The sequence below is a fragment of the Microtus oregoni genome, unplaced genomic scaffold (genome assembly GCF_018167655.1).
Source record: "Microtus oregoni isolate MIOR12 unplaced genomic scaffold, Mior012 000070F_ref0000104, whole genome shotgun sequence".
NCBI lineage: Eukaryota > Metazoa > Chordata > Mammalia > Rodentia > Cricetidae > Microtus > Microtus oregoni.
Genome location: NW_024543977.1, coordinates 5,630,905 through 5,919,262, shown reverse-complemented (window position 1 = coordinate 5,919,262; position 288,358 = coordinate 5,630,905). Strand labels below are relative to the sequence as shown.

The 288,358-nt window shown below is 46.9% G+C and overlaps 1 protein-coding gene across 13 annotated transcripts; it reads right to left on the bottom strand.

Annotated features, from left to right (window-relative positions):
- Positions 1-73,541: 73,541 nt before the first annotated feature.
- Svil (supervillin) lies at positions 73,542-268,525 on the bottom strand. 13 transcript variants are annotated; one of them, XM_041641514.1, is made up of 40 exons: positions 268,232-268,525; positions 216,151-216,239; positions 151,061-151,118; positions 148,766-148,857; positions 144,182-144,239; positions 143,915-144,066; positions 141,431-142,040; positions 136,827-136,907; positions 133,845-134,711; positions 133,265-133,429; positions 132,657-132,691; positions 132,141-132,202; positions 131,336-131,475; positions 129,937-130,032; positions 128,273-128,516; positions 127,354-127,930; positions 126,139-126,355; positions 118,228-118,348; positions 113,710-113,757; positions 107,622-107,769; positions 104,087-104,176; positions 103,915-104,001; positions 101,940-102,117; positions 100,056-100,228; positions 97,668-97,823; positions 96,073-96,209; positions 95,399-95,546; positions 95,159-95,304; positions 93,756-93,931; positions 91,979-92,123; positions 91,290-91,566; positions 87,957-88,108; positions 85,827-85,932; positions 84,867-85,074; positions 83,152-83,285; positions 79,909-80,064; positions 78,623-78,766; positions 77,609-77,733; positions 74,636-74,791; positions 73,542-74,542 (listed from the first exon to the last, which is right to left on the bottom strand). In XM_041641514.1, the coding sequence occupies exons 5-40, from the start codon at positions 144,187-144,189 to the stop codon at positions 74,456-74,458; spliced, it is 6,552 nt and encodes a 2,183-aa protein (XP_041497448.1). In that variant the 5' UTR covers positions 144,190-144,239; positions 148,766-148,857; positions 151,061-151,118; positions 216,151-216,239; positions 268,232-268,525; the 3' UTR covers positions 73,542-74,455. The 13 variants fall into 13 exon arrangements, with proteins under 13 accessions (XP_041497448.1, XP_041497449.1, XP_041497451.1 ...); XM_041641515.1 differs by lacking the exon at positions 268,232-268,525 and adding an exon at positions 266,445-266,747; XM_041641517.1 differs by lacking the exon at positions 113,710-113,757.
- Between the last annotated feature and the right edge of the window lie 19,833 nt (positions 268,526-288,358).

Here is a 288,358-nt window from a genome sequence, read left to right as displayed (position 1 = left end):
AGAAAGGAAAGAGAGAGAGAGAGAGAGAGAGAGAGAGAGAGAGAGAGAGAAAGATTCTGCAGAGCAAGCAGCCTTGCTGAGCACAGCTGTCCCCTAACGTGTGTCCCTTCTTCTAAACCACAGGATTCTGTCCCCCATCCAGGGCCTCACTCCTTTCTTTGCTCTGGTCTGTGCTGAGCTCTCATTCAGCATCTGAAACAAATGTCCTGATTTCCTGTGATAGTGACAATGTTGTGATTGCCATTTTGTCAGCCCCTCAGCACCCAAACTAAAACACAGAAGGGGAAAATATGTTTCTAGCTTCAAATGGAAGTAAACAGCTGGTGTTGATGAATTCCAGAAGCTAGTGTCCTTTTTTCCCTCAGAGGGAGAGGGAGGAGGTGACAGAGGTAAGAAGTGAGGGAGAAGGTAGGGGAGAGAGAGGGGGGAGAGAGAGAGGGGGGAAAAGGAATGAACAGGGGCTATGTAAATATAATTATTCTAAGTAGAGTTCCTTCAACATTTTTCCATTAGGTAGCAGAGGGGTCAACCTGAGGCCAGCTGTCCAAATATGGCTGTCAGTTCTCTTGAGTCAGCAGAGTACATGAAGGAATTTCTCTTTGGGGACAGAAATTACTTGCCACACAAGTAAATCGCTCTGTTTTATTTAGGGCTGTGGTTTTCTCAGAGCAAAAGGGGAAAAAAAAACCCTATCTTTTCTTCAAGAGAAATCCTAGTCAAACCTTTTCTCATAGCTCTGAGGCCTGCTCCGAGGTCTGCCCCCAGGCATCTTTGGAAAACTCCAGCAATCTTTCCAAGTGCTGTGGCCTGGAGCCCTACTGCCCAGTGTGCCCTGGCAGACCAGGATTTTTCGGGGCAGACTCTCTGGGCCCAGCCTGCACTGGCAGCCCACCCCCAGGTATTTGTAAGCACATTAACATCAAAGAGGAATGGCTGGGAGCCCAGAGCTTGCTCCTGGGTCTGTTTTCCTCTTTTGGCTTATCCTAAATCCCTGGAGGCAGCTTGAAAACCATTCTGGACATCTCGATCTCCAGCCAAGCTATGGTTCCAATCAGAATACTGCAGCCAGTGGTGCACTGCACTTGGGCTCTCCTGTAAAATCCAGTCCTTGCTGCAGGTCTCCCACAGACCCTGCAGCAGGAGCAGTAAGGGGTGCTGGGAAGGAAGAAGGAGGCGGGGCTGACTGCCATGTGGTTGAAGTAGACACAGACAATCAAACCCCTGGCCTTGTGCCTCAGTACATTCCCCCCATTGGGTTCCCTCAAGCAAACAGGCTGTCTGCTCCTCCCCTTGGGTCTGCAGTCCTGGGGAATGAGGTATTGATGACTGAAGCAGTGAGCAGGGCACAGTCAACACCAAGTTGGGGGAAGGACTGAGAGCCATGTAGGTCACTGGTAAGGGTCGCGTTCATAGTCAGTAGGAGTCCTCTCTACACAGGGGCTCCTGTTGAAGGACACAAGAAAACCTGTGTCTCTCGGGCATCCAGAGAGACCTCCGGAGGGAAGCTAGGAGAGGCTGTGGGCTTTCCTTGGTGTCTCAGCAGGAGGGATTTGGTTCCAACTGAGTTCCAGCCCCAGCAGCACAGGAATCCAATAACTCCATCCCTTACAGTGAGAGGGAGACCCAAATTACATGTTTACTAACCCAGGGTCAGCAAAGTCTTTGTTTATGTTGAGCTCCTCCACTCAGCACGGAGGCCACCGGCAAGGTCTGCATAGCTTTATTTCATTTCCATTGTACAGGGTAGGGTGTTCACAGGAAAAGTGGGGGCTTGTGGTGGGAGTAGACACCTTCCCGAGATCTACTCTGGACTTCCATCAGAGTGACAAGTGTCAACACCCGAGCTCTGGCACTAGTACAGGACTGTGAGAACGCATAGGGGTCCTAGTTCAGTGACTGCACAGAGTCCTCCTGCCCCAGTGAGGACACGGTGTCTCCTGCCCTAGTGAGAGTATGGGGTCCTTCTGCCCCAGTGAGGGTGTTGGGTCCTCCTGCCCCAGTGAGAGTGCACAGCATGGCACAGCATGGCCTCCTTCTGTCCACCAAGAGCACAGCATAGAGTAGGAGGCTATGGGTGATACTGGGCTTAGGAAGCTTTTTCCCCACAGTGTTCTGACCATCTGTAGCCTCTCTGGATTTCTGGTACCATCAACTGCTTGATCTCAGACCATCCATTGACTCTTATAAAGAAGAGGAAATAGAAACGTTTTGAAAACAGATAGTGAGAATTAGGTCAGCAGAGACACTGCAACCATCAGTGAAGCTTGTGGCTTGTGATTAATTCAGTGACCTCGGGCCACAGCCTGGACTTGAGTTGGAGGCAGAATGCAAATCAAGACTGAATGGGGCAGACAAAGAAGAGCAAGGTGTGAACCTAGCGGTGCCACTCAGTGCTAGAGTGTTTGCCTGGCACACAGATGCCAAGGTGGTGCAAAGGCAAGGAAACCCCACCCGCTGGCTGCCCTCCATCTGACATGGACATGTACGGCCTGGGGAATGTGGTTCAGATCTTTGTGAATGCCAAGGCAAGGCTAAGAAGCTGGATAATCAGTGGTCACCAAAAGTCAGTCTGAGATGCTGGCTCTCAAATTGCTTGCATCAGTGATGGTGAAGGGTGTGGGTACCGGAACAGGCAAAACGAAGCAGGCCTTAAAAAGAGCAACAATGAGATTCTTATATGGGAACAAATCTTAGGGGGGTTTCCGGGGTCTGTTTTTACTACTATGTCAGATTTTGTTAAAATTGGCTGTGTCTGTGTGTATTGTGGACCAAGCTGACAAGAAGCCCCACACTCCGTGCGTCCTCCTTTTGTTTAACCAGAGATGATCACACGCTGTCCAAGTGCTGCTCCCTTAGTTAGGAAAGGGTCACCTGCTATAGCCACGCCTATTTACTCTTCTAGGCCTTGTCTTGATTCATCAAGTCTGGCCTTGGCTGGGTCTGTTACCACTTGACCTTGGCAGGGACCACTTGCCCTAACCTTGGCTGGATATGCTAGCCATTATTCTCACCACATTCTGTTTATTTTTACCTTTGTGTTGCTAGCTTATACTTTACCATAGATCCTCCTCCTTACTGCTGCCAGGGAATTAGCGCCCAGCCCTGCTACCAGGATGTGACTGTTGCTTTCTCCGTTACCCTATTTCTAGTCTCTAGCTCCTTATCTATGGGGCTGGCTGCGGTGGCCTCATTCTGGGGAACTGTCTTTATTTGAAGTTTCCTCTGTTGCAATAGTTGTAAGAAAATGTGAAGGGGTGGTGGTGCCTTGTTTGTACATCAATGGGGGCTTTGCAGGAGCAGCTGAAACCTGTGGAGCCTGACTTTGTGTTTGCCCAGACTTGCTCAGCTTGGCTATCTCAAAGGCAACTGAGAGCCATCTCACTCCCTTCTTCAGTGGCCCCAACCTTTCTGTTCTATCCCTTCCATTCAGTACAGCCCCACGGGGGAGTTTGCTGAGTGTTGTTTTCAGTGAGAGAAGCTCCTGTGGAGGCTGGCTGGCTCCTTCACAGTTCAGCTTTCCATGTGTCTGGTCTACCAGATGCTAGGTGTTTGCATGCCAACATACCATGACCTCACCTCTGTGACCATCACTGGACTTTCGGTTCTGTGATCTTGATACCATAATATATAAAGAGGAGGAGTCAATCATTAAGATTTGCCTTGGTGAAACAAGGAAACGGAGTCAGTGAGATGCCTCGGAGGGAAAAGGCACTTGTCACGAAGTCTAACAGCCTGAGTTTGATCCGTGGGACCGACATGATAGAAGGAAAGAATTGGCTCCTGCAAGTTGTCTTCTGCCATCCACATGTGCACACACGCACATGCACACACACTAGATAAATACATCCATACATGCATGCATACATGCATACATGCATACATACATACATACATAGGGCCACATTATACATGAACCATGACAATAAAATGTAAGAACAAAACAAAACAAAAAAACAAGAATTCTCAGGGCAGCCTTCCAGGCCCTGTGCCAAGCATTTTTCTTCCCAGACCTCTTGGTAAGCAGCTGTGCACCCGGTAAGTATTTGAACCTCTGGGCAGTGGGACACAATTCGCATCAGTGAGGATCAGGAAAGAGCAAGAGGAAATGCTTGCTCCATACTGGCTCTGGCGTCCAGAGGGTGGCAGGTGAAGGAAGCGTCCAGGCATCTGGGAACGCAGGGCCTTGGGTTGAGACCGGATTTAGCTGAAAGGGAAACAAAGGGAAGAAAAGACCTGAGGCTGTGAAATGAGCGTTGCTCTGAGGCTGACTTGAGTCAGCCATCTAGCCTGCTTTCTCATCTGTAAAATGGATATAAAGGTATTTGTCTACTAATATGAAGACAATGAAATGGGCATATTTTAGATCTATAAACTGTTATCATGTAGTGTTTTAGGCCTACAGTGGCTGCACATCGGCCAGTGGTCCAGTGGGACAATAAGGGAGCTGAGAAGTTCCTACTGCCCAGGGATACAGCCTAGAGATGCTGATGCAGGCAGACCTGACTCCTTGCCAATCCTATTATACTAGTGCACTGTACAACTGTGCACTCTATAGTGTTTACGGGTAGTGAATAAGTCCTGGGCTGTTTACATGTGTGCCACATCTTCTACCATCTTGGTGGTGGTGGAGGTGGTGGTGGAGGTGATAGAGGTGGTGGAGATGATGGTGGTGGTGGAGGTGGTGATGGTGGTGATGGTGGTGGTGGTGGTGGACGTGGAGGAGGTGGTGGAGGTGGAGGTGGTGTTATTGTGGTGGTTTGGAACAGGGTTTTACTAGGTAGCCCATGTTGGTCATGGACTTGTAATCCTCTTGTCTCAGCCGTCCAGGTGCTGGCATGATGTGTGAGCTCCACCATGCCTGGTTTACCATCCTTTGCGAGTGCTCTGCCCTTACACATTTGCCTGTCTGCCAGGCTGCACAGGCAGTGATCTCATATACCTCAATTATGGAACTGTTTCCAGAATGAGGCTCTTCTGCCTGAGGAAGGCAAGATGCTCAGAAGCTGAGAAAATGTCCAAGACTGAGGAAGCTCATAAAACTTACAGAAAGTTGCTGGGTTCACCAGGCTGCTCCCCAGGGTTATAGAGATGATAAGCAATCACTAGGAGAGACGAAGCATTCTTTGGTGGGGGTTCCTGCAACCTGAGATCAGAGAATGCTAGGGATACGCTCTATGATCTGTCACTCACAGTAGGTGAGACTTTCAATGATGCAGTAGCCTTTGAATCACCCGTGCTACTGTAAGTGACCTGAATAAACCAAATTGGTCTTGGGTGCTATTTTAGGCTCAGGCCATCAGTGGCCTGTCTGGGGTGAACTGGTGTTTGTCCGTTTCGGGAAAATTTGCCTCATCTCTTCCTTGCATGGGGAGACAAAGAGAAATGAGGAACCCCAGGGCATCCAGCTCTGTGAAGTAGCTCCAGGATGTTTGTACAATGAAATCGACTGATAATTGGGGTGGGATCTTCTGAGTGAGGGAGCATCATGGGGTGTAGTTTCCCCGATGCATAAACAAACTAGAGATTAAATGCCGGCCTACCCCAGAAGCCCAAGTCTTCCTATGACATCGACTCCTTGGGGCAGTGCAAAGTGTCAGGGGACCAGTCTGATGGGACCCACTTCTCAGCTTTAGTCCATGCCGTGTGGTTTGCACACAACTATCTCCATGTGAGGAAAGTTCTCGAGTAAGTGTCTGAGGGAGTGCAGTCAGTGTAGCCCTGCTGGCCTCTGGCCCTCTCAGAGCAGGCATTCCTGGAGGGGACTGGGGACTGGTCAGGACTCCTGGGAGCATGCTTGGAAAGCACTCTCCAGGCAGTGACTGCAGGCCAGGATTCACACGCCATGGGTTCCTGAGAGACTCGCTCTCAAACTCCAGGCTGAAAGAAAGGAGAAAAAAGCAGAAACTCCAGGAAGTGACACCACTGAGCACAGCCTCGGTGACTGCAGGTAAGTCCTCCACATGGACAACCCAAACAGAGTGAGTCCCCTGAGCTGCCTGCTGCTCTTCTCAGGGTCTCCTCAAACCCAAAGCACAGTAGATTCACCACAGATTTGGCTGCTCTGATTTTCTGGCTGAAGAGAAGGAGTGAAGGGGTCACAGCTTCTCCTGACATCAGACACTCTTGGGCTGCATTTTATCCTGAGGCTCAATGAAGTTTGCTGCCAGTCTCTGGCATGTCTTATTTTCTGCAGAGGTGAAGAGAGCCCCAGAGGACTGCCCTTTGTCACTGTCTGCATGTGACTGACCTCTCAGGCTTTTCTCAGTCCTGATCTTGCCATACCCATGAAGGCACCCGAGTCTGAACCGTGAGCCTGTGTCCCCACCTTGAAAGCAGCAGGTCTCATTTCCCATCTGCTGTTCATGTTACTGGACATCCACATGGCCAGGGACCACAATGGATAGTGGCCCAGCTACCAGGATGCCACACTGACTGATACCAAGGGACCGGGACCAGGGCATCCACATGGCCAGAGACCACAATGGATAGTGGCCCAGCTACCAGGATGCCACACTGACTGATACCAAGGGACCGGGACCAGGGCATCCACATGGCCAGGGACCACAATGGATAGTGGCTCAGCTACCAGGATGCCACACTGACTGATACCAAGGGATCAGGACCAGCACTGTGTTGTTTCCCCCACATTGCTGATATTGTTCCACGATCAATACCAGGTGTCCGTACCCCCAAGAACTGGAATGAATCAGATTAGTGGCTTTGAATATGGGTTTGAGACAGCTGGCCGCTCTGCCCAGTGATTTTTCAGTTCTCATGACAAGCTCTGAGGGCCAGGGAAGTCAGGGAGTCCCCAGTCCTATAATCCGAGCCCCAAGCCCCTCCTCCATGGGGACATTGGCCAGTCTTCACTCGCTGCCACCGTCCTTGCCTCGTTCCTCTCGACCACTTACATAATCTTAGGATTGTTCAGAATCATGGTCACCAGCATCTTGTTAGAGATTCAATCTTTTACGTGCAAACTGACACACATATTACTCAGATGAGCTGGTTTATGAGAAAATTTTCTATTACCATGTTAAATGGGAAAAATCATCCATTTGTCAGACCAGAAAAACTGCAAGATTGGAGCTGGGTAAAATGTTTTGCTGCATGGGATCCCAAGTTTGGATCCCAGCACCCATGTAAATGTGTGCCAGCCCACCAGAAATCCCAAACACCAGGAGACAGAGACAGGAGATCCCTGACACAGGCTGGCTCGCTGACCAGCTGAATGAGTGACCAAGTGAGAGACCCTTCTGACCTCACACATGTACCCCACACACATATGAGCAAACACATGCACCACACACATGTACATATGCAACAAAGTTGCAGGGTGAGTAAATTCTAGTGGTCTGCCATCTAGCACAGTTCACACACGTGGTATGCTGTGAACATAACTTGCCATGTTGAATCTCATGTTAAGTGCTCTTGTTACAAAAAGCCTTAAAATCCTGAACAATGTACAGGAGCCCAGGCAAGCACAGAGGTCATTAGGGCTATAGTTAGTCATACTGAGCTGTAAATTAGAATTTTTTGGAGAGTAGCTCTTTGGGGTTCTTACCACACTGCACATGTGAGGTGACTGCTCTGGCCACAGGCTTCACAGTAGAAATAATGTCCTTGTGTGTAGTAAAGCATTGTGTATCCTCTAAGTGTATAGCAGAACTTCATGTAAATAAGGAAAGGCATAGGGGACAATGTGGCAAGATGGGGGCTTATTGCCTGACGGTGGGGATGCCTCTAGGCTTGCGGGTCCAAGCCTGTCAGATGCTAAACCCAACAAATCTGTACAGTTTCCATGTGTGTCAGTTCTAGTTCAATAAAGCTTTACATTTGAAAAGCGGTGACAGTGGTGTGTGAGCCCTGTGTGCAGGAGGCCCTCAGTTCCATCTCCAGCACTGAGAAAACACGCGAGTGTGACAGACCCAGGTTATTGGAAAGCCTCTGGCCCTCCGCAGTCGTGCACCGCCACCAAAATTCAACTCCGGGGCCTGCTCTGTGCATGATTGGTGGGACACACTGACCTGACACAGAGCCCTGCCATCACCAGTGGACTGGGAGAGGACTGCAGAGAAGGCACCTTTTCACCAGGGACTCGGGATCCCTTGAGGGCCATGTAATGGTGTGAACCCGTCTGTCCTGGTACTCTGGCCCTCCCTCCTTTCCTCTGTCACTATTGTGTGGTTCCCACCTTCGTGTCCCAGCATCTCCTGGTCTACAGTTCTACTCCCTTGCAGCTACAACACCTCTTCCTTCAGAACATCCTCTTCAATGATTTCAAGCCTTGATAGTCAGTGGAGTGGGTGAGAACCCAGAGGGCACCTGCTGAGACTTCCCGGTGCTTTTGTACTAGAACAAAGAATCAATCGGACCAGGAACAAACTACACATTCAGAAACAGTTCATTGGAAACAGAGGGCGCTCAGGGTTGCTGCCGAGTTCTTAGCAGGGGGACACCAACTCCAGAACTGTCTGCTTGGCTTGGGAAATCAGGCAGTGCTTCGCATGCTACAAGATGCTTCTCTTGGTCCTTTCACAGCCTTGCAGTCACGCTGCTCTCAACAGCAGCCCAAACCTAGGACCGTGCAGCCCCTGCCTGCGGGCAAAAGAGCTGGATGGCAGCAGGTCGCGGTCTCTGGGGTCCTCAGAATGTGGAGACTTAGGGAATGCCCAACTCCAGCTGGCCCAACTTAGAGTCACACAATTCCAACAAAGCAACTCTTTGACACAGAGCACACCAGCGCTTCCCTGGATCCATTTCAATCTATCATGTTACCCTTTGGCCTCGGCGGTGTCACGGAGCTGCGATGGATGAGATCCAGAGCCAGGTTTACAAGTGTCTTCTTAGAAGTACAACTGTGTGTTGGCCCAGCCAATGCCCGAGTCTTTGTGGGAGAGAAAAAGATTAAAGTGACTATAAAACCACAAAGTATGTACAAAATGTATTTAGGGCTTTAAGATTTTTTTCCTCCTGCCAAACAGCTGCAGGCAGTGACTTCTAGGAGACTCTTTGTTTGCACTTTAAACTGCTCAGTGGAGGTGCTCCCTTTCAAAGGTTCGGGGGCCTCTGAAGCAGCTGGGAGTCCTGCCGAACCTAGAGAGACAGCCATCTAGGTGACCTCAAGTTTAGGCTGAGGGTAGGGGGTCCCATCTGTGAAGAAAGTCCTCCCCAGTGAGAGATGGCTCATGGGCAGGGACCAGGTCACACTGGGACAGAGCCGAGAATTAGAATGGCAGAGAACTCTGCACACACCCTACCGCCTGGACTTCACTTTAAAGAAATGGAGTCCAAAGTTATTGCTTTGTCTTGACTGGGTTTATCCTCAGGGTGTTAACGTGATGACTGTGGCCTTAAGTTCAGACCTACTGAGTCTGCAGTTGCTTAGAAGGCAGCAGTGACAGTGAACAGCCTGTCATAGGCTGGCTGTGGGAGGGAGAGTTTTCTATTGATGGTGCCCACCCCTCATCCTTCCGGGTGTTTCTTCCTCTCTGTGGGAGGTGAAAGTCTTTATTGCTATATGGCTGTTGCATCTTCTTGGAATATATGGTTTCTCAAACAGAGAAGGGAAGCTTTCCCAAGTCCCGCTGCATCTCTCTCTCTCTCTCTCTCTCTCTCTCTTTCTCTCTCTCTCTTTCTCTCTCTCTCTCTCTCCCCCTGTCCCTCCCTCTCTCTCTTTCTTGTCCTAGATTCTAAGCAGACTCAGCACACCATCTGGAGTGAGTTAAAAGTTCAGGACCCAACGTTCCTGCCTCAGACCTCTGGGCCTGAAGGAGGAATGCAGGAAGACAGGCCAAGTGCTTGGGGCAAAGGTGCTGGCCCCAAACTTGCCACCTACTCTTCAATAGAAACTGCCCATGTAGGGCACTTGAGTGCAATGGGTCAGTTTGAATTTTTGAGATAAGATCTTGTGATATAACATGGGCTAGGCTTGAATTCACAGTCTTCTTGTCTCAGTCTCCTGAATGCTGAAATTACAGACTGCACCACCACCATGACCACCATGGGTCCTCACCAGGCCCATGCTCAGTCAGGACTCTCGGGACACCCCACTCCTATATAGCCTAGAGAAGCAAGCCCCTTCCCTGCCAGTCCAGGTATCCAACACAACCCTCCTGGGAGCTCAGTTCTTCTCCAAACATGAAGATCATGAAGACATCCTCAGAGGCCCATGGGTTCATTCTCCCCAGGCTTTTCCTGGACACCACCGGATGTTCAGCGTGAGGGTGCTCAGCTTACATGCTTCCAGCTATGTTGGTACTCACACACCCTTGCTGGTGCATACAAATGCAGGCTCAGTCCGCAGACAGTCACTGTCTCGTAGTCCTGATTCCCAAGGGCAGGGATGGGGCACTGGCTCCATGCCTTCTCCCAGCACCTGGTTACGATGGCCATTTGGGGCTCATAGATCCATCTCCCTATCTCTGCCTTCCTGTTTGTATGCTCCCTGTGTGCACATCTGTGTCCCAACATTCTTTTCGTAGAAGGAAACTAGTCACACCCAGCCAGTCATTTGGATTAGGCCCATCTTAATGACCTCAACTTAGCTCATTACATCTACAGAGACACTTTCCAAGTAAAGTCATGGTTTAAGGACCTAGAGGTTAGGATTTCGGCATATGAGAGTCACATTCAGCCTATTGTACCAGCCTATTTCTGGGCCTTGGGTAAGTGGGTGGACACTTCTGAGCCTTGTTTTTCCACCTGTGACATCTCAGATTGTTACAACCCTCTCTGATCTTGAGCACATAATTTGAAGTCTTTGGAGTATGCTGGTCTGTTTCTTTTTTTCTTTTTTTTTTTCATAAACAGTCTCTAAGCAACTCAATGACTATTTTATATTCAACAGATGTCATTTTAAAAACACTCCATCTGGGCTCGAAGAACAGGTCATTCCCTGCCTTTGACCCCAGTCACTTGCATGTCTACTGGTCAGTACATCTAGACTCTAGCTTTTAAAGCCCCTGCTGTCCACACTGGGAAACCCTCGAGGGTTTGAGGCTCTGGCCGCTCTCAGCCCTGGTTCCTCTGTGTTTGCCTTTGCAAATTCACCCTGAGTAAATCTTTTTACAAAAAAAAAAAAAAGATTTCTATAGATTTATTTATTTATGTATTTAGAACTGGAGAGCAAATCCAGGGCCTGGCCCACACTAAACAAAAAGCATGTGCTCTACCCTCAGTGTCCACCAGCAGCTTTGTCTTTCAGCCTCTGAAGGAAATATGTAGGAAGATAAATTAGAGCAAACTACAATGCCACATATATACGAAAACTCCACAGTGAAATCTGTGATTCTGTGTTTTAACCTGAAAACTCAATTTAAAAGTTTAAACTTACTCAGGACTGGAGAAGTGACTCAACCACAGAGCACTTACCTTGCATGCATGAGGCCCCAGGGTTAAGCTACACTAATGAGAGAGAGAGAGAGAGAGAGAGGGAGAGAGAGAGAGAGAGAGAGAGAGAGAGAGAGAGAGAGAGAGAGAGAGGGCGCAATCATTGTTGGAGAAGCCAAGGAATAAGTGTAAACGGCCTGAAATCACTTTTGTGTGTTGGAAGTGGAGCGGATTGCGTGTGCAGCTGGGTCTGTGAGTTTGCCTAGCCAGGCTTCTGTGTCAGGAAGAACTTGTTCAAGTATGATTTTTATTTTTGCAGTAGCTGCTAGTCTAAGAATGTGCCATTTCTGTCTCTCTGTTTTAATGTTACAAGCCCCATCTCTAATGTCATTGCACTTGACCTTTGAGCAAATTTCTGGTTGCTTCTGAAGGCGATGCTCCTGTGTATGAAGCTGTCGAGTGAACATCTGTGAGCTGTTTTAATATGTCCTATTAAGCCTTCCCCCAGAAAGCTGGGCATGAACCAGCAGCAGCAGAATCCCCTGTGCTTTTTAAGGGAGACTGGGAACAGCTCTTGACAGGCTGGGGTAAGGAATCTCTACCTCCCATCTTGAAAATAAGGGCTTCAGACTTCTTAAAGCAAGAAGCTGTGCCCTGTTAGTGTGTCTCTCACAGCAGCAAGTTCTTTGGGTTTCGAGAAGTAAAATCCAGCAACTATCCAAAGGATGCAGAGGAATGACTTCAGCAATCAGGAGCTGCACATTTAGTCAAAAAAAGTGAACAAATGCCATTAAAGGAAGAAAAGGAAAGAGGAAAGGAAGGAGGGAAGGAATGATATAGGGAGGAGGGAAAGAGAGAGGAAGGAAGGAAGGAAGGAAGGGAGGGAGGGAGGGAGGGAGGGACAAGAAAATGAGGGATGGAGGTGGGTAAGAGAAGATTGGGGGAGAGAGGGAGGAAGAAAGGAAGGAAAGAGAGCATGGGGAAGAAAATAATGGAAGGAAAGCAAGAGGAAGAATGTGTGTTGTGTAGCAATTTCCTCTGAGTTGAAGCATCCCATCCTGGAGGGAAGCTCATTGAGACTCGGGTTTGTTAAGACTTAGAAAATAAACAACTCATAAGTCTCAGGGAGTCCCTGACACTGACCCAATGCACAAAGCCCCTTTGTCCCCAAAGAAGTAAGGACAGTTGAGGAAACCGAAACCAGAAGAGCTACCTGCAAGTCTTGTGAAGCACTCCAGGGTTGCAGCTTTCTTTAGCTGTCACCCGTACTGGAGTGGCTTTTGGTGATTCAGCTGCCTCGTAGTCATTTCTGCTTTCGTAAGAAACACCAGATAAACTCATTAACCAATGACTTCGGTGGCATCATTACTTTGGTCTGTTGTAACTTCCTTATCTAGGGTAAACAAACTTTTCTTTGAATCTCCTCAGGAATAGTGTCATACTCCAGAGGAAAGAGAAGGAAGGGATAGAAGGAAGGAGGAGGACGAGCCATTATACCGGTACGAATGATGAGTGAACGAGAAGAGTGTGACGAGGTGCAACAGGAGGGTCACTGCAGTCGCTGTCATGATGGCTCATCCTGTCTCAGACACCATGCTCTTTTTTCTTACTCTGGGCCAGTGAGATGACTCAGCAGATAAAGGTCTGATGTCTTGGGTTCCATTCCTAGAACCCACATGGTGGAAGGAAAGAAACAGCTCCTGCAAGCTGTCCTCCGATCTCCACACTCATGTATGCCACGTTTGCATGCCATAGTGTGCACACTCCCCAACACATACAACAAATTAAAATGTAACCATTTTTAAAATTCAAGGTCCAAAAATGTTTCTCCTTAAGACAGTTTAAATGTCTAAACTCAAGAAATTAGCATGAGCCTTGTTGCAGATTTCCCGCATTTGATTTTCCATGTTCCAGAAGGAAAAAAAAAAGATAGTATTTAAATTGCAATTATTGACACCTAGCATACAATAACCACTATATTAAAAGAATGGGCAGTGCAGCTTGACTGCCTGTGATGGCACGGCACACTGCGGAGTGAGGCAGCGCTATGGTGCTCCTGAGGACTCCTGAGTGTCCTCATTCCGGAGACCCGCTGCTCCTGAGACACGCTGCTCCGGAAACACGCTGTGGTGGGGCATGAGCAAACACTTAACGAAGAGACTTTTATGTTTCAGCTTCAAAGAAAACCCCTTTTTGGACAAGTGATTATAATGCGTGCGTTGTGAATTGGACATTTTAAACAAGGGTGCATTGCCCTTGGCCTCTGAGGAATACTTCTCAAATATCCTCCGGTCCAGAAAAAGAAAATGTTTTATGGAATTCTTTAAGTAGCCCTCATGCCTGGCTCCCTTCCCCATCTCCACAGCAGCATGGGTGTTTCATATTTATTAATACATTTATGCATACACATGCACATATAATTTTATGGTGCTGGGGATGAACCCTAATGCTTGCTAGGCAAACGCTGAGGGACACCTTCATTCTCTAAGTCTTCAGTACTAGCCACAGTCATTGAAATTTCTCCTAAGATGCTTTGATTTTTGTGTGAGCAATGTCCACATTGTCCTCCCACTAAAGTGAAGCATCTGTCAGCTGCCAAGAGTAGCTATCACAACTACACCTGCAGGCCTAGGAGAGTGGTTCATGTGTACTGTGCACATGACAAGCCAGCCTGATCTGAGGACTCACCCTCTCCTAACTCCTCAGTCTAGCTGGAGAACAAGATGTCCCTCTACTTCCCTGTATCAACCTAGTTCTCATACCTAAAAGCCATGGATACGGCCAGTAACTCCTTCTCCCCAGTCCATGCTACTCTGGTAAAAGTCTTTCTGAGGCATGATCAGGGGACCACCAGTAGGACCAATATTGATGCAATGACTTAGTGCAACAATATTTGTTCTTATCCTCGATTATTGCTGCCTGAGTTTAGTAGTCAGGGTTCCCTTGAGAAGCATGACTGATATAATGCATATATATATGTATGCATACATAATAATAGATAGGGAATATATATCTGGGATTTACTAGAGTGGCTTATAGGCTGTGGTCAAGCCATTCTAACAATGCTAGTCTTCTGACAGAAGTCCAAGAATCCAGGGCTTGCTCAGTTCATGAGGCTGGATGTCTCAGTTGATCCTCAGTGTATGTCAGAATTTAGAAGTGGCCTATTAGACTAGTGACAGAATGGACATGCAGTGATAGTGATGGCAGAGAGAGCAAGCTTCCTTCTCCCATGTCCTTTAGACAGTCTGACATCAGAAGGAGTGTCCTGGATTTGAGGTATGTCTTCCCACCCTAATGATACAATCAAGAAAAGTCCCTCACAGGTGTATCCGGCACCTTGGGTTTTAGTTAATTCAGATGTAGTCAAGTGGACAACCAAGAATAGCCATCACACTCTGTGAGCCAACTCAAGGGTCTGTGACATTCCATTGTATGATAGCATAAGTCATGTGACTCCTGCTCAGCTATCCACATAGCTGCGTTTTCAGAACCCTAATATTTACCTGCCTGCTGTTGTGGCCTCACTGGCCACCATTGCGTCTACATGCACATTGCTCCACACTCTTAGAATCCCAGTAAGCCTGCTACCAATAGGAATCCCAGCCTCACGGGAATTTGCAGCTCTCGGAGAAGCTCTATCAGAAAATGTCTCAAAAATGTTAATGCTTCTACCCAGCCACTTCCACCTTCCCCTAACACATTCCTCATTCCTTACATGTATGGAGCACTTACAGGGCCTTTCCAGAATATACAATCAAGGGAACAGTTTTCTAACATTGCCTAACAAACCCATCCTAATATTACCACACCTCTGACCCTTCCAGCTTCTTCTTCAGTGCCATGAGAAAACCATTTCAGCATCGCTATCCCAGTTACTGAAGTTTGCCATTAGAAACTTTAGCCCCTGTCCTAGAATTGTGAGGGCTGGCTTTACATGTTACCAAGAATTGAATGTCAGACATGAATGGTACCATTAATACAATAAAGTTGACTCTCCTAAGGTATTTTTTTTTCACCCACTCAATCTAACCACAAGCTTCCAGTTCTCCCAGTTCCTGTAAGATTTTTCAAAATTGTTTTGTTATATAAGCTACTTTTTCATAATGCACAGACTGCTTTCCCATTTGGGTGAAGCTGAGATCTAGCCATAAGTAACATTCAGAAGGGAAAGAAGGATTTTAAGGTAAATCTTAGAAAGGAAATGAAAGTTGTCCCCTTGCTAGTCACTTTGCTTGATCTGGGAGGGTCTTCTGTTTTGAGGTGATTTCATTGGTTAATAAAGAAACTGCTTTGGCCCTTTGATAGGACAGAAAATTAAGTAGGCAGAGTAAACAGAACAGAATGCTGGGAGGAAATGAGGCAAACGCCATACCTCTCCTCTCCAGGCCAGATGCCATGGATCCTGCCACCAGGTCAGACATGCTGAATCTTTCCCAGTAAGCCATCACCTTGTGGTGCTACACAGATTACTAAATATGGGTTAAGCAAGATATGAAGAGTTAGCCAAGAAGAGGCTAGATATAATGGGCCAGGCAGTGTTTAAAAAAATACACTTTGTGTGTTGTTATTTCGGGGCATAAGCTAGCCAGGCGGCTGGGAGCCCCACTGCTCCTTCTACATTTGCTAATGTAAGGTGCAAGGTCTCCAGGTATCCCAGGCTATTCTACTCTAGTAAATGGGAGCTTAATAGAGTCAGAGTGGGTAATCAGGGTTTAAAACTTTAGGGCATTCTCCTCGTTCCAGACCTTGAGGTCCTAGAATTTCCTTATCAAGACTCTGAATTTGGTGAGGGATACCTTTCCAAACTGTGCACTCAATGTCCTGTGTGGTTTGGCCAATCTCATAATTAGATCATGGGTTTAACTTTCAGCACATTGTACTCATGGCTGTCTGCTAAGAGACAAAAGGAAAAGACCTTGCTTCATTCATTTTTGTCACATTTATTGTGAATAGACACATGGGAATTAAGCTTCCACATTTGCAATCTGTGCAAAGCTACAAGCTGTATGAAGGACTGGCCACTGCAGCAGGGCTAAGGCAGTGGGTGTGGGTGTGATTGAGAGCATGAAAAGTGACATACACACAATAGCCAAGGTGCCACCATGGAACTAGGTAAGCAGATCATCAAAATCAACAGATTGTGTTTGATTTGAGGCTACTTTGGCACTTCTCTTTTATAACTCCTGACCTTTAAAATCCTTTTTGGTTCAAAATAACATTAAATGGAGGCTAAAGAGATAGTTCAACAGTTAAGAGCACTTGTTGCTCTTGCGGAAGACCTGGATTTGATTCCTAGCACCCACATAGAGGGTCACAATAATCCTTACCTCCAGTTCCAAGGGACCTGATGCCCTCTTCTGGCCTCTGTAGGCACCTGTATACATGTGGTGCAAAGGACCCCATACACACATAAAGCATAGCAAGAAAAAATAAATTAAAAGAAGTAACATTAAATGAAATTTATTCTCTAAACACAACCAGATAACCAAACTGGGATTTAAGGAAAGTTTAACCTGCGTGTGTGTGTGTGTGTGTGTGTGTGTGTGCGTGTGTGCGTGTGTGTGTGTGTGTGTGTGTGTGTGTGCGTGTGTGTGTGTGTGTGTAGGCCCGAAGTCAATGTTGGGTAACATTTCTTAAGGGTCCATAAGAAATATGGACCAAACACTTGTTTCCTTGAAACAAGTTCTTTCATTGTGATCTGGGACTCACTGATTAGATAGGCTGGCCAGTAAGCCTCGGGGATCTGCCTTCTCCACCTTCCCAGGGTTGGGTATAAAAACATAGCCACTATGCCTAGTTCTTTGCACAAGTGCTGGGAATCAAACTCTGTTCTCATGTTTACATAGTAAACACTTTTCTGACCGAACATCCTCCCCAGACCTATAACCTGCCTTTGTAAATATCATGTGTGGAAAATTCATATATAATTCATGCATTAAACAGATAAGGGCTGGTTGACACCCAGATTACAGCAGTGTCTTATTTCCTTCCATTGTAACATGGGAATAAAATGGTCTATTTAAGCTTACAGGTTATGGCCCATCATCAGAGGAGGCTCAAAGTAGAGACCTAGAGGCAGGAACTGAAGCAGAGACCACGAAAGAGCACTGCTTTCCAGCTTTTTTCTCATGGCTTTATCAGCCTGCTTATACAACTTAGGACTACCTGCCTAAGTATAGCACAACCACAGTGGACGGGGTCCTCTCACGTCAATCAGCCATCGAGAAAATACTCAACATGCTTGCTTACAGGCAGATCTGGTGGAGGCATTTTCTCAATGGAAATCCCCTCTTCCCAGCCATATCTGGGTTCATGTCCAGTTGACAAAAACTAACCAGAACATTCAGAGTCAAAAAGGAAAAACATTCTTACATAGTGGGTGTTAAAGATGATGGAAAAGAGAATGATGACTTTAAGAGGAAGACTAGGAGGTGAGAGGTGCTGTGGAGAAATGTGAAGGGTGCAGGTCAGAGGGGTTGCATTTTGAGCATGATCACAGGGTGGGTCTCATGGGAAGGGGATGTCAAGGGGAGACTTGCAGGGGAGACCTGCACATGTCTAGATCCAGTGTCCTTGCACACTGTGGTGTGCCTAGTGAAGTGTGGTCACCACCTGTATGGAGCAGGAGAGTGGGCTAAGGGCTGAAAAGGGACACTTTATAGAACACCCAACAGGCAAAGGACTGTCTATGCTAGGAGTGGGGAGGCAGGAGGCCAGTAGTTTTAGACAGAGTTGAAGGTGATGTTAGGGTTGTGTCTGAACTGTGTGCATACTCCCACAGAATACTCCTGGGTCCAGCAGATACAGCAGCTAAGCTCAAGAGACAGAGATGCAGCGGATACAGCAGCAAAGCTTAGGGGACAGGGATGCAGTGGATGCAGCAGCTAAGCTTAGGAGTCAGGGATGCAGTAGATACAGCAGCTCAGCTCAGGAAACAGGGATGCAGTGGATCAGCAGCTAAGCGCAGGAGACAGGGATGCAGTGGATACAGCAGCTCAGCTCAGGAGACAGGGATGCAGTGGATACAGCAGCTAAGCTCAGGAGAATGGGATGCAGTGGATACAGCAGCTAAGCTCAGGAGACAGGGATGCAGTGGATACAGCAGCTCAGCTCAGGAGAATGGGATGCAGTGGATACAGCAGCTCAGCTCAGGAGACAGGGATGCAGTGGATACAGCAGCTCAGCTCAGGAGAATGGGATGCTGTGTAGATAGTGGGGCAACTTTGGTCACAGCGACAGAACTGACCATGAGGAGTTCAAGGTGAAAGTAAGCTTCCAAACTGCAGAGATGGCCCAGTAGAGAGAGCCACGTGCCCAGGTGGGCACCTAGGGAAGCCCTGGCTGCCCTCAGTGTTAGGCTCACATGTGAAGTCTGGCATCCTTTCAGTGGCTATGCTGTTCCTAGCAGGAGACACTTCCCATGTCCTGCACTATGTCTCCAGGCTTCTCAATGTGTGAACTCTACAGCACTGACAAGCAGACCAATAAAATCTCATTGTTCCTGATGGTGGTGATCTGTTTTTGTAACCTTTGGCTTCTGTCTTCCCTGGTTCTTTCATACGTCTGGTTCTGGTAAAGTAGAAAGATGCACTGAGTTTATAGCTAGACTGCTTGTCCAGTCTGAACTCCTCCTCCAGCCCTGCCTTATGCCACTGAAGTGGAAGGGACACAGACCTTTTTGCAGTCTCCTCCCACAAGACTGGCTGGTCCCTCATCATGGACAGAAGGCCGTCTAAGGCCACCTCCTTGAGCCTGGGCCAATAAACCTTCCAGGGGTTTTCATCAAAGAGAGGACCATTTAGGTACCTAAATTGTTCATGAACTCCTACTTCCGCCTTATGAGGATGCCAGGCAGCTCAGTGGTGTTAGAGTATCATCCTGGAGACTGTGTTCTGTGCTGCGTGGCTCGGGTGTTCTTTGGCCTTCTCCAACCTTGCTGGTGTGTCCATGGGCACAGCCACCACACATGCTTCTTGGAGACAACAGTGGGCAGGGAGCTGCCAGGAACAAGCACCCCTCCGGGGCCATTGTGAGCACAACTCGGGGGGTCAGGGAGAGAGGAAGCCTGTCTCTGGCAAGACCTCTAACTATGAGGGAGCACATTTGTCCCCTTGTCCCCTAGAGAGCTCCCCACAAAGCAGAGAAACTTGCTCCGTGGAAGCCAGACCCCAGCAAGGAGTGGAATGACGTCAGTGGGGCCCAAGTCCCAGTACACAGAGGCTGCAAACTTCCCTGGAATCGGCTCTAGACACAAGTTTCCTGGCCCCTAGAGACTTCTAGAACCCAAAGGGATTCCACTTGTTCATGGAGGAAGAAACTCCCTGAGACATAAAGCAATTTTTCCTAAATTCCTATTGAGCTCCTTCACATGCATGTATACACATACACACACACACACACACACACACACACACTACAACTTCTAGTCCTTACATCTACATACATTGCACAGACATAGCATAGATATATACATGTAGACTCCCTACAAACATGTAAATATCTCTCACATACATGTACACACATACTATTCATGCCACACACCTACACTCATACACTCACACATGAGTCATACACGTGCACAAATATATACTTCTCTCATATATATATATATATACACATATATATACATATACCACATATACATATTACAAAGGTCTCTCATATACACACACCTTCATATAACATGTTTTACCAAGCACTACAGACAGTTTGCTACATGTGGAAAGTATATATTCCCCCAAAACACAACAGAAAAGAAATAATGATTTTTAAAATATATTCATTTTTAAGTTAGAAGGACACCTCATTTGATAAAGTGCTTGTCTTACAAACATGAAGACTAACATTCAATCTCCTGAAGACATATAAAGACAATGGTCATGGGTACATGTATGTAATCCCACTCCTGGGGAGACAGAGACAGGTGGATCCCTGGGTCTCTCTGGCCAGTAGGTCTAACCAAACTGGTGAGCTCCAGACCAATCAAAGACCTTGTCTCAAAAGAGGTAGATGGCACTCATGAACATGACATCTGAGGATGCTCTATCCTTCTCACACACATGCACCCACATGCACACAATCATGCCTACACATTCATGCGTGCACATGAAAGAGTTGGTAAAATTAAAATGGAAAACAAAATGTGAACTGGTCACATGAATACAATGGACCAGTAGAGCAGATGGTTGAAAGCGTGTGTGCTGGAGTGGCCAGTGGGCTGGGCTCTGTCCCAGGAGATGACAGTGCCTACCATGTAGAGGTGGCTGTGAGAACTCCATAGCTTAAGCGACACTTGCTGGGAGGACAGAGTCCACCCCAGCTGCTCTTACCACCATCATTACATTGCTCTTATAACTGAAGCGTCACCCAAGGGGCCAGGAGCCGACTGATAGCAGTGAATTGACCACTTCTTGGGGACGGGGGACTCGGAAGCATTCATATTAAACAATCCTTGGGGCTTTCCTTAACCCAGCAATTTCTTTCCCTGAGGACATATGCCCTGAAGGTGCTCCTGGGGCTGTGCAGAAGGATGCTCACTGCTGCATTCTGAGTAGCTTGAGGAAAAAGGACGGGAAAGCCTCGAGTTCTACCCCCGAAACTTGGCCGCGGGCTGTGTGCCTGGCCTCTCAAGCCTTGAAGCTTTCCATGGCTCTTCTTTAGTGCCCAGTAAACAGGCAAGCCCTGTGGTTTCCACCTTCCTTAGAACCACAGCACTTCCTCCAGTGAGGCTGGGGCACTGGCTGGCTGCCTTGTCTGCTATCATGTTCTCAAAGCCATGGCAGTTCCCGGCACACAGCAGGTTCCCTTGCAGAGGAATGGGCACAGAAAAGAACGAGTGTATCTCTGTGTTTCTATGACACTCATGCAGAGCCCACGGAGCCATGCAAACATGTCAAAGCCCCTGGAACTGGAATTACTGTGATTGTGAGAGATGCCCAGTGTGGGTGCTGGGGACCAAAGCCAGGCCTCTGGAAGGATGGTAAGTGCTCTTAACCCCTGAGCCTCTCTCCAGCCTCAGGATCCAGTCCTTCACAGTACTGGCCAGGAACCCATATGGTCAAACGCTTGCGACAGGGTCTCACATGAGAGGAGAGTCTGCGAAGTTCTAAGCACAGCATGACGGCGGCATTCTTCCCCATCAGCACGTGTGGAAAAGCCCAGATGAGAGGCGGTAAATTGCTAGCAGGCTTAGTCATGGCCACTTTTATTATTTTTTCTCCATGTTTGAATATATTTTCCAGATATTTAAAAAATAACTGCCCATTTCCCTTATAATTGTGGAAAGTGAGTAAGATGGATGGAGACAGCATGGATCTGGGCCTTTTGGAATGAACTGTAATGTGAACCAAGGGTCTGGCTGGTTGAAACAGCCTGAGAAATATCCACATTTGAACTGGGCCATGATGCATGTCTATTACAACCATGTGTCCAGATCATCTCTGCGCTATCATCAGTGACCTAACAGTGGCTCTTCCTTCCTTTCAGGGACCTGTGAGTACAGCTCAAATGCCAGGCAGTAGTTTCAGGGGGGAAATGAGGATAAATAAGACCTTCCCACCTGGACTCCACATTCCCATGCCCCAGGCAATATCTATGAGGGTCTTTATGGGATGCCTGTTTCCTTGTTCCCTCTGGGCATCTTTTACCACTCCCAGTATAGTTGGGAGTTGCCAATGAGAGTCACCTGGCCAGGACTTCCTGCACTTGAGATCCATGTGACCCTGAAACTTGCACAGAGGGAAGAGCCCTCAGATGGGCCTGGGAAGAGGACCTCATGGAAGCAGCATCCGCAGCTCAGGGGCTGTGGAGTCTTTTGCTGCCGGCTTTCTCAGGATCAGTTCTACCATCTACCTGGATGGAATGCTGCTGGACCCATCCGTGTGTTTTCAAGGGGCAGGGAAACCTGCAGCTGTACTGTTAGGAACACACTGTATGAAGTGTGGATCCTGTGCTAAGCCTTGGTGTCTTACTCAAGGCTCTGAGGAGGTGCTGGGGGAAAAACCTTGAGAGTGGGGGTGTGGCGGGAGGGGGGAGGGCATTTGTGGTGTGCCTTTTCACGGGGATATTAAGACTCTTTTTCTCCTCCTGTGTCCTTTGCTTTCCAGTGGTCATGACTAACCACATTCTCTCTACTGTGATATGCTGCTTGCCAATTAGTTCATAGCAACAAGACCAATTGATCGTGGGCTGGAGCCTCTAATGAACTAAAACAAACAGTTTCCATTTCCAAGGTGATTGTCTTGGGGACTTTGTGATAGTAACAAAACTGACTACTACAGCACACACCCTTCTCCCTCTGTCTGCTGGTCACAGGTAGAAAGAACTAGGAAGACAGGATGAGGACAGAATGGCGGAATGTAAACATTGTCATGCACACAAAGGACAGATTTGTCTCAATGCAGAAATCAAAGCTTGGGTTGGTGGCAGGAGATAACCAGATTGTATTTATGTGGGGGGTGGCAGGGCTAAAGAACGAAAGTCAGCCTAAAGCAGGCTGCTCTGTGAGGTCACTATTCTGCGTGAGAACTGCAGGATGGCTGGCAGATCACAGCAGTGTCTGCAGGGCTGGAATGGAGCCCAAGGCCTTGTGCATGATAGACACACGCTCTCCCCTGAGCCACATTCCCAGCCTGTTGGCTTCCTTTGGTGGAGGGGCCTGGTATTGAGCTGGAGACTGAAAACCTTAGGCTTCCACCTGGCATTTCACCTTCGGGTCTGTCTGAACACGTCTTTGTCACACAGTATCCGCCCTCATTTGAACTTGGAAGAGAATAACCTGCTGTGTGTGTGTGTGTGTGTGTGTGTGTGTGTGTGTGTGTGTATGTGTGTAGGAAGTCCTTCTTATATGCTAATATTCCTGTTTGTAGCGACTCCAAGGAAACTGGCTTTCAGGAGCAATGACAGTCTCTGTTCCCCAGACATGGCAAGGTTAAGGCTGGGGAGTAGAGTTATCATTAATTCCAGCACTGTTGGCATTTGCCAGGGAGTGGGTTTGGGGCATCTAGTGCTTAGCTGCAGCAGAGACTGCTTCAGTTTGTACACCAAGTTTCCTGGTGGGGTTTAAGGAAACTCCTGGAAACTGAACCTCAACTTCAGTTGTACTTGCTATGACCCTCTCAGCCCCCTAAAGTCCCCCTAAACCACACTAGCCAGACCTGTTTTTCTTTTCTGCCTTGAGCACCCCAGAACAAGAAGGCCTTTCCTACCAGGGTGGGGGTGACACATGTTTTTAATCCCAGCACTTTGAAGGCAGAGACAGACGCATCTCTGAATACAGAGCAAGTTCCAGGACAGCTAGGGTGATACAGAGAAATGGAGCAGGAGGAGGAGGAGGAGGAGGAGGAGGAGGAGCAGGAGGAGAAGGAGGAGGAGGAGGAGGAGGAGGAAGAAGGAGGAGGAGGAGGAGGAGGAGGAGGAGCAGGAGGAGGAAGGAGGAGGAGGAGGAGGAAGGAGGAGGAGGAGGAGGAGGAGGCCTTTTCCAGCCTTTCTTTGTTTTAGGTGTGGCCGTGTGACTGAGGTCTGAGAGCCTGTGGTGAGGGGTGAGAGACACACAGACTTCCATTCTTGCTCTGTTAACTCTGATGCAATCCTCTGTGTTCCAGGGGACACAGTGGAAGACAACTGAAAGGAAGGAGCCCGTGTGTGTGTGTGTGTGTGTGTGTGTGTGTGTGTGTAGAACAGGAAATAAACATTTTACTGTCCCCTACCGTCCCAGGAGGCACTGCCTTCGTCTTGATACATACTTAACTGGTGAGCGCGATGACTGTCCCTTCTGGTCTGCGCTTTTGGAGACTCTGAAATCAGTGTTTTATTCAGGTTTGACATAGGCCATGGTTCTCTCAGGGTGGGAGGCACCGGCCTTAATTTATCTCCCCTCTAAATGGAGAAGCAGGAGCCAGCGAGCCAGAGGCCCACATAGGCAAACCAGACCTCGCTGAGCCCTGCATCTCAGAAGCCTGAGGGTCACCCAGCATGCCTCTGTTTGCCCTCTTGATTCCCTGCTGGAACCTGGCAGACAGGCCTAAACTCCCAGGCCCCTGAACCTGTATCAGTTCCGGATCAGGAGTTGAAAGCCTTGGTTTAAGCATCAGGAAAGTGTTCCTGGATGCTCAAAGGCAGGCTTAGGACAGTTAGTACCAACCATGTGATCAGACCTCTGGCTTCTGAAGCGCATTCTTCGGTGCTGAGACGTGATGGGTAGGCCCTCACGACTTGTACAAGGCTTGAAGCACATAGTCGTGTGTAGCTCATGCCCCTTGGGAAACAGGCCTAGGGGGAGGCAGCCTGTGAAGAAAGAGAAAGCAACAGCCCTGAAGGTAAGAAAAGGGAGCACGGTTGCCCTAGGGCCCAGTTCTGTGTACTGAGTAGACCCTCCATCTGCAAAACACATTTTCTCTAGTTTGCTGAAGCTCGGTCCAGCTTGCTTGTAAAGTCTAGGGTGTGGCTGCCTTACTGACCACAGAAGAAGCAGGAAACGTGAACCTATGCTTCCATGTCCCTTGGAGCTTCAGCACCTAAAAACATTCAAAACTCTGGAGAGATGGAGGCTAGAGAGAGGGTTCCTTTAGCGTCTGCAAGTGAGGGGGTTGCGAGTTTCTGATTCAACAGCTCACATCCCGTCAGAGCTAAGGCTGTGAGGGCAGAGAAGTGGGACGACTTTCCCAGCATCCCCTAGCCTGAGGGATTGGGGTCTAGAACCCTGATCTCAACCTCCAAAGCTGCGAGGCAAAGCCAAGCGCGGCGACCAGGCTAAGTAAGCACGTGTTGCTAGACTGGCTACAAATAACGGGGCTAATTCTTCTCGCCCCGCTGGTCCCTGCGTACCGAGGCAGAAGCAGAACTGCGCCCCTGAAGCAGCTGCAGAGGCCGAGGCCGCCCGGGAAGACACCACGGGCCCAGGGCTTGGGGTCCCCGCCCGCCGCGCCTTTCAGAGTTAATTAGCCTTCATGAATATGGATGCCTCCGCCGATTTAACACGGTTGAGAGGTCATAACCTGACCTTGGCAAGGCGAGCAGAAAGAAAAGAGGACTTTTCTCAGCTCGCTTCGTAATTGAAAGGCTGAGTTGTAGACTGTGCGCAGTGGGTGTGATCGCGCCACCACCCAGGCTCTGCGCTCCTCGGGAACAGTGGCTGGGGCCGCAGTGCGCGGCCACCGGGCCGCCCAGGAGTAGGGCCTAATTACCTACAGGTACGTGCCGGACGGCCCGCCGTGCCTCCCACCGAAATGTCGCTGCGATGCTTTTGCACTGGAAATGGGTTCTGGACCCTTCCCTCTTCCACGATGGTTTTCATTTCCTGTAATTTGGAGCTGGAAGCGTTTATGGAACATCACATGGTCTTCGTTTACACAGGAAATCAGCTGCAGTTGTGAGAAGATACTGACTCACTTTTTTTGTTTGCTTTTTTTTAAATCCTTCTCTCCTTCCACCCCCACCGCACTCCAAACACACACACACACACACACACACACACACACACACACACACAACTAGAAGGAGAAGAAAAAAAGAAAAAAAAACAGCTTTCGGCATTTGCTTTTGAAATAGCTTTGTTTTGATCCCAAGTCACTGTTCTCCAAAGTAGGCTGTGATTACAAGGGAAACGTGGTTTATTTCTGACACGTGGTAATCTCTCCATGTGAAATAAGCCCGGTGCCAATAGATACTTTTGCTTTTCTCCAGCAAAGAAGCCAGCCAAGAAGGGCGGGGCGGCCCGGGCGCGCAGCTGTGCCTGCAGCGTCCCTTCTGGGGTGGTAACCATTTCCCGAGGAGGCACGCGGGGGAAAGGGGCAGAAAGGCCCTGCCACACTGAACGCGAATCTTGGGAGTTTTGTTTACACCTCGCCCTAAGGTCACCGCCCACACCCTGACTATAGCAAAAGTCTTCGCCACTCGTCACAGTCTCCAAAGATGTTCTCAGCCTAGCCCAGAGACCTCACCCCAGCAATCGTCAGAGAACCGCCGGGCACTAACGAAGGTTGAGAGTGACGTGGAAGGAATTACGATATGGTTTTTCGATCTGCGCCTTCGGACTGCCGCGGACTGGAAGCACCCCCCAACCCCCCACTGGTTCCCAAGCTTTCCCCAGAGCTGTTCAGCCCTCACCCTCCACCCTAAGGATAACTGACTGAGGAGAACCAGTGTGCCCTGGGCAACAGCGCCACCTTGTGACTAGCACCCCCCAGCTCCTCCTACTCATGGCCCTTTTCTGGGACCTTGGAGAAGATTCTTTCAAATGTTAGGGGTGTCTATGTCTGAATTCGCCAAGGCACTGGAGCCCCTGCCAGGGGCTGGCATGGGACTGCCTCCTTTCTTCTTCCTGAAATGATCCGAAAACAGAAAATTGTGACTCTCTCTTCATTTCTTTTCCTAAAACACCCCACAATTACATATTCATCCCTTTTAGTTAAAGCTTGGCTCCCGATGAAATGATTCAGGCCCCTATTTCATGGTGAGCTGGTTGATTATTATCTTTTCCCTGGTGCGAGTGGGGTTCCAGAGAGCGAAAAGAACAGAGATGGAGCACGCAAGACAGCCAGTTTCAGTGCTACTCACTTCCTGGGACATTAGATGGCCCTTGCGGGGGGGGGGGGGGGGGGGGGGAGGTGCACGACGACAGAATCCTGCACACATTTCAACATTTCAGAGTCGGGGAAAACGCCCTGTTTTGGAGTCTCCGGAGCTGTATGGATTCTGATGGTCACCCTGTCCTCAGCAGCGGAAATCCATTTCCCTACAACTTTGGTGGCTCTAACCATCTTTCACCCTCTCCTCCAGCCCGGAAAACCAACAGTCACTTGTGCGAACATGAGCCTAGTTGGCGGTAGGCTCTCCACCAGGCCTACCGACAAGCGGAGGACAAAAGCTTACTTCTGCCATCCTTTCAACCTCCAAATATTAAATCTTGTAACAAGACCCATTCTTTGAAACCAAATATTTGCAAGGATGCCCAGAAGGCCTCTGGCTACAGAATCTCACCATCTAGCCAGTGTGTGCTGTGGAAAGGCCACGTGGGCTTCCTGAGGATCTGCAGGCAACAGTCCCCGTCCCGTGCCTGCCCCCCTCCCCACCCCGCAGCTGTTCTTGTGGCCACAGGAAGCCGAGTGAAGAAGCCTATTCCTTCCTGCAGGTGGACTCTGTTCCCTGTTCCCAGCCTCTGCAGGCCCAGTTTTCCTCTCAGGAAACTGCATGTGCCTTGTTAGCTAACTGATGAATGATTCGAGTAGATAGGAGGGCTAGTTGATCCTTCCTCAGCTCGTCTGGGCATGAGAGTTTGTGGGGACTGGTGGGCTCCCTTGTGCCCACTACAATGAGGTGGGGTGTTGTGATGGGCATGATCTTGCTGTCATAGCCTCAGCCAGAATTCCTCCTCTTCTGTCCACCTTTCTGAAAATGTGAACTCTATTGGTCCTGTGGAGTGGGGCAGTGTGGAGAATAGGAGGGTTTTTTTTTTTCCCAGAGGAGGAGTTTGATGAAGAAAAGTAAAAGCCTGAGGGCCTCTCCCCTGGAATGTACAGATATTAGTAAAGGTCCCTGGGCAGTTTATCCGTTAAAGGCTGAGCTGGCAGCTGCCTGGGGCCCCACCCAGGAAGGCCTCTTCTGCCACAGTGTTCTTTCTGGAAGAGTAGGCAGTCCTGAGTTCCTGAACCCACGGTTTTACATCCTGGGCACAATCGTGCATAAATCCTTCTTTTGATATGTATTTATTCCTGTTACGTTCACAGTAGAAAAAAAAGCGTCGCTGGAAACAAGCCAGGGCGAGATATATAATGATGTTGTTTAGCAGCAACTGTGTCTTTCGGGGCTGTTGACAGTAAAATAAATTAGCATAATAAACATAATTTGCTCCAAAAAAGGGCTAAGGAAAAGCAGATGGTTAGCACATTCCTGCAGGACCTGTTGGTCTAAGTTTGCACGGATGTTTAGCGGTTTGTGCTGCCTGCGACAGAAGCTCACCCGGGTTCCAGGTGCCCCCACGTGACGAGTGGGGGCAGGTCCATCTCAGCAGGCTGTAGCCGCTGGGGGATCCGATGCCTAGAAAGCGCCCCCCTCCCAACACACACACACACACAATCCCCGAGCACATGGGGTGAATGCCCGGGAGCCCCGCCAGCAGGGCAGCAGGCTGGTTCCCCCACCACCACCCCTCAGCCCTCCCCCCCCCCCCCCCCCCCCCCCCCGTGTAGAGCCAGGGACTGCAAGCGCCCTTGGCCATTAGCATTCAGCGCCTGTCGCCTGCCCAGAGTCCACCTTTTGTGCACTGGGAACAAGGGAGCTTTCTTCCGGGGAGAATGGCGCCAGCTTCTCCAGGCCAGCATCCAGAGGCTTCCGGGGCCAATGGGCTTCTGCTCTCCCTTAAGGAGAAAAGTTGTTTTTGCCAAGGGCTGTGGTGTCTGGAGAGTTCCTTCTCCTCCTCCTGTTGGAAGAGAAAGGACACGAGGGTCACTGCATTGCAGGTCCCTGTACCCTGTTTGCATTAGGCAGAGGCTCATTAGCAATCTCCCATGAGGCTGCACGTCTCTTGAGAACAGAGAGGAAAGCTAAGCAGGAAAGAGGCTCTGGGGAACTGCTCAGAAATCCGCCTCTCTGCACAAGGCAGCTGGAGGGGCTGAGGGTTCACTACTGGGATCTGCAGCTGAAAGGGAGAACTGGTCCCAGCTGCTGGGCACTCTGGGGCTGCCTGGGCTCTTCTGTGAAAGTCTGTGTGATGGGTATTGGAGAATCTGAGGACAGGCAGGAAGCTGTCTGGGGTGGGAAGGAGTTACAATAGAAGGGCCCGTGAAACTGAAAATGACCAGAAAGAGGACACCCTGTCTGAGGGCTGCTTTGCGTCACACCTCGGCTGGTGACACCAGAGTTAGCCAGAGTGCGCTTTCCCCTGCCAAGCGTAAGGCCCCGCAGCCTTGCTACTTTGACAGGATTTCCGTGGGTCTGAGGGTATGTTTATTTCCAGCCATCCATTCCAAGGGCTTTTGGAACAGATCACGGACAAACTTGGGGATCTGCCCCAGATTTGCCCCTTTCTGTGTCTTCTCTGATTCCATCCACCCACTTCTCAGGCTTGGGTAAAAGCTGGATGTCGGTTCTGATTTCCTTTACCATCCTCACTCATCAAATCCTACATCCAGAAACCACACCAAGTCCATCTGCTGCTCTTTGTGGATGCCAGGGTTCTCGCCACCATCCTCTCCGCAGCTCCCCTCTTTGCAGACTCAGTTAGGCTATGCTGCTCTTAAAGCTCGCTCTTGGGGGCCTGGTTCTCCGGAAAGTAGGCCGCGAGGTGTCATTAAAGATGGAGTGCTGGGGTCAGTAAAGGAGAGCAGAAAGACGAGGTGACTGGGGAGGGCAGGCAGACTGGAATGCAAAGGACACCCCTGAAGAAAAGGTAGGAGCAAGACAATAATGGAGAGAGCCTTGCTCTGCAGTGCAGCCAAGACTCCAAGGCCAGGCCAGTGGGAGCCCCATGTGGGCTGCAGATCTTCCAACCCCGCATGAGTCAGTGGAGTCACAGAGATCCAACCCCAGGACCCGAGCCAAGCTCCCAAAGTCCTCTGCTGCTTGCAGATGTCCACAGAGCAGGCCGTTCCCATCGTCCTCGCCCTTTCTCCTCTTTGTCTGGACGTCTCTTCAGGTCTGCACTCACATGTCCCTCCCGGCCACTGTTGTCTATTTCTCCCCCCTTCTAGTTTACAAATATGTCTACTCCGTGACACATTGTTTTAAGATTCAGGGCCTTCCTTTTCTTGGTTGCCACTACATCCCTAACACAATGCTTGGCATACAGTACTGTTATGGCAAAAACCCAAATGGGCGATTTGAAATGAATGTTAGGGCCAAAATGGCAATGTGGTAAAGAAGAGGGGGTGAGAAGAGGATCTGGTGAGAGCCAAGCTGACCAGTAACAGGAAAGGTAGGGCTGGGGGAAAGTCATGGCCTTGGCAGTCGCTGGCTGGTGCCCTCTCACACACCCTGGCTTCTGAGGAGGCCTCCACCTGCTCCAGGAAGGAGAGTGCGCTGAGGTGGCCCCACAGACAGGAAGTAGATGAGATAACCAAGGGACTACAGGTGCACCTTGGTAGTTGTGTCTCCAGACTCTTGGGTTGGCTCTTTCTAAGCTAAACACGCTTGCCCACACATGCTATTAATGAAGAACCTGCCTCCTCAAAGACCTGGTATCATTATAATAGTTTTGATACCCCTGCCCTTTCGTGGAGCTTGTGAAAGGAACTATCCCTGAGGGAGGAGCTGATCCACTGTGACCTGGGATAGGAAATAGGTCATTTTACGCCATGAATATGCTACCCACCTCATGAATACGCACACAATCTCCTCAGGATTCACAGTCTAGAACTCCCTGCTGCTCCCACCTTGATACAGCCTACTCCCATCTCTTGGTGGCGTGCTCTGCTTAGCTTTACTAATGAAACTTCTGCTTTGCTAAACTGCCTGTGACTTAGACCGCCTGAATTCATTTCTTCAGGAAGGAGAACCAAGAGGCCCTATCAGCACCACATCAGACACAGTAGGCCTAGTCCACATGAGCTACAGCCAGGAACACAGGATCGGCAACAGCTCCAGCACAGGGTGGAGTGTTCTGGGCATGCTCTGGCCGTGTAGCCGGACGGAAATCACAAAGCACCAAGTGTGGGCTGTTTACAGGCATCAAGCCTCCACGCATGGAGCCAGGAAGTCTGACAGTCAACCTACGGTGGGAAGTGAAGGGTCAAATACAGTGGTTGCTTGTCCAAGCCATTCAGAGCTTTAAACCTGACTCTTGTGATGTGCTAGCCTGCTAATGAAGTAGGGCCTCTTTGCCGACTAGCTATTGAGAGTCCTTCCAGGTGTGGTGATGCACACCTGTAATCCCAGCTGCAGAATGCTATCTCCTGGGCAAGGCAGCAATCATGTGCAATCATGAGGTCACAGCAGCTGCAGATGTCTGCACTGAGTCTGCAAAGAATGTGCCCAGAACAGCCAGGTATGGGTGGGAGAGGGACTCACAGGCCCGGCCCTTCACTGCTGAACTCCTGCTACTGGTAGAGTCAGGGAAAATTGGAGTGATTGCCTTCAGCTGTGAACTCCTATGAGCGCTCCCAATCCAGTGGTCACACTGGTGGCTCTGGTTAAATCGAATGGGTCACAGAACAGAGCAAAGAGATGTGACCGGTGGGGAGAGAGGAGGAGGATAAGCATGGGGAGAGAAAATAAAGGCAGGCAAGAAAGAACTAACTTGGCCGGGCGGTGGTGGCGCACGCCTTTAATCCCAGCACTCGGGAGGCAGAGGCAGGCGGATCTCTGTGAGTTCGAGGATCGCCTGGTCTACAAGAGCTAGTTCCAGGACAGGAACCAAAAAGCTACAGAGAAATCCTGTCTCGAAAAATCAAGAAAAAAAAAAGAAAGAAAGAAAGAAAGAAAGAAAGAAAGAAAGAACTAACTTAAGTAATTTTAAAAAATAAAATAAATACAGTCTTTGGAGCATTGAAATGACCCTTTACCAGCCTCCAGTCTGCTGGTCCTTAGTCTTGGGTTTCCTTCCCTGTAGGCATGTGCAGTGAACATCGCTGTTGTTCTGAGTTGAGCCATCTATGGTATTTTATCATAGCAACCCAGAAAACTGGTTTGCTCTCTGGCTTTGAGCAAGTCCCGAGTCCTCCTGAGCTTGTTCTCCAGCAACAAATGTAGGGATATTTTTATTCTATATTTACAGGAAAAAGGAGGAAGATATATGTAAGTTTTAAGGTATGAATAGGATATCCGTTCACTGTGGGAACATAGTATTCTACAGTATTATTCTTTCCTTCTCATTGCCCCCCTGCTGTGGCTGCCAATCTGCCACCCCCTTTAGCTGCAGGACAGCAGTATTTATGGAGGGAATTTAGGGAACCAACCCTTCCAATTCCCAACTTAAGGGACCCTAGGAAGGCACCCTTTTCCAGAACAATGGTGGTTTTGTGGAGGTGGCAGGAGGGGGAATCTGTGCACAGATCTTTGTGACAGTTACAAATGTTTCCAGTTGATCCGCAGATACTCCTAAACCAGAAATCCTTCCCTCCTGGACCCATACCCAACAACTGCCTTAAACAGCCTGAAATTTCCAATTATCTCAAATCCTCTTGAGTAGCAGAACATGTACTGTATGTGCTGTGCTCGCGAATCATCTCCAAACGATTACAAAAATCTCAGCTGGGGCCCAGCAGCTGTTGCACAGATGTTCTGCGTAGCAGCTGGAGCGTTGTTTGGTATCAATAAACACCATCTCCGGGGCAGAAGACATGAGAGCCGAGGTAGAAACGGTGATAACAGCAACCACGAAGACTGTTTGCAGGAAGAGGAATAAGACCAGAGCCTCCCAGCAGGCACTGCTCTCCCAGCCCCGCGATGATTGGGATGCTGACTGATAGCAGGTCCCGGGTTCAGATATCTGTGCCACACCGCCAGTTTGCTATTAGAGATGGATGTTCAGAGGTGTATGCTAACCCCCACCTCCCAGTCTGTGGTTCCTTTGGCACATCCCTCAGAGGTCTGAGAAGATGGAGCTCTGCGGATGCTGATGAGCATGCTCACGAGGGGCCGTGCGCAGCTTCCAATTGTGGGCTGATTGCAGTCAGTATTAAAGCAGTAGCTCCATCTCTCCAGAACATCCTGTTAGTGTTTCATTTCTGCCAGACAATAAAAATTGCTACATTAACCAGCCATTGTTTGGAAGATAGTCAAGCAGTTCATGTGCCCACCAGCAGGGGGTGTTGAAGCCAGCACTGTTGTGTCTGCGCTCCATGGGACTCGAGTCTAGATGGAATCAAAGACAAGAGACTAGCTCAACTCTCATTTTGCTGGTGTGAAAGCAAGGACCGAAATAGTAACATACAATGTCACTTGGCCAGGTAATAGTAGCTAAAATAGGACCCCAAGCCTTCTAATGCCAACATCTGTAGCTGTACTCATACTCTAAATGAAAATCATTGTTTTCTGGTTAGAGCATCACTAATGAAAGGAAAAAAATTCAACCAATATCTGATATTAAGAATTAATCAGTAAAAAGTAATCTATGAGCCCTGAAGCATTGAAGGAAGTAGGAAGATGTGAGATGCGTAATCACAGACCAAGCTCCAAAGCCACGCGTCCCTAGGAGGAAATGAGCCCCGCTCTACAGGCTGAGGTCCATCGAAGGGCCACCTGCTCCAGAGGATATCTGAGTCAGGGGTCAGGAATGGACTCGGGTTGCCATGGCAGTCTTCCTTAAGCCTCATTCGCCATGAGAATGAGGAGACGCATATGATGTCCCACTTTTCTCAGGTACCAGTCACAGAACTGGCCTTGAAATATGCCTGCCTGTCCTCAAGTCACATGGAAGCTCTCTTTCCAAAGGCCATAATCAACATTCACCTTCATCAAGTCTTTTGCTAGAGTACATTTTAGAATCACACTCAAGTGCCCAAATATGGCCTCTTGCAGACTCAGTTGCCTCCCTCTAGGTGACCAGGGACACGCAAATCCTGCCCACACTGAGGCAAGCTTCAGGGGCTTCATTTTGAGACCAATTCCATAACATTTTACATGGAAACTCAACACATCTTTTAAGAGTTACCTAGTCAAGATGCATCCTCTCCCCATACTGAAGCTGAGTAGCTACTGAAACATCCTGGTGAAATTTCTAGGAAAATAATCCCAACCTGTAAAGCCGCCGGGGACATATGAAGATCAAACGGACATGTGCATGAGAACAGCATCCCTTTCTTCCACGTCTTCAGTGACAGTGGTCCCAGAATGAGGTGGTGGGGCTTGGGGCCTGAAACACCATTGCTGGTTGGGCTGAGACGAGGCACAGGGCAGGCGGGGCTAGGAGCATCTGTCGCCATTACTCTAACATGTGTTGAGCACCTGCCACATGCCACACACTGAGCTGAGTTCAAGGACCACAGGAACTGGGAGGCAGGCCATGGCGCTTGCCCTTGGCATGTGCAAGAGGGAGGCTATTCCCGAGAGAAGCACAGTGCATCAGAAAATACCTATGCAGAGGAGGCGTGCTATGCTTTATAAAGAACACCGTGGGTGGAGGAAGCAACTCAGCTAAGCCAAGTAAGGCTGAGAAAGCTGGTCCCTCTACCCATCACCAGGGAGGTTTGAGGGTGTCAGGGCTGATGGCCTATGCTCCTTCCCATATGGATGTTCGACCAAATTACCATGCGTACTCACTGCTTGATCTTGCAGCACTAACTTACATGCCTTAGGCCAAAGAGTCCCAGAGTGTTGCCGCCTGAGTTTTTAGATGACAGATCAGGACCAAGATGTCTGCTCTCTTGGTTGCTGTACTGAGGCAGGTATGGGACAGATGTTCTAGAGTAGCTGTGTTGGCACAGGTATACTTTTGAAGAAATCCTAAAGCGGGAATGTTAGAGCAAGCGTGCCAGGGCAGGGTTCCTGGGCAGTGGTGCGAGGACAGGCAGGGATCTGGGGCATGTGTCCACACAGATGTGTTGAGAAAGGCCCCCAGTGTAGGTGTGCTAGGACGGCTGTGGCCTAGAAGTGATCAAGTCTTCATCTCTGCTTCCTTCTAGCTTGCCTCTCTGTGGCTGCTGTGCCAAGATCTAGCCTACACAAGTGAAGCCTATGTGGGCTTGGCCAGATTTTCCAGGGGTGCTGAAAGAGATGAGACCAGAAAAGCAGCAGTCTGGGTTTATGTTTGCAGAGCTCAGCTTTGCTGCAGGACCCTCCCCTTCCAGCTCCTGCATGCGCTTTGAAGCCACACATGGGCTGGAGCTTCCCCTCGGTCACACAGACAGGAGATGCAGAGATCCCTTCTTCATTCTTTGGAAATGCCAGCCAGCCTCGGGCAGAACCTACCTGCCCCTCATATAGATCTTGAGGACGGAGGAGATAAATTTCCAACAGTGGCTCCCAAGCCTTGTGGAGTAATAATTCCATTTTTAAAATAGCAGGAAGTGATTTATAATTCATTTCAGAAATACCGGCTGCCAGGTAATTCCTTTAATGGAGCCTGCACTGCTCAGTATCAGCTGCATAGCGCTCACAGGTGCAATGCCAAGTTGGAGTGAATTCCCACCCTCTCAAGGCTACTTTTCTGATTTGTGGGTCAATGGATGTCACAGCTGAGTGCCCCAGAAGCTGCTTCCGGGGGTTGGAGAGAGAGCACGCTGTGGGTCCTCCCTCCTGCAGAAGCGAAGCCAAGAGACTCATTTCTGTGCTGTTTTCCACCTTTGTTCCTGATTACAGGGCACGATCTGTGGGAACACGAATTCAAGCAGGCTGGGCACTGTCCCCACCCCTAAGCCCATAAGCAAAGTAACTTGAACCATCCCAGGGGCTATGTGTGGGTCAGCAAGCTGGAATCTGGGTGGAGTCCTTTAGAAGCTTGCAGGGAAGTGGTTTTGGTGGACTGGAAGAATCTGGGAGTATCGTAAGTTGAGCAGCTAAGAGCTTGACATAGAAGCAGGTGTGCTACAGGGAATCAGGAGAGGTGGGCTGTGCTGTGCCATAGCGGTGTGTAAGAGCTGTGGACAGGTGGCTGGTGGGTTGGGAGTGAGGTGGGCATGGCTCAATCTGCAGGGAACGTACAGCAGCCAGAGGATCTGTGACCTAATTTTTTTTTTGTTTTTTTTTTTTTGTTTTTTCGAGACAGGGTTTCTCTGTGGTTTTGGAGCCTGTCCTGGAACTAGCTCTTGTAGACCAGGCTGGTCTCGAACTCACAGAGATCCGCCTGCCTCTGCCTCCCGAGTGCTGGGATTAAAGGTGTGCACCACCACCGCCCGGTATTGTGACCTAATATTTTATAATCCTGAAAATCCTTTACAGAGGCATTGAGATTTGAACTTTGTTCCCCGAACACGGTAGGGATTTGAAAGGTGTGTGTGCGTGTACATGTGCATGCGTATGTGCAGGGGGGGGGGCAAAGGCACACATTCCATTACACAGCAGCCCCAGGGATTGACCGGCAAACAGTGTACAGAGGGATGGAGAGAAGATGACTTTGGAGCTGGATCAGGGCCTGGGTAGCTGCCCTTCGTTAGCTGCCCTCATCTGACAGGAGCTTTGGTATGAGGAGGGTATGAGACAGACTGTGAGCTCAGGATTCTCACAGAAAGGCGTTCTGTCACATGCGGTGCTCTGGGGACTCTGGCTGTGGGGCACAGGATGATGTAAAAGTCAGGGCCTCTCAGTTCCCAACTCTGACTCCCGATGCTATAGTCCCCCTGAGTTACCGAGAAACGCTAACATGCAATGCCTTCAGATGGTTTTCTCTCACAGATGGAATTTTCGGGACTATGCGATGTCTCACAGGTGGAGGGCTGTGACTTCTGACTTGTCCACCTGCAGACATCTTTTGTTGTCAACAAGTTCTCATGATCCAAGGCAGCTTGCAATTCCAGCCTTCATGATGTCCTTTCAGACAGGAAGAAGGAAGAGCTGGAGTGGGAACATGGAAGACTGAAGATGCACGAACTCTGCCCCTGAGAAGTGTGAGTGGAGCCCCCTCCCTGCGTCTCTGGAAGATGGCAGGAGGGACGTCACACCAGTTCCTAGACCAGCTCTTCAGAAAACTCCGGACTCCACTCATCCAGAAAAGACTTTGAGCCTTGAGGGGGCACCTGACTGTACTGCCACGAAAGGGGTCGTGTTAGGGACATCGCATATCTGTTGATCCATGCCCTCCTGCCATTCCCCAAAGTGCTGTGTATGTAAATGAATCTACAGAGACCCGTGGATCGGCTTCATCTACCAGGGAACCGGAGGAGTAGGAGCGTGAGCTCTGCATTTTTTTTTCTTTTTCATCACTGTGACCAAAATACCAGACAGAAACAACTTTAGGAGGCATTTGACTCCCAGTTTCAGAGAGATTTTAGTTCAACATGGTGTGTAGGTGTGGCAGACTAACTTTGCTAAGGGCAGTTGGGCCTAGTGGCAGAGACTCCCTACCTGGTGGCAGCCTAGGAAACTTCAGTTAAACTGAAACCAGGGACAAATATAACCATCAACCCCATTCCCCAGTGGCCCACTTCCACCAGCCAGACCCCCTACTTCTAAATGCTTCTCAGACTTGAAAAAGTCCCACAAGCTGGCAACCCAGTGTTTAAAACGTTAGCTTGACACCAACATCTCAAACCCAGACCATAATAAGCTGTCTCCAAGTTTCCAATCCACAATGTTGGAAAAGTAAGGAAAAAGACCATTTTAGGCCACAATGTTCTGGAACTCTAACACAGTTTTCCAGCACTAAGTGACCAGAGCAGAAGTCACTAGGTGCTAGTGGCCAACTGTGGTAGCATGCCAAACATTAGCCTGGCTTTGTATGAGCGTGGGTGACACTGGAAGGCACTGGGAGTCTGTTGATGGAAACACAAATGATCTTCCAAAACGCCAGTGGGTCAGGTCTCAGTGTTCTGCAGGACCACCTTGTAGTTCTCTTGTAGCTCTCTGATTATAACCAAATCTGCTCATTTGCTCCACAGGTGCACTGACCTCTTCCTCCGAAGGACAGCTTAGAACTGACAGTTAACCTAAGACTGACCTTTACAGTCTTGTAGCTTGGTCTTCTTATGAGACTCCTAACAGCGGAAGCAGGAGCTGTCTCTGACTCTGTTACCTGCTTTTAGGACCCATTCCTCCTACCGAGTTGTCTCCTCCAGCCTTAATAGAAGAGGAGGTGCCTAGTCTCACTTCAACTTGCTGTACCATGACAGGCTGGTATCCATGGGAGGCCTGCCCTTTTCTGAAGAGAAACTGAGAAGTGGATGGGGTAAGTGGCAGGGGAGGGACTGGCAGGAGCGGAGGGAGAGGAAACTGCAGTTGGGATATAAAAATAAAGAAATAAAAACAAAAAACAAATAAGCAATCAAAAAACTAAAATCTTATGGTCAGGCCTACATGAGTCCCACTACGTAGAAGGAGGGCCATCTGTGCAGAGTCCCTAAATGTGGTTTTACTAGTCTTGGAGGCGTAGCGAGTTCTGTGTTCCCGCTCTCACCCTCTGCCAGCAGCTTGGCGTCTCTTCTCTGCGTTAACAGAATTACATGACACAGTCATAACTGCTTTGAATTATACTATAAAAAGTTCTTCTGCTCTTGTGCATTTTATTTATTGCAGAGAAAGAAAACGCATGCCAGTTTGAGGCCTTGACCTGAGGCTCCCTTTTGGGAGCTGTCAAGTGCCAAGGCTGTGTGTGTCTATTTTTGGAACCACGACAGCAGAAACCTTCAGGGACAGACAAAAGGAGAAGAGTGGGGAGTGGCGCCCTGGTGGGGGACACAGGCACTAGGAGCTGGCCCATGGTCTAGTTTTTACTTCCTCTTCATAACTTTTTCCTAAGTGAGCAAATGCCTTTCTATAGAAATTTCAAGTTTTTTCCAAGTGACGTTCCAGGCAGAGCCAAACCTGTTTCTGAGAACACACTTATCCCACTCTTCGGGGACAGACACCAGCACTGGGGAGTTTCCTGGTATTGATAAAGGTGCCGGTGCCAAGGACAGCTATGGCGGAGACAGGACATACTCAGTACAGCCAGAAGGCAGCACTGGGCATTGTTCTCCTAAAGCAACCATCTTAGCTGAAGAGGGAAGCCCAGAAAAAAAAGGCTAACATCGAAAACAAGTATTTTTGCTTAAAGTGAGGAGTGAACTCATGTTATGGGAGAGGCATTGGGAAACCTGGGTAGCTGTTGTTCAGGGCCCTCTAGACACAGGGTCCTCACAAGCCTGAATGGACTGCTCTCTCTTGCTTGTAGGGTAAGTCAGTGTGTCTAGCAGTGTGTCTCCCTGGTGCATAGCGAAGCTGCACCTAGCCTTGTGGGTTCTGGACCCTTATGGGCTCTGGACCTGTGTGGGTTCTGGAAGCAGACTTCCTCTGAAGGCTTCTGGGTTCCTTAGCAATGCTTCAGATAGAAAGTGTGTCCTACCTAAAGCAAGGGCAAAAGTCTCTAGAGAGAAGATGCCTCTTTTCTACTTATGGAGCAGAAGCAAGAAAGCAGTATCACACATTGTGTTTGTCAACAGAAAGGTACAGCCTGGTCCTTCCCAGCTGCATTTCAGAAAAGGCTAAACAAAAGCAGAGTCTGCCATCCCAAGACTTACGGGGGAAGGAGAAAAAGACGAGATCTCCTGAGTAAATTGGGAGCATGGGGACCATGGGAGAGGGTTGAAGGGGAGGGGAGAGTCAGGGAGAGGAGCAGAGAAAAATGTAGAGCTCAATAAAAATCAATAATAATAATAATAATAAAGACTTAAGAGGACAGGGAGGTCATGGTTATCCTCAACTACATAGAGAGTTCAAGCTGAACTGGGCTATGGAAGATCTTGTCCTAAAAAGAAAAGCAAAGGTACTTACAGTAGCTATCAAGAATATTCACTTTCAGGATGGAGAGATGGTTCAGAGGTTAAGAGCACTAGCTGCTCTTCCAGTGGTCTTATGTTCAGTTCCCAGCAACCACTTGGTGACTCACAGCCATCTGGAATGAGATCTGGTGCCCTCTTCTGGTAGACATATATGCAGGCAGAACAGTGTATAGATAATAAATAAATCTTTTTTTAAAAAAGAATATTCTTTTTCAAATTAAAATGAGCTTCCTCTTGCCCAGCCTAATGGAGAGTTTTGATGTCTCCCTGTGTTCTCGGATGTTTTCTCAGCCTTCTCTGCAACTCTGTCCCAGCAGAGTTCCTGTCTGTCTCTCTGTGTACTCAGTTGAGAAGATGTGGCTCCAGGAGGCTTCAGCAGCAGTGTGTTTTAGCCACAGAGCAAATGTGCCCGGGACAGGGTGCCGCCTATCTACACAATGCAGAAAACACCTCAGGGGAGCCCTTCTCTCTGCCTTTCCCTCACCTGGAGGTGCACCAAGAGGGGCTGTGGAGCTGCACTTCTCTCTTTAGAAGCCAGAAGACGCTGGGGATCCGATTCTGTCCTGGGAAACTCCAGCCTCATCCAGCCCTGGGGTGCCCCTCACGAGTCCAGCTGCTCACTCTGTCTATCCTGCTCTTATGAACTTTGCCTCTGGACCCCGACTTTTGAATACATTGCATATTCAAGACTACAGTATCACTCAGTCTTTAAAGGTCTTTCTGAAGGTAAATGTATTTTTTTTCTTTTTCTTTTTTTTTATTGAGAAAAAAAAATTTCCGCCTCCTCCCAGCCTCCCACTCCTCCCCCCTTCCCCCACTCCTCTCCCCATCCCCCCACTCCTCTCCCCCTCCTCCCACTCCTCTCCCCCTCCCTCTCAAGTCTGAAGAGCAGTCAGGGTTCCCTGCCCTGTGGAAAGTCCAAAGTCCTCCCCCCTCCATCCTGGTCTAGGAAGGTGAACATCCAAACTGGTTAGGCTCCCACAAAGCCAGAACATGAAGTAGGATCAAAACCCAGTGCCATTGTCCTTGGCTTCTCAGCAGCCCTCATTGTGCGCCATATTCAGAGAGTCCGGTTTTATCCCCTGCTTTTTCAGTCACAGTCCAGCTGGCCTTGGTGAGCTCCCAATATATCAGCCCCACTGTCTCCGTGGGTGGGTGCACCCCTCTTGGTCCTGACTTCCTTGCTCATCTTCTCCCTCCTTCTGCTCCTCATTGGGACCTTGGGAGCTCAGTCCAGTGCTCCAGTGTAGGTCTCTGTCTCTATCTCCATCCATCGCCAGATGAAGGTTCTATGGTGATATGCAAGATATTCGTCAGTATGGCTATAGGATAGGATCATTTCAGGTTCCCTATCTTCAGCCATCTTAGGGTTGGAAAGAGACTTGGACCTCGAGGGGCTTCCAGGTGCCCAAGATGAGGTCCCCAGTTAGTTCCATGGTTTTTCCTGAAAGTGATTTTTCAGGAAGGGATATTTGTGGTTGGAATGTTAGGCAATCTTCAGATTTCATACTATGGGGGTTTGAAAAAATGCCCCCCTGAAGGCAGCAGCACTATCAGAAGGTGTGGTCTTGTTGGAGGAGGTGTATCACAGTGGGGGCAGACTTTGAGGTCTCTTTTCCTCAAGCTTCCCTCAGTGTGACAGTTAGTCAACTTCCTGTTGCCTCTGAGTCAAGATGTAGGACTCTCAGCTCCCTGCCATGATGAAAATGGATTGAACCTCTGAAACTGTAAGTGAAACACCCCAATTAAATGTTATATATATGAGTTGCCATGGTCATGGTGTCTTTTCATAGAAAATAAAAACTCAAACTAAGACAGATATATATATGCATGGGGGCATACACACACATTGTGTACTTTTACCATAATAGATTAAGACATCTTTTAAAAGTTTTTGATGAGTCCCCTACCCGTGTTATCCCTGGCTCATGAGCAATGATCATTAAAAGTAATCATGAGTGATGGCTTCCTAGGTTGCGCTATTTTGGGTGGGGCTGAATGGCCTTGGAGTAGCTTGCTAAGACCCATAGTCATGTATGTAACACTGAAGAGTGAACTTGAAACTGCCCAACAGGATCTATGTATTTAATGCCAAGACCTTAATTTGTGAAAAAGTTCATTTACTGTGGAGCAGGCATGGGGAATAAGTGGAGGGAAAAGTGTCCACCAGGCTGGTGACCCTAACTTTGCCCTTAGCTGAGCACACCATGGCTCCCAGAAAACTCTTTAGTCATATCACTACCCAGCTTGTGTTTGTAGATATGTCTGTGCACATGTGTATGTGTCTGTTTATATGTGTATATATGTACATGTGTTTGTGTATATATGTATATGTGTTCATTTATGTGTGCACGTATCTGTGTGTGCACACGTACATGTGTGTCTGTATGTGCATGTATCTGTGTATCTATGTGTGCTTGCGTATGTGTGTGTGTGTGTGCATGTGTATATGTGTTTGGGTATATCTATGTGTATGTGTGTGTATATGTGCACGTGTGTATATATGTGCATGTGTCTCTGTGTGTATATGTGTGTATGCATTGTGTGAGTGTGCTTTAACTCAGGTTGGTTTATGTTTCTCTTCCTTAGTAACCATTAGAAAACAAAGTAAAATCTCCTGTAGGCTTTTTGGATTCCTGGAAAAACGCTTTGCTGAAGATTGCTGAATCGGAGAAAGGTTTGAGTGAGCTGCAAACCACGTTTCCAGAACTCTTTCTTTCCTAGGGTGTGTTCAGGTGCTCATGGTTCCCCAAGATGCCTTGATCCAGCAGGAAACCACTCCTGGGTAGTCAGCCAAAAGAAACAACCCAGGTTGGGTTTGTGTTGGCTGGCAGCTCAATGAGGTCTACAGGTGGCACAGAAAAAGCTGTGTCACCCTGGGACGACTTCTCCTTGTCTCTAATTACAAAGAAGAAGAAGCCACTGGGAAAAAAATGAACCTCTTGAAATGTCTTAATGTGAGGGTCACCTAGAGCCAAAGCCATGGTCTCGCTTTGAAGGCATTTCCAGCTGGGACCCCATTCTGAGATTTCACATGCTCGCCTGTGCACGGTGCTCCATGTCAGTGAGTGTCTGGCAGAGCTGGCAGGAGCTTGATTTACACAGGAGAGGTGCCCTGGGAAACCAGGTGGTTCTACAGGTTGGCTTGATTGGGTAAAAACCTGCCAGTGTTCCTGGCTCTGGGTGCATTATTCATAGCAGCTACAGAAGCCACCCCTCTGCCCTTCTGGAGTTCAAATTTCAGTGTCTTGCCTGATGCCTACAGAGCCAGGGGACATGTAGAAGTCTTTTCCTCAGCTCTCTTCTGGACAGCATAGGAAGACCAGGACACCAGGGCTGTCCTGGCCTAAACTCCCAGGCATATCGGATCTCCAGCTCCAGACTCCTCTGTCTGTTGTTGTCTCATGTTAATGAGCTTACGTCGCCCTTAGATGGCAGCAGGTGGCTGAACCAAAGGATGACTCCCATGCTAGCTGTATATACGACAGGAAGATTTTAGAGTCAACAAGAGTCTACAGTCATCAGCATGGCTCCGTAGGCAGTAGACAATCTTATTCTGTCACTGAGCTGGGCAAAGGTCACTGCCCAGAGAGCTCCAAAGATCCTCCTTCTCTGCCTTCCCAGCACTGGCATTCCAGGCCCATGCCATTACAGCTGACTTCCTTTTTTAATGTGGACTCTGGAAACTAAACTCAAGCTGGTATGCTTACGTATGCACTTCAGCAGCTGAGCCACCGCCCCGGCCCAGGCAGCTCGAGTGGCCCTGTCTGTGCCTTACAATGTCTCTGACATCACATCAATCCTCTCCCAGCACTGCGTCTTCTCTGTGTCACCTGTTTAGCATCCTGGCAACCTGCCAGCCCCTGCCAGGTTTGCTTATATGCAAGAGCAATTTATTTCCCACAGTTATGGAGCCTGGGAAATCCTGAAAAAGGTCCTGGCAGATTTAGTGAGCAGCGAAAGCCCATTCCCCGAGTTGTGGAGATGGCTGCCATCTCCTCACTTGGTTCCCTCTCTGGGGTCTCCCTTACAAGGGCATCACACTCAGGGATGTGATGTGATGGCCTGTCACTAAAATGAACACCTGCAGGGATCAACTTAGAAAATATTGACTCTGCCTAGGAGTTTGGAGGCTCCAGTCTGTGGTGTGGACCATGAGGAACACACCGTGGCTGAAGTGTGGAGCCTGTAGTCTGTGGTGTGAACCATGAGGACCATGGCTGGAGTGTGGAGGATCGGTCTGTGGTGTGGACCATGAAGAACACACCATGGCTGGAGCACATAGGGAGGTGAAACTGCTCACCTCGTGGCCAAGGAGAGGAAAACAGAAAGGACTGAACACCCCCTTTTGGAAGCACCCACACACACCAATGACCTAAAAACCTTGTTTAGGTCCTACCTCCCCAAATCTCCATCATCCTGGGGACTATTAGAGGCTGTGTTAGGTCTAAACATTCAGAACCATCCCCAAATGTCTCGCCTGCTAATTCATTCACCTTGGGAATTAGAATTTGTACATAAGAATTTGGGTTGAGGAAGTCAAACCATTGCACTCTTTGGGGACAATGTCTTGCCCCATCTGTCATTCTGTTCCCTGCTACCTGAGACCTGTGCGTCTCTACAGTCTGAGGTGAGTGACAAGTACACAGTAAATCACACCACAGCCTCCAGAGAATGGTCAGAGGGACTCACAGCCAGATGAGGTAAATTTAAGATCCAGTGACCTAGAGGTTGATTCGTCAGCAATCCCTTCCTCATAAAAATCTGCACAGAAAGAAACAGTGCTGAGAATTTATTCCCTGTGCTGGGAAACCTACAACTTGGCACCCAGTGTTTAGTCAAATGGAGACTCGTCATTTTTTCCGATTTCCTATGTGCCTCTCATTTTACACCCCGAGGTATTTGGCAGTTGGAGGAGGGCATCCCCAGCAGCGTTTTCTTCACCAAAAGCCAAGCCCACAGAAGACGTGCAATATGGCCTGCTTCACACCCGGCTCCAGAGATGGAAATTGCTCCTAAAAGCTAGGAAGTGGCATGAGGTCCCTATGTCTTTCTCCATAATGGGGACCAGTTGCTATAGCCTCCCTTTCAAAGGCCTTTTGTAGTTTGTAGTGTTAATAGTATACCCACTTTCTGTACTAGGTAGAATCAGATTCCAAGCTACCTCTGCTTAGAGGAGGAAGTCTACGGAAAGATGAGAGGTAGCTCACAGAGTCTGTGCGAAGCCCTGGGAGCCAGGCCTTCACAATGGACAGACACGGATGATTGGGGAACTGAGTGACCCTGTGGGGACAATCCCAGGCTTCTGATGTCCCACCAGTAAGTAGGACCTGACTACAGCCTCTGACCCCCTCCCAGCTGTGGCCATGGCTACTTTCTCAAGAGTTGAGGCCTGGGGTTTCCATCCATGCCTTGAGAAACCAAGTCAGTGATTCCCTGTAAGCTTTCTGCTGTGTTCTGCACGGCTCCATGGGCTTAGCCCTGACTCTAGTGCTGAGGAAATGAAGAAAAGACAATACAGACAACACAGAGAAAAATTGTGATGGGGCACTGCAGTCTCTGATGGGGAAACCTCGGCATCCTTGAAGCTCACTGTATGTATTACATAAAGTTGAACAGAGAGGTGGGGCTATTGAACATCTACACAAGAAGGCCAGGTTGCTGCATACAGATAAACAGGGAGTCAGACTGTATGGCATACAATTGGACCAAGGAGACGGGCTTCCTAATCTTAGTAGAAGTCACTCTTGGAGAAATCAGGCTAAATACCCAGGGGATAATCTACAGTGGACATTTTCTGCATGCACTCTCAATACTCACACTTTGTTCTCTGAGTCCTTGACATGGCTTTACCTATGTCCGCAACACACATTCACTCAGAACTACTCAGGGTTTCCACTACTCCCTACACCCCTCAGTCCTCCCCACCCAGAATCCTTGAATGCTACCTTCTGTGGTAGGTCCCACCCAGTCCCTTGCCTGTTCTTCATGAATACTTCTGATGGCCTCAGTAGCTGTCCAGTTCTCTCTCTCCCTGCTAGGCCTCAGTCAGACAGCCATTCAGTGCCTCCTGTCTCCTGAAGTTGTTTGTTGGTGGTGCACTCTGTGGCTTCCCAGCTAGAGTGTGAACTGCAGGGGGGGCCTTAGCTTTATGCATCGGTGCAGAGCCACTGGCTGGATCATTGTTGGGCAAGCAATCTGATGAGGGTGTTCCATAAGTGTATGAATGAATGCTGTCAACAGTGCTTGGAACAAGGCTGTACTTAGAAATGTTCTCTGGCCCCTAAAACTCTCAGTGGCTGGAGCAATGGCTCAGTGGGTCGAGGCAATTGCTTTGCCAAGTCAGACATTCTGGGTTCAATCCGTGGGACTTCCATGGAGGAAGAAGAGATCTGAGTTCCCCAAGTTCTCCTCTGACCTTCACACACAAACCAGTCATGTGCACACCCCACCTCTCCGCAACACAAAATAAATGTGACTTTTAAGCTGTCTTATTATTTTATGGGTGTTTTGTTTTATGGGTGTATCTGCACAGTACATACATGCAGTTTCTACAGAAACCAGAAGAGGGCATCATACCCCTGGGACTGGAACTGCAGTCCCTACGAGCAGCCCTGTGGATGCTGGGAATCAAACCTGGGTCCTCTGAAAAAGCAGTCAGGACTCTTAGACACTGAGCTATCCCTCCAGGCCCCCCTGACATAATTTAAGAATAAAAATAATTTTTTTACATATATGCAAGTCAGCAGATGTGTGGCGGTCTGGAAAAGGACTAGGGGTTCTCTAGAAGGCCAAAGAGCTGCCATCCTTGATAGGAGCCCTCAACCACTACTGTGTCAGACCAGGGCCTGAGCAAAGGGTAGACTTGACATGATGTTAACTTGGGAGAGGCCAGTAGGAAGGAAGGATGCCTTGGTCTTACAGCCCTCTGTCAGTGGTTCAAATGCTTGGGCCTCTGTAGTCTGGTAGAAACTCCTGTCATGAAACTTCATGGCCCAAGAGTGACTGAGGCCTCGGAGAGTTATTTGGAGCAGTAATTACCCACAGGGCCCCAACGTCTGCAGACAAATGAGGGAGGCATGTGCTTTGTTGAGGTTGAGCTGGACCGCTTGAAGGACTTGGATAGAAACCATCCACATACAAGTCTACCCATTCTGAATACATGCACACACACACACACACACACACACACACACACACTTGTTCATGGGGTTAAAGCAAGCAGTGCTCAGGCCATGTCTCCCTTGACATCCAACGCCTTCATTTGGGGAAGAGAGAGAATCAAGAACATCCTAGGGAAGTTCCTGTGTCAGTGCCATCTGCGGGTGTCTGGTCACAGCCAGATTTGAAGTCTTACAAGGGCCTGCTAGACAAGGGTGCTGCAGACCATCTCCTCCAACTGTGTGTATGTATGTGTGTGTGTGTTTAAGTCAACAGCTTTTATGTATTGTTCATCAGAAGGCATCATCCACTTTGATTTCTTGAGATAATAGCTCTTGCTGGCCTGGAATTCACTGACTTGGCCAGGCTGGCTGACGTGAGGTCCCGGGATCTTCCTGTCTCCACTTCCCAAACACACCCACCACCCTCAGTTTACTTCAATGTGGCTGCTAGGAATTGAACATAGGCCCTCATATTTACCTGAGCTATCTCCTAGCCCTAACTTCTTAATTTAAGAAGAAGCAAAACCTGGAAGAACAATGGTTACTCTGACTCCCTTCTTAGATTCAAGGAGTCTTGACCCTAGTTCTGGCCCAGTGGGCTAAGTTTTCCACAGCCTTCTTGAAGCCTCAAACCAGAGACAGGGCTGAGCACCTTCTGCTCCTGGGTTCTCTTCTAAGGAGGAGATGCTTGCTCTGGCAATGTCTGCCTTCTGGGATGTGCTGACTGCCCCATAGGCTCTCAGGGCTTGCCTGGGCCCCCTGGCCTGAAATCAGATTTTCACAGCTGGCCCCAACCCACCTGTTATCTGTGCAAGTTTCTCAAATGCCTGGGTGTGCAGAGGAGAGGGGCCTTCTCCCATAAAAGGCAGGGGACAATCTTAGGCCATAGGCAGCACAACTGGAATCTGTTGAGTAAGAGCCTGGGGCAAGCAGAAGTGGAAAGTTGTTCTCTGTCAAACCCCAGCCATCACCCCCACACCTTCTTTACAGGAAGCATTCTCCTTGCTTTTTGGGAAAGTAACTTGATACCAGCCCATCCAAGCCAAGGTGAGGAGTTGAAACTATAGCAGAGGCCCAAGGGGAAGTGGGAACAAAATTAAACTGCTCAAGATGCTTGCCACTGCAGCTCATAGCGTGCAAGCAGCAGCTGGAGTGCAGTGCACACCCTGCCACAGCTGGGATCCATATAGCGACCTCAGCTTAACCCATTGCCTCCACAAGCTGGGATTTCCTGAGCCCAAACCACTGTTTTTCTTTTCCTTCACCTCTCCTCTCTGTCTGTGAAGAAAAGGAGGATTGGTGCGGACAGAAAGGCCAGTTTGGTTAGCAGCCTTCCCAGAGCTCACGCGTGAATTTGGGAACTAGGAAGCAAACACAAAATAGTGTGTGCTGTTTGTTCCTGGCAGGTACGCCAGGGCCTCCGTGTTCCAGTCCAACACAGTGCCTTGGCCTCCAGCCTCTAGAAAACAAACCCTGACTAGCACTGACCCTCAGCATTCTGCTCTGAATGGATGAAATAAACAAGGCAGCCTTGGCCTGAGGGATGAAGTTTGCCATCTCCCTGGAGAAGGAAGCTTCCTCTGTGGCTGAGCCCAGCCAGGCCAAAGCAGGAGGGCCAGGGTTTGTTTGTACAAGCTGGGGTGGACATAGCGAGGCAGTGGCCCCTGAGGCTGGACAGAGCAATCAAGCTTTAACCAGTGGTAGTTTGGCTCTTGTCCCCCTCCCCCCTTTAGGAGAATGGGGCCACACCCAGAAGCTGGCTGCTGGGGAGACTAAAGGAATGAAGCTATGGGGGAAGTTCTGCAATTAAAGACCAGCAAGTGAAGGTGCTTGCCACCAACCCCGATGACCTCAGTTTGGTCCCTGGAACCCACATTGTGGAACTCACACGTTGTCCTCTGAACTCCAGATGTGCTGTAGTAAGTGCGCACATACATACATATGTGTCCAGATGTGCTATAGTGTGTTCATACGTTCATATATGTACGTGTAACTGTAAAAAAATATTTTTTAAGTTGTAAGTCAAATTTTTACCCTAACCAATTAATCCATTTCTCCAGTTGCAAAATAACTACAACACTCATAGTTCATGGGGTCACAGCGGATTAAGGGTCAACCCAGAGAAAAGCTCCTAACTCAGGCTGGGATACACAGATTACACAATGTAGTAGCTCCTACTGTCGGCATGGGCTCTTCTGCTCCTCCAGACGAAACTCCCCACTGTCAATCACCAGAAGGTGTTTGCGTGCGTGTACAGCCCAATTGGCGAGTGTTCCCAGTATTTTCTAATGAGTTCCACATGTTCTGAGCTCAGAGGGCCCAACCCTGCATGACTTGCCCTGGTTTTACTATGTTGCCTGTTTTTCTGCTGCTTCTTGCAGAGCCTCGCTATATATTCCAGGCTGGCCTCAAACTTTTGATCCTCCTGCCTCAGTCTCCTGAACATTGGTATTGCTGGCCTAGGCTACTACACCCAGATTTTATGCCTCTTTCTTCACCCCTCCAACTCTTTTCCTGTGGAGCTTGGGGCTTATTTTCAGTAGCTCTGCCAGTGTGGTGGGATCGCCACCTAGAGTATTAGGCACGTTCCTTCTGTTGTCCAAGAGGGTGAGGGTTGGGGCTGCCAGGACTGGAGAGAAGACAAGCAGAGGCCACGCCCCTCTCCAGTCGCACAGGAGCTGGAGAGGGGCTGCTGTCACCCTCACAGGACTCAGTGCAAACAGGCGTGGGTGTGGAGCTAAGATGAGGAGAGTGAACTGGGCCCCAGTAACGGAGGAGGACACTCAGGGGAGGTGTGGGTGCTCCGATGCTCACTCAGGTCCACAGTAGGGAGGCCTTGGCCTCATTCCAAAAGCTGTGGCTGAGGGTCCAGGAAATGACCACAGGCAGCTGCCACCCTGTACTCTAAACAAGACACCTTTGTGCCGAAGCAGGTGGTCTTCCTTTCTGGGAAGAGCAGGCTGTTCCAGTCTAAGACCTCATACAGGGCACTTCGTTCCAGACAGGAGCCATATTCTACTTCGCTTTCAGGCTCAGCAGAGTCCCTGACAAGGGAGCTGGAACTGCAAGATAGAACTTAGAAGAAAGAATGAGAGCGGCAGAGATTTTCACTCAGCCCTGGCCTTCAGCCTGAAGAGGCCTTGGGCGGCCCACAAGGCAGACCCGAGGCAAGCAGGGAGAAGGCAGTCTAGGCAGCTATAAATGCTATGGAGAATTGCAGGCCCCAGGCAGCATTAGACCCCAGGGAAGTTAAAGAGTAGGCTCCATCTCTATGGAGTCTGAGATAGCAGAAGGGATATACACAGGCCAAATGCCAGGCACCCCAATGCCCACATGCCTCAGAGTAGACACCAGGCTTGCATTCCCTGTGACAGGTGTAGTACGAGGCTGCAGGAAGCCTCTGAATAGAGCTGCCCCGCTCCCCAAGAGCTGCTCTGATAGAGAGAGAGAGAGAGAGAGAGAGAGAGAGAGAGAGAGAGAGAGATCCGGCCTGTTCCTCAGCCCAGCTTTCATTGTTCATAGGCCAGAGAGCATTTTATGACTGGTAAATACATGGTTATATTTTTACATAATATTGTTCTAGTCAGGAAAGGTACAGCCTTGGTAAGCCTCACCTTGAGCTGTGGTGTGCAGAAGGTGCAATGAGAGCACAGAAGCCATTTTGTGCTCAAAAGTGACTGTATGCTGGCAGAGTTGTAGCTGGGGTCATAGCTAAGGTGGTGGCGAGCAAAGGCAGTCAGGGCCTGGGGGCATGGCCTGGGTTTGAAAGCGGGCCAAGGACCAAGGCTGCCTGTGAGAACAGGAGGATACAACCCAGCTAGTTCTGGGAAGAATGTGCCAGGCGCGTTGCTGTGTCCACGCTAGTCACCCGTTTGTCCTGCAGAAGGCAGGCCTCACCGATGGAAGAATACTTCTCTAAGGGCAGGAGAAAACACAGGCTCCGCCCTCACCCCCCCCCCCCCCCCAGATAACAGAGGCGCCCTGCCGCAGTCAGCTGTAACTGCCTCCAGCTATCACAGCATCCCCGGCTCGGTTCTCAATGTTCCTAAAGCTGCAACCCTCATGTTGTGATGACCCCCGACCACAAAATTACTTTTGTTGTAATTTAGCTACAGTTATGAATCGTAATGTAAATATCTGATACGCAACCCCCAAAGGGGTCCTGACCCAGCGTTGAGACTCAGTCTGACCCCTGCTGAAAATCTCACTCAGCCTTGCCCTCACTTGCCCCTTTCAGGGTAGCAAACAGCTCCTGCCCCTGGATCTCAGCACAGACCTGCCCGAAGAGGCCAGGCTAAGGCTGTTACCCCCACTTATTCAATACGTGATTTCCTTCTGAATTGTCAAAGGGGCAGCCTGGTAGAAAAGGCGTGGGTGCTTCCTGAGGTCTTACACACTCTGTCAACCTTGGCAGGCTTTGGCTTAACTTTGGCGTACTGTTAGGGAAAGGGCAGCCCACATGTCCGCCTGCGCTTGCTTCTTCTGGTTGCTCTCTGAGGGTATTGCCAGCAAATTCCATCAGCAGTTTACAGGTGGCTCCTGGGGTTAGGCGAGAGGGCTCTAGCGGGGCTCAGGCCAAGGGCCTTGTGATCACCCTGGTCCAACATGCTGGGCATGGCTCAAGCCTGTATCTTTTCTCCAGCTGGAGGCCTCATTTCCTGACTGGGCCTGAAGCCCCCTCTGCTGGTAGCCTGCCTCCACTGCATCCTAGGGAGGCCCAATTGTAGCCGCTGGGCACCTGCACCCATAGAAGGTAAGCCACGTAACTTCCAGTTTCTTTTTCTTAGCTCTCGAAAATGATGGCGATAGAAATTAAAACACACACACACACACACACACACACACACACACACACACCATCAACAACAAAAAACAAGCAAATAAGCAAAAACGGAGAACTTGACTAACCCAGACTTTGTCACATTGATTTTTTTTAAATCTTTTTTTTTTTTTTTTTAAGATAGATTGTCTCTAAGTGACCCAGGCTGGCCTGCTTCAGCCTCCTGAGCTCTGGGGTTATAGGCATGGCCCACCTATATTAATCTGCGTCATTTTAGTCTCCTGGGTCTGGGAGGTGCGGTGAGGGTGGGGTGGAGTTACACAGCTGCCCCTTAGCAAGGCTGGACCGCCTGCTGTGTTTCGCTCAGCTCTGCTTCCTCTGTTGAGCTTCTAAGTTGGCTTCTTTCATTTTTATCTTTCTGAGATCCAACAGGAGCCTTGATTTTAGGAGTGCAGCCACTGCTCAGTGTTCTGGGAAAATTGGGCCAACTCGGCAAGCCTTTTCTATCACTAGTGAAAGATCTGTCTGTCGGACTCTTGGAAAGCAGAAAGGTCCTATTTCATAGTCCCTGGGGAGAGCTAGCAAATTCTTCCTATGTCTGCAACCTTGTCCCTCGGGACAGACTGCCTGCTTCCCTGCGACCCTGCTAACAGCCCACCAAAGCGACCAGACTGGAGCCTGGGCACACCCTCCTACACACAGATCCTGGGGCAGGCATGTGATCACCGAGTCACACTGTATAGAACAGGACCAGTGACGCCTGGGTGTAGAGGTGTGAAAGCCGCCACAGTTTTCCCCCTGGCTGGGTGAGAACAGTGGCCTCTACAGTAAGATTGTCACCACAACTTCTAAGTCGGGGACTTGTGGGAGCCGGCAGCTCTCTGGCCCTGTTCTCTGATTCCAACTGGCTTTGTGTACCTAGGACCACTCTGTGGACAGGCCTGACCTCTTGTGACAGCGTTTTTGCAAGCCAGGTGTCAGAAGTGCCTGTGGAGACCAGGAAAGGTCCCCTCTTCCTGTCAGGGCACCCCCACTGTCCAGTCCTGTTAGGATGGTTCCTTCCCATCTTTCTGTGCACAGGGCCTAGCCCTGATCAGCCCTGTGAGCCTAATTTTTGTGTCAGATTCAAATCCTCCTAGTGGCTCCAGAGCCCATGTCTTCTCCCGTGTCCTACCTAACCTGTCTGCAGAGCTCCCCACAAGGCTTAGCCTGTGGACTGTCCTTATCCTGTCCCACCTCTTGGGTAGCTGTCCTCGTCCGTCCGCTTTCCTAGTCTCTTTGGTGTTTGTACATCAGGAAAAAGTTGTAGGGTTTAGTGCCGCTGCATGCTGTGGTATATCCTCTGAGGAAAAGGGAGAAGAGGCCCGGTAGGGCACAGGACTCCTGTGGATGCCTGGAGCAGGGCTCTCATGCTCTGGACCTGGGCTCTCTGCTCTTAATGCTCTGGAAAGAAATCATCCCACCTTAGTGTCCCACCTGCTGGGGGACAGGGCTGCTGCCAACTGCTACGCAGTGGCAGGGTTGTCTGCCCCATTACAAAGGGCCTCCTGATCCTAATGTCACTATGAAAACTCTACTTTCTAAGTTTATAAATTATTTTTTTCATTTAATTTTTCTGTGTGTGTGTGGGTATTTCGTCTGCATGCATGTCCGTGCACCACCTGCATGCAGGCTAGACGAGGGTATTGGATTCCTTGGAGCTGAAATCGAACTCTGGTCATCTGGGAGAGAAACTAGTGTTCTTTTTTAAAAACAAACAAACAAATAAACTATCTTTTCTCATTTTACATACCAATCCCAGTTCCCACTCCCTCCGCTCTTCCCACTCCTTCTAACTCCCCCCCCCATCCCAACATCCATCTACTTCTCAGAGAGGCTAAGGCTTCCCCATGGGGAGTCAACAAAGTCTAGCACATTGCTTTGAGGCAAGACCAAGGTTCTCCCCACTATGTCTAAGTTGAGCAAGATATCCCTCCAAAGAGAATGGGTTCGAAAAAGGCAATACTAGCAGTAGGAATAAATTCTGGTCTCACTGCCAGTGGCTCCACAGTCTGCCCCAATCATACATCTGTCACCCACATTCAAGGGCCTAGTTTGGGCCTATGCTGGTTTCCTTGTTGTCAGACCTGAGTTTGTGGGCTCCCGTTAGTTCAGGTCAGTTGTTTCAGTGAGTAACCCACCCATCGCCTGTAACCTCAGAGAACAGAGCAAAGACGCCAGTGTTCTTTAACACTAAGGCCTCGCTCCAGCTCTTCTGTCCTGTTTCTCATCTGTTAAAGAATGCCTGCGAAACATTGAGTGAGCTGAAAGGCAGAGATGCAGCTCCACTCTGCCTCCATGGCTGACTTGCGACTCCACCTTCCAGTGCATGTCGGACATTCCGGCCAGAGTCAATTCCTGCACACTAACTCAATGTGAGTCACCAAGTGGAGTCGAGAGGCACTGTAAATGCAAAGACCATGTGTCTGAACGCTGGAGCGCCAGAGTCTGGTCCTTGGAAAGCAGAGGAAGGGGTAAGAGCTTCAGTGTTTCCCCTGGAACCTAGTTGGTAAGGGAGGCTTGACGGCAGTTCCCAAGACTCAGGTTCCTGGTGGGCTATCTACCTACATGTCTCTGTGCACCTGCCCAAACAGCTGGCCCATGAAGTCAGATCCAGGCCTGGGCCTCTACTTCTGGTGACAGCAAAGCTCATGTCCAAGGTGGGCAGAGGGGTAAGATTATGGAATGAGATGGCCCCAGTAAAACCTCTTTTGCAGTAGGACTGTGTCCTCCATGAAGGAGGTTGCTTATATCCAAAGAGAGGTTACCAAGTTCCCTGTAGGGCCTGGATCCACAGGGGTCAGGTTCATTTGTATTCTTTCTCCTGATCCATGTTCATCAGCATCTCTGTACTCAAGAAGAAGTCATTGCAGCTTCCCTCTCTTCTCAATGTCACTGTTTGTTTGTGTGTGGATGTGCCCCCCCCACGTGTGTGCACACACACATACATGTCCCATAGTTGCACTGACAGTCAGAGGATAGCTGGGGTGGAGGAGCCAGTTCTTTCCTTCTACCATATGGATCCCAAGGATGGGATTCAGGCTGTCACCTCTACCCCAAATCATCATGCTGGCCCTGCAGCTTTTCTTGGCCTGGCTTGTATTGGTGAGCAAAGTTACCTACAGTCCTGCATCATTTCCAGGTGGAATTTTGTGTGGGATGAAGATTAGAGTGTACCTGAGAGGAGCTTGGTTTTCAAAGCGCTGCTCAAAATCATCCTGGAACTGGGGCAGGGGATTCCTACCCATGGGACTTAAAGCCTTTGACACCAGAAGCTTTGGCACAATTCCCTGAGTGTCTAGTGAGGAGCAAGACTCCTTCCGGTAGCACAAGCCTGGTTGGAAAACCAGCATGCAGTAAGAAGAGAACACACTGCCGGTTCTGGTAATAAAGCCCCATCGATTCTTTCCTGCCCGTGAATGATGACCAGTTCATCAAGTCCACACTGAATAATGGCTTTGCATGGTGACAGCGGCGCTTTGTGTTAGCTCCAGCTGTGATATTATAAACAGCATCTAATTTATGGAGTGAATAAGCAGATGCCTTTGTGGGTAATGGGTCACCATGATCTAGACGGAGCCACACAATAGGTGTCCACATCGTGTCTGGCTGCAAATGCTAACGACCATCCCTGGGATGTGGTGCTGCTTGCAGGCCCAAGTTTTAATCAGTTGTTCAATATGATGATTAGATTCTGGATCTGGTTCCTGCAATAGCCAAGGGCTGTAAATCCCATGGAGCTTTACAGATGGAAGAAACCTCTGGGTGTGCTGAAGATTTGGGTGAATTCCAGATGAAACACTTTCCCTGGCTCCCTAGAGGTTGATGAACCCCATGAACCCCGGATGTTTTCCTGCATCCCCAGCTCAAGCTGCGTCTCGGCCTTGTTCCTGGGGCAGTAGACAGCTGGTGGGTGACTCCCTAACCTTGGCATAGCACAGATCCATGGCCTGCTCTCCCCTGCGGGTCTTCCACTGGTACCCTTCTGCCTGCCAAGCTCGGGACGCCACACAGAGCAGTGACTCCGGGACCTTAGATGAGAACAAGGAGACGAGAAACTGTGGTAAAGTCTGCAGTACTGCTGGAAGCATGGCAATGCAGCATGGAGCTGAAGGCACCAGAAACTTTGAAAATAATGGTGACATCATCCTTGATAGCTTAAACACATGAGCAGGATCACACTAGACACTGTAGTCCACAGGTAGCAATCAAAACGTGCCTACATGTTCAGTCTGTACTAAAATCTATCCACTTGTCTCTTTGGCTATTTCAGAAATAGTGTCTTTGTTGTCTCTGGTGACTCCCCAGAAGGGCGATGCTTTCACTCTACGTACTCTTTGCCAAGTGGAAGTGGCTGGATCTTACAGCATATGCCTATGGTCTCATCTACTTAGGCATCTGAAACAGGAGGAGCAGAAGGTTAAAGCTTACCTGGGCTACAGAATTAGTTCAAATCCAGCCTGGACAATGTAGTGAACCGCTCGTGGTGTTAGTCAGCATTCTGCAGAAGAGCAGAACGGACAGAATGAATATACAATACAGCGGGGACTTGTCGGGTGTGCTACGTGAAATGGGCTGGGTAGTCCAACAGTGGCTATCTGTATTTTAGGAAAAGAACCCATAGCTGCTTAGTCCACAGGCCACATGGTTTAGCAGTCCCAGTGTGGCACTGCAGGCTTTGGGCATGTATAGGTAGCCACTTTAGGAAGATGAAAGACTGGATTCCAGAGTCTACAAGAGACAGCAACAGGAGCTACAGCAACAGGACAGACGTAGTCACCAGCCACATCATGGTTTTCTCTTGGAACTATTTTTTTTAAAAAAGATTTATTTATTTATTATGTATGCAGTATTATGCCCACATATATCTCTATAGGTCAGAAGAGAGCACCATATCTCATTACAGATGGGTGTGAGCCACCATGTGGTTGCTGGGAATTGAACTCAGGACCTCTGGAAGAACAGCTAGTGAGTTCTCTTAACCTCTGAGCCATCTCTCCAGCCCTCTTTGGGAACTTTTCTATCTGGGCCCTATAGGCAAGGAAGGTCTTTCTCCCTCACAGAATTCTTCCTGGAAATACCTTCCCAGACCCACCTAGAAGCAGACTTTTAGTTGATCCAGGATTCAATCAATTTGACAAGATTAACCATCATACTTACCTTAAAATAAAAATAAAAGTAATTTAAAGGGGTCTGGGGACATAGCTCCAATGGTAGAGTACTTGCACAAGCCTCCAGGAGCATTCTACACACCCACAATTAGTGGATTGGTTAAGGATCCAGGAGAGAAGAGGGAGGCCACAACACATGATGCTAAGTGTCTCAGGATATTAGTCCATGGCATTTCTAAAGGACACTTTTGATGAAACTTTGTCCATTTGCAAAGGCTTCATGAAAACACAACAGGTTCCATAGCACATAAGTTCACCTAGACGCAGTTCTGGACGATTGGATGTCTGAGAGCAGGGTGCCAGCACCCGGTGAGGCTTTAGGATTGTGAACAACATAGCCCAAGGACAAAGCAGAGCCCGAAACGGAGATAAGGGTCAAGCCTTCCAGGAGGAACTCACTCCTGATACCCCACTTCCTCGCTATTTAACTGGCTCTGGCAATGCACTGATAACGGCACAAGGGTCGTGTTGGGACATCCATGAAATGTAACGAGACATAGACCTAGGGCTTCGTGAGAGAGCCACTTAGAAAGCAAAACAAATCAACTGATCTAGAAGGAGCCCCCCAGCCCCGGCTGTCACAGATATCTGACTGCAGCCATCCAGGGCTAATTCCCCTTGTAAAGCGGTTGTGATCTCAGGGCCAAGTTTCAAATTAGGAGCTCAAGACAATGATACATTTCAGGACACAAACTCACACTCCAGGACCACGCCTCACCAAAGCAGCAACAATGATAACCTCCATATGGCGATTCAGCAAGTTCCCCTTTTCTCCTTTATGCTTTTCTAAACACGTGTGACAAGCTGCACATAGGTTTGTTGTCAGAGAGAAAGAAGCAAAGTGATTATTCAAGAGTTTACCTGGTAAAGTCCCCAGAATTCTTTTTAAAAATGATTAATTAATTTGTTGGGAGTGGGGTCATGTAAGTGCCACAGCGAGTATGTGAAGGTCAGAGGACAACTTGCAGGAGTTGGTTGTCTCCCTCCCCAGATGGGACCCAGGACAGAACTCAGGTCATTAGCCGAGGTAGCAGGTGCCTCTACCTTTGAGCCCTCTCACTAGCCCCAGAATTTTTTTTTTTAAAAAAAAATCTACAAAACCCACACAATATGTATAGTGGCATTTCATTTGTATTTTAGTAAATAAAGCTTGTCTGGGGACTGGGAAAATAAAACAGTCACACTGGCCAGCTTTACAGACCAGGCAACAACGAAACACACTTTTAATCCCAGAAACCACAACAGTTGCCATAGAAACCGGGCAGTGCATGCTTTTAATCCCAGTGGTGCACAGCTTTAATCCCAGTCCTAGAGAGGATTATAAAACGGGAGGAGATAGTCTCAGTCTCATGCTGAGATTCCTGGAGGCAGGGTCACGATTTTCGGGTTGAGGTGGAGGTAAGAGCCAGTGACTGGCTGCTTAGCTTTTGGATTTTCAGACTGGACCCCCGTTTCTCTTTCTGAGTTTTATTTATCACTCTCAGGCATGGCTCTGCTATATCATACTCTGTAAGCATATGGTCAGGAGGGGATGGGTAGCCAGTAGCGTTTTGGACGTTTGGATTTGCATTGGAGTTGCGGCGGCCTAGTTCCTCCTGAGCCACATGGCAGAGGGTGTAATTGGAAATGAGACGGAGTCAGAGTCCCCCAGTCTCCTTTAAGGGCATATTCTCAATTATTAGAAGTTCCCCCACTAGGCCCCACCCCTAAACTTGCCCACTATCTCCCAATGGTGCTGGCAGCTAAGGCCTGACTACGCAGCCCTCTAGGAGATGCTGTCAGAGTTATCAGCTGTCGGCTTGATACAGCTAGGAAGAGAGCACTTCACCTGAAGAACTGCTTTCATTCGGTTGACCTTTAGGCATGTCTGTGAGGAGTTTTCTTAATTGCTAACTCATATAGAAAGGCCCAGCCCATGGTAGGCAGTACCATCCTCTGTAGAGGGCCTGGGTATGTCAGATAGTTGACAGTGGGCCTGGGAGCAAACGGAAGCAGTGATCCTCCATGGCCTTCACTCCAGTTCCCACATCTAGGTTCTTGCCCTAACTTTCCTCAGTGATTGAATGTAACCTATAACAAATAACCCTTTTCTCTCCAAGTTGCTTTTATAGGTGTTTTATCCTCAGCAGCCTAGAACTCTTACTCAAACCATAGCACCTATGCCTCAGATGGAAGTCATGCCAGGAGATTGTGTGTCTAAGAGTACCCATGCTTTCTAGCCATGACCTTTCAGTGAGTATATACACATCCAATGCATGTGCACAATCCATCCATGTGTGGAAGGGGTAGAAAGCCATGGTCTGTGTATGTGTACCAGTGCATGCTAGCCACCATCTGTGTGTGTGTGTGCTCCAGTACACACCAGCCATAATATAGCTATGTGTCTCCTGTTCATATCAGTGATGATCTGTCTGTGTGTAGATGTACATGGTTTGTGTGTGTGCACCATTTGTGCCAGCCACTGTGTGTCCCGCCATGCGTAGGGTGGTGACCTCACAGCTGACCAGCTGTTAGACTGTTGTTTTGCCTTGCTCCCTTCTTCCTTAGGATCCCGTGATTGTTTCTGGGCTCTGCAATGTGTTGTGTCCTCCTCTCATGAATCCTCACTGGAGGTGAGACTGGCCTTAGAGCAGAGACAGTTCTTGTCGCTTGATGTTGGGCTGGAATCTGCTGTGCCTTCCACATGCATGTGTTCTGAACGCTCAGTCCTCCGTGGGTACATTTGGGTGCTCTAGAACCTTTCGGATGTGAAGCCTGGATGATAGAAGTGAGTCACTTGGTGGTCTTTGAAGGGAATAGCTACCCCCGCTTCTGTTCCAGTGTGCTCAGCTTCTGTCGGCCACTGTAATGTCAACAGCCCTGTGTGCCGCTCTCCCTGCTGTGAACTCTGCCACCTTTCTCCTGCCAGATGGATGAAACTCTGAGACAAAGAAACCTTTCCTCCCCTTAGCTGTTTAGTCATAGTATGAGAATAGTTGGCACAGACTTGACAACTAACACTCGAGGTGTGGAGATATTTTGCTTATAACAAACAAAGTTTACCTGAAGATCAGATGAAGAGCTAGCCACACTAGTTAGCCATAGGAGCCAGGCAGTGGTAGTGCACACCTTTAATCCCAGCACTAGGGAGGGGGAGAAGGAGTGAGATGGCTGGGTGGAGAGAGGAATAGAAGATGGGAGGAGACAGGAGCTCAGTGCAGTCTGAGGATACAGTCTGAGGACAGGATCGCCCCTTTTGTCTGAGCATTGGTAGGGGTAAGAACTCTAGTGGCTGCTCTGCTCCTCGGATCCTTCAGATTTCACCCACTGATAGCTGACTCCGAGTTTTTATTATTGACTGATTAGAATTCGTGCTTCAAGAAGTACTTGGTTTCTTTGCACCTCCAGTTGAAGGTCAAAAAGAACCTTTTGATCCTGTGATGCTCAACTGCCTCTCCCATTCCTCCAAAGTCACTCCTGGAGCACAAAGGCCCAGCACCCGACAGAACAGGGCTAGCTGGCTCAGCCTGTGTGCCTTTGGCTGCCACGGCATTGCCAGTGCCCTGGCCCTGGCTGCTCACGTTTGCAGGACAGAATTCCTGCGCTCTCTGTTCACCTCACTACACTCCAGCCCTCCGGCAACTTATCTTCCTGCATATTTCCAGCCTGTGGTCTTTACTGAGCCTTTGATGTCATAAATCTCAAAATATCAAAAGAGGAATCAAGGACACAATATTTTAACTCATTCATTTATTCATTCACAAAATCAATATTTGTTAAGAAAGTCAAGTTGGATGCCACAGTAGAACAATGAACAAAGAAATTAACCAAGCAATCTCATTTATATAATACATCTTTGCAAAGCAGAATGCATGGCTCTGGAAAGGAAAGGAACAGGTTAAAAGTGTATGTTATAAAAGCAGTACAGGCTGAACTATCAGAAAATGCTCTTAGCAAGATGCCGCTCGAGCCAAGCTCAAGCGTCGAACATCCTGCTAGATAAAGGCATTTGTGGTGCTGTTTGATCATTTAGATGGAACGAACAGCAAAGCCCATTTAGGAGCCTCTAGGGTGCGCAGGACTGAAAGGAGCCAGCGTGGCGAAGTAGAGAGATCAGGGCCATCTTGCCAGGGGCCGTGGAGGCCGGTTAGAGAACTGGTATTTATTTTAGGCAATCAGAAGCCCTTGAAAAGCTTTAAACTGTGCTATGGGGAGCAGATATGCATTTAGGAATGACTATCACAGAGAGCATGTGAGGACCAGATTGGAAGAGAAGCCAACCCAGTCTGACAGGAGGTCACTGTAGGGCACCTAGAGGCAAGGACTAAGACAGCAGCAGCAGGTAGCGGAGAGTGGCTGGATTTGTGAGACTTTCGGATGGAGCTACTGCAGTCAGTGCTTTGGAAATGGGTTGGTTGGAACAGCATGAATAAAGGCAGTGGTAGAAACTTTTCAGTTTTCCTACTTGAGTGACCTCGAAACTCAAGTGTTGGTATAGAATTCCAGAAGCAGGCTCATAGGGCTGGCAGTGAGGGCTAGGGGAGAACACACATTGACTTTCGGATATGGTGGCTTTGAGGTTGCAATCGTCTGGTTGGGGCAAGAGTGCAAACAGAGGAGACCAGATAACACATTGCAGCATCAGGCCGGTGAGTGTTTGAGAACATCTGTGCTCTGCCATGTTTTCTGTTTCTTGATGGCTCTGCCGGATGCTGGGGTGCTCTCCCAGTATGACAAGCAGCAAGGGAGACAGAGCACCCTGGCACAGGTGGCAGGGGATGGAACTGGGTTGGTTGAGAGTGCTTTCCCAGAGGGAGCGAAGCCCTGGGGCCCAGTCCTGGCCCTGCAACTGGGCATGGCGGCATATACCTGTAAACCCAGTGCCCTGGAAATAGAGGCAGGAGGATCAGAAGCTCATCGCTACCCGCTCTTACAAATAGAACTTGAAGCGAGCCTTGGATACATGAGAACCTTGTCTCTAAAATAAATGAATTTAAAAATAAAGATATCTTCAAAATATAGTTATAGTGTGCTCTCTAGAAACCCCAGAGAATACATGTGACCCTATAGCATGTAGATAGTCTAGGGTTGTTTAATGAACCTGTAATGAATTAGGTATTAAATTCTTAAACCAAATACAGCGATACAAACCTAGAGTCTCAGCTTCATGAGAGGCAGGGGCAGTGGGTCTCTTGGCCGCAGCGTTAGCCTGGGCAACATAGTGAGACCTCCTCTCAAAAACAAAGGAAAAAGTTTTGAAAAAGGATGAGGTACTGTAGTAATAAGGGCAGCGGGGCTGCATCCCCAGCCCCCCAGCCGCCCGCCCGGCTAGCTTATGCCCCGAAATAATTACATGGACACTGTATTCTTTTAAACACCGCTTGGCCCATTCTCTTCTAGGCTAATTCTCACATATTAATTTAACCCATTTCTAATCATCTGTGTATGGCACCCCAAGGTGCGCTTACCGGGGAGATTCTAGCCTATGTCCATCCTGGGTCGGAGCTTCATCCTGGGAGCAGGGCATGGCGTCTCTCTCTGAGGCGTCTACTCCCGAGAGAACTGTGGAGTCTCTGAGCTCACTTCCTCTTCCTCCCAGCGTTCTGTTCTGTTTACTCCTCCCACCTATCCTCTAACCAATAAAATGGGCCAGGGCAGTGCCTTTATTAGCCAATGACCTTCCTCCATCAAGGTACCACCTGCCCTGGCTGTGGAGCAATAATGAGTCTGGAACCTAATAACAGGAGGAAGTTCTGTGTGGTGTTCAGGAAGAATCTTAATCTGTCCCTGTCGCTTTCTTGAGTCAGAATAGAATCTTCCAGAAGCTTGACAAGTTGTTCTAAATCTTAGAGGCAAGATTTTAGTTCATTGTGGCCTCCCCCATGTTCTTACAGCAGTGGGATGGTACTTGGAGCCTGGCTTATGACGGCCAGTACCAGACTACCGAGCGACACCCTCTCTCAGGTCTTCTCCGGTAGCTTTCACCTCAATATCTTTAGCTAAAGAGACTGAAAAGTGAGAGGGACACAAACGGTCTCATTGGAGCAACTCTGTCCTCTTTATTAAAATCCACATGTGCTTCCCCAGGGCGCATAGACACCCTGGCCTCAGCAAGCTGCTTCCAGTCCTCACCCGGCACCCATTCCCTCCTGGGAACTGCCTCAGACTTCCCAGTTGCACCATTTGCTATTCTAAACACTAGCCGCTAAACCAACTTGTGAGGGGGAAACTGACCAGAGGCCCATCAACTTCTTCAGCTCCTTTCTGCCCCCACTGCCTTTCTCAGACATTGTGAGCAGCTTCACAGATAGTTACACATCTTGAGAGACCATGTGCACACGCTTTAAGCTTGTATTTCGGAGGCATCTTTCCATGTATGGACAGGGGCAGCATGCCTGCCTGTTCCAGCAGCTCTGCAGTGGTCTGGTATGGGAGCAGCTCCGGGCTTGCTTAGTCATTACGGGACTGCTGTGTTTGGGTGGCGTCCAGCACCTGGCTATCATAAATAGCACTTCTGCCTCCTCTCCATGGCTTTTCCATTCATCCTCAGCTGCTTTGCTGGTCCACTGTTTCCTGGGAATAGTCTCTCCTGTCCAAAAGTAGGGATGGGATGCCGTTGGAGATTTTGTTTCCTTCTCACTTCCCCCAGGGGTGCTGAGCCCATAAAGAGCTTTATAATGAAAGCAGACATTGACAGAGAGCTCCTCTATGAGGCAGGCTCCGGTGAGCATCCTGTTATCACATGACTGCACTGAGCCCAGCTATCCACAGTGGACCCAAGTGGAAGGCAGAGGCTGCCACTTCTTCCTGGAATGAAGCAGGTCAGAACTCTCTTTCGGGGCTCCTGTTACAGGCTGGTGTGCCTAAACGGCGTTCATTGTTTGTGGCCAGCCCCAGGAGCCCACACTTCTCCTGAACTTGGTGTGCCTGAGACAGCCTGTGTTGGGCTCACCTCCCACAACCATGCATTTCCATCCAGGCTCCTAGAGTCCCAGATAAAATATTCAAAATAGGAGACAGGTTCTCCCTTTGACTCATACCCAATGAGGGAAAAGGGGGAGGCAGGAAGGATGTGGACTTCCGCTCATGCGGCCCTCCACACGTGAAGGATTTTAGTGGAAGGGGCCTGCAGATGTGACCCTACTAAAGAAGCTTTGAGGGCCAGCTTCAAATGTCTCTGTGGTGACAAGAGCTGGCAGTGTGACAGCTGGAAAGAAGAAAGGACAGAACTGAGGCTGGCTCTCTCTCCAAGTTCCCACTGAGAGCTGGCTAGGCAGGTCTGCCTGGGCTCTGGGCAGCTGCAGCAGCTGAATTGGTCCTCTGTCATCACCTGCTCCATCCTCGAGTAGAAAAGCGCACAGCCTCTGTGCCTCCCGCTCCCTCAACCAGCCGGGTGGGGTCCTAATGGCCAATTTCCACCTTGGCGGGAAAGGAGACTGGGAGACCAGAGCTGGAAAGGCATTTCATGCGGCACCTGGTCTGACCACCTGGCTCCAGACGGGTGCAGACCAGTGTTCCCTCACAGGTGAGGGCTGCTGAGGTCACCGAGGCTCCAAAGCAGCTCAGTGGTGAGAAAAAAACCACACTTCTCTCTCATAAGTTGCTTGCCGAGCGTTCCCAGGCATATAACCTGGGCGAGCCCTTCAAGACAACCCAACCACTGTCGACCAGCTTGTAATACAGAATCATTTTTCTTTCTGCGATAACAGTGCGCTCTCATTTTACACAAGAATAAAAAAGGACTATAGGAAGAATATCAAAGGAGGAAAATGAAAACATATGTTATCTCTCCTTGAAAAGAACAGAGAACCAACACTTTGGTTTATTTTGTAGTCTTTTTATGCACATACTTTTTACATAATTATAATCATTTGCATAACATTTTTGTAGTCTATTTTTCTCACTAAACACTGAACACATTTTCTCTAGTCATTAAGAGAGCTTATAAATGTATGTTTACATATAATTACATATATTTTGCTTATACCATACCCAACTTAGAAAAAACCTCATCATTGGGCTAGAGAGATGGCTCAGTCTGTAGAGTGCCAGCCACACAAGCACTACATACAAACTGGGCTCAGTGGTGCATATCCGCAACCCCAGCAATGGAGAAGACAGACATAAGAACCACTGTATCTCTCTGCAGCCAGTCTATCAAATCATTGGAGAAAGCCAGCCTCACAAAATAGTGGAGAGTGATCAATTGCTGATGCGTGGCCTTCACACATGTGCACACAAGTGCCAGGACACCCTCATGGTACATGTGCATACATCCACATTAACATATATCTACACAGACATGATACACACACACACACACACACACACACACACGCACGCACGTGCATGTGTGGACATTACCCTTAGCTAGCCAATTCTAGTTTCCTGCTGTGGTAGATAATTCTGGGGCTGAAGCTGGGGAGCAAAGCTTTCTATGCAAGTCTTGGAGTTCTCAGGGTAGAGAAGTGCTTCTGCATGTTGGTTAGGTAAATGGTGTAAGCACTTCCAAGGCATGGTAAATGTTGCCCAACTCCTGTTAAAGAAAAAGGATCCTTTTATACAGCTACCCATAGTGCCTTCTCTTGGAACTCTCTCTAGTCTGATTGACAGTTGTCAAGATTTAAACATGCTTAATAACTTGGTCAAACCACCGACTTCAGTTATTGTTTTCCACATGGCTTCCAGTTCCACTAGTCACTCATGACTCGGTTTCCTACCCCCCAGGCTCTGTGCCAAACACCTCTATGCTCACTTTATGTGGCCGCCCCAGCATTCCTGGACCACTGTTATGATTACCTCTGCTTTGCAAATCAAAAATCAGAGAGGTTAAATGAATTTCCCAAAGAACATGAGGAGCAAGTGGTGAGGACTGAGAACATTAAAGAGGCTGAACTTGCTCCTGCTGGGGGGGGGGGGTGCTCACCTTAATCCCGGATATTTCCAGTGACCTGGACCAGTGTGCTCTAGGTTTGGGTGGGAAACCCGCTAGGAACTCCTCACTCAGTAGGTGGGACTCTGGCAGGATGGTGAAGCTGGGGCTGAGGAAATCAACAGAAGCAGCCAGAGCTTTCTGCTCTCCTAGTGCATGCACCTCCACGCACGACTGTGGAACACGTTCTCTGCAGAGGTCAGAAGAACAGCATTCTTCCCTGGACAGCTTTCGGAGTATTTGATGGATGAAGAAAATGCATAGCGGCTGCTTTACAAGGTGGGCCGCAGAGTGAGAGGAAGACGGAGGAAGACGGGGGCTTTCAGTCTGGGGCCAGCGGGGGCTCTGCCTTTTCTGGTTCCTGCTTGTGGCTCAGGTTGTGAGCTCTGCCTGCTGCCTCAGCGACCCGGTCTGCCTGCTGCCACGCCTCCCTGTGGTGGTGCTGGATTCTTATGCCTCTGTAAGCCCACATCAGCTCTTTCTTCTAGCAGTTACCTTGGTCCTGATGTACACTCAGGGAAGCGACAACCTGCAAGTTGTCTGCAGATAGAGGAGCCTCACATGCCATGGCTTTATGACCTTGTAGGATGTTATGTGGGTTGAATGTAATTTTGTAATTTCATTCCGTCATCCTTTTTCATTCTCTTTCCCATATTTATCTATGTACGTGTATTTCCCTACCTGGCCTCTTCTAACATTTGCACCCTTACGATCCCATCCTCAGTAATTTAATATCTAAGAAAAAGGATCAAGGGCAACCAGGGAAGAAGCTAGCTTCTCTACAATCCTGAGGGAGAACCAGCCTGGGACCTGGGGCTAGAGATGGAGACCAGCTGGGTAGTAGGCTCAGCCATTCCTGCCAAGGCCTCTTGTATGTAACCACTGTTCTCAGGCGCCCACTGGGCAGAGGCAGGCCTCCTCAGCTGCTTCATCCTCATCTCTCTCAGACTCCCGCCTTCTCTTCTGTGGCTTCTTGCTGCTTCCTTTAGCTCCCTGGGTGTTGGCAGTAAGTGCTCCTCTTGATGGATGCAGGTTCATCCCTTGGTGCTGCTTCCCAGACAAGCAAAAATGGCACAGATCTGTCTGCAGAAGAACTCTGCTTTTAACTTTTTGAATATTTTTCTTGGCCAGCAAATCAAAGACAATAGTCTGGACCAGTTTGGCCTGCACATCAACCATCTGTGTCAATATGCTCAAAAATATTCCAGAACTAATATATGATGACAAACAAACCCACTTCTCTGTCTGCAGGCCATGTACAGGTGTAATACTACCCTCCTGGTGGGCGCAGCCCAGGGCGATGTTTAGGGACCATACCTGATGCTTCTCTGGTGTGCACAGCCCAGGGTGATGTTTAGAGACCATACCTGATGCCCCTCTGGTGTGCACAGCCCAGGGTGATGTTTAGGGACCATACTTGGTGACTGTTCCAGAACAACTAGATAGTCCTTGGTTGGAAAGTGACCAGATTTCCCATTTTCCATGGAAGGTTCCAGATTTGGGGCTCATGGGGGATCCTGAGATAACTGGATACTTAGGTAAGAGATTTATTAAAAGAATTATTAATGTCATGGACAGACAGACAGACAGAGAGACAGACAGAAGCAGAGTGAGGTCCCTTATAACTTTCACAGGAAGGTGTAGGGGAGGATATTGGAAATTTCTTTTCGGGTCTGTGGTCACTGTTGTTAGGAGTCACCAGACACTGAAGGCTCTGGAATGGTAGTGGGTGCGTGCATATCACTCCTGGTCAGCCCTTAAAGGTGTTTCGGGGGCAGGAAGCAGGAATCTAGATAAACAAGTCACTGGAGCTCTGGAGACCAAATTATCATAGTGTAACCAGAATGGAGGAGTTGGGCAAAATGGTGGGGCCCTGGATTCTTCCTGACTTTCAGAGCAGAAGAAGCAGGAATGGGGGCCACAGGAAGGGAGGGGAGCTGCCAAAGCCAGAGACAGGAGGGCTCTGTGGGCCGTGAGGAAGCTTAGGGCTGGAAGCCTCTTCCTGTGATCCCACTTCCTGGAAGCTACTGCACTTCCTCTGATCTTCAGGTCAGGCTGAAAGCAACAACTGACTGGGAAGGGAGCCTGTTCCGCAGAAATTTGCTGAAGGCCTTGGGAGGTACAACATGCTGGAAAACCTGCATTTCAAACAGGTTTTCTAATGCTACCATGTATCTTTGCTGTGTTATTCTGAGTTGGATAGAGGGTGATTCAATAGTTGATAAAAAGAATTGGGGATTTCAGGCATAAAACTTTTCTGACATTAACTAAATGAGACTGGCAAAAGTATCACCTTCATCTTACAGATGCAGACTTGTCAAAGGGAAGGTGTGCATGCTTGCGTGAGTGAGTGTGTACGTGAGTGCGTGTGTGTGCGTGTATGTCTGTGTGTGCACCAGAGCTATGCAGCTATGATTTTGGAGGTGTTCCTTAAGAGCCCCAGCAAGTGAGAATCGAAGGGGAGGTGGCAAGATTTGTTTAGTCTTTGGCAATCGTTACTGAGATTCAAATTCCCTATGCTAGAAACAAATCATCTAGCGGCACTGATGACAAGGGTCTTAGGCTGAAGGCCTTACCCCACCCTATTGCTTAAGAGCTGGCATTTCCTTTGGAAATGGTGACTCAGGTTTGTGCTGCAGTGAAGCCTGGGCTTTTGCCGACGCGACCAGCCACAGCGCCACCTGCTGGCCCAGCAGCCCTTAGCGCCTCAGACCGCAGGCTAAAAGCCGCCGTTTTCCTCTTGTCTCTTTCCTATTTCTTTTCTCTTGCTGGTCCCAGCTGGAAATCCTCACTTCTCCAGAACCACAGCGGATAGGGTGTGTGTGTGTGTGTGTGTGTGTGTGTGTGTGTGTGTGTGTGTGTGCATGTGCGCGTGTGTATGTGTGCAAATCTGTCAGAGAGCTAGTTCCACAAATATCTCATCCTATTCTTCTCTGGATTTAAATTAGGACTAATGAAATCTAAGCTTTGACTGATTAGCCCACAGCAGATAAGCAGAGTCATCTCTGTCTCAGAGGGCCTGGGTAGCTCTCTTCCCTGGGGGGAGGGCGGCGTAGAATGTGTCTGGAAGCTGCTTGCACAAGCAGGCATTGAAGACTCTTTCTTAGACCCAGGGCTTTTTGTGGGTGTTGGGGGGAAGGTAGGGCTGATGGAGATCTTAGGGTAGGCACAGCCACTATGCACATTTGTAGCTGCAAGCCCTCAGTGTTATTTTTTTTTTACTTTATTATTTTGTTTCTGTAACAAACTGCGTGGGAAAACAAGGCCAGAAAGATTCACTCTGGACCATGGTTTCAGGGGTTCATCTCCACTTGTCTCTATGGCTTGTGGCTAAGCAAAGCTGCTCACCCCACGGCAGCCGGGAAGTGGACAGAGGAGAGAAGGGAAGGGCAGGAACAAGACATTTTTCAAAAGTTTGCTCCTCATGACCCATTTTCTCCCCCCAGAATCCACCTCCTAACAGCCCGTTGTAAACAGAGACTGCTCATTCGCTTTCTGGCTGCCCCGACCTGAACAACCACACAGAAACTGACCATTAGCTTAGGTGTATTCCTAACTAACTCTTACATCTTAAATTAACCCATTTCTATTAATCTGTGTATCACCACAAAGCTGTGGCTTCCCAGTAAGAGTCTGGATCCTTATCCTTCAGCAGCTACATGATGTCTCTTTGTCTCCTCCTACTCTCTCTATATCTCTTCCAGCCTGGCTATATTCTGCCCTGCCATATTAAAAGCTTCTGCACCCTGATAAGCCTCTCTGCTTACACAATAATCCAAATCAAACTGAATTTTTAAAAAGCCCAGGTTTAATGGATTCCAATGTTCCTGGATGGCTTTCCAGCCCCCCAGAGAGGAGCTGGAGAAGACCAAAAAATAATGTGTTTGTTCTCTGGGGAGCAGTTTAGATACCCTCTGTGGGTGTAGTCTTGAGCATCCCTGTGGAGGGTCCATCATTTGGTGGACCTTCTCAAGGGTGCAGTCTAGACTGAGGGAGCTTGGGATTGAACTTCCACCCAAACATTCCAGACTCTTTCGGTATATGGATGCCAGGGACTTGGGTGAGGCTTCCCCAAACACCATAGACCAAAGCAGATTCTTTATTAAGCAATGGTAATAAAATATATTCAAGCATACAGGGGGATTCCCACATCAGCCCATTCAGTGTGAACTCCCATGCTTTAACCCCTCGATCTCAAGTGTCTTGGTGATCCAATCACCTCTCAGTTGCTACCAGCGATGGAAGTGTGTCCAGCTGTTTCTTCAAATGGTAGAACTGAATTCTAAGACTTCACTGCTGACAATTTGCAGCCAGGTCTAGGCGGCATGACTCAACTTACCAGTCTGTCTGCCCACTGGGAAGTTAAACAAGGGTCACTCATCACTGGCACCATCTACTCTAAACAGCCCCTCTACACGGGGCCACTGGGGTTTGAGGGAAGGAGGGCAGAACCCTGCTGCAGCTGCATGAACCCTGCTGCAGCTGCATGAACCCTGCTGCAGCTGCATGTCAACAGAGAGTGCAGCACACTAAGGGACTTGCAGGGCTGGGGTGGGGGTGGGGCTCCCCTCGCCTCACCAGCTGGAGCGAGGATTTATTTTGCATCCAGTTAATTGTCTGCAGCACTGTACAAGGGTCTCCCTACCCGATCCACCTCACGGCCAGGTCATCCTCGAGACTCCTAGGCAGAGCCAAGCTGTGGCAGTGTGCCAGTGCAGCGACTGGGTCCCACCTGTGAGGGTAGACATCTCTGGGAAACACATAGAACGCCAGATCACCAGCTGCGTTCTTACCTGCCAACTACCACTCATTTCCTGCTGCTGGGGTCCAGCCCCCCAGCCTGAGTCCTTGGGAAAATTGACTATATGGGGATGCTGAAGCATCAGTGGGCTCTCCACCTTCTCTTGTGACCCAAGTCATTAAATGGTCCAGTTTAAGTGGGCAAAGGAAGTTGATATGGTGAGATGCCTCAGTCAGTGAGGTGCATGTGCGCAATGACCTGAGTTCAATCCCCAGCACCCACGTCAAAAAATGTTTAGCAGCACTGTGCCTGTGATCTGGGGAGGCAGAGACAGGAAGATTCCCCAGAGGTCACGTGCCTGCTAGCCTGGCCTCCTTGGTGAATTCCTAAGTCGAGGGAGAAACCCTGTCTCAAGAATAAGATGGGGAGTGACTGAAGAAGACACCTGGTGCCCACCTCCAGCCCTCCACACATGTGTGTGTGCGCGCATACACCCCCCCACAGAGACACCCCCACCACAGACATACCCCCCAGACACCACACACACAGACATACACAGATACACACAGACACCCCCCCACACAGACACACATACAGACATACCCCCCAGACAAGCCCCCCACCCCCCCACACAGACACCCCCCAGACACCCCCACACACAGACACACCCCCCCTATACACAGACACACACAGACACCCCCCCACAGACACACACAGACACACAGACACACGACACACACACAGACACACACAGACACACACACAGACACACACACACAGACACACGACACACACACAGACACACACACAGACACACACACGACACACACACAGACACACACACAGACACACACAGACACACACACGACACACACACAGACACACACACGACACAGACACACACAGACACACACAGACACACACAGACACACACACAGACACACACACACAGATACATGACACAGACACACACAGACACAGACACACACGACACACACAGAGACACACAGACACATACACACAGACACACACAGACAAACGATACACACAGACACACACACAGACAGGCACACACAGACACACACACACACACACCACACACACACCACACACACAGACACACACAGACACACGACACACACACAGACACACACACACACGACACACACAGGCACACACAGACACACACACGACACACAGACACACACACGACACACAGACACACACACACAGACACACGACACACACACAGACACACGACACACACACAGACACACGACACACACACACAGACACACACAGACACACGACACACACACAGACACACACACACACAGACACACACACAGGCACTAAGTAAAAGGAGGGTATCTTCGGGCCACATTTTACAAGCACAGGAAAACAGAATCTGAGACTGGCTGAGCTCAGTGTGTTAGGAGTTGTTATTTTCTGGACGACACAGGACAGCAGCCGTTTACATAGCCCTTTCGTGGTCTTAGGTGTTAGAAGTCATCTGGAGATGACATAAAGTCCATGGCAGCTGAGAGGATCGGAAAAGATACCCAAGATTCTCGTTCTGGGAGCCGGGATCCAGAGCCGTGCCCATTCAGAGGCCAGCACCAGGCCGCCTGCTCATGACAGGGACAGCCTTGACTACAAGGGCATACACAGAGTTTAGGGCAGTCTGGAGCAGCTTGGTTTCGGGGGATACGCTGGTGCAGAGACTATCTGAGGAAGCGAATCTAGCCGGGCCGAGCATTTCTTTGGGTGTGTCCGTAAAGGTGAGATGGAGAAGAGCAGGGGCCTGCGCACAGAGAGGGGACAGGCTGGAGGGAAGCAGTTAAAACACACAAAGGTGCGTTCCTTCTCCCTCTCAGGCAGCACGGACACTGCTTCCCCTCTGCAGACATCAGAACTCCAGGTCTGTGCTCTGTCTCCAGGACACACATGTGGTCTGCAGGATCTCAGCCTTAGCCTTAGCTGAGAGGAATGCACATTGCTTTCTCCAGTGTCTCCAGCTCAGACAGCTCTAAGTACTAGTTTCCCAGGGGCTCCAGGTTGCATGTAGTCTATCGGGGAAACCTGAGTCTGCCCAATAGCAAGGGTCGATCCCCCAGTTTCCATCCATGTACACGTGTGTCATCTAGCTACACCCGACACATACATAGTGTGTTCTCTCCGGAGAAGCCCAACCGAAGCCCGTGTCTAAGTTCCCAGTTAACTTTCAGAGCTGGCTGCGAATGGCTGCAAATCTGTCCCCCTATGACATTCCTCAGGTTGCTCTACTGACTGCAGAAACACCCTCCTTTGCTGCTATTTGAGGGATGCACTTTAGGCTCCTTTTCCACCATTTCCTGGTACATGACTCCATCTACTCACTCCTGTGCCTCCCATTCCACTCCCTGTCGCAGTAGAAGGTCCACAGCCTGGACAGTTCCATCCCCACAGCCTGGACAGTTCCATCCCTGCCAACAGCCCCGTGATGCTGGAGAAGGCCAGCTGGTGTCTCTTTTCTTAAGGAAAAGAAGGCAGAACATTTGGTGACTGGACAATATTACACACTCAGAAAGCTGTGGTCCAGGGTGAGGAGGTTTAAGACAAACATGTGATCCAGACTGAGCAGCGGGTGAGGGAAGGGTTGTAACAGCTACAGAGTTGATACAGAGCATGTTCACAATCACGGTTTTGTCTTTTTTCAATTCCTGGCAATGCCGGCATTAAACTCAGAGCCTCGCACATGCTAGGCAAGCATTCCACTGTATTTTATATTTAATGCCTTAAATGTCCATTCACATTCTGAGAAGAGGCGCTGAGCTCTTAAGTGAGTATGGACAGCCGTAGAGTTAAGAGCATCTACAAGGCTTAGAGCAAATTTCTGGGTCGAATTACTACACAGCCTATCTAATCTTACTCCTTACAATCCTTGTCCTGTGTGAAATCCAGAGTTACGGCAGTTGGTACCTAATGCATCATATTGGTATTTGATTGAAGCGACATAGTTTTTTTCCCTACAAAGGAACAGGTCTGAAATTCAGTGTAAACTGATCAATGAATTATGATTATTCTGAAATTTTATTTTGGAGTCCTGTGTCACAAAACGACATGTGTAATGTTTACAATGGTTATGAGAAATTGAGATGTTTTATTTCTACTATTGAGAATAAAACTACAGATAATGTTCCAAACCAGAATCAAAAAAAGCAGAGCAAACTTTTCTGTATATAAACTGTACATAAAACAAGGCACTATACATTTCTGGGGGGTATTAAGGTAGAAAGGTTGGTTCGCATAGATTCTTCAGAGTCCACACCAGGAAGTAAGTCTTTGTTCGCTTTAGCACCGGAAGCAGAACTCAGCACACACCAGACCTAAGGCTGAAGGAGGCACTCCTGGGGATGGGAGGTGGGGGTGGGACGACGAAGGGACAGACAGCACACCTAATGACAGACTGCTGGCAGGCCTAACTCAACAGAAGCCACTCTGTCTACCTTGTAATATTGTTTTTACACCAAAGGAAAAGAATTGAAAGTGAATGAATACATATTGCTTTGTTAAATACATATTTGATTTATACGGTGTTTATATAAATATATATATATATATATATTTAGAATCCACAAACTATCAAAATAACACTTTATAAAGAGAATTGCTTTATAAAAGGTAATGCCGAGCTGAAGCAGGAGGACAGGGTTGCAGTGGCCGCTGAGGCAGAACTCGGCTGAGTGAACGGAAGAGATGGGTTTCTCAGTTTACCTGAACCACAGAAAAGAATGATCCCAAGAGTCCTCCTACACATTTACAAAATGCTCAACTCCTGGATAAGCCGTAGAGTTAATAAGGTCAGGTTTGGAAAAACTCTGATTCGAAAATACTTTGCTCTTTGACAGAAAAAAATACCAGTCCAAAAATATATCCATTTTCTGGCCTAGCGGCATCAGAAGCAACCTCCTGGGGACACCTGTCATCCGCCTCAGAACAGGCCCTTCGCTTTCTTCACGTTCACTTGCTTCCAAGTGGGCAGTGCGTTGAATTCATCTCTGGTCATGTCTAGTGCAAACTGGAGGAAATGCAAGAGATGCCCAGTAAGTGGCTGAGTAACAGGATGCTCACACCAGTGTGACATCGCCATCCCACCCAAGGGACCACTCACCTCGAAGTCTTCATCCGTGAGGTAAATCTCAAGCTTGAGAGGGTCTACTCCCTCTGGGAGTGGCCGGGCAAGCAGATCCGCCAGTGGGTAGATGGTTTTACAGAGCTTGGCTAAGACATCTTCCACCAGGGTGATCTGATTGGAAACTTCAGTATCCTGGAGGGACGGCAGAGAACAGTTGAGCGGACACGGGTGATCTGTAGAGTTTGCAGACCCCCAGCTCTGTCCCAGAGTGCACAGTCCGGTCAGGGCATGGTGTCACTGCACTGTGGAGTGGGGGCTCTGTGTATCCAGGGATTACCCCCTGACCTTCAGAGCTTTTCCTCCCCTGCCAAGTGTCAAATCAACCCTGTGTTTGAACTGCCAATGAATGAATGAATGAATGAATGCTGATGTGACTCATCTTACCTATGAGAACAGTGGAGAAAGATTATTGGATCTGAAATCAAAACATGAGGTGCTTCCACATAGGGGAATTTGTTTGAGCATATTTTAAAATAATTAAGCTAAGAAGAAATCATGCCTTCTCCCCTTTCCTCCAGGCTTCATTGAATTCACACTAAGGCAGGAAGAAGGTAAAGGTGTAGCTCAGTGGTAGAGTACTGCCTGGAATACATAAGGCTCTGGGTGGCACACGCACACACGCATACACACTACACTCAATCACGTGCACACACACTCACACATGCACACATGTATGCGCACACACACAGGTCAGGTAGCTCAGTGGTAGAGCACTGCCTGGAATACATAAGGCTCTGGGTGACACACACGCATACACTCAATTGTGTGCACGCAGACACACGGGGGTGGGTATTCTGAGAAAATCATCTTCAGCTCTCATAGATCAAATCTACCTGGCTAATGCCAGGTTAGATGGCCGAGGCTGCGCATGTACGAGGCCCTGGGTTCCATTTCTAGCATTGAAAAAGGTCAGGTGGGCAGATACACTTTGCATTACAAAGCTCTCTGTTGCTATGCAACAGGTTTTTAAAAATTTGTTTGTGTATTTAAAATTACTTCTAAAATATATTCGGGTCTACCTAAACTTATACTTGTTTACATACCTGCATGTATACATGATAGACTAGGGTCTGCAGATAAGGGAGAATATGTGTTTATTGTTTTGAGTTTGGGTTAAGCTGATTAATAGGGAATAGTATTCACTGTGTGTATGTACCACATCTTCACCATCTAGTCACCTGTTGGTGGACATCGAGGCTGGCTCCATTCCCTAGCTACTGGGAATAGAGCAGCAATGAACATGGCTGCACAGGTGTCTCTGTGGTGGGAGATAGAGATCTTTGGGTCGACGCCCAAGAGTGGCAGAGTTGGGGCATATAGTATTTTTTTTTATTTTTTAGAGGAACTGATTTTCATAATGTTATATTAATCTTCACTCAACCCACAGTGAATAAGAGCGTCTTTTCTTCTATATCCTCGTTAACATCTGCGGTCAAATTTCCCTTCCTTCCTTCCTTCCTTCCTTCCTTCCTTCTTCCCTCCTTCCTTTTTCCTTCCTTCCCTCCTTCCCTCCCTCCTTCCTTCCTTCCCTCCCTCCCTCCCTCCTTCCTTCCTTCCTTCCTTTCTTCCTTCCTTCCAAGAAACGAAATAAAGGTTTTATTTATTCACTTAATTTAAAACTCGTTTCAGGTTTTTGGACTTTCATACAATATATTTTGATCATATTCTTTCTTGATGGTAGCCGTTTTTGACTGGGGAGGTGGTATCTTAAAGTATATTTAGTTTGCATCTCTCAGACTAGGGATGCTGGACACCTTAAAATAGTTATTGTTCAAAGCCAGATGGTGGTGGTGCATCCCAGTACTTGGGAAGCAGAGGCAGGTGGATCTCTATGAGTTTGAGGCCAGCCTGGTCTACAAAGTGAGTTCCAGGACAGCCAGGGCTGTTGTACAGAGAAATCCTGTCTTGGAAAAAAAAAAAGGTCATCTTTTGAGAGCTGTCTGTTCACTCCAGTAGCCCCGTTTACTGATTGGTAGTTTTGTTTCTTTGATATTTAATTTTCAAAGTTCTTTGTAAATTCTGGATATTGTCTGTTATCCCTATACCCCAGAAAAGCAGCTTTCTCTTTAGATTGAAAAAATTAAAACAGAAAATTCCTACTTCCTACTAAAACCAAAAACAATCCTTGGAATCCCTCCACCCCCCATCCCTCACCCCCACCCCCCGGCAAGGTTTCTCTGTGTAGCCCTGGCTGTCCTGGAATTCACTCTGTATCCCAGGTTGGCCAAAACTCACAGAGATCTGCCTGCCTCTGCCTCCCGAGTGCTGGGATTAAAGGTGTGCACTATCACTGCCTGGCTAACCCCTGGAATTTCTACTGCTAGCAAAGTTAACTCTTAAATTAAGAAATTCTACACAACCACACTAAGCCTCTGAGTGGGGAACAAATGCAGGTTTGGCAGGCAAAGAGATGAGAACTGTGTCCTATAATGCTGCATGGATCTGTAGTTGTCTGGACACCATGGAGGCACACAATGTACTCTCCCCCCTTAGCTGCCTGAGCACATTCCTGTGTTGCAGGCTGTCTCTTCTACAGGAGCGCAACACCAGAGGACCTGGCTAAGCCTTCCACACATAGTGAGAAGGAGTAGGCCTGGTGCTAAGAGAATGAAGAACAGCAGCTTGTATTTGTAGTCTACTTGTATTTAAAAATCTTGAAATTATGTGTGGAAAATGATCACATTACCTCAATGATTTCCCATTAGGCTTTTCATCCTAAAACATGTCTATGCAGTGTAGGTAGCACATGGCAACAGGAAAAAGTGCATTCCCATTTTATTTATAGGATCTTGGCATATAGTGCAGGCTAGCCCAGAGCTCCCTGTACAGCACAGGCTAGCCATTAAGTCTGTTCCCTAGTTCAGAGTGCAGTGTGCTGCTTCTCTGGTGGGGCCACCCAGTGCAGAGGCCAGCGGAGGCCTGGGCTGGGGAGTGGGGGAGGAAGCTCACCGTTTCTGTGATCTCGGCGATGTCCTCTCTGTGTTCCCAGCTGGGGAACATGTTGGTGAATGTCAGGGGCTCCAGTCCAGCATGGATAAGGTAAGACTTGGGGGGTGGCCTTTTGAGATTCTTTCCTGTTGGGGTGCAGAAGGCACATGTCAGTGGACCCAATGAGCCTGGCCTCCCTGCTTTTCCACGGGTTTGGCCCATTTTCCGTCAAAACTCTTGACTTTCACATTTAAAATGTGGATTAGGTCACTCTACCAATGCTTTTAGGCTTATCTCTTTAACACAGATGTGACATTGACCTGACCCCTCCCCCCCCACTTCCTGAACCTGACCAAATGTTTCTGAACCCGTAGGGGGATGATGTTCTCCTGGGAACCCCCACCAGGCAGGTCTGCTTCCTTTCATTTGCCTGTGAAGGGTTTCCCTGACAGTCAATGACAGCATCTTCCATGTGCGAGTGAGCACTTGCTGGTACTTGAAAGGCTGTTCACAGAGAGTTTTCCGTGGAAAGAATCGACTGTACACACTCAGGTGTATTAAGCATCAACATGAAGACAAAACTGGTGTCTACTTTACATAAAAGGTTCCAGATTTCATGTAGATGCTAGCTAAGGAGCCAGGGATTCACTACAGAATCTTAGTTTAATTTTTATTGCCAAATACAACACCAAAATACTAAAAGAAAGGCTGGCACTGGTTCTTAACTGTTTGCGCAAATTTCTGTTCTCTCATGTAGGCGCTGCCTGAAGAGAAAGGTGAGCTGTGGAGGTCACTCAGCTGCTCACCCCCACATACAGAGGGGTGTCAGTGCAGGCGGCTTCACAGGACACCTGTGGGTAAGCTCATCATATGGGCTCTCCTTTGTTCTGGCGGCAGAGAGTGTATTGACCTGAATACTGACAAGCCTCTGGCAGTTAAAGGGGAGGGCTGGAGCCTTTTCAATGCTGGGCATCTCAGAAGGGACATGGGTGGCTTGTGATGCCTCTCCACCCCCTCCGTCCCTTTCGCTCTCACCTCGGCAATACTGCAGGACCGTCTCCATGGCGCTCTTGCGGTCTGAGGCCCAGCGAATGCGGGCAGAGCCAGTTATCTTGTTCTCAGCGGGCCACCAGCCTTGCCAGAGGTACACCTCGTGGTGATTGTCAACAAGAAAGAGTGCTGCGAGGTAAGGGCAGAACCAAGCCATGAGGGGCTGCTCTATCAGCTGCCTCCCGGGTTAAACTACGAGGACCCTAGCAGGACAAGGAGGTAACCCGAGAAAGGTCCCTTCCCAGGTCAACAGTTGCTGGTAGCCCTTTCACATGCCACTAGGGCTCTGCTGTTGGCCACTTCTGGTCTCTAATGAGTTCCCATCTGGCTTGCCCTCAACTTCTATGAGCAGTCATAGCGGGAAGCGGATTTTAGACAGAATCCCCTGTCTCTTCCTCCTTGCCTTCAAGCCTTCACCTGACTCCTCTATATGACAGGTGCTCTCCACTCGACAGCTCATGGGCAAGGTCCCTCCTGACACACATTTTGGGATTGCTTTAAAAGTCCATGGGTTTTGATGATCCATCCAGAGCCCAGGAATGCAAGGGCAGGGAGTAGCCTTCTCTCTTAGATATTCATGGCCACTGCCCACAGTGTGACATATGCATCTGCCAAGTTCCCAGCGGTGGTAGGGCAACTACCGTTGCAGCTCCAGGCTGAAGACAAACTATGAGCAAGGTGCTTGATTGGCAGGAAGTGGGAGGGTCTACAGAGAGCATTTCCTCTGTATAGGTTAGGTCATTAGGGCATGACTTGGTGGGAACACTACTGGTCTTGAAATTGGGAGATTTAGTCTGCAGTCTTAGTTTAGCGGACAGCTTTCCTATGTCCTTTTCCTTGGCCACTTGCTTTCCTAGGCTTCTTGGCAGTTGGAGTGGCTGCATGACATCTTCTGGCCAATGGGATAAAGCAGAAAAGTCTACTGGAGCCGGAGGGACGAAACAAACCGCGCCTTTCCCGTTTCCCAAACTTTAAATCCAAACATGAAAGCTGGAGAAAGGGCCGCTCGCAAGGGAGCATGAAGAGAAAGTTGGAGAGGAAGGCTGGGAGAATGGCAGGGATGCCATGCGGTACTGTCATCGGCCTCTCTGGACATAGGAAGCAACTGAGTTCAGTTCCTGATACAATGCTACGTGGGTGGATAAAAGGAAATGTCCTAAGCAAGTACGCTAGCAGTGTACTTGGCAGATAGGAACTGCTCAAAAAGAAAGGGAAAGAAAGGCTTCCAGGAGGGCGCCACGCAACCCAACCTCGCCCCCTGCAGGCCTCACCCGGCTGCGGCGCGCTGTACAGATCCTCTTGCAGGAAAGGCATGGAGCTGACGGCAGAGGGCGCTCGCGCAGGGTACACAAACTCTGTCGCTGAGAAGTCTCCAGAGGAGCTGCTGAGGATGAACAGTCGGGGCGCGAAGTTAAAACTTCCAGGATCTTCCAAAGAAAAGATAACAAAGATAAGGACACCATATGCACCAACTTCCGGATGGACTGAACGTAAAATATGAAACAACTCAAAGACCTGGTGGAAAATAAGCCAGATTTGGTTTATATCCGCCTTCTAATGGGAAAGTCTGTTTTTTTGTGTGTGTGTTTTTTGCAACATTGGGCATCAGAGGCAAGCTTCCAGCATGCTGGACAAGCATTCTACCGATCAACAGTAGCTGTGTGTGTGTGTGTGTGTGTGTGTGTGTAAAACACAGGAGACACACACAGAGACGGACACACACACATGTGCACATGGAAACATGAAAGGTCACCCCAACACTCCTACCTATCAAATTAAACAGAAACAATATCTTCTCCAGTTTATCTGGTCCACAGGAGAAGGATACTCATACTCAGTTTATGAGTGATGGGAAATACTTCCTTTTGTTATTTTCTGTTTAGAAAAAAGGTTGATACCTCAAGACCCAGCAATACCACTTTTGGGTATATACCCAAAGGACGCTCAACCATAACACAAGGACATGTACTCAGCTGTGTTCATAGCAGCATAATTTATAACAGCCAGAACCTGGAAACAGCCTAAATGCCCCTTGACCGAAGAATGGATACACAATGGAGTACTACACAGCAGAAAAAAAAATGACATCTTGAAATTTGTGGGCAAATGGATCTATAAAACATCATATAGAGTGAGGTAACCCAGACCCAGAAAGACAAATATCATATGTACTCACTCATAAGTGTCTTTTAGACATAAAGCAAAGAAAAACCTACCTACAATTCACAATCCCAGAGAGCCTAGACAACAAAGATGACCCTAAGAGAGACATACATGGATCTAATCTACATGGGAAGTAGAAAAAGACAAGATCTCCTGGGAGCATGGGGACCTTGGGAGAGAGCTGAAGGGGTGAGGAGAGAAAGGGAGTGGAGTGGAGAAAAATATATGGCTCAATAAAAACAATTTAAAAAAAAGGTTGGCCTAATGTCTTGGAGGAGACTGGTTGATATAGCAGTCACTTGTCTAGGAATTTAGTTAATTATGGATAAACATAAACAATTATTTTTAAGGGTATGTCAATTATACCACACTATTGTTTTTTTTTTGTTTGTTTGTTTTTTTTTGGTTTTTCGAGACAGGGTTTCGCTGTGGCTTTGGAGCCTGTCCTGGAACTAGCTCTGTAGACCAGGCTGGTCTCGAACTCACAGAGATCTGCCTGCCTCTGCCTCCCGAGTGCTGGGATTAAAGGCATGCGCCACCATCGCCTGGCTATACCACACTATTGTACAATACAGAAAACACTGGACATTATTCTCAGATACGGAGGATGGTTAGGTAGAGTGGAATATATTACAATGCCCTAGCATCACCAAGGTCTCAGTGGCAGCAAGGTGGACACCAAGGCAATAAAGGGTGATGGTGGCCTACAAGACAGTTGTCATGACTGTGTTTTCATTGAGAAGACAGGAATTCTGGGTATCTGAGACCCGTGAGCTTCTGAGCACAGGCTGCCTAGCAGAGATAGTTAATAGAAGGAAGTTTGTCTTATGATTTGTCTATTATAATTATATATATTTTAGGGGAAGCCAGGAAGGTACATGTTCACAGTCCTTACCTTCACTCTGGTGAATGGGGACAGCTATTCTGAAGTCAGTGCATGAAACAAAGGAATTTTGTTTTAGATTTGGGTCCCATCCCCAGGGTATCTCAGTCTTGCAAAACTCAGAAAATCTTGCAGCTCTGGATCCGGTCCCTCCCACTTCGCTTGCACTGATACACAACGCCAGCTGCTCTGCCCTCTAGCGCTCCAGGTCTCCCTATTTACTGCCTTCTCCCCTCTTGATCCCCGTGACATCCCACTGATCCAGTCCTGCATCTTGTATTTCTGTCTCTGCCTACTGCCTTGTAAATGATAATAAATGTTTATGGATTAGTTCCTAGGCCAAATCCCTAGATCGTGTCTACATTGTACACACATATTTTCTTCAGTCTTCTGCAAGGGTTATGTCCCTTCTTCTCATAGGGATCTCTGAATCCTAAAAGGCTGAGATCAACTGAGCGAAGGACACGGGTTCCACAACTCTTCCTTCTTCTCCCTGCCGCCTTTTGGTAAACTCAAGGTCATGCTAGTCAATGGTGGCCTCTCCTGTCCACCCTTGAGTTTCAAGTTCCAAGTTCACAAGCTGCTGGTAACCATCACATGCTCATGTCCCAGAACACATCTTCCAGTAGGCCCCGGGTCTCAGCCATTGCCCCTGAAGCTTCCCCTTCCAGCCACAACTGCTGAGAACACACTGTCTCTGTGCAGCCTAGGGCTGGCCGGCCTGGTGGGGACACCCTGTCCCTCTGGGGTTCCCACTGCGTGCTTTGGCATGGATACTGGCCAAGCCCGACTGTCATGTTACTGCTCATCTGGTTTCTCAGTCTTTCCTTCTCCTCTGGTCAAGTCACACCAGCCTTGGAGGCATAGCACAAACACTATCTTCTCACGAGGCTGCACACAACTTTTCCTGATGGGAAAAATCCCGTGTCCTTTCCCGGTTCACACTCTTTGATGACACATGACTTTATTTGCATGAAAATGAGCCACATACAGTGTGCAACTTAGCTTCCTTTTCTGGAAGATGTCCTCTGGGAGACCCTCCCTTGGTTTTATTTACTATGTGCTGTACACAGCATATGCTCACTAATCTTACAGATGTGTGTATGTGGTATACACACCCGTGTGAATGCATGTGGAGCCTGAGCACTATTGTGTGTCTTCCCGAGGACAGCCATCCATTGTCTTTGAGACGGGCAGTGCCTGTCGTTGGCTTGGAGCTCCATCAATAGCCAGCCTAGGCTATCAAGGCCCAGGGGGCTTTTCTGTTCTTCTCCCCCAGATCTAGGATTTTAAGGGTGCACCACTGTACCCTACAGTACTACAGGTTCTGTTGATAAAACTTGGGTCTTCATGCTTGCAAGGCAAGTGCTTTGCTGGTGGAGCCATCCCTCTGGACCTCAGTAAGTCTCTAGTGAACAAAATCAGTGAGCGAATTGAGAAAAAGAAGATGGACACTGTGTGCCATTACCTTGAAGCATACAGTCATAGGCCTTCCGGTCCCTCCTCCCCAAGGCATCCCAGAAGCCCAGGGGCTCGGACCCTTCGTCACACTCATGAATTGTTACGTTGCTGCTGCTGTGCAATCCTGCTTCCAGGGGACATCTGCATGGGAAACATGGAGGAGGCTTTACAGGCCTGGGGAGTGTCTGCAGCACAAACTTACTCAAGACCAAATCCACATATCACCGTGTCTCTAATTAAAAGCGGTTCTCAATGATGAATGAAAACGTATTCTGTAAACATTCTATCAGCGTCTGTGCTGGAAGAAGGACCAGTTAGCTCTGGGGAAGAATGCACAGATACACACAATATGCCACGAAGACAACGCAAATGTTTGTATCTAACACAACATTCTCCTGTTAATCCTCCTTTCCAGCTCGCACACAAACTTCGCTCAGAGAAAGAGGAGTTTGTGCACTGCTGACACCCACCAAGGAGGTGCTCAGTGAGCGTTTGCTAAATAAATAAGAGAATAAGTGAATAATGCTGTTTTCCATCTTTTTGCGTTGATATTAGTGGCCCAAGCGAAAAGCCTCTTGAGGCCCCAATGCTATTGGATTCCTCATGGAACATCTTTTATATATATATATATATATATATATATATATATATATATATATATATATATATTTTTTTTTTTTTTTGTTTGTTTTGTTTTGTTTTGTTTTGTTTTTCGAGACAGGGTTTCTCTGTGGTTTTGGAGCCTGTCCTGGAACTAGCTCTTGTAGACCAGGCTGGTCTTTTAAACTCCTCCGTCTCTACTGGCCACAGGAGCATGTTCTGAGAGGCCGGTTCCATCTGTCTGCCTGCTGGAAGGTTGCTTGTTTCCCTTCTCTCTGCCCTTACTACTCAGCACCGACCTTCAGTGGAGCCGGAGGAAAGGCAGATCGCGTTGCCCCATGTCGGTGCCACAGAACAGGCTGACCCTGGAACCCTTTGGTGGTATGTGGTGGAACACTCCATTTTTGGAAGGAATCCAACAGTTCTCGAAGAATTGAGACTGCCCAGGCTGCCAGTAAGAGCAGAGACACCGTGGCAGGCACCTCTGGCTATGCTGCTCCTCCTGAGGACCTTACCTACCAAGAAGCCCCCAGAAGAGAACCCCAGCAGGGCTATGCCCCAGGGCTCCTGGCCTGGGGGTCTGAGAACTCACTGCCAGCTGCCACACAGCTGGGGCTTCCCTGCTTTCTAAAAAAAGGCCAAGTTATTGGTCCCCCAGTTTCTTCTTTAGCTTTTCCCATTCTGCCATTCTAAGAAAACATGTCCTCAGACTTCTACAAGACACGGGCATGGGCTGGACCTCTTTAACAGCAGAGGCTTGCTCCAGACCAAGTGGCAGCTATGGGAAGAAGCCAAAGTCACTGTGTTTTCTGGGGACATCTGCCTTGCTGTTTCAGACAAGATCTTACTATATAACCTAGGCTATACACCCCTAAGCTCTTGAGCTAGCCTGTGTCTCCTGCCTCAGACTTCTAGGAGGACAGTGCTGGCTCATGGCTGCCTTTTCTGGAAGCAAAGCTGAAAAAGCCCAAAAACTGGAGGTTTTTGTGGAGATGTGTGGCCCCCTGGACTTAAGTCAGAGCCCTGGCTGTAGTTGCAAAGATCCCTTACTGCGGTCACTTTAAGCACTCGGGACATCCCTTGTTGCCTTAGCATCTCTCCAGGAGTCGGAGCAACACTCACTGTTCCTTGATTTTATTCGCAGCAGTCCTTCCGACCTCCTTCGTGTGGCCCTGAGCCTTGCATCCATGCCACAGGTAAATGAGGGCCTTGTTCACGTTCAGAACAACCATGGAAGTCCTGGACCTCAGGCTGCTGCAGTGACAGGCCACCTCTAGCAAGTTCCCCTCCATGGGCACCTCTCCTCGCACACAGTACAGTCTCCAATCACCTGCAGGACACAGCGGAGACACAGGGTTATGAGGGGCCCATTAGGACCCCTATGTGCTGTCAGAGACACATTGTAGGGATCGCAGGACTGTGTCTGAGGACATGCCGAGCAAGGACAGCGGGAGGACTTCTGGAGCTAGAGATAGGTTGCCAGAAGTTCACAAAGCAGAAAAAAATAAAAACCTTTCCAAGATTTACATAAAATACTAAGACTCTAAATGAGAAATAGAAAGGATTTAGCTTTGGGGTGCTGGCCATGAAAAGCTTATGGTAGAAAATCTGCCAGTTTCTAATTTTCATGAAGAGTGTGGGTAGTTACTGAGAATTCAGTGCAAGATAACTCTCCTAAACTCCCTGCACAAAAGGGCAGATCAGGAAGGAAGGCTTTGCAGGGTGGGGATCCCCACGATGCAGAACCTGGTCAGCACTCGGGAGCTTTCAGCGGGAAAGACACAGCTTTATGAGATTGGACCTACTTTAAGGTTTTCATTTAAAAAAAAATTTTTAATTATGTGTATATATCTATGGGTGTGTGGACACATGAATGCAGTGCTTGTGGATGCCAGAAGGGGGCACCAGATTCTGCTGGAACTGAAGTCACAGCTGGCTGTGGACTGCCTGATTACCGTGGGTGCTGGGAGCTGAATGTGGGTCCTCTGTAAGATCAGTGTGTTCTTAATCACTGAGACATCTCTCCAAATACTTTCAGGGAGAAGAGACAAAAACTGAATTCTAACACCAAAAGCAACTTACTTTGTGTATTTTCTTCTTCCTCTTCCCTTCGTCCAGAGTGCACCACCATACCTCCCTGGAAACACTGAAGAAAACAGGGGGGCTCCTTTCCCTGCAGAACCTGGACCTTCAAATTGAAACAGGGGAAAACAGATCATGGAAACAATACTTGACTGTTTCAGGGAACCTGCACAACACCAATAGGACACACACAAGTCAACATCCCCATGGCCATCTGAAGACAGGCAGTGTTAGAAGTGCAATGCATAGGCTCTCTTTCCAAGTATTTTCAAGTACAGCTTTCTCTGTAATGTTAGACAGGAACGTTACTCTGCTGCCAGGTGTACCAGCACTCGGACCACACTTCAGAGTCATGGACTCTGGCATTTTCATGACATTTTATGTAGGGCTACAACGTGACTGATTTAAATGTGTTCAGCAAAGCCCACCTCTCAGCCATGAGGAGGAGGAGTTGCTGACTCACTTCGGGGTGTCCTTCTGTCCCATGGTGCTGGCTCAGTCTTCATTGCCCCTCAGGGCCATGCCCTCAAGGCTCAGTGGTTATTTAAATGGGTCTAGCGGGAAGTCATTAGGTCACTGGGGGTATGTCCTCGAAGGAGGTAGATTCACTCTGACACGCTTTTCCTGTGTCATGTCAGCTCCTCACAAGCCCCAAACCAACATGGCCGACCAATTACAGCAGCGAAGTCTGAGACACCGGGGTGTCTGTCATAATGGCGGGAAGTCAACACTGCGTCTTACTGCCGGGGTGTCTTACTGCTGGGGTGTCTGCCATAATGGCGGGAAGCCAACACTGTGATACTCGGTGACACGGCTCTCCCTGACTGCTCTGGTGTCCTCTCATGAACAGCAAGTGGCACCAGACTCCATCCCTTACAGAAGGACTGTTCTGTGAGCCCGGGCATCCCGGGCATCCTGGGCATCTGGGTCCCCAGAAAGGTAGAAAACTTCTGCGCCATTAGTTATAGCTCAGGTCTGCTGGGCACAGGCAAGCACCGTTTTGTGGCCGTGTTTTATGTGTTTATGCTTATTTTCCATGTGTTGGACTGAAAAAATGAAATGCTTGAAGGAGAGAAATTAATCTCAAACTCCTAGTGTGTGATAAACACAGGGATAAAACATATTCCTTCATGGCCTTTCAAAAACAGGCAGCTGAAATCACCTACTAATGGGACCACATTACCACGCCATTGTTGCTAAGGTCTACTTCTGAAGTATGATCTATCGTGGAAAATATTCATTCTGTCTTCCAATTATTTTTAGGGAACGTCACTAGTTCTGAGAACACTTCTCGTGCCCTCACCCCTCAGGTTCTTGTCAGTTCATCATCCATCTAAGATGGTAAAAACACTTGCTGACAGCATCACACTTCCCCCAAACTCCAGAGCCAGTTCCTACTTATTGGCACTAATGAATGAGACATAGGGTACGGACGAGTCAAACGTTAAAAGACACCTTTGGGGCTGTGCTAGGGATGCAGCACAGGAGGTTTAAACCTCTGCCTAGTACAAACAATGCCCTGACCTCCCCCCACCAAAAATAAAACATAACAGAAGAATGGCTTATAAGTCTTAAAGTCCTTGTATTCGGATAGTAGTGCCTGCCAGGCTCCATGTAGGCTCAGAGGTCACGAGCCCGAAACTGGAATCTCTTTCTTGGTCATTGGGAAAAATAGTAATAAAAAAAGCCAACAAAATGGCAGTGTGATTTTAAGCTGTGGAAACCCAGGAAGCAGGTAAAGGGGCTGAGTAAAGGGAGAGGGAGAGGGGCTTGCATAACAGAAGGTGTTGTTTAAGCAGAAACTTGGTTATTAAGGTTCTCAGGCCTAAACTGTTCCCCAGCATGGCCGCACCACCCAAGGGAAGCCCGTGAATGCTTGTCAGCTTTGGGCCTGCGCCTTCTGGAAAGGGGGGGTGTCTTTGTTTTTAGGGTTAGGAGGAGGCCTCTCAGAACAGCGGCCCTTGCAATTGACTGTATTCAGCACCTGATACTCACTTCATGGAAGACAGAGCTGCAGAAGGGTAGGATGAAGTGTAGGGTGGGTAGGTTCAGAGTCTGTAGAAGCAAGGCTCTGTGCTCTGACAGAGTCTGTCCTCGGGGGCCAGGTGTGCAATGGCCCCCAGAGCTTACCTGGGCCCCCCTCTCTTCATCCAGCTCCACCGTCATCAGAGCTGACGTCCCCTTCTCACTCACGGTCGAGTGCCGGCCTTGCCAGAAGAAGTAGACACACTTCTCTTTGCCGGCCACTCTCACCGGATGCTCTCCCTTCTGTCGGCTTCCCACTGTAGAGATCAATGGCAGAGTGAGATGAGCTGGGACACCAGAGGGGCGGCAGAGAAATGTCTGGCCGTCTTTCTCTGAGGGCCAGATATTAAGAAAAACAAAAAGGTGGCAGAGCCAAAATGGCTACCATCTTTTTCTCAGCTGACTGAAGGGTCTTCTGGGAACCCAGACAGAGGCAGACTCCCTCTGACCCCCAGTGTGGCCTGGAGGCATGGAGACAGAGAGCAGGACCAGATACACAGACACACTTTCCTACATTCTGCCACTCTTGGCAGAGGATCAGCTGAAGGAGTGATGCCAGCAAATGCTGGAGGAGCTTCCAGAGCAAAGGGAACAGCGCAGCCCGCTAAAACAGAATGGTGGAGCCTGACATTCCACCTCTCGTGTCCCAGCAGGGCTGGCATGTGGGGGGACAGGTCTGGCGTAAGTGAGGAACAGGGCTGGCGTGTGTGGGGAGCCATTTCTGCCCTGATGTATCCTGTCACCACAGCTCAGAGAAGCACAGCTCATGGTCATAAACTGGAATTTCCAAAGCTGAGAGCCAAAATGAACCTTTTCTCTTTACAAAGTGATTGCTTCAGAAGCCTTGTTATAGTAACAGAAAACTGACTTACAAAGGGTCAGTAATGGAAGAATGCAGCTGCAGGCAACACAGTATTTAAAAATTAACACTCAAGCTGGGAATGGAGGGCACATCTGTAATGTCGGGGCTGGTGTGTGTATGTGTGTGTGTGTGTGTGTGTGTGTGTGTGTACTGGTAGATCCTCGAAAGCTCCTTGGCCAGCCAGTGTAGCTGGTCTAGGAGCTCCAGGGTCAGTTAGGGACCTTGTCTCAGAACCCAGGGTGGGAGTGATCAAGAGTGATTAAGGGATGAATACACTCTCTCCCACAGACAAATGTGTGTGTGCTCACCACACAGACACACTCACAAGAACACATACACACGCTGCCCCAAATATGTAAAATGTACACACTTAATAGTTGAAATAAAAAAAATATTGATAACCAGGGGATTTCAATGAGGCATGTTAGTACATGCCCATAGTCTGGGCTGCCAGAGACTGGGGAAGAATGGCTGTGGGGTGGAGACCCTGTCTATAAACAACAAAGCCCAAAAAGGTGGTGTAAGGAGCTCCCACTAGGTCTGCCACTCTAATCTTGTTGATAAAATTATTATTTTGAGATCTGAAGGTGAGAAGAAAGCCCCCTTAAGTCATGAAGAGGTCAGTTCATCTTTATCTGATTTTGGGCCCTTTGCTTAGCAAAATACTCCCAAGTATTTAAAGTGATTCTATTAATTCCTCAAACTATTTGCCTAAGTCTGGACTTCAGTACCATCTACTGTGGCTCTGAACTGATCGTGTTTGCATAGTCTTGAGTGGGCAAAGTGTAACTGAACCATCCGTGATCATTTATAGACACCCATAGCTAATTTAGACAGTATCAAAACCTTTGTCCAGTGTGATAGAAGGCCATTCTGTTCTCCGGGTTACTGGAGAAAGCTATGTTTAAAACCTATCACGACAGTTTATACACCCCTGGGTCTTAAATCCACTGTATAAATATAATTCACATGTCAGGAAACTTCACCCTACCATTCTGAAGCAGACCTCAGTGTATATGCCTACAATACACTCTATTTCCTAAAGGACATTTTGACTAATGTCCTATCAGTTTCTTCAGAATATCCAAACTTAGTCCTACACAGATGAACTTCATTGCTAATGCATTTGTTATTAACTTAGTAATATGAAGGTCTCTAGTAAGCCACCAGACTGTAGTCATTACCCAGACCCCTGACACAGCACACTGCTAGAGAACTGTCGAGATTAAGTCTGTTTCTGGGCTGTGTAGACAGCTCAGCTGAGGGGCCTGAGCTCCATTCTTAGAACCCACATTAAGGAAAAGCAAAGCTCTGTTCAGGAGGATCCTCGGAGCTCGCTGGCCAGCCAGCCCCACCCACTTGGTAAGCTCTGGGGCAGTGAGGGGTGGAGGGTGCTGAGGACAGCAGGTGAGGCTGCCTCTGGCCTCCTCACAGGTACACACACACACACAAACACACACACACACACACACACACACACACACACACACACACACGCACTGCCTGGAAGCCTGGAAGGACAGGCCAAGCTATCAAGTCCTGGAGACCCCATTTCTGGTTCTGCTTGTTTAAGAGGACCCAGAAGTCTAGAGTGCACTGGGTCCAACCCTGACTCAGTCCTGCAGAATCCCACATCCCACATCAGGGTCAGATTCAACCCTGTTCTGTGGGGTGAACAGCACAGTAGGGTTGTGTCATAGTTGGCTCTAAAGAGGCCAGGACAGACTTTAGCCTGTGGCTTTGCTTTCTCTGGCCATGGGACTGTAGGTGGCCCTGTTCTTCACTGAGAAATACAGATAATAATAGCCACTGTGAGGGGCAGGGGAAGACCCCAGCATCTTGCCTGGCAGGTGTCTGTGGGGAGTGCCACAGAGTGGAACCTAGCACTGCCCACCACACAACCCATGAACCCTCACAGCCGCCTTACCCAGCAAATATGTGTTGGCTGCCCAGGTTGGCTTCCTCCCTGGCGGCAGGCCCCAGGTCGTGGGAATCAGCCCCCACATGACATGACATCCTATTGCTCTCCCTGCACTTGGTTTACTCTCCTTCCTGCCATACACTTCCTGGAGGGGCTGGTAAATAGCCCTTCAGGCAGCAGCCTGCACAGTGCAGGTGGTCATGAAGAACTGCCATTCGTAGCAGACTACCTCCCAGACATCAGGGAAGAACCCAGAAGTTCTTAGTCCCATGGTCCTGTGCTCAGCTGGATCTAAGTTCCCGGGAGCTGGAGGAAGCTAGGAATCTCTTGGGAAGTGAATCTTGAAGTCACAGAGCTGTGATGTAAGGCTTTCTAATAGAAGGACAGAGCACTGTGGACAATGATTGTTTCTTGGCAAAGAAGAAGGATTAAGCTCCAAGCTCACAATCCTACACACACACTAACGCACACCCAGTGGTCTCTAGTATGAGGTGTCCAGTTGAACACTGTCTTTCCTTCCGGGTTCTTATCTCCCACACGGTTAGAATGCCTCAGGGCTCTGGAGCAGCCAGAGCACCCAGCATGACGCAGGGCACCCTGCTCCGGCGGTTGCCCTCCCAGCCTTTCCGGACAGAGACGGCGAATGCTGACTAACCTGCTGTGCTCGCCATGTACTTCCACTTGACCACATAGGCATCCCCCTCATGGAACTGCCCGATGCTCTGCCTGGGGAGCCGGCTGTAGTCGAATTCCAGGATATGCCACACATCTACAGAGATGGTGGCAATCTCAATCTGTCTCCTGTCATCTCCTTCCACCAGGCCATAGCCGCGGCCAACATTCACCCCGTCCAGGATGGTGCTGGCTGCCATCTGGGGCATTGCCACCATCCGTGTCACATCATAGGGCTTGGTGTCAGCCCTAGGATCATTCTGCAAGAGAACAGACATGCTCAGTTGTCCCCTTGCTGCAGACATCTTTTGCTACACCCCATCGGTTTTGGTTGCTTTTATTTTTTCTCTTTTTGTGGTGCTGGGGGTGGAACCCAGTTCTTGGTTGCCAGCCAGGCAATTGTGCTAGCATAGGACTACATCCCCAGCCCCACTTTAGTTGTTGATGGGACGGGGCAGAAATACAGCTTTCATGGCATCTCAGGGTGTTTGACCGCACATAGGAGAAGGCTATGTTCAAAGGAAAGAATGGGGGTCCTGCATACCCATTGCTACAAAGTGAAGCTGAGACTGGAGTCAGAAATCACTCTGTGGCGTCTCTAGTGTACCCCAGAAGGTTTTTGACCATCACAGTCATTTCTGCTGGTCTCCGCATAGGGCTTGATCACTGTACCTTCTGCTGGACAACTTCCCCAGAATTCTTCTCTGTGGGTCTCTTCAGTTCTGTCCAGTCGAGGAATTTCTCTTTGAACAGAATAGTCTCGTTGTGCTCCGTAACTCTCCCAAATATGGCCCAGTCAGGTCGTCCTTGCCCTTTCCTGCAGGGTGCAAGCAGGTAAGAAAAGAGCCCAGATCCAGCCATGCCAGCTGTTGGGACAACCACAACATTGCAAGTGGCTGTATCCCAGGCTCGCACCCCTAACTTTCAGAGAATAACTAAGTATATTCTGTACACTTCCTCTGCAGACTCGCTGAGATTACTGTAGAACAAGCTCAGCCTCTGCTTTGAAAATCTGTCTCTTACATGCCATGAGATGGAGTAGGAGACACAGGAGCTTGTGGTGAAGGGCATGACCCCGGGAGCAGGGCCTTGGCTCCTTGTCTACTTCCTCCTGTGATTAACATGCTGGTCAGGGCTCAGTCATTTCAATGCAGCAGATGTCAGCCACTTGAGTGTTAAAAGGGACTGGGTGCACAATCTTGGCTGCACCTTAGTGTCCCCTGGGGATTTAAGACAGTTGTTCTCAACCTGTGGGTGGAGACCTTTTGGCGGTCAAGCAACCATTTCACAGGCCATCGGAAAGCAGATATGTACATTACAATTCATAACGGTTGCAAAATTACAGTTATGAAATAGTAAAAAAATGATTTTAAGGTTGGGGGTCACCACAATATGTGGAACTGTACTAAAAGGGTCGCAGCATTACGAAGGTTGAGCACCACTGCTTTAAGACATGTTAGAATATAAGTCACCCTGTTCCAGCCGCAGTCCCCTAGTCTGGGCCTGGCAGACACAAGTTTTCACAGCTCCTCCAAAGATTCTGTGGCACAAACAGCAGAAGCCACTGGGCAGGGGCTCCTTGTCCCATGCAGCCACACTTGAGTACTAACTGGCCATGATGTAGCATCTATGCTCCAGTATTATTCTATCGTATCAAATACGCACTCTAGGTTTTGTTTCAGCCTTCAGAATCCCAGTTCCTACAGTGTTAATGAGAATTTGCTTAAAGATTTATTTTTTCAATGCATAGATATAATACTTAATTTTTGTTGTTTTCTTGCTTTTTTTACAGACAGGGTCTTTCTCACTCTGTACGTCAGCTTGGCCTGGGAGTCACATAGCCCAGGATAACCTTAATCTCCTGAGTGGTCCTTGTGCTTCAGTTTTCTGAGTGCTGGGATTGCAGGTCTGGCTTTTAAATATTGAAATCAAATATTCGCAAACCAGTTACGGGACTGTAAAGAGAGAACTGTGCAGGGACCTCAAAGTGCGATGCCCTGTGTGGTTCCACGCTGTGCGTGTTTCTTATCACACGACACACAGTTTTAGAGGGCTGTGGAGGATCTGGGAGTGAAAAATCATTGACGCAGGAACGCTTTTCTTTAAATTCACAATCTTTTTTTAGAGTTTCTGCTTGCTCTGATTTCCCCAAGTAGTTTTTAAAAGTCAGTACATGGTAGTGAATGCTAAAATCACAACCATTCTTGAAATCCAGTATCCTCCTTCCTTCCACCCCAGAAGATATAAGACAGCAGGACAAGATGTCCAGGGCTCAGGGTAGAAAGAGGAAACATGGAAAGTTCTTAATTATCACAACAGCACCTGAGACACTGGGGTGGGGGGTCCTTCCTAAAGCCACAACCCCCATATTCTACCAGTCAGGTGACAGCTAAGGTGTCTGGAGATGACGCGGGCCTGAGAGAAGAGCAGGCCTGTGCAGCAGCGGCACCTGGGAATGAGTGGGTTGCACTCGCCAGGGTCCAGCGGGTTGATGTCACAGTTCTCGTAGTCAAAGGTTCCGTTCCACAAGTGCTTGGCCAGCTGGAATGCTACCTTCCGTTGTGCTAACGTGACTTCCTTCCCATGCCACACGTAAACTTCACTTCCAAAGTCAAATACCAGGACCTGGAGACAGCACAAAAGGATATGTGAACTTCCCGGATGGTCACCGGACTCGGGCCCTGTTGATGACTTCACACTGCTTAACATTCGTACCTCCCAAAGCTTTAAATCAAGAATTATGGAGGTATTCCCCTGTCTTTGTTCCTCCCTGTCTGCCTTGCTTTTCCTTTCATCCCTTCTCCTCTCCCTCCCTTCCTCATTCATTCATTCATTCACACACACAGCTTATCACACATATGGCAGGTGCTGAGGAGCCTGAGGATTCAATGCCATTTCTCCTATGTGCAGTTCTAAACCCCCTGGGGAGGGGTCATACCATTATTCTTTATTTTAAATTGCTTTTATTGAGCTATATTTTTTTTTCTCTGCTCCCCTCTCTTCCTCTCCCCTCCCCTTTTACCCTCTCTCATGGTCCCCATGCTCCCAATTTACTCAGAAGATCTTGTCTTTTGTTAATTCCCATGTACATTAGAACCATGTATATCTCTCTTAGGGTCCTCTTTGTTGTCTAGGTTCTCTGCGACTGTGAATTGTAGGCTGGTTTTCTTTGCTTTATGTCCAGAAGCCACTTAGGAGTGAGTAGCTATGATAATAGGGGCTTATGGCTAAGTGTCTGTGGTATGAACGACTGGAATGCTCCTTGCTATTCCCTTTTCCTTGCCTTCATTTCCAGCACCCTAGACACTGCTCTAACTCTCAACTAGGCTACATTTCATTTTCTTCCTAAGACTATTGCCTGCCCTCAATTCTTTGTAATATCTTTCTACCTAGTGGAGTTTAAGGGGGTTGTGTGTCTTCCCCTTTCCTCTCAGCCATTAGAATACTTAATGATGCTGTAAATCAGTGTAGTTAACAAATACTTATTGCGGGGCATGAGAAAAATACTTGACAAATCTGTAGATTATATTAACTGTATGTAAATTATATGCAATTACATGTACTCATACTAATTATTCCTGAAACTTTAGGACTAACTAAATTTTACTTTCATCTTTATATACCTCAAAACATGGGGATAGTATTTATGTTTTATATAAAATACAAAAACCTTCAACGATTCCTGACATTTCTAAAAAATACTCTGAACTTTGTTAGTGTTGTAGATAGCAGTAATGGTTTGAAACAGCACGTAAGTGTCCCTTAGCAAATGCCGTGTTTGATAGTCAGCATGGAAGCAGCTAGAACCTGCCCTGGCTCAGCCCCAGCAGCGCTGTGTCCCTGAGCTGGTACCTCTTTGGACTGCAGAAGGGAGCACTTGGGAATCTTCCCCCAGTAGTCATCATCAGGGACGAGTTTGTCGTCTGTCAGGCGGTAGACACAGTTCGTCTCTATGATGGCTGTCTCGTACAGTTCATCTTCCTTTGGGTCTCCGGCAGCTTCGGCGTAAGACAGGACATTAGAAAGTTAAGGGAAGGGGCCAGGAGAAAGCATGCTCAAGCCTCCTCCCTCTGAAATATAGCAAGCTCTTACACTGGTAACTGGTCTGGCCACCCAGGAGCTTCCAGAAGTCTTTGGCTGCGTGAGTGTGTGTGTTAATGCCTTCCTCAATGGTCTGGATGTATGTAGCTCTACAACCAAGCTCCCTCTTTGTCTGAATTAATGTTGCAAGTTCAGATGCCTGAAAAAGAGAGGGACACAATGAGTTAGGAAGCAAAACTAGTGTGATCTGCACAAAGGGATCCACCCAGCCACCAGAGAATGAATGCATGGCAAAAGAGTCGGCCATAGGGTGGTGGGTGTTGGCTGTCTGAGCTGAGAAGTGGAGTTGTATGAGAAGGTGGGTCCAGTCTTCGGAGCGGCAATTCTCAGTGTGTTATATTCAACTGATAACTCTGGGCTTTGGACGCTGTCCCAGGGCTCCCCCCATGGGGCACTCAGGAAAGCCACACTGCCACTATACAGATGTGTAGGCCACCCAGAAGTCAGCTCAGTCTCAGGGCTTTCAAACTCAGGCAGGTCACAAACCTTTACTTTAGCACCTCCTAGAAGCTTCTTCAGAGATTCTAGCAAAGAAAACACTACCTGTCCCTTCCTGTCTGAATGAAACACAAGGTATCTGAGAGGCTTGCCACAGATCAGCTAGTAGAACACCTCACTGTGTAAAGGACACAGCATTAGAAGCGTCTTATCATTTGGACACCTACCTTTGCCTTCTCGATGACATTTGAGAACTCTCCTACCCACAGGAAGCAGTACTGGGGAGAGAGCAGAAGGAAGCAGTCCCCACTGTTGAGTGACGAGGCTCGAGGCTCCACCAGCCTTGTCTGAACATGTCTTCTACCTGTGGACAAACCCCAGCATCCTTTTTCCATCATGCAGACATGGATGACAGACACATCTCTTCTACAGACCTCCCATTCGAAAGACTCAATTCATCTGAATTCTCGGACCAGCAGAACATGAAAATTAAGAAGGGCCACATGACAGCACCATCAGTTGATGTTGCCAGTGAGTGCTTGCCCAGAGTATCTGTGCTTCTTAGAAGCGGTCTCAGAGCCTTGGATTTTAGCATGTCTGTGGATGTAGTGAGCTCCTCCCATCTCGGGAGAGTGGTAGTGATGACACCCTGCTCTCTCTTCCACATTCGTGCTGCCTTTTCTCCACACAGCCTATTTCCTGCACTGTAATCTGGCTATGCAGCAGGGAAAGGCATGGCTCCTCACAGGACCTCCTTCCACGCTGTAACTCCCAGAGCACTCAGGGATCACTTAGGAGGGAGGCACGGCCTTGTGTCACTTTCACCCCCATTCTAAATGACTGACCAAGTTGGAGCACTCTATTGTTACACACCAGGTATAATTGCACATCAGAGCCCCTCACCTGTCATCTCTGTGTGTTGTGTGCACACGTGTGTAGGTGTGTGCACAGGTATGTGTACCCATGCATGGATATGTGGGGAGCAGAGGAGGGCTTGAATCATTTTCTTCCCTTGAGACAGAACCCAACCTTGCCATTTTACCTAGACTGGCTGGCCAGTGAGCTTCGGGAATCTGCCTGTCTCTGCCCCACAATGCTCAGGTTTCAGGCACATACACCCGCGCTGGATTTTAATGTGGGTGTCAGGGATTCGAGCATGGGTTCTTGTGCTTATGTAAGAATCAGTCTTACCCAGTGAAACATCTCCCTACCCTTCACTCATCTTTTAAATATATTGAGAAGGAAATGGGTTTGCAGTAAACACTCCAGAATCTTTGGCAGAGGCAGACACAATTCCATCCACCTTCTTATGATGATCCAGCTACAGAGGTCACCTCTAGGAGTGAAGCTGCCCTCCCTCCTACTGCTCTTCCAAGTCTCATGTGTTGTAGACAAACAGGACAGGAGAATGGAACCTGGGGATGGGTGAGGCTCAGTCATTCCCGAATTCCCTCGATTCCTTCCCCAGGGATGTGCTTCCTTACTCTGGTTGGCATGGATCATGACTTATCCTAGTAGGGAGAGCAGGGGAGGGTGTGCAGACCCATGCTGCAGACTTCAGACACATCTGGTTCAGTGCATGGCAGTGCTGGAGTAAGGGCTACCGGGGCGGAAGCAGAAGCTGAGACTCTGAAGGGTAAAGAACTGGGTCCAGCTCTGGGTCTCCCCCCAGCAGCTCCTGTGTCCACATTCACAGACTCCAGAGCTCCAGCGGCTGTGTGGAGTCTGTGATGCCACAGTGAGGGATGCAGCCAGGAGTCCCACTGTGACCAGTCAGAAGCCACAGGCTGCCACAGCTCCTTTAGACCACTAGGAAGAATACCTTTAATCTGCAACAGCATGAGCTTCTTGTAGGGCACGGCGCTGTTGTTGGAGTTCTGCTCCATCAGGTTGACGCTCCGCAGGCTGATGCTACTGAAGTTCTCCCTGCTGGCCAGGCCTGCCAGCGTCACTTCTGAGAAGTTGGAATTGGCCGACACTGTGAAGGAAGGTGCGGGAGGAGGCTCAGCGGAGCCAAGGCTCACGACATAGGTGACTAACTCACAGGACTCAGGCTGAGGAGCTGTGCAGTTCCAAGCTTAATTACTGTGTATAGAGTTAAACGCAGAGGTCCTGGGGCTGCTTGGAGCTAAGTTAGATGGGCTGGGGGGGGGTGACTTGGAACAGACTCTGGAATGGAGAGTGAGGTTGGTCTCTGACTATACATGACCCGGAGCTACACACCTCTGTTTTAAACTGGCCCAGAATGTGGGTTTCACTACTGTCAAACAGTGATTTTCATGGGAATAATAGCATCTACCATCTTGATATTTGAATATTTTTTTGCTATAATTTTCTATTTTCCTTTTCCTGTAGCATTCATAAACCATTTTGTCAAAGTTGTTGTTTTTTATTGAAAGAGTGTTTAGCGGTGGTGCACTTGCAACTTCAGCACTAGAGGAGACTACCAAGTACCAGTCTAGTCTGGACTACATGTCAGACCATAGCTTCCAAATGAGGAAGGAAGGTGGGAAGAAGGAAAAATGGAAGAAAGGAAAGGAGGGAGGGAGAAAGGAAGGAAGGACGGATGGAAGGCAGAGAGGGAGGGAGGGAGAAAGAATGAATGAAAGAACGGATGGAAGGGGGAGGGATGGAGGGAGAAAGGAAGGAAGGATGGAAGAAAGGGAGGGAGGGAGAAAGTAAGGAGGAAGAAGGGTAGAGGAGGAGAAAGGCAGAGAATTTAGATGCACTAGTTCTCTTTGCATCCCTACCAGTTGATTAAGAAAAGCTTTCTGAAAGGCCAGCGCCGCCCGATGTACCAAACAGCATCAGTGTTCTGTACTCAGTGTTAGGTCCTAGTTGAAATCACTGGCTGACTTTTGACTCAGCAGTAACATTTTTAAAACAATGAGCTGAGAAGACATAAAGGGTTATTGGCACAATTTTCATGTATCTCTCCACAACCTCCTCTTCTATGGGCCTCAGGTTTGGGCTTTTGCTGCTATTGATCCACACTGAAAACTCAGCATCTTGTGACTACAGCCAGGTCTGAAGGCAGAGGGCCTCAAGGTACCGTGTAACTGATCACGTTAATTACAAAATGATGACATCATCCCTACAGGCTGTCACCTTTGTACCTGTTAAGACTTGGTGAAAGATGCCTACCAGGGAGAATCAGTCCCAGCATCTCTAAGGGGTTAGGAATTCTGAGCACTGTTGGTAGAATTGGATGGAATGAGTCTAGCATCTGGTGTTTAGCTGGGTAGGTTCTGGTCCATGTCACTAAGTTGGCCTCCTGCAGGTGACAAGTGCTGTGACACCTGTCAACAGCAGCTGATGCTTTCTGAAAGTACTGGTTTAAAATGCTGGGGTGAGGAAAGAAGGGAATTAGACATCCACACGAGATCTCCTAAGACACTCTTGAATAAGATTAAGTGGAGACAGAGGCAGCTGACCTGAGGTCATGGGAGCTAGACTGGCAACTGGGGGTCCCTGGGACCTAACTAGGCCTTCTGCATGTGGGTGACAGTTGTGTAGCTTGTTCTGTTTGAGGGGCCCATGGTAGTAGGGCCAGGATCTATCCTTGGTGCATGAGCTGCCTTTTTGAAACACATCCTCCATGGTGGGATGCCTTGCTTGGCCTTGATGCAGTGGGGAGGGGCTTGGTCCTGCATCAACTTAATGTGCCAGGCTGTGTTGACTCTCCATGGGAGGCCTTATCCTTTCTGAGGAATGGATGGGGGTGGGTTTGGTGGAAGGTAGGGGCAGTGGGAGGAGGGGAAGGAGGGGGAACTATGGTTGGTATGTAAAATGAATAGAAAAATTTAAAATAGAAGGATGAGAGGAAGAGGAGGAGGAGGAGGGGGAAGAAGAGGAGAAGGAGGAAGAGGAAGAAGAAGAAGAAGAAGAGGAGGAGAAGGAGGAGGAGGAGGAGGAGGAGGAGGAGGAGGAGGAGGAGGAGTAATAAATAAGAGTAAATGGAGAGAGAATTGCTGTGCTTCGGTTTTCCAGAGCAGAATTCCAAATCCAGAAACAGACGACTCCTATCAGCAAAACAGCATCATTTAAACAGCACTTTAGTAAGAAACCTTTAAACTCTGGGCATGCATACACGTGTATGTGTGAATTCACTTTTGCTAATGGATGCTCCCAGGCCCCACAAGGCAGATAAAGAGGACATAACAGGTAGGCAGTGCTGAGGGACCCGAAAAAGCAGGCTCCTCCCACTCACTCTTCTCCACTTTCATCCGCTTGGACTCCATGAAGGCAACGTTGAGCCTTTGCTCTGTGTATTCCTGGAGGAGATCATCTCTTGCTGCCAGCAATTTGAGAGGGTTCTTGGAAGCCTGGACTCGGCGCTTGGGCCTAACCGAGCGCTTATGCTCGGCCACAGAAGATGTCAACCTGTGGGCAAAGCAGATGTGGCTCAGGGTGTTGTCTGAGACCCGGGACAATACACTCTGCTACGTTTACTTCCTGATTTCATCCCACTGCTCCTGCCGTGAGGTAGTCACATCCTGGGGGTAAAGGGAGATTTGAGCCTACTCTAGTTCTGGAAGCCTTGCCCACTTGTGCCTATGGTCTCTGTCTGGAGGGTTTCCAGTGTTATAGGACAGCTCATTCCACTGCTGGTTAGGGAGCCCAAGATTCTCTGTACACGCATGGCTACTGCTGCTGTCACCAGCAAGTTCTCAGAGACTCCCCAGATGGCCACTGCACCTCCATTGAATCCCCTTTGCCCCATATTAAATTGGTTTTTTTTTCCACATACAGCTTTTCTGTTTCCTCCACAGCTAGTATTAACTCAACCTACGAGCTCCCTGAGAAAATTAACCATACTTGTGAAGAATATATTGGAATAAAATAGGCTTTCAGAATCATTTCTGATCCCTGAGACTGTCCCAAGACTGAGCTGACCAGCCTGGGGAGGTAGTGTGTCAATGATACGATCTTTCAACAGACTCCTGTGCTGACATGTTTAGGTCTCTGCAGGAAGCATTCTTTGTATACAACTACTGTGCAGTGAGCATTAGTACAGATTTGTGTAAGTTATTACTTATCACAACTATATATACCACGTCAGCAATGACAGTTGGATGGGGAGAACATGAACTGAACTGGCTGACATACCCAAAGCAGTACATCACATGAGGAGCAGTTTAGGGAAACCTCTACTATGAGTAAACACACCCGTGGGAGACACAGTCGCTCTGGTAATCGTATAGGGAAGAGCAGAGCCATGTGGTGGGTGGCTGTGTGCAACTTGCTTAGAACAAGTGCCCCTACTTCTGATAATATCATATGGCCTTCCTCTCGTGCCCATCTCACCCCCAAGGTTGGTAGACATCATCTGTCCCCTTGACTCCATGAATGACTTTAGGGATAGACTTGGGACTCAAACTGAAACAGTGAAGGCCAAACCTGAACTTTGAGAGTCTACTGGGAAGTGAACCAGACTGCTGTATTGACTGAGTAGCCTGGTCATTTGGTGCTAGAGGTGGACACCTCTTTCCCTACAGTTGTAGCTTGACCAAGAGAGGAGCCAGTGTTTGGAAAGACAGCCTTGAGAGACCGTGCTGCTCTGGACACTCAGGGCACACCCGAGTTTGAACTAAATTCTTCCCCAGTGTGTTTTGTTTGATGTTTTTTTTTTTCTGATTGCAATTCAACACATGTATTTTTCTGGCATATGCCACAGATGGAATCCTAACACGTAAACACTTTCTATAGCATTTGGGTGCCTCCGAGAAAACCCATGAACATACTAATTTTATACATCACTGGCAGCAAAGGAACCCTAGCTCCTAATCTGCTAAGCTGTTTTCATCCAAATATCCAGTTGTAATTTAGGGGTGTCCAGTGGGGCGTTGTGGGCATCTGCTAGGTGGCAATGCTAAAAACACCACAACGTGTGAGCGATGTGAAGCCAGCCACACCTTCCAAGACTGCACAAATACCCAGGGCACACACAGTAGGTGTGCAAGTCCAGCAGGGCGACCACGTGCACTCTCTCTGCACCAAGGAGATGTGCACCTGACTCTAGAACACACATGCATGGTGGAAGTGTCTGCTGACAGTCGAGGAGGCATGGGAAGGAAGTCAATCTCAAACTCACTTGGGGGCATATGGGTCAAAAATGACATCAAAGTCATCGTCCAGATCCACAGGACTTCGAGGTATACTGTGATCCACGCTGCGGTAGAATTTGGCAAAGGTCTCATCATCATCCAACTTCATCACCTCCTTGACAGATTTCCCAGTGACCGTGAGAACCGTCTCCTGCATCCCGGCAACTTCAAAACGGAGCAAAGCCCCCATGAGCGTTAGAGAAACAATTGCTGTGACCCTTCTTTGCACTGTTGTAATGGTCTTTTCCCTCAAATTCCCAGAGCAGGGGAAAGTTCTCTCTCTGCCTGCTCCCGCCCCCCAGCTCCCAGCTTGCTCTGCTTCTCACATAAGGACCTCCCACCTGCCCAGTGATGCTAGGGCAGGAAGCAGGCTGACTGCGCCTACACAAACACATGAGCATTTCTGAACCTGACCTCTCCTGGAGGGGAGCTAACCTCAGCCTTGTTCCATCTAAGGGTTCTGCAAACATTTCTGCTAAGGGCTGGGGAGCATTTGACTGACCACACACACGACGTCACTGTGTTGCTTGGGATGCCATCCCTCTATCCTACGGTTACAGCATCAGTGTGAGCATGAGGGGACAGAGCTGTGCTCCAATAAGAGCAGGTGGGACACTGGGGAGGTCACGGCCCTGCCTGCATCATGTTGGCTAGTTTATATTAGCTTTATAGAGGCTAAAGTCATTTAGAAGAAGAGAATATCAACAGAAAATGCCCCTACAAGATTGGCCTGTGGGACATTGTCTTGATTCGTGATTATGTGGGAGGTTCCAGTCCATAATGGGTGGTGCTACCCCCAGGTAGGTGGTCCTGGGTGTTCTGAGGAAGCCATGAGAAGCATGACAGTAAGCAGCACCCCTCCATGACCCTTGCAGTCAGGTTCCAGCCTTGGTGAGTTCTTGTTCTGACTTCCTTGGATGATAGACTACAAACTGTAAGATAAAAGAAAACCCTTTCCGCGCCAAGTTTTTTTTTTTTCTTCAGTCATGGTATTTATGACAGCCATAGAAACCTAACTAAGACAATGGTATGATAGATTTCATTGTTAATATATCTCACCCAGTCTAATTAGCTACTGTATTACACCCTTATCATCTGGTTTTCAGTATCTGTGTAACTTACAGCCTTTAGGGGTCACTGTCAACAGTGCAGACTACTAGTACCAGGTACTGGTTTATAACAAGAGAAGCAGCTATTTCTGCAAACTGCCTTCTGTGTCAACAACTATTATATTAAAACGTTTATTGCATTACCTTTTTACCAGAATTGCCTTTTAGAAAGTATTTGGGATTATAAAAAATACCTTTTGCTTTAACAGAAATGATGGCTATAACTCAAAGCCAAGAGTACGTTGATTTTGTATTTGTACAGTAACTGCTTTGTGGCGTAAAGGCAATATCATGGAGGTATACTTGAACTGGATGACATCCCAAGGGTTTGAAAACTTGGGTATCCCAAATTCAGGATATTATCAAGTGGATCAGAGTTTGAACTTTAATTAGTATTGACTACAGTTTCATTTTCTGAAGGACAACAGAAACTTTAAGTGTGTGTGTATGTATAAATTGCTAAAAGTATACTAGAAAGAAGATAATTTGGCTGAGGAGGGAGAGCAATCAGAAGTAGGATTTGGAGAGCCAGCTATGGTGATGCATGCCTGTCACACTAGCTCTTAGCGGAAGATCAGAAGTTCAAGGTTATCCTTGGCTATGTAGTAAGTTCAAGGCTAGCCTAGTCTACATGAGACCTTGTTTCAAAAAACAAAACATCAGTAAAAACAAAAACAAATGCCAAACACAAACAGAAACAAACACCCCAAAAGTTAAGAAGTTGAAACTTGGAATTTAGAAATTCTGAGAGAGTAGATGCTGTCAGGGATTTTAAGATTTTCTTTGTCATTCATGGGAAGTAGAGAGCAGAGTGTGCTGTAGCAGAAGCTCCCCTCTGCCTTCTGGAATGTACCTTTGTTGTTCAGCTTCCTTAGAAAAGTCTCCAGCCTGTCCAGCTTCAGGTCCGATTCCAGCTGCATGTCTGGTCTGGCTTCAATATCTAAACAACAGAAACCATCAGTGAGCAAGTGCCCCCGGGGCCTCCCTGTGCCAATGCTCGCATCACTGTGGACAGGATGACTTACCTTCCAGGGGTTTGGAAACTGGGGTGGTGCCCCTTGATTTGCTGCAGAGAGGGGATGAGACTGGAGTTATGGCTGTGGGTGATGCCAGACCTACAGAACACACAAGTGGACAGTTTAGCATCTTAAAGATTAATTGTGGAAGTTCACAGAAGCCAGTAATCTGAACATGCCCCTACAGTACGAGCAGATACACAAGTTAACCTGTATGCACAGGTTAGCCACCACACTGTGCAGGGCTGTGCAGGGTTGTGCAGGCCAAATGCAGCCATACCTTTGATTTTCCTATTCCTATGAACTACGCAGCTGTCAAGCTGGTGTTCCAAAATGAACAGAGAAGGCATGGGGAAACATACTCACAGCATGTAAATGGCTCGCAGGATATCCTGGAACAATGAAGTTTGGAAGGCCTATTTGAGTGGCAGAATCACAGAGGAAAAAACAAAGTGGTAACATCTCCCACAAAAGAAGTTAGGATAGGCTGTCTTGTCCTAGGCAGCAAGTGGCCCTGGACACCAGGATTCTTGTCCAGTCTGGCGGGGTGGGGGCAGTGACAATGTGGTCTTGTAAGCAGTAGACTTAGACTCTTTAAGATAACTATTAAAACATTTAGCATATATTTCTTCTTTGCTATTGTTCATGCTGGTTATAATTCTAATTTTTATGTATGGTTTTCCTCTTTTTTTCCCTGGACAATATTTGATATTTGTTTTTACTGCATATAGTTTTGTATTAGGCTTAGAACTCTCTTATTTAGACAAAAGGGGGAGGTGCTTTTCGGCCAATAGCTTTTAAGATAACATCCCACTTTGAGCATGGTCTCTTGTACTCACTCATAATTGGTTTCTAGCCATAAATAAGGGTCACGGAGTCTACAATAGGTGAATCTAAAGAAACTAAGTAAGAAGGGGAACCCAAGGAAAAACATATAGTTATCCTCTTGGCTAAGGGAAGTAGACAAAATTGCCGGGGAGAAAATTGGGATCTTGGGGGTGGGGTGGGATGGGGGTAAGGGGAGATGGGGAGAGAAAAGTACAAGAGCATGCGCAAATTTGGTTCTAGTTCCCAGCTCATACAGAGGACTAGCGGATTGCTACTCTTTCTGTGAGTTTATTCCCAGACAAATAAACCTTTGTTATACTCCATTTCGGGCTATTGTGGAGCTCTTTTGTACATCAACAGATGGAGAATAGCCCAGAGGTCTGACCTCAGAAGAAAGATTTGGGATTGTGGGAGAGTCACATTCAACAGCTGAGGTATGCTGAAAACAACCCTAAGTTCCCTGAGACACAGGGTGGGAAGTATTTACTCAGTCAAAGGCTGGTGACAGGTAAGAAGGGAAATTTTAACACAGAGTGGGCACCCTGTTGAAATAAGCAAACTGCAATAAGGATATAAGTTGGAGCCAACAGATGAAGCCTTGGGTTTACTTTCAATTCCAATTGTTTTTTATTGATTTGAGCCGCTTCTTGTTAGTGGGGGGAGGGTAAGAGGTGTGTGTATGTGTGTGTGTGTGTGTGTGTAGGGGGCAGGGCCGGGCTCAAGATTACACCTGACTAAACAGTTCCAAGTTCCCATAAGAAAAGCCAAGTCCTCAGCTTGGACACCTGGGAGCCCCTCTAGGTTCAGGTCTCTTGCCAACCCTAAAGTGGCTCCCTTAACTAAGAATTGTGGTTCCGTGCTCCCCTGTCCAACCTTCCTTTATCCCAATCCTCCTGTTTTCCCAAGGCCCGACCTCCTTCCCTTCTAACTTTTCTCTCCCCATCTCCCCTTACCCCCATTCCACCCCACCCCCAAGATCCCAATTTTCTCCCCGGCAGTTTTGTCTACTTCCCTTAGCCAAGAGGATAACTATATGTTTTTCCTTGGGTTCCCCTTCTTACTTAGCTTCTTTAGATTCACCTATTGTAGACTCCGTGACCCTTATTTATGGCTAGAAACCAATTATGAGTGAGTACATCCCATGTTCATCTTTTTGGGTCTGGGAATACCTCACTCAGGATAGTGTTTTCTATTTCCATCCATTTGCATGAGCTCCCAAGGTCCCAATGAGGAGCAGAAGGAGGGAGAACATGAGCAAAGAAGTCGGGACCACAAGGGATGCACCCACCCACTGAGACAGTGGAGCTGATCTATTGAGAGCTCACCAAGACCAGCTGGACTGTGACTGAAAAAGCATGGGATAAAACTGGACTCTCTGAACATGGTGAACAATGAGGGCTGATGAGACGCAAAGGACAATGGCACGGGGTTTTGATCCTACGTAATGTGATGGCTTTGTGGGAGCCTAGCCAGTTTGGATGTTCACCTTCCTAGATATGGACGGAGGGGGGAGGTCCTAGGTCTTACCACAGGGCAGAAAACCCTGACTGCTCTTTGGACTGGAGAGGGAGGGGGAAAGGAGTGGGGGGAGGGGGAGAAGGGTGGAAGGAGGGGGCATAGGGTGGGAGGAGGGGGAGGGAAATGGGAGGCAGGGAGGAGGTGGAAACTTGTTTTTTTTTTGTTTTTTTTTCTCCTTTTCTCAATAAAAAAAAAAAAAGAAAAAAAAAAAAGAAAAGCCAAGTCCTGCTTCAACCTGTGAAAGTAAATGGCCTTTTGCTGTCCTTGGATGATCCCAAGGTTAACACATTTGTTTCAAAGGATTCTGCGAAGATTAAGGAAATTTCCCTATGAGATTTGCCCTCTCCCCCACAAATATTCACACAGTGAATGACTTTGACTCTACACAGAACGGAAGGTTTAAGGAGAGGAAATGCTCAACTCAGGAAGTACACGGCAGAACTTGAAGACTGAAGGGATCCTGACATTTAACCATGTCCCAAAGAACAGGAATTAAAGCCCCAAACACCCTCAAAACTCTCTGCAGATGACGTAGGGATGTGGCAAGTGACTCAGCACTCAGTTTCCTGCGCATTTGGGTCCAGCCTCACGCAGTTCTAGTGTTCCTGGTGAACTAAGGATGCAGGGCATCCTTCTCCCTGGAATTCAGAGCATCCTCTAGACATCTGTCACATGCCTGCAAAGGGACATAGGAAGTGACCCGCAAGGGACAAGAGGGGTTCTTTCATACTAAAATGCCTTTACTACAAAAAGCTTACTTGATAGCTGTGGGGTGGTGGGGAGGCACGGCTAGATGCTCATTAGGCCACAAGAAGATGGAAACGATTTAAAACGAATTGTGGGAAATAATTGGTTAAAATTACTTGTATCTTTTTTTCTTTTTCTTTTTTTTCTTTTTTTTTTTTTTTTTCTTTTGGCAGAGCTGATTGCTTCTGAAACCTACAATTGTACTCAGGCTCTAAACAGGTAAATTCTGAAATAGTGACAGACTGAATCAGGGTTCCTATGTTGAAGAGGGCAGCAACTAAGAAGCCTGCAGCAGAAATACTCCACGCAGCCATCAAAACCCATCAACTTAACGCCCATGCAGTGTTAGAGGAGTTTCCTCTTTCCGCTGAGTTTCTACATTCCTGTGTGCCCTGACGTGTGTGCGCACACATGTGCATGCACTGACACACGCATACACACAGGCGCTGACCTTTCTTCACCATTCTTCCTGCCACGGTGAACTGGGTGGAGTCATTGGCAGCTCCTCTGCCCTTCGTCTTCCACGCTTCCTCTCGCACAGTTATGAGGTGTTTCCGCTCCTCAATCGTCATCTGGCTCTCTCGACTTTCTGTGACCCGCTGTGTGCAAAATGCATAGAAGGGAAAATAAGTAAAGAAACAAAGTCCTACTTGTTTCCTGAGTGCTGGATGAGTTCATGAGGGAAGCTCCCCGACAGGTGCTCACAGAGAGCATGGCTACTCTAGAACGTCAGCTCCCCAAGAGTGTGAGTGACGGTGAAGCAGGAGCACTGGTTAGGAGTATGAGTTGTAGGGTTCCCCAGGACTGGATGGGCCTTCGAGGGATGTCACCTGGGGTCAGGTAGCCAGGGATCCCAGAAGAAGGCTCTAGATAACAACAGACCTAACATCCAGTGTTTACTTTGTTAAACATAACCCACACAGAGAACAACGGTTCGCAGCATTTGAGTCTCAAACACAGCTGATTTCAGTGACAAACGCTAGCTTCCCTATCATCTAATCTATGAATCTTCCTTGCACATGGTTCCTTAGCACAGCTTCATGGCCAGAAGTGATTCTGACACCCTTAATGTTTCAGATGAGGTGAAGACCTTGTCCCAACATATGACAGATAAGTGCAATGTATAATCCTAGTAAGAGTCCAGGAATGGGCTTAGTAAGGATATTATAGGGGAAATTGACACAATTCAAATACAAAATGGGTTTGGTAAACATGATGCCAATGTCAAGTCCTGTCGTGATCATTGCATCACTATATCCTGGCCATGGGGGGAAACGCCCTTGCCTTTAGGAAGTACACACTGAAATACTGAATGGAGCAGGTCTCCATGTCACTCAAACTTCTTGCGCATGGTTTGGGAAGGAGATAAAATTAGATACGTATAGTCATTCATATATATTCATATACACAGTCACACAGAGAGATACACATATACACACACATTCAAACAGAGTCACACAAAACACAATCTTACACATTCACAATCACACCCGTGCACTCATATACACAGCCACACAGAGAGATACACATATACACACACATTCATACAGAGTCACACAAAACACAATCTTACACATTCACAATCACACACGTGCACTCATATACACAGCCACACATACTCACAGTCAAACGCATAAGGACAGTCACAGAAACACAGACACAGACTACACAATCGTACATGAAATGGGAGAGGGGATCAGGAGGGTGGTAGAAGGAAGAGGCAGGAAGAGTGAATGTCAGAAATCAGGGTCAGGAGGGGGTACAGCAGAGGCCCTGACCAGTAATGAAACTTCTCTAGGACTTTTAACTGTTGCCAATATGTAAGTTACCTGTCGTTACCAAGAATTAAAAACAAAAGCAAGAACACAGACAACCTTTTCACTCAGGATTGACAAGATGACCCTAATTCCAAAGAATGCTTGAGTTATGTAATTTTACTAAGTAAATTATCAAGTCTTGATAAAAGATTCAATAATATTTGAGAGAATAAGTTTGCTTGAAAATGAAGTGTCTGGAGTAAAGTTTAATTAAACCAATAGAGCAGCTGGCTAGAAGTATTTCCAAAAATATCCAGAATGCCTTTAAAATGGGTTCCTTTCTCTACGCTTAGCTCATGGTCTTTCCAGAGAGCAGGGCATGGTAATGCGGTGCAGTTAATGACTCAGAAAATGCTTGAATCAACTGCTTAGCTCTCCTTGAAACACCTAAAATGTCTTCATGGAAGATGAAATTTCAGAGCCCTGAGATGAAAGCAACTTAACCCAAAGCTTCCTGAAGGGATATTTTTGATTTCCTTCTAAATGCAAGTATTAAACATATAAGTTTTTCTATCCCTAAAAATGTCTATATAACTTGACTAGTTGGCATGCTTGGCTTGGGAACCCCTAGTTTTTACCCCTTGGCCTTACAAGGCTCTAGATGGAGTAATGAATGTCCACTGTGTATTTCCTGAAAACCTTTAAAATCCACCCGGAGGTATGAAACCTCTCAAAGTATTGAAAAAAGAATCTACCCTTGTCCCTTTCTGTTTCTCATTTTGAAATGACATTATTGTCTTGCTTTTCTCTCTAAACATTTCTTTTCCTGTTTAATTCTGTTAAGTTCTGTATCCTGTCTTAGGGTTAGCAGATGGATGTTTAGGAGCCTGGAACAGTGAGAGAGAGGCAGAATATGGGCAGAGGACCTACCTCACCTGTAAGTCATTCTTTCAAATAGAGATGCCATCAGTTTTGGAGAGAAGCAGAGGGAATGAGAAAGAGATGTGGGAGGAGATGTAGAAGAAAGTGAAACATCTGGGAAGAAAGGAAGGTGGCAGACACATCAGGACAATCGATGAGCTGTTTCCAGGTCGCCAGGATGCTGAGGATTGGCTCGTTCCCCTCTAGGCTCCAGGGAAATCTTAGGAGAGCCGCACATTTCACCCACAGAGGAGAGAGCAAGCAGCTCGGGTACCATTAGGACTAGCAGCAGATTAGAAGGCAAAATTCCTCCACAGTTGGTAAGTTTCACAGGAAGAACTATTATAACCTGGCTTACTCAATAGCAGAAATGATAGGACCATATGCTAAGTAGCAGAAATAAGGACAAACTGCAGAATTCTGTATGATGGAAAGGATTTAGCTTTGCCTTCTCCTGACCAAAGATTACAACCCATGTTTGCATACAGCGTCGAGTGATCTAAAATTGGAGACAATGATGAAGAAGCCTTGTGCTCAGAATTTAAAATGATTTCAGTCTGGTCCTAGAGTCAGCTGGGGGCTTCTGATGGATGATGGGTAAAATAGTACCTCATTCTCTACAGCCTTGGTGCTGGTGAGGAAGCAGAAGATGCGCAATGCCTCACAGAACCTGTGCACTGTCTAAACATACTGTCTTCTTCTCTGTGCTCTTGTATCACAAAACATGAAGACACCACCCACTGCTGGAGCGCAACGACTTACCTGGCCACTGAGCACTGATAAATCATAGCCATGTTAACACTGAAATTATCTGGGCAAACTGTGAAGTTGTAAAAATACATTGTTTCAGACGTTCTAAAGTTTGAGGTCATAAAATATAAGTTGTTTTTGATAAATATTATTTTTCTTTCAATCTAAAACACTCATGGTGAGCCAGCCCATGTTCATGGTCAGCCCAGTTCTCAGCAATCTGATGATCTACAAATGCAACGCAGTCCCAACAAAATCCCAGTAGCATCTTTTAAAAATTGACAAACTTATCGTGAACTCGAATGTATACGGGGAAGCAAAAGCCTTAGGACAGCCACAGAAGAAGAGTCAAGGTGGAAGACTCAACTTTAAGCATCACAAAGCTACAGGACTCAGGACAGTATGGTGCTGACTGGAAGCCCAGAACCCGACCCGACTGAACTCTGAGGAGGAAAGGAATAAAGGCAATACAGTGGAGAAAGGAGCGTTTTAAAGGAGCCATGTGCTGCAATATTTGCATACGTGCTTAACTGTAAAACAAAAGCACACAGATTAGATCGTATATAATTCACAAAAACTAGCTCCAAGTGGTTCATAGGCTTCTATGTGAAATGGAAAACTATGAAACTTCTAGAAGATAATAGAAAAACTAGACATGAACTTAATTGTACATACACACACCCCGCCCTGCCCCACTACTAAGATGAAGCCTATGGCCTCGTGCATGCTAACTTCCCAGCCTGCGTGCACTTAGGCTTTAGGTAGAATACCAAAGGCATCTTCCTGAAATAAATGTTAGAAAACCGCGATTCCCTGAGATTTATAAGCTGCTCCGTGAAAGATCCTGTCAGAAGAACAAGAAGACAAACCACAGGATGGGAAGAAATATTTGTAAACCATATTAACACGGGACTGACACCGAAGATTAAAAGCCAACGGCTGGGAAACAAATGGGCCGACCATGGCACAGATGCACTACTGGAGAAGATATATGGCTGGAAAACAAGCATATGGCAATGTATTCAATGTGGAACACTGAGAAACTTATACCTAAAACTATGATACAGCTTTTGGAATGGCCAAAATCTAAGGCACTGACATTACATGTGGTAGAGACACTGAGCAACAGGACTCTTCACTGGATGCTGGAGGAAGGTGAAACCTCACAGCGGGAAGGTTTCTGAAATCAAGCATGCTCTTGCCGTAGGATTCTGTGGTCACACCCTTTAATACCCGAGTAGTGGAGCTTGTGCCTTAACAAAAACTGCATGTGGACTTTTGTTTGTAGCTACTTTATTCACAGTTGCCAAAACTTGGCAACAACCAAGATGCCACTGAGTAGGCAAATGCCTAAATAAGCTTAGTCCATCCAGACACACTGGAGAGAAACAAGCTATCCAGGTACTCAAGAAGGCATGGGGCCAAGTGAAGCTGCCTGTTTCCATCTCAGAAACATTAAGACCAGCAGCTGATAAAGATCGGATGGTTGAGATTGATGCTCAGGGAAGCACAGAGGATGTTCAGGGAGGGACGCCATCCTGAATGCCAGTGGAGCCGCGGACAACGTGGATTAGACTGAGTATTCGCCAGTAGGAGTTAGGCAGGAAAGCCCCGTACAGACTCAGACAGATGATGGCTACTCTGGTGTTTTCTGAGCTCCTGCCTTAGAACTGAAAGTTCGGAGACTTTCCTTATACCAGTTTCATGACCTCAAGGGAAATTCACACTACTGAATCCACCTAAAATTTTGGAGTGAAGAATCGGATGTGACCCACTTTGAAAAATATGAAAAAGTTAAACACACACAAGATCACACACAGATGCACACAGTCCCCCTTTCTCAACACACGAATGAAATGCCACAGGAAAGCTGCTCCCTTCCACGTGGAGCTTCCTCTACCACTCAGAAACTGCAGTGAGGTTTCACATGTATAGACTTTTCCTCACCTGATTAACAGATAAAAACGACAGGTATTTATGGGCAGTAGGCATAGCAGGAGAATAAACAGAAGCAAATACAGGTTCCTAGAGGGCAAAGCAGGAAGATTAGCAGTAAACTGGAAGGTGGACCCGAGTGTGGGAAGGGAGTGAGCTGGGGAGAAGAGACGCAAACAGCAAATTGTCTAACAGCTAATTTTCTCAATGCAATTCTGGTTCACGCTAAGAACACCCTTCCTTAGGGTGTCAGTGCTGACCGGCAAACATCCCACACAGCCCAGCCCATGCACCTGAGCCAGGGTTGGGCAGTAATTGAATACATTAAATGCAGATTACTGCAATATACGTATATATGTATATTTAGTTCGAGATGAGGTCTGGGCCTTTTGTCAACAGTTTAAATATATTTATGTATTAACTATTAAACCATTTAATACATAAATAATTGCTTTCTTTATGGCATTTTCATAATATGACTTAAAAATAGTTTAAGGACACAGGATCAGCTTCCAGACCGGATGAGAGCTGAATGCTGGCTGCCTAGGAATACAAAACAAAAACCAAAACAAAACAAAGCAAAATAAAAAACCAACAGAGAAGGCATGGGCATCATAGGTACTATGACACTAGAAGACACATTAGCCGCCATAGGGACAGTCGCCTATGCTTGGGTGAGCAGAGCGAGCCTCTGCCCCTCTAAGAGAATGTGATGCATTGCTCCTTCAAAGCTGGGTTGTTCTCACTTTCAGGTAAGGTTTCCAGAGAACTTCACAAGGAGCCAGACAAAATTGTAGTGACTGTGACACTGCCTGATGCACTTACCTGAGATGTTCCCATGCCGTTAAAAACAAAACAAACAAACAAAAACCCTGCTGCATAAACATGCTCAGGACACTCAGGGATGTGTCAGCCTCCCTCTAAATGAGACAAGTTTTTTTCCTGTACGATATAGACACACAAATATACATAGCATACATATAAATATTTGAGTTTTCCCAATAAAAATCCCAGGCTTTCCTTTTTGAAGCCATGATTCTGATGGATCTATGTAGTGGTCCTGAGGTAGAACCCTCTCTCTTTGCTCTTTTGCATCCAGGCTGCGTACCTAAGCTTTGCCCCCACCCAGGGAACCCACCATGTTCCAGAAGACACCTGTGTTAGAATCAGGCTTACCCAAAGCAGATTAGAAATGGCATTATCATCTGTAAATCCTCCTTCCTCCTACAGGTTAAAACAAACAGGAGACATTGGAGAAGACCGGGTGTCACCATCACTCTGTGCCTGGGTTCAGACAGCCAAAAGCATGCACATGCTCACAGTCCAGTGTGAAAAGCAGCAAGCAGTCTCATTCCTCAGGGCAGGATGGCAACCCACAAGCAAGGCAACAGCCAATGGCTTGCTCTCCCTGCTGGTCCCCTATCAATATGCTTTCTCCTCAGCCATGGCACGGTGTGAAGGTGACAGAGGTTGCCTCCTTTAATTTCCAGTAGCATTTTGGTGATACCTGAGATCTGAACCTTACCTGACCTCACCAGAAGCAGAAGCAGAAAGAGTGCCCCATCCCTACCTGGGACTCACACAGATAGAGACTGTTTTAACAGCCAGATCTACAATGGGCTTTTATTTCATGGAAAAAGCCCCAGACACTGGATGACTGTCTTCAAAGGGACATGGGAGTTACCTTATATGCTGTAACGTTTACTGGGCCCAAGTAGGACTGGGATTAGTTAGCTGGTGAAAATAAAGATCTAGAATTTGCTGGAAAGAAGATACCTGGAAGGTCACTTTTTTTTTCTTTCTGTTTTTTGTTGTTTTGAAACAAGGTTTCTCAGTAGCTTTAGAGCCTGTTTTGGAACTGAATCTTGTAGACCAGGCTGGCTCGAACTCACAGAGGTCCACCTATCTGTCTTCCAAGTACTGGGGTTAAAAATGTGCGCCATCACCACCCGGCTTGAAAGGACACTTCTTGAAGACCTTGTTTTGTTTTCCTTTCTCTTAATGGACATGGAAACAAAGCCTGCTCAAGTGCACATGTCCCTCAAAGTGTGGAACTAGTCCGTGCCACCACCTTGTGGCTTCGGATCTTTATCACCAGGTCATGTGCCATATCTAGGAGCCCAGATGTTTATTCATGCTCCCTGACCTGCTCTAACTCAAGTCCAGGAGACAGGCATGGAGGGTGCGGGGTGAGAGAGGAGGAAAAGGAAGGGATCTGAGTGATTTTCATGGGACGTGAGGGTAGTGGGGGATAATCAGAGCTCCGAAGAGTCAATTCATTAATCTTGATTTTTGAAGAATATAATTAGAAAGCGAACAAATGCTCCCTGGGGCTGAAATCTGAGAACAAAAGGTCTTTTTAATTTTTTCTTCAAAGCTATTCATGATCTAAATAAGACCATCTTATCTTATAGGACCCCAAATAAGACATGGGTGTGACCACCCCAATTTCTTTGACAGAGAAAATGGTTATAGATTTTTCAAGGCATTTATTTATTTATTTTGTTGTTGTTGTGTTTTGAAATAGGGATCATTCTATAGCCTGGGCTGGTCTGAAACTCACGACGTAGCCTAGGCTGGCCTTGAATACACAGCAATTCCCCATCTCTGTCTCCTCAGTACTAGAATTAAGTGTCTGCCACTATGCCAATCCCATCCCCTAGTAACTTTTTAAAAAATAATTTCATCTTTTTTTGTGTATATGGATGTTTTAGCTGCACATATATCTGTGCACCGAGAATATGCCTGGTGCCCTCAGAAGCCAGGAGAGGGTATCAGAGTTTCAGAGAGTTGTGAACCCTCATGCGCGTGTGCTGGGAATTGAGTCTGGAGTCTCTGGAAGAGCAGCCAGTGTCCTTAACCAATGAGCCATCACCCCAGCCTTGCTAGTGCTGTTTCTTACTAGATCCTCAAAGTTTTAAATTATCAATATGACATTAATAGAAATAGGAATTTATTTTGTTTGTGTGGGGTGTCTGTGTCCATGTGTGCACATACAGAGGTCAGAGGTTAATGCTGGGTGTCTCCAGTGCTTTCCACCTTTTATTTTGAGGCAGTGTCAATCACTGAACCCGATTCTTGACGATGGCCAGCAAGTGCGATGGGGTGGCAAGCACTGGCTTCTACGTGAGTGCCGTGGTTCCATAATCAGGTCCTCGTGCTTACGTGACAATTTTTTTTTTCTGAAACAACGCCTCACTCTGTACCCAAGGCTGGCCTAAAACTATGTTGCCTTGGTTAGTCTTGAACTCGTCCTCGCCTCCAAAGTGGAAGGGTTGGGACTGCAGGTATGTGTCACCATGCTGGCCTATCTTCCAGGTGGCTGCTGGAGCATTTAAATTTTACCCATGGGTTCTATGACAAGCTTCCTGCCCAGGAATGCATGGATCTTCATGGGAGAGATGGGCATGACTTACTGAGACCTCCCTCCCTCACATTTGCCTCTTCTATGTCCCCACAGCTACACCCTGTGTCTGTGCACCAAATATGATGACCTAGACAATGTTTGTTAACACAAATGTATGCTATTTGAAGGATTCAGAAGCTGGGGTGTGAGTGACCATAAAACCAGCTGTTTAGTGCCTGGCTGTAAACATGGATGGTGGTACCTGCCCTCGGGCAGTCAACCATGGGCAAGCCTCATCTAACTGAAGCAACAGCTCTTGTCTGTATGCCACCAATGTCTTCTTCCCTTCTCCAGGGTGCCATTCAGACAGGCCCTTGGAGTGACCTTCTAAGCATGCCTAGAAGAAACCCCAGATTTAAGGCACTCTGCCTACCTCATGTGAGCAGGGTGAAATAGTGGACTTAAGTAGACCGTCAGCTCGTGGGAGGAATCGCAGGCCATCAGAGACAGCTGAAAGTCACTTGACCTCAACAGTACCTGAGATTTCCCCACATGAGGGACAAGAGTCTGAAATAGACCGGCTTATTTTAACTTCAAAGAGCTTATTGTCTCGGCCAGGGTGAACTAGGCCACCGGAGAGCCCAAGGATGGTGAGTTCACCATGGCTGCAGAAGCAGAAGCCGAGGGAGAGCAGGTGGCTCTGCACTTGCCGTGGCTGTGCCTGGAGCCCTGCTCTCCCCAGCACCCGGTTTTCTACTCTAAGAGTGAGTGCAGGGGTAGCCCAAGTCTCGCCTGTAAGAACACTAGCCGAGTGCGCCTGTAAGAACACTAGCCCAGTGCCTGGGCAGCCCAGACCCATCCTCGCCCTCACTCTCCTGATGCTCTCTGACCGTCCACGGGGAGTCCATCACTTCCAGCCTGGGTGTTGTTTCCCCCTAACTGTGGGTGCAAACTTCAGAATGGCTGCACTGGGAAGTGACATCATGTACAGCTAATAGCTTTGCTACTCAGGTGTATGCTGAAGTCATTTTGGACCAATTGTTTCAAGATTCTCTTTTTGTGGCATTTGGGGAGAACACAGGACCTAGCACATACTAGGCCAAGCACTTGCCCACCGAGCTACAACATCCCGACCCTAAGATTCTTCTAAATAAAGTTTTGGGCAGGGGATAAATTATTTGAGGGATCTGTTTTTTTTTTAACCTTAGAATCTCAATTTTACACATATATATAGTATCTAGGTATAATTAAAACCATTATAAATGGCTGAGAATGAAAAGCTATTTTGGGATCATCTTCAACACCAAATATGCCTCACACTAAATAATTCAAATGCATTTTCCACCTGAGCACACACATGGCTAGGAACTAAATGTGGACACAGCAGTCCTGTGTTGTATGTTCTGGGACCCTCACCTTACGTCCTATGTGCGCATCCATTTTCATGTATGTTTTTAATATGCAAAGGTTACATTCGGAATTTTTCTCTCTGCTATGCTACTATTTGTTTATTTGAATTTGTAAACTGGGTTTTTACTATGTCGCCCCAGCTCATGTCAAGTTTCTGGAGCCCACGTGATTCATCTGACTCAACCTCTGAAATCACTGCGCAGGCACGAGCCAGCACATCTGGCTTCAGACAGCTCATTGAAAGCCCCTGAGATCCACTAGTTGAACCTTTATATGCGCCTGTGTGGGTTTGTATGTTTCTGTCTGGACACTTTAGAAGATTCTAGAAGTTGGATAGTTGGGCGTGGCTCAGTGTGCCATTCTGCCTCAGCCAGCAAGCACACTTGTATTTGCAGAGTCAGTGGGCAAGAACATCATGGCCAAGGCTGATGATCACTACATTTGTGATTCAAAAGTCATCGATATTCCCACATATGAAATGCTTGCAAATGCAAATTAATTTAATTGAAATTCATATATAGGTCCTCAATAAAAGTCATACTTCATCATCATGAAACAGACTCAAGATTAGGCAGAAAGTCCTCATGGACCACAATTAGGCCCTTAGTTTTGAGAAGTAGGTCTTAAATCTCTGCACAAGAAATTTAAGTGCATGTTTGATATGTGACTTAGAAACTGTGGCAAGCTGTTGTCTCACTGGAAAGAATTTGATCACATTCTAACACAGACTTCACTTAAGCTGTAACTGTGAACACAATTGGAAATTGAGGCACTTGACCTCAAGCCTTGACTTCATGCCCAGCCAGCTTTAGCCGCTTTGTGAGAAACTGTGCCTCCTGAGTGCAAGGAAGTGCCAGTGTTCTATAGCAGGGGGTGTTAGGCCACACATACTTGTTCCCGAGACACACAGTGTGGTGTTAGTGCGGTGGACACAGTACCTTCTTCAGGGACTGCTCCACCTCCTGGATGTGTAGGCCGCTGGTGGCTTTGCCGTATTCCTGCTTCCGGATCAGTCTGTTCTTCCAGTCTTCCTCACCGCTCTTCTTCAACAGCGCCAGCCTGGGAGGAAGACACAGCAATGGAGAATCCAGCATCGCATGCTTAGATCCACAAGAACCTCTTTTCCCAGACAACCCCAAAGATGGTTTAGTTGGTGGGAAAGAAAAGCTTAAAACCGACTTGTCCGATAGAAGATGCTCTATCTTCTTAGTAAGGGAAGCCACAACTCTGCTTTCCTCTCGCTCTGGGGCTGGGAGCTAGGGAATAGAGAAAAGGAACCCCAGCAAAATGTCTTCTAATGACCCCTTCTGGCCACTAGGTGAAATAACACCTGAAGATGCAAGCTACAGTTCTTTGCAGAAAACACTGCTGAAAAAGGCTTAAAAATACAAATAGGCTTTGTGCAATAGTAGAGGTAATTTCCAACAAAGTAAATTATGCTCGTGTATGGAAATTTCATAATGAAACCTAATGAAGACAGAAGGATATGGCATCTTGTTATCATACCTCAACTAAAGACAAACTATGATATTGCTCTCTTCTGTTTTCAGCCCTGGTATTCCCCCATACACTAACCCTGTCTTTACAGTGTATTCTTACAAAAAAATCTTCCTCCTAAAGGCCCATTAAAAATTATTAGTTCAATTTTCTCCAAGGGGAAAATATACCAAAAAAGGAATCTCATTACAAGGACTGTTACTAACACACGTTAGCTCAGGCACTGCAGGATTCCATCGAAAGCTGCTTGCACATTTGGGTCTCTCTGAAAAGCTGTTTTCCAGAACAAGGGGCTATTTCAGACAGCTCTGCTATCACGGAGGGAAACATCTCAGTCATCTAAGTTCAACAGAGTGGGATAGACAAAAGGGCAAATGGGACCCGAGACTCAGGCATGTTCTTTTCCTTGCCTTGTTTGTCATGCATGAACTGGACATGGGATTCTCAAAGGCCCCAAGTGCTAAATTCCTTATCTATTCAATATCTGTATTGGAGGTGGGGGGACTTACACTCTAATAAAAACGTATTCACTCATTTGCTGGTGGTTCTTGGATAGAAGCCAGGGCTTGTTCTTGCTAGGCAAGTGCTCTACTACAGAACCGCATAAAAAAGGAGTTTTTGCTAAGCAAATAAGGAAGCAAATCTATAGTAAACAAGAATCCATTATATTTACAAATGTATGCATAATCCTCTTTTATAGTTTCTATCCCTCTATCAAATAATGTAAATGAGCTCCAAAGAACTTCCTAAGGGTTACAGAACTTTGAACTTTGGGTCTAGCCCCTCTTCAACTGCTTCCTTCTTTTTAATCTCTTTCTTACGTGGCAGCAGATAAGACCACAAAAGGACCAATTCTATAAACTCCTCTAGCTGTCTTACAGATCTGCTGCCGGCTCATGCAGCTTCTATAGTTCTACAACATTAGCATGACAACATATGTATTAGAACATAGAATCTGAATTCCTTCATATATTCTCACTTCAGGTCATAGTTATGACTATTATCTGTACTGCTCCAATTACTCTGAATGTGCCCATTTTATTGAGGTAAGAAAATCAAACTATTAGAAAGAAACAACCATGACTGTGAGCTCCAAAAGCACGAGGAAACAAGGCCTCCAGCTGGTGAGCATGCCAGGCCTTCGCCACCAGAAAGAGGGGGTATGTCCAAGCCACCTCCTGGAGGAGGCGTCCACACTGTCACTAGCCCCAGAGCTAGCTACTCTCTCATTTTACTTCTGACTCGGAGCAGGCATTTTCGCTGTCATCTCAATCAGATTGGAATCCAAATGACTTCCAGGGAACAAACCCTCGACCTCAGAATGGAGACTGTTAAAAAATGATGTAGCCAACAAACAGCTTCTCAACAAACTGGGGTTCCCCTGGGGCTGCTCTGAGGGGCATGAGACTAACTCAGAAAAAGTGAGCTGCGGAACCTGAACTCACTCAGTCCCCTTCCTTATGCGCCTCTGATGTGCACAGGCATCTTCATAGCTCAAGGCTCCTCTGAGCGAGGGCCTCCTGCATGTGGGTGGGAGAGGAGGCGTGATTCTAAGTCCTGCCTCTCAAAGTCCCAGTTGTTCCCTTCCATGAGAAGTCAGTCTGAGCAGATACACAATGCCTATCTCTGTCAGCAAGAGCAGAGTCTTCTGATTTCCTTGTGATGTTCTCCCAGTCCTTTGTAGACTGATTTCCACAAAACTATTCCATTCTAAAGCCCTGAAAAATCGCTTCCAAAGACTCCAGAGTAACCAAAATAACATGGCAGAAAGTGCTTCAGTTGAGCCCACGTGGTACTTGGCCCAGTCCTCACTCCCACAGTTCCAGTGATGAATAACTTCATAATAACAAACAGGGAATCTGAGTGCATTATCCCGTCCCTTCTGATTTCCTGTTTGCTGTTCAACCAGCTGTGGAGAGGGGCGGACTTTCCAGTCTTGTTCTCCACTCTGGCAATCTCAGAGTCCTTCATCACCATGCAGAGGGCTAAGGTCTGGGTCGACACATGACATAAATCCCCCTGTGCAGTGCCAACAATTGTCAGCGCTTTTAACATCTGCCAAGTCTGAGGGCTATTTATTGGCTGTGATGTGGAGTGTTGGGGCATCTGCTTCGTCTGAGGCTCCTTACCCAGTGAGTGGCATAGTATCAGCTGCTAACACACTGGCCTGGCCTAGGGCCAACGGGACATGTGCTTACCAGGCCACTATGGGAGTGTCTATGGCTCTTTCAACAGCCCATTCTCTTCAGCAAGAATTCTGGCTTGAGAGCTTCCTGGATGAGGACAACTTTTTCCAGCCTCATAGCAGGGATGGGTCAAGGAAGGGATAGGCAGACCCTCTAATGCCAATTAAGGTTTCTGTATTTCCTCTTTAGACATTTCCCCTTCTTTCAGAGAAAGAGGCACCCACGGACTTATGCTGAACTGAACAGCACTAAAGAGTAATTGCATCAGATTCTGATCGTAGCCAATGAGAAACTTGGAAGAGTTATTAATAATAAGCTTTGTGTCTGCATTTGGTTTTTATCTGGCACCTAAGATGCCAGGACCTTGTACAACCAGGCAAGAGCTCCACATGGAGCCCTGGTCCACCCCCTTGTTATGCTTTCTTTTTCTTTTCTTCTCTCTCTCTCTCTCTTCCCTTCTGATGTTATGTAGTATATGCGGGTGAACCCAGGGTCTGCCTGCCTTGTTTCACATGTAAGCATGGGGCGCGGGGTGGTGACACAGACGTGTGTGCCTATGCCCAGCTTCTATGTTCATGCCAGGGATTCGAACTCAGTTCATTGGGCTTGAGTAACAAGCCCTGTGCCTAGTGACCCAGCTTCTCTGGTGCTGAAGACTGGGGCTGGAGCCTTGTAAGTGCTAAGCATTTACTCTAAAAAGAGCCAGTCCTCCAGCCCTTCTTATCTATTAAGTAAAAGGCTGCCATGGTTGGAGTACAGCGTGCCTCTTCTGTCATTATGGCAGTATCCTGAACAGACCTTTGGGGGTGAAGAGATACTTAAAGGGGATTAATGCCTTTTTCCTGGGAGTGATTTATGCTCTGGACTTTGGATTAATAATGAGTGAGCTGCCTGCAAAAGCACGGCTCTTTGTCGCTCTCTGCATAGGTGTTTCCCCTCTGTGAAGTGCAGATATGACACGTCCTTCAAAAGGCCCATTAACTGCTGGAGTCAATCCTTGAGAGCCGGCAGGACCACTAGGGGTCAGCTTCCCTTAGTGGATGAATTAATTAGGATTTACTGACATTTTTGGGGGTGGTAGAAATTTCTAGAGATGGGGCATCTAGTGGGAGAAGGCAGCCCCTGCTAGTTGGCTGTCTGTCTCCTGGGTGCCCAGGGGCATCAGGGCTAGCCAGAAGAGGTCTTTGAGACAGATTCTCCTTCAAGCCAGGCATCCCAGGTAGTTGTCACAGAGAAGAAAGGTCTGATGGACTTAGCGCGACTTCCCCTCATATTCTAACGTGTCACAAGGCCCTCTACCTGGTATGGCTGCCAATGTTAGTCTTTGATTTTCCAGAACTGTGAGCCAAAGTACATTCTTTTGCTTTTCAAATTATTCAACCCCAGATATTCCTTGCAGCATCGGAACTAAGAGGCCGAGTCAGAGACATACAGAGGCCAGGCCTTTCTCTATTTTTACAGCAATCAAAGGACTCAATGGGAGCTGAACTCTTCAGCTCAAAGCAAGAAGCCAGAGTTTGCTGGGGAGACATGGACACGGGCTATGTGGGGTGCAGAGGAGCAATGGAGGGACATGTACACAGGGACCCCCGTTAGTCCCTAAGGCAGATCTCTCTCTGTCTCTCCGCCTCTCCACCCCCTTGTGCCCTTGGTTTTGGGTAGATTCGCTAATCTTTGCAGGAGTTGGCTGACTGAGTCTGCATAGGCCTCCCGTGGGGACAGGGGTCTGCTCGCCTCACAGTCATCTTCTCCCCAGAGTGACAGTCAGTGATGACGTAAACACGGCTTCCAAGGCCTTCATAAGCTCTAAATTATAGAATTATTTCGTTCATAATGCTCTTTCAAAAAGTTCTTAAGAAGGGGCAGTTTGATCTCAAATCATTTAGACAGTGATAAAATGGCAGCTTTGTCAATCCACTGGAAGAAGCACCATAGGTTTCATTCTGGCAATGGATCAAGCTGGACATTCTAGACTTTGTAGGTGCTCTGCTGGTTGCTGTAACAAACATCCCAACAGAAGCAACCCAGGGAGGGTTTGTGTCGGCTAAAGGCGTGGGACAGTGAAAACCCAGCGTGATGGGGAAGGTGTGCAGAGTTCACTGTGGCAGGAGTGTGTGACTGGGGTCCTCACATCTCAGCAGACCAGGACAGAGATGGGACAACATTCACAGCTGGACTGTAACCCTCAAAGGCCCTTCCCTCATGGCTTACCTCAGTCAACCAAGCCTCTTGTTCCAAGTGTCTGACAACTCCTACCAGCCACTAGCTGAGGATCAAGTGGCCATATAGAGGCACTTCAGACACAAACCCTAACATTTCATGTCAAAAAGATGAAGGAAGTTAAGGGACGTTAGTGTTTCCTCAAATAACAAACATATTCTTTTTTTTTGGGGGGGGGGTGTTCGAGACAGGGTTTCTCTGTAGCTTTGAAGCCTGTCCTGGCACTAGCTTTTGTAGACCAGGCTGGCCTCAAACTCACAGAGGTCTGCCTCCCAAGTGCTGGAATTAAAGGCGTGCGCCACCACCACCCAGCCAAACATATTCTTTAAAACGAGAGCACGGGACTGGTAAGATGGCTCAGTGGGTAAAGGTGCTTGCTGCCAAGCTTGACAACCCAAGTTTTATCCTTAGCACCAACTTGTGGAAGGAGAGAACCAACTCAGCATGTTGTCCTCTGACCTCCCCACCACATTCATGCTGTGGCATGTGTAGGTGCATATTCTCTCTCTCTCTCTCTCTCTCTCTCTCTCTCTGTCTCTCTCTCTCTCTCTCTCACACACACACACACAGTAAATGAAAACATTTTAAAAAGGAGTATATAAAGGTATTCTAAAACTTAATTTTCTGGTTACTACACTTTTGATTTAGTTTTACACTTTATTTCATCTTACTATGCATCCTAGACTAGCCTCAGACTTCTGAGCACACAGGGTCTCTCTGTCTGTCTACTTAGGAGCAGGAACTAAGGTGCTAAGGGCATTTGGTAGCACTCAGAACAGAGAGCTTGATATGGCCAGAACTTAGTGTAGGAGAGACCCAGGTGGTCAGCTGAAGGCCACAGCTCACTGGAACTCATGACAAAGTCTGCGTTTCTCGTTACAGACGCAGGAATCTGAAGGTGAAAGAATAATTTGAAGCAAATCAAGTAAAGAATGTGTGAGCAGAAATGGGCTTAACCACACAGTGACTGCAAGTCCCAGGCTCTCGGAAGATGGTGTCAGGCGGCTTGCCTGCGTCCAAGGACTGTGATCCTGCCAGGCATAGCGAGCACACAGTGCCAAGGGTGCTGGAACTAAGTTTCTCCTGTGGGAAATCGAGGCAGTCACAATAGCTGGACTAAGTGAGCGTTACAGACCTATAATTTTATATGTCACCCCAGAAACAAAAGCAATGTCCAAATAAATGTTTGAACAGCACCTCCATTCTCAATAGGTCAAGCTTCGCATTTAACAAAGGATTGGAGGCCGCCACTCAGGGGACCTTCTCAAGCGAATGGTAAAGACAGACACATAGGTATGTTCAGTGAAGTACACACAAAACTCCCATCAAGGCCCAGGGAGGTCATGGGTGAGATATTTCTCATCGACATAGTTTATGATAGTAAGCATAATTGCTAAATAAATGGACCCTGACCTTTAAAAAAGCAGATGTTAACAATGAAATAGAGTAGCTGAATATTTAGAAAGCATTCCTGACAGGATTCTAAACAGACTCGGGGCAGGAACCTCTCTGAGAGGTTTTGGCTCTAGTTAGGCAACAGGTTCACCTGTGCTATCTATCCCCCATCCGTGGACTCACTTCTAGACAGTTGACAGAAGCCTCCGCCATCTTTTAACTTCAGCACAAAGCCTGGTTAAGAAGCCGTGCTCCACAGTAGCTCAGTTTAAATAGAATACTTTCCCCTCAGGGTAAGACTCACAGAGAGAGACAGACTAAGCAGAATTTACTGAAAATAAGCAGCTGAACCAAGAAACCCCACAGCTACTACTACTGTCTAATATAAAATGTCAGGGCTGGAGTTGCAGTTCATTGGTAACGTACTTGCCTAGCAAGTACCAAACTCTGGGTGAAATCACCTGCATGGGAGGGAGGGAAGGAAATAGGAGGGAATGAGAGAGTGTGGAGAAGAAGGAAGGGGAGGAGGGAAGAGGGGGAGGAAGGATGCAGAGGAGGGAGGAGGGGGAGGAAGGATAGGGAGGAGGAAGGATATGTAGGAGGGAGAAGGAGGAGGAAGGATGAAGAAGGATAGGGAGGAGAATGGATGGGGAGGAGGGAAAGAGGAGGAAGGATGAGGAGGAAGGAGAGGAGGGAAGGGAAAAAGGATGTAGGGGAAAGGGAGAAGGGGGAGAGGGAAACAAGAAAGGGGGAGTGAGGAAGTTAGGAAGGAAGGAAGAAAGAATGGAAAAAAGGAAGAAGGAAAGGAAGGAAGGAAAGAAGGGAAGAAGGAAAGGAAGAAATGGAAGGAAAGGAAGGAAAGGAATAAATGGAAGGAAAGGAAGGAAGGAAAGAAGGAAAGTTTCTAAATGGTCAAATCAATCATCTATTCAGTTTTGGCTGGTGAAATGGCTCAACAGGTAAAGGCACCTGGCATCAAGACCAACAACCTGAGTTCAATCCCAGAACCCACATAATGGAAGGAAAGAAGTGATTTCTGCAAGATGTCTACTGACCTCCAAACATGTTCTGTGGCACATGTGTGAGCACATATATACACACACACGCACACACAAATAAGTAAACGTAATAAAATTTTAGAAAAAAGTACTTCTTCTTATTTTCTATAAAACACACCAAACTTAGATTCTAATCTCAAAGACAAAGATCGTCTATGTGAATTTACCTATCTTCATCCAATATTTATTTAACCCAGACCACTAGTGGATCACCGGACTCGCAGGGTGAATCACGTGTTTCTATAGGAGAAAGAGGCGCTATCTCGGCTTCACGGAGAACTGGATATGAAATAAGAAACAGAGACCACAGAGAAATGAGGTGTTCCTGTTCGTTCTGCCGAGTCTGAACTGGGCACCTCTCAAACTTGCTAAATTAGGTGCAGCTCATATGTCTGGGCTTCCATGGTTATTTCAGCTTCCCTGTATAGCCTGGCAAAGCAGGTGCACATCCCTCTCCAATACTGCCTGTCAATCATCAGACGGGTTTACCTACCTTTCTTTAATTGACATAGTTTTGCTGGGTGAATCCAGAAGAGTCTCTCCCACTGGCACTTTGACCTCTCCAGCAGCAAACATGGCACAGGGGTTCTTGAAGAGTTTCTCTGCTAGCTGCTCAGAGGAGTCCTGCTGCTTCCAGGACATTGGGGTTGCCTTCTGAATAGAGGCAGCTGGCTCTGTTTGTTCAGAAGCAGGTTCTCCAAACTCTGTTGCTGGAGAGAAGGAGAGCAGGGTCAGCATCACTCCCAGCAAGCATCTCTCCAGATGTTCACAGCCCCACAGTGCAGTGCCCCAGTCAGCACAACCCCCAGCAAGCATCTCTCCAGATGTTCACAGTCCCACAGTGCAGCACCTGAATCAGCATCACACCCAGCAAGCATATCTCCAGATGTTCAGTCCCACAGTGCAGCACATAAGTCAGCATCACTCCTAGGAAGCATCTCTCTAGATGTTCACAGCCCCACAGTGCAGTGCCCCAGTCAGCATCACTCCCAGCAAGCATCTCTCCAGATGTTCTCAGCCCCAAAGTGCAGTGGTCCAGTCAGCATCACCCCCCAGCAAGCATCTCTCCAGATGTTCACAGCCCCACAGTGCAGCATCCGAGTCAGGCTGTAGGTGCATGGCAAGTTACCCAGGCCACTGGGGTTGATGTGGAACTGTAGCACACACCGAGAGAAACAGCTAGCCTGTGCCTGCTGTGTTGCACAATGGAATTGCCCTCTCTTAGACTGCACTCACAAACCTAGCCCATCTCGGCATGCATGCTATTGGGATGTGTGAATGGAAGCTGGTCTCCTCTGTAGACAGCATACTAATCTGTACGGTCAGAATGCATGTGGAGTCTAAAAGCATACCAGTTCAAGTCTGTCTCCCTGTGCTGACAGGGTGCAGGACTCTTACTAAAAGAGGCCAACACGGCTAAGGAGCTCAGAAGGCTACTGTGTGAGTCAATGTCACCGAAGTTACCTGAAACCCTTATCAAGGACTGTTAAGAATCGCAGCCAATTTGCTGCTGTAGACCAGACTCCACCAGTTCACTTACCATGTCAGATTCAAGGGGAAGAGAGGTCTGGGGAAAGGAGTATGACTCACTGAACTCGATCCATCCTAGAGATAAACTGCTCTAGATGTAAGGACCAGGAACCAGCGGAGCATGCACGGCAAGTCTGTCAAGCACAGAAGCCTAGAAAGCGGAGCCACAGGAGCTTACCTTTGAGGGAGAACGTTCTCGTGGCATTTCCCACATCTGCATTCTGCTCCGAGGTCTGCTTGTCCTTCAGGTCCAGATTATCTTGCAAACTGATTTTAGCAATGGAAAATTCCTTCAACTTATCATCAAGGTGGGTGACAGGAGGATTACTTAACTCTGAGCTCCCCCTCCTTAGAATGGCATGTTTAGCCTCCTTCTGGACATCACCATCTCTGACTCTGCCAAGGATGGGGTAGGAGGGCTGCGCTCCCTCCTCGAAGGCTCTGTGTGTCTGAATGCTACTGTCTACGCCAGTCAGAGTGTTCTTGCTTTCCGTCTCTCCAGACTCCCCCAGCATTCCTTTGCACCCACTGTGCTCTGCCAGAGGCCGCCAGCCTTGTGGTTTCAGAATGCCTCTAACTGGAGAGTCTGAATTTTCCACAGGAGAAGGAAACTGGGAGTCAGTGGTACTTGCACCGCCGTCAACAGATGGCTTTGTCCGAAGGTCCCCTGCGTATGTGGGAGCAACTGCAGAGGCCATGGTAGAAACAGATGTGCTCACAGTGGGGGAGAAAGGGACGAGCTTCGCACTCTGTACCTGGGAGGACACAGTTTAAGGACACTGTCATCTGAGGGGACTGGATGGGCATAATACACCTCAGCAGTGGCTCATCTTACTGCAAAACCAGCCTGCAAGGTTATACACACAGAATACATTACAAACAAGCCCTCTGGGGAAGCAGCTTGCCTCTGCAATTATATCCTACCAAAATGGACTCATTCCAAACAAATTATGAAAACAACAGAAGAAAAGCAAACTTGGGTATGGTTCTTCCTTAGGGATGAGAAGACAACACCACGTTCAAGTGCACCTGGTGACCCTGTCCTGTGGCGACACCCACACACCCCCCTACACTGGACTCAGACCTCACACACTCACCTGCTCCACCTCTCCGAGTGTGACTGGCTGAGTCTGATACCTCGCGTTCATCCTTCTCTGCCGCACATCTATTCTGTTTCTGGTGGAAATGGCTTTGGAGACTGGCTGGGACAATTTGTTAAACAAGGCCAATTTCTCTGCTAAGCTCAGAGAGGAGGAATCAGGTTCGCCTGGTTCGGCAGACTCTCTGCCCTCATTTGCCTGGCCCCTGGCTAAAGCCTTTTGGTGAGCCGATGCCTGTAACCTAGAGGGAAGGAAGGAAGAGTCAGTCACATAGAGAAAAGCAAACAAAAGCCCACTACTAATTCATTTATTAACTGTCTTAAAAATGTCACTTATTTAGTAAAGGGCTGATTTTCCCTCGCAGGTCTGGTAGAGGGACAGGCGACTATGAGCAGGGTCAGCTAGGGACACCAGCACCGTCATTTCTAGGACAGGCAGACATTTAGTTCTGAATCATTTCTATAAAGGACATTTCTTGTTGAAGGAACCAATGTCAGCCTGGATCTAGCTTCCTCCAGAGAAATCCCGGTTAGTTCCTCTCTCAGGGACAAAAGGTATAGGCAGAAATTACTGCTTGGGTCAAACATCTCTGTAGATACTGCTCGGAAGGTGGCATCTTTATTTTGAATGGCTAGGGAGAATATGGTCTCCCGACAATGACAGACTGCAAAGCAGGTTTTTGTTTGTCAAACGTGTGGTCTTTAAATATACTTATCTCCCACGTAGCTACCCATTTTCAAAAGTTACTTACATCTAATTCCCAATAACTTGAAATGTGAAGAAAATCCCCCAAATCCCAAGTGGGACTACAGGGGCATGGCCTGTTTAGCATGGGCAAAGCCCTGAGGCTCAGCCCCACAACAACAACAGTAATAAAAATAGCTTCCACTGCTAGGGAGAGGAGGCTTCCAGGCCAGGAGGTCAGTGATTCTCAAACGGTCTCCAAGACAGCATTGCCCCTGCCCCTGGCAACACTTTGTTCTAGTGAGAAGGCCTTCCAGGGGTCCGAGAGCACATACCAGGAGGGTCACGAAGTCTTTCCCAAGACAGTCCTGGTCTGGATTGGGCAGTTTACTCTAGCTCTGCCATTTTATACCTCTGACTCCAGTTGTAGCTTGCGTGCTTTGTCTCGTCACAGTTGAGACAAAGAGGATGGTTATATGGTTTAAGAACATAATTTCAAAACACCACAATCTAAAACTGAACCCTGTTACATCTATAACAAATCCTAAAACCTAATGGCACTGCCGTTCCTCTCTTCAAATTAGAAAGCAGGACTATTTGATTTTAGTATGTATTTGTATGTATTATTTAAAAATAACTCATTTCAATATTCACATTAATGTTCCATTTTTAAATTAGTCTTAACCGTTAGTATTTTAGAAGAAAAATAAAGTTTTTTGTGTTAAAAAAAAGTGTAAGTGAGTTAGTGTGGGCCTAACACCAACACAGGAAGCAGGCAGACAGACAACACGTTTCTCACACAGCCGTGAAATTAACGGTACCTCGCACTATGGCAGGACAAAACACCAAACATTTCAGGGACACTCACTGCACTGATTTGTTTGTCAAACAAATGAAAGGCATTCAAGGCTTCCAGATGCATCTGCTGCCCAGCACCTTGGCACTGGGTGCTACATGCAGCAAAGTGTGTCAGGTACCTGGCAGGCTGCACAGTGCTTCTAGCTACAGTGGGGCTAGGAAGTCTCGCCATTACAGGGTGGGTGACCCCAGAACACGAAGCAGGGATAGGTTCACTTTAAAAGCAATGGCCAAAGGAGGAGCATTCATGAGGAGAGAGAAGAAAAGAAGCATTAAGGAAGGCATAGCTGCAAACCCAGAAATGCAAAAACCAAATATTTTACCAAAAATATTTGCTAAACACTTTGAGGGAAAACAGATCACAAAAGAACTTGGAAAGCAATAGAGATGGAAGGACAGAGGCAGGGGCTGTCCAGAGTAAGTGGGACAAACAGAGGCGTAAGCTTGAAAAAGAGTCAGCTTAGAACAAAAAGCCTCATTTTGAGAAGTCATTTAAAAAGCTAGCGTCAACCATAGCCAGACAGGAGATTCTTGCCACAGTTTAGAATCTTCTTCTCAGTGTCGCTTTTAGCAGCATCTGTGACTTTGTCAATCAATAGCGTCATCAAAGTAGACCCACTGAGCCATACCAGCCGGTTATTTCCCCCTCCTTTGTTGTTTTGTTTCCGTGGGTGTCTGTTTTACAGTGTTTACCAGCCAATCCAAGAAATTACTTTTTAGAGAAATGGATATGCGAGGAGTGTCGGAAGTGCACAGAGGAGCTTGTCCATCAGCACAGCAAAGAGACGAGACGCCTAGGGCCAGCTCAGTGATAGAGCACTTGCACAGCATGCTCAGGGTATGTGGACCCCGGACTGTGAGAACCAAACACTTGGAGAAGAAGGAGAAGATGGACAGCCACACAGCACGTTCCTATAGCACGTCTTCAGACAGAGGTCCTTTGGGTGACAACACTCCACAGAAATGGTTTTTAAGAACATAAATAGTCTCAGCTGACTGGAGCTGCTAACTTTGAGTGAACCAGTCAAGGCAATCTGAGCAGACTGCCCAAATGCAGACCTCCTGTTGCTCAGAAAGTGTCCAACTGCCAATTAATTTTTAGACATTTTGGTGGTGGTTTAAAAACAAAACAAATGCTTATGTCTTAGAGGTAGGTGCTAAGACATTTAAGGCTGAAACGTCTGGGGCGGGGGTGGCTGAAGATAAGGCACGTGGAGGAAAACTGCCTAGGAACTGAGGGTCAGGAAGCTGATTCTCACTATAGTTCACCTCCCCTCACGTTTGTATTTTTGTGAAAGACAAAACACAATGATAAAATCACTTCAGGAGTAACTGTAGGCCTCTAGCACGTACATCCCATTACTGTCAAATAGCAGGAAAATCAAAACAAAAATCAGTATGAAGCATGTGCCTCTCTATGACTCCTGGTTAAACTGCCTCATTCTTATAGGAAACTCTCGACTCTCTCTTTAAACATTGACAGCATAGGTCAGGCTAAGGACTCCCTCAGAGACGTACGTGGCTGCGATGACCACTTCCTCATTGGTGATGGGCTGGGTGTGAGAACGGTCCTGTAGGCGACGCAGCCTTTGCTCCACGGCTGCATTTCTGGAACGTCTCTTTGGGACGTTGTGTTCATCAAATGATTTCTCCATTTCCTGCAGTTAGAAAACATTGTAGGATCCCAATGAATTCTAAGAAAAGAAACTACTGGGGTAGCAGAATGTCTGTCTGCTGCTCTTCTGAAGGAGCCACAGGAGGGGCACCAATGAGGGCCCCTGCCATAAGAAGTGAATGCTTCAGGCTGGAGCGGCTGGGTAAAAACCGGTCAAAGCAGATCCTGAAGCTTGATTCTAGACAGTCTGCATGAAAGGCTTGGTCCACAGTTTAGTATTGGCAGAATATAGAGGTGGGGCTGGGAGTGATGCCATCAACCCCCCGCCCCCCAACATACACACAAAGATCCCAGAATCTTGGCTCTTCCTCTCTTCTTCATTCCTGCCACCAGGTATGGAGCAGCTTCCTCCACCCGTCTGCTGCTGTCGGGAGCACTACTCTATCACAGGCCCAAAGCAAGCAGGCCAGCTGTCACAGACAACCTCTGAAGGCCTGTGCTGCGATAAACCTTTCTTTTTAAACAAAGAAATGTGATAGCTTTAGCTATTCTGTTACAATCAAGGGACACTGTCTAAGCCAGCACAGGAAGAGAAGAACAGGTATGGCAGGTGAGAAGAACATGGAAGTGTGTGGAGTACCACCAGACCCTGGGCGTCTTCCTCAGAAGCGGCTACGGTCTCTGAGCAAACCATTTGTCACACCTTACCCGGAAAAGCAACCTCTTGGCAGCGACACTCAGTTTGGCCCGCTCATCCACTTTTTCCTCATCTGTAAAAAGTCACGAAAGAACCGCACATCACTAGAAAGCACAGGCTTCCTCTCGGAATGCTTCTCAAGGCTGACCTGCCAATCCCTGAATCCAAGAGGAGGTGGCCTCCCGTCATGAGCTCATGCTTTCTCATGGCAATTCTAACCCAACTGTGTCCAGACGGTGTGTTTATCGTAACGGTCTAAGAGGAACACCGCCTTGGTGCCGATGGCGGCGGTCACCAGTAAAACCCACTTCTTGAGTCACAGCGGCCACTCCACAGTGCTCACCGAATGAGCCTCCTAGTTCCTATCAGAAGCTTATCAGAAACTGACAGCTAGGGTTAACAGCAAGGCAGTTTGGAAAGAAGACACTGATAGGTTCCAGGTTTCATCTCCCGCATAGCCTTAAATCTTAGGTCTTAAATCTGATCTGGACAAGATGTGGAAGAATAAAAAGAAGAGAGATACTTGCCCTCAACCACTGGCATCTCTGAACCGGAAGGGTACCTAGGAAAGACAGCAGATAGTGATGATGATTAGTGGTGGACACACAAGCTACACATGAAACACAATGCAAGTGAGCTACTTAAAGACTTGGCTGACACTGTGGAGCTGTGCACACAACCCCAGCCTGGGGCACACCTTGTGAAGAAAGCAGTACATGGTGTTAAGGGCACATTTCCGGTGAACCTTATCATTGTATGAAACCATTTAAAAATGTAAATATAAGAAGTAAGCTATTTAGAAGATGAATACAAAATTCCTTATTCCCAGTGGCGGATGCTCAGTTCAGATGCCAGTTTAATAAAAGAACAACAACAACAAGAACAAAAAAAAAAAACAAATATCACTGGCTGAAGAAAAATGTCTCTCCTCACCTGATCTGCAGGTAGTTCAAAACTTTAGAGTTGTATCAGTTAGAAAAATCAATATTTTTTGGAATATATTTCAATAAATATAATAAGTATCCTTATGGCTGAGATGGAATAATCTTAGAATCCTATGCAAATAGCATCAGGCCCGCCAGGGCAGTGAGAACCCCATGTTTGAATTGCTTGAAGTATACACACACATGCCTACCTATCTGTCTCCTTTCGCTCTGCTGAGGTTATAGGTTGAGTTCTAAATCTCTCAGAAGTTTTTCTACTTTCACCAGGAGAAAGATAGCGTCTTGGTTTCCGAGACCCTCTCTCCCGTTCAGTGGGCAAGCCAATTCCTTCAGCTGACTTCTCAACCCGGGATTGGCTTTTAGGACCACAGGGCAGCGAAGAGTGCAACACAGGAATACAGAGAGGGAGAGGAAAAAAGAGAGGGAGGGAGGGAGGGAGGGAGAGAGGGAGGGAGGGAGAGAGGAAGGAAGGGAGAGAGGGAGAGGGAGTAGGAGAGGGAGAGGAAGAGAGAGAGAGAACAGAGGAAAAGTTTATGCATCTCAGTGAAAGACACAGCGCTAGGTTCTACATGCTCAACCATGCGCATCGCTGGTGGAACATTCCAGAGACCCACTCCTCCAGATCCCAATTAGTAGGCAGAAGCAGAATGGTAGTGTGTGAGCCATTTCCTGTACACTCTGCCCTGCACACACTGTGAGCTAAGCTAACAGGACACACCACAGGAAGCCGTGCAAGTGACAATTCGGAAGGATGTCGGGAACATCACCTACAGTTCAGGTTTCTTGCTGGCTTTGGTTGATTCCAGAAACATATTTCGGAGCTGGGCAACGGAGACTCTTGTGTCCAGCATGCTAGGTTCTGCACCAGGCCCTTCTGCCTGGGAACTCTGTAGCTCCAGCTCCTGCTTTGGGGCTGGATCCTTCTGTCTGGGGGCCTGGAACTGAAGGGGACCCGTATAATCCGACAGGGAGCGGGCCATGACCTTGCGTTTTTTTGAAGAGGCCTCTTTTGTGTGACTGGTTGATGTGGTATCTTGGGACGCAGGACCACTCTGAACATACAGAATCATTTCACTCCGGCCAATTCTCTGAGTAGGCTGATGTTGAACTTGCCTCTCCCTCTCAGGTTCTACGGTGATGGAGTGAATGGTAGGCTCATCTAAATCTTCATTACCAGAGGGGCCCTTGTGGCCTCTGGCCAGCTTGTCATCTTCCAAGGTCAAGAGTGATTTGGGGCTCTTCTCCAGAGTATCCGCTGGGAGCACATCTGCTTCTGGTTCACAAATACGGAGCCCTGGAGCATCCCTCGACTCACCTTCTAGAATCTTCAAGGTGGTAGATTTTATGACATTTGGGGTGCCTGGCCCCACCCAGCTGCATTCAGATGCACTTTTTGGGGTGCCCACGGTCACCATCTTGATGGCATGAACAGGGTCAGCTGGCAGGACACAGCTCCGGCTAGGCTGCAGTGAGCTCACTACCCTGCTGGTGACCCTATCAAAGGCGGAGCTTTCTGACTGGACAGACAGGAAATGCGCAGGTCCTGGCTGCTGTCTCCTCTGAGGTAAGGACTCTGAGGTGAGTTCAGGGCTGCTGCGAGCACTCTCCTCTTTCACCATTTTTTCTCTAACTTTAACTCTTAAGAAAAAAATAGTATTTATGTTGCAATACGTCGTAGTCACCAAAGGAGAAGGAAGCATGCACAAACCATGGGTGGCAGTGGAGCCAATGCAGAGAGAACATGTATGAAAAACATTTAGGCATCGAACACAGATTCCTAGTGTTTGTCAGTTAGATGGAGTGAAATCTCTAAATTTGCATTCATATTTGGCCCAAAATTCCATCCCCTGTTAAGCTGAGTGTCACATGCTATCTGGAGGGAGAATGGCTTTATCCTAACAAAATACCTAGCAAATCCAGGAAGCTTCATTCATACACAGCACTGTAAGCGGTGTGTGAAAGAGGCAATGCCTAGGTCGGGACTCTGTACGATGTGGGGGTGACTGTAAGCTTCAAGGAAACGTACTCTCAACAGTAGACACGGCCACTTCCCTGTCCACGGGATATGCGGGCATTTGTGATTGCTAATGCTTCCTACTGAGTTTCACGGTTTAGTTATCACTTGAGGCCCTAGGCCCATACTCACAGGATCTGAATGCTAAGCTGACTATGTCATTTGATCCCCAGACATGGCCAGTTTGGATGTCATTACTCATGACAACACGAATGTCCAGCAAGAAGGCATTTGTCAAGAGAATCAGGAGCCCTCATCTCCCTCCCATTGATGTTGCACCCTAACTAAAAGCCAACTTAGGAGGAAATGTTTTTTGTTGTTTCTGATTTTTAAAAATTTGAGATAAGAACTGAAAAAGATGTCCAAACGTGCAGACTGTTCCCCTCTCTGCAGAAGCCTGCTAACCAAGAACCCTGGCTGGGGACCTTACCTGCCCCTCCCGACTTCACAATGGGGCAGGAGAGGTGGCTCAGCGATGAAGAACACTGGCTGCTCTTTCAGAGCACCCGGGTTCAATTCCCAGGACCCACACAGCAGCTCACAACTGTCTGTAACTCCAGGTCCAGGAGAGCTGACACTCTCACACAAACATACATGCAGGCAAAAGTCCCAGTGTACCCCAAATAAATAAATAAATAAATAAATAAATAAATAAATAAATACAACGGAAATAGTGGCTGTGGGGGAGAGGGGGTGCTGCCTGGCATGTGTGAGGCCCTGTGTTTGGTTCCCACCTCAGGGAAAGAAAGGTCAGGAGGGTTTGGAAGAGCACATGTCTTCCTACTTAGCGAAGACGACACAGTCAACAACAAAAGCACACTTGTGTTACTTTTTGAAATACCACTGGGGGCGGGGAGCGCAAAATGGAAACCCATTTATCCACGGTGGATTGCTGACCAGGTCCGACTTTCAGAAAGTTGGACACACAGCTTTTGGGAGAGGAGAAGAGATTTCTTGGGAAATGTAAAAGTTACATTACACATTATAGAACTGTCCCATTTGGGCCTAGTTGGCTCTATCAAATTCGTAAAACACCTTCTGGTTTCCAACAGGCCTTCATGGGTAGACTTCCCGAGGAAATGCAAAGACACACTGAGAGATGTGAGTGTCTGGATAAAGCACTTGGGCCGTTGCTTTTCTGAGAGCTCTGAAGACTGAGCGGCAGTCAGGCTCCCCTGTGGGATGTGTCCTCCTTATCTAAGGTCATCTCAAGAGAACAAAGTCACTGTCAGAAACTCAATACATGGAACCTTTGTCCAGGCAGTGGCTTGTTCATTCTTCATTTTTCTCTCTCTCCATCATGAAATGATTGGAGTATCTGTCTGCTATTAGGCCATATGCCCTAAATTTAACTACGAAAAATTAACTGCTGGTTTAGAAACAAGGAAACTAAAGCTGGTGCAGAAAAGGGATGTGGAAGGGTAGGATAGCCCTGAGGAAGGGTTCCTCACTGCCCCCTGTTGGCCAGTTCCGGAGTGAGTTGGTGAGAAAGTGAGCAAGCAAGAAGTGTGTTAAGACTTCTAGTGGAAGTGAACCAGGAAGGCTAAGGAGTGTCAGTCAGGCACTCTGGAGACATAGGATTAGGAAGCAGCTTATTTTTGAACACATGGTTGTCAGAGATGCTGCAAAGAGGGAGAAGGAGTATGAGTGTTAGTTAGGTGTGGCAGAGCAAGGAGAGGTGATGGGGGTAGGAGGATATCCACCATGCTTCAGCCACACACTTCCCACCTGTGATGTACCTGGAAGGCCAGTTGATAAGTGAAGGTGTATCCCCTTCGGCATCTTTCTGCAGAAACCACTCATGGGTGGCCTTCCCTGTACTACCACGCACAAGAAACAAAACTTTAGAACATTGCTATCAAAATACTGGTGCCTACACCCACATCATTTTACTATAATCAAAACCCAAAGGTTGCTTTTAGTTAAGATGCTCAAGCTGGCTTTAAAAAAGACCTAATGTTCATGGCGCTTTTAGAGTTTGCGTCTACTTCTTGAAATTTCTTGGTCATTTGGCTCATCACAGGAAGCAAGAAGCAAAAATAAATACATCTAAGGCCACTGGAGAAAATGGGTTTGAGGATTAACATGAGTCTGCTATGATCATAGTCAGCTCACACTTATGGGAAGTTGGAATTAAAATATAAGGCAACTTCCGTAAGTTTCACTGAGGCACCCAGGTAAACAGACAAGTGGAAAAAGGGTTCATGCAAACGGATACACACCCAACAAAGGAAGTAGATAAAAAGAGACGTGGTGAGAGTGAACCTTTTGTCTCTCTTACACATTTCCCTTTTATCTTTTTTTTTTAACCAGTTACAAATATCAGTTTGTAACCTGGGTCAACAATCAGACAAACGTCTATTTAACTCCTATTTGGTATAAGGTACAGAATTTAGATTCTGAGAGGCAACAGGGTAAAAAGGGGCTTCAGTCTAATCATGAAATGGTCTTGCATCCCGTTAAGATAACATCCAACTTACACACTTGTCCCTTAACTCAGTGAGACACGGTGCAAGGCAGAACGTGCCAGCGTCATTAACGAAAGCCTGTAATGTAAGTAGCTACAGGAAGGAGAACCATACCATAGACTGGATCTTTTTGTGATGTACAAAGAAAACACAGGAAGCCTCCTTCACATTCACGCAGTAGCCAAGGATGAACTTGAAAGGCTGTTACTCCTGCCTCAACCTCTCAGATCCCAGGATACAGGCATGAAGCGCCATTGCACAAACCAGTTTGTACTGTGCTGGGATTTGAACCTGGACTTCATGCACACTGGATAAGCACTCTGTCAACTGAGCTACATTCTCCAGACTTAAATTTTATTTGGGGGGCTTGGGAGTGAGCCAAAACCCATTGTACAAAGACCACTCCACTGGGAGAGGACTGTGGCATCCCTGGAACAAGGAAGCAGTAACTCCAGACCAATGGATTGGCCTTTGGATGTGATTGGCAAGTGGAGATCGAGTTCCCAGGAAGAAGAATGCTCCATCTGCAGTCAGCAAAGTCTCACACAGCTCTGATTCCAGAAGGGTGGGATTCTGTCATATCATTCAGTTTAGCCAACTGCTGATAGTCACCTGTATGGGAGACTGCTGCTTTCCACACAAGTGTGGGTACAGCAATGGCCACAATCCTAGACACAATTTACTCTGGAAATCTCACTTGCAAACCATGGCTGATATACGCTACAGGTTGGCATTTTAGGAAACGTCTTCACATTTAATTCAATAGAACTGTCACTTTCCGGTAAGGACAGAATTAAATGAAAACCAAAAAAGGAATAAGTTAACTTTATTAGCAGCCAAAGTTAGTGGGATAAGGTTGGACAGCAGATATTTGGTATAGTAGAGAAGTAGACATAATTTCCCTTCTAACAGAATGGATCTGTGAGGAGCAGCAGAAAGCTCCTCTTTAGAGGAGGATATGAGACCTGCTTCCTAGGCTCTGCCCCGCTGTCCACAGGACATGGTGGAGAGCTGCTGACCAGAGCTGAGGGGCGAGCAGGACGAACGGCAGGCATGACACTTTGCTGCACACGTCTTGGAAGGGCAGTAACCAGAACCACGAGGAGCGGAGGTTCTGGAGGGTGTTTCAGAAGAGACAGTGAGGGAAGAACTCCCATGTCCAGCCTCTGCTCTACTGGCCTGGGTCAGTTTACTGGCCTTGTCCTTTCATCACCAAATAAAGGGGCAGCTACAAGCTCACACTCAGGCTAATCTGACATATGTCATCGAGCTCCTGGTATGTGCAGAATATGAAGCTAGATTAGCTTTGAGAAGTAGCAATGATGAGTCAGACCATCCAGCTCCGGCACTGTGGCAGGTAAGACAGATATGGCTCTAACCCCAGCACTCCAGAGGCAAAGGTGGGTAGATCTCTGCAAGTTCTCAAGGCCAGCCTGATTTACACAGGTAATGCTACCCTGTCTCAGGGTAGGAGTTATGGTTTGCTTGTCCCCAGGTAGCCAAGGTGAACTCTGCCCAGGACACAACCCACCAAAGGTAAGTCTTCTAAGATCCAGCTTCGGTGCTGTTCTCCAAGACATTTCTACTCTCAGGTCTGAGTCACTAAGGACACAATCTGGGAGACACAGTTCTGGCGATGGACCGGGGTGTAGGGATGAAGAGGGGATGAGTCAGCTCTGAGAGCATGTGTCAGGCTGAACACATGGGGTGACAGGTGATGTTTAGGCACACAGCAGCTGGGACCCTAGGCCAGAGCTTCTGCATTTCCCCTCACAGCAGCTGGGACCCTAGGCCAGAGCTTCTGCATTTCCCCCTCACAGAATAACACCTATGTGCTCCTGTCTGTCTGTCTGTGTATTTGCCAATAAGAAAATAAGAGTTGCATAAAAGATTTAATAAGAGTTTGGGATCTGGGACTTTGGTAGGAGTAGGAGTTCATACTTCTCAAGGCTGAACAGTCCACAAGATGATCCATCACACTGATATTACTATTGCTGGAGGAAGTGTACCGGCGCTTTTGTTACCACACGCACTCTTGCCGGATCCACAGGTAACAGTTCACCTTGGGAGCAGCCTTCTTCAGATGATGTAAAACTTGAAGTTCCAAGGGTTTAGAGGTATCCAAAAAGTGGGGCTGGGCCTTCCAGCCTCCAACTTCCTTAGACTACATACTCTTCATTTTCTTCACAATACACTGTACATCAATTCCCAAGCACATGTTAGGATAAGCTAAGGACCCTCTAGCATCCATCCCTCTATACAACCTTTAATTTAAAAACCTTCTCAACCATTGTATGGCATACTAACAATTTCCGAAACAAATATGCATTGCCTCCAAACTGTTATTTCACTAGTAATATTTCAGATTGTTACCTCATAAGGAAGTGACATTAAACAGTTGTCATAGGAAAATCTGAGACTAGAGTCTTCATTTTCTTGGACGGATCCATTTTTTATTTTTAAGTCAGCATCTGTTGGGTTTCTTTGTTCTACATACAAATCATATGAGGGGAGCCAGCTGGCAAGGCAGCTTGATAGGTAAAGGTATTTACCACGAAGCTTGATGACCTGAGTTTGGTCACCAGGATCCACGTGGTGGAAGGAAAGAAAAGACTCCTGCAAGTTGTCCTCTGACCTCCTCAAGCACAACACATCACATTGTGAATGCACACACTCACATATATGCACACACATAGCAAATAAATAAAATGTAACAATAAAATATGTACATGATTTCCTTTTATATAAATAGCTAAACAGAACACAATACTTCCACCATGAAATGCACACTTCTAGCCAAGACACGCCTCTTTAAGATACGTGGATGGGTCTCTGTCAGTGTCAAGTACTTTAGCTCCAAGGCTGAACAAAGGTCTTCAAATTCCTCCTTAGGAGTTTTAAAATCTAATTACCTTAGAGGCTGGTACCTGACAATAGGCTTGGGTTATAAAGCATCAGCACATATTATGATTCCCTCAGGAGCATCATTGTCACATAAGAGGGAGTAAATGTTTGCCACCATGTCCCAGAGAGAGTGACAAAAAATCAGACAAATAGATGTTCGCATATGTGTGTGTACATATATATCTGTGTCACACACAATGTTCCCCCAGAACAAATTTGCTTGACTTCAGGTTCCCAGCCCTTCTCAGCTCACCCATAAAGCTGTTGCTTGTTTGAATTGAAGAGGGTATTTAGGAATCCACCCAGACATTCAGGCTGACTCTTTAAGCCAGGTATTTAAGTAAACAAAAAGTGTTTTTAACATGGAAGGCAATTTCTGTTCAACTTAAATTTAGAAACAAACACACATTCTGTCCTGCCATCTGACTTCTGGGATTTGTTTTTGACTTATTTGATTTTCCCACACAGGAGCTGTTCTTGTGTTTGGCTGGTTCTTTTCTCAGTTGTGACTCCTGTTACTGCATATATATTTATATAGCAATGCCTTACTGGTCTTTCAGTGTTTATCAATCAATTAGACTCTGCACCATAAACAAAGACCCTTCTCCTGCTACTGTGGTTCTTCCTGCCTCGTGATCCTAGGCATAAGTCACCAACACCCCCCTCACCCGCCAAACTTAAGTCTTGGGCATAATCAAAAAGCAAATAAAAGAATAAATTAGGTTGGGTCAGAAACACAGCAAGAGCCCTGCATGGTCGCTTCTTTGTAAGTGACCTCATGACACCTGCTTAGTTTGCTTGAAGAAGAATTTAAGGCAAGGTCAGAGAGAGGAAAGATGAGGGAGTATGGGCGGCTTCTAGTTCTGGTGGGTCTTGCTCGGATACTGTAGAAATTACAAAGGCTCTCTACAATGAGTGGAGAACCGCAGAGACCTGTGACAGCCACGGCAAAACAAGCGCTCAGGGCTTACCTGGCTCGGGCCTCCGTGGGCAGGGGTGGGTCACCGGGGTGGCTCGGGGAGGCTGGCTGCTGCAGTGGTGAGCTAGACATCTGCTTTGGGGACCTTGGCACTTCAGGGAAGGAGGTGCCTCGCTCAGAAAAGAAGGCAGGGGAACCATCTTCTGCCAGCGAGGGCTCTTGGCCTCGCCGTTGGTTCTCCAAGTTGAGCAGCAGTTCCTGGTCAGACATGTTGCTCCCCAGAAGGGCACAGTCCTGGGACTCTACCAAGCTGGTCCTGGGCCCTAGCTCTGCTCTGGAGTGCAAGGAACTGGTGCCCTTGCTTGGTTCTTCCTGTTTGTCACCTTTTCCTCGTCTCTCACCTGCATCTGTGTCCTTCCGAGACTTGGCATATCGAGACAAGTATTCGGAGTCAGCTTCGGGGTCCAGAGTCAGCCCGTACTTTTCCGCCAGCTGTCGCCTCCTCTCTGCTTTGTACCGTGCAATCCTTTCTGCTTTGGACTCCAGACTGTGGACATCCATGGAGCCCGAAATATGGATGCCCGAGGTTTCTGTGCAGTATTTAGATGGAGTTTGCTTTTCCAAGGAAGATCCAGGAGTGTCTTCCTCTTCATTAGATCGCCCTACAAGAAGACGACAGGATAAAACATGCGAGGCCAAACACAGACAGCTATGTAACACACTGATCCCTCTACACTGCATGGCTCACCAAGGGCCCAACCTGAAGCTCCCCCCTCACCTAGGCTGGCTGATGGAAGGAGCCTGGGTTCTCGCCACACTTCATCTGTCCCCCACACTCTCCCAGGCTCCTCTAGCCTCACATTTATTTCCCTTTATTTTATGTGTTCTTTCTGAGTTTAACATTTCTTATGAGGCCAAAGGGCAAGTTCAGATTCTTCTAGAAAGGACAGCAGACACTGGAGCCTCTGTTGATTTAACAGGAGATGGGCTGTGGCTCACAGTGACCAGAGTGGTCCCTGCACTTTGAGATGTGATTTTTCCCAATTGCCCACTCACACACAAACACACACACACACACACACATCAAAACACTGAATTATTTAGGAGAGCATTTGAGACAGTCACTTGCTAGGCTGTGAAATTAATTTCTACATCACTCTAAGTAATATTGACTCATTCATCACTTGGAGATTTCTTCATCTGTTTTTTTAAGTCCACATGAATGAAACACATGCCTATGTTTTCAAGTTTCCAATGACTTCTTTTAATTATAATAAGATTAACCAGAACTTACTCTGGAGATTGGTATGAAATGGAAAAGGAATTCTTTTCCTCATCTTCTGGCTAGCTCAATTCCTAACGTCTAAACAAAGAATTCTTTTGTGGTTGTTCATGCCGTTAGCACCAGCATACGGCTGAAGCAGGAGGACAGTGAGTTTAAGCCAGCATGGGTTACATAACTTATGTCTAAAATCAAGCCTATTTTCTTCACTATATTTGGTGGTTAAATTAAATGTTATACGGATGAAGACATTATGTATGCAAGTGTTTGTTTCTGGGTATCGATTCTGGGCGTAAATTCTTGACTTTTCATATCGTTCTCTATCAAAAGCCACCAGTACCAGCAAACTGTGGCATCATGCTATAAGATCAGGAGCCCTCTCTGAGGAGGAAACAGGAAACAACAGCTAGAAAAGCAGCACCTCAGAGCCTGAGCATGGACCAGGCTGCAAAGCTGTTCCCTCTGAGGTCAGGTGTGTTAACTAATGCCCATACAGTGACTGGGCATGCACAAGGAAAGCCAAGTCATACTCAGCATATTAAAAATCAATATGCAATACATTCAAACACACCCGAGAGTAGTAACTGCAACCACCCAAAACCCAACTTCGCTTTTTGCTTTCCCTGCTCCAAGAATCTATCCCCTTTAAAGGCGTCTGGATATTTAGCACAGCCTATGATGCACATTGCTGGATCTTTCCTTTACAGACAGACATTTACCAGAGTCATGAGGTATGGAGAAATGGGCACCATGCTTGTCTCTGATGGGTCCCTATCTAGAGGGGCATGATGGCCAGAATGCTTAAGAAACCACACACACACACACACACACAATACACTGCTGTTGGCTGTGGTGGTTAATGTGCACCATCAGCTTGACTGGATTTGGAGTCGTTTTTACAGAGGTTTAACTAGGAGACTGATGTGCCTGGATAAAAAGGTGAGAAGGAGAAGGCAGGGGATGGGGAGAGTAGCAACAGCATCCATCCCGATTCCTGACTGTCAGTGTATGCGACCAGCTGCTTCTCGCTCCCCCGCCATGCCTTCCATCATGATCATCTGTGTCCCCGCAAACTGTGAGTCAAGACAAGCTTCCCTTCCTCTAGCTCCTTGGGCTGTCATTTTTATCCTGGTGTTGGGAATCTCATCCTCCTGCCCCACCAGATCAGGCAGGTGAAGGTATGGCGTGACAAGCACCCTCCTAACATGGCCATGCTCACCAGTGTGAGGGCTGCTAACATGGCCGCGCACTCACCAGTGTGAGGACTGGCAGGGTCCGTGGCGCGCATGTATCTGGGTGTGTCTTCCTCCAGCAGGCGATGAGTCACCAGCCCTGTGCAGCTCTGCAACAGGATGGGCTGGGGGTCATTTTCTATTCCTTCTAAGCGCCTGGCAATTCTTTCTTTCCTGCACAATAGACCAGAGAAAAGACACAGTGAGTGTGGCAAATGAGACTAAGAGCACATTAGACACTACGGGATGAAGGTCTCTACCTACCAGTGGTGTGACACAAACATGTTACCTTTTCATCTCTAAAAAGTCTTTTCTCTTTGGTTCGAAGATTTTTCTTAGTTCTGCAACTACAACAGAGCGGAAAAGAACAAGAACAGGGTGGTGTTTAGTGGCTCTGTACTGGCTTCATTCATTCACACCAGAGAAGACTCGAGGATCTGTTCTCAGCTCCCACAGAACGCTGCCAGCTTCCTGATCCCTTGGATTTTGTTTGCAGGTAAGAAGAGAGACACTAAATAGGTAAGTATGTGCACACAAGTCCCTGCCCCCATACACACATGCCATATTTTGGGCTAACAAGTAAACTCATACAGGCTAAGACAGTATCGCTCAGAATCACAGGAAGCTTAACCTACATGCCTCTTTAGTAAAGCTGTTTGTAAAACTGTTTTGCTTGTCTCCTAGTATCTACTTTAAATTTTGTTATGTTTACTCATGTATCTGAAGCTTTTATTTTGGAAAACATTTGCAAAGTACACGCCATGAGCTCCCATAAGGTCACCTGCAAGCTCCCAGCATCACACACAGCCACTCCTACTTCACCCTGTCATTTAATCTGTAAGCATCTGTCGGTACACGACTATGTTTCCTTTAACCACAGTGAAATCAGGTCCCAAGACTCTGCTAGAGCTTAGCTGGAAGGAAGTGGTAACATCTGCTTCCACCCTCTAATCTAGGAAGATGGTGTGACTCTTCTAGGGTTCTGGAGAACCAGGAAAAACGCTCTGGTGTGACACTGACTGCAGGGCAGATGAGATGACAAGCAATTGCTTCTTTGGAGAAATAGCCAAAGTCGGCAGGTAAAGGCGCTTAATCTGTCTCCATTTTCACTATATCAATTCTTAAGAGTGCCCAAAGGCCGATGGTGGCGCACGCCTTTAATCCCAACACTCGGAAGGCAGAGGCAGGTGGATCTCTGTGAGTTCGAGACCAGCCTGGTCTACAAGAGCTAGTTCCAGGACAGGCTCCAAAACCACAGAGAAACCCTGTCTCGAAAAACCAAAAAAAAAAAAAAAAAAGAAAAAGAAAAAAGAGTGCCCAAGGAGCTAGCGGAAAAAGAGGGAGGGACCCAGGGACATCAGGGCAGGGGAAGAGGTTATTGGAACAGGGGAGGACCTCCAGGACAGAAGGAAGGGCTAACAGAACATGGGGCGAAGCACCAGGATGAAAGAAGGGGCTATCAGGACAATGGAGGAGCTAGCAGGAGGTGTTATTGGGACACAGGGAGAAGCAGAAGGAGGGGCTATCAGGACATTGGGGGTAGCTAGCAGGACAGAAGGAGTGGCTAACAGGACATGGGAGGAGCTAGCAGGAAAGGAAGGAGACTCATAGTTTAGGATCAACATTTTAAAAGTCTGACTCAGAAGAAATACAATAAAGAGGCAATTAAGACACGGCAACTAATTAATTAGTAACTATTGTTGCTCTGCTAGTGATTGAACTCATGGCTTCTCTGTTACTGAGCTAATAGTCACTTCAATTTCTGTTGTTGCTTTTCTTTTCTTTTTGTTTTTTTTGAGACAGCGTTTACTCTGTAGCTTTGGAGCCTGTCCTGGAACTAGCTCTTATAGACCAGGCTGGTCTTGAACTCACAGAGATTCGCCTGCCTCTGCCTCCAAAGTGTGGGGATTAAAGGCGTGCGCCACCACTGCCCAGCCTGTTGTTGCTTTTTAAGTGGCCATTTTAACAATGAGTCAAATTGCATATACATACATGTGATTTTCATAATGGTCTTTGTACTCAGAAACTGAAGCCAGATGTTTATTTTTAAGAGACACTTGCCTTAAAAGCTTTGCAGATAGGAATAGAGGTATGGCCCTGCAATTAAGAGCACTGGCTGTTCTTGTAGAGGACCCAGGCTCACCAACCATCAATAACTCCAGCTCTTAGGGTTCTGATGCCCTCTTCTGCCCTCTGCAGGCATGAGACACACACATGGTGCACATACATACATGCAGGAAAAACACTCAACTAGGCACACATATGATGCATATACACACATGCAGGAGAAAACCTAATCTAACCCTAATCCTTTAAACAATTTTTATGTGATCTCAGACACAGAAGCTCGCCAAGGCACCCCTTGTGTCATGCTAACGCGTTACTCTTTTATTTGATTCCCTTTCCCTTTCTGTGGATACTTTCATTATACTCTTAAGCCACTTAAGAGCAAGCTGCAGTATATCTCTTTATCTTAAGATCCTTCTATGTGAATTCCCTAAAAACAAGCAATAAAAATGTTTCCTAAAGTTAGAGCTAACATCCATAATTCAATTGACTGGATATTGTGCCATAACTGAAACTTCCAAATGTCACATGTCCCATATGCTAGACAAAACACAGTCCAGACATTAGCAACCATAAATGCCCTAGTTTCCATTAAAGGAAAACTTTCTTCTATATGTTTTCAGATGCATTGATTTTGATTAATCTAAATCATCCATCTTACAGCTACTGCCATGAGTCCTTTTGAGGAATTCTGAATGGTCCCTCTGCATCCATGAGTCTTTTGAGGAATTCTGAATGGTCCCTCTGCATCCATGAGTCTTTTGGCATTTCTAACAAGCGTTCATGGGTCAGTAGAGGCTGACCCTTCCTCCCTTGGCAGTGGTACCCTGATAGCCAGCCCTGCTTCCCACAGTGTCAGGCCCTTGTACTCAGCTCTGTTCTCAAAGCACGGGCAGAGTCTTCAGTGCCCAAGCTATAAATTAAATGTGATCATATGTATCCATGCACAGTGAAGAAAGGCACACACAGGGTTAGCCCTGTCCCAGTTTCAGATGCCGACCGTAAGTCCTGGAGCACATTTCCCCCCGTGGGGCGCTGGTGCTATAATGCTCACCACTCTTCATATAAAATTTTATCTATGTCCTTGTAAGTCAAGCATGCATTTTACTGGCAGTTGTACAGATACTGAGAGACTGAAACATGCTCTGCCATAGGCCAAGCCGTGGAGCTCTTCCAAGTGCCCATCCTCAGGAGAGTCTGTCTGGGCACATCGTCTGCTGAGCTTCCAGGTTGTTCATGTGCCTTTGAAACTGGATTTAGTTCCTATTAAAAGAAGATATCTTCTGATCCAATTTCTTTTACACTTTTTTCCCCTTTCAGAGCAGAGGGGAGGGGGAACCCCATAAAAACCTGTCCTTTCCTCAGCCTGCTTTTTCTAAAGGAAGAGCTCCACTGCTCTGTTTGGATACAGATACTTGGATCCAAGCGATCATTCCTTACACTGCAGTTGCTGTTGGGAAGTAATGATCAGGCAATGCTTAAATCCTGTCAGAGGCAAAAGCAGAGGGAGCCAGTTTAGAGCAGGCGCAAGAAGCCAATGCAAGTGCACCTGTTGCCAATGGGAAGCGTAACCCAGGAAAGATAACTGTGGAAGCCGCTCAGATGGCTCGGTGGGTCATAGTTCAGTCCCCAGGACCCACTTGGTGGCAGGAAAGAGCTCAATTCACTTTGATTCCCAAATGCACTCTCTGGAACATACACACCAATACACACTTACACAAATGAATAAGTGTAATAAAATATTTTAAAACTTCAAAAGATAATGGATATAGTGTCCATCAGTTCTGTTGCCTACAAGAAAAGCCAGACCAATGATGTCTTTAGTCTTAGCACTTGGGAGGCAAAGGCAGGTGGATCTCTTTGAGTTCAAGGACAGCCAGGGTTATATAGTGAGACCCTGTTTCAGATAAGCAAACAGACAAACAAACAAATAAATAAATAAAGCTTCAAAGCTATTGAGAATAAATCCCAATCCCTTATGTCAGGAAGAAGCAGGTTAAGTGAGCAGCCCTGGGGGAAAGGGAGGGGCTGATGGAGAAGGATGGGCGCCTAGGAGACTAGCTGCCTTTAGAATTAGTTTGAATGTTTTAAAACAACATTTTAATTTTATAATCTTTAATTAAAAATTTTCATATAATACATTTTAAACATTTTCTCTCCCCCAGCTCTTTCCAGATCCTCCCCACTTCCCTACCCACCCGACTTTATGTTCTTTCTTTCTTTTCTAAAGCATGTGAATATTTTGCCTGCATGTATGTATTGCACCATGTTGATGCCTGATGCCTACATAGGTCAGAAGAGGGTGCTGGAGCCCCAGGAACTGGAGCTATAGACAGTTGTGAATCACCACATGGTGCTGGGAGCCAAACCCAGGTCCTCTGCCATGACAAGTGCTCTGACTATTGCTGAGCCAGCTCTCTAGCTCCCTGACAGACAGACAGAGTTTTCCCTGTCCCCAGGCTCCCCCTCACTAGCCTGGATCATGCGGTTCTGGGGATCAAAGCCATTTCCTGCATGCTAGGCAAACACTCTGCCAACTGAGCTATTCCTAGATCCCTGAGGGTCTGGACTCTGTGCTCTCTCTCCTCTTCACTCAGCCTCCAGAAGCCACTGGTGAGAAGAATAAACCCCAGAAGGATGGGAGATGTGCAAAGTTCAGGAAACTCTCTAAAGTGAAGCTGTGCTTGGAGAGGGGAGGAAGGGACGTGGAAGAGACCACAGGCTGAAGGCAAGTGAGAATCCATCAGCACAAGTGTCATGGGGAATTGTGCCCAGGCAGTGTCAAGCCCCTTAAAGGAACTCTTACCTTTAGGGAGTGCAACTAAACACTTGGCATCAAGGCCTCTCCTGTGGTTGGCAGGCTCTTCTTTATCGTCAAAGCAAAACTCTTTCTGAAAGCTGAAATTTATCCCATTAATATAGCATTAAATCAAGATGTAGAATATCGAGAGGAAAACACTAAGCATAAAAACAAAAGTATGTGTTTTATAGTGGTGACTTTTTCATTTAGTTATATTTATGTTAACATAATAATTTGTGTATATGTGTTCAACTATGTGATTACACTGGCATCACTGGTGTGTGTGTGGTGGAAAAAAGACAGCCAGACCTCTATTCAGACTGGCAACAGCCTCTTGATCCCAGAACAGCTGAGTATGCTAGGCGTACACACCCACCCTTCCTGGGCTACCATGTCTTCCTCAGAAGGCTAGCAGCTTGTTGAGGAAGTCTGGATTCTTTTTCCAGTGATAAATTATGTTAATATTGCATGTGTCTTCAAACCACTGAACAGCAGCATGGCCAAAAGGCAGGAAATTCCCATGAAAACTTGTCATAAATACAAGAGGAAGTGAAAGGGAACACTAGTAAGGAAAGGGGTGTGACCTAGCTCTTCCCTGAAATACTGACCCCAGCTACGATTCTCCTATCTTCACAAGACTCCACGTCCACAAACTTGGAGGTGTCTAAATGCCTGGTCACTGGCCTGCCTGCTTTGTAGTTGCTGCTGTGGTTTGAATATTTCCACCAGGGCTGACTTCTTGCTAATTACCAAAAGGTAAATGAGGAGACAAGGAAGGTGAAACCCTGCTGCCTCATAATGTGGGCTTTCTTTGCCGGTGTCTAGCAGCCTGCATTTCTTGCATGCATGCAGACCGTGTACCACTAGCACATCTGACATTTGGTGCACTGCCAGTCAGGCTTCTGTAGTCAGCTCACATGAAATAATAGCAGTGGCTCATAACTCCAGTGTCCCACTGAGTCAAGGTCACCAAAGTGTTTGACTTCCAGTTTATACTTTTCCTATCCTTGAATAAATAATGTCTCCCTCCTCTCTCCTTGCCCTTATCTTTCCTTATTTATTAGCTTCATTACATTTAAGATAATCTGCTAGGGAAAGGATAAGGAATAAGCCTAAGGTGCCATTAAAACATGCCACAGACATGAACCATGGGTGACTCAAATAATACATTTGTGTTCTTGTTAACCATTATCCCGAATCACAGTTCTAATTCACTGTATAATTAGATGTGCATGGAATATAGCAGAGACTTTCCTGTGTAGTGTGTTTATAAGATCCACTCTCCAATAACAAACACAGATTCAGACAACTCATTACTACAAAGTGTACCCAAGTTTGAGAGCCTCTATGGAATAGGGACAAGAGCATCTGAGGGGAAAGGAGGCCGGCACTGGGGCTTGTTCCGCTTAGCACAGTGATGTACATGCTGAGTGAGACTCATGCCCAAGTGTATCAGGGATGACTCTGGACCTGCGCTTAGTATTGTCTGTGCCATGAGCAGAGACCTCCAGGGAGGGACACAGTGCACCCACCTCCTGTGGCTCATTCTTTCAATTGTAGTGTCTTACATCAACAATGTGCAAAGGGTCTGGGCACAGTAGGTAAATTAGATTGGCACTCATAATGCTCCGAGGACAAGGAACTTGACAACAAGGACTCACAAGTGGGTGGATGCAGGGAGGGAAGCAAGAAAGGAAGATGGGTGGGAGGGGAAAAAAGACAGGAGGGACAAGGCTAAGCTTTTTAAAAAAAAAATCAAAAGCTCCCTGATAAAGAGTTTGAAAAGAGGTCAGTGAAAAAGAAAGCTAACACTCCTAAGATGGCAATTAGCTACAAGTGACAAGCACACATTCTATTCCCAAACTGGGTCCCAGAAATAGCGTGGTGTATAGAAGAGTCGCTGATGCTGGGAACACTGTTAACTCAGCTGCTTTACACAGAAAGAGAGAGAGACAGGCAGGCACACACACACAAACACACACCGTGTTTTGGAACTGAACCTGGTACTTCAAACATGCTAGGTAGGAACTGTACCACTGAATCAGGCCACCATCTCTTGACATAACTAAATAACACCCTAGGCAGAAAACCTACTGCCAAACAAACCCATGGGTTGGAAATCTAAGAGCCCTGGAGGCTGGGCATGAAGTTCCCTGGGAAGCATTTGTCTAGCACGTGTGAGGCCCTGGCTTCTATTCCCAGCTCTTCCTTTTTCCAGGAAAGAAGGGGGATTTAAGGGATTATCTTAAAAGCCATCGTGTATCTCCAAACATAAGAGTTCTTGAACACAGGCCACGTTACCTGTCAGCTTTTCTTTGATGTGGGAATCCAATGAAGCTTAAGTTTTTCTTGTTGAAATCTAAGGAAAAGGAAATAGCACAATGTTAAAATAATTACATAGTCACTTAAGGACATTCAAAAGAGAAGACAACCATCAAACTCCCCTTGAACTTATAATTTAGGTAAAAAGGACATCATTAACTAAATAAAAAAAAACTTTTGAGAATCAAACTCGACACAGAAATCACACACATAAGTCCTGGTTTGCTTTCTTCCCTTATCAAGAGGCCCCTGCACAGCTCATAGGTTAAACAAACATTCTGACATTTTTCGAAGCCATTTCAAATTGTTAAGGAAAAAAATAATTTGAAACAATTAAATACAAAGTAACAGTTATATACTGAGAAGGGGGGAAAGAGAAAATAATTGAGTGATTTGGGTCAAGATAAGCAGAGATAATGAGGTAATGTGCCTGGAAGATCAGAGATTCCTTTAGAGAAGGTGGGGAGGTAGAGGGCGCTGAAGAGCAACAGGTGCCTTGGCTGTGTCCTTTCTGCTTTTGTTAAAATCTCGACAACTATACGTATACACGGTGTGCCGGTATGTGTGCAGAGGTCGCAGGGCAAGGTGCAGGTGACACATGTGTATTGTGTGTAAGTATGCATCGGCCACAGCACACAGTGGGGGTTAGAGAACAACCTTCAGCAGTCGGCTCTCTCTTTCTACCATGTAATATCTTTGGAAGTGAACTCAAGTCATTGCATTTGGTGACAAGTGCTGCCTACTGAACAACCCCACTGGACAGACTCATTTGTTTTTGAAGATAGGATATATGATGTAAAGACAGCTGGTAACAATTCCATACAGGAAAATCACACATCCAGGGTGAACGTGTTAGTGGAAACCAGGCAGAGACAGGATGTATATGGGGTCACAGCTAGCAATATGCATTACAGCTTCAGACACAGAGAACAAATTCAAGCAGACCTGAGACAGAAATTCCTTCCCCCTAGCAAGGACCTTTGTAGTTTACTATTTAGAATCAGAGCCCGAGGGGCGGGGGTAAAGGTACAAGACATAACAGATGCCAATTCTTCTTTATCCTTCAAAACATATCTCAAGTCCTAAAAACTGGAAGTTAGGAACAACAGGGAGGCATAGTGAAATTAAAAGTATAAAGTCAACTAGACATACAATTTTCATTCCAAGCACACACAAGCATCCTGTCATAACTATACAAAAAAAAAGATAATTCTGATTTAAAAAAGGAAAGAAAGAAAAGCTAACAGATGTTATAAAAGGAAGTTGCTGAATTGTTCCAGTGTTGTCATCCAGCAGAGCACTTGAGCTATGAAATATTCAGGGTAGATAATGGCTGGGCTTCAGAGCAGCATTTAGATACCCACAGCATCTCACTTTTGTTCCGACACCACATACATAACAGCACTCCAGCAATCAGACGGGAAACACTTATTTCTCTGGGCTGGAAAAGAAGCCACTGGAAAGATAGTATTTTCTCCAAACTGTCTCACATGAAGAGTTAAGAAAGAGAGACTCGCCCACCATTGTCTGCTGGAAGGAAACTCACATGTACGACTGTCGTTTCAGAAAATATTTTAGGTACAGTGCAGCATATCCATAATTTGATCCAAAGTTTGGAATTTAAATAGCAATTTTGTCATATGAAAGCTTTCATGGTTTAGCAATAGAAAGGAAAAAGACATTTTCAGCAATTACAAACATAGCTAGGGACTCCGATAGCTAAAGCATCCTTTTAGACAGATTAGCTGGATGCTGAGAATATTAGCTTCCATAGCAAAGACATTAGAAAATGGATACAGAAATGTATTTTCCATATTTCCCGTCTTACCTTGTTTCTCGGAGAATCTGAAGGCTCCCAGGCAGCTCGAAAGCCCTGGGTTTCTGAACATGGCTGCACAGGGAGCACTGGGCACCACCAGCCCAATTTGACAGCTAATTCTTAACCAGCAATGGCCTTGGGCCGCTCTAAGCAAAATTGGGTTGCAAATTTCCAGAGTGCAGGGCTAGAGTGAGCAACCAGGCACACGTGTCTTTGAGCTTACAGTGCACACAAAGCAAAAGGCTGCAACAAATTAAACTCCTTTGTCAGAAAAGAAGCCCTGGGTTTCTTGAACAGAAATTAGAGCTGGAGATGCTGCAACAGACAGGGTTCCAGAGAGGGCACTTCAGATTATGCCACAGCAAGGCCTTGGGGAATCACAGAAAATGTTTTGCTCAAGAAGATAACGCTGAGACTATCATGCCAGTGTCGAAAAGAACTAGCCTAATACCAAATAGCCCCAAAGAAGAAAACCCCAGAGAGGGACCCAACATGTTGGGGCGCGGCGAGTTGCCTAAGTGTTCCCAGGCTGCCCAAGCTTGGCTTTGGCTGAGCTAAATAAAATATTTCACTTAACTTGAAGCCAAAAATTCATACTTTAAGAGTTAAGATTTATAAGCAACATATGAGCAAAACTGTGGAGAAAGAAAAGGCAGATATTACCAGGAGAGTCAACCGTTTTAATCTCAGACAGAAGCTGTCAAGCTTTAGCGATTAGATTGCTGCCTGCGTTGTTCCATTTGCAGCCTGTAACTGAAGGGCTCAAGGCCAGATAATAAATTTGGAAGAACAATTGACAATAATTAGAGATGGACTGCTTCCTCTCTACAAAGGGACATTAAAGAAACCCACAGGAAATAGGCTCCATTACAGGGTAAGGAAACTGGGCTAAGAAGGAAACCTGCTTCCAGGAGAGAACTGGTAGCTATGGAGTCATGGGATCAACAGGGAGGGGAGTCAAGGTCATTATTTCCCCCAACTCTTTGCAGTGGCAGGGACCCTGAGTTTGTCGGCCTTTGTATCTTTGATCCTGAACATTTGTTTGTATCTAACCAGCATATAATAGGTCTGCAGTAAATACCTGCAGAGTGACTGCATGAAATAATGGAATAGTCTTTTCTGAAAGCTAAAAGATACTTTGGGCTTTAGGTTTAGATCACCAAACCAGATCATCTCAGATACAGACACAGCTGAAAATGAAGAACCAATGGATGGACAGATGGATGGATGGATGGATGGATGGATGGATGGATGAGCATGTTACTCTTTGAAACAAAAGATACTCTACACTCTCAGATACAGGAACACTTGGCTGCGAGCTGGTAGCAGTGTTTAGGGAGGTTATGGGATGTTTGAAGAAGGAAGTATGGCTGGCAGGGGTGGGTCACTGGGATAGACCTGTGGGGGTTACTGTCCAAGCGCTCTGCCTCTTAGTCCCCTGAGACGTGAGGGGCCTCAGGTGTACAATCCACAGCAATGGATCTCACCGTGCTTTCCTGCCGAGATGAACTGTATGCTCTTAAGCTGAGAGCCCATCTAAATCCTTCTCCTTGCTGCTTCTGTCAGGTGTCTGACCCTATGCCAAGAGAGCTAAGACAATGTGAGACTACAGGACACCACCAGTCAGCAGCCTTTTGTGCTTCCTCTACCTGCTCAGTTACTTCTTGCTCATCCAGGAAGAATGTGGTAGATAAAATTGTTAAAAATAAAACCTAAACAAAGAAACAAACGAAACTTGGAGGAACAGTAAGGTACTGAGGATACAGTTCCCTTTGGGGAAAACTGCCGAATATTCATCTCCTGGGCAGGGGATGGATGTCACATGACCTCTGCAGAGTGTGGGAACAAGACAGATGAAGGGAACTGGAAGAGTTACTAGAACTGTTGGCCTTGTCTGAGAACCCCAAAACAAAGCAAATGTCATGGAAGAAAAGAGAAAAAGTTCTTTATGAAACAATGGGTATAAAATGTAACCTTCTCCTAATCTGTAGGAAACCAAGTGAGATCAAATAATCCTACATTTCATGTCAACAGAAAGCGTCCATGAGGGACTGGAGGGACGGCCCATCGGGTGAGGGTACTGGCTGTGACAAAGGGCAGAGGGGCAGCACAACACGGCCCACTGCTGTAGCTCTGACTACAGGGGCCCTTGCAATGCAAGAGACAACTGTCCTTATAGGGGTCCTCTCACAAAGGAGAATGTGGAAACCAGGGCAACCAGGAGGGAGCCTACCAGCGGCCTAACTGGTTAAAGGCCACTCCTTTTGTAATGATGCATCCTTCATGTCCTCACCTCTGTGCTTAGTGCTTTAGGCACTGGACCCCTGTGTCCTCCCAATGCCTGCCAGGGAGGGCTTGTCATGACTCCACTGTAGATGGGAAAGCTGACATTTCCTGGGAGGATGCAGAGTCTATTCACTACAGCCAGTGACAACCACCACTACCGCCAACCGACATCCATCCCTGCTCCTGTAAAATGTATTTCTAAAGGCAGAACAGCATTCTCTGGCTAGCCTGAAGACAGCAAGCGAGGGGAGCGACAGTGAGGTCAGTGACAGGTGAGAGTTCACGTGGCCTCATTCTCAGCTGACCCCCACATAACAACTCTGTGGAGATTTGGTGCACAGCACTTCTGTGCCAGCCTTGGGGTGCCATCCGCACCTCCCATTGGTGCACAGCACTTCTGTGCCAGCCTTGGGTGCCGCTCTGCACCTCCCATTGGTGCACAGTACTTCTGTGACAGCCTTGGGTGCCATCCGCACCTCCCATTGGTGCACAGCACTTCTGTGCCAGCCTTGGGTGCCGCTCTGCACCTCCCATTGGTGCACAGCACTTCTGTGACAGCCTTGGGTGCCATCCGCACCTCCCAATGAAGAAGGAAGCTATCCCACTCTTCTTGGGAAACTGAGCTGAACAGAAATGACAAGGCAGAACGGCACAGACAGCTACCCAGATAGACACTACCGTGAGCTAGTGACAATTTCTAAGATCAAGATGCACCACAGAAACTGTGTTACCGAAAGCTCACGTACACTTCTAAAGATGGTGGAAGTCCCAAGCTGAATATACGGTTCCATTGCTTCATGAAGGAGTGTGCTGTATGCCAGACCGACCAAGCCTCTGGTGGACTTTATTTATGTGCTGAGTGGGAAGGCTTGACGCCCAGTGGGCCCTCTCCCTCCCCTCTCATCACACCCTCTCTGCATTCCTCACTCCTTCCCCCACTGTGGGTTCCCTGGAGGCTCTGCAGCTCCTGCTTCACAGCAATATTTTGGACAAGTCTGCAAATAAAATTTTACCTTCCATCATGCCATAAGGTAATTTAAAACAGGCTGTGTGTGCAGGGATGAAAGGGCAGAAATACTTTCAACAACACAGCTACCTCTCCCTCTCTATCAGATATGTTGAAAGGAAACCATGCCTTTATACATCAGAATTCCTTTTCTGAGGCAAAGACTTCCTGACATCTTCTTAAAGAGTCATTAATGCTTTTGAAATAAAACTTCAAATGAAAAATGTCAACAGTTGTCATGAAAAAATTAATCATAAAACTTTCAAGTTGAATTAGGCTTTCTTATTAATGATTCTTGGGAAGAAAGTCCAGGTTCCCTCAGCAAATGGGCCAGGGATTCCCAGAGTAACAACAGAGGACCAAAGAGAGGTTCATGTTTAAAACGTGCACTGGGGATGGGGGTGCAGCTCACCAATGCATGTACTTGCCCAGCCTGCACAAGACCCTAGGAAGGCTTGGCAGCCAGTATCCCAGCGTGAGCTGACGAACACCGAAATGTGCATACAATGGAACATTGGCGCCCTCAGAAGGAAGGGTGTCCTGACATGTTCAACAAGAGGGAAACCAAGGTTGCTACACTAACTGAGATGAACCAGCCAAATATTGGTGGCTCCATTTATCTGAGGTCCCTACAATAGTCAAATACAGAGTCAAGGAAGAGGAGCTGAGGCCTCAGGCATGTCCAGAGTGTTCAGAGAGTGGCACTAAGAACACGTGTAATCCATGTGAAGCATCACCCCACAAAGGTTCTGAAATGAACTTGGCCAACAGAGTCCCAGGGTTTACTGTGCACAATACGCACCACCTCTGGAAATACTGTGGGGGGGGGGCACGTAGCAGCTTCACTGAGAAAGTGCTCTGCTGCAGCAGGAGAGTCGGCACTATCTCAGTCACCAAGGGAAGCGGGGGAGGCTTCTCCCACAATCCCTCCCCTCAGTACTCACTGCTGGATGGTTTTTACATGGACAGATGCAAGGAAACACCAATTGCTAGGATGGTTTTGTGAGTCTCCCAATCCAGCTGGTGGCATGGTACCTGGTGGCTCACATGAGTTCTAGAGCTATATGAGAATGACCAGGAGGAGCTTTGACTATTCCTGGGACCTCTGAAGGGCATCTTAAGAACAAGAGTGGCAATGATCCACATCCAGTGCTTTTCACTGGTGTCATTAATCGGTACCCAATATACACTCCTGGCTCTCAGAGGGTCCATTTGCTAACTAGTGGAGGAACACCAGCGAGAGATGAATGCGCCTTTGCTCAGGTGTCACTGGCACCAGGAAGGCAGATTGGGTACCCATGGGAAGATAGTACAGGAAAATGGAAGACATAGTCCTCGCTGGGTTGGAATGGCTAGATAAACAAGTGAGTTCAAAGCCTCAAAGTCACACACTTGATAAGCCTAAAAGCCTCCCCAGTCTCATGGGATTATACCAGGGTCCAGAGCTGAAACATCAATGTAAAAGCCATGTGATATCCAACTTGAAGACATGGGGTTAGACCAGGAAAACTCCCTGGAAAGAATGCTGCTAAGAGAGTTTATCTAGGAGGGAGAAAATAGTGGTAGGTGGGTGGGGAAGAGCTGTTAGGTATGCCAGGCACTTTGGCTGGGAGGAGAACCTGGGAGCAAAGGTGTAAATGGATCTTGTCAGACTAATGAGATGAGGGAAGGAAGGCAACCGACACTCGCTGAAAACCCCAGAGACACCTCTGAAGTTCAGCAGGAGAAAAACAGCGAAGCGTAGATTCTCATCAGATGTTGACACTGAGCTAAAATATATCATGCTGTCCTTTCAGACAGGGAGAAAATACCTAGGAACCCAGCATTTCTTCACATATGCCTTTGGGGTCTATAAGCAGTGGGATGGAAAGGCATATGAAAAGATACATTATCTATCTGGCTGTGCTTTCATTAACCCCCCCTCTTCTTTCATTTCTTTCTTTATTCCCTTATCAATCATATGTTTATATTCTTTTTCTTTCTCCTCCTTTTCTCTTTTCTCCCTCTCATTGCAATCCTCCACAGATATTCACAACCTGGTCCATGGTCTTGGCTTCCATCACTGCATATAACCCAATAGCCACCACATCACTGGCCCTCTGAGGCTTGTGAAGCAAACTGTTGCCCAGGATGTACAGAGGATTCAGTGTTGTGAGATTGTAGTGTGAATGGGAACTGGTGTTCTGTTACCTGCAGAACTTCCCAGTTCAGTTAGCATCTCATCCCAGTTGGGATACAGCTCAGTGGAAGAGAGAATGCTTAGCATGCATAAGGTCTGGTTCCATCTCCAGTACTGCTTTGTTCTTATACCTATTGACCTTCCTGACTTCTGCAGTGTGCACAGTCAGTCCTCCATGTTCTTGAACCACAAATGTAGTTAAATCTATTGAATACCTACAGATGTTTTTGTCATTACTACTTGTGCTGACTAGTCTTATGTCACCTTGACACAACTAGAGTTATCTGAAAGGAGGGGACCTCAACTGAGAAAAAAACGTGTCCATAAGATCCAGCTCCAAGGCATTTTCTTAATTAGCAACTAATGGGGGAGGGCCCAGTCCATTGTGGGTGGTGCTGTCTCTGGGCTGGTGGTCCTAGGTTCTATCAGAAAGCAGCATCCCTCCATGGCGTCTGCATCAGCTCCTGACTCCAGGATTCTGCCCTGTTTGAATTCTGGTCCTGACATCTTCAGTGATGAGCAATGATGAGGAAATGTAAGCCAAATAAACCCTTTCCTCCTCAGCTTGCTTGTTGATCGTGGTGTTTGATCACAGCAATGAAAACCATAAGATACTACCTGTAACAGCAGGTTATAGCTACAGGTGTATTTAAATTACATTTGGATACCATGGAATGCTGTAGAGAGAGTATTTTAGCATGTTCATGCTTGAGTCTCCTCTGGGAGTTGGGAAACCAGCATTGAAGGACACTGGACACTCAAGTGACCAAGTGAGTTCCTTTCTTTAGTGAGGTTTCAGACTATGAAAAGGACATCACCTATCAAGCTAAAGATACATTTTTAAACAAAGTCAGTCCCAAGGCCCTCAAAACCCTGGCTACCCAGCTGATTCTTCTGAAGCATCTCTCCAGCTTCCTGTTGGTCAGTCAAGTACATATGCCCACCCTATCTATGAGCAGTAGGTAGAACAAGAGACCACCCAGAGCCATGTCTGAAGAAAAGCTGCTTTTGCTACAGGGTTGCTGTGAGGACCCAGATGCTATCGCGAGCAGCTGGAACAGTGCAGGCCAGAGTCCATAAGCTGTGCTGTCCTAGACGAATGCATATTTAATACAACCGCTGTCGGGTGTAGCTTGTCCCTTCACAGCAGTCAGGAAGCAGCCTAGGCCATGATGTCAGTGATTGACTTTCTTCCTTAGAAAGGGCAAGGCACAGGCTTGGGGATGGGGCTCACTGGAGCCCTGAATTCCATCCCCCCACACCAAACAAAAAAAGATAATAAAAAAAAAAAAAGCAAAACATGTAACTATACCCAAGCGTGGTTACTCCTTAACACTGGACCTTTTCTTTTAAGATGAATTTTAATTTCCCTCGCCCATTAAAAAGTTTATTTATTATTATTACTCATGTGTGTGTGTGTGTGTGTGTGTGTTTCTGAGCTCAAGTGTGAAGACAAATTGTGCAGAGGTCAGAGGACAACTCTGTGGAGTCTCTCCATCCACCTTCATGGGAGAACCAAGGGTGGAACTCGGATCCCAGGTTGGCACTGCAAGGGATGAGCCACCTTCTCGCCTCATCCACATCTGTCTTTCGTCACTAAGACTATATGCAGGGAATGTCTGCCTAGCATGTCTGAGAGCCTAGGTTTTCTAGCTGCCCCACCCCCACCCCAGAAGGGAAACAAACATTTCTAATAAAGTCCATACTTCATAGAATGACTCAGTACATGCTACAACAGAAAGAGCCCAGGAAAACAAGATAAACCTCTTTGTCCTACGAGAAGTCGTCCCCGACTACAGACTTATTTGTAACCACATCACAAAGCATGCCTGCCAAAGAGCCCACATAGTCCTGCCATTGGAGAGCACTATAATTAACTGACCGCTTCTAGGCCATGCCTCCAGGGTGTGGACTCTCCTGCTCCTCACAGGATAGTCGCAGGGCGGCAGGCCCTGCCAGTCTGTCCTCAGACACCAGCCTCCTGGGGCTGCCTAATAAGGTCATCTGCAAGTTGACTGGCTGGCTTATAGGTCACCCACTGTTTACCCTGCAAACTGTGCAGGCAAGCCAAGCAGGAGCCTGCCTTTGGCAGACAAAGGGTTACCCATTGCCAAAGCCTCTAAAAGGGCTGCACTGAGACCATTAACATAATAATAGAAACTCCTCCCAGCAGAGACAGACTCCCGAGACAGGGTCTACTTTACCTGGTTGAAGTAAGGGAATTTCTGTTTGGAAGTCTCACCAGAGAACTCCCCAGAGGCCATCTCCAGGCCTCACAGAACACATCTCTCCAGGCAGGTCCCTGACTTCAAAGTAGCAACCCACTGCGGCAAATACACGCATGTCCTGGATGCTTAAGAGTAATCCCCTGGGCCAGGTGCAGCCAGCAGTCTACAGCATTCCAGAAAATAGACAAACACCAGAAAAAAATACGTTTCCATATTTTTAGAGAAGGAAGCTGGGGTGCTGATCAAACCGCACTTAGATACAAGCACCTATTATCCAGATCCTATTAAGACGCAGCTCCGAGACTGCCGGGCCCCTTGCACTAATACATAAGGAAAAGGAGCAGGCACGCCTTGCACACCACTCCTCCCTGTGACAAGTCTCCTCCAGCTTCCAGTCATCTGCCCCTTTGTCATTCAGCAGGCTGTCCACTCTCCAAAATGCACATGTCTCCAGAGTTTTAAACACTGCTTCTAAACTTTCAGCAGGGGCTCACAGGAGACTCAAAACTGGGGCAAAGTTGGCAAAGGCAGGCCAAGGAGAGAGGAAGACATTCAGGGACAGAATTCACAGGAACCTAATTCAGAGTCGCCAGGCCAAACCTGTGCCAACCCCCCAGCTCTGTGGGTGCACTGTCTTTCCACTGCTGTTGGGTCCAGCAGGAGCAGTTGACACTCTCATCATCCTCTCCCTAGACTTTCTTAGGACTCAATAGTTAGCACGCATCAGCGTTCTTTGCTTCTCTGGGGAATATTGAGTTTGTGGGGCTTGAGACAGAAATATGAAAAACAGAGGTCTATCACATGCTAATGGGCTGGCGTGTAAATGCCAGGTCAACTTCTAGTTTTCCTTCATCTAAATCAAATAGTTCCCAGGGGGTTCTTTGGTGGTTACTGGCAATTCCTGACTAGGAGACATTAACTGCCCAAGTTCCTTCTCTGAGCACTGCAGACAGTGGTGTCCTGTGCCCAAGCAAGGCTGCCAAAATTAAAGCTTCACCCACAGCCGCAACACTCCTTTCGCTGGTAACCTTGGCCCCGGAGACATCTGCTTTGGCTTTCCCAAGTCAGGCAAATCAGGCAATAACTACATCTTCTGGCGGGTGTGCTTCAGTCTCCTGCAGGCATCCACGGTCTGCTTACTGAACCCCTCTGCCCTGGAAACACTAGGAAAGTAAACATCCGTTTTGAGACTTCTTAGCATCTAAATTCCCATATCAAAAGATGAAGACATCTGGGTTTTGTTGAGGCCCATTCAGAGAAAGTCACTTCCCCCTGTCAAAAGAATAAACTATTCTACCTGACATTCTCAACTACCCGAAACATTACACACTTTTGCCTCCGCCCCTTAAGAAATCCAGGTGGGCCTGCCAATCATCTAGCCAGGGACCTCCCGCCCCCAGGAAGCCCTGTTAAGGTGTCCTCCTGAAGGACTCTGCAGAGCTGTGGCCGGCCCACTTTTAGCATAACTTTTCCTTTTCTCTCAGACACTGGCCAAGGCCTGGGGCGCTTTCCCTGACGACCAACCGGACTTTTCCCTTGGTTCTCCACAGTTCCCTGTCTGCAGAACACCTTTTACTGCCTGGCTGTTGTCTCACCATGGGGCTCCCCTGCTGAGCCTGCCTGCTTCCTCAGACCCTTTCACTTAAAAGACATGGCTTTCTCTTTCTCTTCTTCATCTCCTTCCTCCCAGGAACTAGAGCGGTTTATAGCTTGGTTATCCAGTTTTGTTTTTCTTGGTTTTTTTTTTTTTTTTGGTTTTTCGAGACAGGGTTTCTCTGTGTTTTTGGAGCCTGTCCTGGAACTAGCTCTGTAGACCAGGCTGGTCTCGAACTCACAGAGATCTGCCTGCCTCTGCCTCCCGAGTGCTGGGATTAAAGGTGTGTGCCACCACCGCCCGGCTCCGGTTTTGTTTTTCTCAAACTCTAATAAAGCTCTCCTTAAACTTCCTTTCGACTCTATTTATAAATTATCAGGAGACTGATACTCCTTTAAAAGGAGACTCCAATTTCCGTGGTAACAATCTGGGCCCGGGGTTTAGGTGGAGCGGCTCAACAGTCCACTGTGACACCCAGAAACTACTGGCTGGCCGCTGTGACTGTTTGAGTCCCCAGCAGCTAATTCTTCAAGGAGCAAGCATGAAGGCATTGAGTGCCCCTCTTTTCCCGTGAGGCCAGCTCTGGTGGGATCTAAACCAGCACTCCCACCAAGTGCCAGAGGAAGAGAGACAGTTCACTTAGTGGCTTCAGATTTTGTTCCCAACCTGTCAGCCAAGAGACCTCAGAGACAGCTAGGGTTGCAGTATGATCAGGGTTTACTCAACCATCCACAAGTGGTCCGACATCAGAATCTCTCAAGAAAAGACAGCAGCAATGGTGCAGACATCCCCCTTGGGAGCCTGAGGCAGGACTTTGTGCACTGTTGCCTACAGAGTGAGCTCAAGGCCAGCCTGGGAAACTTCATCTCATAATTAAAAGTTAAAATTATATATATATATATATAAAAGGCATGTGCTATGGCTCAGGGGCAGAGCAGTTGCCTGGCCCCTCAAGGCTCCGGGCTCAGTCCCCAGTACCAAATAAAACCAAAACGAAAATAGAGCTAACGAGCTGACTGGTTCCATGGGTAAGAGTGTTGTAAAAATATGAGAACGTGAGTCTGGGTCATGAGGAACTGATGCAGGAGGATCACTGGGGCTTTGGGAGCAGCCAGCCTAGCCCCAAAACAGTGAACTCCGGATTCAGTGAGAAAGCCTGTCTGAGCAGAATAAAGTTCGGAGGGAGAGGATGTGTCTGGCCTTCACATGCGTTCCCACCACACATATAATCACACCTGCCATATACATACAGGCATGTATTACACACACACACACTACACACACTAAATAAAGCCATCAGTAATGTGGACAAACCTATAACTGATTATAAAGATGTGAAAGAAAAATCCTTTCTTGAAATCCCTGTGCCTCTGTCCTTAACAATGAAGCCACTGACAGCCTGCAGTCCTGCAGACACCAGGCATCCAGACAGGCTCCCCGGCAGTTGGCTCTGGGGCAGGAGGTGTGGAATCAGTCACCATCTATTGTCTATGCAGCAGGATGATACCATCTTGCTCCACACTGAAACCACACCAACTCTGCAGACTGACCAAGGGGCTTTGCGGGGACCTTATCTTGTTCTTAGGGGGCGGGGAAAAGGTCCTCTCTATGTGAACATGGACATTTTATCTTTTGACTTTAGATCAAATATGCTGTGTAATAGCAGTGGGAAGTGTTCTTAAAAATTGTTAAAGACTAAATCAGGCTCAGAGTACCACTTGTCTAGTATGTGCAGAGCTTCCCCGGCACTTAAGGGAAAAAAGGTCATTGTTTGTTGTCTATTTATAAGGTGTTATTTTTAAACACATTATCGGGCTATTTTCACAGATGTATTTTTAACTCAGACACATGTTCACCCTGTGCTAAGTTTAAAATATACTGATGCAGTTCTAAGATTTCTCCTGCAGTACTAAGTTTACTGAGTCCTTCAACCAACAGACAGTACTACCTTTTGGGGAAAGTTCCTTAAAAACGCATCCCTTCGCTGCACTATGTCGACCCCTAGTGGCGAAGAGAGATCAGTGCTTTGGGTTTTTTTGCTTTGTTTTGGTTTTTTTTAGCATTTTTTTTTTTCATTTTTCTAAAATCAGTTTTACAAGTCAAACCAAATCTGGAGGCGAAGCCATTTCTGTTTAAAACAGCTTGGAAAACTCCAGGATTTGTGTGACAGTAAACGTTAGAAAAATCTGCTCAGCTACTTATTCAAGAAATATTCCCAGTGCACCACTCTCGGGACACATGTGGGCTGGGACACAGGAACCCTGGTTCCAGCAAGAGGTTCATATATCCAGTGTTTAATATGAGGCCCAGCATGCACATAGGTTTTGTGTTCACATGTATGAGCAATGCATTTTATATATGAGTATCACCAAACACCTGATTCGCTGTGATTTCATGTCACTGATTTCTGTTTTCATCACCCCTCTCTCTCCCATGGTTTTTCACCTCACCCTCATCTAGTACCCTAGGTGCTGAGGGATCCAACTGTCATCCTAACCAAGAGGTTTTCTCGTCGTCAGCCAAATAGAAGGGCGTTGCCATTTTTAACTGTCCATATTATAAATTAAAATATTTACACTTATAAAAGTGAAGCAGACTCATAAAAAAGTAACAGGTCTTGCCATAAAAACTGGCGTACAGCAATAAATGTTTTGCGTATAAACATTACAGCTGTGTGAACATTGTATTCAAAGTCTCACATCTGACAGACCAGGAAGCATGATGCCAGACTATAGGACTTCACCTTTACCTTGTTGCTCAGAACCTTGACATTTTGATTTTTAATGGCAGTACAAGAATGGCTCGGAACCTAAATAGTCTTTACAGTGTAGATGTATTAACTGTTACATAGGACAGCAGAGAGGGCTTTCACACCAGTTGGAGTTCTAGACAAGGTCATGTGAATGTCTCTAGTATGATCGGGCTGCATGCGTGAGCCCATAGGCTCTGGTGATTTCTGATGCCCATTCTGAGGGCTGGATTGGGGAGCATCTGGCCTTGACTGATGCTGGTCCTTTATGCTGAACCTAGAACAACTTATATGTATATAGCATGTTACACGATTGTGCTTATATGCAATGGGCACAGTCTATTTGTCAACATATTACCTATTTTCAAAGAAAATAATGACACTTTGATATATGACAAGAGGCCAGGGAATCAGCCTCATAAAAGCTGAGTAGGGCCTTTAATCCCAGCCCTCGGAAGGCAGAAGCATATGGATCTCTGTGAGTTCGAGGCCAGCCAGGTCTACAGTGTCGAAGTTCTAAACTAGCACCAGTGAGAACCACACAGGAAGGCCACGCCAAAAAGAAAAAACAACTGAATTTGTGTAAGCTGGCATTTCTCTATTTCTGTTCAAAACTCCATCTCACCCTGTTGCTAAGACCCTTCGGCTGGCAGTGGTGGTCCCATAACAGCTTCTCACCTGATCTCACCTGACATGAGGCCACTGTGAAGAAGGTGGAGGAAAGAGAGCGTTCTGCAAGACCTAATCTATGACCTAACAAGTACAAGGATAAAGGCCAGCACTATCAGCCCATGTTAAAACATGACAAGTGAACGAGAGAGAGAGAGAGAGAGAGAGAGAGAGCGCAGTTGACAAATGTGTGCAATTAGACTCTACATCTCAACAACGTTCAAATTGTTCATCTAAATATTTCTTCCCACCAAGGTCTAGTTCACATTCCACCGATTCCACACTAACTAATTTTTCAGGCCTAAAGAAGAGATGGTGGAGACAGGTTCAAATTCAATTGAGCTTCTAAATTTAAGGAACGGGAATTCTCGGGTTCTAACTCACAAATCTGTTTAACAGTCCTACACAGAAATATGGCTCAAGGCATTCAAGGCCACAATTGAAAGGTATCAAACACAGTGATCTAGCTACAGGCATTGCCAAGATCACAGCCTTCATCTCAGGACTGCACTTAACACTTTTGATAGCAGCCATGTTGGTATTTAAATAGTTAGAGGGCACCTGTAAAAGACAGCTTTTGTAACTAGATATGGAATTATATTAAAGATTTTGCACATTTGAAAGAGCCTGCTAAGGCTAGAACTGAGACCACCATGGCACTCTCTAGACCAGCCCGGCACTGCTGGGGGAAGAATCCTGGCAGCACGGGAAGTGAGGATGGCTGCTGGATGCCAGCCCCAGACTGAAAGAGCAGCGATGATTCAATATGGTAGAAAAGCATGAACACAAGCAATCACTGTCAGATCCTTTCACCTCACGTCCCATTTCAGGACAGAGAAAGAACAAGGACAAACGCACAAATGCTTGTGGAATCTTTTCAAATCATCTTCTCAGGTGAGAACCCATTTGCACGGGCACTGCGGCTCGTTCCGGCCCATGCTCTGGCACCTGACAGCTCTCTGCCATTAGGTTCATCTTCAGGTCCCCACTCCAGAGTGACAGTAACTAAGTGACCACATATGGGGCTCTCTCTCTGCTTCATATATACCATTGAGTTTCTTCCTTTGCCTTTAAATAAGATGGGTGTTACTGCGCCCTGGTAGCCTCCCACATCCTGTGCCTTGGCTATGCTGCAAGAGTTCTCACTCCCAAAATCCCCTGTTTCCCACAGACATGCTCAGGAACCACGTCCCAGGTTCCCTCTTCTGTAGCATTAGCCAAATCATTTTTATGACTGCAGTCATGTGGTAAGACCAGCTGTGTCATGGGTGAGACAAGACAGGCAGCAGGCCCCTCCCTTTCCATGCATGTTCTTCTTTAGGGAGTGCTCTCCCATGCCCAGCGCCTCTGCCGTGGAGTGCTCATCTGCACCCAGGCTTTCTCTGGGTTCACAGATTCTGGAGAAGCCACACCACACGTTATAGCAGTGATAGTGTCGGGAAGATGCGAGAGGAAGGGTGATGCCAGCTAGGGGTACCACATGCAGCTCCTGGATAGGAAGCCAGAGGAGGTTTCCACTCCTATATACCACCTTCTCATAATGGAAATCAAAATTCTCAGCCTGCGCCTTCTACAGAATCCTTGCCAGTAGATAGCAATTAAAACACAGCCACACCCACAGATACAGCATACAGTGTGCTCTCAGCTTCTCATTCCATATTCACACCACAAAAACAGACGCCAGATAGTATTTCCTAATTTACAAAGTGCTCGCTCAACATGATTGTTTCCTGGATTCCTGCAGACCAGAAGTTCAGTGCCACCATCTTTACTTCATAGATGAAAAATGGGACTTCCAGAGAGGTCTAAACAAAGGGCTAGTGACAGAGCCGGAAGCAGAGTCCTGAGAAGGTACCTGTAGAGCCTTGTTCATGGCTGTGGTAGCTACATGATCATCAAAGAATGAGTAAATAAAATGCAAAGGTGCATGCATTCACTTAATCATGAAATCGTATTCAGCCTTTAAAAAGAGGATAGGCTGGCAGATGGGTAGAGTCTGCTGTGCAAGCATGAGGACCCGAGTTCGAATCCTCAGAACCTAGGCAAACTCAGATGCGGCACTGTGCATATCTAATCCCAACACTCCCAAGACAGTGTGGGGGTACAGACAGACAGACAAGAGAGCAAGGACTAACACCTAATATTGTCTAGTGATTGCCATAACCACAAACCCTGCCATGTGTGTACAGGAGCATATGTGCATGCACACAACACAGACACATACACACATACTATTTTTTGAGACAGGGTTTTTCTGTGGAGCCCTGGAGGTCCTGGAGCCCGCTCTGCACACCATGTTGGCCTCGAACTTGGAGATCCACCTTCTTCTGTCTCCCACGTGCTGGGATTAAAGGTGTGTGCCACCACCATCTGGCACTGCACACAGCTTTTTTTTTGTTGTTGTTGTTTTTTAGAGAGGGCAATTCTAATGTATGTAACAACATAAAAGGACAAAAATTGAAATGGTGACTCCAGCAGGTGGAGGAGAGGAACTGGGGAGTTACTGTTTGTAGGTGTAACAAGAGTTCTGACTTTTCAGAATAAAAAGAGTCCTGCAGACGGGTGGTGGTGATAGCAGCATATTACAAATGTTGTGAGGTCACAGGACAGCATGGCCCTAGAGCAGTGACAGTGACTACTAGTTCTGGGTGGTGGAGAATATGGAAATGTAGGTGAAGACACGCATAGCGAGAGCCACCTTGCTGTGTGAATAGCCTGTTTGCTTTGATTCTAAACTGCTCTTCTCAAACCTTGGCAATGGGGAACACTGAGATGCTAGACTCAGATAGGAGAGAAGCGGAGGAGATGGCTAGGTGGACAGGCACACTCGCAGAGGACCCATATTGGGTAACAGCTCTCAGTTGTCTGCAACGCCAGCTCTGGGCATCTGCTGCCCTCTCCTGGTCTCTGTGGGTATCCACAGGCATGCCATGCACATTCACATACACATAGTGAACTATACTCACACACATACATAGAAGTAAATTAAATCTTAAAGAAAGAAGGGAGAGATGTGAGAGAAAGAAAAGAAAAAAGATTCTGCCTGCATTCTTCTGGTGATAAATTTGGAACACAAGCTCATGACTCAGGAGCCCAGCCAAAGTTGAACAGAAACAGTGTTAAGCACAGCTGCCTCAGGCATCTTTCTCAGCACAAAACAGCCTCTCACCACTGCTTCCCAGAAGCAGCAGAGACTTTTAATGGAGGTGAGGGTTTGGGTAATCCTTGCCAGCCAACACGTCGTTTTGTTTAACAGGAGAAATATTTGATGGTGATGATTTGGCAAAGAAAAAGATTTTCTATCGCAGGAACACTTCATCTCGGCAGAAACTTGCTCGAGCAAGTCAGACAGATGGAGGGGATGGGTCTCTGCAGACAATCACACAACACACAAGTACTATGCCTGCCGTGACCTTCCCCTGAACACACAGAAAATAGTCTCGGACAAGCTCTATAGCATGGTTTTCCTCCAAGGGCACTGGGGCTGGAACCCAGGGCCTCTGGCACGCTAAGTTAGGGGATCTACTGCTGAGCTCACCCCACCCAAACAAGTTAGGAATCTACCTCTGAGTCTACCCCACACAAACAAGTTAGGGATCTACCGCTGAGTGCACCTCCACCCAAACATGTTAGGGATCTACCACTGAGCTCACCCCACACAAACAAGTTAGGGATCTACCGCTGAGCTCACCCCACACAAACAAGTTAGGGATCTACTGCTGAGCGCACCCCACCTAAACAAACTTTGGTGCCCTCTCTGTGCTCTTCCTTCTTTATTCTTCAGTTTGTTTTGTTTTGTTTTCCCAAGCATGCTGTGCTCCTCTAGGCAGAAGTAAGAAGAAAACCAATCCCCTAGAACCTAAAGATTTGGGTACCCAGCTAGTGAAGCACTGTAGTTCTGGGGAAAGCGTGTGGATCACACAGTAAGTGAGAATATCACCATGCAGCTCTGCACTGGCCAATGCTTAGTCTTACCAAGATCCTGCTACTTCTAACAGAGGTGGTGTGCACCGCAGGCCTAGAAATTAGATCCAACACAAAGTGCTGACAGGAGCCTCCTGATATGTGTATGTGTGTCTGTCAAGAGGGAAACCTCTAGGGGTCACCTCTCTTCTTCCACCATGTGAGTCCTGGGGAGGACCTCAGGGGGTTAGGTCTGGCAGTGAGTCAGTTCACCTGCTGAGGCACCTCACGGTCCATGTGTGCTCGCTCATCGGCCGAGGCATGTGCTCCATGTGTGCTCGCTCATCTGCCGAGGCATGTGCTCCATATTGTGCTCGCTCATCGGCCGAGGCATGTGCTCCATGTGTGCTCGCTCATCTGCCGAGGCATGTGCTCCATGTGTGCTCGCTCATCTGCCGAGGCATGTGCTCCATGTGTGCTCGCTCATCAGCAGAGACACCTCGTGCTCCATGTGTGCTCGCTCATCTGCCGAGGCATGTGCTCCATGTGTGCTCGCTCATCAGCCGAGGCATGTGCTCCATGTGTGCTCGCTCATCAGCAGAGACACCTCGTGCTCCATGTGTGCTCGCTCATCAGCCGAGGCATGTGCTTCATGTGTGCTCGCTCATCGGCAGAGACACCTCGTGCTCCATGTGTGCACGCTCATCAGCCGAGGCATGTGCTTCATGTGTGCTCGCTCATCTGCCGAGGCATGTGCTCCGTGTGTGCTCGCTCATTGGCTGAGACACCTCGTGCTCCATGTGTGCTCGCTCATCGGCCGAGGCATGTGCTCCATGTGTGCTCGCTCATCTGCCGAGGCATGTGCTCCATGTGTGCTCGCTCATCTGCCGAGGCATGTGCTCCATGTGTGCTCGCTCATTGGCCGAGGTATGTGCTCCATGTGTGCTCGCTCATCTGCCGAGGCATGTGCTCCATGTGTGCTCGCTCATTGGCCGAGGTATGTGCTCCATGTGTGCTCGCTCATCTGCCGAGGCATGTGCTCCATGTGTGCTCGTTCATTGGCCGAGGTATGTGCTCCATGTGTGCTCGCTCATCGGCCGAGGCATGTGCTCCATGTGTGCTCTTTCTTTACCATCAGTCTTCCTGGCCCCATTCCTCCCCATCACCGATGCATACAGCTCATGTGCTAACTTGAAAGGCTCACGTCTTTGTTGCGGTTTTCATCCTCTGTATCTCAGAAACATGTTACAACAATTGTAGAGCTCTTGTCTTCCAAAAAACCCAGCTAATAATAGCAGCATAAACACGTTCTCCCACCGGGGCAGGCGAACGCGCTTCCTACCCACCACAGTTCATTGGTGCACAGCATTTCCCTGCTATGTGCCAGGTTTCATCCAAACCAATGAGCACATCAGGTTTAACAAAACTAAAGCTGGAGGTACAAGCAGAAACACAAATATGAAAGTATTGCTGTCGACTGCCAGGGAGGCCCCGCTAACATTAGGGAGCCTGGTGAATGGAGTTAAGTCATTCTAACCCTGAAGACACATTTAAGCTCAGTCATCCTCTCTCTTATTCTGTCTCCTTGGGTCCTCTATTCTAAAGAGCCACATGCTTGGGGTGTAGTTATGCAAGATGGTTCTTGCCAAAGGTCTAATTCAAGATAGAATCTGTGATATTCCACCCTAATGGAAACATTTAGACACACTGTAGGTGATACTTAATAAAATGGGTTTCCTGATTGGGTGCAGCTCAGGGCAGAATAATAGAGCCTGGGTTCCATCCTCAGCAATACAGCAGGGAGAAAAAGCAACAACACGCACATATGCACACACGCACGCACACACACGCACACAGCACAGCAGTCTAGCTGATAGAAATCATGAGTGTTCCAGCTGTGTGGCTCCCAGGCCAGATTGTTCTGCAAACATTGACATCTGTAGCAGAGTACCGAGCTTAACTACGGACTTGGGCTTGGGTGGCCTCAGTCACTGTCTGCACCCCTCTCTGTCTCCCATCCCTTCTCTTTCTTGCTGCAGTAGTGGGCACATGCACACACAGCCTCTCTAAATTATCAGGATATATACACACCTGATTGTTGCCAGTTTTTCTTTTGTTAGTCCAACGTTTGTTGGTTTCATTATAAATTTAATTAACCAACTTAGAGATAGAATTTGGGCTGTCTGAGGTGGATCTTTCAAACCCCCAAACCCCGGTCATTGCATCATATTGCAGTCTATCTTCCCTTACCAATGCATTCACCTGTTAACAATCCTAAACACCCAAGTACCAAGAGTTTGGATTTATTTGCAATAACTTAAAAACAAGGAGAACATTTCTAGATGCCTCATTATATGTCTTCTGCACAAGAGACAGTTTCCAGCATGCCTGGAAGCCAGGCTCCGTAGCACAGACACCCACAGCAACTATGAAGCACTGGTGCATGAAATACTGACCAATGGGGTGATTCGGGGAGGACAGGAGATATGGGTACAATTTTTTTAAGAAGTCAGCATTCCCAAGGAAGCCTGTCAACAGTGTTTGGAGACATAAGCTGCCGGGCTGCTTCCCACAGGGCAGGGAACCCTGATCGCTCTTTGTGCTGACCAGGGAGGGGGACCTGATTGGGGGAGGGGGAGGGGAATGGGAGGCGGTGGCGGGGAAGAGAATCTTTAATAAATAAATAAATTAAAAAAAAGACAGTGTCTAAAGTTAAGTATGCAAATGGTCAGATCTGGAACAGGACTAGACAATTTCTAAAGAATGGAGATGTCAGAGTCGGCTCAGTGGATAAGGTGCCTGCTGTACGAGCATGAGGACTTGAGTGTAGATCGCCAACACACACACACACACACACACACACACACACATGTATACACATACCATATATGTATATATGTATATATATATATATACACTGATTAAAAAATAAAATAAAAATAGCACTGAGCCCCTCAAACTTTGTCTTCCTCCCTCTGCCTCTTAGAAGATACATCAAATGCACATACAAGTATCTCCAATGCTTTTTTCCTTATAAAGAAGGGAAAGAAAGTGGGTAGGAAGAAGAGAAGTCCCTCAAGTTCCTAATTTGTTCCTTAAGAAACTAAAAACCTTTGTGTTTCCACTCCAGAGTCCGGGGTCGGGGCAGGGTGTGTAAGAAGAGAGGGAGGGTGTGCTAACACACATTTTTTAAAAACAAAAATGGAAAAGCATTCAGCACACAGCTGCTCGAACTTAAGCCCAAGACAGTGAAACAGCACTGGCTCCAGGCTCCAGAACTCTCCTAAGAGCCATGATATAATTTACGGGCAGACAGTTCATATGATTCCCCAGTTGGTTAAAGCATGTTCCGTGCTCATATGTAACAGAGCAGCTGGCAGGGCCGGGTGGGAGGTGACGAAATGTTGCGGGGATGAGCAGGGTGCTTTCTCTCTCAGCAATCACAATCTCTGACTTAATCTAAGGACCCATCCTGGGCTGGCAGGACAGACACAATGTATACAAAACACATACTGAAGCAAACTTTTCATGGGCACCTATCATATATGTTTTCAAATGACCTGTTATTTTTGAATTTTATTCAGCTTCGTTCAAAAGTAGACCAGTAATGGATGTCACATAAAGCCAGGGCTCAACCTACACAGATGCCTTCATGGGCCTGAAGGTTCCCACAGATGTAACGAAGCCCTTGTCCACTTCTCGTGTATGTGTGAGTTTCCTCTGTGTCTTCATATAGTTTCTTTACACAAATTAATTAAGATACTCATTTTTCATTTCATACACAACCATCGGAGTGCAGAGTGTCATCAGTGATGGACTGGGAGGCCTTAGGAAACAGGCATGCACTTGGCTTCTCCTCTTTGCAAAGCTGCACAGGACTCCACTGCATGGAGTTTGCTAGGTCGCCTATTAGAGGAGACAAAGGTTTCCAACCTTGAGCAACTTCTCACAGAGCTGCAGTGTGTAACCCCGACTGAAATCGCATCTGAAAGAATCCTGACAGAAACGGCCAAATTGCTCTTCCTCGGCTTTGCGCCATCTTACATTCCCATCGGCTGAAGTTTCCCCATAGCCTCACCAATCTTAGTGTCTGATCTACAGCTAGAGGATCGCTGGTTAGAGGCACTGCCCATTTTCCCTCACAAACGAGACTGAGTCTTTCCCTGTTTCGACACATTTGAATGTCTTTCCCTTGGGAACTGATTGTTCAGATCCTTGGCAGACTTTTAAGGATTTCTAGATGTTTCTGTGTTAGTATATTAGCCAATGGTCTGTGAGACAAGTTGTAAACCATCTGATTATTTTTCTCTCTGGTGATTTTTTGCATAAATAAAAAAGCACTTTAAAATCATATTTTTAGCGCTCTTTTTATGTATTTTGAATTTCAAATCAATTGGAAAGTTCTGACAAATCCATAGCTGTGAGAAATTTCCCTGTTGAATCACAGTACCTGGTTGTTTTAATTTAAAACAAAAGTAAATCTATACAAATCACAGACAATGCTACAATAAACTCTGGAAAACCCAGCTGCTCAGCTCACCATCAATTATCCACGGCATCCTGACTGCCCACCTCCCCAGCTTCAAGGACAAATCTAAGACAGCATGTCATGTGCAGCCTGCTGTCCTTCAATATGACTTTAAAGATAACCGGCATTTCCTTCCAAAGCTATTACTATGTGCAACCAAACTTAAAATACTATTGGTATCTATACTTGATTGACATTCAATTTTCTCCAGTGTCTTGGTTAGGGTTACTATTATGATGAAATCTCATGGCCAAGAGTGAGTTGGGGAAGAAAGGGTTCATTTGGCTTATACTTCCACATTATTGTTCATCATCAAAAGATGTCAGGACAGAAACTCGAACAGGGCAGGAAGCTGGATGAAGGAGCTGATGCAGAGGCCATGGAGGTATGTTTCTTACTGGCTAGTACCACTATGGCTGTTCAGTCTACTTTCTTATATAACTCAAAGCCACCAGCCCAATGGTAGCCCCACCCACAAGGGTCTGGGTCCTCCCTTATCAATTATAAATTAAGAAAATGCCCTACAGGTTTGCCCACAGCCTGATTTTATGGAGGTTTTTTTTTTTATGGAGGTATTTTTAACTGATGTTTCTACCCCTCAAATGGCTTTAGTTTATGTCAAGTTGACATAAACTTATCCAGAATATCCAGAAACCTCAAGAATGTCCTTCCTACTTGGCTTATTCATACAAGCATGCATCCATACCTCCCTTTCTTCCAACGTTTAGCCATTTACATATTTGAGCTCTCAGAAATGTATTCTGGAAATAAAAACCACTCCCACATCACACACAGGGTTCCTGTCCCACCCCTTCCCTAGTAACAAAGTGACTGTCATTCTGGTTGGCTTACATTCAGCGGTCCATTTTGCTGGCACTACAAGCATTTTTCATAGACACTCCACAGCGTATTCATGAGTGCCTTCCCCTGTCTGTACAGTGCTGTGAAGGACGCCACTCTCATCTTCATGACTGCATACTGGGGACTATACTGGCTCTCCAGTCTGCCCCACTACTCCGTTTCTCACGGGCCAGCACCACACTATGTCAATCCACAGGACTGTGTAAAAGTCAGCAGTTCATGTTTGTCTGACCATGTGGATGTTAGGATCCACTTGTCTTGTTAGCTTTTAATGACTGACATTCAACTTAATAAATTAACTCAAGAAATATGATGTTTGTCATCTTGAATTGATTTATACAAGAATATGATTTTTTAAAGATTTTTTTCAACTTTATCTTTTATTTTTATTTTTTAAGATTTTATTTATTTATTATGTAATCAGTGTTCTGCCTGTGTGTATGCCTGCATGACAGAAGAGGGCACCAGATCTCATTACAGATGGTTGTGAGAGGTACCATGTGGTTGCTGGGAACTGAACTCACCACCTCTGAAAGAGCAACTGGTGCTCTTAACCACTGAGCCATCTCTTCAGCCCCTCAACTTTATCTTTTCTATAGTGTATTGTTATTGTATATTGCACGCATGTGTGATGTGTGCGTATGAGGGCCAGAGGCTGATGCTGGCTGTCTTCCTCAGTTGATCTTTACACAGGCTCCTTCACTGGACCCAGAGTTCACTGATAGACTGACCGAACCAGTGAGTTCCAGGGATATGCCATTCTCCCCAGTGAGTCCCAGGGATATGCCATTCTCCCCAGTGAGTCCCAGGGATATGCCATTCTCCCCAGTGAGTCCCAGGGATATGCCATTCTCCCCAGTGAGTCCCAGGGATATGCCATTCTCCCCAGTGAGTTCCAGGGATATGCCATTCTCCCCAGTGAGTCCCAGGGATATGCCATTCTCCCCAGTGAGTTCCAGGGATATGCCATTCTCCCCAGTTAGTTTCAGGGATATGCCATTCTCCCCAGTTAGTTTCAGGGATATGCTATTCTTCCTAGTGAGTTCTAGGGATATGCCATTCTTCCTAGTGAGTTCTAGGGATATGCCATTCTTCCTAGTGAGTTCTAGGCATATGCCATTCTCCCCAGTTAGTTTCAGGGATATGCCATCCTCACCTCCAGTGCCAGAGTTACAGACTTGTGTGACCATGTATTGGTTTTACATTGGTGCTAGGGATCTGAACCCAGGTCCTTACTCTTGGGTGACAGGTACTTCATGACTGAGCTACCTCTCTAGGCCTCTTCAGTATTCTTTTGGAATTCCTTGTGGATTTTGATTAAGTACTTAGTGTCAAGTTCACTCCTTAGTACACAATCTACTGGTTACAAAAGAATTTTTACTCCCTGAAACCTTGGGATAGATTGTGGCAGGTGGTTAACAGTTTTCAATAGGGTCAAGCTCCTGCCCCACCTCCGAAGATGCTCAGAGACCCTGCTCACCTGTGCTGTGACAAGCTGGGCATACCCCTGGCACCACTAGTAGCAGGTCCAGGCAGGCCCAGGCCTTCCTGACTCCCATCCCTTTCATGATCAGGGCCAGAGGAGCTTGGAATCTGGGATAAAGGGGAGACTTGGGCCAACTCGAAGAAAAAGCTTGCTGCCCACTGTGCCATTCTGTCTCTTCTCCCAAGCCTCTAAGAAAGCTGACCTTCCTCTAATACACAGCACTTTGCTGTTTGATTAAGCACACTGTGAAACACCTATCTACTGGAGAGTTCTGTTGAGTATGGTTTTACAGAGGAGATGGTGTGTCCGTATGCACAGCGATGCATGTGGCCACCATTCGGAGCAGTAGATTCCCATCTGCCTGCTTGCACCTGCAGCAGCTTCTCTCATTCTGTCTCCTGTCACTCATGGCCTCCCACCAGACTTTCCTCTGTAACAAGAACAGCGTGGCAATGGAAGAAGACTGGCCACAACTTCCCTGCTGCCCTTGGCCTGCCACTATTTGTCAGGCTGGCCTGGTGAAGACCAAACAAGCAGGCTGATGAGGTCTGGCTGGTGGAAGTGGGGGCATCTCTATCCTTTCCTTGCTTCTTTTAACTTAATTTTTAGATTTATTTATTTTTAATGTGTATCAGTGTTTTGAATACACCTATGTATGTCTACCACATGCCTACTTGGTACCCACAAAGATCAGAAGAGAGTGTCAAAACCCCTGGAACTAGAGTTGCAGATGGTAGTGGTTGTGAGTCACTATGCAGGTGCTGGGAACTGAACCCAGGTCCTCTGGGAGACCTGTTTAAACCATGTGAACTCTTAAAATTCAGTGGCACACAATTTAATCCATTTCCCCACCAGTTCCAATCTCTCCAGCCCCCGTCTCACTTCTGACCTGTGGCAGTGTGGATGTGTGTGGTCTGCCCCACTCTCGTCTCTCTGGTGTTATGGATTTCTATATGTCCAGCCCCTTCCTCAGGCTGGGCAGTTCCTCCCTCAGCCTTCTCTGGTCCCTTCCTGCCTTGTCCTGCTACCGTCATCCTAGTGCAAGACTTGAACAACCATCTGGCTTCCCTGGCATCTCCAGACCTCTTGCTCTGTGCCACCTCAAAAGGGGATTTTTAACATTTCACGAGCATGCTGTGAGAATGGGGGGGGGGGAGCTACTGCACTCCCCTGCACTGGTGCACTCGACCCCCAGAGCAGCCCTGTGCACCTTGTGTTACTATCATTCCCATTTTACAGATGAGGAAGTCAAAGCAGAGGTTAAGTTACTAGCTCATGCTCATACAAGTAGTGCCCGAAGTATGCCAGATTCCAGGTAAGCCTAAAGTCAGACAGAATTCTAGTGAATTTTGTAAAGTAAATTTGTCAGGAATCAGGTTTGACAGTGGTCGTTTTGGGAAGTTGTGATCCCTATGTAGGGACTGAGCACACCTAGTCTGTCTTACCATCAATCAAGCAAATAATTTTCTAGACATTTGCCACCTTGTTTGTTCATCAGAATATTTGCCACCTGTTTAAATCACGGTAACTTTCCCAGCTTGTACTTTAGATTCAATAATCAGTCCTTTCCCCATCAAGTCATAAACACAGAGCTGGATTCAGCAACAGATTAATCTCAGCTGCATTAGCAACACCTCCTGTGTTAACGACTCATTTGGTTAACAACGGAATGGGCCCTGCTGGGCTTGCCATCTGCAGTGTAAGAATGGAACCATCTATAATGAAAACATCCCATGTTTTCCTTCTGGAGAGCTTTGAGTGATTCAGAAGTGGCAAAAGCACTTTAGAACCTTTCTTTTAATTAATTTTAGTTAATATAAAAAATCAAACAGACATTGAGCATTTATACTTTCAGCTCACTCACTCGTGTCCCAGTCATTAATTTCTTCATTCTACAAATATTATCAAGTACTTGCTATGTACCAGGCACTGAGCAGCAACAGACACACTCTACATATCAAACATATATAATAGCAAACCTTTTTTGTGGTACTGGGAATTGAACTCAGGGCTAAACACGAGAGACAAGTATTCTCCCACTATTTTACCACTGAGGATATGTCCAGCCCTAAGAACATTAAGCTCTGCGTAGATCTGCTTGAAGGCAAACTTCTTTTTAAATAGCCTATTTGTGGAACATCTGCAAGCTCGCCAGACTTCAAAGAATGTCCACCCTGACCTCCTCAAAGTCTTCACAGCCCAGTCAGTAGAAACTTGCGACAACATGTGACACCCTGTAGCTCAAGACTGTGCTTCTAAATAAGAGCAAATTCAGTTTCAAGTAAATATTTATTAATGTGGTTGTTTCTGCATATAGCAAGTGGCTTATTCAATAAACTTCTACCAATCTGAGAAAATTGTATTTGTGTTTACGACTTTAAGACTATTCCAAAACATTGGGGTTCTTCAATTAAATGTCCAGTTTCTCCAAAATCAACTAAAGCATAAGACAAACTGATATATAAGACAGGTTCCAGAGAAATGAAACCTCACATTAAAAACTTTATAGTAACAGATTATAATTTACTATAGTGCACTAATCTTTTCTTTAATTTGGGGAGGTGGTGAATGTGTGGGTGTGTGTGCAAATGCACATCTATGTGTGCTGATGCATGTAGAGTTCACACTCAGCTAGACCGACGTGTCAGTGAGCTCTCCATGTATGTCTGGGCTCAGCTAGACCGACGTGTCAGTGAGCTCTCCATGTATGTCTGGGCTCAGCTAGACCGACCTGGCAGTGAGCTCTCCATGCATGTAAGTCCTATCACAGCATCACAATCTGTCATCTCACAAAGCCCAAACTCTTCTTTGAGCTTTGCTGCTTCCCTGTGAATCCCATGCACATAAAGTATTAGTAAAATTTAAAACCTCTTTTCTTGTCAATCCGACTTTTGTCAATTATATTTGCATGTCTCCCTTTACATAACCATGAGAGTAAAGAATTCTTCCTCCCGGGCAAGTACATGGTGGGTCATGCCTGTCTCTTAAAAGCAACAGGTTTTACTTTAAATTCAAATAATATGTTAATCAAGTCTTTTGCTCAATCCTAAAATGCTAGAGTACAGAGCATACTCAAGCAATGTTGCTGCTCTGTCTGCCAGGGCCACACAGAAGCAAAATCACTGACAGGCTCTAGAATAGTCTCTCATGTCAAGGTTCTCAATGGTTGTGCATGTGGAACATGATGCTGTCTGGCTCGTTAGACTGAAGTCAACCAGAGACATGGACAATTCATATCACAAAATTCTGGCCGAGCAGTGGTGGTGCATGCCTTTAATCCCAGCATTTGGGAGGCAGAGGAGAGGCAGGTCTCTCTGTGAGTTCAAGGCCAACCTGGTCTACATCCTGAGTTCCAGGACAGCAGGAACTGCATAGAAAGATCCTGTAGGCTCTGTATTTTTACAAGGGATTAAATTTTTCTCACATTCATTTCTTTGGGGCTCCCCACAGAACTGACAGGAAACGCTGGGCAAGTGCAGCTCAATTTGCCAGCAAATTTTAGTTAAGAACTGACAGCTGTATGGATAGTTTAAAATGTGGCTAAAACACAAGTCCTAAAACACTAGCTGTCAATATCAGACCACACAAAAATGTCCTGCTAACCTCTGATCAGTGACAAAATAGTCGCAGATGCACAAGGCCGCTGCTGAGGGCTCACTAACACAAGGCAGAGAGGAATGCTCCCCTCCTGCTGGCTAATCCAGGCCTCTTCAGAATAGGAGAAGGCTTACTGCCTTTGAGTCTCCTCAGGGCTTTATAAGGAGCCAAGCCCGGCAGCTGCACACAGCTCAGATGAGGAACCAAGGCCTCGACTCCTAACTCCTGGGGAAGGGATTTATGGTGGTTCGTCTACTCCAGTTTGACTTAGTGTCAGAAAGCTTTTGGAAGGAAAACAGTCTTCTCTGACTGCAGCAGGCTATTTGCAGCTCCCTGACAGCTGGAGACCCTACTGAAAAGACAGGCGCAGCCTCACGGCCTCAGGCAAGTTTTTTTGTTTGTTTTTTTTTCTGGATTAGAGACTGCACAAAGAACAAGTCAAAGTGGGGTCAGACTGGAATTTTTCTCAGCTCATCTTCTCACAGAATCACAATACCCAGCCCAGGAAGGGCTCTCTCCAGCAAATCCCAAATGCCTCCTGGCTACTCATGTGTCATTCATCTGGACAGACAGAGATTGGGCCTTTTCACAAACACTAGGCTTCTCCCGCACCCATACTTCCCCTCTCCTGGGATACAAATTAGAACCCACGACCCTCCACAGTGCTGGGGGTAGAACCTAGGGCTTCATGTATGATAAGCAAGAGCTCTCTTTCTCTACTCTGCCACTGAGCTATACCCCTAACCACCAGTGAGCTCTGGCATGCTATAGACATGTGCATGCCAAGAACAAGGATGACCACACGTACTTTGAGGTTCCAGAGCTCAATAGAGAGGGCTGTATACGAAAATTAGCAACTCAACACCCTGGTGGCTTTGTCACCACCTACGTGGCCCAGAATAGGTCCTTACGTTTGAACAGCAAGCACTGTCACCCTACCAGCCATCTATCCCCAAAGTCCTTTAATAAGGAAACTTAATCAATTAATGACCCCCCGGGGCCTGACAGAAGACATTATACATATTTACACAAGGCTCGTGTTTTTTTAGCCATGCTTATACACTTTGTTTAAGAATACGTGTCTTAGGGCACTGCCAGCACCACAGAAGAAATGTTTCCAATGACTAACAGGGTCACAGGCGACGCCTATGTGAGAAAAATGAGGGATGTAAAGTTCAGCATTTTGTGTAATTTGTTGGGCTGTCAAAGTTTAACGATGCTTCTGCCAAAATGATTTTGTTAAAGGCTAAACTAACCAGATGTGTGGCAAATATTTACAGTCCGGGTCAAGAGCGTTTACTCTTTGGCAGTTAGCTTTGAAAACAAAAGAGCTTCAACCAAAGCTGAACTGAAGACAGCGCAGCTGGTATCCAGCGTTCTCGGGAGAGCCCTGAACTCACAGCCTCTGTTTGATAAGCTGCCACTCACCTCTGCAGCAACTGGCCAGGAATACAGACGATGAGGCTTCCTTTCCTGTGCCGAGATCTATTTTTAAAGACCAGAGTCCACACACATACGATATGATATGTCTTCCCTCAGAAAGTTCGCACTGACAAATTATTGCCATGTTTCTAATTTTAAGTTTGAGTTAACGAATACCAAAGAACCTGAGGTTTGATTTTAAATTTTGCTCTACTAAAATTAAACTAGAATGCCACAGTCTTTTCTTCTTAGTATCAAGGGCAAACTAAATTATTTCAAAAATGCCAGTACATACAATTCTAGTTAGTATTCATCGGTATGCACACATATATGAAATGTGCACACACACGCACACACCCGCATGCACACAGATAACAGAGATTAACCAATTACTTTAACAAACAGTAAACCTCTCTCCACAAAACAGGGTGGTGCCTAGAAATCAGATTCCGCGTTTCAGCACCTAAGAATTTCTAACTGATCGTTTTCAGAATTACCATTATTATGAAAGCTACCAGACCGGGTATGTCCAAGCTTTGACACCACAATGAATGCAATATTGCCATCTACAAAGTCCACACTTGAGACACAAACTCAGGTTAACAACAACAAAGGAAAAGATTCATAATATTCCCTGTAAGGCTTCGTTCATGTTGGACCACATTCACAGATCGCCTGTGATCCATGCATGTGCCACAGGGAAGACATGCCTGAAAGGTAGACTTTGACATATCTGTGGCTTAAAAATTATCTTGGCATCCATGGAAACCAGGAGGACTTACAGATATCCATGGCTGTGTGATTATGTCTTGACCTGCTAGCTGCAGAAGAGAAGAAGAAAAGAGAACCTGAGAACACAAGAGAAATGGAAAGGGAAGAAAAGAGAAGGAGGAGGAGGAAGAAGAGGAGAAAAAGGAGAGAGGGAACAGACCAGGAGGAAGGAGAGAGGGACTAGACGAGGAGGAAGGAAAAAGGGAACAGACAAGGAGGATGAGGAAGGAGAGGAGAAAAAGGAGAGGGGGAACAGACCAGGAGAAAGGAGAGAGGGAACAGATGAGGAAGAAGAAGAGAGGGAACAGACGAGGAAGGAGAGAGGGAATAGACGAGGAGAAAGAGAGGGAACAGACGAGGAGGAAGGAGAGAGGGAACAGACAAGGAGGAGGAGGAAGGAGGAAAAGAAGAAGGCTCTCCTTACATTGTCCCTAAATATTCAACACCCTTTTGACAACCAAATAAGGCCAAGTGGCAACTGCGTTGGTTATTTTAAAAAGTCCATCAGTTCAACAGCTGGGCTGGAGGTTTGAGATACGTGGTCACTAATCCACTTAAATCCCCACATTCATTGCCTCCGGATGCAAGGGTTAAACTTTCTTCACTTAATAACTTAATAACAGATCACAGCATTCTTTCTTTTTAAGAAGCAGGAAAGTCCTGTATTTGGAGAAATACAAGCTGATCTAGTTTGATTTTAGTCAAAAAGAATGGCGGGACTGACTGATCAGGGGAAGGCAGGGACCTTGGCTGGCTGTGTGAGGCCTTAGCACCCTAGAACTGCAAAGCAAAGGAGAAGGGGCCCCAGCACTCAGACTGGGAGCTGCCACTCAGGGCCACGCCCAGTGAAGAAAGCAGCTGCTTGCAAGGAAGCAGAGATGAACAACTTCCCAGTTCACCAGTGAACTAAAGTCTAATAAGAAATAACAGCTGCTTCTCACAAAAATACGAGGCTTAGAAACTGGATGTCCATTAGATTCCAAAGGACATCACGACAGCTCCTGGGCTATATCCTCTGACAGGTTTGAGAGTCACGGGCCTTGTGGTTTGGCTACCCTTCTGCGTTCTGCTCAGCGTCGGCCTGACATTCCTACACTGCCCAGGAAACGTTTTATTCTCTGTTGTTGGTTCACATTAATGATAAAGGTCCTGAGTAAAAGCTAAACTACCTCCCCTCCCCTCCCCTCCCCTCCCCTCCCCTCCCCTCCCATCTCCTACTCCTCTGCCTCCCCTCTCCCAGAATGCAGCAGTGCGCTAACAGCTGATGTGGGCCCACACCTCATTCCCAGCTGCGCCAACTTTCTGAGCCATGCGGTACCTCACAGTTCTGCCATGCACGCACTCCTGTTTCCCACCAGGCCTTCGAACTCTGCGTGCACCTGCCAGGTTCTGAGGTGTACATGTTTGCATGAAAACATGCACCACCATCACCACGACCAACCCAGCTGCCTCAAGCAAGCCAGGCAAGTACTCCCAGCATGGCATTGCACTCATCCCCAGCCCATCACACGGCAGCTCTAGGTACCACGACTGTGTAAGAATATGATGCTAGAGCCGGGCGGTGGTGGCGCACACCTGTAATCCCAGCACTCGGGAGGCAGAGGCAGGCGGATCTCTGTGAGTTCGAGACCAGCCTGGTCTACAAGAGCTAGTTCCAGGACAGGCTCCAAAACCACAGAGAAACCTTGTCTCGAAAAAAACCAAAAAAAAAAAAAAAAAAAAAAAAAAAGAATATGATGCTAGAACCCAGCTGCTGCTCAGGTACCAGACCTGCAGCAGCCCTGACACAGATACCAACAGACAAGCTACTAGCTAACAGACTTCAGGTGTCAGGGTTCTTACCTGAGAAGTGAGCTAAGTCCAAGGGAATACTGGGGGCTGCAATCCTTTCCCCACTTTCCCTGATTCCTGTGAGGGAATCGGAGAACGTGGACCACAGGAGTATGCTGTGAGACCACCGCATCCTCTAAATGGCATAAGAAGAGACCCCACTTCTGCCACATGGGCTTGATTCTCCTCTTCAGAAATCCTCACCATGATGCCCGTCTCTGTGCTGAGGCCTCAGCCCCCTTCAGGGGCCTACACCCGCCTGTTGTTTAGCTGCCTGTGAGTGGCACTATCAACTCTTTTCGTGATCGTCCTCCCCATGAACCCACCTTGGAGCTCCCTTGACCTGAATCTGAGACTTTTCAAGGCGGTATCTCCAAATAGCTGGACTTAGGGACTAAGAAATGAATACTTGGCAGGGTTGCCTCAGGAAGCCATCAACACAGAGGAACATGGCAGCCATTCCTACTTCCCCTGGACACCCCCAGTTTATAGCCATCACAGGCTTAAAAAGTTACAGGCAAACACATAGTGAAGACCATTTCAACCGATTTTCCCACCACTTCAACTCAAACGAGACATTAGATAAAGCGCGTGCTGTGGACAACTTAGAGACTGCAGTTTCCCTCATCCTGTGCCCTTAAGTCAGAGTGTTCGGGCCACGCCGCTCCCTGAGGAGAGCTGCCCCGTGAGGCTGGCTTCAAGGCTTCAACTCAAGTGTCATCAGTGGCGATAAGACTAAAGAGCAGACCTCTGCATGCATAATTCAGAATGTGAAAATGAACATTTAATGTGATCAGGGCCTCGGAGGACCGACTGAACTGTATTCACTTGCCCATGCTTGAGTATGTGCATGTGTGTACGGGTGGGAAGGGTGGGGCAGACCCCCGATGTTCCTCCAGTTTCCCTTGGGAACCCAGCATCATTAACTACACAGGTCGACAGAAGCCACACTGAGGCTCTGTCATTTTTATAGGCAGACAGGTAACGCACAGTGCAACTTTCTCTCACTCCATTAACAGCTAGCGTGGCCAAGGCTGGCCTGGAATACAAACCTTCTCGTCTGACAGCCCCCAATGACTGGGATTGCACCTGGCTGCAATTGCCACATGTGCCAGTACAGAAAGCCACAGGTGGTCAGGAGCCACATGACGGAACACCATCAATTAGCCATTACTATCAACATGGATTGGTTCTCCTGAACATGGCTGAACCAGACCCATGGGGTGGGTCAGTGTTTCCTGGAAAGAGCTGTGAGGTGCAGGCGGGAGGGTCTGTGTAGACAATCAGAAAAGCGTGATTTCAGCTGCCCTGAGTCCCAGGCCCTTCAGAAAGAAAGATAAAAACAACGGGTGCCCCTGGGTATCCCCCACCCCACTATTTGTTTTTTGTTGTTGTTGGTGGTGGTGGTGTTTTTTTTTTTTTTAAGAAAGACTTTGGAGAGTCTATGGGGCATCTTAAGTTCCCACAGTCTGTTAGGTCTGGGGACCTAACCTTAAAACATATACTCAAGAAAACTACTACTCACAGCGGCCACCGCACACAGCTACCATCCCCAGGGGACCCCCAGCCTCTTCCTTTGTTTAAACGCTGATCTCACATGTCATAGACTTCACCTGTGAGGAGCTCTTCTGCCCGCGCAGAAGTGGGCTCAGAAAACACTCATTAAAATACCAAGGAAATTTGTTCTCAGATTGTAGAACATCCATTCACTAGTCGATTTGCACTTTCATCTGAGTGCCTAAATAAATTATAATTTACTTTTAATGAAATAATTACCTGGTGAAGAACCAATGATGCAATGTTTATAGCCCCATGAGGCAAGCATTTAAACATGTACAAAATGAAAGAGTCTTAGCATAATACAGGTAGTCAGGGAGAGAAGTACACGTTTGTGTAAAACCCATGACAGAGCTTACCAGAGAATTACCTTAAAGAGAAAAATGCGAAGAAATCCCACAGAGACAAAGTTTCAGCTGAAAACTAGATTTGCTAACCCTCCCACTGACACACAGCCATCTATCCCACGTGACCAAACTCCTTCTTACATCACTTCAAAATCTCCAGGCAGCATCTCCTTAAACTGTAATCTCAGTTTCTTGAGAAATTTGGGGACGGAGGATCCTAAGTTCAAGGCTTGCCATTCTCTAAAGTAAGTTCAAGACCAGCTTGGGCAATTGAAGAAATCATTGCATTTATTTATTCTCGGACTGAGGGGTTGAGCCCGTCGTCAGGCCTGGTGACAAGCCTCTTGCCCTCAGACCTGGACAATTTAAAATAGAAAAGAACAAGAGGGAGCAGGAGGCAGAGCTTCGTGGTAGAGTGCTAGTCTCTCACGCACATGGAGTGTAGTCTCCGGGACTGCAACAAGCTTACAGTGAGAATAACATCTTCAGGCAGAGCTATCTTCGCTGTAAACTTGGGGGTCACTTAATATAGTGTTGGGCCAAGGCAGAGAGCTGTAGATTGAATGACCTATTTCTGTCACACCCTGCTTGGATGAAGCTGCCATCAACCTTTGCTCAGGAGTGATTCAGTGTTTACAGACAGAGCTTTATGACAGCAGAGAGGACACGGATTAAAATGAAGTCAGGAAGGGGCATCTGACTTGCTACTGCTACACAAAGCAAATTTTATAACAGTGAATATGCATCATCGCTGTAAGTTACAAGGAAACTGAATTACAGAAGACAGAAAATGCAAGCGCAGGGTCATTCAGTGAATGTCTGTGATGCAATGCTTTGGTGTAGAAGTCACAGAAAGAGCAGGGGAGTGGTTGGTTGGCAGGTGCAGCTCCAAGAGGAGTCAGTTCCACACTCTAGCAGACCTGCAAGGTCCAAGGTGAAGAAGAGAAGCAGGCGTGCACAGGTGTGGAGCACACCTCCTAGAAAACAGCCAGCTGTTTCCTGCTGTTCTTTCACAACATGTGGACCAGCCCACACGATCTTAAGTACTCAGAAAGTCGGTGGAGAGTCGCCCCAGGCACTGAGCTACTAAGCCTAAAGGGCCAAGGCGGCAGAGCTGCCATTCATGCTGAGAATAGCTCTGCCTATCTATCTCTGCCGGCCCTGCTGGGTTAGCTGTGGCCACAGCAGTATTTCACAGAAGGATATGTAACACAAATCCCCAAAACAGGAGAGAGTAAGGAAGACTAGAGGAAAGAAAATTTGATACTTAAATGTACAAAAAAGAAGTGGCAGGAGCTCAATCTGAAAAGAGGCAATAATCCCAATATAAAGATCCGGAGAGGGAGGAAGAGAGTGACCATAACAGACAAGGAATGGGGGCGCGGGGGTGTGGGGTGTGCTAAAGCAGACACAGCTCAGAACAGGAAGACCAGGAAGCCTCCCTCTAGCCAATCCACACTTCCTCCAGCATCCTTTCTTGAACCTTGACTTTCTGTCCAAGAGAGACGAAATATGACCCAGTCTCTAAAAGATCTCTATTACAGAATACAGATATGTAGAAGGAACTTTAGAAACTTTCTTGTGTGACCCCCATTCACCAGAGATGCCACTGAGATCCAAAGGACAAAGAGCCTACTAAGGTCAGGCTTCCTCTCCTGTAGTCGTGGCTCTAAGAGGTCCTCGAGGTCAGACATCTCCAAGTTCACACAGAACTGTCTCTCTGCTGGGAGCAGGAAGCAAACTCACTTCTTGGAAGTGGTGAAGGAGCCTCAGCTGAGTTGTCCTTAGCCTCCACAGCACTTGTTCCCCTACCCACCTACTCCCCAGCAAGGTCCTTTTAGAGATTTAATAGTCAGCTGCCAGAAAGCTGCCGCTAGAGAAGAAGTGCTAGGAACACATCAGCTTTGCGACTGAGAGCCTGCGTGGAAGTAATAAAAACATAACAAAAACTCCAAAATGAAGACAGCAAGGCTCATCTCCAGTGAGCACCTCCTCTGTAAGACACATCCCATGGCATTTAGTGGTCCCCATCTCCTGGGCCACATTTCTAATCTAGGCAAAGAATTTTAAAATATATATGATCATGAAATAAAAATATATAAAATCCTAAAGCCCACTGACTCTGTTTCTTTGGCTAGAATGAATGTCTGGCGGAAATGAAGACTACAAGTATTATCAGGGGAAGAACCTACTCAACAGAACAGCTAAGACTTCTGAATTTTGTTTCTCATTTTTATTTGTTTCTTGCACCACCAGGATAAAATCCAGGGCCTTGCTCAGCCAGGCAAGGGCTCTACCACCAAGCTACCCTCTCCACCACCAAGCCCTTTTTAGTCTGGCCTGAATAAAATCTAACAATGAACTGACTGAGAAATCAGAAACAATACCTACAACAATCAAAGTGCTATCTTTGTGTTTGGAAACAGCAACCAGGAATGGTGTGAGCCAGATACAACACGGAGGAGCACAGCTGAACTTCAAGACCTCCCGACCCTGGCAAAACAGGATGAGTTCAAAGGCATCAGAATCCTAAGACATGTCTGCGAGAATAGATTAAAACTCCTCAAAGGTGGAGTAGTATATCTGAAGCCCGAAAGGCCACTGCTTTCCATCCTTACTTGGGGCTGGAGGAATGTGTAACACATGCACAAATAAAATACGTGATCATTGTCTATTTTTGGTGAGGTGGAGTAAACTTATGCGCCATGGTTCAGAATTCAGCATTCACTTAAAACAGCTGAATCACTGAAACTTTAATGTCTTTGAGTACATATATATGTTTTCTGTTCAGTGACTATGTGGCTGAGCCCAAGTGGCCAGACAATACTGCGTGATCAGAGCAAAAGACAAACAAACAAAAAATCCCATCAAGAAGCAAGCCTCTGAACAACAAACACACCGAAAATTGCCAGTGTGGGGCTGGCGCATGGGGCTGGCACATGGGACTGGCGCATGGGGCTGGAGGAGCTGGCTCAGTCAGTAACACACTTGCTGTATAACCTGAAGTATTGAGTCAGATATAGAAGCTATAACCCCTGCCCTGGGGAGGTGACCCTTGCACTAGGGAGGTGTTCCCTGCACTGGTGAGGTGTGGTGAGGTGATCCCTACACCAGGCAGGTGACCCCTGAAACTGGGGAAGTGACCTTTGTACTGGGGAGGTGACTCCTGCGCTAGGGAGGAGGGCACAGACAGATTCCCCGAGTTCACTGGCCAGTGATTCTGAGGGACGAGCTCCAGGTTCAGTGAGTGACTGTGTCTCAAAACGTACGGTGGAGAGCAATTAAGAGAAACACTCCAAGTTGACCTGTGGTGGACACACACACCCCACACTGCCACATGTATAAAAGCTGTCGGATGGTCCTTCAGAATCTGACTCTTCATCTTCTATGTTCAATTCTGCCAACACTGGATGTATAGACTACCCATGCTCACACGGCTAAATTGGAATACACTGTTTAATCACAAAGATGAACAGATCTCAGCTAACAAGGACAGTCCTGGAGTGGACCACGTGACGAACAATATGTGCACTGTGCCTTATGTGACCCTCAGGAAAGGACAGCCAGAGTGGAGAAACAAGTGAAGAAAGAAATTGAATTCCAGAGACTGGGAAGCAGTGGACAGGCTGGATGGGGGCAGCTGCTGTGATCACCGCATGCGCACGGACGGAAACAGCACACGAATGCCTACAGCATGGTATGAGCTTTAAAGTTTAAAAATGGAAAGACAGCAAAATAAGAATGCCAAGGCCCATGGCACGGTTCAGGGATACAGAATACAGAGAAAGGCGTTTACCCCACTGGCCCAGGCTCCCTACTGGAGACTCGGGACACTTGGCGACCTTGAAGGTTGAACAAGAAAAGGCAGGAGGGCTTGAGTGTGTGCTGAGAGAGACTGGCAGGGAAAGAAGCGAGATTGGGTCGGAGGTCAAGGAGCTTTATTTAGTCTGGAAGAAACCTGAGTATGTTTTCCACACAAAGAGAGGGAGCCAGGAAAACGACAGAAGTTCAAGGCAGAGGAATGGGGATAAGCATGACTGTAAAGAGGGGGGAGGGCAGCACTAAAGATGGGAGGGGCTGTTGAAAGAGAAAGTGGACCTCTGGGAAGCCTTCTCCCAGGCCAGTCTACCAAGAACCTTCCATTTCAGTGTCCACAGAAAAGTCCACTGGGTCACAGACTGGAGGACAAAGCAATCTGTGAAGTCCCCCTCTCTCTGCCACCCTCCCTCCGTTCCCTTTCTGTCTTCCCTCCCCACTTCTTTCTTTGTGGTAGTAGGGCTCGATTCCAGGGCCATGCAGACACTGAATTGATCCCGCAAGCTTCTTTTGCTGGAAACAGGATCCCCAAAACGCATTTTGATGGTACCTGGAGGTAGGACTATTGGGTCACACAGGCCTCGTGAGTGGTTGAGTTCCTGGGATAAGCAAGAGCTGCTCTGTCGGCGGAGGGCGTGCTCTGTGGCACACTAGCTCTCTGACCACATGAAGTCCCATGATGCCTTGGGGCTCTCTACCTGATGTAGCCTTCAGCTTGAACTGTGATCAATACTCATTTTTCTTTTTTTATAAATTACACAGTCCCAGGAAGTAGACTAAGACAGCTGGCAATTACTATTACAGTTTGAGCTACACTGGTATTCAGGAGTTAGGAGATTTGAGGCGACATCACATAGGTCTGGGTTCAAATTTAGCCAATTCTATGGCTCATGTCCCTGGGCAAGGCTGTCCGAGCCTCAGGTCTTTCCTTGGTAGAATGGGCACACTGAGGGTACCGTGCCTCAGGATCTCTAGATGGTGTGACATCGGGATGCAATGCAAAGGGCCCTTGTGCAGTGTTCAGTGTTCGTACAGCAACACTGGGTGGCAGGTGCCTGTGTGCAGCACAATGGGCACAGGGACTTCATCACTTTCCTCTCTGAGCCATTTCAGGGAATGCAGTCACCAAGGACAGGCACACACTGTAGCCTTCTGCATCTTACAGCATTGAACCAGAGCTCTGCACAAATGAAATTCCCAGGAAACCGGAGATATGAGCAAGCATATGCCAGTGATGAGAAAAATCACTGATCCCCAGGCAGCAGAACTACGCCCTTTACTGCATTTACACAAAACCCAGCTAAGTCTGGGTTAGAAACCTGTTTGGGAATTGCGGATCGACTTTCAGAAGAGGGTAAGCAAGCTATGTGCAAAATACACGCTTCACTCCCATAGACGGGAGTGTCTCTAAGGGGCAGAGACCTTTCTGGACTACATCAAGACACTGTTGTCCCCAAGGTCAACAGGCCAAGTCCCTCCCAAGACATGCCACTTGAGTCGATGCCTAGCCCTTTGAAAAAGCATCCAAGTCAAGTACCCAGGTGATTTTTCTCATCCCAGACAAGGCTGCAATACTGAAGAGGTTGTCTTTGTCAAATGCATTTCAATTTCCTGTGTTGATAAAAGCACACATTCAGAAACCCCATCAGACTTGTAACAGGAAGGCATCTTTCTGCACGAGTATTTTGATTTGAGAAAAAACAAGAGATCTACACAACAGAACACCAGCCTTCACAGTGGATACTCCAGAGGGAAGAGCTGAGCTTCTAACAGAACACAGCCACACACTGCTACAACTCAACCCAATCCAAACAACCCTGGGTAAGCTGAGATCAAAGGTACCAACATCCAATGCTTGTTGGGTACCCCACCTCCCTTGTAGAGGGAGGGCACCAGGACATTTGTAGCCCTGTAGCCCTACAGTACAGGCTGGAGTCAAAGCCCTGGAGCCAGAGACAGACAGACAGTAAGAGGACACTCTGGCCCATGTCATGTGATATCATCTCCCAGGCATTTGAAGTGGATGCCAGCAAAGGTCTGGTGGTAGAAGGGATCTTGAGAGTGAGGCTCAGGGTATGGCCGCGGCACAAGGCATGGATGAGCACACTCTGCCAACAGACTGGACACAGGAGAACCTGAGAGCAAAGGGATCCACTAAGGACAAAGCAGTAGCACAGGCTGGAGACAAGGCTGGCAGGGAGGGGGCAAGTCACGTGAGAGACAGACAGGAGGCCTGGGGAACCTGTGTCCTGAGCAGTTTAAGGGTAAGCAGTCAAGGGCAGCATGGTTCCTGTTCAGCAATCAGCAAAGATGCCCAGAAATTCCAGGAAGTTCTAGATTGGGAGATAATCCTTATCTTGGCAAGACAATCCCCACCCTCGTGCTTTAACACAGTTACAGGGATCGTCTTAAAGGGTCCAGACAGCCAGACCTCAGGGACATGACTTCCTGTTCCAACAACCGAGGTGGTTTCCACTGGCTAACTGCCCATGGCCTGGTGCCTCCTTACAAAATCTGAAGGATTTGTCTGTTCTTCTGTAGTAGTCTTCTATAGGAAAGCATTAAATGTCCCCAGGTGTGCTAAAAGGTGTGCACTGGAGACTAGAACCCAAAGTCTTCCAGATGCCTCAGAAGTACAGGCAAAGGTAAGCAAGCACAGGGGGATGACCACAGAGGGTCAGAACTTTACCAAACTGTAAGATTATGCTCTGGGCATCAGTCAACTGATCACTGAAAGGCAACTACCTGGGGTTTAGCATCATCCTGTCCAGTAGAAGGAAGCATGTCAGTAACAAGTCATCTCTCTTGGGTACTGATGTCACAGCTACTCACCTTCAGAGGGTGACACAGGGCCCTATTTCTAGCAAGGCATTCAACTGCTAGGCTTGTCTGAGAGCTCTCCTGGCTTAGTGAGCAGTGGCAGCCCCACCCCCACCCCACTGCCGAGTGTGTGTGTGTGTGTGTGTGTGCATGTGTGCAATTCATACTACAGTTCCTCTCAGTCAGCCATACCACTCTTGGCCACAATAACACATAGGCATCTACATACAGCATGCAAATTGAGCACTGACCCTTTCCAAACGAGTCCCTCACACACCAGCCATGAGTACATGTAGTAGAAATCTCTCTCACCAGTGGTACAGCTTCCAGTGGAGAAGCACAGTAGATTTTCCAGTGATGTGTCTCAATATAAATATTCTATTTACTACTTGATAAGAAAGTTACTATGTATACTTGTTCATGTGATGAACATGCCATGTTCTACACCTTGCCACTACTTCCCAGCCCCGAACTACCAAATTAAAGCAGAGATTCAAAAGGCAGGACTAACACCTCTCACTGGAGAATTTAAAAATGAACTACAACTCAAAATTTAGACACTCAGGTGAGAGTTTTTAAGATTCTGGACCAAAGCTGTTCTAGATGTCAAACTTAAAGAATCTAAGCATCATTGGCAGAGCCCTGAAAGCAAAGACTGGGCACAAGACTCACAGGCAATTTGCATTTCCCTTGAATTAATAACATGAGCAAAGACTGGGAGTTTAGCCCAGTGGTAGAACATGTACTGAGCATGCCTGAGGCCGAATTAATAACATGAGCAAAGACTGGGAGTTTAGCCCAGTGGTAGAACATGTACTGAGCATGCCTGAGGCCCTGGGGTTTGATACTCAGAATCACAATGAATGACAGAGAGCTAGATGATGGGTAGGTAGGTAGGCAGACAGACAGACAGACAGGTAGATAGAGATAGATGATCGATCAATAGATAGATAGATAGATAGATACATACATACATACATACATATATAGACACAGATAGATAAAGAGATGGATAGATAGACAGATGGAGATAAAGAGATGGATAGATAGATAGACACAGAGAGAGACTGCGACTATTTTACAGATAGATGTGAAATAAAGCAATGCTCTGCCTTGTGAAAAATTCTAATTTAAATGTGAAATTGTAGACAGGATATACTTACTTAGTTCCATTAAGCAAATTATTGGCTATAAACCTCTCTTTGCTATAAAGTAGGTCCTTTTGTTTTAAGAAAATCCAATCTTCCACACACCTAAATTGCATCCAGGGTAGCCACAGGAATAACTGCAGTAACTAGCATGCATGGCAGGAAACTGCAAAGCTTCATATCAGCAGCTCCCTGGGAAGCATGCTCACAGAGAGGCTCTTCCAGGCAGCTGCATTTAGATACATAGAAAGATTTTTCACTTACTTCAAGTTTCTGTGTAATCCTTGTTCCTCTAAGTGAAAAGGGCCAGGATCACACTGAAATTCTTTATTAACTATTTTAATAAGAAAAAAAACCAAAAAAAAAAAACAAAAACAACAACAACAAAACAGCTGTATCCCTCTAATTCAGCGATGGGTATTCTTGAGTAGAGTCTCTTCAAGGAAAACTATCTCTAACGTCTAAACAAAAGTAAAATCTTCCAAGGTAGACCAGTGGCAGGCACTGCATAAGATCAGCGGTCAACAAACCAGGCAACTGTCGCTATCGGTGGGATGATTCACAGAGAGTATATTTAGAACGGTGCTTTCCAGAGGCTGTTGAGATGCCAGGTTCGGGAAATAGGTGAGGGCTATATCCCAAAGGTCTCTTTCAGGAAAGAACACCAAAATATTAACAAAAAGAGTCTTCTCTTTGAAGTCCCCAAGCTCCTGGTGTCTTCGAGGCTGCGCTTGCCCAGTCTGGTCTTGGCAGAGTCATCCATTACTGGGTAAATCCACATGAAACCTGAGGATGCTTGAGTGGAGGATGCAGTCGGAGGCAGTGCGGCAACCCCACATGGGACCAGCCTTTTATGGCCTGAACTGGAGAAGCCTGATAGCAGCTAATGGACCAGAAATAGCTCGACACTGAGAGAGCCCATCAGCTGTTGCAACAGGGCTGACCGGCTGCCACTTCAAATGTGGCTCAATTGGCTGCATACTCTCGAGTTTGTTTTATAGAGAAATTAAAAAGGTGCAGCAGGCTGCTGGACAGGTGACAATACAGAATTAGACAAGCAAACGTGCCTCCAATGCTAAAACTAAAAGAAAGAACAAGGCGTCGTGGATGAAACCGGGATCCTAAACACCACACAAAGAACCAGACACAAGTGGCACAGCGCACACAAGTCACACAGATCTTCACACACTGACAACTGTGTAGCCCTCGACACTGCTTAGTACTGCCCAGCAGAGGAAGACGGCATTGTCGGAAGAACTCTCGGTAAAGCAACATAAAAATTTTTCTTACAACCCCGGTTTCGGTTTATCCTCCCAGCCCACAGGACCGGGATATAGTGACTGCTATCCCTTCAAAATCAGACAGACTTTAACCACTAAAAACAAAGGAAACAAAAACCAAAACAAAAAACAGTTGCAACCACTTCTTAAATGGCCCCTTGCACTTTCTAAACACAGAAACTAAAGATTCCAACTCCACTTACGAAAGTACTTACCAGGGCAAGCATTCTGTTGTTACAAGGGTAAGGGTGAGTCTTAATTGTCTGTAATAGCTTCAATGTAAATCACAAAGCTCATTAAATCCCAGGCCCAGAGCAATGCTGCCTGCTGTGTGTGGCCTCTGGCTGATAAGCCTCTGAGTGTCACGGGTTCCCAGACCACCAGCTGCATCACCCAGGAGTAAGGAGGGCTCACAACGAGGGTAAAAATTCCTGTCACTAATTAACTCTGCAGGACAATATCTACTTCTAAAAACATAACCCATGGCCAGGTGGACAGATGACAGTGCTGTGTGGCATGGTTCACAATACTGAAAAAAGACTGCCGCCATGGAGGAAGGAGAATGTCCTAACTCCGTCCATAGCCTTACAAATGTGTATGATTTTCATATGCAGATTTTAAAAAAAATGGCAGATAGCATGGACAGGTGTGACAATTAGACATTAGTTTCAGACTATTTTGTTAAAAGGTTAGAAAAGTTTGTCAAGTCAATTTTTAACTGACTTCCAGATGACAGGCATACTAAATTTTTCGGCACAACTTTGGCATTTAATTTGAGCTACAATTCCTATCTTATTGTCTCTCTTACACATTGAGTGTTTCCCTCATAGTTAGGCTTATTTTATCTTGTTTAAATGCTGGTTGGTGTTGTGTGTGGTGTGTACCTGTGTGTGCACAGGTATTTATGTCCATCTGCACACATTCAAGGCCAGTGGAAGACATTGGGTACCTTCCTTTATGGATTTCCTTATTGCATGAGGCAGCCCAATTCTCATTAAACCTGAAGCTTATACTGTTTCATGTTGGTTGCCTGTCCAGCTAGGTCCCAGGATGCTGTCTGTCTCCACTCCTTCAACACTGGGGCTAGGGGAACACAAAGTTTTTACATGCTGAGAAGAGCAAGTGTCTTTGTAATGAGCTGTTCTGTCTCTTTAAGAGACAAGCCATGCCTACTCCCTCCCCAGTCCACTGAGGCAGGCTGATCTTCAGCTTCCAGCCTGAGTTCCTCCCCTTTTCTGTCTCCCTCTCTAAGAGGCTGCTTCTGCCTCTCCCCACTTCTCCCCTTCCCCCCTTCTGTCCCTTCCTTTGCTCTCTCTCTCTCTTCTCCCCTTCTCCCTTCCCCCTCCATAACCCACTGAATAAATATTCAACCTTACTCTGTAGGGCATGCCTATCCATGTCTCTGTCTCTTGCCCGCCACCACATGTCTCCCTGCCCTGGACCAGCCACCACTCAGGGACCTGCAGCTATCCCTACCTGGGACTGGCTGTTCTCAGGATCCCCTGCCCACTGCCTGCCACCACATGGCCTGCTGCCTGCCACCTGCTGCTGCCGGGGATCCTGTAGCATTTTTAATAATCCATTTCAGTCTTCCCCACTGAGATATCTCCCAACCCTGTCTGCTTTTTGTTTGTTTGTTTGTTTTGTTTTTTTTTTAATATAGGATTTCTCTGTGTAGCCTTGAATGTTCCATTCTTCACTCTGTAGACCAGGCTGGTGTCAAACTCAGAGATCTGCCTGCCTCCCAGGTGCTGAAGAGCAGGCAGTGATGAACAGCGGTTAAGGGTGCAGTAAGCAGGCTACAGGAGGAAATGTGTGTGGGGGTCCCCCTTATTACATGACTCTCCATTCGTCTACTGACTGTGCCAATAGCAGTGTCCTGGTTGGAATCCTGCTCCAAAGTTTGCAAGATGTTCCCACGGGGACTGGGTAAGGAGATACAATCTCTTTATAGGACATTCCACTGGGGAACCCTGGGGAAGGAGACATGGTATCCTTGTATTCTTTTTAATTTTTATTTATTCTATTTATTTATTTCATATTTGTGTGTGCATATGCATGTGCTGCTTGTGTGTTTGTGTGCACCTATGAGCATGCACAGAAGTCAGAGAAGGACTTTGGGTGTCCCCCCTCATCACTCTCGACCATATTCCCTTGAGGAAGGGTCTCTCACTAAACCTAAATCTTATTGGTTTTTTGTTTGTTTGCTTGTTTTGTCTTTTGTTCTTTTAAGGCTGGCCGCCAATAAACTCCAGTATTCTTCCTGTCTCCATGCCAAGTACCCGTGGCTTGCTTTTCACATAGGTGCTGAGGATTGAGCTCAGGCTTCACACTTGTGCGGTAGGCCCTTTACCTACTGAGCCATTTCCCCAGCTGCCCAGGATGTCTCCCAGTAACAGGAAACTCACAACAAATAATGCTCTGACTGTGGAAATTAATAATTTTTCTCAACTGACCACCCTTTACCCCTGCATCTCGTACCCCCAAATTAGGAGCCAGGTCCACCCCTAATTACAGAATCTCTGAAAACACCGAGCCTTGTGGTGTAAGCATCAGCATTCTTGTCTATTTCCTCTCAGTGTCCAGGCAGGGCTGTGATAGGGGTTCCTCCAAGCTCTTCCTCTTACCACCCTCAAACCACCGAGAATGCTGCTTCCAGACGGGCCTTCAACAGCTCCCTGCCCTGGCATCCCTCTAAGCTTGGATTTTCAGTGCCAACCTATGAGGAGCTGCCTCTCCTGGACAGGTGGGTAGCAGTTACTCTTCCCCTCACTCATTAGCCAAGCTGTAACACTAAATTGTCTAAAGAAAGGATTTAATGAAAGTCCATGAGAAACTACATTGAACCTTGAGGTGGGTGATCTTGTTCTAGACCAAGGACTAATTTGCCCTTAGAGCACTATGAGGAATTTCTCCAGGTATCACCTCGCACTTTTGAAAACAAAAGTGAAAGTGGGTATGTCTAGCGGGCAAATTGCAGGAACCTCACACCTCGTTAGTTGTATCAAGCGTCTGGACACAACCATGAGCAGGCACATAGGTCATACTGATGGAAAAAGGCGCCTTTCCCTCATTCTCACTTAGGAAACCCTCACCATCCTGGAAATTCCACTAAACTCTTCCCTGGTTCTGAAAATGCAGGAAACCATGATCGTTAGTCAGCCACTTCATCCATGTAATAAACATTTGTTTATAAACCAGTGCCTTTGGGAAAAAAATAAACATCTGTGATATGAAGTTCTATCACTAGCATTGAAAGCACTTGTGGGGAGATCTCTCTCTCTCTCTCTCTCTCTCTCTCTCTCTCTCTCTTCCCCCCTCCACATTTACTAATCCTTCCCTCCCTCTCTTTCTCCCCGATCCTTCTCCTGTTTCCTTTTGTTTACATGTGTATGGGTTATGTACATGTTTGTTTGTGCACATGCATGTGGCAGCCAGATGTTGACTGAGGTTTCTGTCCTGCCCAGTTCCCACAATCGTTAAGTCCCAAAGAAATCACACAGAAGTCCACATTAATTATAAATTGATTGGCCCACTAGCTCAGTCTTCTTATTAACTCTTATAATTTATATTAGCCCATTATTCTTGTCTATGCTAGCCACATGGCTTGGTACCTTTTTTCAGCGAGGTAGTCACATCTTGCTTCTTCTGTGGTGGGATAACAGCTGCAGAAAGAGCTTCCTTCTTCTCAGAATACCCCTGTTCTCCTTGACCCACTTTTACTTCCTGTCTGGTTGTCCTGCCTATACTTCCTGCCTGGCTACTGACCAATGAGCATTTATTTAAAATATAATTGACAGAATACAATTGTCCCACACCAGCCAGACATTAGCCTTGGATGTCATCCTTCATGAAGTGTCATCCAGCTTTGTTTTTTGTTTGTTTGTCTTAAGACAGTCTCTTCTTGAGACCTAGGACTGCTGATTAGACACAGCTGATGGACAGTGAGCTCCAGGGAAGCTCTTGGCTCCTCCTTCCCAATGCTGGGATTTTAAGAGCATACTGCCTCGCTCAGCTTCTTTATTTGGGTTTTGGGGATAACACATTCCCAAGCCCCTAGATACAGCCACAAGATACTTTTCTTTTTCTCAGGGTCATCAATCAATGCAGAATGCAGAAAATGAACTAGGTAGAGCTGCCCAAGTGTTACTGGGCAAAAGCCTTAGTCTCATTATGTCCCTTCTTGTTCTAAAATAGTAATGACATCAGAGTTTGACCAGGGAAAACAAGGCCACAATACTCTAAGCCTTCTGCTGTTGACAGAGGTTTCTGTCCTGCTTGGTCCCAGAGTCGTTCAGTCCCAAAGAAACAACAGAGGCCTACATTAATTACAAACTGGTTAGCCTATTAGCTCAGGCTTCTTATTGGCTAGCTTTTACATCCTAAACCAACCCATCTCCATTAATCTGTGCATCACCATGAGGTCGTGGCCAACTGGCAAAGTTTCAGTAGGCTCCAGTGAAGGCATATCTGTTCCTGGTAGCAGCTACATGGCCTTGTATCCTCTAAAGATTTGTCACTTGTATTTGTTTAATAAAATGCTGATTGGCCAGTAGCCAGGCAGGAAGTATAGGCAGGGTCACCAGAATTGGAGAATTCTAGGAAGAGGAAAGGCTCAATCTGCAGTCATCACCTAGATGCAGAGGACGCAAGATGAGAATGCTTCATTGATAAAAGGTGCCAGGCCACATGGCCAGCACAGACAAGAATTATGGCTTAATGCAAAATGTAAGAATTATTAATAAGAAAACCTGAGCTAATAGGTCAATCAGCATTTTATTAAGCCAATACAAGTGGCAAATCTTTACAGGATACAAGACCATTGTCCCACAGCATTCTGCCTTCTGAAGAGTACTGCTTTCGAATGGCAATGATCTTTAGCAATCACTTAAAGTCTTTTTAAAGATACTCATTTCCAGGGGATGAAAGGCTGCACAGCCAGAACCCACAGACTATCCTGATTCCTGCTGTGGCAGGATATGACTTGGATTCATTCTTTATTTTTTTTTTTTTAGAGAGCTTTGGGTTCTGACAGGGATATGCATGGTCTCCTTGTATCTATGCCCACGCTTTAGTGTGGGTCTAACGCTGTGGCTATCTGTACCATAGTCATTTTGCTTGTGAGGAGCTTTATTTAAAAGGCAAATGTCTTCAGTGGTGATGGTTTCCAGTCAATCTCCTGCTCTCCCGCTCATTTGGTCAATCTGTGGAGTCTTTCTGTCTGTGCTCTCTTTCTGAAAGCGTTTGGCACACTTAACTGGCCTCAGATGACGATCTTTTGGGCTCCAGGGTCATTTGGAAGTCAGTGGGTTGAACAAATGATGCAGCTGATTCTCCCAAGTGGCAGCGGTTCCAGGGCAATGGGTGTGCTACAAGGCTCAACCCAGCCAGTGCTGGCCTCATGATCAAAATGAAATGGGAGTTTGCCAGGGGTGAGCCTGGAGCAGGTTCCAGGGACCCAGCCTCAATTTCGGCTGGACCAACACTGCATTCCCGGACACCAGGGTAAGAGTCTGACAAGAAATCAGAGATGTACGGAGTGTGATATGCTCCAGTTAGGCTGCTGGATGTATAAAACCAGGGATTTTCTGTCTCTCTGAAGAAGTAGACATGGCATGGCAGAACCCCAGAGGCTCTTAAAAGTGAGGTAGAGCTTATGGACATGCCCAAGGGGGTGAGGATTTCCTTTCCACATAGCTACCAACATCACCAGGCACAGTACCATGGTAGTTTCCTTGCTGGGCCTAAACACCAACATGAATGTAGAGCATGATGGGCCTCTTCCCAAGCACTGCCAGAAGAAGGGAAGCGGTTGTGCTGTGCCCAATGATACCAGGAGCGTTACACACACTGGCTACTGGAGGAGCGAGGAGGTCTCTGAAGAACATGCTCTCAGAGATGCGCACCTCCCAGCTAGTAGCACAGGGCACATTATGCAACCCAGGAGATAGAACCTCCTCACCACATCCAGAAACAAGTGATGGGAATATCATGGCAATTCAAGAGTCCAATCAACCTATAATGAGGGGAAGCTGCAGTATCCATACAGTTGGACCCTCAGTGGTATAATAATTTCACAGTACTTGACACTCAATGGTACTGCAATTCTATAGCACTGTTCCCACAACAATTGTCATTCTACAGAGCCGGACCATGCACAGCACAGTCATTCTACAGTGCCAGATTCTGAACAGCACCATCACCCTGTAGCATTGAACCATGCACATATAGTTGCTCCGTATTGCTAGACCCCTGACTGTACAGTCATTCTACAGTGCTCCATCTGAACAGTACAATCATCCTGCAACACTGAATCATGCACATATAGTTGCTCTGCATTGCTAGACCCCTGACAGTACAATAATTCTACAGAGCTGTACACTCCATGGTACAGTTGTTCTATGGTACTGACACTGCATATTATAGTTATGCTAAGACACTGAACCCTTCACAGCACAATCATCCTACAGCACAGAGTACAGTCATCCTATAGCAGTGATCCCTTCACAGCACAATCATCCTACAGCACAGAGTATAGTCATCCTATAGCAGTGATCCCTTCACAGCACAATCGTCCTACAGCACAGAGTACAGTCATCCTATAGCACTGGACCCTTCACAGCACAATCATCCTACAGCACAGAGTACAGTCATCCTATAGCACTGAACCCTTCACAGCACAATCGTCCTACAGCACAGAGTACAGTCATCCTATAGCACTGGTCCCTTCACAGCACAATCGTCCTACAGCACAGAGTACAGTCATCCTATAGCAGTGATCCCTTCACAGCACAATCATCCTACAGCACAGAGTACAGTCATCCTATAGCAGTGATCCCTTCACAGCACAATCATCCTACAGCACAGAGTACAGTCATCCTATAGCACTGGACCCTTCACAGCACAATCATCCTACAGCACAGAGTACAGTCATCCTATAGCACTGAACCCTTCACAGCACAATCGTCCTACAGCACAGAGTACAGTCATCCTGCAGCACTGGACCATGTACAGTCATTGTATACTTCTGGACCTTTGACAGTCCTGTCATTCTGTAGACCTATGCCCTCCTCAGTGCTATCATTCTATAGAGGTGGAGTCTGCACAGTAGTTAATTTACAAAACTGGACTCTCTTTGGTATAGCCATCTGACAGTACTGGACACTCATCAGTACACTGGATCTTGCAGGGTACAGTTATTGCACAGCACTTGACACAGCATGGTACAGTGTCCACACTGGACCCTACATGATATAGTTAACTGTGCTGGACTCTGCTGGACAGTCATTCTGAAGTCTGAACCTTCAGCAATACTACAGCACTGAACACTCCCTATATAGAACAGCATCACTGAACAGTCCCTAGTATAGTAACCCTTTAGTGCTGGACCCTCCCCAGTCCAGCCATTCTACAGAGCTGGAATCTACAGGAAAGTCATTCTAGAGAGCTGTGCCCACCATAGCTCAGGATTCTACAGCTTAGCACCCTCCATGGTACAGCATTCTACAGTGCTGGGCCCTGAACTACACAATCGATCTACACCGTAACTAGGCTCACCATCCTACAGCACCGGACCCTCCATGGCACAGGCTTTCTGTAACACGGGGTTCTCACGATATAGTAATCATACAGCAATGAATTTTCATGGCTTAGTGTCCTATGGTGCTGGCCATTACACAGTGTGGTCATTCTCTGATGCTGGCTCCCTCCACAGTACACACGCTCCAGCACTGAACCCTCACTGCACACTCTCTCTGGGACACTCAGCTGCCCCACCCTGCAGGTGCCTGTGGCTTCCGCTGGGCATTGGAAACACAGGTCCCAATGGTACAAGCTGAGGAAAAATAAGCAATTGGAAGTTTAGTTTCATCAAACATGTACTTCGGTTTCTTAGAGTTCTCATTTCCTTGCCATCAGGGAAGGTTTGGTTTGTGTCCAGGCACTGAAAATTAATGGCCTAGATGAGGTCTCCTACCGCGGCTACAGTCAGTTCTACAAGAACCAAGGCTCTGTCATTCCCAGGCAAAGCACCAGCTCAAATTTCACAGAGCAGAACCACAACAGCTTCCAAGGGTGGGAGTGAGGGGCAGAAGGGACCATGAAAGGAAGGGGGCACAAGAGAGATGGAGTCCATGAGTCAAGTGGGAAGAAAGGCGGTTCGTTAGGCAGGAAAACAAAACAGAAAGAACAAGGCACACTTCATCTTCCTTCTCCAAGGACCTGGTGTGGCAGACCGGCCCTTCAAAGATCTGGAGTTCCCAACTGGGTCTAGACACCAGGTGAATTACTCACGACCACGCACAAGAGCAGTGGACTGGCTCAAAAGCACACATGGTCCATGTTGCAGTAGGAGAGGAAGCAAGGCCCACTGTGTGGGAGAAGGGAGGAAGTTAATACATCGGCATGAGCATTTGCTGCAGAGTTCCTCCCTAGGCCCCCCTTCCACCCATGCATCTGCTCATGACTCCACTGACACAGGCTCATGAAACACGGCCGGTGTGAGGACAGACATTTCTGTCCACTTTGTGGCCATTGTTTGTCTCCAGAGCTTAGAAGAGTGCCTATGAGATAGGCCAATAAAGAGTTGCTGAAAGACTACAATGAGATAAGTTCCAGGGCTTGGGAGATGGCATAGCTGGTGAAGGGCTTGCTGTGAAAGCATGAGGACCCTATGACCCACATAAAAGCTGGGCACAGCTTGTAACTCCACCACTAGAGAGAGACAAGAAGGTCGCTGGGTCTCACTGGCCAGTCAATCTAGCCTAATGGTGAGTCCCAAAAACTAAAATGGAGAGTGACTCAGGAAGATACCTTATACCTGTGACCTACACACACACACACAAACACACACACACACAGAGAGAGAGAGAGAGAGACAGAGAGAGAAAGAGAGAGAGAGAGAGAGAGAGAGAGAGAGAGAACACATATACACACACATACACACACAGAGAGATGTATGTTCCATAGAAAAAATACCAAACTTAGAATAGTTTCAAGGCAGATTCGCTTCCTCCCACCCGTGATAGTACCGCAGGCTGGCTCTGGGCTGACTTAGTCTGCCTCCTTTCAGGGTGCCTCTTTGGGGAAGAGCTCTCTCATTAAACAGTCTGATGTCAGCACTGAGCTCCCTGGCTTTCACCGTGCATCACTTAAGCAAACCCACCTCCCAGGGACCATACTCACGCAGAGGCACAGCAGCCTTCATGGACAGCTATCCGATACGGTAAGTCCTCAAGGCAGGATTGCTTTTCAGAGAGGCCCTGCCCAACGTGTTCAGATGATGGCCAAGCAGGCAAGTTTACTCCTTTCTCCCCAGAAACAGGAGACTGCTTCCTGTACCAGCGAGTATGAATTGAAATCCCTAGTGGGCCATCCAGGATATGAAACTTACAGTAATCTAATCTTGTAAAGGAAGAAGTACAAATCATAGTTACACGGTCTAACAAAGAGAGACGTGATTAATGCCAGGCTGCCACAGGTCAGGGCCTGTGGTGGCTGCTCCCTGAGAGGGACAGCCCGAATTGAGGGAGTCAACATGCAAACATCAGAATCGACATCTTGATTTTCATACTTGGGCTGGGGTTGTGGGAAGGGGACGCCTTGTTCTCGGGACCACAGTGCAGAAGACTTCTTTGCCTACTGGGCAAAGAAGCCCCATGGCCACAGCAGCAGAAGGGATCTATTAAGGCTCTTCTGACCCAAAGGGCTGCATTTAGGCTCTGGGGTTACTTTCCTAGGAAGTGTAAGGCCTGTGAATCATGCCTCACAAAATGACCCAGAAACCCCACTCCTCCGCAGGGAGGGCCACAGCCCGAGCAGAGCACAGTCAAGAGAGCTGCCTGCACCCGCCCAACAACAGCTCAGCTCTGAGGAAGAGCTGGCTCCCTCCCGAAGCAGCACCCTCTCCCATCTCCAGGTCTACAGCCCGAGTGCCCTGGGAAAGCTGGTCAGGATGCCTATAGCCTGGGACCAGCATTCTGCTTTTTTTCCTTCTGCACAGCTGTATTCAATTTTCTGTCCTTGGGGTTTTAAAGTAACATCTATTCCAGGGCCAGGATTCTCAAGTTTTATGGTTATACAACTCCCTCCCAGGGCCAAAGAATGTTTGAAAAAGTCTTAAGCCCAACGACGAGAATTAGTGAAACGATCCAAAGAAACTGAAATGAGAAACATCAAGACCTGTTCCAATTTAGAGTCAGCATCTTACTACACTGCAGTGCACGTTCTGTCTGCCCTGTGAAGCTAGTGCGACCATTTCCCATGCAGCTGTAGGTAAGAGTGCAAGGTCCAGTAGGTGTGAGTGTGTGTGTGGGGGGGGGGGGGGATGAGAGAGGGAGGGAGAGATGGAGAAAGGGGGAGAATGTATACCCAGCAGAGGCTTTCAGAGGCATGAAGGTGTGTTATAGCCATTCATGGCGCCTCCTTTCTGCTCCACAATAAAGTTTATTATAAATTAGGCCTAGAGATTAATTAGACTCAATAAAAGATTTTTAAAGAGAGTGATCCCTTTATAAGGGCTATATTCTGGTTTATTTTGCCTGTTAGAGTTGAGTACCCTAGGTGGTTTTGGTAGCTGACTGCAGAGGGTAAGGAGGGAGGGAGGGAAATGAGAGGGGAGAGGAGAGAAAGAAGTGAGAAGGGAAGACAGACATACTTAGAATTTTAGTGGCATGTTTAACTGACTGTCCAGAGCCAATTTCACCATTAACATCTAACCATCCTTGACAGGATAAGAGTACCCCGGAATCCATGGATCACCAAGAACAGCTGTCCAGATGCAACGCCATGGCCCTGCTGAGGGAGGCTCCATCTCCCTTACCTGGCCTCTTCTGCCATCGTCTCATGCCACCAGATCACCCACCTCAGCCATCTGTGCACACGCGAGAGCACATTCCTCATCCACCCTGAAGTCTCCGACAGGCTGCAGACTGGCTTCACACAAAAGTCTGAGCTGACAGCAAGGCAAGACTCAGCACACACCACCCACATTAGAGGCCTGGCTAATGCCCAAGACAAATAAGATGTTTCTGAGAAACAAAGCGATTTTTACAGATCCAGCCTAAGCAGATGGAATCGGAACTCCTCCATCGAGGCAGCTGCATGCCCGCAGCACCTGCTACTTACAGCAGCCCGGAGAAGAACCAGAGAACCGGTGAACTGACCTGGCCTGGCGCTGGCCATGATGAGGCCTGCTGCAGCCTGCTCTGAGGTTTAGTCCCCAGCAGAGACTTCCAAACCCTTTCTCTCTGTAGCACTTTCTCTTACGTTTTAAAAATAGTAATCAAAAGTATTCTTTAGCACAGCCCTGAAGCAAAGTGAACAGGTCGGGTCGAAGGTCAAACACTTCCTCCTAGATAACCACTCAGAGCTCCTGTGACTGGAAGTGGAGAGATATTAAAGTCCTAAACCAACTGAAAGCAAAATTATAAACCATAACAACACAAAACACACTCAAGATTTAAAGTCAGGACTTTCATGAAGACAGCATATAACATCTCATCAAGTAGTTTAGAAACTTAATAATATTTTTAAAGTTTTTGTTACATTTTCAATTTTATTTGCATAGGTGCATATACGTGAGGTACCCGTGTGCCATAGTGTGCATGTGGCGTTCAGAGGGCAGCTGGTGGGAGTCAGTTCTCTCCTCCTAGACTGAACCCAGGTCATCAACCAGGCTGGGCAATGACTCCTTTACCTGCTGAGCCATCTTGTCGCCCTCATTTTCTCACAATAACAAATTTTAAAACCTTATGAATCTGTGTTCTAGATAGTTAAGATATCTATTCTTGAATAGTCACATTCAATACTGGAAATGGAATAATAAATGTGTACAAGAAAACATAACCAAACAACTCCCAGCTCATGGGTCAAAACTAAACAACAACAAGACACATACACACAACCCCTTACACCAGGAGGTATTAACTGGGGCTACTGAAAAAGGAGCATTCTCTTGCTCTACGCCTACTCAAATCAGAGACAGCGAGGAGTTTTAAGTTTTCACTGTCTATGATAGATTGTCTATATTCCAGACAAGAAAAGGTTGAGCTTTTAGCTAGTGACACTCAACTACAACCTTAAAAATCTTACTCACCACTGGAGGCCAACCTGGTGTACAAACTGAACTTCCGGTCAGCCAGGGATACATGGTGAGAACACTCTGACTCCACAAAGAATGTGTGCACACGTGTGCTTGTTCGCACGTGTGTGTGTGCGCACACACACATCTTGTAGGAGGAAAAATAAATATTGCTTAGACTCATTAAAATGAACACCTGTGTGCAGGCTGAAATCATATTTGCTCAATACATATCAATAGGGCTTCCCAGTTTAAGGAGCATCCTGTCCCCAGGGAACAGTTTCCCAGCAGGAGGGAAGACTAGGTTGTCACTTGAAGGAACATGTGTTTCAAAAAGCAATTTTCAATCATCTAAATTATTAAAGAAGCTTGGGAGTGAGGGGGGCATGCTAATGGAGCTGGCAAGAGTCACAGTCTTCCAAAGAGTGTACACTAAGTCTCTCTCTCTCTCTCTCTCTCTCTCTCTCTCTCTCTCTCTCTCTTTTTCTGCATGTCTATATGTGTGTATGTGTGTGCACGCACACGCGCAAGTGTGTGTCCTGTGCCTCTACCTTGGGGTTTGCTGTGGTCCCAGTGATCCACACTCCAGATTTCACTTAGGTCTTACTATACCCAAAGCAATAAGGTATTTGCCATCAGGACCCCACTATATCTAACAGCACAGTATTCTTTCCTTTTTCTCTGGATCATAATAACAAAATGGACCTGGTGGGGCCTCAGTGGTAAAGCTCAGGGTTAGCATTTGCCCCAGGCTCTGGGTCTTATCCCTAGCACAACACCAAAACAAACAAAAAGACACAATCAAACCCACTGGGGAAGAAAGCACAACACAGAAGGCTTCCTGGGATACTGGGCCCGGCAAAGCCTTCCTGCACAGACTGTCTGCACTTTCCCAGGCACTGCTACTTGCAGGATTGAAAACCTTGGGTGTATCAGACCTTCAGACTCAGCAGCTTCCCCTGCAGGGTGCTTCTCCAGCATCACAGGGCTGCTCACTCCTCACTCTGCCTTGGCCAACCCTGATTTCGAATCACTAGGGCAGAGCCACTCCTGAGGATGTGGACGACATCCATCTTGGCAGTTCCAGCAAACACTTCAATTCTCTTACTGAGAACTCCAGAGCAGCGGGATCTTCAACTCTGTAGAGCCCTCCTCCTGGCAAGTCACCTTAGGTCGGAGACCACTCTCGGGCCACACCTATGCACCCAGGTTCTTCTGTAGCCCTGTAACTCTAATCCACCTCATAATAACCTCACTGTCTGCCCTGAAAGTAGGTTTGCCTGTCTGTATGTCTCACCTCCTATTGGACATCCACCTCAGAGGTCCATACTCATCTCCATATGTATGACTATTTCACAGGTATCTCCACCTAGTGTGTCCATACAAACTCCTGAGCAGCCTGAGGAAGTTCCGAATTCTCCTCTCTCACCAATACCCATCATACCCATCATTATGTGTCTTTCACACAAGGGATGAATGGCATCTGACTGTCTTTACATTCCACTCCTAAGGAGCAATGACGCTAAAACCCTTCTCCTGTGTTTCTTTGCTATTAGCTTATCTTCTCTGAGGAAACATCTATCCAGGCCTTTAGTCCAATTTCTGCTTTTGTTTTTTAAGTCATAAAAACCCTTACATGTTCTACTTATAGCCCTTAATCATACTATGACTTGAAACCATTTTGTCAGTCTCAGCCGTGTGTGTGTGTGTATGTGTGTTGGATTTGTTATGTGCACAGGTATGTGCAGACGCGTGCACCAGACAGCGTCCACTATCTTTCTCTACCACTCTCGACCTTGTTTCTTTTCGGAAGGACGGTCTCTTGCTGAACTTGGACTGTGCATTTCTCAACTAGGCTGGCAGTCAGCACGCTCCGGTGATTCTTCTGTGTCTGTCCCCTCAGGGCTGGGGTTACAAGCATGTGCAGGATCACACGAGCTTTTTGCTTTTTTCTACTTGGGCGCTGGGATCCTAGCTCTGGTCCTCATGACTGCTTGGCAGGAGTTCCTACCCTCTGGGCAGCCAGCCTGTCCAGCCCTTTCACTTGCTTTTTCCTGTATCTTGATAAATGGAGGCCTTTAACCTTGATGAAACTCACTCCTCCATCCATTTCTTTTCCTCTGTTTGTGCTTTTGATGTGATGTCTTAAAAACCCCAACCCATCAAAAATCATTAAAGACTGTTTTCCTCCAGTTTCTTCTCAATTTTCAATCGCTTTTTCATTTCTAGCTCTTACAATAAGCTGTGATCCATCTTGAATTAATTCTTGTGACATGGAGTGAAGTAGGGACTCAATCTCCTCCCTCTGCACATGTCCCAGGGCCCTGTGCTAAAGACACTGCTCTTTCCCCTTGGAATTGCTTTGCTAAACTGCCAAAAATCAATTGACCACAAATGTATGGATATATTTCTAGACCCTAAATTATATCCTGTGCATCTTTATTTCCAGCCAACGCCCAGTTCTGACTATTGTAGCAATTTTAAATGGGAACCTTCTGCTTTGTTGTCTCCCAGCCTGTTGTGGATGTCCTGGGTCCTCTGATTTTCTACACCAGTCGTAAGATTAGATGCAAAGGATCCAACTGAAGTTTTATAAAGACTGAATCAAATTCGTGGATAAATTGGGCCAGTATTGAATTTTTTTAAAGTATAAGACATGCCTTCAATATGTAGCCTGGCCTCAAACTCACTACTCTTCGTATCTTCACCTTTTGCATGCTGGATTTACAGGTATGTGCCATTGTGCCCTGCAAGAAGTACTGAGCTTTTGATAATAGTAGCTATACTGACTCAAGAACAGGGGATGTTTTCACAATTGTTTGTTTTTTTATTTATTTCGGTGATTTCCATAGTGAAGAGTATTCCCTTTGGCATCTGCTAAATTTATTCTGTTATTGTCAAGCCACTACATGGAAAAAACTTCATTTTACATTATTCATTTAAAGTTGAAAAAATATAACTGATTTTTTTACATTGGTTTTATATCCTATAACCTTGCGAACTTGCTCATTGTCTCTCATATTCTCATAGATTCTCAAGGATTTTCTTTACATAAAATAAAGTCATCTGCATACAGAGGTGGCTCTGTGTTTTCCTTTCTAATCTGAACATCTCACATTTCATCTCGTTGCATAACTGGACTGGCTACAACCTCTAGCAATACTGTATTGTTGTGGATTATAATAAAATAGTCCCACACCAGCTCAGAATGGAGTATAATAAAGGTGTCTTTATTTAGGGGTAAACTCACAGATCAGCAGTCCTCTGCACAAGCAGGGAAAAGGAACTGAATTCAGCAGCCAAGGGGCAGTGCATGTTTTTACATCTGCATATATAGTATATTTGACCACATACAAAGTGGGCCAGTATCTTAGAGGCTATAGGCTGAAGGAGTTCCCACAGCACTGTGAAGCCTGAAAACTCAGGGTCAGAAATTGGGGATGAACCTGAAGATCTGAAAAGCAAAACAGCCAGCCACTGGCTCTTACCTCAACCTCAGTCTGAAATGGTGGTCCTGCCTCCTGGAATCTCAGAATGAGACTGCATCTGAGAGCTGTCTTTCCCCATCTTATATTCCTCTCTAGGGCTTGGATTAAAGGCGTGCACCACTGGGATTAAAGGTGTGTGTGTAGGAGGCTGACTAGTGGGACTGTTTTACTCTCAGATCTTCAGGCAGTCTATAGTTATTAAAATACAACTGAAATGTTACTACATTTCCCCCTTTTTGTCTAAAAAATAAAAAAAGAAGTCTATAACTAATATAAGAAAACTATATACAGTAAGTAAAATGACTATATACAATATATACAGGCAATAAATATATCAACAATGTCTAGTCCATTTGCATTTGACAAATTCAGAAAAAATACTTTATATCTATCCTATACTGGTCAGTCCAAAGTCTTATACCTTATTTACTTTCTATTATAACTTGCTTTCTGTGTCTGGTAAATTATAACTATAGCTATCTAATCTTCAACTTCCTCAGAGACCCAAGAAGGAAATAATATTAACTGAGTAAGAAAGAAGTGCAAGCAAGTGACTTCCAAAACATGTGTGTAATGACAGAAACAGCTGGCTGCCTGTGCAGTCACCCAAAGTTCCTCTGCAATGTTCGGGCATCCATCTTCAGCCAACAGGCCTAGCACATTCCACAGACTTTTCTGTGAAGCAGGGTATTTTGTGTCCTGCTTGTCTAACTAGGATAGTACAATGTCAGCAGTTGAGGCAGGGACATTTTCTTGCCCAGTGGCTTACTTTTGCCACAAAGAAAGTAAAGTCCATGTGGAGTTTCTTTGATGACCATTATCTTCTCTAAATAGATTGGTGCTTCTAGAAACAGACATGTCTCATTGTCATAAAAAAAGAAGAATCTATGTTATTAGAACATCTTAAATGCCATATTCTGTAGATCTCTGAAGTGTTTAAAGATAACCTGTCTATCTAAATTATATCTTTGTTTGACCTTGAAAACATACTTAATGTGACTACAAGTTCTATTAACTACTAACCTAAATTTCTTTATTATCCTAAACAGTTAATACTAATAGTTTTCAAGACTAGAGATTTGCATTACATTGTTAAATGAGCTGTATAGGTACAATACCTTGAACAAGATTAAAAATGCATGTACATTATATTTTAATAAAATTAATCTCAAATTTGTATAATATACAAAATTTGCATACAATATATAAAAGTAAAACCAATGCAAAACATTTAAAACTAATAGTTGCTTTCAAAAAGTAGATTTAATAATATACCTTTTTATCTTATCATATCTATATCCTACCCTTTTCTTTTCAGAGTAGATCCAATAATCTACCTTTCTATCTTATCATATTTGTATCTTCTTTTTTCTTTTTCTTTTTTCCTCTCTCTCTCTCTCATTCTCTCTCTCTCTCTCTCTCTTTAATTTTTTGGTTTTTTGAGACAGGGCTTCTCAGTAGCTATTGAGCCCATCCTGGAACTTGCTCTGTAGACCAGACTGATCTTGAACTCACAGAGATCCACCTGCTTCTGCCTCCCAAGTGCTGGGATTAAAGGCACGTGCCACCACTGCCTGGTCTATTTTTGTTTTTTCAAAACAAGAACCTTGAATCTAATTTCCTTTGTTTAGATTTTTTTCCTGACCATTACCCATAAAAACTTGTAAACAACACATTAAACAAAAACAAACATCTATAATCCATTTTTGAAGGATAAGGGCATAGTTTTCTACTATACTTCCTGTGATTGGGGTGCTGATAATCTTACGGGGACCCAAAGAAAATTTAGGATTATGGTTCCAGTCATTACTGAGGTATTCTGTGAGACTGGATCATTTCAACCAGCAGTCTCGAAGCTGTTCTGGATGTGGAACTCAGAGGAAACTGCAACAAATGTACTCTGAAAGGTTGGATCATCTGTGTCATCCATTCCCATTGGAGATCCCTCGGGGGGGGGTCCTTCCTTGATCAAACCTTATTTTTCTTAAGCAAGAATGAATCCACAACTGATCAAAACTTATTTTTGTTAACCAAGAATAAATCCACAGCCTCTCACTTCCTCTGGAAAGAAAAGCAAACCCCTTCTCCAAAGTAACCTATCTTTTGACTTAAATTTTGAAGTCAAGGCATTTTCAAAATATATAGGTTGGATTAATCTAGCAGCAATAATAATCAAATGTCGTTTAGCAGCTGTTGTTCCCTCCTAGAGCTGGAATTACAATCCCAAATCTGACTTGGGCTGGTGGCTAAAAAGCCTCAGGCAAACAGCATTTTGGTGAATTTGTACCCCTAAACATTGGGCGATAAATGAATCATGATTAATTAAAAAAAAACCCACTTCAGGGTCAGAAATTGGGGTTGAACCTGGAAAACTGAAAAGCAAAATAGCCAGCCACTGCCTCTTACCTCTACCTTAGTCAGAAATGGTGATCCTGCCTCCAAAAATCTCAGAAGTGATGTAGGAGGTCCTTCTGTATATGTGCTACTGTATCACGTGGTGAGGCACAGATTAAAGGAGATGGAATAAATTAAGATGTAAGCGCTAGCCAATAAGAAGCCAGAGCTAATAGGCCAAGCAATGATTTAATTAGTACAGTTTCTATGTGGTTAGTTTGGGGCTGAGCAGCCAGGAACAAAGAAGACAGAAGGAAACTACATCTAAGAGCTATCTTCCCCTGTTTGATATTCCTTTCTAGGGCTGGGATTAAAGGCATGCACCACTGGGATTAAATGTGTCATTGTGGCTACTGGGATTAAAGGTGTGTGAAGAAAGCTGACTAGTGAGACTGTTTTACTCTCATATCTTCAGGCAGTCTTTATTTATTAAAATACAACTGAAATGCCACAAGAGCATTATATTAGTTTTCTAATCTCATTAGCTTTGAGAAAGAGTCTCTAGGTTTACCGAAGTGATAGAGACAAGAAGATAGACAAACCAAAGGATGGATGGATGGATGGATGGATGGATGGATGGATGGATGGATGGATTGGTGGATGGATGTGTGGATAGGTGGATGGGTGAATGGGTGGGTGGTCAGGTAGATGGATTATAGGTGACTTACTAGGGGTTCTGGATGATCTTGTGATAATGAGGACTAAGCCCACAATGGGCTACCTACAGGCTGGAGAGACTCAAGGATGCCCTGATGCATAGCTCAGGGCAAGTCCAAAGCCCTGGAATGTGGTGCTAGACCTGTAAGTCCAGATGAACAGAAAGCCTGAGAACTCCCGAGCTATGATGCAAGACTAGAGTCCAAAGTCCTTAGAATGCTTGGTCATGTCCAGTGATTGAAATAATGGTATACCAGCTTCAGAAGCGAGAGGAAATTAACATCTTGGCCTTTTTCATGTACCTGGACTCTCAGATAATTGGATGGTGCTTCCGCATGAAGGGCAGACCTTCCTCATGTGTTCTACTGACTCACATGCCCATCTCCTCCCAAAATGCTCAAGTGTGTGTGTGTGTGTGTGTTGTGTGTGTGTGCGCGCACACTGCCTTACTAGCTATTTAGGATCCTTTCATCTAGTCAAGCCTATATATTTAACTACACCAGCACAAATATTAAAGGGCAGTGATAGGAACGATATCTTCCTCTTATCTCTGACACTGAGGGGAACTTTCTGTCCATTCGGAATGAAACAGCCATGAACTTTGCAGATCAAGTCCCCTGCCAGCCCTGGTTTGCTGAGTGTTGTTAAACACAGTGAGGCACAGGACTCAGTCAATGTGTTCACCACGCCTTTGCTTACTTTTCCTCATTCCCTCTACCTACCAGCTGCTTAGCTTGCTATTTCTCCCCTACATGATGTCTCTACTGCAAGGCATTCTGTCTCTCCCTAGTCAGTCACAATATCTACGAACCTTCAGCTTGAGTCAAAGGATTTGACTATTTTTGTTGTATGAACAAATCTAATGGCATCTGTATATAGCCTCGTCCTGCAGGCACTCATAATTCCTGTCCTTGAAACCACCGTTCCAACGAGGCAGATACGACTTCCACTGTGGGCAAGGAGCACGAAAGACAGGCTACACGTCCTTCCACCATCAGGAAGACACAAAAGTCAGACCCATCCAGCACTAAAGCCAGGCCACTCTAGGGCTCTTTCTCTTAAACCCATGTGGCTGAGCCATTCCTCTTGTTCCCCTGCAGCGCTTGCACCTGCATCTCAGCCTTGCCATTCTCATTTATAACTACATCACTGTGGCTGATAGTCAGAAAAGATCAAAGTCGCAGGTGGAATGCTAGTCACAGGCCACAGTTTGCACAGAACCAGGGCAAGCACTGCTGACAACACGCCCATGGGGACTTGCAAGGTCCCTTAGTTCTGAGGACGACCATTTAGTCAATGCAATGTTCCCCGGTCACTTGACTACACCACCAGTGCCCACTGCACAGTCAGGACGCTGTGCTCCAAGAAACACTCTGAGAAATCCCACCCTGAGTTAAGCCAGTACCAGTTCCTGCCTTTCTGCACTGCCTCTGTTCCTTTATAAAAAATCTAAGTAAGCTGAGCATGATAAAATGTGTCTGTGATCCCATCCCAAGCCCCCTCCTCTGGGAGATGCCTCATTCCAGACTCCACCTCTGATAAAGCCTGCCAAAAAGTGACCCCTCTTCAGAGATGCTAAAGACCACTCCTCCTACAGGGTATTTAAGCTGATCCCCAGAGAACAAACAAGTGGCTTTCAGGTCTTCCTTTCCCATCTCCTCTCTGGGGCTGGAATGCCACCCTGGAGCACTGGCATCCTTAAACTTGGGCTCTTTCTAATTTGGTGTGATTTGGTTGATTCAGATTATTGCACTGGCAGAGGTTTATTGGGACACAAAAAAAATCTTTTCACCCAGCACTCAAGAGACTGAGGCAGAACGAGGAGACCAGTGATCACTATGTATATGTAGTTTTACCGTAAAATTAGCTTATATGGAAGATTAGATTGAATACTTTGTAAAGGTCCATGAAGATAATCACTAAAAATGAGAATTAGAAGTGTGGAGAAGACAGCAAAGGCTTGAGGTAATAACCCTGTAAAAACTGAGGATTCTGTATCTACCCCTTCACTCTAAGCCGGACACATCTTTGCACTTGAATTTAGTTCATGCACAAAGAAAATGGCCACTTTCATGAACCAATGCTGAGAATAAATGGGCATAAATGGGAAAACACACATACACACACACACACACACACACACACACACACACACACACATAGAGAGAGAGAGACAGAGACACAGACAGACAGACAGACAGGAGGAGCGTGAGTGTTCGGGACCAGCCTGAACCACATATGAGAGTTTCTCTAAATCCCAGAGAGTTTAATTTAGAGCCAGTCACAACTCTTTCAGGACCACAGCTCCGCTCAGAAAGAATGCTCCCATTACCTTTAAACCCCCTTTCCTGGCAGCCCCCACTGGAACAGCAGGAGACAGGACTGCTAAGAACCACATTTCCTGTAAGTTGGGGAACACATGCTCACCCAGGAGTGGTTTATACTTCTCAGAGCTCTGTTTGGCCAGATGTTAGGGCTACCCTTCATGTGTGCCTTCACCTGTTCTCAGAAAACAGACCAGCCCTGGACTGTGCTACCCTCCCCCAAAGACTCACCTGAACAGTTAAATCATGGCTCCAGATGAAGATACCCTCACCACCGGCTGTTCGGCTTTCTGGTCTTCCACGTTATCTACCTGAACTACCTGGGAGAGAGAGAGAGAACAAGAGCTTACTTCAAGGTCTAAGAAACACCAGAGCAAAGGATATAAAACACCACCCACTGTGACTGCAGTTACAAGGCTCAGGCCCAAGAGTGACAGGAGCCCACCTCAGCCCACAGACTGTCTCCTTAGCACACCTGAAAGCAAAGGGGCAGATACCTCCTTGGGAGTGAGATGCCACATCCAAGAGGCACTGACAGTGCTGGACTGCTTAGACAAAGAGAGCTTCTGGGGGTGATTAGTGACTGTCTCTGAGTATGGAGTCCAGGGTGGGACAATCTTGAACACATTCTTTCCCCAAAGGTTAGAGACTATGGGGACAGTGCACCTGCACTAGAGGTACCAGAGAAGAGTGACTGTCGACGTATATGCCTGTATGTATCGTATGCAGCAAGGTGCCATGTGTGATGAGAGGGGTCTGGACTGGGAGAATCATTGCTCACATTTGGAATAGTAGAGTGGCCATGTGGCCTTCTGATGGCTCAGCTGGGAGAGGAGCTGACACAGCAAGGCCTGCTACCCCAAGACGCAAGGGAGAGCAAAGAGCCTCAGGCCCCTTGTGTTTGGGGCAATCTTGTTGTAGGCTACTGAGCTCTTTCTATCTGTTTCCTGACAAGCCTCTCCATCACTTCTGTCTTGTATCATCACTGTTAGGAAGTGGTCCACTTGAACACCGGGGTTCTGCAGTGCTGGGAGGCTGGAGATGCCCCACCCCTGTGGAGGCCAGAGCTGGTTCCAACTCATGGTAGAAGTGTGCTCTGGCTGCTGTGCAGAGAATGGCTCATTTCCAGAGCCCGAGGCAGACACAGATTATGAAGGAGCCACCCTGCGCTGGGTGACAGGGTGGTAGTTAGCCAGTTCATGTGAAGTTTCCACAAAGCAAAACCGTTCCCACTGCCACACAGTGAAATTCAGAGAGCCATTAATTCATTACCTGGACACACGAGACGGCTGTCGTGTGTATGAACTCCAGGGCTAAACAGACCATTCTTTGTATGAATATATGTTTGGTTTTTTTTTTTTAAAAAAAAAAGTGTTCTCTGTTTCCTCACAAATCTGTTTATTACTAAACCGCATTGGAGGCCTGATAAAGTGGGCTACACCAATTAGAGACTGCCTTTCTCCCTGGGCTCCTTCCCGGGATCCTAAACCAGGAGGAATGTGGCTGCTTCAGAGGAGGAGCGCCAAAGAGGGAGAAGACTAAGAGAGCGGCGAGAATGAAGAGAAAGGGAAGGAGAAGCCACAGGCAGAGAGTGAGATTGTCATCTCTGCCCAGGTGGCACATCCGAGCCCTGAGAACACAGGCCTCTGAACTTGGTGTGCACAAGTCACCCTGGGCTGTGTAAGTGCAGACCGGGTAGGAATTCTTCGGTGGAGCCCCAGGACCAGGAAGGACTTTGAAAGCTGAGGAGCCACTAAGTTGTTGAAGGAATGCAGTTTGCTCAAAGACAAAAAACTTCTCAGGACAAAGAAACTTCCTCAGCCCCTACAGCGCCTTCATGGGGCGTGGCAGTGGGGGAGGTCAGCTCAGTGCAGTCGGGATATTGAGAGAGAAAGAAAAGAGCAAATTCCAGTTTAGTGACAGGCTGAGGCTGAGAACTCTACACAAACAGGTACGTGTGTGTGTGTGTGTGTGTGTGTGTGTGTGTGTGTGAGAGAGAGAGAGAGGGGGGGGGGGGAGGGTGGGTAGGAAGATCTAGAAAAAGGAAACAAAACAAAAATTGAGCACTGAAGAGTGAATGCCCCGGAGCAGTTAATACAAAAAGGCAGGGAGGGCGGGGGAGCTGGCTCAGAGCACTCAGTTCCTTTCCCAGGACCTTATCAGGGGGCTCACAAGCGCCGGTAACTCCAGTTCCAGGGGACCCCATGCCCTGGGCTCTGGGGGTAGCACCCACACAGTGAGGTGCATATGCATCCAGGTAATAAACACGAGAAGAGACACAACTGAAAGTCAGGGGCAGGTGGAAGCGCTTGTCTGCCTCCAGGACACTTCGCCACTTTCTCTTGGTCTCTTATCTGTGCTAAGGCCCTGACCTGACTCAGAGGCCTATATTACACTAAGCTCATCTGTGGGGAAGGGATGGGAGGCCTAGCTTTAGGGCAGGGCTTCTAAAGGCTTGTTAGCTTACAGAGGTTGCTCATAGCTCACAGATGCTTCCAGTGTCTTTATCTGCTTACTACTGAGTTACCCCAGTGGCAGCTGCCTCTCATAAGCTGAGTCTGGGCCCTTTAGTGGGGCATCTAATAGTCCCTGTTATAGGGTGAGGAATGTTCCCTGTGACGGGACCCAGCTTCTAAACTCTGGGTGTTTCTCAATCTCCTCCCAGGATGCCCAGAAGCAAAGAAAGCAGGTTCTTAGTTTCACAGAGCCTGGGGCACTTCCTCTAGACTCTCAGACAATTCTCAAGACACCTTTCAGGTTTCTTCCCAGGGAGACTTTCCAAGACTGCCTTGCTTCCTGCTCACACATTGAACTGTCAATGAACAGGACAGTGAGTGGCAGTGGGGTCATCCTTAGGACATTGGTTCCCGGTTCCCCGTGGATACCCAAAAGCACAGCTGCCCAAGTTCTTTCAGCAGTATAATAGAGTATTTGAATAACCTCGCCACAGCCCCCCATGTCCATCGTCTCCAGTTGACTTGTGATTCCTAACAAGCAAGTCCCCTGAAAGTTACTGTGATACTGCACTGCTTACAGAATAACACTGAGGACAGGCTCTGTTTGTTCAGGGGTTTGCTTGCTCTGACCATGCCTGGACTGCAGAGGTGGAGGAATCCTCAGGAGGCTGGCCTTTAATCTTAACCTTTAGGGTTGCCTTAGCTACAGCAACATCTCCATGATCAGAACTATAGACTAATCATTATTTGACTTCTTATAAATGCCTCCTCTGTGAAACTGCTAAAACAATTTAAATAATAAAGAACTGCAAATTGGAAAAAATAAAAAATACCTTACTACTAAAGTGCCTCCATCAGCAGAACTCTATTATGATCTACAGACACCACCGAGTGCCTGAATAGGACCAACATAGCTCCATGCACACACAACTGACTGGTCCTTTCAGCTTCTCATTCTGTTAGTGTTAAATCTAGGCCTGAATCAGTTGAAAGGAAACCAGGTTGTCAGTGAAAAAGAGAAGTTTAGGAGTCAGGCGGTAGTGGTGCACACCTTTAATCCCAGCACTAGGGAGGCAGAGGCAGGCGGATCTCTGTGAGTTCGAAGCCAGCCTGGTCTATAGAGCGAGTTCCAGGACAGCCAAAGCTACAGAGAAATCCTGTCTTGAGGGGGGAAAACAGAAAGAAAGAGACAAGTTTAGAAGCAAAGGACAATGACAAGATGTGGGGAGGGAACTCCCCAAAACTCTGCAGACCCAATGCAATGCCTCCAGAAAGCGCAAAAGTCAGTTCTCATGGTACACCAAGGTTTCTGGGCTCCATCCTGGTGTGTGCATGTGTGTGTGTGTGTGCAAATGCGTGTGCATGTGTGTGTGTGCAAATGCGTGTGCATGTGTGTGTGTGCAAATGCGTGTGCATGTGTATGTGTGCAAATGTGTGTGCATGTGTGTGTGCAAATGTTTGTGCGTGTGTGTGTGTGCAAATGCGTGTGCATGTGTGTGTTGGTTTGCATACAGCCCTGAGACAAAGAATAAATCATAGGCTACCTTGACAGCCTCACGCATTTGCCCATGTTGTCTGTCAGGCAGATTGTGTTATTTTGTGCTCCTAGACTTACAATACTACACACTAGAACAACATCTATAGCACAATGGATGTTTTCCTGAATACTGGATGACTAGTTAAGTAAATGCTGGTGGTTTTCACTAGGCACGTATTAGAGTTGACTATTCATCAACACTGCCTGTCTTCACACATATCTTTCCCCTAAAACCAGCCTGATGTGGGATGTCCTTCTATGTGCTGAAAATATGTGTTGCTTTTATTAGTTGATGAATAAAGTTGCTTTGGCCTATGGCAGGGCAGAATATAACTAGGTGGAAAAACCAAGCTACATATAGGGAAAAAGAAGGTAAGGTTGATGAGATGCCAACAGCTACAGGAGGAGTAAGATACCAGAGCAATGCCTGTAAGCCACAGTCCACATGGTGATACACATATTAATAGAAATGGGTTAATTTATATGTAATGATAGCTAATAATAAGCCTGAGCCATTGGCCAAATAATTATAGTTAATATTAAGTCTCTTAGTGATGATTTTATAAGTGGCAACTATACCAGGTAGGATGCAGAAAAGCCTCCAGCTATGCCAGCCTGCAGGTTTAATAAACCATGTTCTTTTCTGATATCATATGTTTCTTTATAGGTGTGAGCCCAGTGTTCAACAGACACTGACAGGGAAAGAGGGGCAGCCACCGGTCACAAGGTGCTCACAGGCAAAATAACAACTGACACAGAGGACACATGGAGCAGAGGGAGCTAAAAGAAGTACCACAGACCTCTCCTTAGGTCCAGATGTCCAGCACTCCTCTGTCCTTGGAGACAGCTTCCTGTAGGACAAGCTCCCCATTTCGTGGGCTTTTAATTATTACTATACACACACACACATATAGATATAGATATATTCATACTTGCATATATAGGAACACAAACACATATAGACACACATTTTTTCTAAAGCCTTTGTTGGAGACTAAAGGGGTAACTCAGTAATCAACTGTTCTTAGCACATGCAAAGTCCTGGGTTCAATCCTCAGCACCGCAAATAAACAAAAAATCTGATGAATGAGTAAGTAACAAACATTGAAGGAAATCCCTTCTTGCTATATGACAGGCACAAACTTGTGAAAATGATCTTATATTATCTATAACATCTGATTATGATCCAACCTTATAATTTAACAATTAGTATCATACTAATGATGGCAATGATTACAATTATAATTAAACACCACATACTGTTTCTTTAATGGCTGATGGTGAACAAATAGAACACAACACTTTAACCTCTCATTGGATGTCTCAAAGAACAGCACAACTCACTCCAATGACCTGGCTCTCTCTCTCTCTCTCTCTCTCTCTCTCTCTCTCTCTCTCTCTCTCTCTGTGTGTGTGTGTGTGTGTGTGTGTGTGTGTGTGTGTGAAGGGCCTGTGATGATTAACTAGACAAGCTAGAGCCACGTATGAAGAAGGAACCTTCACAGAAGATTGTCTCCATCAGACGGCCTGTAGACTGATCTGTGAAGGCATTCTTCATTACTGACTGATGTGACTGGCACTACCCCGGGCATGTAGTCTTGGGTGTATAAGAAAAAAGCTGAGCAAGCCATGAGGAGCAAGGCAGTAAGCAGCTCTCCTCCATAGACTCTGCTTCAGTTCCTGCCCAGTTCCTGCCTGACTTCCCTTCCTGGCGGATGGTGACTTGCGAGGTGAAATAAACCCTTTCCTTTCCAAGTTGTTTTTGGTTCATGCTTCAAAACAGCAGCAGAAAGGCAAATTCTACAGGGCTTGGGTTCCCTGTGTGTGCATTCAGAGAGTCTTCTGGGGAGGGAAGGGTGCAGACTAAATTTAGATAAACTCTACCATTTCCTTCCTTCATTTAAGAAAGGTTCCAAGAGCGCACAATGAATTCTCTAATTCTCTGAAGTGAATGTGCATTTGTGGACATCATATACAACCCATGAACAATGCTTAGTACGACAAAAATTCCTTGTTCCCCTTGAGGTAACTCTGAAATCGAGTGAAACCAGACTATCAGTGATCATGTAGACACATGGTTAGAACCGGTACAGCCCAGTTCTTAGTAGGTGGGTGCGCATGGAGCATCCTGCCTGTTGTTTGTGTATGTGTTCACTGTTAGCTAAAATCAAACTTAAGCTCAAATCCCATAACAAGGAATCTCAAAGGCAAACAAGGCCAAGTCTGTTGTTTACAAATGGTCACTTACACTAGTTCCTCTTGACCAAGAGCAGTGAGTGTCCAAATACAGATAATGCCAAATTCTGACAACCCTGACAACTACTAAGTAACAAACAGAAGATAACATATATAACCTGGATTCGCTGGGCAAAGGGATGACTCATAATACGGCACGCAATTAAAATATCACTTACTTCTGGAAATTCCTATTTCTGGATCGCATTGGCCACAGGTTCCTTTAACCATGAAAAGTGAAAATGTGGGTGAGACTGTACTGCTTTATGAGGAAATGTCAAACAAAGAGTGGTGAAGCAGTACTAAAAGAAACAATTTTGGGATAGAAATAGCAATAAAAAAGAAAAATATTAAAAAATATTTTTGTCAAAACTTCCAAGCACAGAGAGTAGTAGGGGCAGCTTTCAGTGGCAAGAGCAAGAAGGTCTTGAGTTCAAAGCCAGCCTAAGCTAGTCAATGTGAGAGCTGGTCAAAAAGCAACACATACACATACACACACACACACACACACACACACACACACACACACACACACGAAAAAACTCCCCAAGATCCTAGCCCTACCATACTAGTCAAACTTGTAACTCAACCTTTCTAATGGAAGAAGCCCATCTGAGAGAAGCCAGGGCACCTCAGAAACCACAGCTTCCTCCTGCACCTCGCGAGTCTAGGAAACAAGTGCGCTCCACCAGAGACATGATGGCTTTAAGAACATGGGACCTGAGTCAATGGATGGAAATGTAAACATGCTCTCTGAGGGTGCTGGCCCCTCGAGGTTAGCCCAGGAGTTATCAGATACTTGCTTCCTGTCAAATGAGCATGAATCATTCCTGTTTTGAACAGGTCTCTGCCCCTGATCTTAAAGGGCAGAGAAGGAAGCAAACAGGTGTCCAGCTCCCACACTGGAGTGTGACAAACACGAGAAAGGGGTTTTTAGGTGCACTGTTAACAATGACCACAGCAACTCCCGCAACACTATATACGTAATAGCAGCTAGTCATCTCTAGCTCCAATTATCAACCCCCTCTCTACAGATGAGGAAACGGAGGCAGACACATGCTTGTGTGTAGCTTATGTGGTAGTCACACAACTCTGTACACTTACAACTCAGTGGCACGCTAAAAACGGGAGAGATTTTCTACATCTAAATTACGCAGCAATGACTCTGACATTTAAAAGCAACTCAGCAACCACACCAGCAAAGCTGTCATCTCCAGGACCCTGCACACAGGAGGCTCATTTGTTCTGCAGACTCAAGCTCCCATTTTCCTCACTCTGTGCTACAAGATTACTGGTGGGGATGACTACATCTGTAGGGAGTAGTAACTCCTTTCATCATCTGACATTTCCTAAAGGACCCCTGGAGTGTTCAGATGGTTCTGTATATGGGTCCCCTCCTAGTCTCAGTTCCACCTTCTACAAAGACTAATTGGATAATTCCAGAACCAATTTCTTAGGTTGTAAAGCCTTAAGTTATACAGAATGGTGTATATAGGTTATATATTCTTACGTTATACAGAATGGTGTATACAGGTTATATATTCTTAGGTTATACAGAATGGTGTATATTGGTTTATATTCTTAGGTTATACAGAATGGTGTATATTGGTTATATATTCTTAGGTTATACAGAATGGTGTATATAGGTTATATATTCTTACATTATACAGAATGGTGTATATAGGTTATATATTCTTAGGTTATACAGAATGATGTATATTGGTTTATATTCTTAGGTTATACAGAATGGTGTATATTGGTTTATATTCTTAGGTTATACAGAATGGTGTAGACAGGTTACAAAGTCATAGGTTCTACAATATGGTGTATATCGATTATATAGTCTTGGGCTATAGAAAATGGTGTATATAGGTTATAAAGCCCTAGGTTATACCGAATGAAGTAGACAGGTTATAAAGCTCTAGGTTATATAGGAAGGTGTATATAGTTTGTATAATCTTGGGTTATACAGAATGGCGTCCATAGGTTATAAAGCCCTAGGTTATACAGAATGGTGTATATCTGTTATATAGTCTTGGGTTATACAGAATGGCGTCCATAGGTTATAAAGCCCTAGGTTATACAGAATGGTGTATATCTGTTATATAGTCTTGGGTTATACAGAATGGCGTCCATAGGTTATAAAGCCCTAGGTTATACAGAATGGTGTATATCTGTTATATAGTCTTGGGTTATACAGAATGAGCAGCATGAGGAAATTTCACCCAATCCAGCTCACTCCCTCATTCAGAGTTATGATGGAGGAACGTCATTGGTTAAGTAATAAAGAAACTGCTTGGCCTCATAGGTTAAAACATAGGTGGGAGGAGTAAACAGAACAGAATGCTGGGAAAAAGAGGAAGTGAGCTCAGAGACGCCATGCTCCCCGCTTCTGGGCAGACACATTCAATGAAGCTCAGACCCAGGATGGACATAGGCTAGAATCTTCCCGGTAAGCGCACCTCGGTGCTACACATTATTAGAAATGGGCTAGTCCAGGTGCGAGAGTTAGCAGAGAAGAGGCTAGATATAATGGGCCAAGCAGTGTTTAAAAGAATACAGTGTCAGTGTAATTATTTCGGGGCATAAGCTAGCAGGCGGCCTGGGTGCTGGGGACGCAGCCCCGCCGCTCCAATTACAACAGAGTTATCACTTCTGTATAGTACAACCTGTGGGCTAACTTATAGCTACATCAGCAGATAAATCGTCAAGGTATCCCCAGGGCTTGTGTTCAAGCAACCCTTATTTTACTGAATCGTGGCCCCAACCACAGTAGTATTGATGCTTGTGACATGGTAAGAAGGGAAATAAGAAGCATGAGCGCTCAAAAGGACAATCAGATAACGTGAGAGGGAATCAATCCAAACAAGTCAGAAGTTTGTCATAACTTGTCTGTTTTATTATTAGTTACTTATTGTGCAGGTTTATAAGTTAAACTTACCATAGCCAAGAGTGCATAAGGAAAAAAAAACTATTGTTTGTATAGGGTTTGCTAACAGCCATGGTTTGATATGAGTCATGGTTTCAGACTCCCTCAAGACATCTTGGGAACTATACCCACACCTAAGTGGGAACCTCTGTATTACAAATGGATGAGAGTGTCTTTCGCCTATGCTAAATATGTGCCCGGTAACCATGGAGGAAGGAAGGGCAGCAAGTGTGCAATAGGTCTGTCTGTCAGCACAGGCCATCACTACGGATCATCCAGTGCTGTCGTCTAAATGTTAAGCTGCCCTGCAAATCAATGAAAAGTTACCGTGGAAGTCTTTCCACTGGGCATAAAACAAGATAACTCTAGGTGGCAAGGCTTGGGTGATGCAGAAAATAGGTTTTTAAAGAAAACTCACAGCGCTGTTGAAAAACTTAACTGCAGTATGATTTGGTTTGGAGGCTCAAGCTCAAAACAATGTCAGAAATCTGGCTCTTCCCTTGATTCAAACCTCAACAGTCCTGGTGGCCCATGTGCATCCAGGAACACAGATCAAGTGATCCGCCAAAGCCTTGTCACCAAGGACACATATTCTGAAAGTGACTGAACTCTGAACTAAGTAGGAAACATATGGACAAATGAAATCTATGAATGCACAAATGAACTGATTGATCCATACACACCAAGTGTGTAAGAAAGCACAACGGAGGATCACAGTAGGTGTGAGGGCTTCTATTTTAGACTACGCCATGCTCAGGTGTCTCTGAAAAGCTAACATGGCAATGGTGGCTTGCGGGAGTTCTGAGAAAGGACAGTCCATATCAATAATGATGCAATAGGTAAGGGAGGAAGAAAGCCTGATTTCCAGTTCTTGAGAAGGGAGTGGGAGACAGATGTTAAAGAGACAAGCAGTATGGCCAGTCCTGCTGTAATAGAGGGTAGGAAAGGAAGAAAACTCAGGGAGCCGAAGATGGGGTAGCTGGAAACAGCAGAATACAGATACCCCTCATGAATTTGTAATAGTAAGAACAGAAGTTTATTAGTTTTAAAAACTCAATCTAGTTACTCCAAAGAAAACAGACTTTGGAGAATAGACAGAGGAGTGAGCAAGAGGAAGCAGGAGTTTGGCAGTAGGACCGAAAGTCAAGACGGGGTCCTACAGGTGGTCCTTTGACTGGATGTGATGATGGTAGCAAAGCGGACTAGGAGCCTGGTGAATGAAAGATGCTGGATGGGACAGGCTTGTTATGTAGTCAGCAGCAATTGTCTGAGCATACTGGTATCAAGAGCTCATGATCAGATTTAAGATAAGGAACTGGCTATTTTTACTCAAATTGTGTTAAAGACCCTAAGAGTTTTACAATGGAAATAGATTACTTAGGACCAGTTTAGATATTCATTTGTTCTTGCTACACTATCTCCACTAACTAGGCTCTTGACTATCCAACCTAAGAAGGAGACTTTGGGTCCTGCAGAGATGGCTCGGTGGATAAAGTGCTTGCCTCACAAGCTTGAGGACCTGAGTTCAGATCCCAAGAAACCCAGAAAAGAACTGAGCATATCAGTATGCACTTGTAAACCCCAGCCCTGGGGAGGCAGAGACAAGAGGATTCCTGAACTTGACAGCCAGCAGGTTAGCTGAATCAATAAATCGGTTAGCTCTAAGCTCAGGGAGAGAACAATCTCAAAATTGAGACTGAAGAAGACACCTGACATTGACATTGACCTTTTGGCCTATGTATGCCCACACATATACATGTACACACACATGCATCATGGGGGGGGGGGGGGGAGGGAGGGAAGAAGGGAGGGAGGGAGGGAGGGAGGGAGGGAGGGAGGGAGGGAAAGAGAGAGAGAGAGAGAGAGAAAAGTTCTATAAGAAACCATGCTCTTCTTACCATGGTTTGGGTAAGTGTATCCTAAAGGTATTCTAAAGGCCCACACATTAAAGACTTCTTTCCAGGCTGCCTGTGGTGATACTAGAAGGTAGCTAAACCTATTAAGAGATAGGGCTGTGAGTGCTGTTCAGGTCACTGGCGTGGTACCCTCAAAGGGGTTTGGGAACCCAGTATCTTCATCTTTTGCTTCTGTCCTGACGTGGTCGTGTCTCACGGCATGCTCCAACACCATCACTCCACAGACCCAAAACAATGGGGCCGCTGAGTCTCCTCGAACTATGAGCCAAAATTTTAAACAACATTTCTTGAGAAGTTATCTTGGGTATGTGTCATAGTGATGGAAAGTAACACCCCATTAGAGAACTTTCCAGAAAACAAAGATTTCTGGCAAAGCTAGGAAAAGCTTCAAAGCTCAATGAAACACAGTCATGCTGTTTTTGAAGATCTCTTATTTAATTCTCACGGGAGCAGAAGAGCATTAAAAAGATGGCAGAAGATAGCTGTCCCCTTACCATAGTCCTTTGTTAAACAGCTTTGTCCAGCTAAAGAGAACTCAACCTACAGCCGTGTTCACTTTGTTTAAAAGTCTTTTGGTTAAACAACCATACTAAGGATTATTCCCTCAGCAGCTAGACACTTTTAAAAGAAAAAGCTTTGAGTTTTGTGAGGCTGAAGCTAGCCCTAAGCAGGTAAGAAACAAGACACAGTGTGGAGCAGATCAGTTTGACCCCTTCGAGAGTGCGCGTCCCTGACGAGTGGGCCAGTGAGGCTCAGGCTGCACATGGCAGGGAGTGGCTCATGCCCCCAAACCACATGTTATGTATGTCCTTTATCCAAAATTCGAAACCCAGGACAAGGTTTCAGTAATTTTTTCTTAGAATAACTGCAGCCTCTTACTATGGCTTCTTCCAGGAAGCTATCGACTCTCACACTTCCATCTTTTCCTCCATCCCTCCCTAAAAACAACAGCCCAGAGCCTGCTGGGAAGCTAGATCAAATAAACCACACAGTGCCAGGCCAGTGTCTCCAGAGACCACAGGCTTTCCTCTTCATCTGTTCCTAGAGAAATGGTTTGAGCACTCAGAGCCGTCTGACAGTTCAGCTGCTTCTCATTTTTAAAGTTTTACTAAAAAAAAAAAAAAAAAAAAAAAAAAAAAGTTTTCTGGAGCCATTCACTTCTCCATTATCAGCCAAGAAACAGACACCTTGTGGTCACATAAGGCCGACAGAGGTGACTCAGATAGCTTTCCTGGGTGATGATTCTGAAGTCCTTTAATGCCTTACCACACCATGGATTGTAGAATGCGCTCTTGAAAAGAACCATCCTTTAAAAACTGTACTGTTTTGCTCTGAATGATTACTCAGACCTTTGAATGTAGTGATTTTTCCCACAGAATCTGCTATTAAAGACAGACTTTCTGGCTTCCTGCTTTGAGAGGTCAAGACACATTCTTCCCCTCAGTCTGCACTTGGGCTCCTTTCACAGCCTTCACCTTACACTAAGCAGCCGTTCCTGGCTTCTTCGTGTTCTAGGCTTCCCACAGGTCATCCGTTCAGATATTCACCACACTTTTTCCCAACAGCTCCAAATAGTCAGCCCCACTCTTGGTTTTCAAAAACCCTGGAGTTAAAACACACGTACTCACTCAGTGTCAAGCCCTCTGCCGAGACTGGATTAGTGCGGTTTTCTTGTTGGATTCCTGTGCTATAATGACCTAAAGATGAATTAGATCTGGAATCTCAGAGGTCTGTTAAATATTAACCAAGACGTAAAATATTGGAAAATTGAGTCAATCTGAGTCTCCATTATGAATCCAGACTGCTATCATTTCTTTGTTGGGTTCTAGAAGACTCTCAGAAATTCACACAACTCCCAGATATTATTGGCTCATCCGAGAAATTACTAAAACCTCCAGGCTCACTTTGGGGAAAACTCCATACACTGATATTTACACCAGTTGTTCTAGAACAGGGTTCAGCAAGCTAAAACAGCTAGGGCTAAATCCACCTGGCTGCACTCTTTTGTCAATAAAGTCAATAAAGTTTTATTGAAACACAACTATGATTTTTATTTTCCATATTACCTATGCTTTGTCCTCCCCCCCAAACACACACCCCATGCTACAATGGCAAAGCTGGATCAGATGACAGAAACATTCACTCTCTGATCATTCATGAAAAAGTATGCTCTGGAGTTTTGAAGCCAGTGATGTCTAAGTCATTGCATGCACAAGTTCATAAACTAGGAAAATTAGTGGGAAAAAATGACCAAGAAGTGACCCACAAAAACAGGACCCCAAGCCCAATTCTTGGTCTATTTGCCAGCATGCCTTGGTGTCTGAGCAATTGTCCAGGGGCCCCTTTACTGGTCAACATGCCCCTGGGAAGCTGACAGGAGTCCCCCCCCCCCCATCATCTTAGCACCAGCTGCCTCGTGCTCACCTTGCCTGCTCCCTTGCCTGCTTTCTTCCCAGCTAGGATGTGGGGTCCTCTGGGGAAGGTCAGCTCTCCGAGGACCAGGTGCATACAGCCATTTCAACAAAGATGGGGTCAGAGGAAGAGTGGAAAAATAGATCAGCACTAGAAACAGCCTTGCTTCCAGAAGATGCTATGCCAACTACTTTAAGAATTTATTAGTACATAACAGCAGAATGTCCCAAACCAAGTTTCATCAAAAAAGATTTTTTTGCTTATCTTGGATATTAAGAAGTTTTAATGAGACAAGCATGGTGAATCACACTGTTAGCGCTTGTATGGAAGATAGAGACAGGCTTGGAACTCTATGAGTTCCTGGTCTACACAAAGAATTTCAGGTCAGTAAGGGCTATACAGTGAAACTCTGTCTCAAGAAGTAGGGGAGGAAGAAGGAAAAGAAAAAGCACAGCAAAGTTAGGTAGACTAGCTTAAGAATGAGCTGCAGCAGGTAGGCAAAGGACAGGTTAACATGCCAATTGCAGGAGCTACTGATTTGTGCCAGTGGCATGAAGTACAGGAATGGACCATGCCTTTCAAGAAATTCTGGGGATGATCCCACATGTCAGATCCGTTCCAGATCCAGGGATCCTTGTATGTACACAATGGGGTGCCTTGGGGCTGGGACCCAAAGCTAAACACCTCCCATGCCACCCCCAGATCTGAAGGGAACGTCATCATTTTCCCATGCTGCTACACCATCATACGATGGCAGACGGGCAATTTTCCACCTGTGGTACTGACAAGTAGCAATTCAAAAGCGTCAGATTTTGGAGAATCTGCGATCTTAAGTTTTCAAACTAGGGTTAAAATTGTGATTTTTGTTTACAAATGAAAATGCAAGGCTGGTATTCCATGCCATCCAGTAGCGGAGACGTGCTTCCTGGAAAAGCAGCTACTTGTTTTCTTATTTTGTTAAGAGAGCTAGGTATTGATCTAGACAGTGAGCACATGGTGGTACAGGAAGGCTATCCATGAAAGTGAGGTCACTCACACTTGGGTGCTGGGAGGGAGGGAAGAAGTGGGACAAGAAGGAAGGGAGAAAGAAAGGGAGAGGGGGGATGGGAAGGGGAGGGAAGAGAGAAGAACAGAAGAGAAAGGAGGCCACTTCCCTGGTGAAACAGGAAGAGAGAGGGAAGTAAAGCAAGAAACACCCCTGCCCTTCTTCCAGCAAAACTGGTTTAGACAAATCCCTGAATTAATTTCAACAAGATTTTTCAAGTTATTTGTATTCCGTTAATTTTCCATATATATATATATATATATATATATATATATATATATATATATATATATAAGCATACATATATGCTTATAAGAGTTTTGTTTTCAAAATAAAAACGGGTTGCCATATCACATCTGCTGCTCTGTAATAAATTACTACACCATCCTCAGTTTAAAACAACACACACTTATGATGTCAGACTTCTAGAAGGTGGGTCTGAAATGGGTTTCTCTGAGCTATGAGGGAAGGGGTCGGCAAGACCATTGTCTGAGACACACAGAAGAGAATCCAACTCCCTGCTTTGCAAACTCTGGGGGCCTCTGCATTCCCTGGCCTGCAGCCCTTCTTGCACTTCCTGACCCCAGCAGCAGGGACCTCCTTGATTCCTTTCTTCAGGAGTCTTGGCCCCACCTGAAGGGTCACTCAAAGACAGCTGACAAGCAGCCTTAATTTCAGTTTCTATAATAGCACATTGTGGATTAGGAGGATATGGGGAATGTTTGGGGTGAGGTGTCTTATATTTGTAGATATCAGGTCAGGCAGCCCAAGAAATATGCATGAACCCCAGAGGGAAACTTGGAACCACTGCTCCTACCTGCTGGCAGCTGTCTCTGCCCACAGAGGTACTGCCCTGAAGGGTTCATGTCTCTGACCACAGCAGTCCATACTGCCCTGCAGGGTTCATGTCTCTGCCCACAGCAGTCCATACTGCCCTGCAGGGTTCATGTCTCTGCCCACAGTGGTACTGCCCCGCAGGGTTCATGTCTCTGCCCACAGCAGTCCATACTGCCCGGCAGGGTTCATGTCTCTGCCCACAGCACTCCGTACTGCCCCACAGTGTTCATGTCTCTGCCCACAGCAGTCTGTACTGCCCCACAGGGTTCATGTCTCTGCCTACAGCGGTCTGTACTGCCCCGCAGGGTTCATGTCTCTGCCCACAGCAGTCCATACTGCCCGGCAGGGTTCATGTCTCTGCCCACAGCACTCCGTACTGCCCCACAGTGTTCATGTCTCTGCCCACAGCAGTCTGTACTGCCACACAGGGTTCATGTCTCTGCCTACAGCGGTCTGTACTGCCCCGCAGGGTTCATGTCTCTGCCCACAGCGGTCTGTACTGCCCTGCAGGGTTCATGTCTCTGCCCACAGCAGTCCTTACTGCCCCGCAGGGTTCATGTCTCTGCTCGCCCTGCCCTCACGAGCAAGTGCTATTCCTTGCTATCTCCTCATCTTCAAACTGTTTTAAGTTGAAAGGCTATTTCTCCTAGATCTCTACCTTCCATATGGAAAACCCAGTCCCTTTCCTCCATTCTGTTCTGAGGGATCTCTTACTCAAGGATTATACAAAAGGTTTAGTGGCCATTTCTATGCCTGTGTTACTGAAGCATCCATGAGATCATTCAATCCCATCTCCTTAAGTTCAAGGGATAGGGGTCTGTGTGCACATGATATAAATCCCTTGAGAATAAACACTGTGTGTGTGCACGTGTGTGTGTGTGTGTGTGTGTGTGTGTGTGTGTGGTTTTGTCTTCTAGTGTTGAAAAGTCAGCACAGGGATTCACACATGCTAAGTATGTGCTGTTCCCCTGGGTGACACCATCAGCACCAAAAGCAAAGTCTGTTTAACTTGCTCCAACAGATCCTTGGTAACTGCAATGCAGTGAGCACACTCAGTGTCTTTGGCCATGAAAACAAATCGAGGCACATTCTGAGAACATGCAAGGGGGTTCGAAGACAAACTGAGGCACATTTTGAGAACGTGCAAGGTAAGCAGAGAGATCTGCAAGGCTCTGGCTGGCCCAGCAGGCAGGGCAGCAGAGGTCACTCTGGACCTGAGGGGCCCGGAACAGCTGGCTCCTGCACTGAGCACTGACCTGGATTTTGGTTTGGGGACATTGGAGCCATGTCTTCTGTTTTTGACAACAGCCTGTGGCCACACTAGGGCAGCATTTCAGCTGGCACTGGCCTGGGAAGCAACTCCCTCCCATTTGGCCATATGGAAAGGATTTCCCAGCTCTCTGCTCCTGCTGGAGTGTTTTCATGATCCTCAGGCTCGGAAGCATCTATTGACAACTAGCCCTTAGTAACAAGTGTTCCTCTCAGGTCACCAGAACGCATACGGGCCAGGAGCCACTGACCTTAGAGACATCTCAAAATTAAAGTGAACGAAGCCCTGTGGTCAACCATTTACTAGTTGAAGAGATGTCTTAGTGAGTAAGAGCACCTGCTGAGCAAGCATGAGGACCTAAGTTTGGATACCAGCACCCACAGATACAGTTGGGTGTGGTTGCATGCACACACATATAATTCCAGTTCTGTAGTGCCATGAATGGTGGAGACAAGAGGCTTGCTGGGGCTGGCTGGCTGTCAGCTTAGCTCAGGTTCAGTAGGAGAGAAACCCTGTGAAGAGAGATAGAGTAGAAGACCTGATGTCCTCCTCTGTGCAAACCTCGACACAGGCTTGCACAGATGCGGTCACCCACCCACTCACGTGCACATATATCACACGTGTGCATATTCACGTGTACACACACATGCATATCCTCTCTCTCTCTCTCTCTCTCTCTCTCTCTCACACACACACACACACACACATACACAGAGAGAGAGAGAGAGAGAGAGAGAGAGAGAGCGCTGTGATCATATTAAAAGTTAGATAGAACTGGAAAGGTGTAACCTAAGAAAGGAGAACCCTCCAGTTCTGGTTCTGTCCTCATCTCGGTGTCCAGATGCCTAATGCCTTTGCTGGACATTCTCCTGTAGTTGGGTCCCCAGCCTTGCTCCACCCTGTACTTGGGCACTCAAATGTCACAAAGATGAGTCATTTGCTTTTCTCCCCAAGTAATGCCTTCAGGCAAGCACTTGGGAAGCTTTCCACTCCTCCTGCTCATTCATCTAGTTGGGCTTTGGGAAGATCCCCAAGCCAAAGAAAAGTGTTATCAGGAGGATCAGGCCTGGCCAAGCCCTCAGTGTTTGCCAGGACCACAGTCAGCTGTTCCCTCAGCCTCTTGGTCCCACAGGGACCTTTCCCTGGAATACTGTTGGTCACCCTATCAGGCAAGTCACAGAAGGTGTCATGCTTGATACTGTCTCATCAGTCACCATAGCTTAAAGTCCTACCTTCAGCTCAGGGAGCCCAAGTGCTCGTGTTCAAGCAAGAAGACTCCCTGCAGGCCCTGATGCCCACGTGCCCTCATCTAGAGGAAAGATACTGGTTATCATGGGTCATTTGCCTTCTTAAAATTGACGCTGTCCTGGTCAGTTTTATGACTAGGAACAACTGAAAGGAGGGAACTTCAATTGAGAAAAATGCCTCCATAAGATCCAGCTGTAGGGCATTTTCTTAATTAGTGATTGATGGGGGAGGGCACAGTTCACTGTGGGTGGTGCCATCCCTCGGCTGGTGGTCCTGGGTCCTAGGAGAAAGTAAGCTGAGCAAGCCAGGAGGAGCAAGTTAGTAAGCAGCACCCCTCCATGGTCTCTATATCAGCTCCTGGAGTCAGGAGCCCTGTAAGAGTTCCTGTTCTGACTTCCTTCAATGATAGACTTCCTTCAGTGATAGATATGGAAGTGTAAGCCAAATAAGCACTTTCCTCTACAACTTTGGTCATGGTGATTTTCACAGCAATGGAGGCCTACCTGTTCTAGAGAATCTCACAGGCAGTCCACAGACCATCCTCCTGAGGAGTTCAGGTCCTCGCAGTCAGAAATGAGTCCTGAGTATTCCAGAGACACTATTTTGGACCACAGCAGAGGTCAGGGCATGCCGGAGGCCTAGGCTCTCCTGGCAGTCTCCCTCACACACTGTAGGATGATCTGGGTTGCACGCTTGACCATCCTCTGACACTGGCTTTCTATGGAGCTCAAATGTAAAATTTTAAACACCTGAGAGTATGGTTATATGTTTGCAGTGGAGGAATAAGACATTCCAGTGACCTCAAAAATTCTCAGATGTGGTAGGAAGAAGACCTGCAATGTTCTTGGGATTCTAGGAATGACAGTTCATGAAGCCACTGAAGCCATGGGCATGGAGTCCACAGATCTCTGGTGTGCAGGATCTACTCCCTTCCACAACAGAAAGGACTTTGTGTGTATGTAGTGGCATATATACATATTCCTGTGGGTGTGTACATGTCTGCATATGTGCATTGTGGTCTACAGGCATATGAGTGCCTCTGCATGTGGATGCCAGAAGTTGTCGGGAGCTCTCTACCTTGTCTTGGAAACAGTTTCTTTCACTGAACCTGCAGCTCATCCACTCAGCTAGGCTGCCTGGCCAATGAGCTCTTGGGATCTCCCTGTCTCTGGTGTTATGGATGAGTGCCACCGTGCTTGGCTTTTTCATATGAGCAATGGGATGTGAACTCGGTTCCTTGTCCTTGCGTGGTGGGTTCTTTACTTACTGTACCATCTCCTAGCCCTAGTACTTTAGTAAATATTTTGTTCGTCAAGTAACTGCCTAAAACAGAAAGCACTGAGTATGGATTTGAAGATATAAAGATGAAAGGTGGAGAATGCCAGCCATTTATCAAATGCTAACACATTTACATAGAGGCTGGAGAAAGAGATCAGTCCAATCTGTAGAGAAGTTCTAAGTTCTGCCCACTCTCCTCATCCCTGCAATGGGGCACCTGATACAGCTGGCTTCCTGGAAGAGGCAAAGAAATGGCACCTTTAGTGATCATCAGATTTAGCAAATTGAGAAGGAAGAGGATAGACATTCCAGCTAGAAGAGGTGTGTGTGAAGCCACACAGTTGAGACTGAGCCTGGTACTTGCAGAGAGCTAGTTCCCACAGGCGTGCCCACAATGAGATACCAGGCAAGACTGGAGTCTGGAAGCCTGCATCAGAAAGGCAGAAAGGCCCCTGATGCCATACTGAAGCCCAGGACTTCAGCTCTGGGAATACGGACAAAGATTTACACTGCAAAAGCATGGAGTGGGTAAAAGAAAGGTGGAGTTTGGTGACAATCAAAAGTAGCCAAAAAGGAGGTCAGGATGAGGGGAATAACTGTAATCAGAATATGTGAGCACTACCTGTGGGTCTGTCTTGGGGACAGAGGTGGGTCAGTTCGGGGCACTGAGCACAGGACAGAATGAGGTGATCCCCACTGTGAAGGACTAGAGAGTCAAGCCACAGTGCTTCTCTTCAGCTGGCCTCTGGTCGGGGGCTATGGGTACACTGGGATGGGATTCTATCCAGGGGAGGGAGAAACTGGGAGCTGATCAAGAGAGTACAAAGGACCACACTGGGACCCTGATGAAAGCAGGCGTGAGGGAGAGCACACGGGTGGCTCTGGGCAGCCCAGGAAGAACCTTAAAGTCCTCTTGCCCATAATTCCCTTTCTAGCAGATGACAAGAGCATAGAGACCATGGGAAAGCTTCCCTTCCTTCCTCTTCCCCATCGCCTGGGAAGGCAAAACCAGAAGGGACTACGAGAACATCAGACCTACCCTGGACTCCTCCATCAGCTGTGTCTCTACACTGCTGACCATCAGGAGCCGTGTCATCCCTATAAGCAGGGGTTGCTGCTTAGACACACAGGGAAGTGAAATTGAAGGTCCACCTCAACCCACCCCGAGAGACAGACATTTCACCTCCCTGTAACTCACCGCAAGCCATCCGATCAGACCCAGCCCAGGGGAAGCTTAGTGGTGACAACCAGCCTACGCCCTTCCTGCTCTCCCATCTCCCAGCCTGCAGCCCACCAGACATTTTCCTGGGGAGGGCTGACAAACACAGCCTCCAAAGGGGACCTAGTGGAGACACAGGTGCTAGCTCTTGGTTCTGCTTCTTTTCCATCCTGATCCATGAATAGTCAACTTTTATAGCCACCAAAGAAGCAACGCAACTCCCTTTCCGACACATTACCACATGTAATGATGTCACACCCAACAGCTGAAAAGGGAAATCACCTACTGTCACCATACCCCGAACTCCTGCTAAAGAAATTCTAGTTTGATCAGATAGCCTTAGTGCATATGAAAGTTTACAGAGAATGTGCTATGGTGAGAATTACAGGGAAGAAAGAACACTTTCCTGGTGGGGCTGGGAATCTAGTGGTCAACAGGAGACACCATGAATGAAAGACAGAAAGTCAGGAGTCTGGAAGCCTGCACCATAAAGGCATAAGTCTGGGACCCTGATGTCCCAGACTTAAGCTCTGCACCACAGACAGATTTATACTATGAAAGCAGGGTGTGTAGATAACGGTGAAGTTCAATGCCAAGTATGGAGTAGCCAAGAACGGGAGCAGGATGGGGTGGTGACAGTAACCAGAATATATGGGTGCTCCCTGTAGGGTTGGCCGTGGGGACAGAAGAAGGTAAGTCAGTCCAGACAGCGTGCAGGACAGAAGGAGGTGAGACCACCCAGCGGAGAAACACTGTCACATTCATAATCAACTCCTAGCTGTAGTCTCCCAAGCCAGCACTCACTCTTCAGGGACACTTCCGTCGCTTCCCCCCTCCCTTGGGGAAGCTCCTCAGGGTCACCTACCTGGACTCACGTGGACCCTGGGAACCAGCACAGCACACCCTCTGCCTGTGCCCAGGCCCCTGCTCCCCAGGTATTCTGCCCCATTGCTTTGAGAAAAAGCAGAGCAGAACAGAGACTTTCCCTAAGAGGGCCCTGAGCAGCTCTCCACCAGGGAGGGACCATAAGGGCACAAGGCCATTCTCTGCCTTCCCGAAAGCTGGTAAGATGCCCAAGGATGAGGGTTTAGAGAACATCATCTCAAAGCACCACACAGCCCTACACATCACAAGCATAGTACTGGACCAGCATTTTATGAGTGATTTTAAAGTGTGTGAAAACAAAATCCAAAAACATTTGCTTTGTTTGGGCCATGAACCAAGAATCGGTAGACTTCCTTTCTTGTTGGAATGGACAGAAGAATCATTTGGTTTGACTATCTCCCAGTTGAGCCAGGTCCCTCGGTTGCAGCAACCCCATCAAACCACAGGGGTATTTCCATCAGTGCATAATCTCCATCAGGCCAGGAATGCTTGTCAGCAGACAGCTCGGCATCTCAGAAATGCCAGCACTCAGGAGGCTGAGGCAAAAGACTCCTAACCTGAGTCAGCTGGGTCTATATAGCATCTCAAGCAAAACAAAAGTTTCCTTGGGATAAATTCAAATGTCTTTTTTTTTTATTTTGTGTGTCTGTGTGTCCATGGAAGTGTGTGTTATTGTGTGTGTCCATGGAGTCCAGAGATGATGGGTCTCCTGGAGCTGTATATAAGTAGCTCAGCCATACAACATGGGTGCTGAGAACTGAACTCAGGTCCCCCAGAAAAGCAATGCATGCTCTTAACCACTGAGCCAGCTATCCATCTCCATTTTTGTTTGTTTGCTTTTTACACGCTCTATCCATTGACCCTCAGACCAATGTGCTAAACAAATAGATGGATATGAATTTAAATGAGCTCCCTTAACTACATAGCCCCTAGGCAGAGCTATTTGAAGTGCAGCACAGACTGACACAGAAACGTGAGGCAGGAACTAGGATTGTCCCAAATCAAATAGTGTGGACATATGAGAAAGACAATATTTTGGGGGTGTGGCAAGTTAATTGCAAGCTTAAGCTTCAGCTGCAAGCTCTTGGAAACATGGACCTGCAGGGTTCAGGGAAGGAATTCCAGCCTGAGAACACAACCAGCTTTCTGGGGAGATGGCAGGAAGTGGGGATGGCGCAGAGACAGGAGGACTCAGTCATGTTTAGCTCACACCATCAGCTGTCCTGGGGCTTACAAGAGCTAGAAATGGAGGTGGGTAGAGAGCGGGTAATTATTAAGTCTTATGCAGTGTGTGAGAGATGAAGGGGTCAGGAGTGGAGGGTTTGCCTAGCACACAGAATCTCAAGCTTGATCCCTAACACTGAAAAAATAATTAATTCTGTGAGATTACAGTGAGTCCCTGTGCCTTGCCAGGCTATACTATAAAAATTCTCCGGGCTTTCAAAATGCCGGATAACACACAGCGTAGAGGGGCAGACCTAGGGAAGAGCATACGAGGAGTCAGGAGCAGGAAGTATAACTCAATGGACAGATGGAACCCTAGGTCCTGTCTTCCTGCCGGGAAGGAAGGGAGATGACAAAGACAGAAAGATGCTTAGTCAGGTGGTACTTTAATCCCCAGGCACATTTACCTAGCTGGAAAGACATATTTGAGAAGGGTATGTAGGTTGTGAAGAAACCCAGTAACACTCCCAAGCCCCACTTCACCCCTATCCCACCTCCAACCCACTCCCCCAACCCTCTGCCTCCCATAACTAAATCATGATGGTGCCCATGGACAACCCAGTTAACAGTGTCATTTTCTTTGAGAGAGACCAGCCAACGCTCGGAGTTCTAAGTGACACTGTTGCAGTGGGCACAGCAAACTGGTGAACTGTGCCCTACATGGGCACAGACTGGAGACCACTGTGAAGCCATCAGTCAAGACTCAAAGAGAATCGTCATCTTCCTGAGTTTCTCCTCTTGCTTTAGAAAGCACCCATCTCCAGCGTTAGACTCTAAGAGGAAAAGCATGGGGAGGGAGGGGGAGTCAAGGTCTAAAGCTGGAAGATCCATGTGTGAGATGAGGCGAGGTGGTGTGGACTAAAGCTGCGGTTACAGAGAGCTCCTGCTTTAGCGATGCCCTCTGCAACCTTTGACCTTCTGTGTAGTTGTTTGTCTATCTCTGGTGCTGGGGATTGAACCTAGGGCCTTCAGCATGCTCGGCATTGAGAGCTATACTCTCCACTGCACACGCCTCCTGCCCCTACCAGCTAATTTCCATCATGACTGAACTTGCCTTGTCTAGCTTGTCGTAAGCCAGCCTCATTTGAAACATTTGGGAATCTGCTACTGCAAACAACTAAGTTGCCCCAGTTTCTGCAATTATAGTTTTCTTTCTTGCTGTGACAGGCTATGTGCAACCCATATTGCCAATAACTTGTCCACACAAGCCAAGGAAGCAAGGACACCCGGAGACTGCAGATGTCACTCGGTGAGAAAGGAGAGTGTCAATTAGCCCTTCTTCATCTGGATAAGGGGAAGCAGATGAACAACTCCCCCGTGGGCATGTTGGAAATACTCAAGATATGGAAAAGAAAAATAAAAAGTGCCAGGTATCAAGTCGGCTCAGGGGGAAAGGCATGCTACCAAGCCTGTCAACAACTCAAGTTCCATCCCTGGAATTCACATGGTGGAAAAAGGGAACACATTCCCAAAGGCTAATCTCTGATCACCACAGCAGCCAAGATAGACGTGCAGGGTCTGGAGCATGCATGTGCACATGTACACACATACACACACACACACACACACACACACATACACATACACACACATACACGCACACACATACACACACATACACACACATGCACACACACATACACACATACACACACATGCACACACATACACACACACGCACACACCCATACACACACATACACACACACGCACACACACATACACACACACACATATACACACACATACACACACACATACACACACACACACACACACCATGAACTAAAAATGTAAATATATAAATAAAAGGGCTGCATTTTAAAAAACAACCTAACACCAGTTAATTCAGCTGTGGCTGTTGCTCCACTGTGAGCTCACCTGCTTTAAGGATAATTAATTGCTTTGTTCTTGGGACAGGGCTGTGGCTCTGACATGCAGCTGCAGAAGTCAAAGGTCACAACTAAAAGTGATCAAACTCAAGGTATAGCACACAGGGCACCCAAGCATGCAGGAGGTCATCCAGAGTCCTTCTTGAGTCTATGTCTTGTTCCTCAGCCTCCTGGACAGCCCATAATCTCCATCTCCATTGCCTTGCCTGGTAGCAATGCTGACAATCTTCCTGCCATTGTCTTTTGATCATCCTCTGCTTCCTGTCACTGGGAGGTCACCTTAGCTTGTTTTCCTGTTTACAGCAACAACAAATGACACCGATGCACCAATGTATGCATGCAGTTGTGATACAAGCCTGACATGCTCTTTGCAAAACATTGCTTCCTGTGGCAGAACAGAGTAGAGCCAGCTCTGTCCGCTCATGGGCCTCTAAGACTCTGCAACTGACTCACACAAAATTCAGGGCTCCTTGTTAGGTACCCATAGTCCAAATCTTACAGTAGGAGCTGCTGGGAGATGCATACCTTCCAAACATTCAGCTGTCTTCTAATGAACATTCACCTCATGACTAATGTTCTCTTCAGAAATCTGTCCATCTGCACCTGCTCCTGCCTGTGCCTCTACTGCAAACAACAAGGTAACCCTCGCTGCCAATGTAGGGTTGCGAGAGGTTAACAAAATGACACAGTCAATCTTTCCAGTGACACATGGAGACTCAGCAGTGATAAGGAAGTAGTCCCGGAAGACAGCAGCATACAGCAGGGAGAAAACAAGGCACTGCCGAATGATTTTCATGTTAAAGAATCGAAAGGATTCCCAAGGAAAATGACCAAAGCCTTCATAGGGCATCTTTATGACATGATGGTCATATAAGATGTTCGGGGAAAGGACTGGAAAGCCAGGTGTGATGTTGCACACCTGTCATCTCAACACTTGAGAACTCAATGCAAGAAAATAGCTCAGGTTAGAGACCAGCCTGAGTTAGACTGTCTCAAAAACAAGCTAACACATAGTAACAATCACACAAAATGGAAACAAACAAACAAAAAGCACTACCATGTAATGGCTGTATTGAGAGCTAAAGAAAACCCTATTTAAATTCATGTTGATCTGATGTTTTAGTAAAATTGATCCTAAGGCCAAAAGGTAGAGGATTTTTTTTTTAATGGGACTGGACTCAGCAAGTAAAATATTTGGTTGTGCAAACTTGAGGACCAGGGTTCAGTTCCCTAGAATCCACTTAAATAAATGCCCATAGGCATAGTGGACCGCCTGTAATCCTGAAGGAGAAAGGGGAGCTCGGGAGCAAGCCGGCTTGTTAAATTAGCCAAATGGGCAACCTCCAGCTTCAAGGGAGATACCTGTTTCAACACATAAAGTAACAAGGGAAACATCCAACCCAACATCAGCTTCTGTCCTCCACAAACACCCACGTATGTGAATACACATGTACATACACAAACGCACACACACACACAGAGAAAACACAGAAGCAAAGCACATTTGAATTTGGCATGCTAGGTCTCAAAGCTGGGACAAATGGCTGAGGTGCATCCCTTGGTCCACACCTGTCACTGGGCATGGCTGGTCTATCCCATCCCAGACCCTAAAGTTCTCCAGCCAAGGAATTGGGCTGGGCTTCTCTACCCCAGCTGCCCTTCCCGATATAATCCTGTCATTTTTGGTTACCTGGTTTTTTTCATCTAGTCTTTACCCTCCTGGCCTCTTGGTCTGGCTTGCCCCTCCCCACCTCCTCTCACGTGGTTCAGGGTCAATTTCACTCTGGACTCTCCCAGATGTCCCTGCCCCTGGCTATCTTATCCCTTTTATCTACAGTAAACTTTCTTCTCCACTAGACCTAGCAGCAGACGTGTCCTTTCCTTTTCTTATTTCTTTTTCCATTCGTATCATAGGGAAGTTTTTGTTTGAGGATTGTTTTTGTGTTTTTGTTTTGTTTTCACTGTGTAGCCCTGGCTGTTCTGAAACTCACCCTGGAGACCAGGTTGGCCTCAAATTGAGACATCTGTCTGCCTCTAGAGTGCAATGCCTTAATGCCGCTACCACTGCCCGGTAGGAACTTTTTAAACTGTCCAAAAATTTATACTCATGGGGGGGAAAAAATCAACCCTTGATACCTGCACTGATCTCTCTGAGAGTGGGCTGTGGTTTCCTTCCAGCATCTACTCTCCTGACTCAGATCTACAAAATTAATAATGATTGCCTAAATTTTGTTAAATATAAACTAAAAGGTAATTATTTTCAAATTTCTCAGTTTGGTTTTTCAAGACAACACTTAAAGTCTTCCCCAGCAAACATATTGTGAAATCTTGGTCCCCATTTAAGTGGGTCACCAGTGCCCCCTTTCTGGTTCTAATTATCCTCAGATAACAAGGACATGCTGTAGAGGCCCTAGGAAGAATTTTTTGAAGTATAAATCAGTACTTTGGACAGTATTTATGTCATTTTGAGCCAAGTACACATTTTAGAAACAGGAGTGCTGGGATTCAGAGCATGGCCTAAGTACAAGGAACACCATGTTTTGCTTTGTCCCTGACATCAGAAATAATGTGCTTTAGATGATACAAAATAAAAATAAAAATCCCAACACAAATGACTACTTGTCTCAATTCTTCCACAAAGTGTCAGAGTATGAAGTTTTTACACAGTCTTGAGTTCTCAGCTCTGACATCCAATTTATCTGAACCATGTTCTGAGTCCTCCCTTGCTTGCCTGGGGGAAGCTCTGAGTGTCAACAGTTTTCCTTTAAGCTCTGGGCCTTCCCTGTGTCTTAATAGTACCTGCTTTAAGTTCTACAACCTTCCCTGTGTGTTAATAGTCTCTCATTTAAGCTTTGGGACTTACCTGTGTGTTAATAATTAATAATAATAGTCTCTACTTTAAGCTCTGGGACCTCTTTGTTAGTAGTTGCCAACATAAGCACTGAGCCCTCCCTTGGGTGTTCACAGTGTCTGGTTCAAGCTCTGAGACCTTCCTTGGAAGTTAATAGTCCCTGGTTTGAGATGGGGACCTTCCTGTTTGTTAACAGTCTCAGGTTTGCATATCATGCTTAGCCTCATTGCCTAAGTCTGTGGTTTCTGGTTTGAAGTTCCCTGGGAATAATCAAATTCACTGAGTTTTCCTACATGCAAAATGTTTATTATAGAGAAATGGTTAATATTTGGGGCTATCCAGAAATCATTTGGATAATGAAAGCTATTCCCAAATCATTAATGCCAAGGCTTCATTTTAGAAGCATCAGTTACTCAGGGGACTTTTTCTTCCAGAAAATAAAGAGTAACAGAATAGTTTTCCCATTAAATAAAACTACAGCATTCCACAACAAAGAGGTAAGTTCTTGTTCATTTCAGTCTGCACCAGAACTAGGAGTCTAACTTAATAAGGAACCAGAAATAATGTATCTTGAAGAGGACAACAAATAACGTCTAAAGATTCATCTGGCACAGGTTCTCCAGAGCGTCTGCGACCAAAGCAACAAACAGTTTCGACTTAGCTGTTAATATTGGCATCTCAGAGATCAAGACCAAAGTAACTGAGTCTTCCTGTCAACTTTACTCCTCTCTCGATGAGAGGAGATGCAAAGCTGGGGACCAAGACATGGTTGATACCTCCTTCCAGGTTTCCTAGGACAGGCAAGCTCCACACACCAGGGAATGAAAGGAATTCTATGATTTCTGCTATGTTCTACTGTGGGCATGTGCTTGCACTATCCCCACACTGTTTCCAGGAGCAGGAAGAAAAGCAAGCTTTAGACCCCCTTGCAAAGACTGGAGACTTTATAGGTGAGCCATCCTGATCAGCTTACCAGAATACCAGCCATAGACAGGATGTCAACGAGTGACTCGGGGACCCCCCCAACAACCTCAGGTAGGAAGCTGAGCAGCAGGAATGTTGGGGCATGCCTGCAATCAGTTCTTGAAAGCAGAGACAAGAGAATCACAAGTTAAAGGCAGCTTGGGCTACATAAAAGACATTTCCAAGCCCAGTGACTTCAGAAACCACAGGAAACATCCACATTTGGGCAAAATGATTGACAAGTAGTCCCAGGAAATCTGCCTCTAAATGGTGATACGGTCCTCAGGTTACCACACCTCCATAAAGAATGTGGCACAGTGGGCTAATTCCCCTGGCTATGTTGGGCAGTGGCCATGTGCCACAGAGGAGGTGGGGTGTACCACAGACTGTGAGCTGTCACTTTCTAAAACTGAAAAATGAAATGTATGCCCTGTCAATAGTGAAGCATGTATGGGCAGCCTGTATATGGCAGTTCTGTTGAACTTGTACATATTGGGTTTCATGGTCTAAGTTGATACCTGGGATAAATTTCAAACCCTCTCCAAACCCCTTTTTCTCTTCAATAAAACAGGCATCGGAGCAAACTCATAGATTCTTTAGATTCATTCCTGTGTTTTTATCAGTATACATTAACTATATATAATAAATCAGTTTCATTGTGACTTTTTTCATGCACATACATGACACATTTCAATAGAACTCACCGCCATTGCCTTCTCTTATTCCCTCCTGCTCTCACTGATCCCATTCCTCTTCCTAACTGGCTTTCCCTCTATTTCCATGATCTTTTGTGCAGGTGGAACCCAGAGAGTTTCACTAGGGTTGCTTATGGAAGCACAGACTAGAGGTTATTCACAGGAGCATGGGATCTTATCTGTGTAAGGCCTTACCCATGTCTCTCCAACCCTCAACCCTTAAGAACCATGAACTGCTTATAAAACCTCAAGGATCGAAGAGCCACCCAGAGGCTACCACCTCCCACTCCTCCCACCACTGCCACTAACTGCCCATAAGTCCTTAGGGACAGAAGATTCTTGTGAGCCTCTCCTCTCTATCTCAGAATGTTGGGGGGCCCCATGCTACTCATGTCTTACAACAAGTAATGCAGCTGCCGTGTGTTCATGTACACGTATACACAGACACACAGATGCACACACACATACACACACACACTCTCGCTCTCTCTCTCTCTCACACACACACAGATGCACACACACACACACACACACACACACACACACACACACAATGGAGCTAGGCTTGGAGACACAGTCCTGCAAAGCTAGCACTTGGAGGCTGAAGGAGTTTGGTGAGTTCAAGGCCAGCTGAGCTAGAAAGCCACATCGTGTGTCTCAAAGGCAACAAATGCGAGCATCTACTCACTAAAGCATGAATTTGAAGTTCTGGAAGCTAAATGACCTCTGTATCTCCTAAGAAGAAACTGTTGCTTAAATGATCTCACTGGAGGAGGTGGGGGATTTGAAGGAAAACAGGTCAGTTATTTCGCATTTGCAGTATAGGTGGTTAGCCACACCAACACCATGGGAAAGGACACGCAAGCCACGGGTCTGCTGAACTTCAGTCATGTCTCTGAAGGCACTCACTCTGCAGCAAGGTAGCGAGGCGCGGCTCTCCGTGAGACTCAAAGTCCAGGCAGCTGCAGGCAAATGCATTCAACAGATGACATAAAACAGCAAACTAAACCCTGTGGGTTTTCCTGTGCTGTAGACACCCTGAACGACGCTGGATAGGTTGCATCTGGCCAAACCTCCACTTTCTCTAAAAGCTGAATAAAAGAAAAGATTTTAATATTTGAATAATTTCTGTCGGGTCATTTTGATTTTACTGCTAGCTCAGGACACACCGAAGAAAGCTAACTCATTTGAGAATGTGCTAATGATGATGGGGTGTTGGCCAAGAACCAGATGGGGTTGAAACTCCAGAGAAAAGAGCACAAGCAACTGGTCCATCTGGGTCTCAGTCCCCCAAAAGCCTCAGCCTCCCTGCAGAGCCCTGGGTAGTTCTTGCTCAGCTTCCAGGGCTGTGGAAATGGTTGACTACAGTGAATCCACCACAGCAGAGAATGGCTTGTATTCTCTAGTTTCCCTTCTGACAACATCATGAGGGTTGGCTCTGTTAGGTCTGGCTTCCAGACTCAGGCCATATTCTTTGTGTTTAGGGAGTGAGACGGAAGATGATGCAGTAGTGAAACCACAAGTCAAAGATGCAGCTGCCTCCTGCAGTAGATGCAGCCAAGACTGAGCATGCTTGGTGGATCCACAGCCAAGCCCCGCCTGCTGTGCAGTGAAGAGCCTTTGGATGAAGGTGCTCATGGGAAGGTACCGCCTCTAGCCACAATTAAACATGATGTGAATTCATAGAGAATGCCACCAGCCACACTCCTCACTGAGAGAGTCACGTGTTACTCGGCTATGCGATACTCCTTTTCAGATCTAAACTCAGCTCATCGTTGTCATTTCAGGACATCACAGAGCACAGTATGCAAGCTAAGATGGCCACAGTGTCACTAGGCAATACTCTAGTATGGGCCACTATCATACAGCACATGTGATTTGTTTTGTGGGTTGTTGTGTAGCATGAAATACATTTCCACACTCATGCTCTAAACTACCACGTGATCCAGGAGCTCAATAGCCTCTCGCCAGGTAGATACAATTACTGAACCCTTCCAGCCAATGTCCTTCCAGAAGCCGGACACTGTCACAGGACAGTCTGAATGCCCTCAGTGAATCCCTTCTCATGGCTTATAAAGCTCTGAGGAAATGCTTTTGGTGTTACTCTTCATGTGAGACAGCATTGGGGACTACCTGTCTGACCTAAAATTCACAAGTTCATTCTGCCAGGTTATCTGAGTACTTAACTTGGTTGCGTTTGAGAAGTATAGTACTTAAGCCTGGGAGTTCAAGGCTCCCCAGACTGACCAGAAGAAGGGAGGACATGTTTGCAGATGCTGCTGGCTCTGACCCTTCCTCTTCTTTGCAATCTGGTCCTGCAGCCATTTTCACAGAGACAGTGCTGCAGAAAGCATGGATTCATGGATCACCTCTGCTCCAAGGGACACATGCCGCTTCTGCTGGCTTTATGCCTCTTTTCATTTGGGGATTCTCCCTCTCTCCATCAGCCAGCCCTACCCAGCCCTGTGCTCCTTCTACTACAATGACCTTGTGAGCCAGACTGAAGACATTCCTATCTCAAGACTTAATTTAGGATTAACTTCAGAGCAGAAAGAAAAGGGACCTTCCTTCCTTCCTTCCTTCCTCCCTCCCTCCCTCCCCTTTTCCTTCCTTCCTTCCTTCCTCCCTCCCTCCCTCTCTCCCTCCCTTTTTCCTTCCTTTTTTCCTTCCTTCCTTCCTTCCTTCCTTCCTTCCTTCCTCCAAGAGAAGCATAAATAACCAACCCCCTTAGTTCCAACCTCTTTTAGCTATTTGCTTCTCGATGCCTTTAAGTCTCTAATTTGGGAGGTCAGGAAGCTAAGCACGCAATTATCAGTCTCCTGCCAGCAGTGCTCTGGCTCTTGCTCACACATGTGGGTCTCAGTGATAATGGTTGCCTAGGTTACTTTTCAGACACTTGAAGGTCTCTTTTGTTGAAGCCACTGATTTTTCCATTTAGCCCTCTGCAGGTGCCAAAATAAGTGACCTCCTGACCCCCGAGAGTCCAAACTTTACCCTCCTCTCATGAACATGTGTATAGAGCCCTGAAGTAGAGAAGTCAGATTACCCTGATCCCCAATGATTGCATCTCCAACTACCTTTCCCCAGGCCTTAAACCATCCAGCTTCTCTGTCCCCCAAACGAGGCTAACCTCCACCCTCAGGGACAAAAGAATCTGTTGTCCCTCTGCCTAGTTCACAGCTACCCAGTGGATGAGCTCTTGCCAAACTCACATTCTCTGTGGCGTACATCCTGGAAAGAGGCAAACCTGCCTTGGCTCCCCAACAAAAGCTGGAAACTCAAGATACCAAGGTAGAATAGATTATGGACCATTTAAAGCCAACCTGGGCTAAAGAGTGAGTTAAAGGTCAGCCTTGATAACTCAGGCCTTTTCACTAAGTCAAAAGCAGTCTGGGAATGATATAACTTGGTAGTATAGAGTATTTGTCTAGTGTATGAGGTCATGGGTTCAATCCCTGGTGAAGTGGGGAGAAGGGGAGGGGGAGTAGGGAGAAGAAGGAAGGAGTGAGGGGGAAGGGAAAGAAGAGGAGGAGGAGGAAGAAGAAGCCACAAAAGCTGGTAGACATCCTTCAGGTCATCCAATGCATTGACAAATGGGTCGAAACTCAGGGGCACCTGATTCCCAACTAAAGCTGGCTTTATCCTTGGGTTTTCCTCTCAGATCTGTGAACCAATGCCACGCTTTCCTTAAGGCAGTGTGACTGGGAGGTGAGAGGCATGCAGTCAAGGTTCCCCAGCAATGTGACACAAGTGCTTTTAAGACCAGACACACACACACACACACACACACACACACACACACACACACAATGTGCTGATAATCCAAAAAAGTATCTAATAATAGGCTTCCCATCAAAAAAAAAAAAAAAAAACAGCCCTACTCATTTGTACAGGAAATAATTCAGCATAAGTACATTTAAAAAATAGTTACATTTTCAGGAAATTCTAACTTGATATTATTATAAGTATTGTTATTGCTATTATTATCAAATGTCATCAGCAAATATCTTAATTACAAGTCTCCATGATACCTGCTATGGCTGACATTCTAAAAAAACACATAGAAGATGAAATAAAAATGTTTCTTTGTTTGAGACAGAGTCTTGTTGTGTGGTTTAAGATAATCCACAATCCGCCTAATTTGGCCTCTCGAATGACAGAATTAAAGGCATGTGTCCCCAGACCTGAAAAAAAAATCAAGTTTGTTTTTTTTTTTTAAGGATTGGTCTGACATCAGACAAGACAAAAATAGCTGAGAAAGATGGAGAGCAAAAGTGGTTCCAACAAACAACCTTGTGCTAATACCTCACAACGATTTCTGCAGAACACAACATGGTTTTGAATAAATGTTTCATCAAAATAAGAAAACCTGCTGGGGACATCGCTTGGTGATAGAGTGCTTGCCTGGAGTGTGCGAAGTCCGAGGTTACAATCCCCAAGACTGCAAACAGAGAAGGGGGAAGACTCCATGCCCAGAGCACATCAGGAAATCTCTCCATGTTGTTTGTCCTGCTCACGGAATCCGAGGAAACTCTGAAGCTGACCTATCCGCTGAAGAAAGCAGCAGGTTCACCACACAGTCAACCTGCAGTTCCGCATCTTGGACTCAGTCCCTGGGGCTGACAAGACAGACGTGACTGGAACATCGGCTCACGTCATGGTTGATGGAGCCTCTCAGATGGGCAGAAATTCTCAGTAGAAGCATCCTGTGTCAGAACTCAGGAAAGACTCTTGTCTGGGCTGCCTTTGCATCCGTCACATCCAAACTTACCACGGGGCTGGAGACTGCTCAGTCAGCAAACCTGAGTTCAGATCCCAGCACCCACATTAAACACCAAGATGTGATCACACGGCCACAGTAACACAGATAGCCTGGCCATTAGCGACCTCCAGGTTCAGTGAGAGACCTGTCTCAAAAACTAAGGTTGGGAGTAACAGAGGAAGACAGCCAATGTCAACCCCCAGGTGAACATGTACACAAAGACCACACAGAGAGAAGGAAAAGCTCACCGTGGTGACTGACTCTGAAACGAACACTAAGCAATGAGCCCACAGCCTTGGCCCCTGGGTGGCTTTGAACTACCTGCTCCCAGTCAGGTTGCCTTCATAACTGTTCTCTGAGGTACAGAGCACACCTGCCTGTGGATGAGTGGTACTCAGACTTGCTTCCTCATGTTTCCTTTCTGTGCATCTCAGAAGGAGGTAGAGTTTTCTGGGACCCAGCGGGCAGGCTGTTCAGCAAGTGTGTGCTCATTAAATGAGAAACGCCGTTTCTTTCAGGTCACTGTAAAAGCCATAAGAACTCACTTGGGTCTCAGTAAGCCTCAATCAGCGCTTACGAGGGCATAGGCTTGCTGACATATAAACAGCCAGGCACTTGCTTCTAAGAAACAAAAAACAGAAACCCTAATCTTTGTAAAAGTAAACATAAAAGCAAGCTAACAAACAAAAAACCAAAAAGCCCTAAGTTTGAGGCAGGCTCAAGGTTGCTCCCCAGGTGTGGCAGTACAGTGGCTCACACCTGTGATGCCAGCACTGCAGATGAAGGGGCAAGAGGATTTCTAGTCAGGGGCCAACCAAGGGCTGCAGAGCAAGTTCCGAGATCTCTAGGAAGACTCTGACAACAACAGTTTTTAAAGATTATTTCCCTTTCGTCATAGTTTCCCACTGATATCTACAATTTCTCTTAATTCAGCCATTCCCTCTCGGCAGCTTGGTCAGCTTCGGGCCAACGCCAGCTGGCGTGTGCGTCCCCTTCTGGGAAACTTGCACCAGCCCACCAGCCCTCTACCTATTGTCAGACGGCTCCTCCCTAGAGACCGTATCTTTCCTAAAGACGTGCACCCCAAGTATGTCTCCTCCCGGCCAGGGTTCTCTTCATTCACAACCACGGAAGCAGGGAGGGCACAGGCAAGAACACAGGCCTCTCTTTCAGCTGCAGGGGCTCCCTGCCCTGAACAAAGGGCTCACATGAGGCCAGAGGGACACAGATACATGAAATTAGCCAGTGACCTCTGCAAAGGGTCTAGACACCAGTGTCCTCAAAGAGGCAGAAGGGGGATTGTCAAAAGGTCCTGGCTCTGCTTGGAGGAACAGTACCCCTAAGTTTGGGACATTTCTCAGTCTATGTAGGATTCCTGGGTGACCAAGAAACTGCCCAAGGTAAAGTTGTGATAACAGCAAAGACTTCCCTCTGGGCAGCTGTCTGGTGGGTTCTGAACGGCTTTAGTGCACTGCTAATTCCTGCACCTTCAGGAGAGGCTCCTAGCCTTCCAAGTTCACAATGGCTCCTTTAACAGCTGGAGCTGTGGCTTCCAAGTATGAAGCAGTGCACAGGCCTCTCCTCAGGACCAAGCAGTTTATGGGTGGAGGAGGAGCTCACTAGTAAGCACACTCACATTGCACAGGCCTCTCCCCCGGAACAAGTGGTTTACAGGTGGAGAAGGAGCTCACTAGTAAGCAAGCTCACAAGAAATCACAACACGGGATGCTGCTTTCACAAAGAAGCAGTAAATGCACGAGGTGACGAGTGTCAATTAGCCTGACTTGCTCATTGTGCCTTGCAGATGTGTATGCAAATATCACGTGCACATCCAGAAAGATGCACAATTACCTGCGTCAACTAAGAAAGCAAAGGTGTTTGTGCAGTTTTACGGTAATTCTGAAATGTTTTCTCGTCGGTCTCTCACCAGCAAGGGCTCTTTCCTCTCCCACCTCCTTCCTGAGGAGAACATAAACTAATCATAGACTTGTCTCAAGGAAATCATTTACTGCTCAAACTGAAACTGAAATTCTCCTCCCGATTATTTGAGAGGAGACAGAAAGGGTTTATTATGGAACACAAACTCCTAAAATAATTTAATCGTGATTGAAAATATGCAACCACTTACTAATATTCCTCTGGGGATTTAATGATTTCTCACAAAAAGTATCCCAGCCCCGAAGAGCCTCCAGCAACAGGCACGGTACACTGAAGTCAGCCCCAGGGCAGGGGAGGCAAGCATGGGCTTTTACCTAAGTGGTCAGTGCCAGTTGCCAGGGGTGCTCTCTCAACTCCAACTAACAGGGTCTCTCTTCTAAGAAGCCCACCTCAAGCACAGGCTAGAGGCCACCACCCCATTCCCATCATTCCTCCCAGCATGATACACGAATGAGATGTGTTTCCTAGTTTATCACCCACGCCAACTCCCTTTCTAGACCAAAGCTCCCTAAAGACAGGACCAAGCTGGCTCTCTGCATCCCTTACACCTCACACAGGGTAGACTGTGCGTGTGAGCAAATAAACACCCCAAGAATACAAATGCTTGCCATGGCCAGTGCCACCACCGTAATGAAAGGAGGAGGACATCCACAGATCTGTCCTAGGAGGAACTTCCTGGGACAAATGATCACCTGCCAGGACAGAAAAGCGGCTTGAGAGGTTCACCTTTCTCTTCTGCTCCTGTTTACTCAAAGTGGGGGTAACTGCTCCCCCACAGCATTGCTGCCAAAACATCTCTCCTGGCACCCATAGTGGAGTGTGATAGAGCAATTCTGCTCATTCTGCCAGGATTTGTGAACACACATGCATGCACGCATGCACAAGCATGTACACATACACAGAGAGACAGACAGACAGACCGAGACAGAGGAGAGGGAGAATATAAAATCCTCTGGAACACAAGTTAATGCGGCCATACCCCAAGTAGGGACTGGCATGAAGGTAAAGATGAAGGAGGTGACAGGAGCAGAAGCTGGGTGTTGGGGTGGGGGAGGGGCTGGCTGGAAAGCACGACATTGTAGTCCATGCTGAGCACTGTGTGCTAGCTTAGGTGCCTATGTCACTGCTCCCTCTATCATCCCTTCACCAACGAGGTAACCCCGAACACCCAGGGACCTGACCTCCTACATCTCAAGTTCTCAGAAGTCCTGGACTGGAGAGAAACACTGGCTTTTAATATAGTTAAAGAAGCTATTTCACAAGATCGCCTTTGCTATGCGCTAGACCGAAATGCTCCCAGAAGAACTGCTTAAACTATGTTGTGTGCCAGCCCTAGGGGGGCTATGCAACAGGACAAAGTAGGAACGAGAACTTTTTAATGACTTATTGATGAGTGTATACATTGCAAATCGATCACATTCTCCAGTTTCATATATTGGTAAATAAATAAAGTATTTTTAAGGGAGTATTTCTCTATCTGCATTTTGCTTAAGGGTGTGTGTATGTGTGCGTGTTTGTGTGTTCATGTGTGTGTGTGTGTGTGTGCTGCCAGGGATTAAAGCAAGGCATGCACATGCTAGGCAAAGGCCACTGAGCTAAATCTTCAGCCCCTCTAGGAATCTTTTTGTACCGACAAAATTAAGGTAAACTACATAAATTGTCATAGTCCAAAAGAAAGGATCTTTGTGGATGGCTGAATAACGGAGCAGTCTGTGCAAGCCTTGATTGGCAGCTCTATGGCAGAGACACTACAGGCTGCAGGTCTGAGCTGGAAGATAATCCTGGATTATGACAACGACCCCACCCACATAACCCCCAGTGCCCTTCCCAGGGATATGACCGTGTACTGCTCGTCCCACTTTCCTGTGAGTTTAAACATTTTCAAACTCTCAGTAATTTCCAGAAAAATTCCAAAAGAAGAAATAGGAAATCTTTCTAATCCTATGCCATTAATTTTGCATTAAGCTAACCCACTAGTTCCTATCTCTGCTTGTTCAAAGCTCCTTAGGGCAATGGCAACAGTAATGATGACAGCATCAGCAGGGATAAAAGCTCCAAACACACGACTTGATGGACTAGGAGGGCTGTCAAAGGAATAACCAGGGCGGGTGTGGCTATTGCCTGGCACTCTAACCCTCAAGAAGCCAAAGCTAAGGCAGGAGACTGGGCCACATAGATCCTACTTCAAAAAGAAACAAGGAAATAACTAAGAGCATTGTCACCAATTTTAGTGTGTGTGTGTGTGTGTGACATATTATAACAGAGTCAAAAAGAAAACACAAAACAGTGACATCGGAACCCGAATGTTCTGCCTCTGGAACGAGACCACTGCTTTCTGATGGGCGAATCTTTCTGCGACTGTCTTTGTGAATCTCACTGAAGACGATAATCAGGGGCAAGTACACTTTTACAATTCCCCAGTGGTGAGTATTTTAGGCGTTGTGGGCCATACGGGGCTGCTGCACTTTTCCAACTCTGTCACTGTAGCTTGAACAGATAAACAAATGAGGCTGTTTGTCAACACAACTTTATTATCACAAACAGATATCATGCCAAATTTGGCAGGCAAGCTAGTCCAACACACCCCTAACTACAAAGGACACATTAATGATATTCCAACACATTTAAGGGTTTTCCTCAGAATTTAGGAGTCTTCATCTTTAAATAGTTTAGAAAAAGTTAGACTTCGCCGGGCGGTGGTGGTGCACGCCTTTAATCCCAGCACCAGGGAGGCAGAGGCAGGCAGATCTCTGTGAGTTTGAGACCAGTCTGGTCTACAAGAGCTAGTTCCAGGACAGGTTCCAAAACCACAGAGAAACCCTGTCTTGAAAAACCAAAAAAAAAAAAAAAAGAAGAAGAAAAGAAAGAAAGAAAGAAAAAGTTAGACTTAACAATGCCAAGCAGTATTCTTTACTTCAAGGCCTCTTGAAGCACTTAATGTGTTTACAAGCTTCTAAAATCAAAACGCCCAAGGTTACGAGCTTCTAAAATCAAAACGCCCAAGGTATATGATGCACCAGATAGTCTGAATGCATGGCGGGGCAACTAGTAATATTTCAATTTGGGGAGGTCGACTGGGCAACAGTGTTGCAAGGGAATACCTACACTGAGGAGTAAGTAAAGGCCAACGACAGTGAAGTTATTCACCCAAGGCTATGCAGCAGATGGTGTCAGAAGGGCAAGTTAAGTAGGAACTAGACAATCCAATGCCTCCTGCATCGCTGCACTGTGCTCCCTCCCCCGCCACCCCTTCCTAAGGGCTTTCGGGGACACACTCTGACATAAGGCTAGGGGGTCTGCGTGTTGTGTTTTTCTTCAGAAAACAGGCAACATTTGATGGACTAGATGCCATCTCTGTATCTACTCCATACTAGATACTCTACTAGATACTCTGTGTCTAAAGTGGGAATAGGGGGTGGAGAAAAATCTTCCCAAGTCTCTAGACCCACTGAGGTGACTAAGCAGACTTCTATTCCCCTTAAGTTTAGTTCTACCTGAGCAAACAATAGCAGACAGCATGGAGCAAGCAACTGGGAAGTGAAGAGCACTGATGGGATTGGGGGAGGTCTCTGCAGGTAAAGGGCTTGCTGTGCAAGCATGAGGACCTGTGTTCAAATCCCCACCACACATATAAAAGCTGGATATGGCAGCCTCTGCCCGTAAGCACTTGGGGTGGAGTGATGCAGAAACAGGAGGATGCCAGGGATCACTTGCCAGAGTATAGCTGAATGAGAGAACTCCCGGTGAGCAAGAGTGAAGATTAACTAAGGAAGACACTTGTCCTTGACCTCTGCCCCCTCACAACGTATGTGCGCGCACACACACAAACACATACATGTACACACATACCACCACACACACAAACACTGGAGAGCATAAAGGACAAAATAAAAGGCACAAGAACCCTAAGGGCTAAGTGAGCATTCCCCCATTTCAGGTAAAATTCACACTTTAAAATATGAAGCAAAGTAATGTATTTCCAAATAAATGAATTTTCTAATATAAACTGAATTTTTGAGCTGATAAGGGGGTGTAGAGGGTCAATACAAGATGAGATGAAACAGAATCCATTTAGCCATGCTGAATACAACATTCTAGTTCATAAGGTGGTTTGTGAATTTCAGAATAGCCTCCTATATCATTTTCTTCTCAACACACTTAACAAACTCTCCAATTCCCCCACTTCTAGGTGGACTTTCATAACCTGTAAGATTAATAGAAGTGAAGATCTGAAAACGCCGTAGCCCACTAGGCCGAAGCAGCTTCCCCACCACCTCACGCTGGAGGGACGGGAGTGGTGAACAGAAAAGCCCCGTGGCTACAGGACACTCACCAAGGAAGTGCTGCCACAGTCATGGCAAGGGTAACTGTGGTGGGCTGGCACACACCGAGTGGCCTCCTTAGGTGGGCAGAATGGCCTGAGGTCCAACTTGTCCCAACAGTCCTGGCAGTGGGTGGCTGTCCAGCCCCTGAGGAACAGTCAGGAACATTCTAGACACCACTTATTTCCTCAGCTAGCCTTTCAACATTCCCAAATGCTATTTCTTTCTGAACAGAGAGAAGGAAACAGCTGCAGAACCGGAAGTGAGAGAGAGAGACTGCATAGGTACTGGCAGAGATCCCAAAGGTTGAGATGCAAAAGCATTGCAAGATCAGAAATAACCATATCTTGGATCATAGTTTCCTTATATTTTAAGGTGGAAAAAAACTAAATTAAGTGAGTTATATGGGAAACCACAAAGCTTACCAAAGTGCAACAGGGCATCCGATTAAGGCCAGTGCTCTGCTAACAGACTCTCAGGAGGTACTCCGGTTATAACAAACTGTCAGGAGGTATTGGGGTACAGTAGTCTGTCACGAGGTATTGGGGTTACAATAAACTGTCAGGAGGTATTGGGGGTACAGTAGACTGTCAGGAGGTATTGGGGTACAGTAGACTGTCAGGAGATATTGGGGTACAGTAGACTGTCAGGAGGTACTGAGGTACAGTAGACTGTCAGGAGGTACTGAGGTACAGTAGACTGTCAGGAGGTACAGGTGTACAGTAGGCTGTCAGGAGGTATTGGAGATATTAAATTACCAACCAAGCACTTTATAGATTTATGTACTATTACGCATCAGAAAGCATAATAGGTTTATAAAATGATAATATATCCCAAATTACTGCAAAAGATTTTTTGTCAATATGATAATAATAATAATAAAAGTATAGTAGTTAAGAAAAAGCTGGGACAATTTATACAAGAGTTGTGGAAGTTAAAAAAAATGACTTAACACTTGACCCAAACTTTCTGCACAAAAAGAGCTGTCCAGAAACTAAAAGATTAGGAAGCCAGTGACAACGCCACAATTCAATACAATATGAACTCTTAGAAAGAAAGAAGGAAGAGAAGAAGGGAGGGGAGTGGGAGAGAGGTCACACAGTGAAGAGGTGATTGATTGCTACCCGCTGGCCATTCTGATCAGATGTTTTACCTCTGGGGGCCTTGATGCTGTTTTCTCGGTGAAAGGGGATATCCGTTTTGCTGTTTTGGTTCCTTTTCTGTGGTTGAAAAAAAAAAAACCACCACAAGCAAGGCAACTTGTAAAAGGAGGTATTTATTTGGCGCTTATGGTTCCAGAGGATTGGTGTCCACAAGGCCAAGTGGAGGCAGCAGGTAGCAGACCTGGGAGCTGGAGCTGGAAGCTGAGAGCTGAGGGCTCACATCTCGATCACAGACGGGAGGCCAAGAGAGAACCCTAGAAATGGTGCAAGTGTTTAACTCTCAAAGCCAGCCTCCAGTGAAGTACCTTCCAGGCCACTACCTCATGAGCCTCAACAAATAGAGCCACCAACTGGGGACCAAGTTTTCAAATGTGGGAGACAGTTATCATCCAAACCAACACACAACACCACTAAATACATCACAAGAAGATTATGAAAAATGCGAGCAGAGTTCTTTGTACATAAACAACATAAAAGTATTTTACAAACATAAAATACAAAATAGATAAAAAAGTATTTGGTCACGAAAATACATTTAAAAAGTCATCTGAGATTTAAACTTGATATTTCAAAAGAGAAGGAGAGGAACAAGTCTCTACACACGAAACTTTTCTGATGAGCTTTTGTGTTGTCCTGGCCCTTCTCCCTATGCCGAACTTTTACAGAACACGGGGTCTGCAGGCATACTCATTCTCACATGTACTTGGGGATGGTAATGGACCCACCAAGCCTACCAGCGATGTTAAGGGACCCACCAAGCCTACCAGCAATGGGCTGAGAGTGCCTGCTGCCACAGCTCATTAATGTGCTCATTTGTCCCCAGAATCCAAAACAAAGGAAAAACCATTCTGAAAAGATGAAACAGAGCAGCCACTGTTGGGTAAACTATAAGCAACCCATGTGAATTTGGCAACCAAACAGGATTTAAAAACTCTGGGAGGAGAGCCAGCGAGATGACTCAGTGGGTAGAGACACTTGCATCTAGGCCTGACAACCTGAATTCCATCTCTGGGGCACACACAGTTCCCCCCAGTTGTTCTCGGACTTCTACACAGGCTTTGTGGCACCTGTGGAATCCCCACCCCATAAATAAATAAACTGTAAAAAAAAAAAATAAGTCTCCCTTTAAGAGGTGAAGAAAGATTGAGTGAAGACCATGCAGACACAGCACTGCTCTTGGTCAAGGCTTCATCTAGCTCAGTGTTTCCCACCTCCTAATGCTGCAGTTCCACATGTGGTGTCCCCAACCATAAGATTATTTAGATTCTACTTCATAACTATAATTTTGCTACTGTTATGACTAATAATGTAAACATCTGATATGCAGGAGATCTGATATGTGGCCCTGAAGGGTTTGAGACCCACAGGTTGAGAACCAATATTCTAGTTGAGCTGGAAACTGGGGAAGAAAGAAAGCTCTGGAGTGCTGCTGTCTGGCCTGAACGAGCATCTGCTCAGAAGTCAAAGTGAGCTCTCCATAGTAAGCTTACAGAATTCTGTAAAGTGTGTGTGTGTGTGTGTGTCTGTGTGTGTCTGTGTGTGTGTCTGTGTGTCTCTCTGTGTGTGGTAGGGAGCTACAAGCATGATGGTAGGAAACTGAGATATTACATCTTCAACTGAACACATGAAGCAAAGAGCTGACTAGAGTTGGGGCAAGGCAGTGAATTCTCAAAGCCTACCCTCCGTGGCTTACTTCCTCTAGCAAGGCCACACCTCCTAAACCTCTCCAAGCAGCACCACCATGTGGGGACCAAGTGTGAATTCCTGAGTCTGTGGGGAACATCTCGCATTTAGGCCTGCTTAAGATGGAACCGATTTTTACGTAGAAGAAAATAAAGACTTCCTCCAGCGCTCTAGGAACTAAGAACAGGAAAAGCACCATTTTGTGAAAAGTTTCGCTCATTTTTTAGCACAGAGATGTTAGGTTTATGTATATAATCAACTAAAACATTCATAACCCTGCAATTTTCTTGTTATGCATGTTTTTCATTTTCCTGGGAATTCAATGTCAGAAGTGTATTGTGATGAATGGTTTTCAAAAGATGATTAAATAATTCTGGGTCCAGTATGAAGCATGTGGGCTAAGAAGTGGGGGGATGAGTTCAGTTCCAACGTTTCCCAACAAATCCATTCTCAGGAGCAGAATGGACACGGTCTACCACTGCTTTAAGGACGTCCCCTCTACACTTGTTCTTCACTCTCGTGATCAGATCACTCACTTTTTCCCAGGAATCTAAGTCCTTAGTTCTATACACAGAACTTTTAGACTTGAAATCCATGAACAAAAACCGTAGTCTCTGGAAAAAGTTACATTAACTCCAAATTTTCAACTATGATGTTTTCTCATTAGAACCCAACCCAATGTACACCCTGGCAAGAGCTAACAGCACAGGACAGAACATTCTATACCATCTGGCAGCCAGGACCAGACAGTCACACACTTTCTTCAGTATGTATACACACACTTGTATACACGTGCTCTGCACAGGTGTGCATGCATGCATGTACTGCACTGGTGCGCACATGTGCCTGCACCGTTAAGCATGTGTGTCCTGTATTGGTGTGCACTTGGGCATTCTGTACTGATATGCACAATGTGTCCTGCATTAGCATGTACACACTTGTCCTGATAATTATATTCTGTTCAGCAAAGGGCCCATTTACACTGCAGAGATCTTAAGCATGGAAGCCACCTAGGCAGAAACTAGAGACAACTGGTTGTAATGTACAACACCCAGAGAAGAGGCAAAGAGGTATAAGCTGCCCTCTGTCCTGGAAGGCAGGAAAGCTGGGAGCATGCTGCTGCAGCACTCAGCAAAGGGAAAATAGGTCTCTTTACAAACACAGTTGGCAGAAATCTGAACACAGAGAACACTGTGAGGACACTCACTGAGACAGATCTGCATGGTGTGTTCCTTACACCGCAGGGAGGGGCTCTTTAAATCACTACTGAATATCCTTTACACAAGTGCCTCCAGACTTAGATTATCCTCCACAACAAACAGCCGCGGGGAAGGGGTCAAAGTGTGACAAGTACACACAAGAGTATACTGATAGAGCCCATAACTCATGACCCTGGATCTGGGTTCAGACCAAGATTGTCTTCTTATTTCATCTCTTCAGAGGCGCTGAGCCTCAGGTGGTTACAGCACCCCGCCTATTATCCTCTGGAATGGACCCTCCCCCCAGCACCTCCGTGTGCACAGGAGCCCTGACTGAAAGCTCTGTGAGCTGTATTCTCAACACCAGGAAAGTACACACACACACACACACACACACACACACACACTGCAGAAGGAGTAGTTTAGGTTCTGGGCAGGGAGAAGTTATTCGTGGGATCCTTAGCAAAACATAATCACAGAGCAAGGCAAGGACATCCAACAGCCAAGGGCTCCCTTCCCAAGATGCCTTCATTAGGATCAGTCTGATAAGGATTTCTAAGATTCACTCAGCAGCATAGGATCCTAGCCTCACCGTCAGAGCTCAGACATACCCAAGGACAAAAGGCCCCAGGACAACCACATAAGACCAATCTTCAGTGACTTACACACAACTCAGTCAGGCAACAAGGCACAAACTGCGTCCAAAGATTCTCCAGCAATATAATTTGAAAGGGGTGGGGCTGGAGCACAAATTAATTCTGCACTGCACGTACAATTTCCATTTGCAATCGGAAGGTATTCCAAAACAAGCATACATTTCAATTGCTCTCGGGTGCTGCCATGTGGAAGGAAAGCCAAAATAAATTCCAAACAATCTCCCCAAAGTTCAAGCCTTTAGAAGGCCTGACCTGACCAGTTTCTTAACTGGTATTTCCATACTTCAATTCCAAAGAACCTTTTCTAAAGGCAGAAGTTGCCTGGAAACAAAAACTTTGATAGTGTATTCAAAGCATCCTCTAGGCTAGAGGGAGGGGACAGCCAAAGGGAACTAACTCAGAACAAAGAGATAAATTTGCAAATTGTTGTAAAAACAAAGAGAAAAGAATTAGGAGGCAGGGTCCAAAAGGGGGTAAAGTAAGAAAGAGCAAAGCAGCCTAAAAGACGTGAAGCCCTGTTCCTGGAAACCCAGGGAAGTAGCAGGGAAACCCAGGGGCCGCTGCTGGGGTCAGGGTGGTGGGGACTTCCTCCCACTCAGAGCAGGCTGGATAGTGGGGGTTGCAATTGAATACCAATGACAGGTGGCAGAAGGGCATCCAAGGGAAACCTGTCTAAAGGTTTCCCTAAGACACTTGAGACCCGGAGCTGCCAGAAGGTGGCCAGTTGGGTGACAGCAGCAGACCAGGACAGGACAGGCAGAATGGCAGCCACAAGAAAGAGGTCCATCCAGGGCTGAGGGAGAGCTATCCCAGTATGCAGAGAGAGCAAGCCCCAGGCTGCTGAGGAGGGGCTCTGTGACTGCACCTCAGAGTCTGTCACCTTCAAGCTACAGGAAAGAAATGAAAGAAATGGGTGCTGTTTCCAAGCCCTGAGCAGCATGAGGTAGAAGGGAGAACATGTCACTCCCAGGGAGAAACATGTTTACTTCCCAAGGGTTCTTCTGTGAGAAGGATTGGCCAGGTCACTTCTGCTATTGTTAATTGGTCTTTGTAAGATATATTTTTATTGTCTTTAATCACATGTAGGGGTGTGTGTGTGTGTGTGTGTTTGTGTGTGTGTGTGCACGCATGCGCGTGGGTATGTATATGTGAGTACAAGTTCCCTCAGAAGCCAGGGCACTGGATTCTCAAGAGCAATTGTGAGCTGCCTGATGTGGCTGCTGGAACCAAACATCGGTGCTCCTAACCCTGAGCCATCTCTTCAGCACAGGCCAGGTTAATTTTGGCTTCCCATCTATGATATCTTCGGAAAATCTACAGCATCCAAACCACTGAACAGAAATGAACCATTCTATGCTATAAATGTGGAGTCATCTCTGAAAGATGTTGACCTGGCTGAGAAAGGAAAATGAGTCCAGGAACCCATAATAGGTCTTTGTATGCACACAGGGATATACGCACAGAGGTGTGTGTGTGTGTGTGTGTGTGTGTGTGTGTGTGTGTGTGTGCAGGCATACATGCACATGTAACAGAAAGGAGGGCTGTGTGCCTTAGGAAATAATATTTATGGATAGCTTTTTGTCAAGAGAATAATGGCAATGCAAAAGTTATAATAAAAGGATCTATCCCAGGGAAAGTGTTCAAGATCTGGGCAGGACCACTGTGGTCAGGACAAGCACAAGGAATCTCAGAAGCCAAAACCAGATTAAAGCTCTTCTGTGGAGTTGACCCTTCCAACACCCAGCTAGGCATGGGCTGAATTTGGAGTCAGGAGATTCGTGTAGTGCTAGCCTCAGTTTCTTCTGTGACAAGAGACGCTTGCTCATCAGTCCTAAGGACCAGGCTGGACATCCTTGATAGCCCAAAGTGAAAATAACAAGAAAACCAACCAAAAATGGAAGTAGTATAAAAACCTCTGGGCTCTGTTCAAGCAGATGAAGTACAAAGTGTGTGCGTATGTTAAGGGGGCCATGGAGGGCGGGATGAAGAACTGAGAAGAGCAGGGTCTAACTCAGTGATAACAGACAAATCCTATAGAGGGACTAGGAGCCAGGGGGCTCAAGGCCCATGCATTTTATAACTTCTCACAGAGCAAAGGAGACAGAGGCCAAGTGCAGTCCAATAGAGACTGTAACTTACACTGTGGCGACTGAAGGGCCATCAACTCACAGTTTGCCTTAATGAAGATGGTTGTTTCAGGACCCTGGGCAAGCGCTAGGAGGCATGGAGGCTTAGGTGGTGATAAGTGTCTCCCCAACAACAACAGGCATTCCCTTCTTAGTACAGGTTTTCTTTTCATAGTAATTCTTTGAGAACCACATACAATGTGTGCTAATAATATCCGCCTCTCAAGCAGTGGCTCTCAACCTGTGGGTCACATACCAGATACCTTGCCATATCTGATGTTTACATTATGATTTAGAACACTAGAAAAATTACAGTTATGAAGTAGCAACAAAATAATTTCATGGTTGGGTCACCACAACATGAAGAACTGTATTAAAGGGTCACAGCATTAGGAAGGCTGAGAGCCACCACACTAGAACAATGTATAGAGTTAAGCCAGATACATATGGCACAGGTTTGTTTTTGTTTTGTTTTCAAGACAGGATTTCTCTGTAGCTTTGAAGCCAGTCCTGGAACCAGCTCTTGTAGATGAGGCTGGCCTAGAACTCACAGAGATCCTCCTGCCTCCGCCTCCCACGTGCTGGGATTAAAGGCCTGCACCACCACTGCCCGGCTATGGCACGGTTTTTTAAAACATGTAATTCTACTGCTAGATTTAACACTTTATTAGTTGCTGAAATATAAATCAGATGTTGTTTTAAGTGTGAGAAAACTATACCTACTAGTTATCCCTTAAAATTAATTTGAAGGGCTGGAGAGATGGTTCAGCAAGTAGGAGTGTATACTGTTCTTTGAGGGGACACCAGTTTAGTTCCCAGCACCCATGTAGGGAGCTCATAATCACCTGCAACTCCAGTTTCAGAATATCTGATGACCTCTTTAGACCTCTGGGAGCACCTACATGCCCATATATAGACATATACAATAATTGAAAAGAATATTAAAAGAATCTTTCAAAAAGTTATTTAGACAAAAGAAAAATAAAGTTGTGACATTGCTTTTAAGACTCAGCTTGACAGGCTCCAGGGAATCTAACACCTTGGGAATCTAACAGGGAATCTAACAGGGAATCTGTCTTCCTTGGGCTCCTGCATTCAAGTGTGCATACCAATACGACATGTGTGCATGCGCAGACACACACACATACACACACACTTAGAAAAGAAAATGTTTAAAACAATTACCTTGAAAAGGAAAGTTGTGCCATTTGTTTTGAAGTCTTGTCCTGACAAACCCTAACTCTGTCTGGAACACCGCTGATGTTACAGAGACACGTGAGACCACTTAAAAGGCTGCAGGTTAACAATGCTTCCAGGATTTTAACCTCCCCATTACTGGACAAAAGCAGTAAATGGAACTTCAGTGGTCCAGCAGCTGGCAAGTTCTCTCCCTTATGCAAAAACGTGGTGGAACAGCTGGGGAATGCAAGCGGCTTTGGAACAGGCTGCTATGTGATCCAAAATAACACCGCCTGTTCATCATCCCCACAAAGGAAGCAACAGTGCAGGGTGGGCCTGGCGCATGTCCTGCAGCTGCTTCAGACTGCACACTGGGGCACAAGTGGCTACAAATGGAGCTAACGGCACAAAGCTTCAGGGAGGGAGAAGCCAGTTATAGGGTCAGCTCATTTTCCAGGGTGGGAGAGCTACACTCCATGCCCATATGTGGGATCTGCACAGTGACAGAGCCTCTGTCTCCCAGCTACACCAAAGACAGCCACGCCACAGCTGCGAATGGCGTGACGGAACCGCCAAAATTTCAACTTGTTTTTGAAAGATAAAGGTGCAAAATCCAGAAGAGAAGGAGAGGAGGGGAGAGCAGACAGAATAGTTCTCCATTTAGGGTTATGAAGCTGAAAACTCTCCCAGGGTTTTCTCATGTGGAATGGACACCCTGGCTGCTCTGTGTTTCTTCAGCTTTATCCCTGTGTGTCTTCTTCCAGCAGCTTCTAAAAGCACAGCAATTTTCAGGTCCTACAGTCCACCACGCTTGAGAAAACATGGCTGAACAACAAGGAGAGCTCCGCTCCCCTTCCTCCCCGGCCTCTTACAGACTCAGCAAACAGCAGTATTCTCCAAGTAAAATGGTCCTCTTTCCAAGACTGCGAGGCACAGTTTGCCAGAAGCAGACTCTCTTTTCTTTAGTGTTATAGATGGCTCATTAATTGGACAGAAAAGAAATGAATACTTACTTCCTTTTCCCAGTTCAGTTTTAAGGTCTTTTTTTTTCAGTCTTGTCTTGGTGGTAATTTGGACATTCTCTTTAAATCTAAAGGAAAGGGAAATGACTGGAAAGCTAGCCACAAAATTACCCAGTGGCGCAGCCAGGAGGAAAGCCTCATAGTTCCGGAGGCCCTTGCAAATTCCTCCTGCAAGTGGACAAAGTTTCCATCACCAACAACCCACCCCCCCAACCTCACAGCTTGCTGACGAAGAGAAATTCCACAGTGCACAATACTAAAAACCTGACAAAGCGGGGTGGGATGAGGCCGAGCAAGCTGTTGCTTATCTCGGTCTTTACCTGTCTAGATGCCACACGGAAGGAAAGACCTCACTGGTTGGTTGAGCAGCTACTATGTGCTGGGTACCATGCCAAGAATCTTACAAACATTATCTAATTTTATCCTGTAGCTGGAAATCAGGCTAGACTACTATTATCTCAATCTTAAAGGAGGAAAATGAAGCTCAGAGAGGTTGCGCAGTTGGCTAAGGCAACGTTAGTGGCAGATAGTGTTAGTGTTAGCCCGAGGCCAGCCACTTTGACCCCACAGGTCTGGCCTTCACTCATTACCCCTGGGTGTTCCCATGGCTGGCACAACACTAAGACAATCTGAACCCCAGAGTGTTATGCTAGAGTCACACACCTCTCTTTTTAAAGCCACACATTTCAGAAGCATTAGGGGTCATACGGAAGCCCCTGTCTTAAACATGAGCTCAGCGTTCCTAGAACCATGTAGACAGTATATTCTTAGGGCTGTAAAAGAAACTGCTGGGGGTAGGGTCGTTACAAATTCCTCAGGAAAAGCAACTTCCAAAGCAGCTCTCATTAAATTTAACACACACTTTCAGCCCTGTGGCCATGTCACATAGGGTGGGGCCTGGCTATCTCGTGCTGGGGATAATTCCCCGCCCCAGGGCCACCTGTGAGGAAAGCACAGGCAGTGGTGACTCTTCTCAGAGGACTGCCCTGTAATTCTACAGAAAGGTTCTTGGTTTTCGTTTTTTGTTTTTTTTTTTTTTTAAGATTTAATTCTTCCACGTTCCTTAAACTTCACAAAAAGTTGGTGTCACTCGAGTGGTGGCATTAACGGAAGAAGTCTAAAATCCAACTAGATCAAATGTGTCCAGGATTACAGCACGGACTCAATAATCTATCAAAAAAAAGTCATGCCTGAAACCCCAGCACTCAGAAGACTGAGTCAGAGGCGCTGCCCTGAGTTCCGACAGTCTAAGCCACAGCATGAAACCCTCTCTCAAAACAACAAAACCAAACCAAGCAGAATCTCTTTAGAAACAGCCTTTTCTGCAACAGCAAGCATCCAGCACCCCTTCTGGAGCAGGACCGACCGCTAGTGGACCTTTTGGCTCTTTAAGTTTAGTTTCCAGAGCCCACCCTCTGAAGGAGGCGTGAGATGCAAAGTAGAATCAGAGGGATTTTCCTAAGTACCAAGTGCGTCATCAAAGCCAGCCAGCCCTGCGCTTACCGCAGCAGGCTGTGGCGAGGCTGGGCTGAGAGATGTGTCAAGGTGACTTAGGTTCTAACCCTGGGGCTGAGGGCACCTACCAGCAGAGTGTGGCAGTCTGGTTTTCACATAAGCAACACTTCTTCCCCTTAGGTCCCGGTCCTGAGACACACAGGGAAGCCTCCCCTGTGATCCATCGGCGTGACAATAATCGTGCCTGTGCTAGAGACTGTAGTGGACAACTTGAGATGGAGACGCAGTGGTAGAAACCAAGTGGCCTCTTCCCTTCGACGGTACCGCAACTTCGATAAACTGACTTCAACAGGTCTGCAAGTCCTACACGGCAGGCCCTTAAACCTGCACCGGACCCATACCGTGACTGAGACTCGGAATTTCTTCTGTTACTGTTCACAGTAATACAATCAACACTTTCTGGGGCTCCACTTTCTAGATGCAGGGGCTACCGACTGTCACCCGTGCTAAGCCCCGCCCCTGGGGAGCCGGCGCGCTTACACCAAGGGGAGGGTCATGGGCAGGCGGTGGCAGCGCTCGCCCAGCGGCCAGTTCAAACCCGGGCAAGCCCTACCAAGGCGCGTCCCAGGGCGCAGGAGCCCAGGCAATCCCCGGCGACTAGAGAAAAGAAGGAGACCACGAAATTAAAATTGCGTTTGCTCGTGCACCCTGGCCCAGGAGCCCTCCTTCCCGCCCCTCCTCTCACCTAACTTCCCCGAAACTCCAAAATCCAAACACTGTCGGACCTCCCCTCAGGGGCAGCGGGACGGAAGTGGGTGGAAGCGGCAGCCTCACGGTGCCTTTGTTACCGCCCGGGACCCCGCGAGCTAAAACAGCATCCGGTGGTAGCGGCCTATGGACCCGCCGCCCGTCCAGGCTGGTGTCTTCCGGGTTCCAGCCTCGCCCCCGCAGAGCTGCGGGCAGCCCTGAAACCGACCCCGTACCCCCGCCTGGGGAGGTACACAGCGGCATCCCGAGACAGACGTCCTTGGCCCAGTGCTGCCTCAGAGCTCCGGGTCACTCCTTACCTTGCAGAGACTCTGCGCGCCTCCTAGACACTTTCACAGCCTCCCGCGGCACAGCAGCCCCACAGTCCCGACCAGTGTCTCCCCGGCTACTCGCCGCCTCTTTGCAACTGAGCCCGGCTCACCCACCCCACCCCCGCCGCTGGATGATTCACCGGGCTCCTTACCTGGAGCTTCGCAAATCCCCTCCCCTCTACTGGCCCGGGTGGTGATCAGGAGCTGGCGCCCTCTGTCGGGCCACCAAGAGCAGCCCCGCAGGCCACTCATAGCAGGGACACCCCTTTCAGAACGCAGGGACGGTCTGAGCCAGATCCTAAAAGCTGTGCCTGCGCCCCAACAGGCACGAAAGGCCAAAGTTACCCCCTTGCAGACCAAGCGGCGCAGTTCTGTCACCAGCCCCCTTCCCCGCCCCGCGCCCTCATCCACAATACGCACGTGCAGTTTTTAAAACACTGGAAGAGCAGCGTTTACAGTGTTCAAACTAAGTTTGTGCCCAGAGTCTCAGTGCCTCTCCTATGCCTGGACTGAAGAGACGGAAAGAAAGGACGGGAGTCTGTGACACCAGGATCTCCCTGTAGGAAGAGGCTCCCTGGGAGCTCCAGGTGCGGTGGCAGCCGCCGGGCTTGGGGTGCTGGGTCGGGTCGCGTCTGAAGGCCAGGCTGGGGGTGTGGCTACATGCTGCCTCGCTCTGCTCTCTCGGCGAGGTAAACACACTTCGGCTGCTTACCTCTCAGCCTCCTGCAGGTCCACAGTGCAACTTAAGGGTCCCGTTGGGAAAACATCTCGGCGCGAAGGCCTGGTCCAGACCAGAAGAACGTCCTCTGGGACCCCACCTTCCCGACCCTACTCACCCTCTCTGCGCTTCTGCGCAGCTGCTTTCGCCCACCTGCCGCCCGGCGCCTGCAACAAGCTCCCCGTGGTCCGGGGGACGCACAATCGCGCTGAACCCCAGGTCCGCAGCACAGTCCTCAGCCCGGGCTAGCTCTCTAGGAGGCCGCGGGCAGAGTCTGCACCTCTTCGGATGGTCTCAGTGTCTGGAAGAGAGTGATCTGCGGGCTCAGAACTGACCTAGCGCCTCCTTCCCAGACAGCCGGTGCACGAATCTCCGCGCGGCGGGCGGGAGCCGGGTATTAATTGTGGGGCCCCCGGGTGTCCGCCGCCTGGCGCTCTGAGTGGCTCAGATGGCGCGCCAGGCCAGCGGAGCTGGTGCGACCCACCCCCTCGGCGCGCTCCCGCCCAGGCCGGGCCCGGGTACGCGCCCCGCGCACGCGCCCCACCGCTCCTAGGCTCATCCGCCCTAGGCTCTATTTACCCGAAGCTTCCGGGAGTCAGAGACGCTGCTCACCTCCGAGTCCCCAAGCGACTGGCGTGAGCTTCCAGCGGTTCTAGTGATAGGACCTGGCAACCCGAGTGAACGTTGCAGCCTGTAGCGCTCTGGGCTGGTTGCCAAGGAGATCCACCTTGCTAGGCACTCACATCTGTGCTAAGTCCAGTCTCACCACTGCCGCCACCACCACTACCACCGACTCCAGGGGAATTTACCAATCCTCATTGCTGGAGCTCTCGAATCCGTTAACACAAGGCTTCAAACCTTTACCACTCAAGTTGCAGGTGGGGCCAGGCAGTTTGCATTTCTCACATGCTCCGAGGTGATGCTGAGTTCAAGTTTGTGGAAATGCAGTGTGAAGAGCAGAGCGACAGAGAAATCTATCTAAGGAAATACATTATGTTTCTGTTTGAGCAGAGTGTTAGAACTGAACTTCCTTCCAGTTCCTGCTAGCTTACTTAGGGTGTTCAGTTCTTATTTTCCCCCCTCTGGAGTTTGTTCCTAGCTCACACCGAACAGGCCCAAAAGGAGAAAGCAAAGTAAGTGTATTTGCTTAGGGCTGACTATCGAGAAGTCACAAACTCGGGACTTTGTGGAGGGCTTATTTCCCTGCTGCTCGGGAATTCGGTCATCCAAGATCAAGGTGCTGGCAAGCTTGGCGTTTCTCCTAAGGCTTATAGATGTCCCTCTTTCCTGTGCCTTCACCTGGTCTTCCCTGATCCTGTCGCTATCCAAATCTCTTATGAAAACTTATAAAATAGTTGCAACTTAATTACCCCTTTGAAGACATGTTGCCAATGCAGTAGCATTCTGAACTTAGGGCTGGGATCTTCACGAACCAAGTGAATGGGATATAGACCATTGATATAGATATATTCAATGCCAATATACTAGAGAGGAAATTGAGGGTTTTTCTTCCAAAGCCCCCACCCTACCCTTCTTCCCTCCACCTACGCAGACATGTGGAGTGGACTTGGCACGCATGTGTGCGTGCCCGCATGCGCGCGTGCACACACACACACACACACACACACACACACACACACACAGTGATGGGAAACCATGACACCCACAGCAGACCCTGGCTGTGTTGAGTAAGCACAGGAAAGCTTCTTCCTGCTTGGATCCGAGAATGCCTGCGAATCTGCAGACGGTGTAGACAGGAGGGGGAGGGAAGTGTTTGTGTCCAGGCCAAGCTAAGGAAAGGCTCAGCGGAGTAAGTTACTCCTTTCAGCCGGAGACCTTCTCAAGGCCTCAGCCCCAGACTCTACTGTCCCACCTTTCTTTGTGGGTTCATCTAAACCCTTTCTTCTCCAGGCCAGGCACCCCTGCATCTTTCAGGCCTGTGCTGGCTAGTTTAATGTCAACTTGACACAAGCTAAAGTCTTGTTTGTCCTCAACTGAGAAAATGCCTCCATATGTTCAGGCTGCAGGAAAGCCTGTAGGACATTTTTTTAAATCAGTAATTGATGTGAGAGGGCCCAGCCCATTGTAGGTGGTACCGCACCTGGCCTGGTGGTCCTGGGTTCTACAAGAAAGTAACTGAGCAAGTCTGGAGGAACAAACCAGCCAGCAGTATTCCCCTATAGCCTCTATCAGCTCCTGCTTTCAGGAGCCCTGTTGGAGCTCCTGTCCTAACTTCCTTCAATGATGAACTAAGATGTGGAAGTGTAAGCCAAACAGATTCTCTTCTCCCTAGCTTATTTCGTCATTGTGTTTTACCATAGCAATAGTAACCTTAACTAAGGTGAGGTCGCAAGAGTCTCAGTGCCACCTAACCTAGTGATTGAAGTCCACCCCCCACCCGAGTGTGACACAAACCCACTGACTCTAACATTGCCTGCTGGGAATATGAGAGCAATCCCAGGCATAAACTTTGCATTTTGCTGATTCAAGCCACCAGCTACTCAATCCTTGACACCTCTCATAACCCTTTTCTGTGCTCCCTCCACCATTGCTGCCATCTACGTCATTCCCACTATTTCCTCTTTGGCTTTCAGCAATCTCCTAGTAAGACCCCTCCCTAGTCTGACTCTTCAGTCAGTGTCCTCCCCATTCTGCCTTAAATGGTGTTGCAAATAGAGCCTGGAGTCCTGCTTAAGCCCAGGGTTCTCCCTGGGGCCTCAGTCAACACCTTGACTTGCTTGAGGATTACTCTGTCTGCCCTTGCCTCCCTTCATAGGGACAATTCACATGTGACGCCTACATGTCCAAGTGTACCTTATCTCCAAGCTTCAGAACACCAACACTCCTACCTGTCTAGTTCCCCTGCCTGCCACCTCCTGGAGGCCCACACCCTTTCAGCTCTGTCCATGAGCCCTAATCATAACCCTTAAAACGCTGGCCTGTGTTCCCACCATTATTAAGTGTCTTCCACTATTCTACTGTGGACACCCAGAGAACAAGGACCTCATCCACTTTGGGAAAGCCTGAAGACTAGACTGACCTTGATTCTCCAAAAATATTTAATATGCATATATGCAAATATGTACATACACTATATATTTATGCATATAATATATACACACATTAAAGAATGAATTAAGTCTTGGAGATCCAAAATCGTTGGTAAAATCTAGCATTCACTTACAAATTACCTATCTTGAGTGGTCCCCATTTTTATGGTAATATTTTGTGAAAATTCTCTCCTAAGTCACCTCCTACTTACAGTATATCTTCCGGCGCTCTTTTGCTTCTGTGGCCTTAGGGTCCGTGAGACAGAGGTTTTCAGGATACTCATCCCAAACTGTGCTTTTGGACAAACAACACCTTCTTCTTCTCTTTTTCCTCCTTTTCAGTTTTTAAATCTTTTATTGCATTTTTTTTATCTATCTGTAGCTCTATGTATGGAAGGTGTGTGTGCCACAGTGCACCCGTGGGTCAGAGACAGAGTCTGCTCTCTCCCTCTACCAAGCGGGTCCTGGGGATGGAACTTGGGTTGTCAGGTTTGGGAGTGGGGGACTTTACCTGCTGAGCCACCCTCTACTCACAATTTTTAGTTAGTTGAGAGAGGGGTTCATGTAGCTCCGGCTGGCCTAAAATTCACTAAACAGCTGACTAGGAACTCCTGATCCTCCTGACTTGACCCGCTGGGTGTTGGGATTACAGGCATACACCCCTCTGGCCTATCTTATTTCTTATGAAGCAAAATTAGAAATAAAACAGTAAAGTATATCCTTAGTAGAGCATTTAAGTTTACTATATTTTCAAGGTGAGTGAGTGACAATGTGTACGCGTGCGTGCGTGTGTGCGTGCGTGCGTCTGTGTGTGTAGGCCTGTGTCTCCTGTGTCACCAAATGGGCTTCTTCCTGTGGATCATGATTTAAAAGCCCAAGTGTCCCTCCCTTAGGCAGCTAGAGAGTATTACCAAAGAACACCCGGATCAGAGAAGGGGTGAGTTAAGAGAACATTCTCTGGGGTAGACTTAAAATCAAGAACTAGCAGAGCAGATACTGAAACACAGTGTCCCCTCTACAAGGAGTAGGTGGCCTTGTAATGCTTCTGTGGATGGAAGACATACAGGTGTACAAGATGGGAGTGAGCCTGTTGTGGGAAGACATAAAACTAGTGATTCAGAAAAGTAGAGAGAAGCCAAAGGAGCCAGTGTGGATGGAGGTTCCCCAAACAGGCAAGAGTGCAGTGAGTTTGGGTTAAGAATAATCCACGGCTGCAGAGTGTTACTGAACCGTGCTTTGTGCAAATAAAAGTAAGGCTTGCTCTGTTGGAGCAGGTGTGAAAGGCCCAGAGCCAGCTGCAGTGCTCAGGATGATGTGCCCAGTGTCTGAGCTCTGATAATACCGAGGCTGCAAGGCCAGGAACAGGGACAGAATGAGATAGGATTGTTTAACAAGGGAGCCTTGGAAACTACAGCCTTGATAGCTATGCCAAGTCTGCCCAACATCTTAGACGCCTTTACATGGGGAAGCAAGCCCCAGCCCACAAGTGTTCAGAAGGCACTGTTCTCCCTCCTTAGCCTGAAGTTTGGAGTCTGTTGAATGTTGCCATGTAAGCAAAGGTTACATATTATTGCTGTAATAGTTTTTCATTGCATTGGTTACTGCAGTCTGGACAGACTAGAAGAATTTAAACTTGGACCCCAGGATGACGGTAGATGAAAATTTTTAGAAGGAAGACAAATAAGGTGAGCTGAAAACAGCCAAAATTATAAAAGAAAGATCTTTAAAAGACAACTCTGGTAGTCTTGCTTCTCAGCAGAAAGGAGCGTGGTGGTCATGAATGTCATTAAGCCATTACGTTTTGTTTTTGTAAGGGAGGCAGAATCTGAAAGAAATCAGGCTGGGACAAGCATGAGTCTTACAAAACTTAACAATGGGTTCCAGAATCTTTTTCCTCTTCAGATTCGGGAGTTGATCAGAATAAGTTGTGGTTGTGAAATCTTCCTGTAGTCTGCACTATTTTTTGAAGCTATTCTTTACTGGGCCTGTCTCAGCCATTGAAACTAAGCTAGGTGGCTGTCAGCTGGAATTTTTTTTTTTATTCTCAAATGCAAAGAAAACTCCTCAGCTCTATTTAATTTTCCACTCTCTGTTCTGACTTTATCATTAATAATACTCAGAAAATAAGCAGGGGTGTGGCTACTAATAGGGGTATACAGCCAAATGAACACGTGTGTTAACTTGAAGAGAAAAGGTCTCACTAAGTCAAGCCATGGTGTCCTGCAACTCATGGCCTCCAGTGACCTTCCCACTTCAGCCTTTGCAGTAGCTGGGATACAGGGATTTACAGCATGTGCTTGCCTTTAATAAAAGGTTATAAAGGTTGGTAACAGACTCTCCCCCTCGTGGCTCCATCCACTGGAGCATGCCATGTTTGGTCAAAGCGGTTGTACAAAGCACACACCCAGTTACTTTATACTCTTCATGGATTTAAAGTAGCCAAACAGCCCACAATAAGGGGCTGAACTGTGAAAGTCAACAATGCATAGGCTATACCAAGAAGAGACATGTTTAACTACTGTCTGCCATCACTGCTTCTTCCCAGCCTCTGGTTGCTTGCTATCACTTTTCTAATTTGGACTTAGAGTTTGCTACTCCTAAAACTTACAGAGCCAGATGGCATGTGTTCTGAGCTAAGTTATTCTTGGTAAGTGATGTAACCTCTGTGTCAGTCTCCACACCTGTAACTTGGGGACAGTAATACCCACTTCTCAAGGCAGTTGTTGCGAACTAAGGATACTGGCCCAACTTAGAGTGCTACCCCAAGCATAGCAACCAGGCACTACTTATTGCTGAGAGTCTTAATCATTCTCAGCTCATCTTCGGCCCTTGGCCCCTCAGGAAATTATCTATTTGATGACAACCACATTTGTATTTCATTCAGTGTTGTCATCTGTATGTGGACTTTCAAGTTTCATCAAAAACATTTCACTCCTGTGCTATAGCAAACTCTTCCTGGATTCTTTAGGACTTGTACTTGATGAGAAGGACTTGGCTTGGCAGCTCTGTATTTGAGCTAATGGGCCAAATAGACATTTCTCATGGCCACTGGCAAGTGAAGTTTGGGGATGTCCTGTTTTTTGTTTTGTGTTCTGAAACAGAGTCTCATTATGTGACCCAGGCCAACTTGGAGCTCAACACTTCCCTTCCTCTTCCTACTGAGTGCTGGGGCCACAGGTATGGGCTATGGAATTTCGGCTGAGCTTTTCCCAACACATCGTGTGGCCCTGCTGCTCTGACTGAAAGTTGTTCTCTGTGCCTGGGTTTCCTTCCTAAAAATGCCCAGGGTCTCCAAGTTTGTTATCTGTCGTCCTGTCACTGGTTACTTGTGAAGTTCCTTAAGGGTGCCCCTCAAAGCTATCACTACAGCATGCAAAGATACAAAGGACAAGGACTCAACTGTGACACAGGAGTAGAATTGATTCAGTGACAAGGTATGGTGGAAAGAAAGTTCTCAGGAAAAGATGCATCTGTATTCTAAAGTCGTCGAAGTCCCGTGTTATTTCCTTCAGATTGTAGGTGGTGTGTGTGTGTGTGTGTGTGTGATGTGCATGTAACTGTGCGTATGCATGTGCACATGTATGTAGCATATGTGAATGTGAGGGATACACACCTATGGAGCGAGTGGAAAGGAAAGGACACAGAGTATCTTCCCCTGTCATTTCGCATCCTATTTTTTAAACTCTCTCTTCCTCAGTTTGCTGGCCACCAGCAAACTCCAAAGATCCCCCTGTCCCCACCCCACCCTCCTGTATATTAGGGTTGCATGCACATGCAGCAGGCTTTGCTTCTATTCGGGTGCTAAGGATCCTCTTACAGCACACATGCTCTTACCCACTGAACCATCTTCCCACTTTAGATTTTTACAGTGATATCAGCACAGAAGTGTCTGAGTGACAGTGGCAATGATGCCACCTCACCTGCTGCAGCATTGGTCAACACAGAAGCGAGCTAATCTGTGGCTTCCTGGTGACTCCACACTGGCACCCCTGCAGCACATCCAGACTCTGTGATTGACAATGGTCTTTGTAGACTTGAAGTTTCCTGAACATCTTTGAATTTTTGCCTTATATTTGCCTTAGTGTTCTAAGGCAAAGCCCATGCAGCAATGAAGCTCTCCCTGCCAAAAAAACGAAACAACAAAAAAACCCAACAACAACAACAAAAAAAAAAACCAGTCAGCTGATACCCAGGGTAACAATGCTTCTTGTGGCTGAGGACCTTCATGCCTCTGCCCATCATGGAGTTATTGCGGACAAGGCAGTCCGCCCTGCCTATCAAAAATAACCCTTCCATCCTCCTTGGAAAACTCCCCTAACTTTTTACTCCCCCAAGATTTTAGTCAATGTGCCAAATTAAAACACACACACACACACACACACACACACACACACACACACGGAGAGAGAGAGAGAGAGAGAGAGAGAGAGAGAGAGAGAGAGAGAGAGAATGAATAGCCAGCAGCAGCACGGTCACAGGTCTACAGAGCTTTCTTCTTCTAGGATGCTGATTAAAGGGGTCCTCTCTGCTCCTAGTTTGATACTCCTCAGATGATGCGGCAGAAGCCAACAGGCTTGCTTAGCTGCCACACCTAGAGTATGAGGATCCATCCCAGGAGATCATCCAGCCTTACGGTGCAGCAAGGGCTCTCTGGTCCTGTCTGGGCGTGGTCTTTGGGCAGCAGCTGTGCTGGTGCAACCAGAAGAAGGGTTGTGGTAAAGTTGTGGAAATAGACCAAGACATTGCCCTTAAAGCCGACAGCTGAAACCCTTAGGAACATCCCTTCAGAGTGCTCAAAGGGAACCAGCAGGAAATCTGTGCTGGAGATCAAGATCTGTAGCTAACCACCACTGCCAGCAACAGGGCTTTCTTCCAAACAGTGTAAAGATCCTTCCTGAGAGGCAGGGCTTCAGCCAGCAAAGAGTCCATGTGCCAGGGCTCAAGGTGTCTATGTGGGGGTGCGAGGCGAATAAGTTTTACTGGTGTACCTTGGGTATCGTGAAGACTTCAAGATTGTTACTCCTCCTGGACACACCATGTGAGACAATTGTCCCCAACTCTGCCTTTCCCTCACTCCTCACTGCCAGTCTTTGCCAAGGTCATCAGGAAAAGTGATTAATATTAGTTAGGCCACTTCAGCTAATGTAACAAAATCCTCTTTATCCTGGCTTTAACAGTGAAAGTTAGTGATGGGAAGTCTGGGGGACTGTGCTTGTCAGGGTTCTCTAGAGTAACAGAACTTATAAATGAAGCACACACACACATAAATCTCCTATATGTGTGTGTGTATGTGCATATATGTATATGTATGTATATATATATACATACATACATACATACATACACACAACACATATGACGGATTTCTTTGTTACAGGCTGTGGTATCACTAGTCCAAAATGACTGTCTACTAATAAAAGGTCCAAGAATCGAGTAGTTGTTCAGTACACAAGATTGGATGTCTCAGTTGTTCTTCAGAATATGTTGGAAACCCAGAGAAGAAGGCTTCAACGCCAGTGAATAAATGGGCTTGCTAGCAAGAGTGAGCGCAAACAAGCAATAAGAACAAGCTTCCTTCTTCCATGTACTTATACAGGGTGCCAGCCGAAGGGGTGGTCCAGAAACGGGCAGAGTTCTGTGAGTTTGAGGCTAACCTGGTCTACAGAGTGAGTTCTAGGACAGCCAAGGCTATACAGAGAAGCCCTGTCTTGGAAAAGAAAGAAAGAAAGAAAGAAAGAAAGAAAGAAAGAAAGAAAGAAAAAGAGAATCACTTCCAGGTGTGCCTTGTCATTTGGGTTTCAGTTAATTCCAGATGCAGTCAAGCTGACAACCAAGAGTAGCCACCACAGGGATGGTGGTTAACATTGCTTTGATCTGCTGGCCCTGTTTCTCAGTAGGCTCCTTTTGTAAACGTCGTCCTCAGGCCAGTGGCAGGAATGCAGCATCTGGTTCCAGGCTTTGTGTCTGCACTGGACAGTGTCCACAAGAAGAAAGAAAAATCATCTCTGCTAGTTCTTTGGGGAGACAGTCGCACATTATCATTAAGCCCCCAGAGGCTTCAAGAACCTTGTGCACATGCCACGGTTCTGTAATGCATGTGTTTATCTCTGAGCCAGACCAGCAGGGAGATGGCAGGGCCCCTAATCACTCCTACCTAGGCAAGACCACACAAAGGGGGCTAACCTTGCTTCCCTGGGGTTGACCACTGTGTGGGGGGTAAACCCTGGACAAAACTGAGGTTTCACTACCAGATAAAGAAGAGAAAGGAGGAAGAGGAGGAGGAGGAAGGGGAAGTGGATTGGTTGCTGGAGAAGCAGAGTAATGTTGTTTGGCAGAGGATGTATTCATTATAATTTTAACAATGATAATTAAAGCTGTGGCCATCATACTGGCCTGCAAATGTCCCCTCTCTCTGCCTTTGGGGCATATGAGACCATTGTACTCTTGGCTTCCTGAATGGGGGTAGGGCATGTGACCACATCTGCTCATGTTTTTTAGGAGAGATGAGACATTTGTGCCTGCTGGCTGGAGTGTTTATGGCCAGGGCTAGTTTCTACAAAGTGTTCTTTGCCTTAATCATGAGGGCTAGCAATTCTCCAACAATGTCCACCTGACAGCCTCATCCTCCAAGCCACCAACAGTGACAAACAGTGAAGTGAAGGAGGGAAAAAAGACACACACTTGTATATAGAGATAATTTGCTTTGCCAAGAAAGCCTATTTGTTTTGACTGACGCATCTACACAATGTCTGCTTTGTGCTAGGTCTGTGGTGACATATTATAGCTAGTCACTACAAGAGTGAGGAATCAAAAGTGGCACAGACTCCTCCCATCAGCCCACAGATCTCCCAACCTAGGTGTGGGTTCTAGTTTGCTCATCTGTTCCTGCGATAAAAACACTAGCCACAAACAACTTGGGAAGAAAGAGGTTTACTACATCTTATAGCTTAATAGTCCATCACCAGGGAAGCCTGCTCCCGCAGGACACCAGCTTGCTTTCCTCGGCTTGCTCAACCACCTTCTATGAAAATCAGGACCCTTCCACATCCACCATTAACTAAGAAAACGTCCTGCTGATTTGCCCACAGAAAGTCTAATGGAGGCCCATCAGTGAGGGTCCCCTTTTCGGGTGACTCTAGCGTATGTCTGTCAAGTAGACCAACTTGACATAGGATGTATCCCAACAGACAGCTCGCTCGAGGTCGCTCCAGGATGTGTTTATGGAGGCTGCCTGGCTGCACAACACTTTGAAGTAGAGGCCAAGTGAGGTTTTGCCCTGTGTACAGGAGTCTTTAAAAACTGTGCATTTGTATAGGAGTCATCAAAAGAGAAACTGGAGGTACGCACAGAAAGGCCTTGATGAGAAGGGAGGGGGAACCACTGTGGAGATAACTCCCCCTTCTGTGGTCAGCTGCCTTGTATTCTAAACTGTCTTTTCCAGTCACTTACTTGTACAGTGGAGAGCCTTGGAAGATACAAGGTGATTCCTCTAAATTTTAAAGTCCAAGCATAGGAACAGGTTTGCCTCCACTTTGGGAGGAGGAGATGAATCCCCCTCGGAACCAAAACGGGCCTATCTTCTGATGAGAATGACAAAAATAAAATCTCTTGCAGAGCCCAGCAGGCAGTTTGGTGCCCGTAAGAGGTTAGAGTTCCTCATCGAGCCCAAACTTCCCCTCTCGCAGGTCACTGGGTGTGGACCAAGCGTCTCTGTGGGAACAGATGCTTATGCAAACATTCAGACTCTCGGCTACTGCTGCAACCACAAGACTCTGCGGCTCCTGCCTGCACTCATGATATTGAGAGCTCCCTAGCAGGCAAGTAGAGCAAGCAAATTCTCAAAGACTCCTAATCCCTAATAAATCTGTTTTTTTGTTGTTGTTGTTGTTGTTGTTGTTGTTGTTTTTGGTGCAGGTAACATTCCAGATAAAGTTGAGAGGAAACTTGTGTGTCTCTCAAGTTTTCACAGAGAGATAAATATTTTAATATCAACATTCCTGTATTTCTTTCTTACCTCTGGCTGACTCAGATGATTCAAAGTCTCCCAGGCTGGGCCTGGCCTCACCTCTTCTCACCTCATGGAGGATGATTTCTCTGGAATGTGACGACCACCCGAGAACTGGAGCAAGCAGCTGAAAAGACAGTCTGAGCATGCCACATAGGATGCGGCTTTCCAGCTGAAAAGACAGTCTGAGCATGCCACATAGGATGTGGCTTTCCAGCTGCCCCACTGCAAGTCTGTCGCCCTGAACAGTCTTTGCTTTCTCTTCTCAGTGGTAGAAAAGCTTGGTGTCCAAAGCTTCCAAATCCCATTTGAGAATCCCACTTGAACAGAGTGTGGTGTTGGCACTGGGGGTCAAATATAAACCTTTACATCTAGCTTCTAACTAAGCCAGCTGCCTCATGGGTGAGAAAGACGTGGCAGATATTTGGGGCTCAGGAAAATAAGAGTTTGCAGTCCTTGCCAAAGTGTCTTTTTCCTCTCAGTATCCGAAGTTTAGATTACCTGTTACAAGACACTGCAGAGTTATGAGACATCACATGTCAGATGTAGATGAAAATATATTGAATAAATATACATGAAACAAAGATACAATGCTAAGTATCCTGCAGGAAATTGAGGTTATCTGGGAAAGAACTGTTAGGACAGTCTAACCCACTCAGTGAGCAGTCAGTGAAATTAAAATGAGTCTTCGGCATGGCCAACTGTCAACCACTTCTCATCTGAGTCTGTGAGATGCTGGGGAAGCCTTTCCCACAGTGAAAATGAACTATTGCTCGGCAAATATCCCCACCCATCTATGTCAGGTGTTAAATCCACTCATTCAATTACTCTAAATAATTTATTAAAGCTTCATTATTGTGCCAGTCTAAACCAGATAGAAGCCCGTCCCTCAGAAATGTTCAGGGAGATCCATTTCCAAGCGTGGTGCGTGTGCTGACGGAGCAAACAGGAACAGTCATCACCTTGGGGACTGAACCACTTTCAGAGGTCTGCTGAGAATCTTCCCTGAGATTTGATGCTGGGCCTGAACCTTTCAATGCGCTAAAGGGATTTCTCTACCCAAGGAAACCAGCACAGAAGAGGCCTGGGAAAAACTAAAAGACTATTCCAGGTCCAAAGGACAGCATGTCAATGGCCTTGTGGAGGATTAATTTGAAGGACAATGAAAAGAAGCAAGGCCAAAATGTGTAGACAGTATATGCAATGGCGAAATAGATTCGCTCTAAGCTTCAATAGCACCAGCCCCACAGTGGTATCAGATCGGTGCCCATTGAGCAAGTGACTAACTGGAGCCTGTGATAAAAAGGGAAAACCAACACTGGGCAAGTACCACAGTGATGATTATTGCATGTGAGGATTATTAATTGTTGCTAAAATTAGCTCCCTGTATAATGAGAAAATGAATGATTATAGAAATCCAAAATATCCTTCTTTCACTGAAAGAGAGGGAAGGGCTGGCAGGGCCTTCTCGAGCAATGGCTCAATGTGACTGTCATCACCAGTGGTGGCAGAAGTTGGTACCTGCCCCTCCTGACACAATGTTGTTGAACACATTCCTTCTGAAACTTCCTTGCCAAAATATATAACCTGAATTTCAACATAAGAAAACATAAGAGTAAACCCAAGCTGGAAACTGAGCTGTTAGATAATTCTCTGCATTCATCCAGCTGCCAGAGCCACAGGCGGTGAAAAGTTCAGGGGAGTCTCCAGGCTGGAGAAGACTGGGAGGTCTTGAAACAGCAAGTGGAATCCACGGGCATCTGCAGGTGAATGAGTCGAGGTGTAGTGCACTTTAGTAATAACTTCCTGCTTCTCATGGTTGCTCCATGCTTATGTAAGATGCTCACTCTTGGGGAAGTTGGGCAAATGCCATACAGGAAACCTTTGTACCATTTTTGCAACTTTTTTGTATGTCTGAAATTATTTCAAAATAAAATGGTTTTGATTTTGTTTTACTTTATTTTATTATTTTTTTTAAAGAGGGAGGTGGGGAGGGCCAAGTATGGCTTGAATGTAGAAAATAAGAAGAGGCCTTTGAGGCAGGCGTCTGGAGACGGCACAGGGGTACAGAAGATGTTAGGGATTGGGATCTTTATTCCCGCGAGTAAAGGAAGACTTTGGAGGATGTGTGTGTATGTGCGTGTGTGTGTATGTGTGTGTATGCGTGTGTGTGTGTGTGTGTGAGTGTGTGTGTGTGTGTATGTGTGTGTTGCTGGTTGCAGAAGGTAGCCGAATGGGTTAGAACCAAGTGGGAGTGCAGGTGAGGGAGGTTAGTGAGCAGCCACAAGCATGCTGCGGGCAGGGCGCTGCGAGCTTGGCTCTGGGGAGCAACAGCCAGAATAGAGATGAACACTGGGACCTCTCGAAACGGAGGAAGTGGAACCCCTGAGTGACATAAGCATGGAGAACGGGAGTGAAGTGGGTGTAAGGATGATTGTGTGCCTTTGGCTTTTTGCAAATCAAGATATGGGGAATGAATTCACCCAGCTCAAGTAGACACTGAAAAGAGGTGAGCTCAGCCTGGGGAACTTTGAGGCTGAGGTTCTTTTGAGAGACCCAAATAGTGATAGCAGAAAAACTGGGTCGATTTTAGAAGCTCAGAGGCAAAGTCAAACAGAAATTGGAAATTGGTAAGTGAAGTAAATTGCCCTCAGAATAGTAGGAGAAGACAGAGACCTAGGACATGTCACAGGGGCTGGGGTAGCCCTGGGAAGGTGGTTCTGGGTTGTATAAGAAAGCAGACTGGGCAAGCCATGAGGAGCAAGCTAGCAAGCAGTGTTCCCCAATGCTCTCTACCTCAAGCCATGAGGAGCAAGCCAGAAACAGTGTTCCCCAATGCTTTCTACCTCATTTCTTGCCTCCAGGTTCCTGCCTTGAGTTCCTGCCCATTTCATGATGGGCTGTAAGACCAAAGGTGAAATAAACCCTTTTCCTCCTGAGGTTGCTTTTGGCCATGGTGTTTTATTACAACAGCAAAAAGCAAAGCAGATAGAACAGCAGGTGTGGTTCGTTGGGTGGCGGGTCCAGCCTCAGGTCCAGCTGAGATGTCAGCCGTCTGGACTCTGAGTCACTAGGTCAGTGCCAGTGCCATGGTGAGTGGAGAGGAAGCAGCAAACCAACTTGTCCTTAGCAGGCATATTCTGAACTTGACCAGAGGTGAAGGCCACCCCAGAGTCTGTCCCATCCTCCCTCTTCATCTCAGCCTCTTCCATCAAAAGTCCCCAAGCAACATTCAGAGGCTGTAGAGTGTTCCTGTGGTTCTTCTGAGTTCTTCTTGTTGGCCCATGCTAACCTTTTCATGGGAACAATACCACCTCTGGCATTTCTATTTTAATGAGAGATTGATCTAGTTCTATTAAAAGCATTTTAAGATTGTAGAACATTCTCTTTGTGACAGCAATTCCAGCTTCTCAGTGGCTTCTCTTCAGGGCTTTATGCTAAAGTCCTAACCAATGTTGTAGTAATTGGGGCGGCGGGGCTGCGTCCCCAACACCCCAGCCACCGGCTAGCTTATGCCCGAAATAACAACACACAAACTGTATTCATTTAAACACTGCTTGGCCCATTTCTATCTAACCTCTTCTAGGCTAATTCTCACATATTAATTTAGCCCATTTCTAATCATCTGCATAGCACCACTAGGTGCGCTTACAGGGAAGATTCTAGCCTATGTCCATCCTGGGTTGGAGCTTTATCGCATCTGCCTCAGAGAGCGGAGAATGGCATCTCTTCTGAGGCATCTGCTCCGGAGAGGAGAGCTGTCGAGTCTGAGCTCACTTCCTCTTCCTCCCAGTATTCTGTTCTGTTTTCTCCACCCACCTGTGTTCTAACCTATGAGGGCCAGCCAAGCAGTTTCTTTATTTTTTTAACCAATGACCTTTCTCCATCACAATGTCACATCTTCTAAATGACCCAAAGTCACTCAGAGCCATTTCCTACCTCCTGGAAGATGTTCTGTCTTCCCAACCATAAATAACACTTGTTACTGAAGCAGGAATGGGGAATGAAAAATGCTCCACTATTACATATCAGGCATTATTGATCAAAGAACTGTGTATATGCACCGTGTGTGTGTGTGTGCGTGTGTGTGTGTGTGTTGGGGGGGCACATGTGTTGTGTGACAGCTTCCTTGGAGATTAAAAAAGTCCATCCTGCCAGAAGTTCCTTAAACAGGAAGGCAAACAATACAAAGTAGCTTCAGGAAGTCCCTGAAACTGGCTGTATTCAGTAGGCCCCTCCCTACCAGAGTAAGCAATAGAAGCTGAGATACCCTCTCAGATGAGGGGAGGTGAACTGCAAAGAAGACTCTTGGATCAGATGCCTAGGAGAAGCAGAAACCAGCCAAGCTGCCTGGACGAGGTTTAGACCAACTGAGTCACCTGAAAAGGACACTCTAACCTGCTGAGCTGCCTACAGGCAGTGTGCTCTGTGTAGTGCGCTCTGGGTTCCCCGCTTTGCTGAGCTGTCCCGCGTGCTGGGGCGGGCCTTGGTGCTGCAGCTGTCTTTTAGTCGTGTCTGTGACAGGTGAGTAGACAGGTGTGTTGTATCTCCCCGGAAGAGTTTTATCACCCAGCAACATGTGTATACAAGCGGATGGTGGCCAGAGGTCACACTCAGTGTTCTCCTCTAAGTCTTTCAGTGCTGTGTATTGAGACAGGATCTCTCCACAGAGTCTGGGGTTCCCAGATTATCTAGACTGGCTGCCTAACACATCTGGGAATCCACCTGTTTCTATGCCGCAGTATTGGGTTGCAGACACACTGCCATGCCTGCCTTGACCTGGGTACCGGGACTCGAAAGCAGGTCCTAAACTTACACAGCAGATGCTTTACCCACTGAACCACCTCTCGAACCCGTTTCAAATCCTTTACCTCCTTTTCCCACACAGCCAGACTAACTGCTCCTCACTCTCTCAATTTGACTAAATGTTATTCCAGGGCCCTCTCTGTCTTGGCTGAGCTCAGTTTGAGGACTTCCTTTAAAGGGAACCATTTCTTACATATAATTTCCTTCCGTGAACTTCTCCAGGAAGTTTAAAGACAACTTTTGAATAATACATGTTCTATGCCCAATGCTATTGTGAATTACACAAAAAAGAGATAAGGACAAAGTCATTAAGAAATAATGGAAACTAGAAATTATAATAAACTACCATATGAAAAAGGCAAAATATCATTGCCACATTTAACAAGGCATATGTGGAACTGAAACAATAGAGATTCTAAAATGATGGAGAGAAACAGTTTTAAACTAGAAAAGTTGCAGATCTATACTTAAACGAAATCTCAAAGCTGGTTAAAAAATTAAATGAATCAAGTGCTGGCATACAGATATATACAGGTCAGAGAAACAACGGGCCCTGAAAAGGACCACACATATATAGATAATTGACTTTGACAAGGGCGTTGAGAAAATTAAGGACATAATGGTCATTTTGTGATGTGTTTGCAACTGAGATTCAATGGACTTACATCCAGAATACTTGAGATATTTATTATTAACCTTGGATGTTAATAATAAGAAACAATCAAATAAAAGTTGATCAAAATATCTGAGCAGACTCTATGTAAAATGTTGGGTGAATGACAACACAAAAAATCCCTTCACGTTATTTGCTTCTGAGGTGCTGCAAATTAGACGTGCAAAGGAAACCACTACACACCTTGTTAGAGTGTTCAAAATTAGGACGCAGACACCCCAGCGCCAGCTCCGGCAAGAATGGGAAGCAAAGGAAGTTTTATAGCTTGATGGTGGGAACCAACTTGTGCGTCCGCTGTGGACACTGGCTTGGCACTTTCTTATGAACCTGAAGCTACACTTTAGATGCCCAGGCATCCTCCTCCTGTTGTTTACCCAGGAGAAATGGTACCATTTGTTCACAGAAGATTTGTGGGCATGTGTTCACAGAAACTTAATTCACGATAGGCAAACACGGGATGGGTCCTAATCCTGTTAAAGGGTGAATAAATAAATAAATAAATAAACTGAGTGCTAGTCAGCCAAAATGAACCAGTACTAGTAATCTGTGCAATGGATGGGTCGATCTCAAAAACATGGTTCTGAAGAAAGGAAGCTGAGCACATCAAAGAATATATCCCGTGTCACTTCATGTATGTGAAATTTCAGAAAGGACACAGCTAATCTATACTGACAGAAAGCAGCTTAAGAGACTGCCTGGAGCTGGAGGGGGAGGAAGACTGAGTGGGAAGCAGCCCAAGGGAGTCTCCTGGGCTGATCACAGTGGTGGCTTAGTTGGGTATGTGAACCTATCAGAACCCACCAGAACGTGCATTCGAAATAAGCAGATTTTACTAGATTAAAATTGTACCTCAACAAAGTTGATTTTTAAAAAATTTAAACGAGTAGGAAATACTATGTTGTAAAAACATTGCATCATGGGGAGCCTACATAAGGAAACTCCTGCGTTTAGGACACTGTCACAGCAGTCTTGAATCCTTGGAGTTGTTCACAGACTTGAATTCGGTCGGTTGTCTCCCCACCGCCTTGAGACCCCAATGCTTGGGCTAAGTCATGGGATGTGGACGTAGGAGTTCCGAGCAGCTCAGTTAAGGGAGTCTGTGCTTGACAACGTTTCTCAATGTGAGGTGTTTTCACAGTTCCAAGGAAGACCTTAATGACTGACCCTAAAGTCTGTGACAGTCACAAACTTCTAGAACCTTCCTGCTTACTGGGTTCTTTGTTCCTGTCCCTGACTCTGTGCCCCAACATCTTCATGGAACAGCATCTGAGAAGATTCAAGAGATCGTAGAGGAACCTAGAGTCTTAGAAAAGACAGTGTGAACCGAGGCATTCCATGGCCACCAGGAAATCAGTGGCTCTACAATGCGTCTGCTCAGTAAGACCTTTCTTTGTGGAACAACAAGTGATGACCCTGAGTAATCATAGGATAGAATTTCTAATGAATTTTGTTTTCTTTTATTTCTATAGGGTATGGTCCAAAATCTTCAATCCTAGGCTGTTACCATCCATTGTTGTCTATGGGGGGTCTAGGGAACCCTGTCTCACCATGTAGTTCTGTTTGACTCCCAAATTCAAGAGTCTCCTGCCTCAGCCTTCCTCACAAGTGTCAGGTACAATCCGGTCTTGACCTATGACTGGAAATTGTACCTGACCTGCCATGGGAGAGAACCTGCCCTCAGCCAGGCCCACAGAGGTGATTCATCTGCCATCTCCCTTCATCTTGGAGGACAGAGGGGATGGCTATCAGCTTTTATAGTCCTCATGACTGGCATTGCTCTTGCCTCTTGTAAGCTCTCAAATATTTATTGCTGGATATGGCAGTGTCTGTGCAGGGCTGCAGTAGACACAGGCGCTGAGTCCTTTGTTTCTGTCTTGTGGACACAGGTGAGAAAGAAGCTGTAATGCAGGAGAAGATGGGATGTAGCTCCTATACTCAATGCTGGGCAAGATGAGGATATCCAGGGAGAAGGTTCACATTAGAATAATTGGCACAGAGGTTTGGCTTTGGGTAATAATTAATTATTGGCATTGATTCTTGGGACTCTGGGCTCTGTGGTTAAGGATAAGCAGGGTGATTATATGCTGGTTTTATTTTCTGGCTTTGCTGTAGCAAACTCTACAAATTGGGCGCTCTAAAACATCAGAAAATGTTTTCTCATTGTTTTGGAGGTCAGAAGCCAAAAGTCAGTTGGTTGTCAGGTCCCAGTTCACTCTCAAGGCACTAGGGAAGAACCCTGGCCTGCTCCAGCTTCCGGGGTCACTGGCAATCTCTGACATCCTGTGGCTTGTGGGTTGTCACTCTGAAGTCAGCATCCTTCATCACCTACCCTTCTGTCTTGCATGTCTATTTTCCTCTGTATATTTCCCCACCCTTTTAAAATTAACTTTTTGAGAATTTCATACCTGAATATTGTACTTCCATCATTTCCACCCCTCCCTGTCCACCAGCCAAATCCTTCTGTGTCTACTTGCCTACTCCTTTTAAAATTAATAACATTTTCTTCTATTATGATCGCTACACACACGTATACACATGCGTGTATAATACAACCTGCTGACTCTGTTCAGTGCTCTCATGGGCACATGTGTCTAGGGCACATGTATCTAGGGCTCACCACTTGGGACTGGATAACCGGGGGGGGGGGGCTCATCACTGGAGAAGACCGAGTCTCTCTCCTTCCACCACCATTAATTGGCTAAAGCTTTTCATCTGGGGTGGGACCTTGTGAGATATCCCCACCCACAGTGGCCTGCCAACTGGTCTTGCATTGCACTGGCCTTCTTAAGGTGATCATAGTTGGGAGATTATGTGGGTGCAGCTCCTCTTGTTTGCTTCTTCCCTCGCCTCCCTTTCCCCTTGCTCTCCTTTTTCTAGTTACTGGGGTGTCTCCTTTAAAGACTGACATTATGAATGTTTTTAAAATATTGCTACAGAAGCTTCATGATGGCTATTATCATATCAATCTAGAATTCTATCAGAGACGTGAACTATAATGCTTATTACAAACCTTAATTAAAATGTTTTTTTTACATTATAAATCATTAGGATACACTTTGTCCATGTTAGATTTTCACTTAAATCTTATATAAAATAGAATGGAATTAGTACATCAGTGTACATGCTATGATATATTTGCAACATTGATTTTAAAGGGATTTTATTAATATATTAATTATATATAATGAGTTTCATTAGGACGTATTCATACACGTAGATAATGTATTTCGACCATATTCACCTGACATTACCCTCTTTTGTTTCCCCCTCATTGGTCTCCTTCTGTTCCCAGCTAGTCTCTTTCTTGTTTTAAAAGTGCATTTCATTAGGAGTACTTCAAGGAGGATGGGTGAGTGCTTATATCTAGGAGCCTGGGCACCTATATCACTGAAGAGAACATCTTTCCCTTTCTAAGTGGTCTTCCATCTTCTTAGGGGGACACTAGTGACTAGATTTCAATGGCACCCTAATTCGGTATGACCACATCATGCATGTTTTCATTTACTAAGACTAGATTTCAAATAAGGAGGCGCTGAGGAGATGACCCAGTGGGTAGAACACTTGTGCAAGCTTGAGGACCTGAGTTCAAATCCCAGTACCTCTAGGTGGGCATGACCATGCATGCCCATAATCCCAGTACAGGATGAGAAAGACAGGAAGGTCACTAAGGTTTGTGGCTCCAGCCCAGCTCCAGCTTTAGGGATAGAGGAC

Bases quoted from the DNA above. Each gene is read 5' to 3' on its own strand.
- Svil (XM_041641514.1), bottom strand. The intron at 104,002-104,086 runs GTAAGTCATCCT...TCTGTTGTTTAG, and splicing joins AGTTTCCAAACCCCTGGAAG to ATATTGAAGCCAGACCAGAC. The intron at 78,767-79,908 runs GTGAGGCCTGCA...CTTACCTCGCAG, and splicing joins GTACAGCGCGCCGCAGCCGG to CACTCTTTCTTGTTGACAAT.